Below are 288,358 nucleotides of genomic sequence, written 5' to 3'. Positions count from 1 at the left end.
AGACTGGATAAGAAAGAAGGGACATACTAGCTTATTTTATTATTTTATATGTTAGGCAACAAATATGACAGATGTACAACACACATGTATTAATATAAAGAAAATAATTAGAATGCAGCTAAAATTCTTTCTAAATGCTAAAATATAAAACATGGGTAAGTATACTTCTTGTCCAGTAATCTAACTACTAGAAATGTATTCAAAATATACAGTTGGCAAAAATACAAAATGACTTCTGTGTGAGGCTAATTTTTATGCCATTAATTGTGATAGCAGAAGACTGAATGCAACCTAAAATTCCATTGATAGAGCAAGGATGGAGTCCCATATATGGTGAAAAGGGATAGAAAATGTTGCCATACACTTATATGGAGAAATCTACAGCATATCCTTCTCGTGCAATTCTTTTTGCCAAACCAATCAGTGCAGTGCATCTTCTTGTAATATGACCAAGGAAAACATGCAAAATATTAGTTCCTATTGGAATGTCGTGCACATAGTCTTTGAGATGCTGAGTACTTAGACTGAATAATCTCTTCACTGAGCATTATGAATAGTCTCAATATATTTTATCCATTAATTAAGTAACTTTCTTATTCACTTAATAATCATATAATGTAATACTGAACAGAACTCAGACCTTAGCTCTATCTGTCCATTTTATAGATGAAAAATGTGAGGACTGAGGGTTGTATCACACTTCTATAATATTTTAATTTAAGAATCATGTCTGTAAGGAATAGGCCATATCTTTTTTTTTTAACTTTTTTGAGGTATGCACGTGAAACACTAGATCCTTGAAAAGGTGGGAAGTGAAACTTTAAAAAACCACCTTGCAACATATATATGTGTCCTACAATTAATGCCCTACAAGTAATATATGTTCTATAAATAGTGTTTTACTTCTCCATTTTTCTCCTTTAATCATCTCTTCCTTCTGCTCACCACTTTTGTTTTAAATTCTGATGGTGTTTTTGATTAAATGTGAGTTACTGCTTTAGGTTCCTTCATTTCTTAGTGGTATAACTGGTTTCCATAAACTTTGGTGCTACAATTTTTCTACCTCATATCTTATCTTCACTGTATCAGGAATTCTAAGATTGTCTCTTTATTCCACTAATCGATGATTGAAAAGTTTTAGGAGGTCCCATCTCACAAAAGGACAGAGCAGCCTGGCTGCACTTTCTTAAAAGAAGATACACATTATCAATAATATTTCCTTATGTCTTATTGCCCCTGGGCTGCCTACATCGGAGTGCTGACTTGGTCTATGACTTTTTCTCATAAAATATATTCCTTATAGAAATATAACTTTTCTTGTATTATAATATTTATGAATCCAAATCTGGCACAAATTCACCTTAGAGTTGTACTTAACTCATGATTGTGAGTGGGGAAAAAAATGTGAAAACATGAGAAAATGGATAACAATACAACATTTAGTCATAGGACACTATTTATTGGTTGCAGGAGAATCTTAGCATCCTAATTAAAGTATTGGGTTGGCCGGAAAGTTCATTTGGGTTTTTTCGTAACATCTTAACAACTTAACGGAAAAACCCGAAAATTTCGGCCAGCCCCATACTTTAAGTCTCCTGCAAGCTTACAGTAGGACCACATTCATGCCTGGAATAAGACTTTAGCCAACATGTAGCATAGATTCAAACAAATATCTGGGATCAAAATGCACTACCCTACTTACCGCCTTCTTTTACACTTAATTTGAATTGTCTACTTTCTCCCTTCTCAGGGGGGGAAGGTAGGTGATATAGTGGTAACCCTGCTAGCACTTTTTGGCAACTCAGTAAGCACAGAGTGACAGTCTTCTATATTAAGTGTGAAGGCTTTGCAATTGGGAGTGTGGTTTACTAAGGACATTTGTGACACTGTGGATTATGTGTGGAGCATCAACTTAGTCCCCAAGATACTGTAAAATTAATACTTTTTTTTACAGACACCTGGACACCAAAGCCAATTTGTGTGAGCACTGCGTTTCTTGTATTATTCTGCTATGCTATTTTTGCCTTTGCTATAAATAGCATCACATGTGAATTGCAGTTTCATAGTCTAAAAAAGTTTGAGTATTTTTTGCATCTGTTTAATGCATTCTTGTAAGTCTCAAAACATGAGGAAGTGACAACGTAATTACATCTTGCGTTACCCATAATGTAAAGATAATTTATTTGGTACCTCTATTTTATGTATCTAAATCCCTTAATAATCAATGATGGATCATCAAACAGCAGATATAAAATAATTTATAATTATCATAAGGAAAAACTTAAAATAATTTTAGAAATGAAAAAGTTTACATTAAAAAGAACTAAAATATTTTCTAAAATGAATCGCTGTGTTTTATCAAGACAAAGAGTTTCAAAAAGACAGTTGGAGATTAAGATGTATTTTGCTTTCGAAGTAGGATCTTCTCTTTCAGAGATTTCTATGATTGCTTGCCTGACTCTCTATAACTTCCTAATATATCACAAAAGACATTTCAGGGTTTTTTACCCATTAACTCTTCATCTTGACCCCATTACTGCTCAAGAAATATCTGTTTATTGCTATTAATAGTTTCTAGGCATTAATGATAAAACCTATCTCAGTAACTCAATACATAGATTTCTAAATTATAAATCGATTTCTCTGAATCTTAACTGAAAATTTGGCAGTATCCTAGAGATAGGGGTAGTATTTCCAAATCAGGGCAAAGTTTGATCCTCTTCTATACACATTTGCTAAGAAGGCAGATGCTTGCCACAAACTCATCTAGATGAAAAGTTGATCTATTTGGCTATTAGGAAGAGCAATGATAAGCGTACTTACATATATTCTGTTTTATAAATGGACAAAATAACTAGCAGACAATAGAAATACAATCTATTTAATTCATTTAAATTCTAATAATCACATTTTTAAAATAAACTAAATTTAAAACATTTAAAATTTGGTTATTTCCAACTTTGTTTAGTATCATCAAATTTAAGTGAGAACTACATAGAAGCAGATTAATCTAATAAATATTTAGCACCTATTATTTGCTAGATATTGCTTGATATATAGATTATGTACAAACAAAGACTTGTTATTCGTTTCATTTTTTTTTCTTGCAATAATGCTGGATTAAAAACAAAACTCCAAGATCTCAGAGGATTACATCAAGAAAGTTTATTTCATATTCATAGTACTTATATGGGTTGGTTGCAGTTTTGTATAGACTCAGATTCGCTTAGCTGGATGAGGTGGGACTCCAGACTTTGGGTTAGGGACTATCTCCATAGAGCTTTATTCCTGGATTCAGGTCAAAAGATTAATAGTGTTGCGCTGCCTGCAATGGGTTGTCTACAGTGTTGTGCTTGCCCAGCTTCAAAACCAAAGAAAGAGCCCAGAGTCAGCAACAGAGACATCAATGGGATCAATGGTTTAATGGATAGGGGGATCTTACATGTCTGAAGCAAGGTTGTGGAATGATGACACCACCCCACTGTGTGCGGCCAACCGTGAGGGGAAGAATGTGGCAGCAGTCTTTGCTTGTGGGGGAGGGCAGGTGTGACCAGTTATAGGAGGAATTGATGTCATGTTGGCTCATCGGTTACCTGGGAAACCAGCAGAAGGGCACACCCCTCACTGCCCCTTTGATAAGCATAGTGGAAAGTTCTGATCTAAAGCTAGAACAGTCACTAGCTAGGGCCTGGGGCAAGTACGCAGGAAGGTCAGTCATGTGAGTAGGTTGTAGGTGAAGCAGGCACTGGTTGAGTAGGGTATGTACAGAGAGCAAGAGAACAGCCATCTTGAGTGGCCTGACCAGACAAAAGGCTACCTGCTCTCCTAATGCGGGGGAAGGAATAAGGTCTCTGAGTCTTGGTGGACACTTGCCATGCTTCTTAAGGCCTTAGATGACTGACCAAGTGTCATTTCCGCATTCCATTACTTAAAGTAAGTCATATGGCCAAGTCTGAAGTCAATACTTTGGAAAAGTATATTCCAACAACAGGGAAGCAACGGCAGAGGGTGGTGAGGATGCAAGAATTGTGGTAAAATAATACAGTCCATCACTCCTTGAAACAACTCTGTCAGTTCTCAGGGAAACAGAAACTTGAATATCTTCTGTTTGTCTCAGTGAAAATACAAATATGTCAAGGTAAAAATGGATGTAGGAAACAATGCTCATGAAGTCAGTGTTTCTAAACCCCGGCTACACGTTAGAATCACCTGGAGAGATGTTTGTTTGTTTGTTTGTTTTAATACCAAGTCACAGGCTTATTCCCAAAGATTTGCATTTAATTATTCTAAGGTGGGGCTCAGGCACCAATATTTTTTTAAAAGCTCTCCAGATGATTTCAAAGTGTAGCCAGGTTTTGAAAGCCACCAAGATACATTCCTCAGAATGTGCTTATATTAATAATAACTTCTATTAATAATAATTTATTAACAATGTCTTCAAACTCAGGTTTGAAAACTCACATGTTGTTTAGAAAGACAGTTCAATCAGATAAGGATGGTTTTGATGAAATCACCTGTCACTTTCCTTACAGCCAAGTATACTCTCTAAATTATGGCTACTGTTTTGACTGAAATCTAAGTGGTTTTTGTTTTTTGGGAGTTTTTTCCAAGTTTTTTTGGCAGCACCTGCATGGCTTGCAGGATCTTGGTTCCCTGACCAGGGATTGAACCCGGGCCCTCGGCAGTGAAACATGGAGTCCTGATCACTGGACCACTAGGGAATTCCCACATCTAAGTGGTCTTGGATAGACAGTTTTCTGTGGTCACCAGGTAGACACAGAATATGCAGTATTCTTCCTCTTGGTATTTGGAAGAATCCAAGTTGTTTTGCACTCAGCAACAGGGCAAAGATGTCAGAAAGGAAAGATTGTGCTGTTCATTTTTTTCTGTAAGTTTTCCTCCTTTTAGTGCCCCAGTCTACCTAACATCCCCACTTCACCATTGATCCCCATTTCCAAGCACTTCTCGTGACATCTAGGCCCTCTTAACTATGACCTCATTTATAGGACTCAAGACTTTTTTATTGGTTTTTATTCTTAGCATAAAGTATAGAATCCTTTTTGGGTACAACTATATTATTAAAAAAGATGCAGACCTAGAATAGGAAAAGAAAAATTATGTAGAAGACGAAGACTTTTCCTTCTTCGCTTCTTGATTCTTTGTCTGGCCAAAGATTACATTGACATAAGGTAGATGAACAGGAGAAAAAGCATTTAATCTTTGTACACATGGGAGATCATAGAAATATGAGACTCAAAGAAGTGACCAAAGCAGACAGTTTTATACCTTTTAGACAAAGAAACAATAAATTTGTGAGAAATTGACAAGAAAAAGAAGTTTGGGCTTGGCATAATAAATTAGTAAAGAAGTAACAGCCCTGAATTCCCTATCTCTAGTGATAAGGATGTCTCTCTACCTCCTGGTACAGGGAGGGTACCTTTCACATGCGAGATTTATTTCCTGCTTTCAGGGGGACAAAAGAGGGTTAGTGTCCTTTTTGTGCTGGCTGCTTCTTAGTAACTTTAATTCAAAATAATCAATATGCCAAAGTGGCATATTTTGGGACATCCTGCCCTGAACCCTGTCAATTACATCATAAGTTACTTCTCTGAATTTTTCAGACTTGGTTTCTATACCTCTGGTTTGTTACCTGTTCAGTAACGGCCTTTGAAAAACTCTTCCTGCTTTCTTACTTAAATTTGACTCGTTTCTTTTTGCAACCAATCTACTGTATTGGAATTCCGCTGTCCTCTTCTCTATATAGCATTCATTTATTTAGCCAACATATGTTCGGTCGTTGATCTAGATAACACTTGCATTTCAACAAAAGTTTTCAATGACTTAACAAAAATAAAGACTCTGAGAATTCCTGATAGTATGACATGAATGCTTGAGGTCTGAGATATTCCTTGGGAGGGAACATTTGGGATAATACTCAGATTCTATCCTACATCCACTTCAGAAGCTCATAGCATATATAGGACTGTATCTATTTTAATACTCAAGTTAATTGCTTAAGCCACCGCATGCTCAGGTGAGCAGGAAGTTCAGAATCCCACCCCCGCAAATTCAGGTACACTGCAGTGGGTGAGGAGCTGGTCCTGCTTGCTCATATCCCGTCCTGCTGAAGCTGGACTTCAGGGACAAGTCCTCCGAATGAAAAAATTGTCCTTCGCGTTCAAGAATCGTTTGTGTTTGTGTCTGTGCTGTTCTTGCCATTATCTGCGGCTTAGTGACCAGCCTCCCAGCTGCTGAGATTCTCTGAAGGAGGATGACACTCCCTCCTGCGTTATACTTGGCTGAGAGTTGAATTACACTTGGCAGGTTTACCAGGATTTGTAGCTCAGGACCTTACAGATGCAGCTTAGGCTTTATTCCTGAGGACACTGCTTGCTCCAGGCCTTCCAGGTTGAGGGAGGCTGACATCGCAGGCACAGTTTTCCTTTTGGTGGCGTTGTTGTCTTTTCCTTCCAAGAGACATTAGCTAAGCCTTAAAAAAACAAATGAATATATGCTCTCTTCCTTTGCTCCAAAAGACAAATGGTCTCAACACTCATGTGTAGTTGTTTGGGTGCTTTTGTTTTTTGTTTGTTGGTTTTTTACTTTCTCCCCAGTGATTAGCTCTGCACATCAATGGGCACCGAAAGGCAGAGTTACTCCGTCCCCTAGAGCAAATGTTCACTGCTTGTCTTTTAAGTAGAAAACTAAAGATAGAATTCCACCCCTGAGATTATTCTTGAATCTCCAATGTGAGGGGAATATAAGTGAGTACTATATTATCTCGTGAGGTGAGGGCTATGCAGATTTCATAAACCTCTTCAGACATCCAAGCTTCTTTCTCCACTGAGCCACAAAGATATAAGCAGTTACCCAATTGGATTATTTTTACTAGTTGTGAAGAAAACAGGTTTAATGCCTTGTTGAAATGTTGTGTGCTGTCTACCAAGCTGCCCTTGGAGGGGATCAGAGTTGCCCTGTAAAATGCAATTATATGTTCCCATTGCCTCAGAGAACCTTTCCTAGCTCCATCTCAGGCTCATCCTCTTCCTTTAGAATCTGTTTACCTGAGTACTCACTGTATGGCCTTAACTATAGCTGGAGCCCAAGGGAGAACAGGAGAACAAGGGCTTTGAAAGTACATTTACACTCTGTAGCAATTACTCATCAGGTCCTACCCACCCCCACTCCCCCACGGGTCTTCAGGGCTTTTTCTAGAAGATATTTTAATGCGTCACTCTTCTTCAGTATGACACCAGGGAGCAAGAGACCAGCCTTCTGATGTCTGGGAGGAGCCCACACTCCGCCTAAGCTTGAGCATAGGTTTGGTGGTTCTGACCAGCCCTTGCCAAAAGATTCCAGAGCCCAGAGCGAGATACAAATAGAGGCCCTTATATTTAAAAGTTTCAAAGCAAGCTAACAAACCATTACATAAAATATGTCCTATCCTCCTACCTTGACTAATGTGTCTTTATAACAACGTGGACGACCAGATTTGAACTTAGAAGTGTTAGACCTGCGCGGTCTCCTAGGAGTTTCGACTCGCCCAGGAAACAACAAGAGTCGGAAGCCGATGCAAAACGCAAGAGGTTTATTGAAGGCCGGTGCACCGGGGTTCCTTGGTCCTCACGTAGGAGATCGAAGAAGGAACCCTTTTGGGCGCGAATATGTCAGTTTTATAGGTTCCCACTTCCCCGTATGTAAATTATAGATTTGGTTGTGTTCTCCTGCTGATTGGTCCCGGCTTAGGCTCGGACCAGAGAGGGAACTTGTCCCCAGCTGCCTGATTGGTCTTTGACAGACACCTTTTTTACATTTTGTTATCTCCCTCCTTCTCGGAAGGGGGCCGGACATCCTGGAAATTCACCCATTGTCTAAGAAGCCCCTATTGTCTGGAGAGTTCTTAATCATTAGCTGGAACAATGTCCCTCGAGTCCCACATTCCCCCCTTTTTCTTGTGACTATTGATTCCAATCATGGAATCTCAACCTTCTGTTCGTAAACTTTGGTACTGTTGTCTTAACATTAGAACTTGTACAGTACTGATACGTTCTCTAATAAATGCTATCAAGCGATTTAGAACACATGGTCCAAAAGTTAAAATCAACAGTAAAACAATAAGAGGTCCCAACAGAGTAGAGATTAAGGTGGTAAACCAGGGGGACTTATCAAACCATGATTGAAACCATCCTTTTTCGTTTTCTCTCTCCCTTTGCCTTTTATCTAAGCGTTCCCTTAGTTTATCCATGGTTTTGGTAATGGTTCCTGAATGATCAATATAAAAGCAACATTCTTCTTTTAGAGCGGCGCATAATCCCCCTTCTTTAAGAAACAGCAAATCTAGGCCTCTTCTATTCTGCAACACCATTTCTGAAAGTGAGGTGAGTGATTCCTTTAGTTGAGTTATGGAACTTTCTAATGCTCGAAGGTCGATGTCTACAGCCTGTCTTAAACTTGCATAATACTGGGGTTGTTGTATGAGGGCTGTGGTTCCTGTTCCTATCCCGGCAGATATTCCTAGTCCTAGAAGGACAGCCAATATGAGGGTTACAGGTTCTCTTCTGTTTTTTCTACATATTCATCTAAAAAGGATGAGTCTGAATGGTAGATAAGTCTAGGGACTAATTGCACTAACACACAAAAGTCAGCTGAAGTATTAAGAACCTCTAAAGAGACACAAGGGGTGAGCCCCATGTTACATGCCCACCATCCATCTTGAGGAGGTACAAGATATCCTGAGCCTGAAGGGAGGCTAAAATCATGACAAAGGTGTCTATGGGACTGGGGAGGTGTTCCTATACAAGTACCATTTCCAGAAACTGAGGACAGGGTTAATTTACTGGTCCCTTCTTGCTTCCATCGACATTGGTCTGAGGAGGTAGAATTAGTATAGTTGGAGCTATATCCTATAGCATCATAATAAGGGGGAGGGGCAGCATAGCAAAGCCAACATGATTTTGTAGCCTCTGGGTTTGTAGCATTGAGAACCGTAAAGGCTGCCTGCACCAAAGAAAGCATCCTATCCTGAGGAGTCCCAGGCTTAACTGTGGGTTCTTTGGATCCAGAGGTTTCATTAGTCTCATTCTTTGTTGACGTAGCTGAAGGGGCCGGGGGAAGCAAAGGGGGGCCAAGTACGGGATTTGGGCCTATTGATATAGGAGCAGGAGTCTCAATCTTTAGCTTAAGGGTCATTAATATTCCTAAATCATATCCCCTCATGTAAAATCTAATGCCCCAAGAATGACCATTTATCCATTTTTTATCTCTTTTTCCGGGATTACTAAAGGAAATTTTAAGGGGATGACACCATCCTGAACATTTACTCCGGTGTCCGGTATCCTCATTATGAGAATAATTAGCCGTTACAGTAATAAAATCCCAAGTTGAGGTGGGTTTCCAATTAGTATCCCCGGTAGTTTCACATCCCCAGCTTTTGCAATAAAAGTTTTCAGTTCCACCACATTTATAATTCAGAGATCGAGGGCGGTGGAACCCGGGGCATACGTAGAAAGTGAGGATACCAAGCATCATTCTTTTGCCTGCATTTTTGCAACCCGGCCCAAACCAATCAGTTTCCGAAACTTTGGAAGGGGCAGTGTTCATATCATGAGAATCTTCTGTACCCCAATAAGGTGCTCCTATTGCCAATTTACAAACATCATGAAAAAGATCTGGCCACCAGGTCCAGGGGGGTGCAGTATGACTAATGGACCAGGTTACATCTCCAGTCTGAGAAATTACCTGCCAAGTTAAACGTTGGGGGAGGTGAGGGCTAAAATCACTTACAGTCAGTAAAGGTAGTAAAACCAAAATTATAAGTCTTAGGTTCGTAGAAGCTTGAGTTTGAGCGGGTTGTCAGTCCTTTGGGCCCGCCATCCTGATGATGTCGTCGTTGGTGCAGCCTTCACATGTGAAGCATGGATCCAGGCAGCGATGCCGTCCACTTTTATGGCCGTTGGGGTGGTGAGGAGGACGGTGTATGGTCCTTTCCATCGAGGTTCCAACGTCTGGGTTCGATGCCGACGGACGTATACGGAGTCTCCGACTTGGAAAGGATGAGTTTCTCCCGGTGTTCCCGGTTGGTAGGCCTCGGCGAGTTGGGACCATATTTCTTTCTGGACCAATTGGAGTCCCAGTAGCCTAGCATATAAGTCAGTGTTATTTTGACAATCAGGTTTTATTTCTTTTCCTAAAGTGAGGAGGGGAGGCGGGGCACCATATAATATTTCAAAAGGAGTAAGATGGTATCGGGAAGGTGTATTTCTAACCCGGAATAGGGCCAAAGGAAGGAGCACCGTCCAATCGGTACCGCCAGTCTCCAAGGACAATTTAGTTAGGGTCTCTTTTAGAGTCCTATTCATTCTTTCTACCTGACCTGAACTTTGGGGTCTATAGGCACAATGTAATTTCCAATCAGTCCCCAAATATCTGGCCACATCCTGACTTACCTGGGCGACGAAGGCTGGACCATTATCAGACCCTATTACCTTTGGTGCTCCAAATCGAGGAAAAATTTCTTCTAAAATCTTCTTGGCTACTACAGCAGCTGTTTCTTTCTTTGTTGGGAAAGCCTCTATCCATCCTGAAAAAGTGTCTACAAAAACTAAAAGGTATTTATTACCGTACCTTCCAGGACGCACTTCGGTAAAGTCCACCTCCCAGTAAGTTCCTGGGCGGTCCCCCCTGAGTCTCTTTCCAGTTTCAAGTTTCCCTCTGTGAGTATTTACCTGTTGACATGGGACGCATTCCTGCACAATTTGTCCAGCTAATTTTGTCATTCCAGGGGTTTCGTACCCGGCTTTTTGTAACAAGGCTACCATCTTTTTAGTCCCCAAATGTGTCCATCTGTGCATCTGTTGTAACATGGATTCTGCTTGCTGAGGGGACAAAGTTCCTTTTGTTGTGGCCGGGATGATTTCTTCATCGCGGCCTGGTTTTTCAGGAACTTTATCTGACAGTCCTAGAATGACTTCTCCCGATGCTATTTCTCGGGCCACTTGGTCAGCCATATTATTTCCCCTAATTATTGGGGTATTTCCTTTTTGATGTCCAGGGCAGTGGATGATACTGACTTTAGTAGGAAGAATGAGTGCAGTCAACAAAGCCATGATTTCGTCTTTGTTTTTAATTTCTTTGCCACCTGAAGTTAGTAGCCCTCTCTGTTGGTAAATGGCACCGTGGATATGAGCGGTAGCAAACGCATATCTACTGTCTGTGTAGATGTTTACTTTTTTATTCTCTGCCATCTCTAATGCCCTCGTCAGGGCAATTAATTCAGCTCGTTGGGCTGAGGTCCCTTGTGGTAGCGCCGCTGCCCATATGACTTGTTTTCTGTCTACCACGGCTGCCCCAGTTCGACGCTTACCTTCCTCCAGGAAACTGCTCCCATCCGTGAACCAGGTGAAATCAGCATCAGGGAGGGGCAGGTCCATCAGATCTGGCCTACTGCCGTGTGCTGCGGCCAGTACTTCCTGACAATCATGTATGATGGTGGAGCCTTCCAAGTCAGGATCAGGTAGCAAGGTGGCTGGATTGAGTCCTGTGGCTGGAGCAAACTTGATGCGATCTGAGTTTAGCAACAGGGTTTGGTAATGGGTCATCCTGGCATTAGTTAGCCACCTATCCGGTGGTTGACGGACTACATTTTCCAGGGCATGAGGAGCTGTTATCGTTAGATTTTGTCCTAAAGTTAGTTTGTCAGCATCTTTGACTAGAACGGCTACTGCAGCGATTATCTTTAAACAGGTGGGCCATCCTGATGCCACAGGGTCCAATTTTTTGACAAATAAGCAACTGGGCGATTCCAGGGACCCAATTTCTGAGTCAATACTCCTTTTGCAATGCCCTTATTTTCGGCCACATATAAATGAAAAGGTTTGGTTACATCTGGCAGTCCTAGGGCTGGAGCTGAAAGTAAAGCTCGTTTGATTTGGTCAAAAGCCCGTTGTTCCTTATCGCCCCAAACGAAAGGAGTGCTGTTTTTGGTTAGGGGGTACAATGGGGCCGCCAGCTCAGCAAACCCTGGAATCCATAGTCTACAGAATCTGGCCGTCCCCAAAAATTCTCTAACCTGCCTGGCGCTTTTGGGAGCCGGAATTTGGGCCACCGTATCCTTTCTGCTCTCCGAGAGCCATCTTTGTCCCCCTTTTAATAGATACCCCAGGTAACTGACCTGTTGTTGGCATATTTGTGCTTTCTTGGCTGAGGCTCTATATCCCAGGGTTCCAAGTTCCGTTAACAGTTTTTCAGTACCCTTGATACAATCTTCTTGGGTCTCAGCAGCTAATAAAATATCATCAACGTATTGGAGTAATGTTACCTGGGGATTTGATTCTCTATATAATGCCAAATCCTGATGGAGGGCTTCATCAAAGATGGTCGGGGAGTTCTTAAATCCCTGAGGTAGCCGTGTCCATGTCAGCTGACCAGACATTCCCGATGTTGGATCTTTCCATTCGAAGGCAAAGTAGGGTTGGCTCAGGGGAGAGAGTCTTAAACAGAAAAAAGCATCTTTAAGGTCCAAAACAGTATACCACGTATATTGAGGTGGAAGAGTGATCAGGAGGTTGTAAGGGTTTGGAACTGTGGGGTGGAGGTCTGCCACCCGTTTGTTTACCTCTCGTAGATCCTGCACCGGCCGATAATCATTTGTTCCTGGTTTCTTTACCGGCAGGAGAGGGGTGTTCCATGCTGATTGACATCTTATTAAGATGCCCAAGTCTAGTAGCCTCTGTATATGGGGACGGATACCGTCTTTGGCTTCTCTACTCATGGGGTATTGACGGACCGTTATTGGGGTGGCAGTTGCCTTGAGTTCCACTAGCACCGGGGGCCGATTTTTTTGCCATCCCCATACCGGCAGTTTCTGCCCAGGCTTGAGGGAACCGAGTTACCCAATCTGTAACATTAACTCGTGAGGATGAAGGCTGCTCGTATAATTTATATTCATCTTCTAATTTCATAGTCAATATTTGAAGTAACCTTCCTTTATTATCAGTTATGGTGGGACCTTCTGGCTGAAAGTGGATTTGAGCCCCTACTTTGGAGAGTAAATCTCTTCCCAGCAAAGGATAGGGGCATTCCGGAATAATAACAAATGAATGGGTTACTCGTCCAATCCCAAGATCTACTGTCCTTCGTGTGGTCCATGAATATTGTTTATTCCCAGTGGCTCCTTGTACCCATGACCTTTTAGCTGAGATAGGACCTTTTGAGTGGAGAAGGACGGAGTGCTGGGCTCCGGTATCCACCAAAAATTGAACAGGTTCCCCCTCCACTTTAAGAGTTACCCGGGGCTCGGGGAGAGGGTTCGAGCCCTGACTTTTCTAGTCTTCTTCTTCCAATGTTAAGATTTTGTTTCTGGTTGGCCTTCCTCCACTCTTTTTCTTAGGGCATTCTCTCGCCCAATGTCCTTTTGCTTTACAGTAGGCACATTGGTCCTTGTCTAATGGCCGCCTTCTATCTGCCGTTAGCCCTTTCTGCCTATTCCTATCCCCTATATTTCTTCCTCCAACCACAGTGGCCAGTATCTTACTTAAATTCCTCTCCTGTCTCTTATCCCGTCTTATTTCACGGGCTTCCTGCTCTTTCTGCTTTCTTTCTTCCTTCTCTTCCTCTGTTTCTCTTTTGTTATATACTTTATCTGCCTCTTTTACTAACTCCTGAAGCGAAAATCCCTGCAAGCCATCTAGCCTCCGTAATTTCTTCTTAATATCAGGGGCCGCTTGATCTATGAAAGCCATTGCTATAGTAGCCCTATGTTCCTCCGAAGTTGGATCATAAGGGGTAAAGCGTCTAAAGGCTTCCATTAAACGTTCCAGGAACACAGTTGGAGATTCCTGGGGCCCCTGAGTGACTTCCCTTACCTTAGCCAAATTAGTGGGCCGTCTGGCCACTCCATGGAGACCCGCCACCAGAGCCTGGCAATACATTTTCAGGCGCTCCCTACCTTCCGGGGCATTGAAATCCCAGTTTGGCCTGACGAGTGGGAAACCAGCATCAATCTCGTTAGGCAGCTGGGTAGGTTGCCCATTGGCGCCTAATACATTTTTTTTCTGGCTTCTAAAAGAACCCGTTGCCTCTCCTCAGTCGTTAGGAGAGTCTGAAGCAGCTGCTGACAATCATCCCATGTGGGCTGGTGGGAGAAAACAAGAGATTCTATTAAAGCGGTAAGGGCCTGTGGATTTTCGGAAAAAGTTGGGTTATGCATTTTCCAATTATAAAGATCTGCAGAGGAAAAGGGCCAATATTGGAGAGGTCTATTCCCTTGGCCGTCGGGGGGGCCATATTCTCTAAGAGGTAGGGCAGTGGAGTCCGGGGAGATAGCCCTCCGGCTCCTAGTGCCCGCTGAGGGACCCCTTTCTTCTTCCATCATGGATGGTTCCCTTGGTGCCGAGGGCAGTGGAGCTGGGGATCCTCTAGGTGGTAGGGGATTTGGGGCCGGAAGATAAGGGGGTGGGGAATCCAAAAGAAGCAAATCTGACTGCGGGTCAGGATAAATCGCCTTCGGTGGATCCGGGGCATCGGGTAGCTTCTCCGTGTTGGGGTTTTTCTTTAAGGCTAATATCTCCGACGCTGCTGATGTGTGCGCGGACGTACCTGTTGAGGAAACAAAGGGCCGGACCCACGGAGGTGGGGAGAGAATTAAATCTTCCCAGACCAAGACATATGGTACTTGGTCTGGATGTCCGTGGGGATCTATATTAAATATCTTAGACTTAAGCAGCTTAATCTTGTCTAATAAAAAGGATCCTTCGGGGGGCCATCCTATCTGAAATGTTGGCCATTCAGAGGCACATAAAGTCTGCCACTTTCCTTTCTTTACCTCTACCGAAAAATTATGGGCTCTGGCCCAAACTTCGGTCCAATGGCTTAGGGTAAGGGAAAGAGGAGTCGTCATAGTTTGTCCCATTGTCGTCCGTCAGAGAAGAAGAATAGACCACAATACAGAAACAGTTAAAAACTCCACGAAACACATATACGCATGGGCCACCGCGAGCTCGCTTCAAAACCGAAACCTCTTCAGATGGCAGTTATCACCAAGGGAACTGCCGAAACCGAGTGAAGGGGAGACAGAGTTTGCCTCTCCTTCCAGATGAGCCACCAGGGCGTCCCCTAGGGCTCATGGACGCCGGCTTTTAGCACGTCTGCCTAGCCAGAGGTCCGATACAGATTCCATAATAAGCCGATTCTTACGGCTTTCCTCCGATAATGGCCCACAAAGAACAAGGGACAAACAGACAATCAAGCTCGAGCTTACCTGGTACCTCCAACTCCCGATGTTCTTGTGGTCCGGGGCGTGTGGAATCCCGGACGAGCCCCCAAATGTTAGACCTGCGCGGTCTCCTAGGAGTTTCGACTCGCCCAGGAAACAACAAGAGTCGGAAGCCGATGCAAAACGCAAGAGGTTTATTGAAGGCCGGTGCACCGGGGTTCCTTGGTCCTCACGTAGGAGATCGAAGAAGGAACCCTTTTGGGCGCGAATATGTCAGTTTTATAGGTTCCCACTTCCCCGTATGTAAATTATAGATTTGGTTGTGTTCTCCTGCTGATTGGTCCCGGCTTAGGCTCGGACCAGAGAGGGAACTTGTCCCCAGCTGCCTGATTGGTCTTTGACAGACACCTTTTTTACATTTTGTTATCTCCCTCCTTCTCGGAAGGGGGCCGGACATCCTGGAAATTCACCCATTGTCTAAGAAGCCCCTATTGTCTGGAGAGTTCTTAATCATTAGCTGGAACAATGTCCCTCGAGTCCCACAGAAGTTTCCAGACTGTTTGGATTTCCTTGGTTGTGTGGGAAGAGTCAGCACTGGGGCACAGACCCTTGAACTCAGCTTAGGGTAATTTAGATAGGGAATTCAAGGGTTCCCAGGACCCAGAGGTAGTCTAGAAGGGGAAGAGGCATGGACTCAAGGTAGATCCTCCCCTTCCTTAGCCCCTTAGCCCCTTGACCTCAATGGAGAGGTGTAGCCAGAAGAGAGCCAGAGCTGAATCCTCTGAATTGCAGGTCTGGGACCAGAGGCTAAAACATGTAACTGAAAGGGAATTTTTTCTGCAGAATAAAAAGAGGAGTTTTGGGCCTCTACAGAAATTTGGGTAAGACAGGGTGAAACCGAGTGGGGCTCTGTGGGGCTCCCAGGCACTGAAACCGAGTGGAGCCTGGACACAGAGACCTCCTTTTGTCCCCCATTTCTTATAGGCAAGACTCCAGCCTCCATGACCTTCCCTGAGTTCCAAAGGGCGGATTTGAACAGTTGCTAATCAAGGCCAGGAGCAGCCAAGAAACCACCTGAGGCGAGATTAAAGGGGCCAGAGAAGCTCATCAAGGTTAAGACCACCTGAGAGGTGAAGGGAGTGGAAGCCCTGCTCACACCCTAATCTTGTCAGAGACCCCACCTTTGAACCACTGCTACAAAACCCTTCATCACATCCTCTGGGGTGGAGACACATAGTTTTTTTAAGGCAGAAGCCCGGTGTGTTCCCCTTTGCCTGGCAAAGCAATAAAGCTATCCTTTCCTACTTCACCTAAAACTCTGTCTCCGGGATTTGATTTGTAGCAAAGCAGATAAGCCGAGGGGAAGTTAAAGAGAAGAACCAGAAGATGATAAGGAAGAGTCAGAAGCTAAGGGAGGATGGTCAAAGATTGTCTCCTTGATCAAACTTGAGTTAGGCTCTCCTGAGTCCCCTTTTTGACTAGGCCTCATCTTTGGCCTCTGTTCTTGGTCCACTTAGTCTAGTTTCAGCAAGAATCCTGCTCAGCCCGTTTAATGAAAAATCCCCCATCCTGATATCTGATCAAATTCCTCCTGCCCCACCCGATGTCTTATCACCCGGCCTGCCTTCAGCAAAACCGCCTATTGAGTAGGTCTAGCAAGAATCCCTCTAGACTGGACATTTCCTCTTAGCAATTTTTTATCCACTGACCCCACCCCACCCTATTCCTTGTCCATAAATCTCCACTTGTCCTTGTTGTATTAGGAGTTGAGTCCAATCTCTCTCTCCTAATGCAGAACTTCAATTACATAAAGCCCCTCTGGAATAAAATCTTCCTTACTATCTTTAACAAGAGAGGAACACACTGAGTAGTAGACAAGTATATGAATCCAAACGTGAACAAGGAGGGTGAAGCAGATTTTGAGGCAGAACTACTTACAGTGTATGAATGTGAGGTTCCCTACCTACTCTTAGTCATACAATGTATTATCAAACTGCTTAATCTCATCCATGTGAAAGTCTTTTTTTTTTAATTAATTTATTTTTGGCTGTGTTGGGTCTTCATTGCTGCACGCGGGCTTTCTCTGGTTGCGTGGGGGCTTCTCTTCATTGTGGTGCGTGGGCTTTTCATTGTGGTGGCTGCTCTTGTTGCAGAGTATGGACTCTAGGTGCACTGGCTTCAGTAGTTGTGGCACACGGGCTCAGTAGTTGTGGTGCACGGGCTTAGTTGCTCCACGGCATGTGGGATCTTCCCTGGCCAGGGCTCTAACCCGTGTCCCCTGAATTGGCAGGCAGATTCTTAACCACTGGGCCACCAGGGAAGTCCCCTGAAAGTCTTCTTATTTTAGTTTTTACATTACATTAAAATGGATGAGGTTGAGTGTTTTTTCATATTTGTTTTTTTTTAATTGGGTGAGATCATTTTTTCCAGTTTTATTAAGGTGTAACTGACAAAAATTATATATATATATAATATATATATATATTTAAGGTGTACAACGTGATGATTTGATCTATACATGCATTGTTAAATGAGTACCATAAAAGTTAATTAACACATCCATCACCTCACACATTTATCTTTTTTGAGAGTGATGAGAACACTTAAGATTTACTCTTTTAGCAAATTTCAAGTATACAACAGTACTATTTAACTATAGTCACCATGCTGTACATAGATTCCCCAGAATGTACTCATAACTGAAAGTCTGTACCCTTTGACCACCATCTCCCCATTTCCCCTACAGTCCAGCATCTGGCAACCACCATTCTTCTTCCCGGTTCTATAACTTTACTCATGCCAAACTCATTTCTATCAAAAAATGAATGACTGCTGTGCCTGCCCTGTTTTATCACTTTCTGGATTTGATAACCCAGCTCATGATGGACCTCAAGCCACTTAGTCACTTTGTGTCTCATGATCAGGTACTCAGTCTCCACCAGGGCTTAGTAGCACTCAAGGAGCTGCAGAAAGCATGATCTGTGCTGTGACTCTTGCCAAAGACCAAACAGCATCATTATCCACCAAGGATCCTAACACCACTGGATCTGCCAATTATAGTGGCAGAGCAGATGCACTGCAGCCTAGACCCACTGTCTTTCTCTATACACAAATCAAAGCTGTAAGCCTGTCATGTTACCTAACCAATGATTTGAAGTGCTTTTCTAAAATTCTCTTTGTAATGCCTCAAAAATCTAACGAGGCCCAAAGAGCTGAACCTTTTCATAGAGGAAAAAAGTGACAAAGTATGAACAACTTGTACTTTAACTTAGAGCGGCTAACTCAGCTACTAGAGTACTGGACCCTAAAACTTACTAATGTGGCAGATCCTTGACTCTTTAAGGGCTTAAATCCCATCTTCTGACATGTAAGTATTTTATTGGTGCATCTAGAGTACGTGCCTCTTCTTTCTCAACAGATTCAGTTCATAGGCTGTCATCAGTATAGTGAGCTAGTACAATATGCGTGGAGCATCTAAATAATCGACATCCCAGTAGACTGTATCACAACAGAGAGGAAGAGAGTCAGCGTATCCTTGGGGCAGGGCAGGAACTGAGGGCTGCCATCGCTTTATGCAAAGGCAAAGTGCTCCTGATTTTCCCTACTGAAGGAGATCGAGAAGAAAACATTTGCCAGATCAGTGACCACATACCAAGTGTCAGAGGCTTTAACGATCTGCTCAAATAAAAGTATAAACATTCAACATGGCAGCTGAAATTGGGGCTACCAGCTGGTTAAATTTATGGCTGTCAATACTCATTGACCATTCATTCATCTCATTTTTGGAAGGATTATAAAGGCTAATTAAGTAATGACATGAAAACCCCTGCCATTTCTTCCCAGAGGCATTATTGCTTCTCATTTACTATCTTGGCAGGGGCAGGATAGTTTCCAGTAGTTTCTGGGGCTTCCACTTGGCATTTCATACAATAATGTCTCATTTCTTTAGTCAGGTAACTAATGTGATTATTCTGCCAGTTGCTAAATACATCAGTTCCAAGTACACATTCCAGGACGGGTAATAATCACAGAGTGTCTGTGGAAATTCTTAGAAATGTTATAAGATAGATTTACCCAACACTTTATTTCCACCTGACCTCCATAATCTCTTATTTTAGTTGATGTTTTGGTTTCCCAGGTATCAATGTTAGATCACACAGATCTGCAGGATTTTTATTGTATATATTCAGAAGCATTGTAGGGTCCTTCCTCAAGGCTTCCAGGATTCTCCTTCAATCAATGGTCTCTGGGTTTGTGATTTTAATTTGAACTGGCCTGGGCAAAGGACCACAATTTTCCATTCCAGCAGCTTTTTTGAGTTTTTGTCATCTATTAACACCCTTGTCAGTGGTCCATCTTTCTTAACCCAAGGAACATCATATCTTATCAGTTAACACCCAAAAATACTTGGGAGACAGTCTCCTAGAATGTACTATGTTTTATTTTGTTTGTTACATATGGGAAAAAAGACACATACCAAATACAAGAAAGGTCTTCAATAATTTTAAAAGATACAGATCTCTTAATTATGAGGCTATGGTGTTGAATAACATCCCAACACTACAGTCATGTTGGTTTGAAAGAAGTTGAGGGTTAAACTGATGAAAAAGCACACATAGACTATATTTACAAATTTCATGTATCATTGAAGTGAGCAAACGTAGCAGAATTTGGTGGTTTTAAAAAGATTAGACTATCATTAGCATATCATGAAGATGTGTGAATATACATGGATTAGAAAAACAGAAATTAACACAATGTGTACAGAGTAAGCAAGAAATCTATTTGCATTCTTTTAAAATATTGATTAGCATGTAATTAAGAAAGGTAAACTATAAAAATTTGTTTAAAAACACATTCATCTGTTATTTTATAGTATGTACATTTTACACAATCTGCCAAATTCAAGAATAATTATCATGCTCATCTTGAACATAATTAATACCAAATATATAAGATAGAAGTTTAAGAACAATCCACATTATAAGAGCATTTTTCTCACAACCCTAAATCATGGATATTTGTAAAACTGAAACTAAGATCTAAACTTAAATAATACTGTGTTTTATAGTCTTTAAATAATTTACTTGTGTTAAATTTATTTAGTCTTCATAAAAGTCCTATGAAGTAAATACTACCATTGTTTCCATTAAAGGTGAGGAAACTGAGAACAAAGATTAAATACTTGCACAATGTCATAAGGCTAGGAGATGGCAAAGCTAGATTTTGAAACTTTCTGATTTTCTTAGTTACTGCATGGTATCACCCGAAATATCAACTCTATGCAGTGTTCAGTGCTAGCAACCACAGACAGTGAAGCATGAGAACTCGAGTTTACTGAGAACACACTAAATGTGTGTGTCAATTTGCTAATACTCTTACCAATCTCATGAGGTAAGTACAATGAAGAAAGAGAGGCTCAAGGAACTCAGGTGATTTGCCGGAGATCACAGAGCTAAAAAGTAGTAAATCCTCTACCCAAGTCCATAACCTCTGTAATTTCCACTAACCGAAGAGGAAATCAATGAAGGAACTAATATTCCTTGAGCCTTGGTTTTGTACAACTCTGTGCCACCGGTTGGGGACATTAAAGTGCAGTATTTTTTCTAAGGAGTTCACTTCTGTGGAAAGCAACTACATACATATAAAAATAATGAAGAAAGTTTTGTTTCCACATTAGAAAAAAATTCAATTAGTCATTTAGCTCCAAATTATTTTACAGACAGGAAAACTCATTAATTAGCTTAATCAGGTACCAAAAATAACAGCAACGGAACAAGGGTAACCAACAGCCCAGAACTTTTGACTTCCCGTCCAGCCTTTTCTCTGTTGCCATATGCTTTTTTTCTGCCAGTGGAATGGCACAACAGTAAAGTTGTGGTTCAGATGAGGGAGAAAGTACTGTAGGCTGGAATAGTTGACTCAATTTCTATTCAAGATCCTATTTCAGAAGATAGTATTTTGGACATCAGCCAGTTCATTAGAAGAAGAAACAAGGATTGGATTTATTTAGAAGCAAATATGAAAATACCAGCATCGCTTTCATAATTGTGCGGATGCGATTGATTTTGCTGCAGTGCTATGTCCATACCAATTGACATCCAATATCATCTGTAATATGTGTAGTGACATAAGAACTATATATTATTTACACACATTTTAAAAGTAGGGGCGTTAGACATTAGAAGTGATGGCAATTGAACATGACAACTTTGGAGATACTTGTTTATTACGATTCCAAAATAATAGTTCAGGGTTCTTGTAGCCTCCCTGTTAAATAACGGCTTGGACAGCTCAACAGCAGAACTTTGTTCCATTCGGCTAAAAATTTTCTTCCCAAACCATCTGGGCTGGCAGGTGTTCATCATCAGATCTGGGTTGCTATGAGACTGGAACTTGCTAATGCTAATGAGGTATAGAGACAGAAACCTAAATTTTGCTCATTTGAAACAACCTTATATTTGCCTCTGCTGGAAATACCAGCAACACCTTATGACATTCCAAAATGCAAAATTGGTAATGAAGTTTCCCAAGGAGAACATTCTAGTGATCAAAAATGATAGAGTAAATTGATGGCAGTGTGTGTGTGTTTTCATTTTAAACACTGTATGAATCTTAATGCTTTCCCTCTTTCTTGGTAGAGAGCAAGTCACCAGTCTGTATATAATTTTAGGGTGATTGGGAGCAGCATCTTTCTGTCGCGTGAGAGATGTATTCCTATCCTGACAGGAAGGAGGGTCAAGTCATTTGCATACGATTGCCATAATGAAATTTAAAGTGTGCCGAAGAAAACACACATTAAACAACAGTTATAGAAAGATGTGATCAATCTGGTGGTTCCCTTAGTTTTAGTGGTCAGGTAGCATTACATGAAATTCATCCTGATGGTCACAAAAAGGCAGACAGTCTATACCCAGGGCAGGGTTGTAGAAAATGTAGAACTGATATTCAAAGTGACCTTGAAAAACTAGAGAAATGGCTTTACGATAACATGATGACAATTAAACAAAGTTTAAATTGTACATTTCGAGGCCAGGATTACTCTTTAGATCTAAGAGAGCAGACAAGTTACTCATCAGAAAGATACCTGGAGTCGTGCTGGATCCCATGATGAACATGGACAGATACAAAGTGTTGGCACGTCAAATGCATTAGTAAGAGTGATATTCAGTGTTTTCATTTTCTCAACATTTTGTTACTATGTTGGGTACAGTTTGTGTCACTGTGTTAGCACTACAGAGGAGAAGGACACCCAATGGGTTGATGAAAATGGCAGTTTTAAAACTGTCTGTTGTTGTGCCTAGGTTTTTCAGAGTGACTCAGGTATTGCTGGGAGCAGGTGGGCAGGAAGGAGGGACAAGTGAATAAATAGCTCCTGATCCATTATTTCAGCTTTAATAAAAGCTCAACTTGTGTCAGTTTTGTATATCAAAGTTCTGTGTAATGTTTGGCTTCAAAGGGGAGGAGAGAGGGCTTGATTGCTAAAAAAGGAAAAAAAGGAACTCTGAAAGCCATCAAATTAAAGCATAGACACAAAGATATGCTTAAAATAAATTCTGTTAAAAACTCTGTTAGAAGCTAATGGTAAAGAACAAAATAACATAGATTCTGCTATTGAACTGTACTATGAAATAAAATATTGTGTTGTGCTTTATGAAAAATACCTAACATTAAAGAAAAAGATACTAAGTGTTTGTGTGTGTGTGTATTTGTGTTTTGCAGAACTAATCTGAACACTCAAGAAATGTCTACTGGGTTAAGAAGGACAGAGAGACTCAACAATGCAAAAGGAATGGAGGTAAATATTGCTTAATAAATTATTTGAAAAATTATTGTATATGCTTCCATTTGATAATGATAATATTATAATAAGGTTACTTTGTATAATTACTGTGCTGTAGAAGATTTGCATTCATTATCTCAATTGTTCTTTACAAAAGTCCTACAATTTAAGTGTTTAATCCCCATTTCAGACATGTGGACAGCAAGGCCTGTAGTGGTTTAGTAATTATCTTCGGTCTGCAAAGTTAGTAACTGACAGTTACTGTAAAACTTCAAAGCTTGCAGTTTCCCCATTGTACAACCTACTTTTTCATAAGTTGGAAAGTTCGTAAATGTCATGTAAGATGGTTCTAGAAATCAAATGTATAATGAAAGAAACAGTGGTGTTTGTTTTGTGTGTTTTCCCTCTAAACATACATAATCCAATCACCATCTTAACAGGTATGGTGTGACCCAAGTAAATGCTATTTACATTTTTCAATAGTTAATTTAAATCCTCATCTAAGAGTGAGAATTGTTTTCATTCATTTTAGAGTTTCATCTGGAGATCTGAATTTCTGAAGCAGCAGAAGTATTATTAGAATAATTCCAAACTGAGTATTGAAATTCTGGTACAGTCTTACTCTTCCACTGATGTTTGAAAATATATGTTAAAACAAATGGTTTCTGTGAGCTCTTTAATAATAATGAAGTAGATTGATCTCTATGGGGTCAACCTCATAAGAAACATGTAAGTAATTTATTTTTCTCTAGCAAGGAAACCTGCTCCAACAGAAGGAAAATCAGGATAGCATGTTACATTCAATTGGAAAACCGCTGGATACGTGGCTTGTGTTAAGAACGTCTTTCTCCTAGGCAACCGAGAAGAACCTGCTGATTCCTTGAGAGTTTTTTGCCTTGCTAGAGTTCCTTTATTGATCATCAGATACACGGGGACGCTGCTGGTTACAAAATACAATCAGCCACTTAAAAGTTTTTCCTCCGTAAAGTAAAATTATATAGCCTGAATCTATGAATGAACAACTAGGTAGAATGATAACACACTCCTACCAGTTCCAACCCTTGTTCAATCCTAGTGTCAATTTGCAGGTATGTAAGTGTACCTTGCTTCATCCTCCTGAATTACCAACTTAATTAAAGATGCATATGTTTCTGCATTCATTCACAAAGAACTGTCAAATATCTACATGGTGTTTAACTGTCATTTGTGCCAGCTACCATCTACCACGTATGCCTGAAATTTACAGCCACTCTATGTTGCAAAGAGGTCCTCAGACTTTTTCCAATCATATCATCTGTTCTTCTAATGTCCATATGCCTGGCTGATGTGGCTTTGTGTTTCGGAGTTATGAGCAATTCCCAAAGGTGTATCCCTCATGTGCCATATTATTGTGCTACCTATTCCAAGAAGTGCAAGTCTGGAATATTCCACCCTATTCACACTGTTGGTTCCTTTGTTCAGTCTTGTTTCCCTTTTTCTCCTAGATAGTTTCAGATTTTTAAAGCATGGCAGGATGCTTGAAAACCTCCGAAAACAGAAGAAATGACTCCCACCCTACATATTTCTGTAAGTCAGATCCTCGTGGGTATTAAGGGAACTAAATGTCTAGGTTGTAAAATTTAAAACTGGCAACATAATCATGTTGTTCATAGTTTGGGTTATCCTCTGAACTAAAACTGAATATTACAGAGACAGGAGATCTGACAAACGATCATAAAAATCTTAAAAATTACTTGGTTGAAGGAGATTCCATATTTTTTTATTTCTCAAAGCAATAAGCAAAGTAACAGTTTGGGTAAAAAATTAAAGAAACAATAAATAATAAAATAACCCCCCTTTTAAAAAAACAACAAAAAGAGTGTCTTTTTAACAATATGTTAATGTTTATTGAGAAATATGTTCAGATCATTCTTGGATTAGCTTATTGTTTTACATAAAGAAACAAATTTTTCATAAGTTAATATAGTTTAAATTTCCAAATGCCACGTGCATGGTGTCATTTGCAGAAGAAACCTATGTGCACTAGACTACCTCTATTGTTAACACAACCCCACCCCCATGCTTTAAAACAGATTTTTAACAGGAAAGCTATCTGCTGTCCCAGGTTCACAACTATGGCTCATTTTGCTTTAAAAAATTGGAAAGACTGTTGCAGAGCTAATTAGTCAACTGGCTATCATTAGTGTTGTAGAGTCTCTTGCCAGTTTGAATTTTATAAATTAAATTATTATGATGATTCCAGCTCACTTACTACCAGGTATTTGGCATGATTAAGCCATGTTTGGCCCACCTTAGCAATTAACTTATTCTCCAGATACAGTGTTTTTATCCAGTTTCTACAAAAGAAGGTAAAAAGAAGGTTGGAAAGCCAACCAAATCCAAATCATGGCATAGATAACTAACTAAAGTACATTGGAAACCATCTGGTGTTTCATGTTTTAATCAGAAACATCTCACGTCAGACTGTAATGCTTGATGAATTTGAAATGTATTCCACAGTATCACCCATTTAGTCATTGGTAGCAACTGCTGTATTTGTAAGGAAGATCCACAAAGAACAGGGGACTATGATTGAAAATAAAACAAAAAAAATACTGTATAATATGAAACTTTTCTTTTTTGTTTCTTTTTTTTAATGTGTATACAGTTGTTCAGGGTTTTTTTTTAATTTTATTTTATTTATTTTTTTATATAGCAGTTTATTATTAGTTAACCATTTTATACATATTAGTGTATACATGTCATCCCAATCTCCCAGTTCATCACACCACCAACCCACCGCCACTTTCCTGCCTTGGTGTCCATACATTTGTTCTCTACGTCTGTGTCTCAATTTCTGCCCTGCAAACTGGTTCATCTGTACCATTTTTCTAGGTTCTACATATATGTGTTAATATACGATATTTGTTTTCCTCCTTCTGACTTACTTCGCTCTGTATGACAGTCTCTAGATCCATCCACATCTCTACAAATGACCCAATTTTGTTCCTTTTTATGGCTGAGTAATATTCCATTGTATATATGTACCACAACTTCTTTATCCATTCGTCTGTCATTGGGCATTTAGGTTGCTTCCATGTCCTGGCTATTGTAAATAGTGCTGCAATGAACATTGGGGTGCATGTGTCTTTTTGAATTATGGTTTGCTCCGGGTATATGACCAGTAGTGAGATTGCTGAGTCAGATGATAATTCTACACTTAGTTTTTTAAGGAACCTCCATACTGCTCTCCATAGTGGCTGTATCAATTTACATTCCCACCAAGAGTGGAAGAGGGTTCCCTTTTCTCCACACCCTCTCCAGCATTTGTTGTTTGTAGATTTCCTGATGATGCCCGTTCTAACTGGTGTGAGGTGATACCTCACTGTAGTTTTGATTTGCATTTCTCTGATAATTAGTGATGTTGAGCAGCTTTTCATGTGCTTCTTGGCCATCTGTATGTCTTCTTCGGAGAAATGTCTATTTAAGTCTTCTGCCCATTTTTGGATTGGGTTCTTTGTTTTTTTAATATTGAGCTACATGTGTTGCTTATATATTTTGGAGATTAATCCTTTGTCTGTTGATTCGTTTGCAAATATTTTCTCCCATTCTGAGGGTTGTCTTTTTGTCTTGTTTGTAGTTTCCTTTGCTGTGCAAAAGCTTTTACATTTCGTTAGGTCCTATTTGTTTATTTTTGTTTTTAATTTCCATTACTCTAGGAGGTGAGTGTTTTTCTTATGTTTTCCTCTAAGAGTTTTATAGTGTCCGGTCTTACATTTAGGTCTCTAATCCCTTTAGAGTTTATTTTTGTCTGTGGTGTTAGGGAGTGTTCTAATTTCATTCTTTTACATGTAGCTGTCCAGTTTTCCCAGCACCACTTATTGAAGAGACAGTCTTTTCTCCATTATATGTCCTTGCCTCCTTTGTCATAGATTAGTTGACGATAGGTGTGTGGGTTTATCTCTGGGCTTTCTATCCAATTCCATTGATCTATATTTGTTTTGTTTTGTTTTGTTTTTGTGGTATGTGGGCCTCTCACTGTTGTGGCCTCTCCCGCTGTGGAGCACAGGCTCCAGACACGCAGGCCCAGCGGCCGTGGCTCACGGGCCCAGCCGCTCCGTGGCATGTGGGATCTTCCCGGACCGGGTCACGCACCCGTGTCCCCTGCATCGGCAGACGGACTCTCAACCACTGCACCACCAGGGAAGCCCTATATTTCTGTTTTTGTGCCAGTACCATATTGTCATGATTACTATAGCTTTGTAGTATAGTCTGAAGCCAGGGAGTCTGATTCCTCCAGCTCCATTTTTTTCCCTCAAGACTGCTTTTGCTATTTGGGGTCTTTTTTGTCTCCATACAAATTTTAAGATAATTTGTTCTAGTTCTGTAAAAAATGCCATTGGTAATTTCATAGGGATTGCATTGAATCTGTAGATTGCTTTGGGTAGTATAGTCATTTCCACAATATTGATTCTTCCAATCCAAGATCATGGCATATCTCTCCATCAGTTGGTATCAGCTTTAGTTTCTTTCATCAGTATCTTATAGTGTTCTGCATACAGGTCTTTTACCTCCTTAGGTAGGTTTATTCCTAGGTATTTTATTCTTTTTGTTGCAATGGTGAATAGGGGTGTTTCCTTAATTTCTCTTTCAGATTTTTCATCATTAGTGTATAGGAATGCAAGAGATTTCTGGCATTAATTTTGTATCCTACAACTTTACCAAATTCATTGATTAGCTCTAGTAGTTTTCTGTTGGCATCTTTAGGATTATCTATATATATAGTATCATGTCATCTGCAACGAGTGACAATTTTACTTCTTCTTTTCCAATTTGTATTCTTTTTATTTCTTTTTCTTCTCTGATTGCCATGGCTAGGATTTCCAAAATTATGTTGAATAATAGTGGTGAGAGTGGACATCCTTGTCTTGTTCCTGATTTTAGAGGAAATGCTTTCAGTTTTTCACCATTGAGAATGATGTCTGCTGTGGGTTTGTCATATATGGCCTTTATGATGTTGAGGTAGGTTTCCTCTGTGCCCACCTTCTGGAGAGTTGTTTTTTGTTGGTGTTGTTGCGGTACACGGGCTTCTCACTGTTGTGGCCTCTCCCAGTGCGGAGCACAGGCTCCGAACGTGCAGGCTCAGCGGCCATGGCTTACGGGCCTAGCCACCCCACAGCATGTGGGATCTTCCCAGACTGGGGCACAAACCCGCGTCCCCTGCATCGGCAGGCGGACTCTAAACCACTGCGCCACCAGAGAAGCCCTCTGGAGAGTTTTTATCATAAATGGGTGTTGAATTTTGTCAAAAGCTCTTTCTCCATCTATTGAGATGATCATATGGTTTCTATTCTTCAATTTGTTAATATGCTGTATCACATTGCTTGATTTGTGTATATTGAAGAATCCTTGCATCCCTGAGATAAATCCCACCTGATTATGGTGTATGATCCTTTTAATGTGTTGTTGGATTCTGTTTGCTAGTATTTTGTTGAGGATTTTTGCATCTATGTTCATCAGTGATATTGGTCTGTAATTTTCTTTTTTGTGGTATCTTTGTCTGGCTTTAGTGTCAGGGTGATGGTGGCCTTGTAGAACGAGTTTGGAAGTGTTCCTTCCTCTGCAATTTTTTGGAAGAGTTTGAGAAGGATAGGTGTTAACTCTTCTCTAAATGTTTTGGAATATTCAGTTTTTATTGTTATTTGTCTCTAGGTATTTTTTGATTTCTTCATGATCTCTTGGTTATTTAGTAACATATTGTTTAGCCTCCATGTGTTTGTGTTTTTTTACGTTTTTTTCCTTGTAATTGATTTCTAATCTCCTAGTGTTTTGGTCAGAAAAGATGCTTGATATGATTTCAATTTTCTTAAATTTACCAAGCCTTGATTTGTGACCCAAGATATGATCTATCCTGGAGAATATTCCGTGCGCACTTCAGAAGAAAGTGTAATCTGCTGTTTTTGGATGGAATGTGTATAAATATCAGTGAACTCTATCTGGTCTATTGTGTCATTTAAAGCTTGTGTTTCCTTATTAATTTTCTGTTTGGATGATCTGTCCATTGGTGTAAGTGAGGTGTTAACGTCCCCCACTATTATTGTGTTGCTGTTGATTTCCTATTTTATAGCTGTTAGCATTTGCCTTATGTATTGAGGTGCTCCTATGTTGGGCGCATATATATTTATAATTTTTATATCTTCTTCTTGGATTGATCCCTTGATCATTGTGTAGTGTGCTTCCTTGTCTCTTGTAACATTCTTTATTTTAAAGTCTATTTTATATGATATGAGTATTGCTACTCCAGCTTTCTTTTGATTTCCATTTGCATGGAATATCTTTTTCCATCCCTTCACTTTCATTCTGCATGTGTCCCTAGGTCTGATGTGGGTCTCTTGCAGACAGCATATATATGGGTCTTGTTTTTGTATCCACTCAGCGAGCCTGTGTCTTTTGGTTGGAGCATTTAATCCATTCACATTTAAGGTAATTGTCGATATGTATATTCCTATTACCATTTTCTTAATTGTTTTTGTAGGTCCTTTCCTTCTCTTGTGTTTCCCACTTAGAGGAGTTCCTTTAGCATTTGTTGTAGAGCTGGTTTCATGGTGCTGAATTCTCTTAGGTTTTACTTGTCTGTAAAGCTTTTGATTTCTCCATCAAATCTGAATGAGACCATTGCCTGTTAGAGTAATCTTGGTTGTAGTTTCTTCCCTTTCATCACTTTAAATATATCATGCCACTCCCTTCTGGCTTGTAGAGTTTCTGCTGAGAAATCAACTGTTAACCTTATGGGAGTTCCCTTGTATGTTATTTGTCCTTTTTCCCTTGTTGCTTTTAATAATTTTTCTTTGGCTTTAATCTTTGTCAATTTGATTACTATGTGTCAGCGTGTTTTTTCTCAGGTTTATCCTGCCTGGGACTCTCTGTACTTCCTGGACTTAGGTCGCTATTTGCTTTCCATGTTGGGGAAGTTTTCGACTCTAATGTCTTCCAATATTTTGTCAGGTCCTTTCTCTCTCTCTTCTCCTTCTGGAACCCCCTGTAATGCGTATGTTGGTGTGTTTAATGTTGTCCGAGAGGTCTCTTAGGCTGTCTTCATTTCTTTTCATTTCTTTTTTCTTTATTCTCTTCCATAGCGGTGAATTCCACCATTGTGTCTTCCAGGTCACTTATCTGTTCTTCTGCCTCAGTTATTCTGCTATTGATTCCTTCTAGTGTATTTTTCATTTCAGTTATTGTATTGTTCATCTCTTTGTCCTTTTTTTTTGTTTGTTTTGTTTGTTCTTTAATTCTTCTAGGTCTTTGTAAAACATTTCTTGCATCTTCTCGATCTTGCCTCCATTCTTTTTCCGAGGTCCTGGATCATCTTCACTATCATTATTCTGAATTCTTTTTCTGGACAGTTGCCTATCTCCACTTCATTTAATTGTTTTTCTGGGGTTTTATCTTGTTCCTTCATCTGATACATAGTCCTCTGCCTTTTCATTTTGTCTATCTTTCTGTGAATGTGGTTTTCATTCCACAGACTGCAGAATTGTAGTATTTTTTGCTTCTGCCGTCTGCCCTCTGGTAAATGAGGCTACCTGAGAGGCTTGTGCAAGCTTCCTGATGGGAGGGACTGGTGGTGGGTAGAGCTGGGTGTTGCTAGGTGGGCAGAGCTCAGTTAAACTTAATCCAATTGTCTGCTGATTGGTGGGGCTGCATTTCCTCCCTTTTGGGTTGTTTGGCCTGAGACAACCAAGCACTGGAGCCTACCCGGGCTCTTTGGTGTGGCTAATGGCGGACTCTGGGAGGGCTTACAGCAAGGAGTACTTCCCAGAACTTCTGCTGCCAGTGTCCTTTTCCCCGTGGTGAGCCACAGCCACCCCCCACCTCTGCAGCAGACCCTCCAACAGTGCAGGTAGGTCTAGTTCAGTGTCCTATGGGGTCACTCTTCTTTCCCCTGGATCCTGATGCACACACCACTTTGTGTGTGCCCTCCAAGAGTGGAGTCTGTTTCCCCGAGTCCAGTCAAAGTCCTGCAATCAAATCCTACTAGCCTTCAAAGTCTGATTCTCTAGGAATTCCTTCTCCCATTTCCAGACCCCCAGGTTGGGAAGCCTGACGTGGGGCTCACTACCTTCACTCCAGTGGATGGACTTCTGTGGTATAAGCGTTCTCCAGTTTGTGATTCACCCATCCAGCAGTTATAGGATTTGATTTTATTGTGATTGTGTCCCTCTTACTGTCTCATTGCAGCTTCTCCTTTGTCTTTGGATGTGGGGTATCTTTTTTGGTGTCTTCCTGTCAATGATTGTTCAGCAGTTAGTTGTGATTCTGGTGCTCTTGTAAGAGGGAGTGAGCACACGTCCTTCTACTCCACCGTCTTGAACCTAATGAGATATCTTGAGGAAAAGATTAACTAGGAAAACTGAGCTGAATAGAGAATGATTTTTCCACATCGTGATTCTGAACATGGCACCTTCCAGCTTAAAGCCTTCACTTATTTCCTAGGACAGGGGCAACAAACTTTTTTCTTAAAAGGTTCAGAAAATAAATGCTTTTGTGAACCATTTGTAGCCATAAATAATAATACCTAAACAAATAGGCATTGGTATGTTCCAATAAATCTTATATATATATATATATATATATATATATATATATATATATATATATATATATATATACACACACACACACACACACACTCTTTATATATAAAGAGTATGGCCTGAATTGCCTGAATTTGACTCACAAGCCATAGTTTTCTGACCCCTGACCTAGGAAAAGAGGCAGATTTGCACATCTTCACATACTTACTTCCAGCCTTTTCTCCTTTGTTCACACAACTTTCTCTGCCTGAGAGTTTCTTTCCTTGTGAGTAACTGTCAAATAACTACTGATGTCTCCAATCTAAATATATGGGTCTTTAATTTGGGGTTGCCTTTCTTCATCCTGTCCTTATCTACCCTGTAGTAGAATAAACTCCTTATATTTCATTCTTTCTTTCAGAAACATTTTGTCAGGGACCTACTATATGTTCTCCACGTTTAGGATACTCCAATGAACAAAATAGAGATACCTCCTGTTTGCAGCTTCCATTCTGGGGGAGGATTACAAACAATAAAACATTGTCATTCATTAAAATAAGTAAATAGATCATGTTGCATGTTAGATGGTGAACATTATTATGAGAAAATAAACAAATAGAGCATTATAGGGGAAATAGGGAATATGTGTAGAAAAGGGGCAGTTGCTGTATTAAACTGAGTTCTCAGCATAAGCCTCACTGAGAAGTGGGACTTGAGAAAATATTTGAAAAAGAGAGAAAGCGTAGCAGATATCCTTTTTTTTTTTCTGTAAAATGCAGTCCCCATATTTCTTTTATTTTTAATTTACTTCATTGAAGTATATTTGGTTTACAATGTTGTGTTAGTTTCTTCTGTACAGCAAAGTGATTCAGTTATACATATATATACATTCTTTTTCATATTATCTTCCATTATGATTTATCACAGGATATTGAATATAGTTCCCTGTGCTATACAGTAGGACTTTTTTGTTTATCCATTCTATATATAATAGTTTGCATCTGCTAATCCCAAGCTCCCAATCCTTCTCTCCCCGCCACCCGCCCTCCCCCTTGGCAACGACAGGTCTATACTCTAAGTCTGTGAGTCTGTTTCTGTTTCATTGATAAGTTCATTTGTGTCATATTTTAGATTCCACAGGTAAATAAAGCAGATATCTTTTTTATAGAGAGAGCTATAAGAGCAAACACCATAAGATAAGACTGGCCAGTGTGAATGGACACAGTAAGTAAGAAGGGGAGTAGGCAGAGATGAATGTAGAGAGAATAGGAGTTGGGACCAGATCGTGTGGGGCCTCATATACCATTACAAGGACCACAGCTTTTACTTTGAACAAAAGTGGGAGCCATCAATGAGCACGGGAGTGATACGACCTGACTTATGTTTTAGAGGGATTATTTTTGACTACTGTCCTGAGAAGGGATTGCAATGGGGCAAAGGCAAAAGGTGGATGTGGTGATGTTAGTGACAAGGCTCCTTCAATAATCCAGTCAAGGGATAATGTGTATCTGACCAAGGAGGCAGCAGTGGAGGTGTTGAGAAGCATCGAGATTCTGGATTTTAAAGTTCTTCCTTTGAACCCTCCTACACTGTTGAAAGAATGTGAATTGGAGCAGCCATTATGGAAAACAGTCTGGAAGTTCCTTAAAACACTAAAAATAGTGTTACCATATGATCCAGCAATCCCACTCCTGGGCATATATCCAGAAAAGAAGAAAACTCTAATTCTAAACGATACATGCACTCCAGTGTTCATAGCAGCACTATTCACAATAGCTAAGACATGGAAACAACCTAAATGTCCATCAACAGAGGAATGGATAAAGGAGATGTGGTACATATATATATAATGGAATATTACTCAGCCATAAAAAAGAGTGAAATAGTGACATTTGCAGCAACATGGATGGACCTAGAGAACATCATACTAAGTGAAGTAAGTCAGACAAAGACAAATATTACATGATATCACTTATATGTGGAATTTTAAAAATAATACAAATGAATCTATATACAAAACAGAAACAGACTCACAGACATAGAAAACAAACTTATGGTTACCAAAATGGAAAGGGAGGGGGGAGGGATAAATCAGTAGTATGGGATTAACAGATACAAACTACATAAAATAGATAAAAAACCAGGACCTACTGTATAACACAGGGAACAATATTCAGTATCTTGTAATAACCTGTAATGGGAAATAATCTGAAAAAAAAAAAATATATATATATATAAAACAGTCACTCTGCTGTACACCTGAAGCTAACACAATATTGTAAATCAACTATGTCAATAAAAAAGATAAAAGTCAAAAAATAAAATAAAATTCTCCTTTTGCATATATTTGCATCAAAATGCCTTTAAAAGTATTTCTAATTATTTATATAAATTTCTATGTCACCCATATCAGACCATTAGGAAAGTAACATCCCTATTTGTATTTCTAAAACTTAATTCATTATTTATTAAATAATCCAGTAAATATTTAATAAATATCAGATGAATGAATAAAGGAATGAATGAGTCAGCCAATCAAGCAATGAATTTGAAAAATAAGCATTTTTCAAAGAAAATTAAAAGATATATTTAAATAACAGGGATATAAAACAAAAGTACAGTGATGAATTGTCACCAGAAATAAATTAATTATAATGTGGCTAATTAGCACACAATGTAAAAATGTGATTTTTGTTTGTTACTGTTGCTTTTTCTTCATTTTTGTGACCTTCTCTATGACCCTAAGTCTCTCCCTTTTCTCTCTTAATTCATCACTTTAGTTCATTCCAACTATCTGTCTTACTCATTCCTATGTTCCAGCATTTTTTCCTCATTCTCTCATCAGTTTCAGAATTAATGGAAGTTGCCCCTTGGGAATTCCCTGGCAGTCCAGTGGTTAGGATTCTGTGCTTCCACTGCATGGGGCCTGGGTTAGATCCCTGGTTTGGGAACTAAGATCCCAAAAGCTGAGAGGGGGCCAAAAAAAAAAAAAAAAAAAGGAAATTGCCCCTAGTCATGACTCAGACTACTGTGTGTGAACTCTACTGATTAAACCGTACCATGTCCTTAAACCACAGAATGCTCTTGATGTCTGTTAGGGAAAAAAATCATCTTTTTCCTCTTCAATATACCTACTCATTAAAAAGAAAAAGATGTCTCTAAAGAAAACATAAGAAATCTCCCCTGTACGTTTCCAATATGTATTATATCATGAGCCCCATGGTTTACATTTGGTAAACTGTGATGCAAAAATCATTTCTATCAAATATTTTTGGAGATGCTAAATATCTCCTTCAACCCACCCTCCAAAAAGTGTCCATCTATAGGAAAACCAAGTAGGATCTAAAAATACTTTTTTCAGAAGATTATCTAAAACAGAGGTCCCCAACAACCCCTGTGGCCGTGGACCGGTAGTGGCCACGGCCTGGTAGGAATTGGGCCGCACAGCAGGAGGTGAGCGGCTGGTGAGGGAAGCTTCGTCTGCCGCTCCACATCACTCCCCGTCGCTCGCATTATCACTGAACCATCCCCCCAACCCGTGGAAAAATTGTCTTCCACAAAACCTGTCCCTGGTGCCAGAAAGGTTGGGGACCGCTGATCTAAAATCATAAATTTCTTAATAACTACAGAATTGCCGAGTGTGAGTCACTGTAGGGCCTGTTCATTTCAGGATCTTTGCTGCTTCAGGTTCTGCCCTCAACTTATTAATGCATTTGTGAGGTCAAGTATGGAACATTTACAGTGTGGGTTGTTTTCATAGAACTATTGCATTTATTTCAAAAGTGTTTAATACTTTTTTCTCCATTATAAAAAGACAGTCCCAAAATAAATTGGATTACCTGGATAAAAGAAAAGCAATTGAATTGTAGTTACTTTTAAAGGGCATTTGAAAAAACACTATACATCATTCTTCTGTATAGAGATGAACAGGTTTCTATAAAGGCTGATTAGCCCATCTAAGGATTTACATCATTGGATTGAGGTGCAAACTGTTCATTTTGCTGCATTTCAGCAGAGTATGTGTAAAACTGGATGTCCTTTCTCTTTGCAAACCATGGATTCCCAAAAGGGAGTGTGCCTCTGTAGCAGGATCTGAATTGAAAGAAACAGGAAATCTAGAGCTATAATGGTTCTGCTACAACATTCTCTAGCTTCTTTTATAAACTGTTCAGTTTTAGATTTCTAACCACAGTAAACACATTTACTGCAGCCAGGATCTAGGTGGTTGTTGTAGGAAGGTAGTTCTCTGGGGTATTTGCATAAATTCCCTTCTACGAAGAACATGGAGAAAACCTAGGTGAAAATATTTTCTTGAGTGTATTGCTGGTTCCTAGTTTGAAACAAAAGAGAAAATCACCCTCATTTGTCATCCAGTTTCTTTGATGCAAAGTCATTTTATTTATTGATTTTTTAACTCACAACGTGACCCAGCAGAGGATCTTAAGACAAAGAATCAAAGATCTTAGTTCAGGCTTTAGCTCTGCTATAATCAAGTTTTGTTGCTTTAGATAAAGTCCCTTTACCTCTGCATTCCAGTTTCCTCGTTTATGAGGCTGTAATCAACACTAACCTTGTCTGCTTCTGAGAAGTAATATGTTAACCAAATAAATATTTGTGTGAAATGTCTTTGAGAAAAATACAGGAAACTAAAATAACCCACTTCCCAAACTTGGAATAACTATATTCACATGTATTTTGTCTTTCAACCGATGCCTTGAGCACCCACATACTTTGTTTATCAGGGAGAAATGCTTTTGACTGTATTAATATCCAAATAGAAGCTATTTAAATCAGAGGGGCATTTATTGTTCAGTTAATATGAAGTCTGGAGGTTCAGTGGGTTCAGTAAAGGTCACCAGCTTTCTTTTCATTGTGAATTATTCTTAGGGTGTAAGCTTTTTCATCCACATGCCTGTTATCACCTCCTCTTTTCCAGTAATAAATGCCTGGCTAAGGTACAGATATCATCATGTACATGTGTAAGGCTGGGAAGCATGGGCTAGGGGAAGAGATACAGCTCTCTTGTTCCTAAACTATTCATCTAGAAATTTTCTTTTCCAGAAACTCCCCCTATCAGATATCCCCTGACACATCAACTTCCAGATCTACCTTATATTGCCACCTCTGCAGTGAAAGAGACCTATCTTTACAGCATATAAGATGGGAAGCCTGCAAAGGATAAATGGGTGAGAAATGCCTTCGGGATAACCAACCAATAACATCTGCTGCACCTTAACTGAAAGTTCAATACATCTTCTTGAGAACATAACCCCACAGCCTACGGTTGCTGCTGTACATTCACACTCTTATGTGATTCTATTTTTTGTTTAAGCAGCTATAACAAGGTGAACTTAGTGGTCCAGGTCCCTGCCCAAGTTTCATTTGGGGCATGAAGGTTATGAGTTGATTTTTAGCTGTGACCCCCAGTCTTATTGTTCCCCCCAAAGTAAACACCATTCTATGGAGATGAAAGCATCAGTCCCACCCTGTTAGGTAACGAATTCTTGTCAATAAAATCTTTGACCCTCTTTTTCAGATGAGGTCACTAGTCTGGTCTCTACTATTTCTTTGGAATGATTTTATTGTTAGAGCCTCATTGGCTTGCATTCGCTAAACCAGTCAGAAAGCAAAAGGTGGCATTATAAGATTATCTCCTGTATCCATTTGTCCATAAATATAAACTTAAAGATGTCTCCCTATTTATTCTTCTCTGAAGAAATATAATCTTAATCAAGGTGAATTTGTTTCTCTGCTCTCAAGGCAAAGCAGGTGGTAATAATTCTCTCTCTATCACACACTCCCTCAAAATGAAGTCATTCCTGTTTCATCCAGGTATCCTATTACTCATTATATTCTTATTAAACCACTGTCTTTTTGCATTATTGACACAACTTTTTGCATTATTGACACAACTTAGAGTAAAGGAACTCACTTCTGATCAGTCATTGAAAGCAAAGGGGCTCCTTCCTCTTCTCATTTTGCCCTTCAGAGTCCGATAAGAGCCAGAATGACTCTATCCATAAGCACCTGGCTGTGGAATTGTTCGCTGTCTCAGAAGGAGTTCTAAAAGTAGCGTTGAGGAAGCTGGTATGGGAACCACAAGGAATAGTAATTAGATTCTGCAACCCACATAGAAGCCTCTGGTGTACTTGATTAACCTTGAGAGGCTCTAGGAAATGTTTCTAGAATAATAAAACAAAAGCATATTGGCCAGGCTCAACCTTGCATACTGAATCCAAGGATCACATTCCTAAGCCAGTTAGGAAACATCTGAGGAAAAAAATTAGGAGAGCTGTTTTCCATTTTTTTACAAAAACAACTCATTACTTTCCTCATAGAGGAGTTGGACTAAAATTCGCAAGGGATAGTGGGAAGCAGGGTCTCTACATGTGTCAAGGGGGACCCCCCCCCACCAGTACTGTTATTTATTTATGGCTGTGTTGGGTCTTCGTTGCTGCTCGCGGGCTTTCTCTAGTTGGCAGCGAGCGGGAGCTACTCTGTTGTGGTGCGCAGGCTTCCCATTGTGGTGGCTTCTCTTGTTGCGGAGCACGGGCTCTAGGTGCGCAGGCTCAGTAGTTGTGGCTCGCAGGCTCTAGGTGCGCAGGCTCAGTAGTTGTGGCGCATGGGCTTATTTGCTCTGCGGCATGTGGGATCTTGCCAGACAAGGGCTCGAACCCTTTTCAGGTAGGCAGAGGTAAGAACCATTGGCAGGTAGGTTCTTAACCACTGCACCAGCAGGGAAGTCCCACCAGTCCCATTTTAAGAAGAGTATAACCAGACCTTGATTCTATTCTGTTGATGCAGAAAGCCCTTTGCCTTCTTCCTGACGTCATTCTCCCCAATCTAACTCAGTGGTGGCAAGGGCAAGTCTACTTCCCTGACTCTTCTACCCTTAACACTATTTCTTCCTCATAGCAGGAGTTCAATAAATAATAGCTTAATAAAATATGAATTTATAATATTTTAAAATGTAATATTTTATAATATAGAAATATTCTGTTGGGTAAATACATGAGTGAGAGTGGCAGTTTGACCATGCAATGGGATATGTGGGGTGGGGCACACTGGGGAAGCAAAGAGGCCTCAAATTCCAAATACAGCTCACGCGGAAGAAATTTAGCTTCCAATCCTATAAGGAAGCAGGATGCCAAAGAAAGGTGACCTACCTTAAAGGCACAGATAGCCTGACAGTAAAAGGTGAAGGAAGATGACAGGTGCTTCCAATGACATTAGAGTTGAAAGAGTTTCCTGAGGCATAGAGAGTCTGTGTCTAAAATAAATGAGATGCTTGATGGGTTTGGTATTCATTGGAAACCTCTGGGAAAACATTTCACGTAGTTTGCTTTCCAAACCTTTTTCTTGCTAAAGAGTGGAGATGCGTCACCTAAAACCCAAGCAACTTGCTTCCCTTGGCAGCAAAGTCAGTCTCTATTCATAGAATGGGCACGTTCCTGAGCCTTAGCAATTTATGTTTCTTTTATTCTCAGAACACGTATCAGCCCAGCAAGTCTCAGTGCATGTGCTTGACATATTTCAGTGTTATATTGCAAAATAAAACACTCTTTCTCTTCATGTGCACTGAGTTTTCAGATGGGAGTTCTTACATTGCAAACCCATTGGTCAAGTATAGCTCCTGTGCTCATAGACCCTCGTCTCCTTTTATGTGCTACACATTTAACAACAATGACACACGCATTCCCCTCGTAGTAGTAATAAGCTCCTGCTAAAGAATTCACATACTAAGAGCTAACATAGAGTTTTGAATATCTTTTGTAATTATGTATTGGGTTGGCCAAAAATTTCTTTCAGGTTTTTCCATAATACATTTCCTAGGGTAATCTGTGGGAAATTCCAGATGGATTATCGCCAGTTTCCTTAATAAAACTATTACTCCTCATGTCATCTGTACCTGGCCAAAATAAAAATATTTCAAATGAAAACATCCTTACTAAGGATATGGTGAAATATGTCACTGCAAACTCATGTCACATTTTTTTCAAATGAAATAACAGAAAAAGAAATAAACCAAAAATTTAATCTAGCTCCATATATATATATATATTTTTTTTTTTCCTTTTAAAGATGAAATTTAAAAATGATTGCCTAGGGACTGCCCTGGCGGTCCAGTGGTTAAGACTTCACCTTCCATTGCAGGGGGTGAGGGATCCATCCCTGGATGGGAAGCTAAGATCCCACATGCCTCGCGGCCAAAGAACCAAAACATAAAACAGGAGCAGTATTGTAACAAATTCAGTAAAGACTTAAAAAATGATCCACATCAAAAAAAGCTTTAAAAAAAGAAAACAACAAACCATTGCCTACTTTAGGCACATTTTGGAAGATTTCTCTCAATTGTATCAGGTTAATTCCTACATATTGTTTTAGATGAGACATATTATTTTTCCTACATTTTTTTTAAGATTTCTGTTTAGATTAATTGTTAAAATATTGTAACACCCTGATAGTCTAAAAATATTAAGATATAATCACTGTTTTTTTAAAAATTTTTGTAGACACAAAGACTTTTCCCTTACCTGAGCTTCAGTTTCTTCAAGGGTTCATGAGCTATTTTAAATAGAGGATACTTAAGATCTTTCCCTATTCTAAGAATCAATGACTAATTTACATTACAAGGAAAGAAAGATATGAGATTTTTCTGTGAAACTTCATTGTTCTTATTTCTCAGCATCACCTTTACTAACTGTGACAGTTTTCAAAGATACGCACTCTTGTGAACTACACTCTCCTGTGAACTTCTTTTAATCAGTAGAATGTGGTAGGGGTGATAATGTGTGACTGCCAATGCTAAGTCATAAGAAACAAAGGCTACGATCTGGATACACTAGAACACTTGCTCTGGGGAAGCCAGCAGCCAGGTAAATAATTCAACTACAGTGATGTCACAATGCTCTGAGGAGGCCCTAGCTTGTCATGTTGAAAAGCTACACGGAAAGCAAAAGATATCCAGTCAGTTCCCACGTTGCCTAAGGACCAGCCTTGTGAGTGAAGGAGCCATCATGGATATTCACCTCATTGGACCTTCAAGATGTTTCTTGTTGCAGTTGCAATCTTTCTGCAACTCTATGAGAGATCTGAGCCCAGTCAACCCACTGTAAGAGATAAATTATAAGCAACAAAAATCTGGTGGGCGGTTTTGTTACACAGCAATAGATAAAAAAGTACCAACTACATTTTTAATCTATGGTCTCCATTAAAGTCCTCATTTATCACATTGATACAATTTTCCTCTCATATATTGATCTTTTTCCTTCTATTTTTTTTCTATAATGATAAGCCTCACATTTTGAAAGGCACATTAAAAAGGTAGCCTGTTGGATAGTAAATATCCTGTACAATGGTATCAAAAAACCTGGTTTCTAATCCCCATTTTACAAAGTATTTGACTTTTCCTATGACTTTAAGCAAGTCATTACCTACTTTTTCTGCATCTCACTGTATACAGTTTATGTAATTAAAACAATTTATTTCATTGAAGTAGTTAATAATGCCAAGAAACAACAACAAAACTGGGAATGGAAAAACTGTAAATTCTACTATGGAAGACAGTTTTCCATAACAGAAAATTCTAAGTCCTCTGCTCCCTCCCAGAATTTTTTATGATCTAGTTGATACTCATACGGCTCATATTTATATCAGTCATCTCCTCGTTTTAAAAAAATGGTGAGAAAAAAAATGACCTTATGTTTATCTCAAATGTTAATGTCACATTTAATTACATAGATAAGAAGTTGTATCTGATTCTGTGCTTAATATTAAAAATTCTTATCTAAGTAATGGTACTAGAAAAAATAACATGTTTTTCTAGTTACTGTATTGTGCACATTTAATTAAGACCAACTTTTCAAAGTCCTGTCTTGCTCACCCCACAGCCTTTGGGAAACAGAGTAAAGATCTGAAATGTGTGAAGGATGGTCAGTTCAATGTTTAGAAAGAAGGGAGAATTGCAGTGTTTGCAAAGAAATAAGCAAAAATAGCACCCAGAAGATGGACAGAGTAGGTTGCTGGAGCTAAAGAAAATGCCTGGAGTTTCCCTCTGGGTCTGGTTGCCTAGATTTTAAGGCTTCCCTTACTGGGTCATCAGTTTCTTGAAGAAATAATAAAAGCATCTAGACCACAAAATATAAACTGTTTTGTTATGATAATGCAGGTGTGAGTTTGAATTTTGAGTAACATGATTGATTCAATTGGATGAAGTGATGGTGAAGTGGACCAGCTGATCCCATTTGTGATGGTTTATAAAATCCAGAAGCATGACCTCCTGACCTCACAGAAAGAGAAGGGATGAGCTTCATTATAGGCATAGACCATCTTAGCAACACAGGATCTCCAAAAATGCTAAAACCACTGCTAAAAACAATGGTTTCTCAACTCAGACGAGACAAGTACCTTACTACCAACTTCAGAGACAAATCCTATCCCTTTTCCTCTCCATTAGCATGCCCAGCCTGCCATAGGGAAGGTTTTAGTAGTGCCCTTCCTGCCCCCTGCTCTGGGATGAGCAGTGTATGGCTACAGCAATATGCATGCATGTGTGCTCAACCTGAAAGAGTGTGGTCCTTGTCACCATTCACCATAACAATAAAATAACCTAAAACATTTCTTACTGGGTAGCTACATAACTTCCCTACCGTCCTCAGAATATGAGAACTCAAGGAACTTCTCCCTCCGGGTGGAATCCATCCCTGTACTGAGCTTCCATATGACACTCATCAGGCTCCATATAGTGGATGAAATCCACGTCTCTCCACATTGTCCCATCCTAGTCAGGAACCACTGGGCACCACTGCACTTTAAGAACAAGTTACAGAACATAGGTTAAACAGCTAAATTGTCATTGGAAAGAGAAATGTATGTGGAAGAAAAGATTTATTACCCAATTCACATAAATATTGAATTGATTTTTGACAGGTGGAAAAAAATGAAGTGAATGGTTTTTAGTAATCGAAACTAGAATATAAAAATGCATACAGCAGTTTTTCCCATGATTTTTTTGGGAGGAAGGAGGGAAGGGTTTTACTGAACTATATGTCTGGTGATACATATATTTAAATCTATTTGCTAGTATTTCTATTTTTAACCTCTCAATGTAGGTTAAAGCTGTATATTTTCTCACTCTTTAATGGCTATTAAATGAGTCTGTTCTCAAACACCAAGGATAATAATTTTGGAGTACAAGACAAAAGTGTTCCTGTCAGTTGCTCTCTGAATATTAACGGACTAAGTTTATTGCTAGATTACATGATTAAAACAACAGATTTTAATAACCATCAAAAGCATAAAAGTTATGCTCATATGTCTGCTGGTGTAAATTTATATTTGTTCAACACAGAGAGTGTTTCTATATTTACAGCTAGGTAGAGGAAAAAAATCAAAAACTTCCTTCCAAACTAGCATTGCTTGTTTGCAAAAGTACCTGAAGTCAAAATAGAAGACACAGATTTTATATCTTACAACTAAGATACTTCATAATATTTGCGTAGAATGGTGTTCCCCAAACTGTCCTTGGGTACTCATACTTTTACTTGAAAAAAATAAAAAGTACTAATCACACAGTTGCTTGAAGGATTTGAGAAACACCAGATTTTTATAGGCTCTCACGGCCTTTAAAATACTAATGTGAATTGGGAATCTCCAAAAGAGGCATGTAATATACAGAGTTTGCTAAATATATTTGACCACAAAACCTTTGGGTACGTGTGAGTGTGTTTGTGTATTGAACATTTGTTAACAGATAAAAGAAGTAGTTTTCTGACTTCACAGCTTGGAGGAAAATGCTGGTGTATAATATGATTTATGGAACCACAATTCATTTCACATGCAGACACAAACACAGGTACATACACAAAACTCCCTTAATATCAGAGTAACTACATATATAAAAGCAGTAGTTCTTGAATTAAATAATTCATAAAAATTATTGGAATATCTATTTTTAAAATTGTAATTTTAGAGGCCCTTATAAATAGACATTCTGATTCAGTCTTTGGAGGGGTTCAGAAACCTCTATTTTCAATAAGTACTCTAGGTAATTTTAATACAGAGCCCCATGTGTCTTACTTAGAGAAACACCGATCAAACTTTATATTTCTAATAAGTTTATTTTTTTTGTATGTGTATCTGTATATCACAGCCCCATAATATAAAGTGAATAAAGATGAAGTGTACAAATGTACATTTTAACAAAATGTATTGTTAAATTTAGGCAAAGGAAGCATTCTTCTCATTTATTTTCCCATCTCTCTCTACAACTGTTGAGGAATAGTAGAGCTCTTATTGGCTGGTATGTTTTATAGGTCGTTATTCCTGAGTAAATATTGAGTGCATCTAGGCTTGGTCTTTTAATGCATCCTAGGACACCTCTGCCAAAAAGGAGCAGCCCCAGGCAGTCATCAAAAAATCTCTTCTTGGCCCATTTATCACAAATCCTCACCTCTGGAATTGGGTGGTGAGGAAGAGAAGAGAGAGAGAAAAGTAAAGGATTAGCCATTTGTGAACCATTGATCCCTCCTCAGCTTGATGTCCCTCTTTTTCCCTCCCCCACTGAGGGAAAAAGTATTGAGTATCAGGGATGCTCAATCAGCATTAGAGAAATTTCCATCATGGTTGTAGAATTCAACTAACCCCCCACCCCACCCCACCCCAGTGTGTTCACTACACTAGGGGATTAGAGTTTATCAGTGAACAGCAATAGAGGAAGGATGGTCCTCATCATTTGGGGAATGGTTCATCTTTCTGAATAGAAGGGAAAGAAAATATAAATGAATTAGCCACATATCCAAAGGCTACATATAACCAAAGACATATGCACCTTGGATGGGGGAGCCAGTTTTGTCCAGAAATTGTAGAGGGACATCAGGAGGTTGAGCTATCATTGAATATTTAAAATAAACAATGAACTATTGTTCAGAGATCATTTAGTGCACTGGGAGTTGTAGAAGGCAAACTAAAGAGAATACAGGCAATTTTTTTTTATTTGAAGTATAACCGACATACAACATTACATTAGTTTTGGGTGTACAACATAATGATTCAATATTTGAATATATTGTGAAATGGTCATCACAGTAAGTTTAATTAACATCTGTCACCATACATAGTTACAAAACTTTTTTTCTTGTGATGAAAACTTTTAAGATTTCCTCTCTTGGCAACTTCAGATATACAATACAGTATTATTAACTACAGTCGCCGTGCTGTTCATTACATCCCCAGGAGTTATTTGTTTTACAAGTGAAAGTTTGTACCTTTTGACCCCCTTCACCCGTTTCATCCTTTGCTTGTGGCAACCACAAATCTGTTCTCCATATCTATGAGCATGGTGCTTTTTGTTTGTTTGAGTAAGATCATATGGTGTTTGTCTTTCTCTGTCTGACTTATTGCACTTAGCATGATGCCCTCCCAGTTCATCCGTGCTGTCACAAATTCAAAGTTTCATTCTGTGTTATGGCTAAGTAATATTCCATTGTGTGTATATATATATATATATATATATATATATTACATTTCTTTGTCCATTCATCCATTGATGGACACTTAGGTTGTTTCCATGTCTTGGCTGTTGTAAATAATGCTGCAGTGAACATAATGGTGCATATATCTTTTCAAACTAGTGTTTTCTTTTTCTTCGAATAAATACCCAGAAGTTGGATTGCTGGATCATATGACAGTTCCATTTTTAATTTTTAAAGGAATCTCCATACTGTTTTCCATAGTGGTTGGACCACTGTGGAAGTTTTTTAATATTTGTAATTATTTGATTTTATGCTAAAAGTCAATGCAAGGTTTCTGGAACAGGGATCAAAGTTATTATAACTTACAGCAATAACTATGCCAGTTTCCCACATCCTGTGCTCCGCAGGTGAAACTCTGAGAGCCAGAGTCACACCTGCACAGATAGGGTCTGTTCTGCAGGGCAGAACTCCTAAAATGAAATCTGGGCGTTTATATAGTTCACAAGTTGCCCTCTGTCTTTGTGAGAGAGGGAGTAAATCTTCTCATTCTCTAGCCTTCCATTGGAATGTAAATAACTGGCTGCCAGGCTCCAGGTTTCATTTCCCTTTGAAACATAAACACATAGGGAGAGAACTCTAACTTCCTCCAGAGATTTCTAGCTTTTCAACCACCCTTTAACTTACAAGCCTCGTCCTTTAACCCAGGCTCTAACGACGTTTGATCAGAAAGTCCTAACTATGTATAAACATTAAAACATTCACTTCCTGATGATGACTGTGTCTGTTGGAAATGGCTAACCACTCATTTGACAATCTGAAATCCACAACTTTCGTTTTACCAGCATCGTTCTCGCTGGAATCGAGCCAGTGGTCACCTTTCTGTCTTTATTTACTCAATTTTAGAGTTGTTCTCCCAGGTACCCCAAGCTCAACAAGCCCAGTTCCTAAAGTCATAATTTACTTTCCAAAATCTGCTCCTTGTTCATCATCCTTTACTTCAGTAAATAGCATCACAATCCACCCAGGTGCTCAGGCCAAAAAACTGGATGTTACATTGACACCAGCATCTTCCTTACCACCAATAAAACACCAACTCTGTCAACTACAGCCATGCCTCTACATCTCCATTCAAACCACCTACATTTTTTGAGTGTCTAACTGCAAAAGCATCCCAACTAATCCATTGCTTTTATCCTGAATCCATTCTGCAACTCAAGTAATATTTACAGAGCAATTTTTATATGTCACTTACCTAAAACCCTTTATGGCATCCCACTGCCTTGAGGAAGTTAACTCATTGTCAGATTGCACTAGCACAGCCCCTTGAGATCTAGATAAAAATGAGATACTCAGCATTTCATCATCCTTCTTGACTTTTTATTTCGTCTCTTCCTCTGTTGACCTCGGTCTGTGCCACATTAATCATAGTATAAAACTCAGCCTCTTCTTCAGATTTTGAAACTAAACATTATTCACAGGAACCACTGAGAAGCGATATAGTACAATAATTAAGAGCAGAAGTTCTAGAAGTAAACTTTCTGAATTTAAATTTACCTCTTTACTTTCCATGTGTATGGCCTTGGACAAATTTATTACTCTTTCTGTGCCAGAGCTTCCTTATATGTAAATGAAGATAACAATACATGTAAGTTTGCTGTGATGAATAAATTAATTAGTACATGCAAAGTATTTAGAATTGATTTTGACACATAGTAAATATTCAGTAAATGTCAGCTATTTTGTTTATTGCCATAGCTTACAAACAGACATGTTTTGCTTAGTATGTGCTGTTTAAAAAAAAAGATATAGATGGATAGATATAGATAGATACATTTTGCCCTGAGGTAGCCATAGTCCCCAATGCATCTAATTATTTTATTTCTGTCTCAGCCAGCCTTATTCATATATATTACTTCCCTGGTTCCTGGTTTTCATCTTCCAATATTGGATGTTACTTGAGATTTTTTGGAAAGGCTGAGGAAGGGTTTACATCAGAGCAATGCAGACAAATTTTAATGGAAGAGCAAGCTACAGAGCTCCTAGAATTTCACCTTATCCCACACTCTTATCATCTCGTTGGTTCCTCTCTTTATCTCCCCCTCCAGCATCTCATTTTCTTCCTATACTAATCTAGAAAGTCCCAATTATTCTTCTGTTATGCAGAGAAACATCCCATCAACAATCCTGCTCATTTTAGAGGATCCTTTTCTTGTGGCCATTCCTCTCCAGGTGGTGAGGAATCTACAGGGCCACTGGACCTTGCCCACTTGGAGCCAGCAGTCTTCCTTCAGATGGCGCTCTGGGTACTCAGGGCTTAGGAATATCCTGCCCAAAGTTCCCAAGCTCATTTCAGGGCTTGGGTAGGCTTTTTTCCCCCAGGCTAAGTCACATGAATATCTAAACTTGGAATGTCTGCATGCTTTCATACAGGATTCCTCCTAGTATGGGTAGGAAAAATGGGGGAATAGTTTGAGAATTGAAAGTAAGGCCGAGATATTGGCTCTCTCTGTGCCATCAGATTCCAGTAGAGAATTCCCAGAAGTCCAAGAATTCTAACTTCAAACCTGTTTCTCCAACTTATTGTGAAGATATATTTCTCAAGGTAGCATGATAGAACATATTTTTTACCAGTTTGTTAGCTTGATTTATAATTTTTAAATATCTAGACATACGGTATGTAAGTGTCCATTTGATCTCTTGATGTGGATGGAGCCTGCAAATGTTAAGCTCTGGCCTGTACCCCACCTCTTTTAAACCTTGGCCCCAACCAACACAGAGGTCCCTGGGGTAGTGGGGAGACCTGCCTTCTACTCCAAGAACTTTTCAAAGTTTTGTTTTGTGTTTTTATTTCAAACAAGGACTTTTTTAATACATAAACTTATTTATTGGCTGCATTGGGTCTTCGTTGCTGTGCGCGGGCTTTCTTTGGTTGCGGCGAGCGGGGGCTACTCGTCGTTGTGGTGTGCAGGCTTCTCATTGCGGTGGCTTCTCCTGTTGCGGAGCACGGGCTCTAGGCATGCAGGCTTCAATAGTTGCGGCACGTGGGCTCAGCAGTTGTGGCTCTCGGGCTCTAGAGCGCAGGCTCAATAGTTGTGGCGCACAGGCTTGCTTGCTCCGCGGCGTGTGGGATCTTCCTGGACCAGGGCTCAAACCAGTGTCCCCTGCATTGGCAGGCAGGTTCTTAACCACTGCTCCACCAGTGAAGTCCAAAACAAGGACAATTTTATGCCTACTAGAATTCTTTTCTTTTTAATTGAAGTGTACTTGACTTACAATGTTGTTTTAATTTCTGCTGTACAGCAAAGTGATTCAGTTACATATATATATATATATATATATATTCTTTTCCATTGTGGTTTATTACAGGATATTGAATATAGTTCCCTGTGCTATACAGTAGGACCTTGTTGTTTATCTGCTCTATATATAATAGTTTGCATCAGCTAACCCCAAACTCCCAATCCAACCTTCCCCCCGCTGCCTGCTCCCCCTTGGCAAACACAAGTCTGTTCTCTATGTCTGTTAAAATTTCTGATGTTAACTTTTAGGTAATAAACTATTTTCAGATCATTTTTACACATTGAAGACCCAAATCTGAAACACAGGCTGTAGAGGTCTGTGTACTTTGTTATCTATCAATACATAACTTACGATCCTAGTTTCACACCACTTGCCTGCTGGTTCTCACTATCCTGGCCATGCTGAGCATTGTTCAACTTAAACACAGCATGCTCTTACCTGCCTCGGGGCCTTCGGGCTGTTATTTCTATTTAAATTACTCTTCCCCTCCTTTTACTTATCCTACTTAAACCCACTCATACTTATGGGCTTTGCTTAAATGTACTTTTCTCAGGAAAATCTTCTGAGATTAGGTTAAGGTTTGTTCTTGTTTCCTTCTCCCTTGCTCCCTTACAGTCTCATTCAACTTAATCCCACAATTAACTACTGTCTGCTTATTTCTCTACTAGAGTGAATCCATGCCTGTTTGTATATCAGGTTATTTCCAATTTCTAGAGCATTTCCTTCCACATAAGAAGCCTTCAGTAAATATGTGTTGACAGACTTGCTAGCAACTCAATGTTTTGCAAGTTTATATAATAATAAATATATCCCTATAGCCTAGTAATTGTGAAAGGCTGATGTGCAGAACCCTTTATCATGAATTATACATTCCAACTGTGAAATTTCTTCCTAAGTAATTCCATTCAGGTAACAAGAATAATTATTTGAGGATTTTAAACTCATGAAGCCCTGCAGAGAGTTTGTTTCACAATATTATCTTCACTTAAAAACAATTTTGGCTTTCTCTTCCTGAAATGTTTCAGCACCATGTGCAAGTGAATTGTAAAAAAAAAAAAATCTTCAATTCAGAAACACACTGTGGGGCTGTAGACCATATTTGCCCTCTTTATAGTATTCTTTCACTTGATTTATTGTAGTTCAACCGAATCCTTATAGCTTATCAATTTTGTGATCCAGTTCACGTAATTTTTATAAAATAAAATCATGTCATTGGTTAAACTCATTGTCATCGATAGCTCAGGAATGCTTGCCCCACCTTTGGGGAATAAATCCTGAGGATGGATGCATTTTTCAGGGCCTGACTTTCTTTGAAAAGCACTAACATCATGGTTTTTCCATTTTTGTCATTAAAGAAAGGAAAGGACATAACTATATGTTGACTGTATATGTTAACTGTGTGTTAACTATGTGTACGTGCGTATGTTAACATGCTTTACTACCTGCAGCCCAGGGAGTTACAAAGTATTCTGAGAAGCTCTCTGAGGTAGAAAGAGAAAGCAGACTATACATATAGTCCACGTATAAATATGGTCTTGGTTTAGGCTGCTGCAACAGAATACCAAAGACTGGCTAATTTAAACAACATCTGGGGCTTTAACAGCTGACTCAGCAATATGGACAGACCCCATGCTAGTGATGATAATACCACGTGGTCTATGCCCATTTGTCCTCACAAACTAGTGGCTGATACAGATGCAGAGGCGGTTTACAAGGGGGGTACGTGATTTGTTGGAGATATGAGAATGGTGTTCCTGAGATGCAATTGAATGGAGTAGCATCTAATTTGGGGAGAAGAAAGCAAGGTTTAACAAAGAAAGGGGAAATGTATCTGGAGAATGGTGAGAAGTGGAGTGGCTGCCATAATGAATACACAGGCACATGGCACTGGGGTGGATGGAGTAACTGGAACCTGAGAGGTAGGCGGTGTCCAGCTGGGAAGAGCATGCTCCTCGCCCAGGCTTTCTCCCATTCCCGAATGCATGCACGCATGAACGCATGCACACATACACACACACACACACGTGGTACCTTACCTGTTTAATCTCCTTAAATACACCCCTGTTCCTTTTTTCCAAAAAATCTCAGAATCAGAAGGATGGAATATCTTCCAGTTATAAGATAGTACATCATTTGTGCTACAGAGTTTTCTAGGTATGGCTGATTTTATCCTTGTGGTATAATTTCACATGTTCCTCTCTCCCCGCATATTTCTATTAGCTGGTAGTTACATCTAGAGACTTAATTTAATTCTGTTTTTGTTTTGTGAGGGTTCCCCCCCCCCAGATCATATCAGGAAGAAAATTTGCATAATATGCAAATTTTCCTCTTTTAGTGATGTTAACATAGTTTTGAGCATTTAGGCTAATGAGGGCTAAATTATTAGCCTAAATCTTCCATTAAAATGTTCTGTATCAACCTTTCTCCTAATGTTTTAGCATCCACTGATGATCATAAGCCAGCTCCATTATTTCATTAGGTAAAAGTCTTATTTATTAAGTGCCAAAGATCAGTCTACATTGACTTACTTCAAGGAAACTTTTAGGTGGGTTTCTAAGGACTATGTATGCAGGCAAACACTGCAGTGTTTAATTAATAGCCAACCTCCCAGCTCTTGCCTAATGGACTTTTATTCTTTTGTTAATGTAATGGAGTTTGAGTTACTTTTTAATGACCTTACACAATCGACTCTTCCCATTAGAGAGCAACATTCTTTGCTGTACATTATTTTTATGCATCTATAATACAATTTGTTTTGAGAGCACTTTATATTTTGCCTTTCATTATCTAGCTATTATTTTGTAATTCTGCTTTCATACAAGGCAAAGCATACAACCAGATAAATGAACAAATCAGAAGGCAGCCCACAGTTCAGTTGAGGAAGACACAAAAATTCGAATGAAAGCAAGCGTATTGAATAATTCCAACTAGTGATAATCTACAAAGAAAATGAAATATGTTGATATGATGAAAGTTAATTTAGGGATAGCTAGAGTAGTCACAGAAGCTCCCTCTGAAGGAGGCACAACTGAGTTGAAACCTAAATTGAAAAGGAGTTGGTCATGCAAAGAGCATCAGACGAGCATCTCAGGCAGAGAGAAGAACCATTGCAAAGAGCATAAAGAAAGAATGAGTTTAGCCGAGACATGGAAACAATCTAAGTACCCATAAAAAGACAACTGGCTTAAGAAGATGTGGTACATATATACAATGGAATGTTACTCAGCAATAAAAAAAAGAGTGAAATAGTGACATTTGCAGCAACATGGATGGGCCTACAGAATATCATACAAAGTGAAGTAAGTCAGAGAAAGACAATTATTATATGATATCACTTATATGTGGAATTTTAAAAATAATACAAATGAATCTATATACAAAGCAGAAACAGACTCATAGACATAGAAAACAAACTTATGGTTACCAAAGGGGAAAGAGAAGGGGACGGATAAATTAGTAGTATGGGATTAACAGATACAAACTACTATACATAAAATAGATAAGCCACAAGGATTTACCGTATAGCACAGGGAACTATATTCAATGTCTTGTAATAACCTATAATGCAAAGTAATCTGCATTTCTGTACACCTGAAACTAACACACTATTGTAAATCAACTATACTAAAATTAAAAAAAAAAGGAATGAGTTTGTTTTCTTTGAAAACCTGAGAAAAGATCAGTGTGTCCCTATTATTCTTAGTGAGGGGTAGAATCGTATAAAATAAGGCATCATTAGCGGGTAAGGGTCACATTATATAGGTCTTTCAGTGGGGGCCATGATAAAGAATTTGAACTTTATTTGAACCATCACGAAAGTTAATTGTGGTCACATGATCTTATTTACGGTTGCTAAATGACTAATGGTGATAGTTAGAGAAACGATCTGGGAGAGTTAAAGGGCAAGAGCGGAATTAGAATGACCAAGGAGAAGATCATTGCATTATTCTAGGGAAGAGATTGGATGGAGCCAGTGGAGAGGAAAATACTACTTTAGAAAACAGTGATATTATTCTTGTTTGAAGACAGGACTGGAGAGAAAACGGAAGTAAAAATAATATTTGTTATGACATTGGTTTCAAGGGATATATTTTAATGTCATGATAGAAGCAAGATTTGTGTTTAAATAAATTTAAAGACTCTCAGGTTAAACAATCCTAAAGATACGATTTTAATTTTAAGATATTTATTATATTTTTTCCTATAGGACCTCCTGGGGACTTTATTTTGCTTATGTGTATTATGACTTTGAGTGGGGAGTTGGTTAGTTATATTTTGTTCTAAATTTTCTAAAATTCTTTGATAATGAACACAATTTCTAAGACACTGATTTTCCAAGACACTTTTTCAACTTTGGGAAATACTTAGATAAATCATCTCTTAGGATTTCCTTTTCTCAAGACTATGTTAATATCATTTGTCTAATAAATGAATTAAGTGTGGGTGTTGAAGGCACAATATAGTCAAGACTTGTCAATACTATCATTGAGAAGGAAGAAGCTATGGCTGTTGCCCTCTAGGAACTTGAAATCTAGTTACTTTGGGCGCTTCAAAGTTATGCCCCCACCCCAGATCCTTCCAGGGGTACTTTTCATCCATCCCGTGTTCTGGCAGTATCACTGTCTGAATAACATGTAGCCAGTAATTAATTATCTTAACAAAATGGCAAGGGCCTAGGGTACAACTCAAACTTGTCAAATATTCACATTCCCAGACAGATCATATCTGCTGCAAACATCCCCATCAACAGCTTCAAAGCTAAGGAAGTGACTTTATTAGACCTTTTCAAAACTAGATGGTGAGGTTAAAAAAAAAAATTAAGAAAATCAATACTTCATTTTTACACACTGGCCTACAGTCAGACAACAGAGGTTTCAATCTCTGAGTCAAACTTATCAGAATCTCTAACGTCACTCACCTTCTCAATGAGCAGAACTGAGGTAATAGACCTGCAGCTCCCATTTAGTCAAACACTTTGATTCGTCTTGTCTACGTGCCCAGCTCAGCATTCAAAAGACACATCACCACTAACAAGTTCTTATAGCCTCTCGTCCATCTTCAAAGGGCATAATTGTTTTCCTCTGAGAGAAAATTCATACACAGTGTATTGTCTGAAGAAAATGAATCACTGTGACACATCCCAGAAATGGGAAGATGAGGACAGATTATAAACTTATAGAATTAGCTTGAAGCATGGCCTCTAGTTATAAAATGATGCTTAGGAGGGCTGATGAGCAATGGCAAGATCCTGAGTGTTAATGATGGCTGCAGTCAAACATAAAGTGGACCAGAGGATGAGATACAGCTGTGGGGGCTGAGGCATCTCTAGGATAATCCATTCATCTATTCCAGACATTCTCCAAGTGTGGTCCAGGACCAGCAGCATCAGCATCACCTAGGAACATATTAGCAGGGCACATTCTCGCTCCCAGTCACCTCCCCACCACTGTAGACACATTGAAAGAGAAACTGTATGGGTGGAGCCCAGGGATTGGTATTTTAACCCTCCAGGTGATTCTCATGCCCTCTCAAATCGGGGAACGATTGATCTGAATCATTACAACAATTTGCATGGTAATATCGTCTCTTTTCAGGAAATCCTCCCATAAACAAAATTCCTGTACCATTTCGTATGCCTTGTCTGCATATGGCAATAGCCTAATCCTATGGAGAAAATGAAAGGCAGCCAGAAAAGAGGCACCAGCCTCAGTTGTCAAGCTAACTTATGTATGCAAGCAGTGACGTGATGAGCAAGGGTCACTATTAGCAGATTTGGCCACCACTGCACACAGCTGTAGGGTCAGAAGCATCATCTTTATTGGCAAGGAGCCAAACAAATAATTTCTTAATTAAAATGCCTGTTATGTACCTAAACAAAACGATCCACTGGTATTTAACTTATCATTATGAAAAGTCCTATCAACTATGAAATGTGGAAAATACATCAAATCAAATCCTGAGCCATTTTTCAACAAAGAACAGTAATAAGACACCATGGGAAGCTTGTTGCTAATACAGGGGGTATTTCATAAGGGCCTGCTGAAGAAGACTTATGTTTTCAAAATGCAGGTACAAGAGATAGCGCCTGTTGAGCTACCATAGGAAATCCATTAGGAATATGCTGAATAGCAACCAAAGAGAGAAACCTGTGACAAAATGACCAACTCAAGCAAGACATGCTTAGGTTTAGAATCTCTGAAATGTTCATCCCACCCCCGAATATCCCCTCCTTTCAGCTCTGTCTGTGGCTCCCGGCTCCATCATCAGGTGACTCTACTTCTGCTACTCGGGTCTGTCCAGAAGAGACCACAGCTGAGCTCGTCCTGTCCAATCAGCAGCTGCCTGCTTATCTGACCAGAACAGCTCTGTGGGGCAAAGTTCCTCTCCCTGAGAAAAGCAGTCCCTTCCATTCTGGGAAACAAATTGGCTCTGGAAAAGTAGTGTGTGCAGAGCAAGATTACAAGGAAAATAGAAAGAGAAGCTGAAGTGGGGCATGGTAGAGAAAAAGGGATAAAGGTGGAAGGAGAAATGCTTAGGAGGAGTGATGAAAGAGATAAAGCAGAGGGACAAAAGGGAAAACAAAATTATTATCACTCAAACTTAGAAAGGTCAGACAGTATTTAAATATTTGCAAACCAAGTATCTTTCCTGCAAACAACAACGAATGGAAAGCTGATACTCTATATCAAGAATAGCTCCCCATGTACGAAAACAGTTTCCCTATCCAATTCAGTACAAATACAAGTTATCTCTTCAAATACAAATTATCTCTTTGTATTGATTTCTATCAGCCTTTTAAAATTTCTTATAATGAAAGTGTCACAAATGAGTCCTATGATTAAGGATACTTTAGCAGCGTAGTTCAATTTTGGCAGCCAATTTTTAAGCCATATATTACAGGAAAAATTCAGCTATAAGTCAGACCTGATCTAAAGTAGCTGGAGTTGAATGAGTTTATCCTCCAAACATTTATTTTTCATTGAAAAATAAGGTGACCAATTATAGTGGAGTCTTATAGCTCTAAGGAGGCCTTTCTCATTCAGTTTTGTGATCCATAAAATGGATCCCAGTTCATCACTTTAATTGACTGCAGAGATAGCACTGCACTCAGATGAGTTCATCAGGATTGAGTTGTGGGGAAAAATACCACATTTCTATTAAAAAATGCATTTCCAAATTTCCTTATTTTTGAAAATAGGCCACTAAGCAACACTTTAAAATGATTTTGAAAGAGTACAATAATGTTAAATATTTTAAATGCCAATTCATAGTAATTATAAGGGATCTTCTTCAGTATTAGGGAAATCTAGCAAATAGTTAATCTCAAAAAAAGAAGAATCTGCCTCGATATACCCTTTGTTTTATTTTACTACAAATGTTAGCATTTGGCAGGTATCTTATCACAACCTTATTTTTTGTCATAAATACTTAAATTACAGGAGGCTAAAACTCATAATTGTGATTAATTTTAATTAAGTTGTGAAAACTTTTGAAGCTTTCTAATCAATATATATTAATTGCATTATCTTTGTTTTTCACAAATGTTCTGTATATGAAAATGTATTATTCTCATGCCATACGCTAATAGTAACATTATAAAAGAAGCCAAACAATCTTAAATAAAAATACATATATAGTGTTTTTAAACATAATATTAAATCAGAATCACCAGGCAGGGAGACAGATATACAGAGAGCAACTTTTACCCTTTTTTCTCACCCATTTTGGCAGGCAAACATACACACAGAAATTCAACTATTTGAATGGTTATGCCATACACATAATCATTATCATCTATAAAAGCCAAAAAAACTATGCATTTTTCTACCGATTACAATTGACTTGAGTTTTTATCTCAATTACCCTCAATAAAAAATAAGTTGTCATATTTGTAAAAGATACTCTAGAGAAAGAAATCCATTATAATCCCTTGGCTTACAATTCAAAGGTTGAGTAACCAGTTTTTGATCAGTAAATTTTTCAGTACCACCATCCACCAAAAAACAAAAACAAAACAAAACAAAAATGCAGAACATAAAGTTTTATATTTCATAAGGTTCTTGCCAACTTAAAAAATGTTTCAATTCAGTAAACTTGGAATGCCTGCTATGTGTCCACAATATTAAGTTGAAAAAGGCATCTTGATTGATGCCTTTGAGTGAAGCATAAAAGATTTTAAATATTGATATAAATTTCCTGTTTCACTCTCTTTTGGGCCATAACCAATTCATCCATCCATTCATTTATTTATTTATATTCATTTATTTGTTTATATTTATTCTGTGAAAATAAATAAAGAAAACCTCATTTAAAATGGAGTCAAGAAGCCCTGAAAGGGCAACTGTCACACTAGTACCACTCCTTGCAACCTGCATAACCAGCAAGAAGAGAAAAGATAAGAATTATTTTGACAAGGGAAGACATTAATCACATGAGAATTTGATCTTCTGCTTTTAAGAAAACAAAGGAAGATCCTTCCCGAACCCAGCAACAATACTCTAACCACAGCTTGCAGTCAGTGCAACCACCACAATCTTGAACTTTTGTTCTTCTTCAGTGAACTTTTGTTCAAAACAACCTTCCCCAATTTCCTCCTAAAACCTAGTAAAAGCAATTCCCTCTCCTTTGTTCTTCAGACTTGCCTGTGATTCACCATAGCTTGCCTATATCCTGAATTACAATTCTCTGCAATTCTCTTCAAATCCTCAATAAACCCATTTTTCTAGTAAAATAACTGGCTGTTTTATTCTTAAGGTTGGGCACTGACAATGTGTTAAGCACTGTACTAGGACTTAGGAAGCCTCAGATTGATAATTTGGAAACTCTTCACAAGGAATGGAAGAGATGGGAGAGATGGTCAATAAAATACTTCAACAGAGCATAATCATGAACACTGATACAAAGTATGTGTCCAATGCATTTAAATTCAATTTTTGACCTAGACTTCTTAGATAAAGTGATATTTTGCTGAATGATGAGAAGCCTAGTGAAGAAGCAACCAAAGGGTTTGAAGGTACGTAATAGTATGTGCCAAAGTATGGAGGTTTACAACCAAGCCAGTAATTGAAGGAGGAGTTGAATGTAGTGGATTTTCCTGAAATGGAGCACTGATGCCTGCGAGTAGCAGAAGTTGAAATTAGAAGCAGACATCAGGTCACATGGAACTGGGTGATAAGGAGGATGAATGTTATCTTGAACATGATAAAGAGGTATTAAAAGAAATGATACAAATTGCTTTTAAAAGAAATACTTCTCTTAGTCCTAAAATTCATATAAACCACAAAGGACTCTAAATGGCCAAAGAAATCTTCAGAAAGAACAAAGCCGATAGCATCACATTTCCTGATTCAAACTATATTACAAAGCTATAATTATCAAAACTGTATGGTGCTAGCATAAAAAACAAACACAAAGTCCAATGGAACAGAAGAGAGAGCCCAGAAGTAGACCTATGCATATATGGTCAAGTAATCTTTAAAAAAAGAAATTTCATAAAGGAAATTTGCCCATGTATTGTTGCTGAATCAGTGTGCTTGTGGGGGGAAGGAAGACCCAGAGTTTCCTACTCTGCCATCTTGCTGATGTCTCTCAGGCAAATAGCATTTCGAATGAGAATAAATCTATTTGATTCTCCTTTGTCCTCTAATCATCTTGCTCCAAAGATTTATTTTACCTGCCCTAGTACCAGGTTTTTGCAAGATACCAAAATTAGTGCAGTACTGTATGCTCTCTTAAAGGCTCCAAAACAAGCAGGAAAATAACCATGTGCAAAATTGGGAAAGTCTAGCAGAATGTTCAAGGTGCATAGGCAAAAGTGAAGAAAAATTTATGAGAAAGATCAAAATTGTTGAGAGTACTGGTGAATAAATTCATTGTAGTCATATACAGCAGAGTAGATTAGCTAAAGTAATTTTCAAATTGAGTTTTATAAATGAAGATATTGCATTTAGAAAGAGCTGAATGTTTTTGTTGAATTTAAGCCAGTTCTCTATTGCAGTTTTTCAGGTATATATTTGTATTTGTATTTGTGTGTGTGTATGCATTTGTATTTAGAGTTAAGTTATGTGATTCTTTAATTTGGGAAGTTCCAGTCTATCAATAACAGGACATAATTCAAGCTCTATAACTGGCCATACAATGTGATGGTATCTGGCTTCTACCAATCCCTCTATAATCACATTTTACAGTTATTTCCTGCCTTTCATGTCATAATCCAACAACATCAAACTATTCATCGTTCTCTCTCTTGCTTTTGCTCACACCTAAAATCTCTATATTCCTCTAAATTACCTGGTTCACCTTAGACTCAATTTTGCCATCAGTTGTTCCAGGAAGCCTTACTTGACCTCCACAAACTGAGTTGTACATCTCATCTTTAGTATTCCAATAACAATGGACCAAATCTCCGTGACTACACTTTCCACATGATTTATGTGTATACCTGTGTTTTGCCTCTTCCCTACAAGACTCTAAATGCCTTGAAAAAGAATAAACCTTAAAAAAAAAAAGAATAAATCTTATTTGTCTTTGCTTCCCAAATCAGAGGTCTTTGCAGAAATAGATGTGAAACAATTAATAATCAGTTTACTGAAAATGAGCATTCTGACACACTTCTGCTAAGCTTAAAAAGGTAGGAATCAGGGAATTCCCTGGTGGTCCAGTGGTTAGGACTTAGTGCTTTCACTGCCAGGGCCTGGGTTCAATCCCTGGTTGGGGAACTAAATTCCACAAGCCGTGTGGCATGCCCCCCCCAAAAAAAAGAAAAGGTAGGAATCAATCAATACCATCAACAAAGTAGAAAAATGCAGAATTGGAGAAAAGATTTTCAAATCACATAACTGATAAAAGACTTGTGTCTGGAATATATGAAGAACTTTTACAACTCGATAATAAAAAAATAATAAATAACCCAATTAAAAATGGGCAAAAGATCTGGATAGACATTTCTTCAGAAAGATGTACAAATGGCCAATAATCATAAACCACAATAAGATACCACTTCACAACCACTAGGATGGTTATGATAGGAAAGACAGATACTTAGGATAAAAGAAATAACGAAACAACCCCACACATTATCAAGTGTTGGCAAGGATGTGGAGAAATTGGAACCCTCGTACATTGCTGGTAGGAATATAAAATGGTGCAGTTACTTTAGAAAACAATTTGGCACTTCCTCAAAATATTAACCATAGAGTTACCATAGGTCCTAGCAATTACACTTTTAGGTAATACCCCCAAAACTGAACACATATGCTCACATCTAAACTTGTATATGAATATTCATAAAAACAATCCTCATAATAGCCAAAAAGTAGAAATAACCCAAATACGAATCAAGTGATGAATGGGTAAAAAGCGGTGAAATGAAGAGATGTTGGTCAAAGAGTACAAACTCTCAGTGAAAAAAATGAATTCTGAGGATCTAATGTAGAGTATGGTGATTATAGTTAAAAGTACCAAGTTGTACACTTGTAAGTTGCTATGAAAATGGATCTTAAGTGTTTTCACCATAACAACAAGAAATGGTAATTATGTGAGGTGTGAAGTATGCGTTAACAACCTTATTATGATAATAATGTCATAATATATGTGTGTATCAAATCATTCAATTGTACACCTTAAACTTATACAATGTTGTATGTCAATTACAGTTCTATAAATCTGGAAAAGAAAATCCTAAAAAAAAACCAGGGAGTAAGAGCTAATGACAGTTTTGGGGGTGATAAAAGTAATAGAAAATCTAAATTTAATTTTGGTAATGATTGAAAAACTCTGTGAATATACAAAATAGCAATAAGAACATTGAACTGTACATTTTTAATGGTTGAATTGCATGGTATGTGAATTATGTCTCAATAAAGCTGCTTTAAAAAAAACACTCAAGCATTGGGACATAGCAAATAAAACAGTTATATTTCCTCAAGTGCTCACAGATCAGTTATATTCTCTGCCCTCTGGGAAAGTACATGGGAAGTTAAATTGTAATCAAAAGGCTGCTTGATAGATACAGAATTAGAACAAAGAATTCTGGTAATCTAAGTAAGCCCCTGGCACTTATCTTTGATTAAGGAAATAGACCTGTCTGCCAAAGGGTTTAGTATCTGGGCCCCTTTGCCTAGTCAGACTTTCCCAGATGCCCAGAATAAAATACAGTATAATTCTTCTTTCTCACTTTTCTGACTTTTGTACTGTTTACTGATAGTTTCACAGAAAAAGTTTTATTTAATGCAGTTTGCTACTACCATAGCGTACACCATAGTTTCAGATACAGTTGACAACGTGGGTTTGAACTGCATGAGTCCACTTACTCATGGATTTTGTTTGTTTGTTTGTTTCTATAGCAAATACTACAGTATTACAGGATCCGTGGTTGAATTCATGGACTTGGAACCTCAGATAGGGAGGAACCATGTATACAGAAGATTGATTGTAAATTATCCTTGGGTTTTCACTTCCCGGAGGTGCCCCTGAGCCCTGCGTTGTTCAAGGGTCAACTGTATCCCCCAAAAGCCAGACTTAACCTGAGGCTATGCACTGATTCATTGATTACAAGCAGTTTCTTAGTCATCCAGTTGTCAGGATGCTATGAGATCCTGAACTTTGAACAGAGAATCAACTTTACCTTGTTGACTTAAGCCTAGTGCTTATTTGATACAGAGCATTGCCTCTCAAAATATCTCTTTGAGGATTATTTAGATGCGCTGCTAAGAAATGGTACAGATTTAGTTTTTCTGAGATGGCCTTAATACTTCCCTACTTTCCCAAGCACCTTCTTTCCAACCTTGTGTTGGAGTTGGTCATCGAGAGGATGTGCCCGCTAATTGACCCAGAGCTGGAACCAGGCAATCAGAGGCCCCTCACTCCCTCCCCTGTCTCTGGAATTATGTTCTGTCCACCGTGCCCACGCTAGGAGCTGTTCCAAGGACACATCCTTGAGAGATTAAGGTGTTTGGAGACCATCTGGACAGTGTACATGACTGACAAGATTAAGACTTCTGTATAAACTTTAGAGATCCTGGTGACGGGTTCAAAGATTTACTTGTCTCGTGGCTGCCAAGACAAGCCTGGTATGTAAGCTCCGGTGCTTGTTAAACCTTCCCAATACCAATCTGAAATGGTCTGTCTCTTTATTCCCTTTCTCCTTGCTCTCCAGTGCACAGGGAGCAGTTTCCAATTTCACCTTAGAAGCTCCAGAGGTTTCCAACCAACACCTTAGCTCTACCTTCACCTCCTTTGCATCCCTGTCTCATCCAGCATTCAGATGCGTATTCTGCCATTCACAGTCATACAGAGAATGAACCAATTCCTTTGCATTGAATGGTTATGAGAAGGCACATTACACACATGTGACAGACTACAGCAGAAACAAGATGTTTGCTTCTCTTGAGCCATTTGTGAAATTTTAAACTCAACTGAGGAGTATTCTTAAACTGTTCCATTGTTTCTGAAAAACTGACCCAGTTAGTGCAGTCAGAAAACTAGTAAATTCTGGCTTCCTCACAAAGGGTGCTGGTGACATGAAAATGGAGGGACTAGGAATGACCTAGCTGGAAAAGCCTGCAGTGAGTTATAGAAACAATCTGTATTTGCTTTCTGATAGTTGGTAACTGCATTGCAGTATTTTAAATAAATTTTCTGCAGCTGCAGTCAATAATCCCGAGAAAGCCTAATTGACATAAGAGGATACATCCTTCTCTGTGGAAACCACAGATTTTGTTTTTTTCTCCTCCAGGTACTTGCCTGCAGGAGATGATGGCAACTGTTCTCCATTATCCTCTATAATAGCTTTATGATTTTGCAGACTATACTTATAAAAGTAAAACACGGTTCCTGAAAATGTGCTAGGTAGCTACTTGCCTGTTATCTCATTCTTATCCTTTAATTAAAAAATCATTGTAAAGACCAGTTACTTCGCATTTTTTTAATAGAAGTGTTCCTCTCAAAGACTGCAGGATGAGGTGATAACCGAATGGGCTAAAAATTCGAGGGAGACCAATTTGAGGAGTCTCCACAAACATACCATGTAAGGCAGAAACTAGGGGTTGCAACACCGGACAAGACCAGAGATATGAGTGTCTGAAATCTCTTCAATTTTAAAAAAATATGCCTGTCGTGAAATTCAACACTAATTGGAGGACCAGGCTACCTGCCAGAAGGGCAAATGGATCACGTGTACACTTAGTCCTAGGTCCAAACTAAGTCTAAGTTCACGGGAGACTCTAAAGCAGCAGGAGAATTTCAAATGACAAGGTTCTAATAAATGGGGAAACTTTAAGGGCTTAGAGCAACAGGTATGACCATAGTGGGAGTTCAAAAGTCTTAGAGACTAGTGCATGGAACCCTAAAATTCAGGGACAGAAATAAAGCACCAGGGTCATACTTGGAACTCCCGTTTGATTTCTTATCTTCCTTTTTTTTTGTTAACCATAGCTAATGGGTCGCCAAGTTCTATCACTTAGTACTTAAAAACTCTTCTGTCCATCACTGCCCACATCATTCCTCTCAGTCACTACAAAAGCCTCACTACAGGTTTCCTTATCTCCTGCTCTACCTTCTTCTAACCTGTTCTCCACACTGCATAAAAGTGATCTTTCTCCATTAGGAATTCCTCGTCATACATTTACCAATGGCTTCCCATTGCCTTTAGAATGAAATGCCAAACTCTCGCGTGGCTTTCAGAGTTGGCTTTGCCTTGACTCTGATGAATCTGTCACAACTTCTTGTCCTCAGCCACAGTTAAGCATGCTGCTGCTTCCAGAGGAGCCCTGGTCTCTCAGGTCTAATCAGCTTTGCACATTTTATTGCCCTTCACCCACCTCCACTTACCCTAGTCGATTCCAACCTGTTCCTTGAAATTAAACTCAGGCTTCACTTAGCATGGGAAAAGACTTTGTTATTCTCTCATCTTCCTTCCCAAGTCTGAATTTTCTTATGTGTTGCCATTTTTATGTTCAAATCTATTAAGTACTGTATTGTATGCTAATGGTTTATTGCTCTATCTTCCCCACTATTCTGTGTGGTCAGAGTGTTCTTTATTTATCACCTGCCACATCTAGTGCAGGGATGGTAAGTATGTTTCAACTTGCAATCCAACTCCCAGGCAGTAACTAGCTATCTAAGACAGTGTGTTGAGATGATTACACTAGCAAAAGTGGCATGGTTGATTAATGACGTCTGTCTTGGGCACTGGTTGTAGGAATAGCAACATGCATATCATATATTTGGTCTTTCTAGTCTACATTACCTAATGCACTCAGTTTTTGGTGAATGAGTTAATGAAAAATGCAAGCATTAAGAAAGAGAAACTAAAATTATATAGGACTAAAAGCAAAACTGGGTTAATGTTGGCCCAAGAGCATTAAGCTTCTTCATGTCTGGACGGGATTGGTATTGGAATCTAGAGGAGACTGAATCAATATATTTTGATTATGTAGCTGTAGACCTTCAGGATGGAGCACAAAGAATCTGTTCCTAATGTGCTGACTCCAGATAAAAAGAAAGAATTATCATAGCTAGCCAGTGACTTTCACTAAGACTGAAGACTTTTGAATGGAATAATAAAGCTTCTTGAGAATCTATTGAAGAGACAGATTTCTAGAATAATCACAGTGATCTTGAGTGTCTTCATAAAGGTAAACTGTTGGAATTGTGGGTGTGGCTACGTGAGGATGAAGGATAATTACTATAACCTTAACAGACGCAATGCGATATTAAGACAAGTTTCAATGATCTTTATAGATTAAATTTATAGAATTAGCAATATCAAAGATCATGGTTTAAAATTAGAATTCAAAGGAACTTTGTTATATCTTTTTCTCCAGAGAAGGTACCACCTCATTAGTGGGAGTGCTTCATAAGAAGGCAATTTGGGTGCTTCAGTGACTATAATAAATATCCCTTGGATAATATGCCAGCTTGCCTCAACTTGTTTTCACAGATAGAATTTTTTTTTTTAAAGATGTTTGGTTCCTCCCAAGAAGGTTTAATGCTAACCTTCAAGCATTAGATTGCATCTTTCAACATTCTGTGATCTATCTGGAAAGTTTATAGCTTATAGAAATGGTTATGATTAGTAAGATATTCAAAGGAGACACACACACACACATACACACACACATCTGTTCATTTAGTAAGATACTATAGATTGCAAGCTCCCTCTTATCTTAAGTTTCTCTTTTTATGGTAACAGTATTCAGTTAGTCCAAAACTGTAATACGTTATGGAAACAATAATTAAGTGTTCTTTATACATATGTACCTTCAAGAGCTTGATAATATACATGACTGGTTTAGCTGATCTTGTGCTCTCAATATAGACTTCAGTTTAATTATACCACTTCAGTTTCTGTTACTAAATGATGAGTGTAAAAAGTTGAGAAAAGAACCTAAAGGATTATACCATCCATAGTGGAAAAGTTGGAGAGGCATGAAAACTTGGATCATACCAACTTAGTTCAAGAAGCAACTACTGTGATTGGCATAAGGGTACAAAGATAAATAAGCTTTTTATTTTGTCCCTACCTAGCTATAGAATCTAGAAAAATTCACTTTACATTTCTGGGCTTTTTTCTGCTTATTTGAAAAATTATGGTGTTGGGATAGGATAACTAACTTTTAATGACTTTTTTGCTCTTAAATGCTTAGAATCTCATGAGTCACTTGACTGACTAATATATAGCCTTATGAATATTACTCATCAGTATTTTGGATTAGTTGTTATTGAGTCACAACGTTTTCCAAAATTCTCAAGTTACATTAAAAAAAAAAAGAAACAGAATAAAGCACATGAGGTCAATTAAAAATGTATGCTACAGAATGATTTTGTACATTCCTTATCAACTCAGCCTTAAAAATAAAAACTCAAGGCACAGGCAGATATATTACAGAAAGACCCGATGGGTACAAATTTAAAATAAAGTTGAATTGCCTGATCATTTTTGCTTATGCAGTGGAGTAAACATTTGTCTTTTTTGTAGGGAAGGGCTGCTTCTTAGAATCTTAACCCTTATCCTCTGAGGATAGAGGGAGGCAGAGACCACTTGAAACAACAGAATTTTAAATTGCCAGATACTTGCTTTGTCAGTCTCCCGTAAAGCTGGCCAGAGCTCATGGAAAATCAATTTGGAGGCCAGCAGTACAACTTCAGAGGAGGTGTACACGTTCCTGGGAATTCAGGGGATTCAGAGTCCTGCAGTGGTAGCCTGTGGGCAGCTCAGGAGGTGGCCAAGCGCCTACCTGTGGAGGGCAGGGCTCAGTGTTAATAGCAGGAGGGCCTCACAGAACTGGTTTCCTGATATTTGACTGTGGATGTTGCTCTGTCTGCTATATTATTGACGATTTCCCATGTCTTAGCCTTCCCGGTGAGACTGTAAATTACTCAATATTCTTTCCATAAATTTTTTTTTCACTGCCTTAATGGATTGGAACCAGTTTATGATGCCTGCAAATAATATGTTAGAGTATATATGGTTACAGACACTTGTGCAATAATTTTCCGCCTTAATGTTGTAATTCTCTAGAGTATTTACAGGTCTTAAACATGAATTGACAAAAATAGATTGATCATAGAAGGTACCTATTTTAAAGCATGTATCTTTACAATAGTGTGTTTAGGATGCTGAATTGCAAACTATTTTCTTAATGTGTGACATTGGGCAGGTTTATTAACTTCCCTAAAAGTCAGTTCTCTCATCTGTAAAAAAAGGGACAAAAATTCTATTTACCTCAAAAGATTGTTTTTAGAATTAAATTAAAAATATATACATCAAATATTAAGCAAAGTGCTTGGTTCAAGTAAACAATAAATATGATCTACTATTTTTAATAAATATATTCTAATCCATATTTTAGTAGAAAAAGTATACTTTGGGGAATTACTTTGAAATTTAAATTTTGCTTCTGCTTCATTCTAATAATATAACATTGACATTTTTGTTTAATCTCTCAGTCTCAGTTATCTTTTTTTAATTAATTTATTTATTTATTTATTTATTTTTGGCTGTGTTGAGTTGTCATTGCAGCGTGCTGGCTTTCTCTAGTTGCAGTGAGCGGGGTCTCCTCTTCATTGCGGTGTGGGGGCTTCTCATTGCGGTGGATTCTCTTGTTGCGGAGCACAGGCTCTAGGCGCACAAGCTTCAGTAGTTGTGGCTCGCGGGATCTAGAGCACAGGCTCAGTAGCTGTGGTGCATGGGTTTGGTTGCTTCGTGGCATGTGGGATCTTCCTGGACCAGGGCTCAAAACTGTGTCCCCTGCATTGGCAGGCGGATTCTTAACCACTGCGCCACCAGGGAAGTCCCAGTCTCAGTTATCTTAACATTTAAAAAAAATTTTTTAAGTACCTCATTGAATTGTTCTACAGACTTGTATGTGTGAAATAACCCAGACAAACGGTTAAAGAAGAAATTTTAGAAGCTACCTATTTTATGTAACATTTTTGGAACATTGCATTTAGTCTTTACAACACTCAATTTTATGAAAATAAGACTGCAGCTCATAGAGGTTTAAATGAATGCCTGGAGCCACACAGGAGCACCTGGAGTCAAACCCACGTCCACAGACCTTTGCAACTTCCAGTTCCTAATTCATGTGTGAGACACATGGTTAGCACCGAATATATTTTAGTTCCTATCCTGTTTTCCCCTTAACTTAAACAAATGTTAGTGTTTATTAAAAAAAAAAAAAAAAAAGGAAAAAAACTGCTTGGTCAGTTAAAATAAATGGAGACAATTGGTCTCTTTTGTCCTCTCTGCCCAGTGACGAAACCACCCAAGCTTGTTAGAGGCAGTGTCATAAGGACATTTACACTCACTCCAGAAGGACTTTTCCTTCACTTCTGACCTTATGACGTCTCTGGCTTCCATTTACTTACCTGCATAATGGGCTGCTACTGGAGTTTTTATAAGGAATGAAGGAAATAAATATCAACTGTAAGTAGATTAAAAATAAAGGCCATTAATTTCCTTTCATCAGAGGAAAAGAATGCACAGTTGGAACCTCAACCCAACTAACATAGTATCTAATTGAGCCAGACCTGGAGCATCAGCAGAAACTGAACACCAGCAATAGTAAACAAACCCTCAGGCTAGGTTTCTGCAGCTATCGTGAAATTGGATCAAAACTCTGTATGTTGTTTGGTTTTCTATGGTTTGTCAATGCAGCAAAAATGTAAAACCAAGACCAGACAGTCTGGCTTCATTGCCAGTATGGCATTAAGACAACAGTTGGCAGCATAAATCCACCTAATTCATGTCTTAGTTTCAGTTATCCAAGGATACATTTACATTCATTTGTACAAAATGCCTAATTTTTCTGCTGCAATTTGTTTTTTCTTAGGTATTCAATTTGTCTATTTTTATTTATATTAGAGCCAAAAAAAAAAAAAACGACCATTAAAAAGACCATTCTGCAATTGTGCTCTTCTTATTATGACATATATGTTTTACTGTTTTCTTTAGACAATGTTTAGAAATGTGCTCTGCATAATAAACTTAAAAGAAATTAAAATATTTGATTTCTTACTTATTATCCATTTAACCTCTTAAATGATAAATCTTGGACCATCCCCCAAATCTAAATAAGCATTGAGCTCTGCTGTTTCCGTATACTAAATACTTTTCAAATTTGTTCCCTTCTAGTTTAACTACACAGCCTGATTTCAAGCTCTTACTGTCTCTTGAAACTACAGCTTTCTCTGAGCTCCTCTACATCCAATCTTGGGTTTCTCAGATCCAGTCTACACACAATTTATGGAATGATCTATCCAAATGCAAATCTGACCGTGTCATTCCCAGGTTTAAAACGTACAACTAGCTCCACCTAGCCCTTAGCCTAAAGATAAATCTCCTTAACAGGCAAAAAACAAAAAGCAAGCCACCACAATTCAACCTCTTCCTGCCTATCCAACCTTACCTCATGACATGTCATATATTTTATACTCAAGCGACAAAGAATAACTTGCATTTCTGTAGGCATGCCAAACTAGTTCTCACTTCCGTGTCTTTGTGCATGCCATAGCCTACCCAGCTAGATCTTTGGTCTAAAACGCTTGTCATCCTATAAGACTTAGCTTCGGTATTATCTCCTCCAATTTTTCCTGACATATTTCTCACCACCAGGATGGTTAGGTGTTGCTATAGTGTCTTATGCATATCTTTGTAAATACCATTTTCTCAATAAAAACAATCAGTTAGCAAGTCTGCTTCCCCATACTATTCTGAGAGCTTATTTAGAGCAGAGGATGTAAGTTCATCATCGTTGGTCTCAGCACCTAGCACAGTGTTTGGCATGATGCCTAGGAGATGTTCAAAATATGTTTGATTGAATGAATATACTCATGTTATAACGTGTGCAATAGTGTGTTTGATTAAATGAATATACTCATGTCATAATGTTTTCTGGTCAATTATAAATACTTCCTGAAATTTCTCACATTTATTAGCTGATTCAAACTTTGCTTCAAATCCAATGTGAAACCATCACTGTCACAGAAGACTTAACAGAGTTATACATAAATGGAGAGGGACCCCTTGAGAGCTTGCCTTGTAATGAACATACCTAGAGGTGATTTGGATGAAGTTTTTATAGTGAATTCTTTTAACTTTGGGGAATTTTTACGATTAAATAATTTAAGTCAAGTTTAAATATGTCCCCACCAAATTCTCTGGCAAGTGTAATGTGATCTTGCTAACAGCAAGAGACTGAATCTGTGTTGTCTTGGACATTAGGAAGAACGTATCCTTTCTCAAACAGAATGCGTAATGAATAAGAGACTGATAAAGGGAATAAAATTCAAGAGACTATTCAGAAAGCACAGACTTCATACCAAAGACATAATGACCTATTCTCATGTAAATAGGTTCATTACAATGAAAAAAAGAATAACCTTTTTCCCTTCTGAGTTCAGAGCTCTCCAGCAATGGATGAACACTTATTCATTAGCTGATTAATGATGAAAGCTCACTTTTTACTAATAGTGTGTAAAGGCAAAACGCAGACCTTTGCATATATACTGTGTTCAGCATTATGTGCTGAAGGAAATAAAAAATCAAAGCAAATTAGCGAAGCAGAAAGAGCTTTCAAAGAATCGCATTATCTGTAGCGGTTCTGGGAGTAGTTCCGCTTTTTTTGTGTCCATCTATTCCACAATTACTGGAGGAAATCTATGTGAAAAGCACTTGGGGCGGTGGGGGGAACAAACAGGATGAACAATAATAGAGCAAAGGAGCACTGCATAGATGCTGGTGATGGCTGTAAGTGCTTTACATGAATTAACTCATTAACACTCTCCACAGCCCTAAGAGGTATGCACTATTATCCCCAAATTACTTATGTGGAAACTAAGATGCAAATAATTTAAATAACTTGCCCATTTTTCACACAGCTTGCTCTCTGCTTGCGGTGTCTGGGCTGTGGGTAAAATGCAAGGAGAGGAATAGACATCTTTCCACAAATGTCATTCATGAGAATAAAAATATTACAAGCATGATCTAATGAGTGATATTCACGTTTCCCTTTGTCATCGCGTTATCTATAGCATAAAGAAAAGTCCTTGGTATATAGGAGGCACCCAGTATTTACTGTTTGAATTAGTTGAACAAAAACGTTGTTTTTAAAGGTTCAGAAAGAGGAAAGAAAATGGGAAGAGAAATAATATTTATTGACTAGCCTTCTCTGGGATAGGCACCATTGCTACCCAACTGCTAGTTTGATGTGATGTTATAAATAAGAATTCTGGCCCTAGACTACCTGGCTTCAAATCCTAGCTCTGCCACCTTCTAGTTTGCGTGGACTTAGGGACACTTACTTTTTCTGTGCCTCACTGTTCTCCTCTGTAAAATGGGAATAATAATAGCAACTACTCAGTGGATTAGCATGAGAATTAAATGAGTGAATAAGGCAAAATGCTTATTAGAATAGTACTTCTGCAGTGTTAGCTATTATTGCTATTAGTTAAATTCCATCATTACCGCATTCAATACCCTATTTTAGTGTCTGGAAAAGGATCCAAATCAGCTCCACCTTGGACGTTTCTGCCCTTTAATAAATGCTAAAGGAATGCAGAAACAAAAGAGGAGGGTTCAGGGAAATCAGCAGGGAGAAGGAAGAAGGGGCGTGAACACAGGAATAACTCGGGCAGATGAAAGCATGGGAGAAAAAAATCACGGATGCCAAAGGGCAGAGATTATTGTGAGAAACAATAGATGGAAAGGTTTACTTGAGAGGAATTCAGCCCAGTCATTAATCAGTTTAATCTCATTCCAATCTATCGATCTTCTGAGGGAGAAGCAAACCAAAGAAAACACACAATTAAAAAAATTATATATTTATTTATTAGGTTGCGCCATGTCTTAGTTTCAGCTCGCCAGCTCCTTAGTTGCGGCACGTGAACTCTTAGTTGAGGCATGTGTGTGGTATCTAGTTCCCTGACCAGGGATTGAACCTGGGCAGCCTGCATTGGGAGTGTGGAGTCTTAACCACTGCTCCACCAGGGAAGTCCCAGAAAACACACAATTTGAAACGTGATACCTTTACTTATATAACTCTAGTTTCTCATATGTTAAAGAGCCTTTGCACTTCCATTGATCATAAGAATATCTGTTTTTATCAAGACTAATATATATTTTCCTTGACAAGTGACACAAGCTCCTACAGTCCCAGGTTCCTTGTGTTCAGCTTAATTCTGAAAGCGATCGTGGCCTAACGGCATATTAGAGCTTATCTGTTTAATGGTCTGTTGAGGGAAACACACTGGCCTTAATGCAGGGCCCAGTGAATTGGAGTATGCCTTCTTCTACATGACACTGAAACTGGAAGTCCTCAACAGAGCAGCAAAGTAATCAACGGTCTCTGAAAACGGCCGGCCCTTTAATTCTCAGCAATGATCCCTCTGATCAGAACTCAAGCAAAATGGGACAATTGTGCAGGGGAGCCTGACTTCAATGCTATGTGCCTTATTCTACAGGCAGGCAGGCCAAATGATGGTTCATTTGGCATCTCTTCCCAGCCCTTAATTTTTTATTTTAAAATGCCAGTTATAATAGAAAGTATCTTTTTGTGCTGTAATGTTTCTGTCTGGGGAGAATTGTGGACTGGAGATGCTCTGGCCATCTATAAAGGATTCTGAGGGTAAAAGCGTTCAGGCCCTAAGCTCTTAGCAAACATATTTGTTCCATATGGTAAAACAAAATATTCTTGTATCCTATCTCCAAACTAGGTTTGTATCATACCTGAATCAGAGAAAAAGAGGCACATTAAATAATAATCATGTGCTCGATTTCAGGATGTTAGACTCTTACTGTTGACCTTTATGTGGTAACCTGTTTATGAAAGCAAATCATGGAGAATGAAGTCAGCAAATTCGGCTGCTGTGAGAGGAGGAAAAAGGCTTCAGACTTAAGCAAGAGGTTATGGTAAAAGCAGCTTGCTGCATAAAAAGGTTTAGTCAGTAAGACAGTGAACTGGAAAACCAAATTAGTATCTTTACTATCAAAATCTAGGGCTTAGTGGGAAATGCTTAAAGAGAAATCTTGCTGAACTAGTAGAGCACTTTGTTATAGAGGGCAATCCAATTGAACATGGTGGAGATTTTTTCCTAGTTTGAAAATATATAGAACAGAGTTACAAGACAGAATAAAGCTTCCACAACTCTTGACTAAGGATATTTGGGAGATAAACTGTCTACAAGAGTAAAGTTAAATTGGAAGAATCTCAATTCTCTGCTTTTTATCCAAAGCAGGAGAGAGAGACATGTCAAGACAATGTACGCATTTAAGTATAAAATATTAAAATGCTATTCTTATTATTTGCAAACCCAAGCATGAGATAAAACAGTGTATGTATTTCCAGTTACTTGCCTGACAAGTTCTTAAAATGGATTTTTTGCCAAAGTGAGGTTGGAGAGTCTATTAAATTGGAAGTTGAAAATGGGTAAAGGATCATCAAATGTTGAGGGAAAAAAAAAGTTGTGTATCATGTTAATCATGAATAAAGCATAAGCAGTTCTTATTAGATAATTCCAGTACTAGAGTCTATTATGTAAGTGGAAAGTGCTTTCTCTGATTTTAGGATTTCTAGGTGAGGTATGGTATTTGTCAATCTCAGAGACTGTTCTGTGGGCTTAGCAACAGGATCCAAGAGAGGACAATAAACCGTGTGGACATTATCTCTAGGGAAAGAAAGAGAGGAGCAATATGTCAGAGCCAGAGAGAAATTCATGGCTACTGAGATTTCAAGGTCAGATGATGAAAAGAGAAGAGAATATGAGACTGCTACATGCAAAGACAGTAAGTTCCAAAAATAAGGCATGTGGCCAAAAGTGGAAGATCAAGAACTGGCAAAAAAAGAAGAAAGTGAAAAGTGGGAGTATGTGTGTATGCAGAACTTCAAAGGAGTCCATCACTGAAGCGATTCTGATGCCCTTTCTCCATGGATGGACTTCCTGACTTTACACTCGCCCTCAAATAGGCCTGGTCTTATGGTACACAAAGGTCACAAATGCAGCTAAACACCACCATGAATGAGGGACAGGAAAGTGGCAGGATGCTAGGGCAACTGCTGAATCAAGTAGACAAGTCATTCATTCAGTAAAGATAATGCATGAAACAGAATAAGCATAGCACATGGCATATGTTCTCAGTAAAAGATAGTAAACATTTTTCCATTGTTACTAGTATTACATTAGTATTAAAATTATTATTACCACTTTTATTAATTGCCAAATTCTGGTCCTAGACAATCAATTCTTGAGACCAAAGACTATGGTTTATTTGTTCATATTTATCCCTTTAGCACCTAGCATTGTAACCTGAGGCCCCAAAATATGCCACGTTGGCATAAGGATTGTTTTGAGCTAAAGGCAATTGAGAAGAAGTAGATACGAGAAAAGCTCTGTGTCCTCTCTCAGTCTGCCAAAAAGCAGGGCATAAATTAACAAAGGTGTCCCTTCTCCCCTCTGTGCCATTAGGAACAAAGGTTAATCCTCAGAGACACCTTTAGATGCTGTCAGCCTGGAGAAGGCACCAAAGGAATCTGCATAATAAACTTTACTAACTAGCCTGTATCTCTGCCCCTGGAAGCCTGAGACTGCTTTCCTTTGTCCTGTCATTTCTCCACAAATTTATTATGCTTTGTTTAAGGTGCTATATAAGCTGGAATTTTAAACCACCCCAGGGGAGTTACGAATTTTCATCTGGGTATCTCCCAAGTATACATGAGGTATAGATGTTAATAAATCTGTTTATTTTTTTCTTGTTAATCTGTCTTTTATTACAGGGGTCTTAGCCAAGAACTCAGAAGGGTAGAGGGAGAACTATTTTCCTCCCCTATGAGCCACATAGCGGACTGGCGTTCAATAGATGCTTACTAAATGAAGACATGAATAATAGCAAGATGAGATACAGAACTCTGCATAAAGCTGTAGCCCTAGTGCTTTTAGGAAGCCAGAAGTCAGTGCTTTAGTAGAAATCTGCATGGGGGAGTCTCAGATCACAGAAGAGCAGTATTTAACCCAGGGATGTTTCTCAAAGGAAGAGAACCCTGACCCAAATTTGGAATCCTGTGAAGATAGAGGTAGAGGAGGATGAGAGTGGCGTAAAAAAGGATCTTCCTTGGTAGGCAGTACCATATAGACAAAGGCATAGATTGAAATAAGACCATGACTTGCTGGTTCAAGGTAATGCAAGTGACTTGCTAGAGCTCTATCTTAGTTTATTCTAAGTTCACAATAGCTTATTCTGAACACTTCTTTTATCATGGAAAATACTTTTCTCAGTGAGTACAGAATTACAGTGGTAATTGTTGTGGGCTCTCCCGTTGCGGAGCGCAGGCTCAGCGGCCATGGCTCACGGGCCCAGCCGCTCCGTGGCATGTGGGATCTTCCTGGACTGGGGCACAAACCCGTGTCCCCTGCACCAGCAGGCGGACTCTCAACCACTGCGTCACCAGGGAAGCCTGCTAATTTTTGAAATGAGAAAAAAATGTATATAGGTGGGAACTTTATAAAACATTTGTGGAATCAAGAATTCTGAATTGGCCTAAGAATTTTATGTCAGAAATTGTTTCCTTTTCCATTTTGTAATGTAACACTGTGGAGAAGAGAAGAAGGCAAGCTGGAGAGGAGACTAAGAAGACATACTTAATACCTTTAACGTCAATACCAATAAAAATTATGAAACTGTGTTTCTTTGAAACAGGTTTGCACTGAATTTGTGTCAGAAAGTGTATAATCAGATAACTTCCCCCAAATTCAAAAGATTCTGCCTCTCTAAGATTAGGGCACTGATACGAATTAGCAGATGAGGAAGGAAAAAGCTTTCATTACTAGTAACAGTTAATGATTAGACAAAAATAGTTGTTTGTGACTTAAACAACAATCCATTAAAATTAAGTTGAAAGCTGTCCTTACTCTGGGATTGATGTCAGGGAGAAAGAAAGCAGGTACATCAGTGGCCCAGGAGGCTCTGTGAAATTGTGACAAGGTGACGCCTCCAGGTGGGCATAGCTTTGAGGAGGGCACAGAGCTTCATCAGTGGAGTGTGGGATGGGTTTCGGCACGCATGTCCTCTCTCCCATGGGTACAAGACGTGAACGTTACAGAAGCCAAAAGTAGGTGGGGAGAGAAATGCTCCTCCATCTTTGCTAATAGTAGTGATTAGGTGAAAGTCCTAATAGCCACCATAGTAGTGCCAATCCTGAGCACTGGCCATGAAAGTTTAAAACAATAACTCTCCAGGAACTCAAGAAAAGACTCATCCATAAAGAATGGAAGCTAGCTCAGATACACAGGAAAGAGAGGAAAGGGAAACCTGGCTACCATTTAACTTTTGTAATTAGTTACCGTTCGGACGGGCATCCAAGCTCCTGGGTGTCAGAGGTGGTACCAAGGGCTGCTGACAAGTGTAGCCTTGCAGGGCTATAGCCAAGTGGTACGCTCAATATACATGGTTCATAATCAAGGAGACATTACAAAGAAACAATTATTAAAGATGCATAGGTGAGAGAAATGTGATTTCTTCTTGTGTGTGCTCAGCATGAAGTTGGAAGGATACTGGTTCTTATATTTAGTTCTCCAGGACAGTGAACCCAGGGGCTGCTAGAAACCAACTGTTGGGCCATACTCTCAAGAATGTCCTTGATTAGAAAAATAACTATTAGCCTCTTTCTAAATATGTGTTTCTTTGTTTCTGCATATTCTTAGGAACTGGTCTCAATTGGAGGAAAGAATCGAAGAAAATGTAGTAAGAGTTAGGGCTTTCATTTTTAGAATATAGTATGTTGGTGGGGCCACAGAATACAAAAAGAAAAGTGAGTTGAAAAACATTAACAGGAGCAAATCCACTATGTGTCAGACATGAGATTACACAATGAAAATACAAAAGTTAGTGGGGTACTGACCCTTCTCTACAGAGCTGCGTGATCTGCAGCAGCAGATAAAATCGACTTCCATAGACTGCATACTCTCTAAGCACCAAGCAGTGTGACACTACTTTAGATACACGTGTGCTTTAATCCTTAAACCACCCAGTGAGAGAGGTATTTAATCACTGCTTTTGCAAAGAAGAAATTGAGGATGAGAGAACTATAAATAACTTGTTCGGCATGTAAGAGATGGAGCTGGGATTCAAACCCAACGTATCTGATGACAGAGTTTCTTCTTTATTACTATCCTATATAAGTTTGAGCCTTCTTCTTATATTAACCTTCTACTACTTGGGTTTATATTATGACAATTATTGGTGCTAATTCTATTATTAGACTACTGCTTTGAATGGAGTTTGCACCCACCAACTAGCAAATTAATATAAAAACACATAGGATATTGCATTTATTATTACTTGACCTCTGTATAACCATTGTTAATGAACTTGTCAGAATATCCTCCAAGTTCAACTATTAAACCTTAATTTTAAAAGTTAGATACAATCTTAGAGCTAGAGAGAAATATACAAGGTGATGTTCCAGCTTTTATTCATGTCAATGAATATAAATAATCCAGTGTTTTTAAAGGGCAAATCTGAGTGAATGGGTGCTCAAAAAATAAGTTTACTAACATGAAGTTTAACTTTGAAACTCCTGATTTTTTGGTTAATACACCTAGGAGAGATTTGAAAGTGATCAATAGTTATTTGTTTTTAGTATAGCATAACATTTAAAAAAAAAAACCTTTCAAGTGGTTTATGAGTTTATTTTTTAATTATGTTTCAAACACAACATGCTTTATAATGACATTATTTAACATCTGAGTGCCAGCAGTTTACCTTCTGTTGTGTGAAGAGAGGAAGGCATGATTTTTTTGGCTTCCAATCAACAATAAAGTGTGAGGGAGTATAACAGATGCTGAATATTTAGTCGTGCAGTTTGAGGATTGAGCCATGACATGACTGTCCTAGATAAACAGGCTGAGTACCTATGTGCAAGCACATTTCAAATGATATTTTCCCCACATCTTTTCCAGGACGTGAAAATGCAGAATCTGAAACCTAAGGCAGAACAGTAGTGGGAAGAAGTGATACCAAGACCACAGCTAGTCTGTTTAATTTCTGCGACACTTTACCTATAACCCTTTCCTTCTCTGTTACTGCATACCACAGTTTAGAAGGCTATGCCTCCTTATTTTACAAGGAACAAAACAGATGGAGTGGTATTCTTCAATGTAGCATTAAGTGGGATGTTTTACAAAATCTGAGTTTATGATAAAGGGAGAAATGGACTCTTTCATATATTTAAGCCTCCTGTTGAGACAAATAAGCAAAATTATAGGGTCTCAGGATTTGAAGTTCCCTCATCTGTTAACTACTAGGTTTATGGATGAGAGAACTGAAGTCTAGATTATTGAGAGCCAGTAGGGGAGTCTGGTTTTGCGGTTTCTTGTGTAGCTTTCCTGAATATTTCCAATAGGGCTTTCTGTACATTCCATTCCAGCTCATTAAAAGCAATGGAAACTGTAAAGCATTTGCTAGCATAATAGAGGAATTTCCCTCCAGTCCTAAAGTAGGCTCTCCTTAAACAATATATGGAATACTCAGAGTTTTCTTTACGAGATTCCTGTCTTCCTTCACTCCTCATGTTTATGTTAAATGTAGCAAGACCTTTTTGACACCAATATATTTGATTTTAACCCAGGTGCATGCAACCAAGAGATGGTTTGTGAGGTCAGAGACCTGACAGAGATTTGTATTCTCTAGAAGAAATTCTTAAGGGTCATGATTCATCTGCTTACCCTCCCCAACTTTCCTCTACCTCTTTACTCAAATTAAATGTTACAAAATGCAGATGGTGTCAGTTAGAAGTAAATTATAGTTTGAATACTTTGTATTTGGGGGGCAATTTTTTGTTTAGTTATTTATTATGCCCTATTGTTTCACATTTAATTAGCTACATATGACATACACGTATAATATTACAAACATTTGAAGTCTAATGTGACAGTTTTTGAAGATGAGGTGTCAGAAGAGGAGGATTCTAGTTGTAGGCCTCTGGGAAATTTTGATGAGGGTAATGATGAGGAATTTAAATCTTATGTGTCATTTTACTGCAGTAATGAAACAGGAGACACAAAATCACCTGTTTCTACAATGAAAGTTACTTAAAAATGCATTTTACATGGGTTGGTAATTCAAGTCTTCCTATTCCATTGTACATTGTCTGTGGAAAACAACTTTCAAATACACTAATATTTCCACCAAATTCACAGCCATTTGATAAATAAAGGTGCTGATCATTTTAAACAACTATTGGAATCCCAAAACAAATAGAATAAAAGCCTAGATTTGAAAGGCATGGGAAATAATTTACTTAGTAACAGCAAAACGTATTGCCCAGAAAAGGAAAACTAATAATGCCAGCATGTAAACTGAGAAAGAGTAAAATGCTATGACAAGATACAATATGATAACATGGAAAGGTTCCACTTTGAAATAGTAAATCAGTTGATGTATTGGTGGTGCGTCACATCATGCTGGAAAGGTTGGATATAATAAACTGAAAAACAACAGCTTCTCTCTCCAGGTTGATGAGTCAACAGACTTCACCAATAAATGTCACGCTATAGCATTTGTAAGATTTGTAAATGATGTTGAAATTCAAGAAAACCTTTTCTGTTGCAAAGAACTGCATGAAAGAAGCAAAGGCAAGATATATTTAAAGTTTCATAAACAAAAGATTCGTCTTGAAGGAATTGGGCTGGCATCTGTATTGTTAGTGTCCATCCAATGACTGACCTCATGAAACATTTCACCTCCTGTAAAATAATGTCACAACGCACTGCTTTCTTCACAGATAGGTGCTGATATTCTTGGAAATGAAGATTTTTTAACATGTGGATGATGGTACAAAAATGGTTAACTTTATTAAACAATGGCTGTTCCCTTGGGAATGCTATAAAAACCCTGCAAAAACCTGGAAAAGAGCTCAGAACTCTCCTGCTGCCGACAGCTATCTGTTGGTTTAGCAGCAGAAGAATTCTTACCAGAAGGTTTGAGTTGAAAGGTAAATTGCAGATGTTGCTGAGTGTTTTGAAGATGAAGAATGCCTACAAAAACCTGTCTGCTCAGCACACATTTTTTATCATATAAATCAGTTGAACAAGCCCCTATAAGGCTCTTAAGAAAATGTTTTGACTTCAAGTGATGAGAGTCTCAGATTTAAAAGAAAATGAAATCTTTTGAAAAATTGTGTTGCAAAAGGAAATTTTGAAATGTTTCCACTGCCTCTTGGTCCCAAGAGTGAGGAGAGATACTGGTAGCTCTCAAGTCTTTTTGAAAACTCTCTGGAGGAGCCACAGTATAAAAGAACAGCATCACCCCCAGAACCCACTATCCCTGTAAGTGCTTAACATGGTGACAACCCTTTCCTTGAATATTCTCAGCCTGGGAACTTCACTTGGAGAAAAGAGGAAGAAATTGTGAACTGCTGTCTGATCATACATTTAAGGCGAAATTTATCAATCTGTCCCAAGACAAGATCTCAACTTCTGTGAAAGGAGAATAACTTGCTAGTCATAGGAAAGTGCTGAACAATTTGCTGTAGTTTTCAACACTTATATGGGTGAGCAAGTTTATTCTTTTGTTTTGTTTTTGTTTTTGGAGCAGAGAAAGGTTTATTCCAAAGGCCACTTAAGGAGAATGGGAGGCTCGTGCTCAAAAGACCTGAACTCTGCAAGTTTATTCTTAATAAGAACCAAAAGTTAAGATAGAAATAATCTCCTGTCAGTTGAAAATGAGATCTTTGTGCACTTATCTCAAGTTTGATTCTGCAACAGTAAATAAATAAAATAAAGCAAGGGTTTCTTAGCAAAGAGGTAAATTAATTATTTTTGGTTTAAAAATAATGCTTATATATTTGTGTATGTGTGTGTTTCTACAGAAGATATTTTAAAACACATTAATTGTGTAACTGCTGGGCCTATATTTGAGCTTGGTATGTTACTCAGTGGAAAAAAATTTTTTTTCAGAGTCATAAAAAGTTTGGTCGAACATTAAATTTTTGTTTATATTGCTTTGAAAAAAAGGTTTTAGTAGACTTACTATTAATTATTTCCCATTAATTTTCCTGTTGTAAATCACGTAAATTAAAATATATCTTTACCTTTAATTTAAATTTACCTTTAGAAATATGTGACTTCATTTTGATTGAAGCCAGTTGTTTCATAGAAATGTATTATGTTTTATTTATGACAAAAAGAAGATTATTTATTTCATAAATAACAAGCAAGGTCTAAATACCTGATTTTTTCCTCAGGAAAATTAGACTATAAACATCGTTTTTAGTTTTAAATAGAGGGAAAATAAACTTCTCTTGCACATACCAGGTATTTCTTAGCATCTCATACGTAGAAATCTATGATAAGACTTTTAGGCCTACTTGGATAAGGTTAAATAAAAATTAAATAGGAAATCTTAAAACAAAGAACAAAAACTGAAATTTCCTCTACCTATACTACTGACTTGCATTAAAGTTGGTATCTTCTGTGGAGAAGGGGGAAGTAAACAAAAAGAGTAGGTTACGAAGACAAAAACATTTTTTTTCACAGGAAAATGACTATGCTCTACTCAAAACAGCCCTGGTTCATATACATATTAAATTTTTCATTGTTTTGATTCTTCTAAGGCCACCACAATGGGTTCAAAGTAGTGGAATATGCAATGTACAATAAAAACTAAAAAGTCACAGAAGAGAGAAAAAGGGATGGAAGCGAATGGTCCAGCTATATACCAATAGCAGCAAGTGTTTGTTGCAGGGATTAAAAGGAACCTAAAATGCTCCATAATCTCTGTCCTGGAGGTGAGTGCCGCAAGTGTTAGTGTTTTACCATCAATCAGATATTTTTCATAGTCATTAATTAATGAGTATAAGTTTGCCTTTGGTGACAGTATGATTAAAGGAATCAAATATATTAAACACAGGGTTTCTTCCTAATCTGTTTTATATCCCCCCAAGTTTTACAGTTTACAGAATGTTTTAGCCTTAAAAAAAAAAGTTTTGTAAATGATAACACATTAAAATATGTACTTTTCACTTTTTCAAGCTAAAGATTTCAATTAGCAAAATTAGTGTGACTCTAGTTCTAAATATATTCCAAAGCTCATGGTGTTTTTTTTTTTTAATGACATCGATAGAGTATAAAGCTATTAATTCTTTGAAAATTGGCAGCAATGAGATTTTTGTTAGAGTCAAACAGAAGTAAAATGAAAGAAATAGTATAATGAGGATATTATCCAAGACCCATTTGATCTGTGGTTAGAGAGTGTGTTTTAAAAAAAAAAGTGAGAGTTCTGAAGAATATGAAACTTAATGTGATTAATTAGGAAAAATAATCCTGGCATTATTAATAATTCTTATATCCTAAATAATGAACTGACACCATGAACACAATTTCCCCTTGACGAGCTTAGAATTTAATATTTTCTTTCAAAGGGAAAAAAAGCAAAGCAAAGCAAATAGATTTAACCATTGAAAGTTGGGGTCAATGAGGCATTAGCTCATTAAAATACAAAGTATTTCAGTTCTTCTCCTTTGGTTTTGATAATACGGATTACATTTCCTCAGTTAAGATCTTATTTTTTCCTGCAAAAAGGCCTTAGAGGTTGCTAAAATTAAAATTTTTCACCTAACTGTTAAAGGCTCTATAAAAAATGTTTGATTTTATATAGACAACTCATTTGTATTCTGAAACAATAAGTGTGGTAAGGACAATTGCAGTTGTAAGATCACTTTCTTCAGTCCCACCGTATGATTTCAATTTAAAAAATAGCCTTTGTTTATCATCTCCCCGGAAGTGCCTCCTGCTCAAGATTTTCCACAAACTGTGCAGTTTTGGGAGCATATAATCAGAGTGATACACCTATAATTTCCAAAAGAAACCTCTAACATAAATTTGAAGTCAATTTATTTATTTAGTTAAGAAAACTGATGTTGGTATGGAGTTCCAGCCCTGACTTCTTGCCAGAATCCCAGGTTCATGGGTCACTCACTACTTGACCTGGACATGGTGTCTAATGACCTAAAAAGGGGATGCAGATAAAACAGAATTTTTTTTAATTGAAAAAAATTATCATATAACATTGTGTATATTTAAGTTGTACAACATGTTACTTTGGTAACAAAAAATTGAAATATTTTGCCATTTGAAATACTGCCTGGTACATATAGACGCCCAATAAACATTTGTTGATAAATGAATATTTGATCACCTTAATTTTCTAAGTTCTTGATAAGCAAGGAGTTATTTCAAAGTTCATGAGATAAATGGTTTTCTAGGAACTTCCCTGGTGGTCCAGTGGCTAAGACTCCATGCTCCCAATGCAGAGGCCCTGGGTTAGATCCCTGGTCAGGGAGCTAGATCCCGCATGCCATAACTAAAGATCCCACATGCAGCAACGAAGATCCCGCACGTGGCAATGAAGATTCTGCGTGCTGCAACTAACACCTGATGCAGCCAAATAAATAAGTACATAAATAATTTTTTAAAAATGGTTTTCTGTATTTATACTCTAATATTTCAGCAATAATACATAGTTAATATGGAACACAATTTTTGGATAAAGATGTAAATGATGTAGAAAAAAGAGGCAGAACCTTTGTATTTAAACTTATCATAGTATATAAATTAGGCTAGAGCTCTCCTAAAATGTGTTGAAAGAGATACAGACCCTCTAAAAACTGCCTGAAAAAATTCTGAACCTCTCCCTAATAGTTAATTAACTAATGAAGGAAAACACTCTTTCAGTAAACTGAAATTATATAATTTTCTTAAGTATAGTTTTCTCTACTTGCAACTGAGTTACACAATGATGCTGTAACTAATTTTGTGGTATTTTATTCATTGAAATGTCATATTTAGGTCTGAACTATTTTAAGCATATACTTAAATTCTTACTTTAAAATTATCCACATGCCTGAATTAGATCCGTTATTAGAAAACTCTACTTTGTGCACCTGAGTTAGCAGTGCCATTGAGAAAGTACGTTATTTAATTTTTTTGGAATGTTTCGTAATAAGCAACTCACTGTTCTGTATTATTATGAATCATTTAAGAATTATCAGCATTACCTAGAAAATACATTTGGACTTGCAATAAATAAATATTCATCTGTCACCTACTTTTTGCAAGTTCTCTGCAAGTACAATAAGGAATATAAATAATCCATAAACCATATTTCCTGCACTCTTATAACTTGTAATCTGCAGTGACCACATATAAATTTAACTACAATAAAAGACACTATGTCAATTGTTACCCATAGGTGGTGCAGAAAACAAGTTCTGTAAGATATAGAAGAGGTGAGATAACTCCTAGAAGAGGAAATAAAGGAGGCTTAATAAGAGAGGTGGCCTCTGAGCTGGGCTTCAGATGGTAAGTGTCAATAAAATAGGAGTAGAAAAACAAAGACCAGAAATATAAGCAAAAGAGTTGAACTGGTCAAAATTAACATGACTGGATTGATTGTGAGTGGACTCATCTTGGCAAAAGTGACAGGTTTGTACAGAAAAATTCAAGAAAGGTAATTTAGGGATGGATGACTTGAATGACATAAGAACCTTTTTTTTTTTTTTTTTTTTTTGTGTGTGGTACGTGGGCCTCTCACTGTTGTGGACTCTCCCGTTGCGGAGCACAGGCTCTGGACGCGCAGGCTCACGGGCCCAGCCGCTCCGCGGCATGTGGGATCTTCCCGGACCAGGGCACGAACCCGTGTCCCCTGCATCGGTAGGCAGACTCTCAACCATTGCACCACCAGGGAAGCCCAATAAGAACTTTTGATAGTAGGCTGGTTGTGAGTTAATAAAGGCCTTTACTAAAAATATTGGTAATGTTCATGGAAAAGAATATTATATATTTTTTCTCTTGATTCCATATCTGTTTCTGGATGGACTTAATCAAAATATTCCTGGAACTTGAAATCCATGTTCATCCTCCCTGAATCCAATTCTGCAAGTCTGAATAAGTGAAATGAGTTTCACAAACTTGATATGAACTCATTAACTTCGTCAGTGAAGGTGTGAAAGGCTGCAGTCTTACTTTTCCCAGCCAAGTGTGTTGTCTATAATAAAACACCTATCACTTCAGGGATTTTAAATTAGCAAGCCATCTGGCAGTAAAGAAAATTAATGAGGACAGCATTACTCATGAGAGAGGCCTTGAGTTTGACTCAGAGGGCTAAACAGCATTGAGGATGATCTGGTTATTTTTTTTAAGTTAAAGTTTTAGTTCTTATTAAAATGTCACACCCCTAAGGTCATATTTTTTAATAGATTTCTCTGTTGTAAAACCAAATATATACATATAAAAATAGGTAAGTGATTATGAATTAGATGTAAACCCCATTGATTAGTTCAGGTCACAACAGTACCATGTGAAGGTCTCATCAAGTGTTCAGATTCATTCTTACCAGGAGGAACCTGGTAAGGCCCAGGGCTACCCTATTAAAACCACTTGTCTGGAATATCTTCTTAATATGACACCCCTGATGACCCAGGCCTATCACTGTTTAAGAAAAACAAAACCAAACCTAGTGTTGGTGAAGGTGGGAGGGTTCACTCACTGCTAGCTGATAGAAAGGTGATTGATTTAGTCTTTCAGAAAAGCAATTTGGCCATGTTATTAAAAACAACATGTTTCTAACTTTTCACCTATTAGTCTCACTGTAGATTTGTCCACATAATAATAATTAACTAATTAAACTAAAAAAAATCCCGATCATCTACGAGTAGGTCAATAAATCATGGCATATTTGTAGGCTGAAATACTATTTTCAGGTTTATGACAGGAGTTTTGATGTTGGACAAGGAATAAAGGTCCAGTATTTGAGCTTCACATTCACGGAGTCTGAAATGTGGACTTTTTACTTTATATCCACATGACATAAATACCATCCTAGATTTACATATACAAAATTGAAATATAGATAGCATACAATTTTAAACTTCTTTCACACTACCTGATGGAAATTCTTGGACGGTAGGCTTACAAGTAATATTTCTATATATTTTTGTAATATCCAAACTTTCTATGGTGAATATATATCACTTTATAAATAGGAAAACAAGGAATAAATGCTGTATTTTTTAAAACAACACTGAGGAGATAAGAGGCTCACGGTTCTGCTCAATCCCTTTTAGTTTTGTACACAAAGCACAGCAGTGTAGGACAACTAATAATCAACATCTTAACACAAATGACAGATGGACTTTTCCTCCACCGCTAAAATGCTTCCCGAGTGTCCAACTTAATGTAAAAGTCTTTATTCCTGTGAAATAATTGTACTTTGCTATTCTTTGTCCTATTTGGCTTCCCAGACACATAAGTCCGTTGTTATATGCAATCTACCATGTATACATATCCTTGTTTTCCAAAGTTACATCAAAATTGTCTTAGTTTGAGTTCTCCCATAAACAGGACCTGAGACACAAATTTTGGTACAGGTATTTCACTTGGGAGTACATTCCAGAAAGCTGTTACAGGGAGATGTGACATGAAGTAGGAAGAGCCAATAAAAGGCACATTCTCGAGGTCACAGTTGTAGGCAACAGGTACTCAGCCAGGTCCGCCTATAAATATACAAAATGTCTCCGAACAGTGTCCATAGAGAGGATGGCTAGGGTAATTACGCTTCAGATCCCAAATTCTCCAACATGAACTACTGTACTGCCAGGCAATGCCTGCATGTGAGCTGAGTCGGCTTCTGCATCTTCAGTGCAAATTACAGGATAGAAATGCAGTAAGACGAATGGCTCATGTTGGAGGACAGGGTGCTGTCAGCACACACAGGAATGTCTGTCACCCCTGCAACTGAAAGTGGGAACAGGGGTAAGAGGATATATTTCAGGCCAGCAAAAGCATCTGCTCCAACCCACCCTTACACCATGAAGATCTACTTGTAACCCACATTAATTATACTCTGTCAATTACTCTTTAAGGTGGCAACCAATTACATTCTCTTAATAAGACTAAGCAATTAGATTAATGACAGAAGCTCCAGTACCCATTGCCACAGCTTTCTCTGAGGCCGTAAATAATGATTATTATCTGCATCCTCTATATTGCCCTTTCTAGGTTGTTCTTACCTTTGTCCAGCACTGCAGCTGTTCTAGGTATTTGTCCAGTCAGATGATGGAGAGCTTCTTCCTTGAGGAGTCTGAGACTTTGGTTGCCGTTTTCCTATCAATGTTTGGTTGCTGACAAATGATCTATTAAGTCTCCATATTCTAGGTGGCCTGATTCAGATCTTTATTCCTGAAGGTTGTGAGCATGCGGCTGTTTTGCTTTTGTCAAGCTGTGGAAGATGTAATTTTCCTTTCACTCTTATCAGGCATGGACGCTCCAAGAGGTGCTTCAATAGCTCCCCAAGATCTTCTCACCATTCTGATTATGTAGCGTGAGTCTAGCTCCTCTTGATAATCAGAGTTGATTTTTCCCTCACCAGCATGGTAACTATTTTCTTTGTCTGCTAGTCTACTGACATATGATACCCCAAATGACCATGCAGCTATAATAGCTTCAGTTTCAGTGAAAATATTATTGTGTCCAGTGGTGGAATTGTTCCTCTCCTGGGAAATAAGGACTTCTAATTCAGTAGAGACTAAAGTTATGGGGATGGGAGAGACACATTTCCAAGTGGGTCTCTGGGAGTAATGGCAAGAGGACTAATTCTATGCATACCCCTTGATTCCAGACCCATGTAGTATAACTATTTGGGACATAACAGTCGTGTGTCTCGTGTGTCAGTGTTTCAGCATACATCACAAAGAACAGCACCACCACTCTACATCCCTAAATCTGAAGGATAAAAATAGATTCTTAATCACTAGTTTTACATTACAGAGGGACGCTTTAAAAATTGAAAGAGAGGCCTCCCTTGTGGCGCAGTGGTTGAGAGTCCGCCTGCCGTTGCAGGGTACATGGGTTCGTGCCCCGGTCTGGGAAGATCCCACGTGCCGCGGAGCGGCTGGGCCCGTGAGCCATGGCCGCTGAGCCTGCGCGTCCGGAGCCTGTGCTCCGCAACGGGAGAGGCCGCAACAGTGAGAGGCCCGCGTACAGCCAAAAAAAAAAAAAAAAAAATTGAAAGAGAAAGTCAGTTTTAAGGTTGTTTTATTAACTAATGAAATAGATGATAATTCTAAAGATTATTACCTGGAGAGCCCCACAGGAAATTAATATTTAGTATTATTAATGCTCGGCTCCACAGTTAAGAGGTTAAAAGGTAAGACTTACAAATAAATTTCTTCTGGCCTCGCTATTACAAATAGCTCTTGCTGGAGTCATACACATAGACCTAAAAAAAATAGTTAATTGATATGGAAATTGTCCTTTAATGTATTCCTTCCCATGGTTTCCCAATATTCTTGATTATCCTAGCTTCTTTCTACTATTTTCTTTCATCACTAAAGAACATAAACATTTTCATTCAGTCAGCAAAGCAAATATTGTATTTCTATCAAGTATGAGTTATTAATTAGAATTGGTAGTTATATTATCTCTCTGTTATCATTTTCCAATCTGCAACTAAATGGAAAAATTGAGGCAATTTTGTGTACTTGGAGGAAGCTGGATATTTAAATTCTTTCTCTTTCATGATTTGCAAATTTGAGCCTGCCATAACTGCTCTCTGTTATTTATTTCATCTATGAGTGAATGGTTTTTATTTATCTCATCTGAAAATAAGATGAAGGGCATAATGTGAGATTATATATTTTTAGCATCTACCAAAGGCACGGGGCTAAAGGCCATGATTCTATTAAATAGATTGTTGACCATTTCTAACTGATCCAAATAGCTTATCAGTGTGAACTTGCTGCATATCTTACATATGTGCAATTCCATAAGGTGTTGAATTGTCCCTTTCCAAATTCAGTTATACTGAGAGATAAATGAGTATTTAAAGTATCAATATTAAATAGAAAAACCATATTAGAGGGATACCTCTATGGTTCTTGTTCTTTCCAACTTAATTTTAAACCAGGAGATCTATTTTTATCTTCAAGTTAAAATAAGGCCCAAACATCTGCCTCTTCATTTCCCAGTTCCAAAACACAGTTTTTCAGTTAAGAATTAAGACAGGATATTAAGGAGAGTAAGGAGACGTTTAATAAAATGTATCCTTAACTTTATGGATTTTAAATCTCTCATTTTAATACTGACAATACTTCCCTATCTGTGCCCCCGAGGTTATGTCTCTCCAAATTCTATCTTATCTTTGCAGGGTGCATTTAAAATATATATCTGTTCCCTAATCGAGCTCAAAAGCAGGCACCTAGAAGGTTGAGACAGCACCCTGCCCCTCCCCTCCTCCCACACTTTATTCAACTCTGGCTCTTGTCCCTTGACAGCTGACAACTATTTATCAGGTAAAATGTAATTCTCAAACTCGTTCCATGGATTTTTTTTTTTTCCACTTGCGTTTCTTGTGTCTTGGGCTGGGACAGCCCCTGGGAAGGTGACAAATACATATTTAATCTCCATTCCCATCATTGCCTGCAGGAGATTTTGGTGATTCGAGTTGGGAATGACTCTAACAGTTTAATTAATTTCTCACATGGCTTTAAAATAAGCCAAAGTCTAATCAGTCCCTGTTGTCTGTGCTGCCTCAGGGGTATAGCAGGGATTGAAAGAAAATAGTCATAGGTGATGTCTTCATCTACAACCCTCTCTATTACCTCAGCCACCCCATAATCCTGTTGGAGTTTCTCCAACACTGTGTTCCCTCTTCCTCCTGCCCCTTCTTTCTTCTTCCTTTCTTCCTTCCTTCCTTTCCTTTCTTTCTCTCGTTCTTTCTTTCTCTCTTTCTTTCTTTCTTTCTTTCTTTCTTCCTTCCTTCCTTCCTTCCTTCCTTCCTTCCTTTCTTTCTTTCTTTCTTTCTTTCCTTCCTTCCTTCCTTCCTCCCTCCCTCCCTCCCTCCCTTCCTTCCTTCTTTCTTCCTTTCTTTCTTTCGTCTTCAGCAAGGAACAATGAAATCATGTTTTATGGCTAACGCTAGGTGGATAGATTTGATCATTCTCTCTCCTCTGCAAACAAATGAGAAGGTATTATCTAAATAACTACTTACAGATTTCATCATTAGTAGTAATGAGTAGTAATAAGTTTAAGAATGGCCAGTAGAAATGTGGGAAACAAAATGTTTTTTTATTGTAGTAATTAGATGTAATTAGTATTAGTAACTAGTAGTAATGAGATGAAAAAGATAATAATCACAATTTCTCCCTTTCCAAAGTTGCATCTGTCTCTATTTGACTTGGATTAGTCTATAAATCCAATCATTTTGCTCTAAAAAAAGGAACACTAATATGGATCTCATCCAGCATCTCAAAGTTCTAATTAGGTTAGAATTGAATTGAATCTAATATTTGAATATGTCATAGAAATAAATGTAAAATACTATAGTTGTATCCAAAAACTTACTGCAGGTATATAGATGAAGAAGATGTAGTTTTACAGAATCTTACATGAAAATGAATTAGGTTTCCTTGACTATAATTAACAATGTGATATGTATGACTAAGAGCTAATGTTACTTTAAGCTACATTAATAGAAGTAGAGGGCACAGAAGAAAGGATGTAATAGTTCAACTGCTCTCTGCACTTCTAGAGGTTTCTGCCTCACTCTGGAGACTCATTTTTTTTTTCTAAATGATCAAAATGATGAGATAACTTTAAATAAAATTATCATATATTGTAAAACAGAAAAAATAATATTTATAGAATGGGGATGGAGTAAGGGAATAGTATATTTACTTGAAGGACAGTTTAATGAGAGGTGAATATGTTTCATTCTTATCCTATTACACATTCCTCATGTCAAATTTTTCATTTAACTCAATACATGTTTATTGAGTGTTTACTGTATTTACTCCTGGCAAGATGACAGGGTTGAGGATCAGAAATAGATACCAGTTGTGGCTCTTTCACTCATTGTTATGTGATCTTGGCAAGTACTTCACTTTTTCGAGTTGGAGTATTCTCAACTGCTAGATGAGGTTGATCATACCTATTTCACAGTTGGTGCCGAGTATTAAGTTAGTTAATGTACAGAACGTAACAGAGGCCAGCTCATAGCAAGCACTTGACATATTCCTGTGAATATGATAGAATATGATTGAATAGAACTAATATTCAGAGTATTTAGTAGGCCCCAGTGGAATGAATTAGGACCAAAATCTTAAAATTCTTGATATATTTCTATTCAAATAAACAGTAACTCTGTTTCCCACAGTCTTACTGGTCCTTAAGTTGTTTTTGTTTCCACTAATGCCTCAGTAATTTTGATAAAAGCTGAGTCCCCTCTCCATATATGTGTGTTCACAAGCAAGCACAAATGTGTGTGCAAAATTGTGTTAAATATTTCAGGAGCTGGATTGGCTCATTAAAATCCTTCTCTCAGTATGTATCTTCAATAAGTAAAAATTAAGTTCAATTGGTATAATTTGAAATTTCACAAAGAAGTGCAAGGAATGAAATAAGTATTTGAGAATCCTGTTGGGAATGCTGCTATTACTGTGCTTTCTATTTTTCTTAGTCATGATGCAATAGGACAAAAGAAAAGAGATTGGAGATGTAATCTCACATCCAATTAGAAATTAGAGTCATTGAGCAGTAGGCAAAGGATTTACTAAATATTCCCTAGATATAGGATGGCAAATGAGTAGAAAGTTAATCCTTTGTTTATTTACTGATTTTTAGCAAATTTGTTTCCAAGCATTACACTGGGATCAATTTGAGAGTTTATGTTTTGTCATCAGAACAAGTCCTGCTACACCAATTTTCTAAATCTTTACAAACCCATGGACTCTTTTGATAAACATAAAAATATGAATCTTTCATTTAATGAAATTTGAAATTGCAAAATGACTAAATATTTGAATAAACATTAAGCTACTAACAATTTTGAAAATAGTTTTTGAAATTAAATTTGCTCTCAAAGTTTCCAACATGCCTCCCTCCATGCTCACTCCCCTCATGTCTTGCCCTCATTAACTCCAAAGCTGTTATGTACTTAAATAATTTGTTACACTTCTAGCCCAGAGGGAAGCAAAAATAAATAAGGAATTAAAGCAATTATTCAAATTATTCTAATCAATCTTTTTTCTTTGGTTATTGTAGTGCCTATTGTTTTTATCTGCCCAAGAGTCCTTTTCCCTCCTTCTGATAATAGAACCTGGTCCCCAATCCTAGGGGCAGCCATGTGACCCAAGTTGGAATATTCGTAAAATAGATTCAAGACATTGGTCCAAGGACGGGCATAATAACCCAAGAAAGGACAATTGGAATCATTCCCCTGGATTTTTAACTGGAACTGTCATGCCTGTGTGTTGGAGTTGGGGGTATTGTGTACACATGCATGTGTAGGGGATGAGGGATATCTCTTTTACCTGTGGTCAGAGTTGTGTGTATAGAACACCTAAGCACACTCCTGTCTAACACAGACAGAATGAAGATACACACAGAAAAAAGAAGAGATGAGAGACAAGTTATGCTGAGAGTGTCAGGTTTCAATATGTCAGAGATATCCTCATACCTACAGGTCTTCCTTCAGCTGTGTATGCTGTCATGTCAGTAAATTTTCTTTTTAATTAAACTGGATCAAGTTGGGCCTCAATCACTTTCAACTGAAATGGTTAATACAATTATTAGGAATTTCAGGTTATTGTTATTATTTTTGGTCTTCAAACTTTTATTTAAAGCAGTGGAATCTTTTTCAAATACAATAGTAGATGCATCCTCCTCCAACAAAAAATAGTTGCATGGATGGAAGCAGGTAAAGAGCATCCTGGTCTTGTAAGTACCTTCTTGGACTTCCTTTGCCCCAGAACTGACTCCTCTACTGTCTGCAAAGACACCTTGGTCTCTGCAAAACTCAGTCTAAAAGTGACTGGGAAAGTTTTCCTGGGGACAGAAGCATACATCATATTTCATCTGTTTCTTTTTTTAAAATTTCAGCTTTATTGGGTATAATTGTCATATAAAATGATAAAATATTTAACGTGTACATCATGGCAATTTGATACAGGTACACGTTGTGAAAGGACTGCCCCCCTCTAGTTAACACATCCATTACTGCATGTATTTATCTTTGTGTGTGTGTGTGAGAACATGTAAGTTTTACTCTTAGCAAATTTCGATTGCACAACACAGTGTTAACAACTACAGTCACCATGTTTTACATTAGATCCTCAGACCTTATTCGTCTTACAGCTGAGAGTTTGTATCCTTTTAGCAATCTCTCCTTATTTCCCCCAACAATTACTCCTGGCATCCATTTTTCTAGTCTCCGTTTCTGTAAGTCTGACTTTATTTTTATATTCCACGGGCTATTTTTTTAACAGATATAAGCCTGAAGATAGCTGCATCTTTCTACCCCTTTGCTCTAGTGATATCGCTACACAACTTCTTTCTCTGCATACTATTTATGTTAAAGTACCTGTTACCTAATGTGTTGTATGAAAAATTCTGTGACAGAGTAGCACTTTAGAGAAATATGTATGATTCCACTGTTTTCCTTATGTATATATACAATTTCGTTATATATATTTTTGAAAAGAGTATTCAAATGATTTGTATCAGATCATTATGTTTTCAATTTAATTTTTACTTGCTAGAACATCAGGTTTCAATATTGGGTTGGCCAAAAAGTTGATTTCAGTTAGTGAATACATTGTTCAATAAAATTCTTGGTGAAAATGAAAAATGTGTCTTTTATTTTTACTTAAAACCAAATGAACTTTTTGGTCAACTCAATATTATATAAAACTTGGGCTTCCCTGGTGGCGCAGTGGTTGAGAGTCCGCCTGCTGATGCAGGGGACACCGGTTTGTGCCCCGGTCCGGGAAGATCCCACATGCCGCGGAGAGGCTGGGCCCGTGAGCCATGGCCGCTGAGCCTGCGCGTCCGGAGCCTGTGCTCCGCAACGGGAGGGGCCTCAACAGTGAGAGGCCCACACACCGGAAAAAAAAAAAAAAAAAAAAAAAACTTAACAAATTCAAGCTTTGAATTGACTTCTTAATTTTAAAATGAAAGTTGTATAAACCATATTTATAAAGAAGAAAATACGGAAAATTTCTTGAAGTAGATATTCTTGTTGGTAATTAAGCTTGAAGAGTGAAATACAGTGTAAAAGTTTAACTTTGTGATAGTGAATATAGTTATGCTTTATAATCAATTATTCCTTAAAATAGGAAATAGTTACGTGAGTTTCAACTTCAGGTCGTGAGCAAACTTCATTTTAGTAGTGTGCCTTTCATACAGAAGTCAAGAAGTTTGATACAATAATAATAATGATGATAATGTTCTTAATTCGAACCTCATGAGGCATCAGTTATCTCAATGAAAGCAAATTAGAAATGAAAAAATATAATCAATACAAACATAGCAACTAGAAGTCATCAATTGTTTTTAATATACAGTAGCCATTATTGGTTTTGCCTACCCAGCATCTTCTCCTTTCCAGTACAGCATTTAAGATTCCCACTGAAAAAATGTACTACACTCACACCCAGACAAAAAGGTTGAGAAGAGGCAAGACTGCATTGAGATTTAGCCTGGACAAACACATTGCTTTAGATACAGGGAATGGTTGAAAGATGAGCATATGACCCAGATTCATGCGATAAAAGAGAATCCCAGGGCTTATGAGGGAACCACTAGAAAGAGATGCTCTATGTTTTAAACTGACTGGACTAGAGAGCTCAGAAATAAATCCATGTATTTATGGTCAACTGATCTTTGACAAAGTTGCAAAGAACATACAATGTGGAAAAAATAGTTTCTTCAATAAATGGTGTTGGGAAAACTGGATATTAACATGCAGAAGAATGACACTGGACACACATCTTATACCATATATAAAAATCAACTCAGAATAGATTAACTTGCATTTAAGATGCCAAACCGTAAAATTTCTAGAAGAAAACATAAGGAAAAATCTTCTTGCCCTTGGTGTGAGCAATGATTTTTTGGGGTATGACACCAAAAGCAAAGGCAACAAAAGCAAAAATAGATAAGAGGGATTGCATTAAATGAAGAAGCTTCTGCACAGCAAAGGAAACATTCAACAGTATAAAAATACTAACTACAGAATGGGAGAAAATATTTGCAAACCATATGTCTGATAAGGTGTTCATATCAGATTAACCCAATAGCAAACCAATAGCAACAACAAAAAAAATTAACCCAATTAAAAAATGGGCTAAGAACCTGAAGACATATTTCAAAAGAAGACAAACAAATGGTCAACAAGTATGTATAAAGGTGCTCGCCATAATTAATTATCATGGAAATGCAAATCAAAATCACAATGACATATCACCTCATATCTGTTAGGATGGCTGTTGTCAAAAAGACAAAAGTTAACAAGTGCTGATTAAGGATGTGGAAAAAAAAGCTTTGTATTTTGTAGGTGGGCATGTAAATTGGTATAGCCATTATGGAAAACAGCATGCAGATTTCTCAAAAAATTACAAATAGAACTACCACCTGATCCACCAATCCCACTTTTACGTGTATATCCAAAGGAAATGAAATCAATATCTCAAAGAGATATCTGTATAAACATGTTCATTGCAGCGTATTCACAAAAGCCAACACATGGAAGCAACCTAAGTGTCCATGGACAGATGAATGGATAAAGAATATGTGGTATACATACAATGGAACATTATTACATTATTCAGCCACAAGAAAGAAGGAAATCCTGCCATTGTGACAACATGAATGAAACTGGAGGACATTATCCTGAGTGAAGTAAGGCAGAAAGAGAAAGACAAGTACTGCATGATCTAACTGATGTGTGAAATCTAAAAAACTCAAACTCATAGAAACAGAGAATAGAATGATAGTTGCCAGAGCCTGGGGGATGGAAAAAATGGGGAGATACTGTTAAAAGGGTGCATGGGTTCAGTTTTGAGGGCTGAATAAGTTCTGGAGGTCTAACGTGCAGCATGGTGGGTGTCGGTAAAAATACCATATTGTATACTTGAAATTTGCTAAGAGTTAATCTTAAGTATTCTCACCACAAAATATAACTATGTGAGCCAATGCATATATTAATTAGCTTGATTGTAGTAATCATTTCATGATGTATATCAAAACATCACATCGTACACCTTAAGTATAGGCTTTTTTTTTTTTTTTTGGTCATGTATCTCAAGGCTGATTAGACCTATGTCAACTAGAACAGAGACCACAGGTGGAGTGCGGCAGTATAGTAGAGGAAGATGGTAGAACACTATTGATTTGGTTGTAGGTTTCTTCTACAGTTGCATTAGTTTTCTTATTTTCATCTTCTATCTTGATGAAAAATGAGTATTAAAAAATGCTACTATCCCTCGGTGTACAAGTCAAAATCCTTTGACCAGTATGTCTCTAAAATCAATCTCTAATCCCTTCTCTGATCTCATCTACTGTGTCTCCCCTTCATTTTCTCTGTTCCAGTGAGGCTGAACATCTTGCCCTTTCTTGAACTTGCCAGACATGATCCTGGCTCAGACCTTTGACACCTTACAGTTTCCTTCGCTTGGGATGTTCTTCATTCAGAAATCTGCATGTCTTATTCCTTCACTGCCTTTTGGTTTTTATGCAAATGTTACCCTATCTACATTTTCCAGGGAGGGAGGCAGAGCAAAGAGGATTTTTAGTACAGTGAAACTACTTTGTATGATATTATAAAGGTGGATACATGTCATTATAAATTTGCCCAAACCCATAGAGTGTGCAACACCGAGACTGAGCCCTGATGTAAACTATGGGCTTTGGGTGATAATGACACATCCATGTAGGCTCATCAGTTGTAACAAATGTACCACTCTGAAAGGGGACACTCATAATGAGGAAGGCTATGCATGTGTGGGACAGGGCATATATGAGAAATCTCTGTATCTCTATTCCATTTTGCTGTGAATTTAAAACTTCTGTAAAAACTAAAGTCTATTAAAAAGTTAAAGGAGGGAGAGCAGGCCGGGACGGGATTTGAGGGGAAACGTCTGTGGTGCAGGTAATGTTCTCTTCTTGAACTGAATGTGTCCCCTCTGTGTAAATCTAGTAAACTGTATACACGTGAAAACAACAATAGACATTCATTTCAGCCCTTAGGAATGGCTTGCATTTTGGCTGTGTCTGACTTCCATTGACATTAATCGGATATGTACATTCAAAAAAAACGGCAGTGCAGATTTCATTTCAAAGTTTAACATAAACATTTATTCGTCATTTTAATTTTAAGTTAATAAGAAATACAGGTTTTTTCCTTACATATTATATAAATATACATGCATATACTTTCTAAGAAACAGCCTAGGCCTGAAATAAAAATTAGTGAGCAGTAAGAAATAATAATTAAAATACAATAATAATAGAGTACAAAGGAACACATACAGTGCTAAATTGCATAATTCAGACAAAAAAGATGTAATTTTTTTTTGCACTCCTCTCCCTGCGACTCCCCCCAGAAAGGAAGAAATAAAGCTCAGCAGACAGGAGCACTTATGATCAAGGTAAATATTGGAAAACAAGTAGCACCTTTGGTTAATAAAATGATTGTCAACATTTATTTCCAGGAAGCCTAAGTTGAGCATTTCTGATTTTCTAAAGAAAATACAACTAGTTAATATGTACCATGAAGTTTAGCTGTTGCATATTTCAGCATTTGCATAGAATGTTTACTGACAAAATAAAAATAAACCTTCAAAACAGAGTATCAATTTTAAGATAAAGCAAATGTTACATGTTTGTTTTCCCCATTTTTAAAAATTAGCTGGAGAATTCCCTTGATATACACTGAGCCGTTGAAAATTAGCCACAGAAATTTTCTAATATATATTCAGTCTCCATCATAGAATACTGTAGTATTCATTTAATAATCTAGGTCCATCAGTTCATTTCAATTAAGGAATTATTTTGTGCCTAGCACTTTGCTAGGCATTAAAGTTATTATAACTAAGATAATATCCTTGTCCACAAGGAGCTCACAGTCTAGTAAGAAATAGATAAATTTGAAAATACATTCAAAACCACAGGCAAAATATGTACTCCCACAGAGTAATTCAACATTTGGTTCCAAGTTAGTTATATAGTGAAACTTAAAAACCACAGTAGAGATTTTTCTAAAACATTTTGTCCCTATAATATCATAGTATAAATGAAAGTTCGGCAGTAAATGGTTCAGTAGTCAAACAAGCTTGCTTAAAAATGAAGTCGGAACATACTGAACTAAATAAACTTTTAAAATGATCAACAATATAATATATTCCTGATTTAAATAAATGTACACTATATTTATATTAAAAACAAAATACATATTTGTATGAAAATACCAGTTCTTTCATTTTTGGTTAATTTGGTCCCACATATTTTATTTGCCCAGTTCAGAACTACTACATGTACAAAAAGTACAGACATAAATATATATTCCAAGATCAAATCACAGTCACTTTAAGTACATTCATCTGTAAGAAGGCAAAAAGAAGAGGGTTCTATATTTAAACTTTGACAGGCATTTATATTAATTATTTTATACCTTTTTGATTTTTTAAGAAAATGAAATATGTACAGTGATGATTTAGGTCATGTAAAAACAACTGATTGGATCACCTTTGGTGTCAAGCAAAGCTACCTTTCTCCTTAATTCACTAACATAGTAATTGTAGTTGATAGACCACATGACAGTGTGACCATTTGTTCAGTGGTCTTGAAGATGCCTACAGAACAAACAAATCGACTACATTTAAATTTTTTTCACTTAAAACTCATAAAAATACAACCTAAAATATAATTTATATTTAAATAATTTTATAGATTAACCCCTAAATCCAATCCCTAAAGATTTCTTGCAAAAGTTATCTAAGTTCAGCTATTGCCAAGGAATGCTTTATGTCTGTCTTATTAGAAACATGTCATTATGTATAACTTTTATCCCAATAATGTTACTTTTAATATTTGCCCAAATGTAATAATGGTATAAGAAAAAACATGTGTTGAAGAAATATAAGTAGTAAATGAAATGTTTTCCAAAATTCCTTAAAAATGGGGAATTATTCATTCTAGGAAATGTTAACCAACATGCTGGTTTAAAATATTTGGAGGAACGTGCTTTTAAATAAAAAGCTTCAAATCGAATGTAAAAGTTTAGCAAATATTTGAAAAGATCCTGCTCTTCCATCTTCAAAAGAGGGATTTCTATGCCTAATATCTAAGTAATGTGCAATGCCATTCTTACCATCATTACGAAGAAAGAATCTTATGTTATTAAGTTGATGTATTCACTGTAGCTACAGACTCCACCCCCCCCATCACAATGACAATGCACATTTAGCATCTGGATGTCAGTTTAGCTGAATCTAACCAAACACATCCAGACATGTCACTGACTGTAAGTGTGTTTAAGGCCCTTTTTATGAAAAAGTTTACTGTGACACATCAGTTTATCAAAACTTTTATTAAAGTATGTTCTTAGTGTAAATATCCTTGATGAACTAAGCAAACAAATACTGAGTACAGATTCCTGTTTTTACACTTTTACAGAGTGAATTCTTATTAGCAACCACTCTTTCCCTTCACCAGGGATTTTACTTAGGAGTGTTTTTTTTTTTTTTTTTTTTGAACGAAAGCAAAAGGGAAAAATCTAGAAATAAGATCTAGATAAGATGGGGCTGCAAGTAGATGGTATCTCTAAAATAAAAGAAACTGTAGTCTTACTGTTGCCAGACACCTGTTGTAGATTTCAGTATTGTTTAAGTAGGTGAAATGACCATTTAGAAAGCAAGAACTTTTGAGATAGATTTTATTCTATTCTATTAACTCATCCTCAGATTCTTAGATCAAAAAATATGGTGGGGGTCTTCCCTTCTCCTCAAGGTTACACAATAGCGAAAATTTCTCACAAATTAATAATTTAGCAAACTTGTATTGCACACTCTGTGCTCTGGCATTATACTTTTAGAAAAGAAGTGAGTGAATAATGCTTCTAAAACAAAATATGAACATAAGCAAAATAAAAGGAATTAATGGAATATGGACACATGGATTCTATAAACAGGTTACTGCTGAGTATTATTTTAATGACTTACATATTGCTATAACAACAGATATTGTGCAAAATCATTCATCCCAGTAGTTATTACGTCCAATTCACTTAGAATTATCTGCTGTGGGAATCAGCAAATATTTTTCAAATTACATTTATAAACGTCATTTTGCAAAGGATGATTCAATTAGGAGAAATGTATTCATTTTGGAAATAAAGGATTTATCAAGTAAGATTAGAATATGTGTTTCCAAGAAATATGTATTTAGCCTATAGAATTCACTATTACAAATAGGATGGCTAATGGAGAAAAAAAGTGGGTTAGAAGTTAAAAGACCTGGTTCTATTTCCAAGACCGCATTTACTCAGAGGACATGTATATGTTTAGGCAAAGACCTTACCTGCTCTAGTCTTATTCTGTCAAAATGCAGATATCTAACAAACCTAACTTTAATATATCAAAACAAAAATGCAATACAAATCAAAACACAATTACATATAATGCTTAGAAAATAAACATTTTAGTTTACATGTCCTTTCTCACTAAATCCAGAAATATTCATGCTTTAGTTAGAAATAGAAAGCATGTGGCAGAAAAATAAAGTCCATTAAATAATATATCAGAAACCTGTACTCAAATGAACAAGTTATATAAACTGAGTCTAACTGAAAAACGTTTTTTTTAAGATGCATATAAATGTAAAACAACTAAAAACTCAGAATAAAACACTTAGAATATGTTTGAAAATTTCACCCTGAAATTCATATGCAATAAGAATCCCATTCTTTTGTTCATCTGAACAGAACTTTTTACTGACTTACGTCTTAATGGAATGTTGAATACCAATGTTTTCATACAGAGCTCTCTAGCTTATTTTGCCATATTTGAATTTGAAACAAAAAAAAAAATTTTTTTTTACCATGTAAAGAAAAATATTTGCTGATATGGTAATGAATTTGTGGTCACAGAATCATAGTCTGCTGAAATACTCCTGAATATTACCTTATTAACAAGTACATATGAAGACTGAAAAACATGGAGATTATGCAAGTAGTGGAGATATAACTAAACCCACCAAAGAAACAAAAATGCTGCACTAAAAATATCCATAATTAGATAAAAAATGCTAAAGAAGTTGGCCTAGACATTATGAAAAATGAAAGAAAAATAATTTTTAAAAATTATTTTTAAAAATAAGCATAGGGAAAAAAAGGAGGGGAGGAAGGTACATAGCATGGGGTTGGGATGGGATAAATAATTTGGTCTAAAAGTTTTCATATGTCCCACTAAAGTAAAAATTTCTTTTTTGCAATATTCCTTTTCCTCTTAAAGTAGAGACCTAAAGTTATGATTCTCATTGCTATAATAATTCTTTCATGAACTGAACATAAGTGAACTAAAGTGAAGGCAAAGCAGAAGACTAAGATAGACCAGATCATAGGACCTTGCAGCATTAAAACCTAAAGTGTACAATTTGATAACAAAGAAGAGAAAATCAGAGCTACAAAAAAGAATGTGAACTCAGCAAATTATTCATTTTTTAAAAACTATCAATAAAGATAGTTTGTGATTTTGATTATACAGGCATTATAATTAATTACTAATAATTGGGCTTTTCAGGTTTTAAGTGCATTTCTCAAATGTGAGATCGTGCACATAAATATGTAGAAATCAAAACCTAAAAAATAAGTAGGATGAGTAAAGATTGTAATTTCAATTTTTATCTCAATGATTTTGATGCTTTTTGGTGTTGTGAATTGTCATGGCAAGAATCTAGTTGTTATAATGTATCTGTGATGTAATTGCATTGAAAGAGCCTACAGGATGACATATAATGATGCTATGCTGTGATGGTAAGATTTGTTTCTCAAAATTTCGGCACTTTAAGAGAGTTACAAACATCCAGAATAGTAAATGTCAAGGACAGGAAGATCGATTTTTCTAGATTCTTAAAAGTCATATTCAGTTATCTATCATGCATAAGGAAGATTCATAATAACAAAAACTCTTCTAGAATATAAGCACCCTCCTTATCCAGGAAACCTCAAGCCTACAGTCACATGAGTTCCCTTACTGGTGAAGATGAGTGGTCTTAGCCAAAAGTATACACTGATGACTCCAGGAACATGGTCATTGCTGCAAACCCAATATATAGGACCAGATGCAGCATGAGTGACTTTGTGAAAGATGTATGACATTAGAAGTGCACCATCTGAAATAGAGCTAAAGAGAAAAATATTCTAAGGATGCCAAAAGTCTAGAAGAAGAAGACAAAAGCAATGGCATTTGTTCTCTCTCTAGAACAAAGGGACGGAAAGGAGAATAACAATCCAAATGTTCAGGAAACTTGAAAAATTAGTTACAGTGTAGTGGCAGTTGCATTAAGTGATGCAAATAAATATATACTGTGTAGATGAACCAAATCTTTTGTATCTCATAAGATTTTTACAAATTTTTGGTAGGTTGGGATAATCCTATAAGTGAGAATCACTATAATTCTGAACATAATGTTTCATAGTAAGTACTTTTAATTTTTGAGTCATAATAAGTAGCAACTAATATGGGAATTACTTATCCATAAAGAAAATAGCATTTTTCCTCTAAACCCAACCTAAGGGAAAATATATTATGCCTGAGTCATATAAATATTTCATTATTTTTATGAAAAAAGTCACATTGAAGCAATTACAGCTATTATATAATCATTACCATTATTTGGGATAATCTGCATTGGTTAGAAAAGCAGGCAAATTGAAATTATATATTCAGGTTATAGCAAATGCAGTCTCTAATAAACACTAAATAAATCATAATACAGATTGCAGTTGAATCTAATTGGTTTACCACAGTGTTTAATTTTTTTGCATCTATATTTTATCTACCATTGTATCTACAGCTTCTAGGGGGAGGTGACATGGCAGTGAACACCCTAGGGGCTCTTTCTGCTTTTAAGTAAACCTGAGTTTTTCTTCTGGTTCTGTCACATACTACCTTTTAACTTTGGGTAATTTGTGAACTTCTTTGTATATCTGTTTTTTGTTTTGTTTCACTCATCTATTATATCAGGCCAATAGCCTCTACCTATGATTCTATTTGAATATCAAATAGGCAAAATGCAGGAAACATAAATATCCATTCCCTTCCCACTTCACATCCTTTTTTCCTATTAATTTGAGCCTAATAATCATGATTATTTTGTTTTATTAAAAGCCTGCAACATTGTACATATAAGAGGGTTTTTTTAAAAGGTATTTTTGGATGGAAAATAAGTTTCAACTAACTGATTAAGTATATCTCTACATTTTATAACATCAATATAAAAACTTACATTTTCAGCATACGTCTTATGGTCTTGTTTTTCTGCCACGTACAGCCAGAGACGGATGAGTAAAAAATACCTAGATTTTTAAAGTGTACATTCAAATATATCAAACCAAATTATTTTACTTATTTCCTAGTGTCCAGGGGAGACCCATGAGATAAGGTGGTTAGAACTTGGTACTAAAGAAGTGAAATTTATGAGCCATGTCAATTTACACTGAGAAAACATCCTGTCTTCCAATGTGAAGGACACCAGAACCTGACCCAACTGCCTCTTAAATGTGTGCTGGTTGGCTCCAAAAAGGATCAAGAAAGAGGATGGGCATGTGTCAGGACATGTCTATATCCCATATTGCATTCATAAATCAGTGAAGGAACATTTAAGATTAAATGGTGAAAAATACGAGGAGTCTTGTTATCACAAATGGAAAAATACTTAAACTAGCCAGTGATCATGAATTATTTTGGTACCCAGGTTTATGATAACCTTCCTTCTGCACAATTCCATAACAGAAAAATGGACTGAAAGGTATTTTAATGGTTTCTGACTTTGCTTCACGGTGTCTTGATCATCTAAAACCTGTCATTCCCTTGGGGAAGATATACTTTCTGACTAATCATTAATTGTTGCAGAAAGCCAACTATATTTTCTCCTTCGTTTAGGCACCTTTATAATAATAAATGTTCTAGGTTGATATTTTCTTCTCAATCTCTGAAAGATTCTGTTCAAGCAACAAATATTCTAACAAGTTCAAGAGATTTGGGAGAGTAAACAACTTGAAACATTTATTTTACCCTGAAACAATTCTGAAAACTGTATGTGAGTTTATATCACTGTTTCAAGTGTGTTGTGATTTAACTTTCAACATTTATGTATAGGAATTAAGAGGCATACATATTTGTAACTTTGTGCAGTGCTACTGTCAGGCATGACTATACATCATGTCATGTGCTTTGAATGTGCAATTTCACTTCCCTTTCTTTTTTTAACAATTTAATATAATCAGTGTTAGGAATGAAAAGTTAAAGAAGATGATCAAAGAGCAACAGAACAAATACAAATTGGTTTTGACTTGACAAGAACCTCATCAGCAAGTAAATAAACCTCCTTCCATGGAGAAAGCCACTGGAATGCACCCACCAGCAGGTGATAAAAAGGACTATGCCTTAGCCCTAAAACCCCATGATCATTACTTGTCCCAGAGGTCTGTTATCTATATTAATTTAAATGTGTATCTTCAGAGAATTCAAGGCACTTTTTGGGAAACATTTAAGATTGGAAAGCTACTGAACAATTTATGATGTCACACTTTTTATGACAAGTCACAGTTGAATACAAACGCTAATAATATGAAAATAGCTCATTCAAGACTCAAGATTGGGTGAAACTAAATTAAGAACAAATATATATTGTCACATTTTCCCTGATTTATTGACCTATGGTATTGGCACATATTGTTTTAGTTAATATTTTAAAAATACAAATATCTTTATGTAAAAAAGTGAATGTTAATTGAAATATGGAATTTTATATAGCTTGCTAAACATGAGCCACATGCTTAAACAGTGCCTAAAGTTTACAAATCAAATCCCTAGTGTTAACTATCACAAATGCTTGGAATCCAAGCGCAATCCTAAAGGAAATAAGAATAGCACCTGCCTCTATTGCAATAATAATAGTAAGAAGAACGGCAGATTCCTTTTGACATCTTAAGAATGACATTACTTCAATAATCAAGAACTAAATTCTTTTTATTAATCATGACCTTAATTTAAACTTCAGATTTATAAAGCTGAATATTTATAACTTTATATCTAACGTATAAATTCTTTCTTGTTTAAAAGTACTTACTCAAAATGGTATTTATAGTTCTGAATGCACAGATCTATCATATGCCTCTGTATTCAAGAGTGATTCAGTCCCAAATGTTTTCATATAGTTATGAAAATGAGAAACTGCTAAATTAACCTGGGTTGGCATGTTGCAGGCTTCTTTCTCTCAAGTTATAAACTAAATCTACACTTTCCAAGTATATATCAAATCATACACAACCTCCAGTTCTAGAAGCCGTTTTTAAGTCTCCTGGTTTAGTTATGCTCGCAGGCAGCAGGAAAGCTTATCGGTAGAGGGTGGAATTTTCAAGTGCTACCTTTCCTATAATATGAGATATTTTCAGTGGCTGAGTAAAAAGCCTGTTTGGATTTCTGTTTTTTGCTTTTGCTTGTCATGGAGGAGAGGGAAATGAGAGAGCTTGGAGGGCTCACTATAAGCACCTCCCACTCTTAGCTTTACTCAGATGGATTACTGATAACAGTAACCCTCTGATCACCACTATATGTTGGGAAAAATTAAAATTTTGCCTATGTGTAAGCCTGTCAACCAGGATTCCGGTTGATTCCACTTCGATGTCTCAGTATAACAGTGAGTCTGAATTCAGTTTGGTTAAAAGAAGTCCCTGATTACTTTCTGGATTACTAACTAAAATCCTTTTAAAATCAATAGACAGCTCATTGCTAGGAGTCATTTAGGCTTTTAATTTGATTTACATATTAGTAAATTCTGAAAATTATTTGAGGGTTCTATTCACTAGCACCAGGTACTGTGGTCCTCCTCAAAGAAATCACGTGCATGCATGAATCAAATCAGACAATGCTCAGAAATAATAGTTTAAAATGGAGTTTTTTCAAATTTATTTCATATATGAATATGCTTTTTTTTTGCAGCAGTTAGTTGTATTTTCAAATTAAGGCCACCCTCATTTTCACCCATGTTCTTATCTTTAAAATCCACACTGTAAAGTAGTGTGTGAGTGTCAGTGTGTGTATGTTCGGGTAAAATTCATTTCCTTCAATTCCATTTCACCCTTTAATATCAAATAAAAAATGAAATGTGGAGAGGATAGTCTTAACAGGATTAAACATACTCCTTCTAACTACTTAATCCAGTGGTTTGGGATTCAGATCTCTATAACCAAGATGGAAGTCACTGGAAGACTTTAAAATCATTTTAACCACCGCAGCCAGAGTCATGTATGGACATAAGCCCATTGCATGAATTCTTTATATGCATAATCTCAAATTTTAACTGCCCAAATAAATTTTACAAAACAAACTTTTTTAAATTTTGCCATTAAGGAAAATCTCTTTTCCATACTTACTTATGACTCCTCATTTCAACTAAAAACCTTCTAATATGTTGGAAAAAAAATACTCGTAAGAAAGTCATAAACACTGAAATGAGAGATGTGATTCTTGTTAGATATTAGTTTCTCTTTCTGAGGGATTAACCCCTGATCCTTTTGCCGTTTGACTTTTGACACTAACATCAGGACTTTTAGATGGCTTCAAGGATTCAGATTCTTGGGACTCAGGTGTATGTGTTGTCTTCGTTGTGTCTTTCAGCTTTTCCTTTGCAAGCAGTCTGTAGTTGATAGCATTGCCAATGAGCAGCCACACGCTGGCTAGGACTACAATAGCTCCACAGGCCACATACATGTATTTATATTGTCCAGTTTCATCCACCAGTTTACCTAAGAGACAAAGAATGTCTTTTAAGACAGCATAATAAATCAGCCATAAAATGTTAACATTTGCAAATAAATTCTTCTCCACACTGCATATCTATTTCTTATTTAAGTTAATACTAAATGAGAGTTTAATAAAGAAAAAAATATTCTAGATTATGACTTCCACATATGCATAGTAAAGGCATTTACAGGCACATTCTGCATTATATTACTAGTATATTAAGTTTATTGAAAATTACTACCCTCAATAAAAGTGTACAACCAAGATAAGCTAGGTATATATGTGTTTGTGTATATATCCATAGATACATAAATGTGTGAGATACATTTTTAAACCTACATGTGTAGAAATACATATACGTATTTACAAATGTAAACATATATATGAATAGATTTATAGCATACATATTGAGATTGCTTCAACCTTTCCACATTTACTATCTTTTCGATAAAGAGGAAAAATTACATTCTTTAGGACAAATTCAGAGGCTTTTATAAGGTTCCTAGTGGGGGTAATATTTACTAAATGCTTTCTCTATGCCTAGCACTAGGCTAAATGCTTTATTTGTAATTTTGCATTTAATCCTTACAAGATCACTACGCAGTAATTTGACCATGGTTACGCAGCCAGTGAGTGAGTGGCAGGATCTGGGCTCTAACCAGTGTGTCTGCATCTTGTATTCTTAACTACTCTGTAAAATGGCTTCACCAAACCTCTTGGTTAAGTGTCATGTCACTTTTTAGGCTAATCACAGTTTTCCACTTTGTCTGAATCTAAATTATTAAGGCCAAACTAATCAGGAAGAAAGTTTTTGTTCCATTTGATTTTTTTTTTTTAACATCTTTATTGGGGTATAATTGCTTTACAATGGTGTGTTAGTTTCTGCTTTATAACAAAGTGAATCAGTTATACATATACATATGTTCCCATATCTCTTCCCTCTTGCGTCTCCCTCCCTCCCACCCTCCCTATCCCACCCCTCCAGGCTGTCACAAAGCACCAAGCCAATATCCCTGTGCCATGCGGCTGCTTCCAACTAGCTATCTACCTTACTACGTTTGTTAGTGTGTATATGTCCATGACTCTCTCTCGCCCTGTCACAGCTCACCCTTCCCCCTCCCCATAACCTCAAGTCCGTTCTCTAGGAGGTCTGCGTCTTTATTCCTGCCTTACCCCTAGGTTCTTCAGGACATTTTTTTTTTCTTAAATTCCATATCCATTTGATATTGAGAACATTGAAAACCAAGCCTGCTGCCATATAATTGCAAAGCTTACTGACTTTTAAACACACTTCAGTTTATACTGTTTGTACTTAGTTTTGCCTCTTGCTTATGCAGGCATCTAATTCTTAACAATAATTCTGGCAAAATTTAGTATACACAAATCCATATTATTTATCATATGCATATTCCAGGTGATTCTGAAATACACCTATTTATTTAGTCAGAATTTCCATCATTCTGGCTTCCCAGGTGAATTCTATCAAACATTTAGAGAAGAGCTAGCACCCATCCTCCTCAAACTCTTGCAAAAAATTGCAGAGGAAGAAACACTCCCAAACTCATTCTATGAGGCCATCACCCTGATACCAAAACCAGACAGAGATACTACAAAAACAGAAAATTACAGACCAATATCACTGATGAATATAGACGCAAAAATCCTCAACAAAATACTAGCAAACAGGATCCAACAGCATATTAAAAGGATCATACACTATGATCAAGTGGGATTTATCCCAGGGATGCAAGGATTCTTCAATATATTCAAATCAATCAATGTGATACACCATATTAACAAATTGAAGAATAAAAACCATATGATCATCTCAAGAGATGCAGAAAAAGCTTTTGACAAAACTCAACAACCATTTATGATAAAAACTCTCCAGAAAGTGGGCATAGAGGGAACCTACCTCAACATAATAAAGGCCATATACGACAAACCCACAGCAGACATCATTCTCAATGGTGAAAAACTGAAAGCATTTCCACTAAGATCAGGAAAAAGACAAGGATGTCCACTCTTACCACTACTATTCAACATAGTTTTGGAAGTCCTAGCCACGGTAATCAGAGAAAAAAAAGAAATAAAAGGAATACAAATTGGAAAAGAAGAAGTAAAACTGTCACTGTTTGCAGATGACATGATACTATACATAGAGAATCCTAAAGATGCCACCAGAAAACTACTAGAGCTAATCAATGAATCTGGTAAAGTTGCAGGATACAAAATTAATGCATAGAAATCTCTTGCATTCCTATACACTAATGATGAAAAACCTGAAAGAGAAATTAAGGAAACACTCCCATTTACCACTGCAACAAAAAGAATAAAATACCTAGGAATAAACCTACCTAGGGAGACAAAAGACCTGTATGCAGAAAACTATAAAACACTGATGAAAGAAATTAAAGATGATACAAACAGATGGAGAGATATACCATGTTCTTGGATCGGAATAATCAATATTGTGAAAATGACTATACTACCCAAAGCAATCTACAGATTCAATGCAATCCTTATCAAATTACCAATGGCATTTTTTAGGGAAGTAGAACAAAAAATCTTAAAATTTGTATGGAGACACAAAATACCCTGAATAGCCAAAGCAGTCTTGAGGGAAAAAAACGGGGCTTGAGGAATCAGACTTCCTGACTTCAGACTATACTACAAAGCCACAGTAATCAAGACAACATGGTACTGGCACTAAAACAGAAACATAGATCAATGGAACAAGATAGAAAGCCCAGAGATAAACCCATGCACCTATGGTCAACTAATCTATGACAAAGGAGGCAAGGATATACAATGGAGAAAAGATAGTCTCTTCAATAAGTGGTGCTGGGAAAACTGGACAGCTACATTTAAAAGAATGAAATTATAACACTCCCTAACACCATAAACAAAAATAAACTCAAAATGGATTAGAGACCTAAATGTAAGACTGAACACTATAAAACTCTTAGAGGAAAACATAGGAAGAACACCCTTTGACATAAATCACAGCAAGATCTTTTTTGATCCACCTCCTAGACTAATGGAAATAAAAACAAAAATAAACAAATGGGACCTAATGAAACTTCAAAGCTTTTGCACAGCAAAGGAAACCATAAACAAGACGAAAAGACATCCCTCAGAATGGGAGAAAATATTCACAAACGAATCAATGGACGAAGGATTAATCTCCAAAATATACAAACAGCTCATTCAGCTCAATATTAAAAAAACAAACAACGCAGTCCAAAAATGGGCAGAAAACCTAAATAGACATTTCTCCAAAGAAGACATACAGATGGCCAAGAAGCACATGAAAAGCTGCTCAGCATCACTAATTATTAGAGAAATGCAAATCAAAACTACAGTGAGGTATCACCTCACACCAGTTAGAATGGGCATCATCAGAAAATCTACAAACAACAAATGCTGGGGCGGGTGTGGAGAAAAGGGAACCCTCTTCCACTTTTGGTGGGAATGTAAATTGATACAGCCACTATGGAGAACAGTATGGAGGTTCCTTAAAACACTAAAAATAGAATAACCATATGATCCAGCAATCCCACTACTGGGCATATAGCCAGAGAAAACCATAATTCAAAAAGATACATGCACCGCAATGTTCATTGCAGCACTATTTATAATAGCCAGGTCATGGAAGCAACCTAAATGCCCATCGACAGACGAATGGATAAAGAGGATGTGGTAATATATACAATGGAATATTACTCAGCCATAAAAAGGAACAAAATTGGGTCATTTGTTGAGACGTGGATGGATCTAGAGACTGTCATACAGAGTGAAGTAAGTCAGATAGAGAAAAACAAATATCGTATGTTAATGCATGTATGTGGATCCTAGAAAAATGGTACAGATGAACCCGTTTGCAGGGCAGAAGTTGAGACACAGATGTAGAGAACAAACGTATGGACAGGAAGTGGGGAAAGCCGTGGGGGGGTGGGGATGGTGGTGTGATGAATTGGGCGATTGGGTTTAACATGTATACACTGATGTGTATAAAATTGATAACTAATAAGAACCTGCTGTATAAAAAAATAAATAAAATAAAATTTAAAAAATAATAATTTCCATCACTCTGACAAGAATCTAGTTAGTGGCTTTTTATTAAATTTAGCTACTTGTGAAATTATTTACTTCAACAAAGTTTTCTGCTTTAATTAGGTAAATGTTAGAATGGACTTATTGGAGTTAATTTGAGTAAGTACGATATATACATAAAAAACAGAACAAAAATTGTGTAATTTAATTTTCCATTCTAACTTTAGTCAAATATTCCTATTCATACAATGATTATTACATATCTAAATACAAAAACATTAGGTCTTTTGCCCCATCAGAATTATATCATCACTTTGTATTGCCAAATCAACATAGTTTCTAAATGTTTTGGGAATTTTTAGCATCAAGAAAGCAGATATGATTTCCAGAACTAAAGTTTCAGCTCTTTTTGAATGTAGCAGTGGAAGTTCGAGTTGAAAAAAATAAAAATAAAAATCATGCTCTCCCTGCCTTTCACTGTTGTACTAACAAGACTAGTAGCAGCAGCAGCAACTGTGTAAGAAGTAACTGCAACAACAGCGATTCATTCGAAAGTATTTATTGAGTGCCTACTATAAGCCAGATGCCATGCTAGCAGTGACTGAATGCTATAGAGGAAAAGCCAGTCTAAAAGTCAAGGAATATCTGGGATAACAGAAGGCAGAAACAGGATAAAAAAAAGGCTACTCTGTTATGGCTATAGCCTGAAAGCTTCAACAATGAGCCTCAAATCAATTACTGCCACTGATCCCACTGGTGCAATAGTTTGGCAATATTAACAAAATAAGCTCTCAAGGATACTGAAATTGATGTAAATATTATTAAAATAGGTCTCAGCCCAGGTAGAAATGGCCAAATCAGATTCATTCATTTCCATAGCACCCATCCACTATGCCTATTGAGCTGACTTGATATTTTTTCATCCCACCATGGCTGGTGAAATAGATTTTTCTCTGTTGATACTAAGAATTTTATTGGTAATGAATAGACTTCTAAAACCCATTTGGTAAAACTAATTCTGTATGAAAAGATAGGCATATATTGGCCAAAATGAATAAGACCTACTGGCTTCATTCACTTTGAAAATTGTTTTGGTGCCCTGGCATATCTATAATGAGAGATATACCATCCAAAGCATCTGTACTAGATACCAGAGGACAGTCCTGGTGGACAGAAAAAGTCAACAACTATACCACTCATTCCTGACCAAATGAAAAAGCAAAAGGTACATGTCAATGGTGCCTTAAGATTAACAATTTAAGCATGAATTTTCCCACTTTCAAAATGATTCCTTGATGTCATGTAGGAAGACTTTAAACACTGATTTTAAATACACGAAAAAAATTTATGTTTAGCCCAGCAATTATTGTGACCATTAGGGGGCAGGCCAAGAGGTCTAAGTAAATACCTACATTTAGCATTAACTAAAGCAATGCTATACAGTGATTACTGAAAAAGACTGGACAACAAAAAGTATTTAATATTTATAACATTTAAGTCTAACACTAAACAAAGTCTTAACTTCAAAAATGAACTTATACATATGTCTTTACTCAGTATCCTTACTACATAATTTAGCATAGAGATTTTTTATAGGCATCACTGACGGTATTTTAGATCTTAAAATCTAAAGGTAATTGTTATAAATATGGAATATAAGTATCTGATCAAGAAAATGACTTTGAATGAACTTCCCTTCATTCTTGCATTCCTATTCATATATTCCAATTAGTGATATTATAAAAGTATTCCTTCCTTAAGCATGTAACAAATTCTATATTAATATAACCAATAAGAAAACAGGGGCTTCTCTGGTGGCGCAGTGGTTGAGAGTCCGCCTGCTGATGCAGGGGACACGGGGTCGTGCCCCGGTCTGGGAAGATCCCACATGCCGCGGAGCGGCTGGGCCCGTAAGCCATGGCCGCTGAGCCTGCGCGTCCGGAGCCTGTGCTCCGCAACGGGAGAGGCCACAACAGTGAGAGACCCGCGTACCGCAACAAACAAACAAACAAACAAACAAACAAAAAACAGATCTTGACCTTTTGAGAGCATTACTTCAAATTTTTGACTCATTTTAATAAAAAAGAGAAATCTGTTTATCAATGATAAAGTGGAATTTTATTTTTATGATACATTTTTTAAAAACACAAAACAAGTTGATATAGGTAAAAACCTGAAAATTATGCTAATTATCAGTCTAATTTAAATTCTTAAGTTCATAACTCCAGGCTCTGAATGAAATTTTTGTCTAAAATAGACTAATTAGGAAATTTAAAAACACATAGTAAAGGCTAAAATTAACACACCACAGTCTTTTAGGCAATTAGTATCTATTATTACAAACCACATTTTACACTACAAAGAACGTCTTGGTTAGTGGATATTAATTTTATGCTTTTTGCTTTACTTGATGAGAAATATTCTTACCAGCAAGAGGAGGACCAAGAAGGACGGGGCAACACTCCACAACTGTGACGAGACCCACAGCACTGGAAAATCTTTGAGCGCCAACAAGGTCCATGAGACTTTCAAAGAGGATACTGCTAACGCTCCCAAATCCAAGGCCAAAAAATACAGCATACACCACCAGGCTTGTGTAGTCCTCAGCCAACGGGCACAGGAGATGACACACTCCATTGAACAAAATCGCAAAACTGAAGAAGTACTGGATTCGGGGTCGGATTAATTTGGAGTTTGCAATGAATCCTACAGTAGGTCTGGCAAACATATCAACAAAAGCCATAACAGACAGCAAGAAAGCTGCAGAATATTCATCAATTCCTTTGTCTTTAGCATATGGAGCCAAGAATATAATGGGGGCAAAGAACCCCAGAAACATAATGACATTTCCAGATAAGTATATCAGAAATCCCCTGTGCTTAAAAAGAGAGAAATCTAAATACTTATCAATTTTTGCGCATATTGATTTCCTCCTATGTCTTTTCTTCATGCCTGGATCAGTCACTTTTTCACCAGCCTTTTGTTTAGACTTCTTAGTAGTTAGTTTGGGTCCAACAGGTCTCATAAGGGACCCAGCCACACAGGAGTTCAACAGTAAACCTCCCAAAATCAAGAAGCTTCCTTTCCAGCCATAAGTATTAAAGAGGTACTGATTGAAAGGAGCCAGTGTACTTAGGAAAACAGGACTTCCTGCCATTGCGAGGCCACTCGCCATAGGCCGTTTCTTATAGAAGTACTTGCCAAGGATTGTTAAGGCGGGTTGCAGGTTGAAGGCTAGACCTAAACCTAAAAAAAACAAAAGGAAGAAAAACACAAACACATTATGCCACTCAAAAGAAATTACTCCTCAAAGTGTACATTCAAGTGAAAATGGCAGAACTAAAAATGCAACAGCACGTAGTAATTTTTAATAATTATGTATTATCAATAGGATGGCACGTAAACAAAAAGGTTCTCATAACTGGACACCTGAGAGGCATGACAGGTTCATATTCCTTTCTTTTTAAAACACAAAAATAAAACCAAGAACTTCTACTTCTGTTGCAATAATCATAGAGTAGGTTGAAATCGGGACAGAATTCATTCGTTCTTAGTTACAATCACTTAATTCCACAAACAAATTAACCTCTCTCTATATTTATATACACAGATAGAGAATAAATATCTTCCTTGTGGGCAAGAGTGCATTTAAAATGTGAATACTTTCTTTCAGAGTGGAATAGAGTGAACAGACTAAAAAAGTTGTCATTTATAAATAATCTTAGGTCTCCCAGAGATATTTCTTTCAAAGCTATGCAAATAATAAAAAAGAGTAATCAATTCATGCCATCGATTTCATGCTCTTTATCCCTCACATTCCACATTTCATGACTACAGAGGTACATGCGTATTAACTAAAAAATAAGTAACTTCTGTTTTGCTTGAAACATATTCTCATTTCAGGGATTAAAGCTGATTGTTTATATGAGTCAAAAGTTTCTACTGTTTCTAGGGACACCTTGACAGTGTTGAGTATCGCCTTTGAGAAATGAATTACTTCTTATAGCTCTCCAAGGTACTATTTGGCAACAGAAACAAATGTTTGTTTAAAAAGTAAATACAATTGATTTATGCAAACTGTTGATACCTCTCTTTCCCCTTTAGCCTGGGCATTATTCTGCATTATTTTAGGATCTATAGAAGTAGGAATTCTTCTGCATTTACCAGTTTATGTAAATTGAGACAGTATTGCAAATTGGTTAAGTATTAAGATTCTGGAACACTGAATTCTGAGTACAAATACTTACTGCACACCTCTAATACAAATTAATACAAATAGTTCTATTAAATATTTGTAATAGGGTTTCTAAAAACTGACAAGAAGGAACCAAGAACATGCTTTGGAGAGTGACAGGGCAGTGTGCTCTCTGATTCTACCTCAGCCATACTTGCGATGTATGCAGAATGAGTGTAATTAGATCCAACATTTAAATAATAAAACTATGGGCAGCAGCTTGTAAGTGGAAGAACACAAATTAAAACCCAGGAATTGAGTTTCCAAGTTCAAATTTCTTTACCTTAAGCCATCCTCCCTGCCTGTGCCCCCATTCTGTCACCGGGAATTTTGCTTTCAGATGTTAATGCCAGTTCTCCTTAGGAGATTGTGGGCATCTATTTCCTGTCTGGCATATGGTAAAAGGAACAGGAGATTTGAAATCAAAAGATCTAAATCTGGGCATCCCTGGTGGTGCAGTGGTTGAGAGTCCGCCTGCCGATGCAGGGGACGCGGGTTCGTGCCCCGGTCTGGGAAGATCCCACATGCCGCGGAGCGGCTGGGCCCGTGAGCCATGGCCGCTGAGCCTGCGCGTCCGGAGCCTGTGCTCCGCAACGGGAGAGGCCACAACAGTGAAAGGCCCGCCTACCGCAAAAACAAAAAGATCTAAATCTGCCTCGACTACTTACCTACGTGTACTACTGGGTAAATACTTAGTCTTGAGTTCGAATTCCGTCAATAACAAAAAAGGATTTTGCTAAAATCGAGTAAGGTTTAGAACTTTAAGATGTTATATAATGATGATGTGATTATTATTATATGCTAATATTTATTTAAAAGTGACAAAATGCTGGGTACTCTCTGTAAAGTACCATATATTCATTTTTTACATTAATCATGACAACAACTCCCAAAGGAAAGAGGTATTATTTTCCCATTTTAAAGACAGACTGAGGCATACGGGGGTTTATTTATCCATGATCACACGGCTCATGTGTGCGGAGTCAGGTTTAAAAGCTAGACCTGTCTGATTTCAGACACCAATAAGTTTTGGCTGATAATGACTTAAGATAAATCCCTTATAGGTATATTTAATGGCTGACTAGAAGCACCAAAGCCGTTAAGGCCCAAAGGAAGGGAACTGAAGCTAGAATAACATAAAATGCTATTGTTATTTGTGACACAGTAACATCAAAACCATCTTTTCCCTAATACATCTACTTGTGGGCCCAGCCTGAATTCTATGGCCAAGTGACATATGGCTGACCCTTGAACAGTGTGGGGTTTAGGAGGGCCCACTCTCTGCATAGCTAAAAATCTATGTATCATTTATAGCCATCTCTCCTCAGGATTCAACCAAACATGGATCCATGGATCGTGTAGTACCGTGGACCCCTGCAGTTCAAACCCATGTTGTTCAAGGTCACCTGTATGTAGTATTTCTGCACAAAGGAAAGGGCATTCACTCCACCATGACAATTCTTAGATATAAGAAGATTCTCATTTAAAATGTCAAAGGAGGGACTTCCCTGGTGATCCAGTGGTTAAGAATCCGCCTTCCAATGCAGGGGATGCGGGTTTGATCCCTGGTCGGGGAACTAAGATCCCACATGCCACAGGGCAACTAAGCCCGCAGGCCACAACTACTGAGCCCGTGTGCTGTAGAGCCCGCATGACACAACTAGAGAGAAGCCCACGCGCCATAATGAAGAGCCCATGCACCACAATGAAAGATCCTGCATACCGCAACTAAGATCTGACACAGCCAAATAAATAAATAAATATTTTAAAAAATGTCAAAGGTGTTTTACCATATCAAAAAAGAAGAGAGTTGTCCATAGGTTGTAAAGAGAAAGATTTTAACATCACTATTACTGTAGGCTTTAATACATCTAATTTTTTAATCAAATAATACATTAATGCAAGGTTAGACTGATCTAAAGTCATAAAAAGAGAAATACATTTACCTTTTTATCTGTAGGCAAAAGGAAATGATTCAATTTCTTTATATGTTGAAGTCTAATTTTTCTTAAAATTCTGAGTGTAGATTTGTTAATGCAATTTACTGCTGAGGCTAATAAAGATAGTATTTTCCAAATGTACATATGCAGGTCAGCTAGCGTCTACCGACATGCATGAGAAGCAACTATAATCAAGTGACGGGATGTCATTTTAAAATATTTGTCTTTAGTGGCAAATGTGCCTTTCAGAGCTTTTAAACAGAATCCTTTAGTAAGAAAAAGAAGGGATATCCATGCAGAGCTCTACCACTAATCAAAATACAGGCAACAACAATTCTATTGTTAAAGCTAATCAGTGAATCCAGGAAATATCTTTTTGGCACCATTTTTAACCTAGTATGAGTGATAAGTCAGACACTAATAGTAATAAGTAATGAAAATATTTTCTTTAATGAAGCTATTTATATGCCAGGAAGTCTGTGTCCACAAGTCTGGCTGAATATTAAATGTTGAAACTGTAAAAACAAACCAAAGAGGTTTTCTTTTTGACATTTACATCATAACACATAACATGTCTGATAACTTGCTGTTTCCATTGCTTGAAATTTGATTGGCCAGCCTATAGCCAGTATTTTGATGTACCAGAGGACATTACTTTAAGATAGCGTCTGATATAAAAAAGAAATTCAAAGGAAACAATAAGAATGTTCTATTGCTCGTGCTTCTGACAGAGCTTTGTAAACAACAGGGACTGTTAAGAAGAAAATAAGATGAAAACAAAACTTGACTTACCACAAATGAATCCCATGGTGATGTAAAGCTCTATTACGCTGGTACTAAAAGAGGCTGAGACCATTCCCAAACAGCATAACAAACCTCCTACCATCACCACTGGCCGGCTACCGTATTTATTCACCAAAACACTACTTATGGGACCTGAGGTAGAGAGGACATTAAGAAATATTCAGTTGCTGGGTTATTATTTATTAATTTATTTATTATTCGTAACATTTGTTAATTTTGCAATTTGAGAAAGCACATTTTAATGATTAAAGAAAAATATTAGGTCACATGGAATATCATGAAAACTTTTTAATACTTTCCAATCAATTTGACTGGTTATCTTTACCCATATATATACAAGCACATAAAATAATAAATTAGAATTGTTTAACACAGAGTTTGTTAGGACCATAATTATTCAACTTTTGATGGAAAAGTTTTTCAACAGGACATAGCTAAACTGCCTAAATATCCTAATAAATGCAGGTAAATTTATCTAACAAAAATCTAGGGATTATATAAATGACTTGTCTGTTCGAATTTTATTTTCTAGAATAATGTATGTTTGTACACACACATATGTCCTTAATTGCAGCTGAATTTTTTTTATTATACTCCACTGTGACTTTCCTTTAATACTATATTTTTTTTATTCTAAGTCACCAACTGTTTACATACCTCATTATATTAGAAATGAGGATGTCTTACACTGATGGTCTCTTAACAACTCCTGTCCATCAGGGGGCAGTCATAGGTAGTATGTTGCTACCATGGCTTAGGTATGCTTGAATTTGGTTGTTATTTCTGTGGCTTGGTTAGATAATGGAAATTCCTCATATTTCAGTCAGACCATTTAAGGACCATTTGAAAAAGGAAATGAATATGAATCCTGATTGTTGTTTGAAAAAGCTTCTGTTGATACATTCTGGTAAGGTCAAGAAAGTACCACCATCGAAATTTACAGAATGGGTGCAGCAGTTTAGATAGAACTGCCAGAGAAAATGGCGGCTCCCTCTATTAAGACAGGCTGCCTCACCAGCAAAGGGAAAAATCTTAATGTGGGAAACATGAACATCGAGCGCTCTGACTCAAAAAGTACTTTAGAAGAACTAGATACTAAACAGGATGAAGTTTTAGGAATGCCTTATGCAATGTATTTAACATACATTTTCTGATATATTTGTATGTGTGTGTGTGCACATATAAATATTCAGGAGTGATTAAAATGATTAAAATAATCTATGTCTAAAAAAGCTCTTTTGGTAATTATAAAATAAAAATCTAAATATTAAGAAAGAGTTGGTGTGTCTTATTTTAACGTGCAGCATTTTTTTCTTTAGTGGTACTTCATAAAATAGTGGTGCAACTTAACAATTGAGGCTATCTTAGATTCTTTGAAAGTCCATATACCACTTTATAAGACCTGTCCGAGTGTGAATTGTTTGCTTTGACATTTCCTTCTTAACTTAAAATTTTATTTCATCTGAAACTAGGGGCACTGCTTTGAGGAAAAAAATTCCATTAGGTCAGAATTCTCAGTCCAATTTTTAGCCTAGAAAAAATTAACTAATTTTTAGTTAATATTAAAAACTTAAAAATTTGCATTTCATTTGAGAGCTTCTACATGGATGGTATTTAAAACACATTGAGATTCAATTGTCAATACAACCTTATTCTTTCACACAACTATACTTAATATTTTTATTCTTTACCTATAAATATAAATACTCGTGGCCAGTCTTTAATATTACTCCACAATATCTTTTGAAAGGATATCGATAGTAACACATAATTTTAGAAAAAGAACTCAAAAACAAAATACCACATTTTGCATTTAATACCAAACAAAATAAACCTAAAAAGGGCCATATATAAGACAGCTCTATAAGAACAGCAGGGTTAGAGGAAAAAAATCAATGAAAATTGTACAAGGTGATGTGAAAAGAATAGAATTCTGTCCCTAATATGGTAAAACTCATCTGAAGAAATTATATATATACATAATATATATTATTATATATAAAATATAGTTATTTATTATAACATATATATTGGTTTAGGAAATAAACATTTTAATTAAAAGCAGCTGATGCAGCTTCCAATCTATCTCAGAATCTTTAGTGTCATGTACAATGGCCACTTCCATGCTAGCTATGAAGTTGTAAAGGATGGCTTCATCAGAAAGCAATGTAAGGATCAAAATATTGTCCCTATTTTTCAGCTACTTCTTTGTCTTCTGAAAGCTATTTCTGTCAGCTACTTCTGTCTTTTATGGTTGAGGCACTATAACACTTAGCAAAAGAATACTCATTCTGTCAAGGAAGCTTTTGTGGGTTCTTATAAATTACATTCTTAGAACTCCTGTTGCACTTACAGTTAGTAACACATATATGAACAAAACGAAACACTTGCTGTCTATTTCATTTGTGTGAGACTTGTTCATATAATCTGTTCTAAGCTCCATGAAGATAACTGCCACATATACTATTATTATTCATCAACATCAACATTTATCGAGTTATTACTCCTTGTAGGAATCGTGCAGAGAATTCTACATGCATTATTGCGTATGATTTTCATGGCCTAATTAACTAATTGCCTAATTTAAGCTATTAACAGTTGATAAAACTGAGACGTGCAAAGTGGATAACTTGTTCAAGGTCAACATCAGTATACGTGCTAGGATGCAGATATGAGCCCAGAGTTATCTGATGATAAAACTTGTGTTTTTAACTACTGTGCAGAAAACAGTTAACAGCAGAGCTAGGACTGCCATCCTTAGGCCTGCTTGCAAGACTGGCTCTTGGCTGGCATCTGGGAACTGGGATTTCAGAAATGTTCCCACCGTTCCCTAACAGGTAAGAGTGGCTCACTATGCCTACACTGTCTTACAAACAATGTGGTTTATGCTGAACACCTGCTTTCCTTCTGGGAGTCTAGAATTTTGGTGCCTGCTGGACGGAGAATGTCTTTGTGATCAGCAAACCAATAGAAACCTTAAGCATTGAGTCTCTAATGAGCTTCCTGGTAGACATCACTTCACATGTGTCATCACAACTAGTTGCTGAAGGAATTAAGCCCATCCTTTGTGATTCCATCAGGAGAGGACTCCTGAAAATTTGTACCTGGTTTCTTCCACACTTCGTACAGCATGCTTTTCCCTTTGCTGATTATTTCACTTTGTATCCTTTCATTTTAATAAACAATAGCCATGATTTTTTTTCTGTCAATTTAGTTTTTTTTATTGGAGTATAATTGCTTTACAATGTTGTGTTAGTTTCTGCTGTACAACGAAGTGAATCAGCTTTATGTATACCTATATCCCCTCCCTCTTGGACCTCCCTCACCCCCCATCCCACCCATCTAGGTCACCACAGAGCACCGAGCTGAGCTCCCTGTGCTATACAGCAGGTTCCCACTAGCTATCTATTTTACACATGGTAATGTATTTAAGTCAAACCTAATCTCCCAATTCGTCCCACCATCCCCTTACCCCCCGTGTCCACATGTACATTCTCTACATCTACATCTCTATTCCTGCCCTGCAAATACCTTCATCTGTACCATTTTTCTAGATTCCACATATATGCGTTAATACACGATATTTGTTTTTCTCTTTTTGGCTTACTTCACTCTGTATGACAGACTCTAGGTCTATCCACATCTCTACAAATGACCCAGTTTTGTTCCTTTTTATGGCTGAGTAATAATAAATAAATAAATAAATAAACAAACAAACAATAGCCATGAACAAGACATTGTTGAGTCCTGTGAATCTTTCTAGCCAATCATCAAACCTGGGAGTGGTCTTGGGGACTCTGAATAAAACTACTATACTATATCTCTCCTACTGCTAATTTTGAGTTTTGTGTATATATATAATGTGTATATATATATATATATACACATTATATATATATATATATTTTAAACTATATTTATTTTTGTCTGCGTTGGGTCTTTGTTGCTGCGCTCGGGCTTTTCTCTAGTTCTGGCGAGTGGGGGCTACTCTTTGTTGCGGTGCGCAGGCTTCTCATTGCGGTGGCTTCTCTTTGTTGCAGAGCACAGGCTCTAAGCGTGTGGGTTTCAGTAGTTGTGGCTCGCAGGCTCTAGAGCGCGGGCTCAGTAGTTGTGGTGCATGGGCTTAGTGGCTCCGCGGAATGTAGGACTTCCCGGACCAGGGCTTGAACCCTTGTCCCCTGCATTGGCAGCCAGATTCTTAACCACTCCGCCACCAGGGAAGTCCTTGTATATATTGTTTTAAACAGATGATTTTTGTTACATAGTTTTAAATATACGACATATATATATATGAATATATGAACTGGTCTATTCTTTGGTATGTTATCTGTTCTGTAAAGATGAACTCATAGTGCTTATTTTTATTTCTTTTGAATATTGCATGAGTACTTGATAAATGTGAGAAAATTTGAAGAGTATGTTATGTAATGAACATTTCATAAAATATATTTGATCAATCTAAAACCATGAACTGGGATTGACTATCAATTTCCACTATATAAAATTTTTATGCATAGCATAAACACTAACAGAAGAAATGATAAACTGCTATAATTTATTTTTCGTTTGCTTTATTTCAAATTTGTATATGTGGTATCCTGTCAAGTCAAATGACAAAAAGCACTAGTGCAGGACTGGGACAAAGTTGTTTGCAATTACAGAAATTTATCTGTGTTTACTATGACAGTGTTTTTCTTACTAACGGAGGCTTTCTAAATTTGAAATATTTTTCAAAGAGAATTTTTTGAATTAAAAAACTGTTCCTATTTTAATTTGGACAGAGGGTGGGATCCTCTTCATTCACTCCTTGTTCATATGCCTGAGGTTTATCCCTGCACTGAAGTTGGAACTGAAAATCCACCTGGTTTCTCCCTCCATGTGATCTTCTTTCATTTGGGGTCAGTGAAAAACATGAGGGGAGAGTCCCTGATAATTAGGAAGCAGCTATTGCATCTGCTTCTGCAAAGGATGAAGACAAAAATGTTATACAGGTAAATCATCTTCAAGGAGCACGTTACTCAATGATAATTGTCCCAGTTTGATTGACTAGAGCTCAGCCAGTTCTACACAAGATGAATCTTTATGTCAGGTGAAGACACTAATCGTATATTCACTCAACATTCAGTGAGTATTTAAGTGTATAAGATGGCGCACAAAGGTTTTGAATGAATGGTTTGAGTTGTTGTAGAAATCAAGAAAGGGGTTGATTAACATGCTAGTTGCAATAGAGGGACAGAGGGTCCTGGAGCCTGAGGTGGTCTTCAAACTCACCTTTGTATTTGCTGTTCCCTTTGTTTGGAATGTTCTCCCCCCTTATACGTAAATGTTTTATTCTTCTATTGTCAGGTCTCTGCAGTTATATCATCTCCTCAGAGAGACTTCTCACCATTCCAGTAGATGAAACTACCAAACTTTAATGAGGGACTACATGTAATTTAAAAAACACCTTTACATCTAAAGCTCATTTCTCATACCTTTTATATTAAATATCTTTCTTTTTTTCTGTATCTGAATGCTTGTTCTGCCATTGGCCTGGTTTTGAGAAAAGTTCTTGAACTTGACCTTAACGAAAAGATAGTTATTTTTGTGTTTCCTCATCTTTTCCTCTCTCTATATGGACTCCTCCCATTTCTATATTCATTCAATCACAGATTGCTCCAACCTGACATCATCACAGCTGTTTAATAAGGATGATGCTACTTGTATGGGGATGGGTTGGGGAAAGGGGCAAATTGACATCTTACCAAAATCTTTTAGTACAAATCAAAGGATTTGGAAGTGATCATTTTAATTTTCCATGCCCAAGGACAGAAATGCTAACCACTTCCTTTGTGTTTATAGGTTACACTATTCTCAACCAGAAAGACATTCTCACTTAAGGCTGGCACAATGGCTACATAATAATAAAAATAACATTTCTTGATGACAAGGCACGTTTCTAAGGTCTTTATATATAAAATCACATTTAATCCTTACAAATCCTCTAAAAATTGCTACCATTACTTCATTCCCATTTTTTATATAAGGAAACTGAGGTGCAAAGTAGCAGTTTTTAAGGACTGCTCAAGCACTGTGCTATAATTGCCTATGCCAGCTATGTACACTCCTGTAAAGTGTCATTTTTTTTTTCCCCTCGGAGGAATGATTAAATCTTTTTTACATGTATAAAGCTCATTCTTTAAAATTAAAATTTACATTTAATACCACATTTCACAAATTTTATTCTTCACATTCCTTACTCTTTGGAATAATATTTAGGAATACAGAAAAAATAAGACTGTATTGCAGTAACTGTCGGTTACCTACCCAAGGGTCATGCCCTCTTCCTTCTTCCTAACTGAATCCTGATTTGGTTTCATACCTCTGTGAGACCCCAGGTCTAACACTTGGGAAGTGAATCACAAGTACTATAAGACAGTAATGATAGGTCCATTCCCATTACCAAATGCTGGTTTGAACATGAGCGTTTAGTATTTAACATCTACTAAATACCTTCTTTTCCTCTAAAGCTTGAAAGTTTACTTAGTCTCAAAGAATTACCTCAGTGTGATCTAACTGTAGAACATTTAAACTGATTCTGACATGTTTCCAATTTTTTATACTTAATTAAATTTTGGAATAGTTTAATCTCAATAGGATTTTGAAATATGAATATGTAATTCAGAATGTATCTTCAAAATATATGTATATGTATATATTTTCATTAGCCAGTCAGGAAGATACAATTTGTAAATTGAAGGTTCATATCTGTTTTAGGCAACTAATAAGCAATATGGCCATTTCCAAAGGATACTAAAATACATTTCTGCTCATGGATATTTTCCCCTCATAACTCTTATTGTGCATAGGATATTGTGTAAAGTCCTATGACATTTTATATTCTTTCCCTCCCTCTATTCTCCAAAATTAGTTTTAAATAACACTGCCATAATGCATTCTATGAACCCATCTGTCTAATGTAATCCCTAACCTTTTAATTGCTATACTACTTTGTTCCTATCCCTCTTAAAAGATAGTATTAATATTCTACTTTGTGGTATATTTATTTGCATATTTGTATTAATCACTAGAATTTCAGCTCTTGGAGGGCAGGGGTGTAATATTACTCAGTTTTCATTTATTTAGTCATAGGATAAATATATTTCATATAGTAGATAGTAATTTTTAAATTTAATTTAATTAAATTGTTTTCTAAGTTCATCTAGGATTTTCATATGATGCCACCATCACTACATTGGTATGATATCAGGGTTTTTCATAGCAGACAAGATTTAAAAGAGAATATTTAATCTATATCCTTTCTCTTTTTACCTAAATCATATGGGAAACAAAAATACAGCACATATGCCAGGTTAAAGGTCATTTTAGAGATGTGTGTATGATCTCCATTCATCTTTAGTCTTCTCTTCAAAAGTGCCTTGGTTTATGAGTAACGACCAGTTTTAAGCAATCAAAATTCCTAACTAAAGGTATGAGACCCATCTGCTCCAACAGCCCTGCCACTATCTACTACAGTATTTGATTGTGTATATAGTGTAGAAACAGGTGTATTTGTGTGTGGGTGTGTGTGCTGTCAATCCAAGGGACATAGTACCAAAAGAAAGTGCTCCAAGTATTCTTTGTGCACATTTTATATAAGTTCTAGCATGTTATAAAGTTCCATGGAGTAGTAACAATTAGTATTCTCTACTTATTCCAGAGTATAAATAGTCATCATCAGAGAAATCATAACATATTTAAGTGAGTCCTCCCTTGGCTAACACTCTTTGTTATTGATTGTGCTTCCATGTTCTCCTACTTCCTCTTTTGGGAGACCACTGATTCCTTCCAGGAATCTGCTTTTTACTGTGCAGCCACGTGCTTAGAGAATTAAACTCTGTATTGAGGTGGGAGTCACTCCTGATTGACTAAGACAGCCAATCATGGTAATCTCATTCCCTTCTCCACTGACTGTGTTAGGGCTGGGTTTAGGACACAGTTCTGGCCAGTGAGTGGAAATCTATTAGCAATTTCTGGGAACAGTTTTCCTTTGCTTAAAAAGAGTTACCAGGAAATCCCTAAATGTTGTCTCATTTGCATATGTTGCCTTGAACCACAACAGCCATCCTGTGAACAGAAAGAGAGCTGGCCTGAAGAAAAAGCTGAAACACAGAAGCTATCAGTTCCGAGTATCACAGTAGACTTGGAACCCGAATGATGCCATTCTATGGTTACCCTATATTTAAAATTCTTATTAAATGAGGTAATGTGTTTAGTTAGTGTGGAAGGCTATTGAGTATTCACCTTGAAAGCATCCCAGCAGATAAACCTGTAGTAAAATGGATGACTTTTCCTTAAATATTGTGGTATAATGATTTGGAAATACCAAGAATAATTAGAATAAAAAGGTTTGGTTCAATCACATGTCCAACTGAGAAGCTGTTGTTCAATTTTACTTTGAAGAATTGGGTATTTTGTTCGATAGCTTGTTTTACAGGTTTCCTGAAATAAGTGGCATGCAAATTTATTGCATTACACACATTCATAAATTAAATGAGAGTTTTAAGTTGTAAGGGTTTATTGGTGTTCTGAACTTCATGGAGATTTAAATAAAATATGACATTGTCTTTGTGCTTAGCTTATATTTAACCTCTTTATACAAACTATCTTCACACAAACACACACACACACACACTCTCAAACACACTTAATTCACAATACAATTTTTTAAAAGGTTAAGAATGGTCTTTGAAGTCTCATTATTTACAATTAATTGTGGGGCATATACTTTCTAATCTATGTAACTTTGCTGTTAATCCAGAAGACAATATTATCCAAAAAAGCTACATTAAGACATTGTATATCTTTTGGCATCATCTAGAACCTCTATGGGTGGATCCAGCTATATTAGTGTTCACAAAGCAAGCGTAAATGAATGAATGAAAAAACCCCATTTTTAACAAATAAACTGTGTATGTTCTGAATGAGGAACCAACAAGCTCCAGAAAATACCATATGCTACTTGTAGCAACAGCACCTGCAGTGAAGACACGCAGAAAGAGAATTAACTGGATATATGAGATGCAAACACTGGTTTTCAGAAGCAAACATCACAATACTCCAGGAAAAGAGAAAGGTATTTGTAGTATATTTTGATTTTAAAAAGATTTTTAAAAATCTTATACAGAATGTAGGAAATAATATACAAAACAAAGGAGTAACTGTAAACATCTAGAAATATGAGTTTAGACTGAGAAGTATATTAATCATTTGATACAGAAAAGGGAGAAGTTAGGCAAATACAAAATAAGTTTAATATCACTAAAATAGAAGCCAAGTGTGGATTTTTGGAGTAGAAATGGAAACTCAAGAGAAGAGGGATAATACAGATGAGGAAGTTAAAACTAGAGTCGTGAATAGTAACCCAAAGAAGGGACAAGACGGGCAAATGTGTAACACCTGAGATACTTGATAGGCATGAGAATCAAATCTCAGAAAATTAAGATTTTTTATGGAAAAATATGAAAAAGGAGTATCTCTAAGCATGGATAGATGCTGATAAGGTAATTAAATCAATGTGCTAAAGTATAAAGAACAGAGACTATGTTAGAGAAAAGCAGAATAATGGAAATATAAATCCACTTCTCCAAAACAAACAAAAGTGTGTTTTTCAAAAGTTAATGAATTTGACATAAATTCTGAGGGTTTCTAAGAACAGATTAGAATAGATTATTAAAGGAATTTTTATGAAAATCTAGAATAAGAAACTATGATCACCCAGCATGTTTATCAACTAAAGCTAAAATCATTTCTTTCTGTACATTCATGTCAAAGAAATACAGACAATAGCACATCAATCTTTTCAAGACATTTTACCATATCCCTAATGAAATTCTAACACACAACATGGAAAATACAGGTTGAATTTAGGACTAATAGATATATTAGGAGAACGGTAATGATTAATATTAACCTAGATTATAGGAAGTGTTCTGTGGTCCACCAATTAATATTGGCAAGTCCCACCCGGGTCAACATCCTGTGCTGACTTGAAGTAACAGAGATCTTGTGACTACCAAAAGCAAAAACAAAACAGAAAAACAAAAACTCCACCTACATTATCAGAGGTGATTTTAAAAAACTGTATGTATTTAAGGTGTACAACATGTTTTGATATGTGTATACATTGTGAAATGGCTACCATAGTCAAGCTAATTAAATACCCATCACCTCACATAGTTACTGTTTGAGTGTGTGTGCGTGTGTGGTGAGAACACCTGAGATCTACTCTCTTAGCAAATTTGAAGTGTACAATACCTTATTATTAACTAAGTCACCATGTGATGTATTAGATCTCCAGAATTATTCAACTTGTAATGGAAAGTTGGTACCCTTGACCAACATCTCATTTCCTCCATTCTCCTAAGCCCCTGGCAACCCCCGTTCCACTCTGCTTCTATGAGTCCAACTTTTTCAGATTCCACATATAAGTGAGATCATGCAGTATTTGTCTTTCTATGCCTGGCTTCACTAAGCACAATGTCCTGCAGGTTCATCCATGCTGTTGCATATGACAGGATTTCCCTCTTTTGTAGGCTGGATAATATTCCATTTTATATATATGCCACATTTTCTATATCTATTCATCCATTAATGGACACTTAGTTGGCTACTGTGAATAATACAATGAACATGAGAGTGCAGATATCTCTTTGAGATAGTGACTTTATTTCCTTCAGATATGTACCCAAAAGTGGGATTACTGGATCATATGGTAGCTCCATTTTAAACTTTTTGAGGAACTTCCATATTGTTTTCCATAATGCCTATAACAATTTACATTCCCACCAGCAGTATACAAGGGTTCCCTTTTCTCCACATTCTCACAAGCATTTATTATTTCTTGTCTTTTTGATAACAAACATTCTAAGGGTTGTGAGATAATATCATTGTGATTTTGATATACTTTTTTTTCCATCAGAGCTTCTTAACTGAGATAAAATCTATTCTTTGTAGGGGACAGTTGGCAATGTTAGAGAACACATCTGTTTTCATTAGAATTTGGAGCACTTTTAATGTTTGATGGATGGGATCAGAGATGTTAATCTTCCTGCAATGTGCAAGATCCATAACACAAAGAATTGTCCAAACCCAAATTCCATTAAGCTCCCACTGAAATACTCTGGGCTAGATAAATAGAAGTGGATTATTTGAAGAGGAGAGTTATTTCACACATGAACACTTGATATAATGTTATAGAAGGAATGGTTGAAAAAAATGTATATATTTATCTTGGATAAAGATGATTTAGAAAAAACAATAGCTTTCTTTCATTATCTGAAAAAGTTTCAATTGAGAGTTAGTAGACAGGACAAAAGTTAGAGAAGGTTGATTTTTGTATAGGAAAGATATTTTAAATTATTTGAAAGGGAGTTACTTGGCCTTAAACTGTTCAAGCAGAAGTATGTGACCACATGTTACGAATATTGTAGAGGGACTTAAGAACTGAAGGTTGGTTAGACATTTATGTTTTTTCAATCAAGATTTTCAAATAGAATTTTAAAATATGTTAGTAATAAAAGCTATAATTTAAAATATGTTAAACTATAAATTTCTTATATGACTAATTTGGATCTAGTTTTGAAATAGTTTTTAAGTTTAATTGCTATGGTGCCTACCAGAGCGGCTTACACTTCTTAAAAAAATAATGCACATTACTTACGAAAAATTGTTTCCTACAATAAATAGGCAATCTTTAGTTTCATTATTAGGTAAAGTGCTAAATCAGCTTTTCTACCTTCTGTTAATCTTGCTATTTTAGTATTAATGGTTATCATTCATGACATATTTATCATAATTTCATTTGTAGCATTAAAAAATAACATGATTATGAAAGAATGCTAGAAAAGCACAGAACTTTGAAAAGATGCACGTGAATTCCTAGATTCTGGAACATTCACAGTTCATTCCTGTTTAAGTTAATAGGAATTGACTCCATTAATTAATTGCTCATCAAAAATTAGATGTTTATCACTCTGTTGGGAAGGTAGTGAGGGGGATGCTCTCTGAGAAACTACGTAGTAGATGACTAGTTTCTCGTTTCAAATGGAGAAATGAATAAATGGCAATGTGGGTTATAAGGTAGCAAAAAATTGGTTGTGGTTTTACAACCTCGGGCATATCTCTGAATATCCCCAGTTATCATGCAATCAGCCATCTGCGCTCAAGCAATCATGGGGATATTATCTTCAAACAGAGGTGGGTTCTCATATCTACAAGAATCCCAGAAAAAGCAAGTCTTTTTATTTCTGTCAGGGTTCCATTCACTTGATTGAATGATTGTTGAAAATCACTAGGCTAAGTGATTTTTAAGCTTTCTTTATAAAGTTTGACAATCCTATGCCCTTGTAACTTGTTCTGGAATTCCTTTATTCAATCAACAAATACAGATAGCGCTGGTTACATGCTAGACATTTTAAGAGTTTCCTTAGTTGCTGGGGGTAAAATGACCCTACCTCACACTAAAAGAGTGGTGGTGGTCATATTCTAAAGGAACTGAGTTTAGTAAATGAGAGTGGTTCAGACACATAAGGAAATAATTAGAGAAAACTGCAATCTGCTCATAAGTACGTATATATAAAGTAAGGTATTTTTGAATGTTTACACCTGATTCTTAAAACACTTTCAGATACATATTTACTAAAGTAATATTGTGTCTTTTGTCATATTCTTACTTCACAAATAAATAATAATCTTATTTGCATATTACACCGAATAATTTCAAAATACGTATCAGAAACAGCCTATAGATTTGTTCTTGTTATTAAGCTCTTTGCAAAAACACATGAATATGTTAGAGCTCATGTTATCATTTTAATTTTGACTTAACTTTTACAAGATGCATACTATATTGATTTTCAGTGCTTTTACAATAATCCTCAAAAGCATATTAAAGTATGTTTTTGAATTTAAAAATCAATTCAGACATTTTCGGACAAATTAAATCTTAGTTCACTGATCAGTTTGAGAGTAGGGACTGGCTTTACTAATTAAGTTAGAGGGCATCATTTTCCCACACACTGAATGACCTAAGTCTGCATCTCCAAAATTTTCACAAATATAGACTTAAAACATGTGACAGACAAAACTTTTAATTACAAATACTGTATTGAAAAAGGTGTATATTTTAATTTCTCTACCCTTCATAAGCTTATTGGATTAAAAATTTGTCTCTAAATGATAAAAGAGCAGTGTAGATATTTATTATTTGGTAAATGTTTTTGGTAAACTTCTCAGAAGTTGAGAAACTTATTGACTGAAAAATAATCCTTTTGTAAATGAGATGCTTTCCAATTCTCTGTTTTTCATAAAATTAAGGGAAGACTTAATTGAATTGCTAGCTAATAGATCATTACAAACAATTTTCAAAGAACTGACTGATACTGCTAAAATCAAATAATTTCCATTATTGTTTACTTTATTATGTGAACAATTTACTCAGTGCTTACTTTTTTAGAAATGAAACAAAACAAAAAGGGAATATAATTGAGACGAAAACTTGTATCTGCTTAGCTAGCAACAAAGATTATTTATCTGGAGATACATAGGAGGCCCATTTATTTCATTAAAAGATACCTTTCCACTAAATGTTTACTTTTTGTTTAATAATTATCTTATTTTGATCACATTTGCTGTAATAATATTATAATGAAGCCCAATAAGAATAATTCTGTTAACAAGTAGTGCCTTATGATCCCAGAAAATTTAAAAAAAATTTATATTTATATGCAGTGTTTTTGCAAAGAAAGCAAAAAGGGATTAGAAATACTTAAAAACACAAAAATAATTTTCAGAAGTATAATAGAAATATAAGTTCAAATAAAGACAGAATGCAAAATTTACCATTTCATGGTCCTATGCTCATTCATTTAAATGAATGACAGTGGTCATCAAACCATTTGGTATTTAGATCCCATTGTTGCTTCAGAAAGAAATCACCATTTCTGTTCTTTCCTTGCACAATAATTTGTAGTAGAGAGAAAATTTTAAGAAAACCTCTAGACATGTTTGAGCTCTGGGAATTGTTGCTTGATAGTGAATGTGTCTAACGGACATTTTGCAAGGTCACTGGCTAATTTTAAGCATACATAGAAATAATACACAAGCTCAGATGCAGATTTTCAAAATTTTATAAAACCTAACATCCAATTCACAGTCAATGTCATACTATATACATACTATTATAATAAAGAAAATGTAATTATGAATTTATCTTGAGACATTCCATTTAGATATTCAAGGTAGAATGAAACAACTTAATAAGAAAGCTTTCCATGATGAATTCTAAGAGAGGGTATAAAGACAAAGGCTCCTTATTTATCCATGCCATTCTGGCTTAAGATACACAACTTATGGAATTTCCCCCAAATTAAGGCCAGAGCAACTTTGACTCCAAAGTTAGAGACAGTTCATAAAAGGCAGCAGATTGGTAAACTTTCTTCATGTGTTAGCTTGAGTCAGTTTATATTAGAAAACAGTTCAGCCAGAGCTAAAGTGTACCACCCATCCTATATGGGGGTGATATGGTGAGGGCCCAAAAAATGAAAGAAAGAAGCCCCTTAGCAGAATATAGTGAGCAAAACTGGTAAGATCAAACACAACAAGCCTAAGCCCCATCCTACTTATTCTTTCCATAGAATGACCACCTTCAGAACTTCTCTTTGAGTAAATATTGGAATTACGCCCCAACACCATGCAAATGCTCTGAATTTGGTTTAGAGGTCTGACACCAAGGGAACAAATAGAGAAATATGTGAAAATGTATAGCCCTGCCCAGAGTTTCCTTGGGCATTTTGGCATTGTTATTTCCAAGGAATTATGACTCAGCATCCAGCATTTTCTTCTGTTTCTTGCTAAGAATGTGAATTGTTCACTTGAATAGTTATTGCTTAACTAGAAATGCCAAATACCAGGTGTTCACTGATACACATAGGTACTCATGGTATGTGTTCTAGAGAGCAATCTATGCTTCAAATAAAACTGTATATTAAGATTTGTCATGCTGATTAGTTAAAAAGAAACATAAAATAATTTATGTTAGCCAAACAAAGGTAAAGGAAGTAGAAGGGTTGAATAAATAGACTCAGATGCAACAAACTTTACATCTTTATAACAGGCTACTAGTGGGAGAATCACAAATGCATTGAGATTTTATATGTTCCATTACAAACAATAAAGAATGCCTCTGTATATCCCCCAAGTTGAACTTAAATACTAAATGTATGAACCAAATATTCGAAGAGTTACAGACCTATTGTTAGACATTGAGAGGACACAAATGTTTCTAACACAGGAAAAGAAAAAACAACACAAAGCAAAAAACCCTAAATCTTATCTACTGATTATTTAACAATGAATAGTTCCATGTTCCCGGGACTCACTCTGACTAAGCTGCACTGAATGAAGGCCGTAGAGATCAAGAAAAGTTTCAAATATTCTACCTGCAAATACAAGCATCTTTGGTAGTAATCCCTGCAATTAAAGATCATATTGTGAAGAGACATCTGAATTTCTTACAAATGGAGTTAAATATTGGAAATATTGGAAACTAGCTGGTTACAAATACATTTGGTTTAATATTTAACAAGCGAATCCATGTACAACCTTATCAAATATTTAACTAATGGTAATGAAGCCATTAACCAATTTACTTCTTGATTCACATCTTTTTACTACTTCCAAATGTAGGTTTACTGTAAAGCTAAAGCAACTTAAGCTCCAGAGCCCTGTACTTGCATGGGTTCCTTGCAAGGCCTAAAGGCTTAGAGATATATCCACAAGGTCGTATACTTAGTAAAATATGAAAAGATGCTTTTATATTTTTTTCAAAGAGATTCCTCCAAAAGATACAATATTTCAGGAACAACGAAATCTAGATTTACTCCTAGAAATGCCAGTATTTTTTGTCTGCAATATAAATAAAAATCTCAAGATTAGACAGTTTCAGTTTCACAAAACCTAAGTCTGGACTGTTTTGTTCTTGGAATAGCAGTTATATTGTCTGTGTACTTCTTAGCTGCTATAATCTATGATTTTTTTAAACTAATGTGGTCCATGGAGGTGAAAAAATCCCAGGGTGCTAACAAAAACACTTAGTTTCTCTATGGCCACTGAAAACAACAGGCCATCTATTTCTGATCCACAGATAAATCTCATTAGAAACACATAATAGCTAGGTTTAATGTTATTCTAATAACGACTACAATTGAAGAAACAAAAAGTTTATAAGGACTAACCTAAAATAATTCTGCTGAAAAGACACAGCTTTCAATGTTTGCATAATTCACCCCTAAACAGACCATTGTTCTATCACTCAGAGGCAGAACATCAAAGCATACTGAACTAATATGTTTTCCTCTGAATTTATTCCAAAGTTATCCAATAAAATATTTCTTGGTGAGTCTTAAATCCATAGGTCTCTAGAGAGATGTTGATTTCTATTTATTTTAAAAAAACTGTATCCCTTTTTTGGAGTCTAGATTTTTTCCTTCGTCTAATAACTTGTGCAGGAACAATGGAACATAAGTGAAATTTATAATTTAATAATTCCCTAATTATGGCCAAAAGGTATTAAGAAAAAAGCCCATAAATAGGAAGTAAATTTTACTTGGTGAATAAGAAAATAGGGTACTATTTCAATGTTTCTAAGAATGTAATCGCCTATGAAAAGTGGAGCTCTACAGATAGACAGGTAGGTAGATAGATAGACAGATTTTAATTTAGGTACTGTACTAGATACTTCTTTACACTTTATCATAAATAGTATGATAGGATGTTTGCTTAGTTTTACCATTCTGAATAAGGATAAAAGTTCCAAGTTACATGCTTGTCATTATATTCATAGCCAGTAATTATCACACAATGGATTAAAATATATCTACTTTTAGAAAATAGAGAAGTCATTCCTTAAATAGAAAAAAATCCATCCAAAAGAGTCATGAAAAATCTGGTCATTAACCCAAGAATATTTTTATATTAAATTACATAATAAAGTTGACAGCCTTAAAAATAGCAACAAGACCCCAAAATGAAAAAAATACTACTAAAATAATGTTATTTTAAGGCAGTCTAACAAATGAAGATGCGTTTATTTTTCAGACATAGATGCCCCCAAATCAGTTAACTATAAGGTACACACTTATGGATATGCTGTATCTGATTGTAAAGTGAAGTATGTATATTAATATAGCACACAGCACAATCACTCTGATATAATGCTTTAAAAAAAATCAGGAAATCTTTATCATCAAATCTCAGATCAACTTTGTAAGTTAGTGACTCAGGGTAATTACAGCGCCTCTGAAACTCAGTGTTCATTCTACGGTCTGTGATCTATAGACTACTTCACAGGATCTTTGGAGAATCAAATGAGTTAATGAATAGGAAAGAGTTCTGCAATTGTTAAAGAAATAAGTTCTATTTCCCCTTCCTACACAAAGATCACCTCTGCTTACACCCTTTTCAGTTATACAGCTCCATCTACACTTTTCCTACGCCAAACCTAGAGAGAAGGAATTACTAACCTGATTGGTTAGAGTCTGAGAATGGATTGAACCTATTTGGCGATATCATCTGCTTTAAAAAATGTGAACTAGGCACCTTGCATCCTCTTAATCATGAGGTTTTACTTCTATGTTCCTCTTTTCTTACTGGATTTGTGTCATTCAGCCAGACAGAAGCGGGTAAGATCACAAGATCTAGATATGTGGTGGGGATCAGGGAATAGGAAGATACAGTCTAGTGTTTTAACTCATTAGAACACTGAGTTAGAAAACAATTAGAAAAAAATTATAAATATACTGTATTATTTTTCCAAAGAGATATATATACTTTGAATCCTTGTATTAAATGATAATTTCATTGTTATATGTCTCTAGCTGACAGAACTGGCTTGAACAAAATAGGTTTGAATTGTGCAGGTCCACTTATACGTGGATTTTTTTCAATAAATATATTGAAAAAATTTTTGGAGATTTGGGACGATTTGAAAAAACTTGCAGATGAACCATACAGCTTAGAAATATCAAAAAATTAAGAAAAAGATATGCCATGAATGCCTAAACTATATGTAGATATTGGTTTATTCTTATATAGACATAAGGTGAGTAATATTTAATATAAAAATAATATGTTATTTTCCTACTGTTTCATGACTTGGCTTTCAAAGAATTACATTATTGTACAGTATGCGTGTATATCAGCCTATCATCACAGGTAAGTGGTTTTTTAAAAAAATGTAACAATGTTTCCAATACTGTATTATGAATATGACTGCAACAACATCGCCATAAAAATTTTATAATATGCATTCAGTTGTGTATAGGTTAGGCTATGGTGAAACAATCATATCAATTACACTAGGCTACCATCAAGCAATCATACTGCTGCTTCTTCATGATCAATGCATGAATATACTTGTAAATAAATATGAATTTCTTTTTCACAATATCTTTTCATTTTTGAAATCTGTTAGTAATACATATAACATCTACAGTGTTTTGTATAGTGTAAGACAAATGTTGATAGAGGTACTGACAGATGATTCATCTCGTAAACAAATGATGTAAACTTACAGTATCGATAGATACAGTCAGTACTATAAAGGTATTTTCTCTTTCTTATGACTTTCTTAATGCTTTCTTTTCTCTAGCTTACTTTATTATAAAAATACAGTATATAATACATATAGCATACAAAATATGGGTTATCAACTGTTTATGTCATCAGTAAGTCGACAGCAGGCTAGTAGTAGTTAAGTTTTAGGGAAGTCTGAATTTTAGACCATGCAAGGGGTCGGTGCCCCTAAACCTGTGTTCAAAGGTCAACTGTAATTAATAATTGATTTATTCAAATATGTAGCACAACAATGACTTTATTATAAGATAGTTTAATAGTTGTAGTAATTTCTGCTTAAATGGTAACTTAATTGTTAGAGCCTTTCTTTCATATTACTATGTAACTATATGTATGTATGTATATTTCTTAGTAGTGAACTGTCATTCATTTTAAACACAAAGAACACTAAATATTGCTTGCCTGACTTTGGGGAAAAAGAGCATTGCAAGGACATCTTCATCCATGAAATCCCTAATTATTCTGGTGTCTACTTTGTCAATATTCTTCGAAGGAAAACTAAAATAATTTCCTGCTAGATTCAAATGCAGGGGTGTAGAGCCTCTGAGGAATACCGATATGGCTAGAACTAAACTGGGATACTCTTAAGGATCCTCTTTTTTTTTTTTTTTTTTTTTTTGTGGTACACAGGCCTCTCACTGTTGTGGCCTCTCCCGCTGCGGAGCACAGGCTCCGGATGCGCAGGCTCAGCGGCCATGGCTCACGGGCCCAGCCGCTCCGTGGCATGTGGGATCTTCCTGGATCGGGGCACGAACCCGCGTCCCCTGCATCGGCAGGTGGACTCTCAACCATGGCGCCACCAGGGAAGCCCTTATGGGTCCTCTTGATGAAGATAACAATAGTAACGATACACTAACTTACAGTCTGCTTTTGCTCGGCTTAACATTAAATGTGAAAACCATCTTTTTATTTTACTCTCTAAGCTTTCTTTAGACTTTACTATAGAGGTTCCAAATCCAAAATTCCAAACTAGAACTCTTTAATGATTACGGAATAGGACAGCAAGCCCTTTCTAGCATTTCTGCTGTGTATATCACTGACACCTCAAAACTAGTTGAGTCACAAATATAGCTTCATTCAAGCCTCTAAAATAAAATTTTCTTGGCTCCTGTATTTCTGATTATATTTAGTGACATCACTGTCCATTCAATCAAGCCAAAAAGCTAGACATCATCCTAAATTACTCCTTGTGTTTCGTATCTGACATCAAATTAATTACAAAGTACTGTCAATTCTAGTTCCTAAATATACTTTAAAACCATTTTCTTCTTCCATCCTTGTTCTGTTTTCTTACTTGAAGTCTGCACTGCCTATTACAAGACACAACTAGATGACCAGAGTGATCTTTCAAAAAGCTTATTATTGATCATGGTTTTTCTTCTTAAAACTGTTGTCTATCAGCTTCAGAATAAAGACTAAATACCTAAAAATGAGATATGGCCCATTCATCATGTTACCTGTCTTCAATTTCACAGTTTTCCACTTTGCTTTTTACAGTCTTTCATGATCTATTATCTTCCTCTTATCCTTTGCTCTCTACTCAAGTTTCTACTCATGTTTTGCTCTTCCTTTATGACTCAAACTCCACCATGTCTATGAGGGTCTGTCCTTGGAGCCTTGCTCTCCTGTTTCCAACCACTGACGCCATCTATTGTCAATTGTGGGAATAAATCTCACCACCTCTTGCCTTGAGTTCTTATTAAAACCATGCCTTAAAGTATACTTTCCTACCCAAATCTTGTTATCTCAAGTAGATGGTCATCTCCTTGAAGGACAAATGAATGCATTCTGCTTCTCTCTTTTCCTGTGGTACCAATCATAGAATAGTATACTTGATATGTGTTACTTGAGTTTATACTTGATAAGTGTTACTTGAGAGTTTAATTTTTGTCTAATATTGGTGTGTATTTAAATATATGGTAACCTCCATTACATAAAATTTATATTTTACTTACTCTGAAATAGTCCATGATAAATATATATTAAGAAGCAGCAGTTAAAAGAGCCAGTGGAAATTGCATGTTAAATTTATGTTTGAATATAATGCAAAACCAGAGGGCCACACAGTATTTCATTTAAAAATACCCTCATGGTTACCTACGATAAGGCATGGTGATGTGCATGATATTTGAGAATGGTTACATGGAATTGGTAGACTTCTGACTTTATCCCACTTTATTGCAGACTTGTTCCTTTTTTTTTTTTTTTTCATTTTAAAATGGCATATTTTCCTGTGTGGCATCAAGAAATAAAACCCACCATAAAGAGAACTCTTATTCCCCATGAGCTGATGTAAAGCAGCTTACTTCTAACGGCCGCAATGCATCATAAATTCAAAATGAATTAGTGGCTATTAAGCCACAGGCTCCCCATCATTTGTATTACAAATGATGCTTAGACATCAGGCATTACTGGAAACTCCTTTCATCTGAAGAATGAAATTGATATTCTTCAGTCAAAGCACATTAAAATGGTCCAATGAAATACACCGACTTCATGAAGGATATATGTTATGCTTGTGATGAGAATATTATTTAGGTTTCCTAGTAGCAAAAGCATTTCTTCCATTATAAAAACTATGTTTCTGAGGTAGAAATTAAATATGTCTCAAATCAAAATGACTTTTCAGGAACCTAGCAGTGGTATACTACTTACATGTTAGCTGTTTGCCACCTAAATCGCAAAGCACACGGAGACCATTCAAAATATATTCATGAGCTATAAAAGACAATTTTGCTTTCACTTTTATATCATGTTTTAAACACTTTTCAAGATGATTTAATTATACAGGAAATGTATTGGGTTTTATTATTGGTGTCATAGAAAAGGAAACTTCCAGCTGAATTTTAAGAAACTAGAGAGTAATGCACGAATGTATGAATTTATAGCAATATATGAGGATTTTTAAAAATATGGTTATAAATCTCATGAAACAACTCTTCTTAATCTTGTCATAATTTTTCTTTCAAATATAACTTTTGAACAGTATCTAATTACATAAATAAAATAATTACAATAATCTAAACCATCAAAGTCTCCAAGTCCACATCACCAATTATAATCTTAAGGAAATTTTAGGAAGATCTGTGATTCTAACTAACCTGAATCTCTCAGATTACTGTGTGAATTCCCTCTATAGCCAGAAAGTCAGGTTTGAATTGAGACAACTGGCAGCATTTGCACATTTAGGGTGTAAAATTACCATTTAAATATGTTTGTTCACCTCCTAGATCCCTTCTTTTGTCTCCCTAGTGTGGCCAAAACCTCAGGGATATCTTTCACATACTAGTGAGAATAAACTGCATACTTCTTCAACAAAGACATTTAAAAAGTGATCTCTGGGATTTCCCTGGTGGTGCAGTGGTTAAGAATCCTCCTGCCAATGCAGGGGACATGAGTCTGATCCCTGGTCTGGGAAGATCCCACATGCCATGTGCCACAACTACTGAAGTTTGAGCTCCTAGAGCCCGGCTCTGCAACGAAGAGTATCCCTCGCTCGCCACAACTAGAGACAGCCCACGCACAGCAATGAAGACCCAACACAGCCAAAAATAAATAAATAAATTAAATAAATTTTTTAAAAAAGTGATCTCTTGGGCTTCCCTGGTGGCGCAGTGGTTGAGAGTCCGCCTGCCGATGCAGGGGACACGGGTTCGTGCCCCGGTCCGGGAAGATCCCACATACCACGGAGCGGCTGGACCCGTGAGCCATGGCCGCTCAGCCTGCGCGTCCGGAGCCTGTGCTCTGCAGCGGGAGAGGCCACAACAGTGAGAGGCCCACATACCGCCAAAAAAAAAAAAAAAGTGATCTCTTATGTCAACTCTTACAGAAATTAGCTCTTCATCCAACACCCTCTCTTTTGCAAGATAGATGCTGGCAAGAGTGGGTAAGAAGGCCTAGAGCTAACCAGTCTAGGAGGGTAACTGGCTCTCACTTAAGCACTCAGTCACTTTAATGGAGTGAACGGTGATGAATCATAAAGGGAGGGGTCAGTATGGAATGTCAGTTCAACTTTTATGAAGTCCCTTAAAAAGCAGCAGAAAAATAAGAACCTTGGGTATTTGAGAAAATTAAGAAATAAAGGAAGGAGGAGGTTGAAACTCCCTGAGAAGGGCAGAAGTATGAAGACAAGCCAGTTAAAAGTCACACATTATACTTTAGTCATAGACGGTCCTCCTCCACCCTTTCATGTACCTGCTTTGGCTTATTTCCTTTAGAACCCATAAAGATACAAGAACCATTACGTTTCTGACATATGGACTCAAAAACGTAACATTTTAAAGTATACTACATGCTAATGAGGCTTTTCTCCAATATATGTATATTTGCATGGCAGCACCATTTCAGTGTATGAAGACCTTCACTCTTTTGTTTATTCCATTTGACTTCTCACAACAATCTGTAATGAATAAATATCATGGAAAATTGGATGAAGGCAGTCAAAAAATACAAACTTCTAGTTATAAGATAAATAAATACTAGGAATGTAATGTACAACATGATCAATATAATTAACATTGCTGTATGTTATAGATGAAAGTTGTTGAGAATAAATCCTAAGAGTTCTCATCACAAGGAAAAAAAATTTGTTTTTCTTTTTCTTTTATTTTATATCTATATGAGATGATGGATGTTCACCAAACTTACTGTGGTATCATTTCATGAGGTGTGTCAGTCAAATCATTATGCTGTACACCTTAAACTTATACAGTGCTGTATGTCAATTATATCTCAATAAAACTGGAAAAAAATAAAAATAAATAAGTATCACTTGAAAAATCATTATTTTACAGTGGAAAAAACCAGATTCTCACATTGGCTCAAGGACTTGTCTGGAATCACAGCTCCCAAAGGTGGAGTTGAGGTTTGACCCTATGACTTTTACCTTAAGGTGAAATGTACAGTACTAGGAAATAGTATTTATTTATATTTTAGAAGAGCAGCACCCAGTCATTTTCAGAGCACTGTCTGGGTTGGGTGTGCATCACATGATCTCTGTGTAGAGAGCCAGGAACTGCATGCTAACCACAGTAGAGATGAATAGGTCAGGCTCAGAGTTTAGGTGCCTTGCGTGAGGGTCACATGGCTAACCAATAGTAAAGACTAGAATGTAGTCTTTTTATTTTAAGTCTAAAGTGCTTAGATAGCCAATGAACTCAAGGATTGGAAAAAGTAGAGATAAAAGTTAATGAGACATAGCTGGGGCTCTTATCCTGCTGCCAAAGACTTCAAAGCACCGAGCTTGGGGCTACGAGGCTTGCTTTCCTACAACTAGTCCTGTGATCTTATGCCAGTCATTTAACCTTTTAAACTTCAGTTCTGTAACCTAGAAAATGATGATCATATCCTTCCCCAAACTCAAAAGTTGTTCAAAATTCAAATGAGGTAATGCATATTAAAGAATGTTAAAAATTTTAAAATGCTACACAAATATAAAATATCACTGCTTTCTGTCACTCAATTTAAGGTTTTCTGAAAAAGTCTTAATGGTAGCTTCTTCTTTGACTCAGTTTTGAACATATGTAAGAATAAAATATCTAAACATGTTTGAGCTTGAATATTTTGCATTTAACTTGTAGTATGCATTATTAACTATTTATTCTATAAAAGGAATTAGATCGGCCCCTCCATCACAACAAACAAAACAAGAAAAGACACTTGGCTTAAAGATATTTAGAACCTGTCCAGCAGAAATTTAATCAACTTATTTGTTTTAGATTATACTTTCATGATTATTTATTTTGTAGAGTGATAGATTTTCCTCCCCTTTTGTTTATGATCTATAAAGAAAGCTCTCTATGGGTCTTGGGCTCTATATAGGAAGGCTGGATGGATAACACTGCTGTAGATAGCATAGGTGGTGAAGAGACTTCAGAGTTTGAAAGTTCCTTAGCTCTTTTAAGAGTCGTATTTCAGTGGGATAGAAAAGTACTAAACCATTCCATTCTGAGAAGCATGTAGTTCAAGAGAGAGTTGCTGAGCATAAATATGCCACCTGGAATCTGAATACATCTCTTAATAAATTAGGAAAAGAAAAAGTAAAATATATGGACTTGTTCCAGATACTCAGGCAAAATGTTGTCTGAAATATGGCCATCAACCTAGTGCTCCTTAGCTAAGTCATTCTCTGTGGTTTTTTGTGACTTCCTTGGTTTACTTAATAATACTGCTTTTTGCTTCACTAATATTTTACTCAGTTGCAACTACATAACAGTGAGTCTAATATATACTCACTTAATTCTCACACTAAAAATGTATTTATATACTAGCATAGGAAATAGAGAAAAATTTTAGAAACTCCAGCAGTTTATCATTTTAGGAGCTGTGTTTCCTGGTTATTTTTAATTTTAGAGAGCCCAGGGTTTTAGAGCAGATTTAAGAATATTTATGTGGATGGGACTAAAAGATTGAGTTCTTTTTGGTAGATGGTGCTCACAGAGATGTACCTAAGTAAGTGTTGCAGGATTTTTTCCTTTTGTATTAGGATCCCAAAGAACACTGACTACAGTAAGGAAATATGGCAGCAATAAGTGATGTGGACACCTGCAGGGTAAGCCTTCGATCATTCCTGGTAGATGTGGAGCTAACGGTTGAGAACCTCTCTCCTGAAAATTAATCTAGATTCCCACAAGTAGTTGGGTCACAACTGACCTCTGTGTAGACACTGCAGTGTTTTTACAATTGTGAAAGCTTGAAGGCCACCAACTACAACAAAAGTAGATTCTCAATAATTCTCAATAATTTTAAAGAGTGAATCTCTTTCCAGATCTACTTTTAACTTTTCTCACAGAAGCAGACAACTGGATAGCGCTACCTAGGTATCAAAGTCAGCTACAGTGTCAGCAAGCCTTATCGTGCTATTTGAAAGCTGTGTTTAGCTTCTCGTGAACTATCATTCTGTTTTCAGATGCCTACTTTGATCCAGCTGAGTTTAAGTGACGAATAACAACTGGTCTAAGTGAAAAATTAATGAAACAAATCTTTTTACAAGGTGAGGATTCATCCCTTTGTTACATGACCACTTTAAAAACCATAAAGGCATCTGATTAATAAAACCTTCTAACTATAAAACTCTTCAACTTCACTAGGATGAAAAAAAAAAGCTGGGCTTCCTGTAGAGAAAGGTGAGTCATAAAAGCATTAGTTTTCACAGATAATTAAAGAATTAAGGCTATAAAATTATAACCAAATGAAAGGAATGAAAATGTTGAATTAATAATGATATGGGAATTAGAAAAGTGACATTTAATAAAAAGAAACAAAAGAGACACAGAGAGAGTGAAGACACCATTTTTCCAGACAATAATTTTTCTTTTTTTGTCACAGAAGACTTACACAAAGAAGTCAGAAAGAGACGATGGGAAAAGGGAAGGAAATACTCACTTGACCTGCCTGGTAACCAACTATTATTATTGGTTATAATACCAATAGATACCCTCACCTCCTATGGGTTTTCTAAAATTGTGTAGCTTTTAATATTAAGCTCAAAATTAAGAAAAAATGACTTTAAGGGGAAAATTGGATAATGATGAACTTAATTATCCAAACCACGCACGGGCATGATTAATGAGAATGCGTTAAGTATCCACTGATGATACGTATGGGGGCATGACTTTCACCCAACTTAATGGCGCCACTAACAATCTGAAGTGGAAAAGTACTTCACAATTTTTAATTTACAAAAATGAATTAGAAGGTAAAAGTTTAGACAAACTGGAAAAACAATCTCAGACAAATATCTAGGTAGGGCATGTACCTATTTGATATTTCCTTATTTCAGAAGTTGGTAACTTTTCAGAATTTCTAGGTTTCTACTTTCTTGTGTAATGGAAAAAGAAAAGTACACCACAATATATAGAAGTGTGGGTCCCTTCAGGGGAAAATATGGCTGAATATCACCCCATAGGTCTCACAGCATGGCTGTCATCATCTAGAACATTGTTTGAAGATAGGTTCTGAGTCTTATAAACTCAAATTTTATTTTTGTCAGTAATCTAAGAGCATATTCATCACCTCTGGGCAAACTCATTTTGACTATTTGCCATGCTAATTCAAGACATCATCATTTATTGGCAGACTGTTAAATGCTGCCAGCCATTAACACAGCCATCAGGGATATACCCTGTGTGTAGCAAAGAGGATATGCAGCGGATGCCTCCATGTCACGAAACAAATATTTAGGAACAGAGAACTAGAATTGAGTGAGTGCCTGCACTCTTCTATCTGGTCCTAGTCCAATTTGCATCAAATCCTTGTTCATTCTAATCACCTTAGAAGTGATCTTTCATAGCCCTGCCGTTCTGTCAAATCTATCACCTGATACTCTATTTTCTACCTTTCTCCTGTGCACTATGGAGCTCCCATCTTTTGTCTGTTCGTTTTTTGTTGTTTTGGCTTTTTCGAGTGTCATGGCTGTTCCATTATAAAACTACTTCCCTTGCTGCCCTTTCAATTTCAAAACGTTTTCTCTCCCACGGAAGTACTCAGGGCCAGGAGGCTGCATATATGTTCTCCCTGTTTTCTATCAACCTCTAAACTTCCTATCCAGCTTTTATAAATCTGTGCTTCTTTGAAGCTATTTCCATCCAGTTATGCCAACTTCTCCAACCTCCTTTTTGCTGTTGTCTGTTGTCACCTGGGTCTCACCCACTCACTTTCATGGCTGGCTCCTGGCAAAGAGTCTATCTCTACCTCACTGCCGATCATCTTTCTTAGGAACATCAATATACGTGTAGCTTTGTAGTTTCTTGACCTTTTTATTTCCCCTGACCTTTTGACTTTCTTTCTCTTTTTTTGTCGAATTCTACCTCAATGATGCACTGAATGGTCATAAGTTGGAATTTGTCATCAACCAATACGGCACTACCTTCCCCCCACAATTCAAGTGTAAACATCCCCCTCACCAGCTTGAACCTTTCATTTCACTTGCTCTTACTCTCACTATTAACAATTTCTCAGTCTCATCAAGGTTTCCAATCCATAGATGCTATTGCTTCCCCCTCCAACCTCCAACATTTATCAAGTTCTCCTACACTTCTTTCCCTTGTAGATTTTAAATTGGATGGTTAATGCTTATAACAACTCCCTCAAAAGCATCCTTGACTCATTTACTCCTTCCTCCATAATGTTTATCTGGAAAATACCTAACTCAGCATGAACTCAGGCAGGTTCCCGGCAGGTTCCCCTTCCCACACTTACACTAAAGACCTGAAAATTGGTGTAGAAAAATCATAAAACTGTCTTGACTGGTGCCTTTAAATTTCATGATCTCAAACTGCAAATGGAATCTCAACAGTGTCCCAGTGCTGCTATATACTTTTCTAATAATCCAGCTTTTCCACCCTCTGGGATTTCACACACCACTCCCTCTGTCCTCAAAGCATCTGTCCTCCCTCTTCGAGCACCCACCTCTCCACAGTCAGCCTATGGAGACCGGAGAAGTCATCACAGGGATTAACTCACCTTTCCATGTCTAAACACCAGACTCTACCTAAACATGCACTCATATTTCTTCTCAATACAACATTTATATCCACCTCATATTTTCAACAATCTTGCTAACAGAAGTGTAATACTCAGTATCAGTTGGCTAAAGTCCCTTCACCATTGGACAGTGTTTGGATAGATACTGACAAGTTTTGCCTCATGAGCACTCCTTTTGAGTATCATTCTTACTTAGATGAATAAAAGGATTTAGAATGATTACTACTACAGCCTAGAGGTTCTTTCTTATTATTTAAGGTGACTTTGCATATCTCTATTCTGATCCATTTATGCATTGGTCATAAAATATAAATCTCTGGACAATCTTATTTCCAAATATTGTATCATACAAAGTTCCCAATTGCTTTTTTTCCCAGAAATGTAAGTAATGATTACTGAGTGGTGAGTTTGGGGAGGAGTTGAATTGAGAGTACTAGGTCTTAAGATAAATAGAACAGAGCACAACCTGTACCATCACAGCCAGCTACGCTGAGAGCCTGAAGATGGAGGATCCAAGGCTAGAAGTCAGGTTTCCTGGTGCCCAGTTCAGTATCCTTTTAATTTTCAATATTATTTACTAACTTGCTCACTATTAACAGAGTCATTAAAATCTAGTGGATCAGAAATTGGCCAATAAGATTTTAGACCATATAATTTGATATCAAGCTACATAAAAGGCAGTGAGATTAGTGAGAAGAAACATAATTTCTGAAATCAGTATCCTCCTCTCTCTTCCTTTTTTTCTCTACCTTTTCTTTCCTATCTTTTAAACTGGAACATCTACTTAAAAGACATATACTTACATTTGGTAGTATGGTGGGAGGGAGATGCAAGACGGAGGAAATATAGGGATATGTGTATATGTATAGCTGATTCACTTTGTTATAAAGCAGAAACTAATACACCATTGTAAAGCAATTATACTCCAATAAAGGTGTTAAAAAAAAAGCCATATACTTAGTATGTCTATCAATATATACCTAAAAACTTTAAATATTCTGTTTTCAAAACAGTTAAAAATATTGATTAAAAAACACAGTTTGACCAATTGATAACAGCTATTCTTTATACTCCAAAGACCTTTCCCAAAGGAGTTTCAAGTTGCTTTTTTTTTAAACACCTTTACTGGAGTATAATTGCTTTACAATGGTGTGTTAGTTTTTGCTTTATAACAGAGGGAATCAGCTATACATATACATATATCCCCATATCTCTTCCCTCTTGCGTCTCCCTCTCTCAAGTTGCTTTTAGTTTAGACATGAATGCTGCTGGAATTCAGGGTACCATTCTGGTAATCCACAGGTACAAGGCAACCCAAATTAGCCACATGTACTCATGCCTCACTATAACTGAGATAACTTTAAGCATAGGGGAAAGATTAGATTGAGGTGAAAAATGCTTCTGAACTCTACCCTCTAACTAATGGTTTTGATCTCTTTCTCATAATCCAAACTCTACTGGGATGGTTTAGTCCACATTCCTTCTGTGGTCTGTTGAGACCATGCTAAACACAATGTGGCAATTTGAGTGACCTCTCTAAAAAGAAAGATGTTATGTTTTGAACAGTGCCAAGTAAACTGTCAACACTCAAAAAATAAAGTACAGTAATAAGAACATGTAGGAGGCAGTTCAGGGAGAAACAAGTGAAATGTCTAAAAGGATGAGGGACTGATTTATGAGGGCTGATTAAAAGAACAAAAAATTTATAGTTGATCAAACAATACTAAGGAAGGTGACGGAATAACAGCTCATATTTTTTTGAAAGAAAGGCTTAAACATATTGAAAACTAAAAGCATTTATTATTCACCAAGTAGGATAATAATAATAATCACTATATAGCTGACATTTCTTTAGCATAATTTTCAAAATACATCTGACACAGCTCAGAGCAGAAATTATTTTAAATCCATTGACATTTTTTTTTTTGGTGGTGAAAATAATTTGACCGAGGGAAGTTATTTCTTGTGGAAGAAAGTTATTACATTTTTTTTTTCATAGGAAAGGTGGAGATTGACCTCACAAGGAGAAGTAATCCTTAAAGAATGAAACATGGCATCACAGAAGCCTGGAAGTCAGAAGCAGATGTCCTCAGCCTACCGCTGCCTCTGTCTGGATGGCTTTGGAAAACTCATAAATTTCTTAGTCTGTTTTCTTATCTGTAAAGTAAAGCAGCAGTAGAGTGAAGAAAACCTTCCTTCACTTTGTAAAGGTTTACGAATTTGTGTAATTATGATTCAAAGTGTGAAATGTTTCTTGGAATAATATTGAATTATATGGAGTTAGAAGTGGATTTTAGCTATTTAATATTTAGAGTTTAATGATAAACTATACAATAACATGACATTAACATAAACTCAACAACAACATTCTATCTATTTAGTTATGAATATGATCAAAGAATTATTCCCTGTATCTCTGTGATTAAATATGGATGTGTTCCTGAGAAAAAGCATTTATTCAACAATATTTTTGGAGATATACTATTATCCTTTGGCCCTGGAATTGCAATAGCTATCATTTTTTAGGCAATTTGTTACATAGTAGGAAGTATACTACACTTTCCATAATTTAATTTACTAGTATTTTCATAAACTAAAAATGTTCTATTATCATCTTTATTTCACAGGTAAAAAACTTATATAGGACTTTCTGTCATTGTTTTACTCAAATGCAGAAATTCCACCTACATCTCAACTTTAAAGAATTTATCCCTAAAAGGCAAAAAGACCCTCCACCATCTCTTTAAATAGACTTTTAATAAAAATATTCTAATGACAATATTAACTGCTTATAATGATCCATATAATTAAATTACAGTCACATTTATGCCTTAAATTCCAACCCCATTTTATTCATTTTTATTTAGTTAGTTAGTTTTGCAACTCGACAATCATCTCAGATATAAGCACCCAACTAGTTCCAGCAAGTCTACTATAAATTCTGTCGTATAAAACACAACATATATTTACCTGGGAAGTAATACATCAGATTAGCAAGTTTCAATTATAATTCTCTTTTAATTGTTTATCATTGTTATAGAAGCCTGAAGACTAACCTCAAGAAAGAACTGAAATGTGTTTTTTAAGCACATTGTCAATATTAATGTTATTATGCTTATTTAATAATAGTATTTTCTTCTTTCCTTATAGATGTATGTGCCTGAAAACTGATATTGAACTATGACAATAAGCTTAGCCTTCAGGGGAGACACCTGATATGTTCTTTGGCTGGTGTGAAAGGGGAAACAGCACCCTGCTTTACCAGGTTAACAGTACTCTTTCTTCCACTGTCACCTAATCCTCAGCGCTAGAATGAGATGGACACAAAAGCTGTATTGAGGATGTAAGAGAAGTTGCTCTGCACTTCCACGGCCTTTCAGGTGTTTCTGCTCTAAAATTTTCTTGGAAGATGTATACAAACTCTTATGAAGCTGATGAGATATCTATAATATTAAAGTCATATAGATGGATATTCTATGACATAGACATTATTTATACATATATTCTTTATCGCCACAATTAAAATGTTCGTTGTCAGTTTTTGTAACCTGCATGCCTGTTTAGGAATTTGTAAAATATTCACTAACTATAAGCCAGAAATCCCTTTTGATGTACATAAAGAGAAAGGCAATGGACATTTTTAAGAAAGCAATGCGAGCAGGGGAACAACAGTTGAAAACAACTATTATTTCAGAACTTCGTAATAGAAAGTAGTTGAAGGATTTGCAGAATTTATGAGTATCTTCTGCTTACACTATGACCTCATAATAGCACACAAAGCCATACTATGCAATGCCTTGCACTCAAAAAACTCATGTTTCCACATTTTATGTTACAGAAGGAATTAATTTTGAATATGGTCTCTGTTACCATTATACTAAAATACCAATTCTTTCTAAACATTTCAAATCCTCTCTATCCTCCAGGAAGTCTCACTATTCCCCTTTATACCAACTATTCCTTTGACCATTAAGGTTGCCTTTTATGTTTTTTCTCTGTTCTCACAGCAGTTCATATTTCTGTCTTTAGAAGTATCCCACAGATTTAATAATTTTTACTTCTCTTTTGTCCTAACTGGATGAAACTCCTTGTCAGGGACCATGTCTTTTTCATTTTGGGACATCAATATATAGCATAATTCCTGGCACACAGAAGAGCTCAATACATGTTTATTAAATGAAAGAAAAAAACATGAATGAAGAAATTTGGGTTCCGAGAATGGAAGTGACCCTGAATATCACACCATTATTGAGTACCATAGCCAGGAAGAGAACCCAGTTTTTCATGGCTTATTTTATGATTTTTACAATAATTTTGACAGTGATCCATTTGTTCATTCCTTCAAAATATTAAGCACCTACTACGTTCTAGGGCATATCTACCCACTGGGGATATAACAGTGAACAAAAGAGGGAAAATAATCCCTGCTCTCATGAGGATATTCCAGTGGCGGGGGTGTGTGTGTGAAAGTTTATCTTTTAAACATGCACTGTCCAGCAGGATAGCCATTAGCCAACCGAGGCTTTTTAAATTTAAATTAATTAAAATAAAATACAATAAAAATTCAGTTCCTTTCTCAAACTAACTTCATATCAAGTGTTCAGAAGCCACATGTGGCTAATAGATAACATACATTGGACAATCAGATTTAAAGGACATTTGTATCATCACAGAAAGCTTTCTAATAAAAAAACTAATTGTGACAAGTGCCACAGAGGGGAAAAATAATGCAAGGACAGAGGACAGATCTGTGTGGATGTGATGTTGAAATTTTAGATAGGATAGCTCTAGATGGCCTCTCTGGGAAGGTGAATTTTGAGTAAAGACCTGAAAGAAGTGGACGCATGGGGGTAGCCATACTATAAATGATATTCATCAGGGGAATGCAATTCCAGGTAAAGGGAAGAACAGGTACAAATCCCAGAGGTGAAAGCATGTCCCCATGGGGCTGGCATATCTTAGGAACAGCAGGTGGATCAGTGTAGCTGAGCAGAGTGAGCAACAGGGAGAATGATGAGGTCAGGCAAGTAACGAAGGAGAGGTGATATTCAGAGTGAGACGGGAAGCTTTGGAAGCTTAGGGTAGGTCTACAGAGAGGAGGGACAAGATCGGACTTAGGTTCCAACAGAATTTCACTGGCAGCTATATTCAGAAACAGGGACACCAAATCATAGGCTACAATAACAATCTGGACCACAAATAACCATGCCTTGGACCAGGTAATGACAGCAGATGCAGTGAGAGGTGATCAAATGTTGGATTTGTTTAGAAGGTAGAACCAAAAGGTGGGCTAAGTGGGATTAAGAAAAATAAATAAATAAACAGAGAAATCAAGGATGGCTCCAATCTTTTTGGCCTCATCAACAGGTTTGGGGAAGAATTTCAGGAGATCAATTTTAGATAACTTAAGTGAGAAAGCCTATGAGGCTTTTGAGTGGAACTGTTGAAGAGATGCTTCATACATAGTTCTATAGGTCAGGAGAGACTGGGGCTGGAGACATAAACTTGGGAGATTTGGGGGGCATCAATTTATAAATAATAGCACAAGTCATGAGAAAGTGTGAGTCACCTACACATCAAGTACATGTGGAAAAAGAAAAGATACAGGAGCTGACCTTTCCATGTTGAGAGTTTAAGGAAATACATACAAGAAATAAATACCGAGATGCCATTTGTGGCTAATGGCATCAAAAGAAAAAACACAAGTGTGGTCTTTTACAAGTAAAATTAAGAAATTTTAATAAAAGAGAACAATCACTACTATATCAAATGCTGCTGAAAGGTCCAGTATAATGAGGACTGAGAAATGACCACTAGACTGATAACATGGAAGCCACGATTGATCTCGAAAACAGCAATTTCAGATGAGTGGTGGGGCCAAGAATCTGATTAGAATGGGGGCAAAGAGATGGGGAAGAGAGAAACTAGAGATAAAAATACAGCAACATTTTAAAGAAGTTTTGCTTAAAGAGAAGGAAAGAAATAGAGCGTGGTTGACAGAAAATATGGGTCTAGAGAATGTTTCTCATTTGTCTTGTTTCATTTCTTTCCCAAGTTGGAAGATGAAATATCATGTTTATGTGCTATGGGAGTGATCCTCTTGTAAAGACACTATTGTTAATGAAGGCGGGAGAAGAAAGAATTTCATCTGTAGTGATGAACAGGTGAGAGATAAAAGGTAAAGCACATGAGTAAAGGGGTTGGCCTTAGTTGGGATGCAGACAGTACAGGTGAGAAGGTAAAGTATACAGGCTCACATGTACACAGGTGGGAAAATGTGGTGTAAAGCTCGTGACAGTTCTTCTGATTACTTCAACTTTCCGAATGAAGTAAGAATCAAAGTTATCACTTGGGATAAAGAATGAAGGAGGAGGGCTTCCCTGGTGGCGCAGTGGTTGAGAGTCCGCCTGCCGATGCAGGGGACGCGGGTTCGTGCCCCGGTCCGGGAAGATCCCACATGCCACGGAGCGGCTGGGCCCGTGAGCCATGGCCGCTGAGCCTGCGCGTCCGGAGCCTGTGCTCCGCAATGGGAGAGGCCACAGCAGTGAGAGGCCTGTGTACCGCAAAAAAAAAAAAAAAAAAAAAAAAATGGAGGAGGGGGAAGGGATAAATTAGGAGTTCGGGATTAACATATACACATTACAATATATAAAATAGATAACCAACAAGGAGCTGCTGTATAGCACTGGGAACTATACTGAATATTTTGTACTAACCTATAAGGGAAAAGAATCTGAAAAAATAGACATATATGTATGTATAACTGAATTGCTTTGCTTTGCTGTACACCTGAAACTAACATGACATTGTAAATCAACTATACTTCAATAAGAAAGTTTAAAGGAAAAGAATAAAGGAGGAGATGATAGTGGACTTGAAGAATGAGAAGTCAGTGAGAAATAGTCATCTCATGGATTGGGAGAGAGGCTGGGTTAGAGCAACAGAAAATAGAGTATGGTTACCAGGCAGCTTAAGGGCCTTCTTGAGATTACCGATCATCAATTAAGAGACAAGTACATCCTGCAGCATGTTTTTCCTCAGTTACATTGAGCTGTGAAGATGCAGGCACGGAGCAGGTGAAGAGGCAGCTGGTTTCATCAAGGCATGCAGGAAAATGGGTAGGTAGGTAAATGAGAATGTATGCAAAGAAGTGATAATCATTGAATCTGCTATTTAGCTAAGTAAGGAGGGTGAAGATGGCATAAGGGGAGCACTGATAAGTGTGGCAGTATCAATACATAGATGGATAGTACCAGTGGGCTGAAGGATTACTAGAGTTGGGGTACTAGAGGAAATGGACTGATAGAACCTAGTGTTGGAGAGTAAAATACAAGAAAATTGAGATTATGAAGGGTTTAAAAGTTACTGGTAATGACAAGTTTAAGGATGTGAACATCGGAGTTAGGGTCTCACTGGAGAGGGACTGAATGATGATGATGATTATGATGATGATGATATAGCTACTACTTCCAGCACTATCTTTTCTATTACAACAAAGTGTCCAGGTTGGAATCCATAACGTCCTCCCATTTTGTAGAGAAAGTACTAAAGCTTTGAGGGATAGATAACACGCTTCAGGAGATATTAGACACAGGACATTCCTAGGCCTATCTGACTTCAAAGTTATACTTTTCTCTCTCTGTTTTTTTAGTGACATAGGAAGTTCATACTACCATGTCTGGTCCTTTTCAATAATAGAACGATATATTTCTATTGGCATGAGAACTAATTATGGCTTCACAAGTCTGACCATATTCTACTGCAAGAAAAAACATAGGCCAAATTCATGAACGTATGTTACAAGAAAAAAAAAGTGATGTAGTTAGAAATTTTAGTCAACTATAAATATACAAATAACAATAAAGTAAGAAAATTCCAAACTAGGACAAATCTACTCTCCTTCCAATTTTGTATTCTTTTGACAGTGATGCCATAATGGATTTGACGGAATATACGGCTGATGCACGTTACCCCAACCTGGAGAGCAGGAAGGAAAAGGATAAGGTTCTCATATCACTAAAACTGAAAAGTGAACAGAAATATGAGCATGAAAGTCAGAGAGACCAAGTTATGAGTCCCGTTTTCTTGAAAGATTACCATGCTATCTTATTCCCAGTAAATTCACAATTCAACAACCCCAATATGGGTGAATTGATAAGGAATATATGTTAAAGACCTTTGTTTTCATTTATATCTAGATCTACCATTCATGCATTCATCTAAAATTTGATTCTGTTAAAATTTTGGTCTAATTCATTTTTTTATTGGGATCATAAATTCTATTGGCTTATCATTGTCATATTATAAAACTTCCCTATTTCAGGCTGTCTTGGGCCCCACATTTCCTTCTCTCGCACCGCAATTCCAATATTGTGAAATTTAGTTACAACTATTCACATAATTCATACCCTTTAGGACTTCATATTGTTTTATTATCTCCTTTTTTAGGCTTGGTATTTCCCCCCTATAAAGACAAAATCTGATTTGTTTGTCTTGATAGAAGTGGTATTCTCTATTTCAAAAACAAATACAGGCTCACAAATATGTGTTTCTGATCCTTCTAGCTTCTCTGTTTTGAATTTTCTCTGGCCGCATTATGTTACCAAGTATGATGCTCACTTTGTGTGTCTAGTGTGTTAAAATCTGTTCAGATAATATGCAGCCATTCACAGCAAATGACGGCACACGACAACTTCTCTTCAATTGGGATGGACTTGGCACCTCACGCATCCCACATGTCCCTTGTTGTCTGTTTGTCCCAGACAACAAGGGACAAAGAAAGTTTGTTCCAGACAACAAGGGACAAAGAAATTGAGAAACTTTAAAAAGTTTCTCAATCTCTAGATCCATGTCCACTCTGGAAGATGACAGAAATCTGCAACATTGAGAAAGAACTCTGTTTCAAAAACAGTTTCTTTAGCCCAGAAGTCAGATTAGCAACAGTTATTTCTGCCACATGGATTTCACAACTGTCATTTCCACAGCACATACCATTGCATCTTTCCACTAATGTCATGACAGCTTACAACCAATGAGATAAAATCTCAAATACTTTTACCTTACTCTGATTTTTTTTTCTCCTAATTAATAGGACTAAAAGGTTGCTCTAAATGTTTTTGGTCTCTACATGATTCTTCTTCATCAACGTAAGTCATGGACCTGAACATTGTGTCACCTGGTAGACGTCTGGAAAAATTAAAAGAAACTCCAAATCACTAACACACACGTAATGTTTCTCCTTTCATTATCTGGATTTCACTCATGTTCTTATTCACAGATCCTTTTCGCTCATCATCTGAAGAGAACAGATGAATCCAAAGTAGATCCAAGTTCTATTTCTTGGGTTTTATTCCTATTCAGCTTTCCGGAAATGCACACTCATTGCTGGGGTGCTGAGAAAATATATAGGTTGCTTCCATTTAGTCCTTCAGATGAATCTTTAATCCAATCACTGATTGCATGGGAGGTGAGGCCAAAGAAGAATGGCATGAATCAAAAACACGCTATGACCGTCAAACATTCCTAGGGAGTGCAGAGCACATCCTAAGGAGAACAGTGTAAGGCTAGAGAGCACTGCTTCCAAAATCTATCAAAGCTCCCACAGAAGCTGCCCAAAGCTTTCCACTTAATGCCCCCCTAGTGACTAGAAAGATTCTAAGTGTAATTACTATTACTTTAATAGCTTGAGAAATTTATATTCCTCTAGTAAGAACTTCAGTAAAATTGAGGGTGATAATCAATATGTATCACTGTAATCATAAACATTAATGTAAATTAGCCTTGTGATTGTGCAGGCTTATTGCATTCTTAAAAACAACAGGTAAAACAATTATAATAAAAATGTTGGGTAACTCCAAATCTTTTCATCCAGTACAAGAAACAGTAACTTTGTCACAGAAAGTCCAAAGGTACGGTCAATCCTCATTATCGTTGGGTTCCATATTTTTGAACCTGCGTACTCACTAAAATGTATTTGTAACCCCCAAATCAATGCTTGCAGTGTTTTCACTGTCATCCACAGAGATGTGCAGATTGGGGACAAACTGGAACCAGCAGCTACACATGTTCCCAGCTGAGGTCAAAGAAGGTGACACTCTGCCATCTTTTTCCAGCTCTCATACTATAAACAAGTGTCTCCCTATTTAGTGCCACATTTTCCACACTTTTGTACTTTTTATTAGTGATTTTGATGTTTGAAATGGCCTTCAAGCATAGCGCTGAAGTGCTGGCTAGTGTTCTTAAGCACAAGAAGACTGTGATGTGCCTTATAGAGAAAATATATATGTTATATATTTTTCTTTCAGGCATGAGTTATAATACTGTTTGTCATGAGTTCCATGTTAATGAATCAATGATACATATTAAATAAGGTGTCTTTAAACAGAAACGCGCATAAAACAAAGTTATGTATTGATCGATTGATGAAACTATGACCAGCGGATCGTAGGAACCTAACCCTGTATTTCTCTTAGGAGCGGGAGCTCAGTAATCAATACTTCAGTGTCCATGTCAATTTCATAGAACATAACTAACTAATTGGCATAATGAGAATCAACTGTATCTTAGCACTTTCGGATTATGAATATGTTCTTAAAATAGAACAAAAGCAGGGAGAGTACTCAGAGTTGTGATCTTGGTATCCTAGATGCCCATCTTCTGATCTCTTCTGTCTGTATGGACACAAAATATGTTGCCCAGGATCATTTCAGTGGACTTTTAGGCCATCAACCACACCTCTCTCCATCTTGCCCTCATGTGTTAATCACATTCACCTCCTTTGCTACTAGAACTCTCTATAACTCTTCCCCTTTAGGGATTTCATTTATAATATTTCTTCTGCTTTGAATACTTCCCTTCCTTTGATTAGTGCTGTATCCTCACTCTCAAGTTCAGCTCAAGAAACATTTCCTGATCACAGCTTTGAGATCTGTTTCCTTTTTATATAGTTTCATGGCAACTACTATGTTTCTTTACTCATGTGTATCGTAACTGTTATTAGAGAAAGGTGAAAATATCTATTTCATATTCTGTAAGCATATCTGGTGTCTGATGGCTTGGTGTGGCTTTCCAGTGCCAAGCCACTACTTTGCACATGGTAGATGCTCAATGTACATCTGTAAGATAAATGAATGAATGAAATTATATAAGGTTTAGTCCCCAATTATGACACTGGATTACCTACATATCCCCACCTCTGTTGATCACAAACAAATACTGTGCATAATTGGTATTTCTGCCACAGTTGGGGATCTCATCTTAGGGTCAGATCCATGAATCACACATCTGCATACGTAATTCTAGCTGGCTGAGCAAATTCTTGCTCAAGGACAGCCATCTAGATTAATTGTTTAAAAATCTCTCTGGAATAGATCAATTACTCTGCCAAAGTCACTATTTTTGTAAGAAATAAAAAAGTATTCAAAGGGTATTTCCAATTTTCTAACATAATTTGTCAAACTTAATTCACTCACAGCACATGAAAATATGAAATTTAATTTTCATAATGTCCTTTTAAAATAGTTAATTGAAAAAAACTGTTGCATATTCCCAATCCTAATATATATATTGTTTGAGGGGGCAGAGAACGGCTCCTTCTTTTGAAAGAAACCTTCATAGAAATACTTTGCAAATTAACCAATATAGTTCAGGAAAGTGTTTCATGCTAGACCTCACTAGGACCTTTTAGAAATTTAACCCACATATATCTATCATAGATCTTTTCTAGTTAGTTAAAGAAGAAAGCATTCAACAAGGACATGAAAAGTAACTCACAGAATATAAGGGAGGATAAAAAAAAAAACAAAAAAAAAAAACAAGCTTGGATGCTGCCATGACAAAATACAATGACTGGGTGGCTTAAACAACAGGAATTTATTTCTCACCGTTCTGGAGACTGGAAGCGCAAAGTCAAGGTACCAGCCAACTTGATTCCTGATGAGAGCTCTCCTCCTGGCTTGCAGACCAATTGCCTTCTTGCTGTGTCCTCAAATGGCCTTTCTTTGGTGTGTGGGCATGGAGATAAAGAGATCTATCTCTTCCTCTTCTTATAAGGCCACCAATCCTTCTGGAGTAGGACCTTACACTTATGACCTCATTTAACCTTAATTACCTCCTAAAAGCCCTATCTTCAAACAGTGATATTGAGGGTTAGGATTTCAACTATGGATTTGCGGAGAAGACGCAATTCAGCACAGCCTAAATCACACTATAAAATGGATTGCTCCAGAGGAGGCATACCAACTGCTGCCACCAATGACCACAGACCCTACCACCTATACCACAAATCCCACTGACTCTCAACACTGACCCTATTTTTGTGTTGCTTTTGGATCATGGACTATCTGCAACCATCTCCTCTGAATGTGTTCTCTGGGGCATCTGTTTCTTCACATCAGTGGTTTCTGAATCAAACCTGGCCTTGCTACACTGGGTTAATGGGTCCTGGGTACTCTAGGTGAAAGGAATTCTATGAAAGTAAATTTCTGGCTTTTTACCTGGGGATGCAGGAAATCACGAAGCTGGGAATCCCCTATTTACAGGAAGGATTTTCAGAGATCTATGATGGCCCCAAAGAATGATCTATGTCCGTTTCACGACCTGAGTAGTAGGAGGCATAGGGGAGATGCCACAGCAAATATGAGTGAAGTCCATAGTATTCTTTTAGAACTGATTATTGACCTATTTATTTCTTGCTTCACCCTCTGTTTCCAAACCTTATCGGCACAGGTTGCTCGAGTCAGATTTACTATCTTGCATGAACCTAATCTGCAGTTTCATTCTATAATGGTTCATATCAAGATCTACACAGCAACAACTACCACGAATCAAATACTAAAAATTCCTAAGCATGGAACTCAGTACTTTCTATACATTATAATCGTTTATTCATGACAACGACCCTGACCAGTGGATACCATATGTACATATACAAACATTTCTTTCGTTTGCAATTTTACAGATGGAGAAACTGAGGATCCAGGGTCAAATGCGTGGCCCAAACAACAAAGTTGCCAAGTCCACATTTCATATCTGTTATCTTGGAGCTCATTATTTTAATGGCAATGTTCTTCTGCCTCTCTGTTCTGCTATTAAGCCATTAATAAACCCTCCGGAGATCCCAGGACTTTGCAGATCGAAGCTCCACTCAAGGGGCCAACTCTTGTCAGGTACAGTTGAGTCCTCCGGTTGGCTACTAAATATTATATTTCATTAGACAATCTGGTATAAGCATTTTGACATATACCTAGATAGCCACTTAGCTACAGAGAAATTATCTAATTGTAAAGTTACTCATGAGTGATTAGTAAAAGCAACACGTGGTTTTATTCTTGGGAAATCATATATTACTCTTTTTTTTTTTTTTTTTTTTGCGGTACGCGGGCCTCTCACTGTTGTGGCCTCTCCCGCTGCGGAGCACAGGCTCCGGACGCGCAGGCTCAGCGGCCACGGCTCACGGGCCCAGCCGCTCCGTGGCATGTGGGATCTTCCCGGACCGGGGCACGAACCCGTGTCCCCTGCATCGGCAGGTGGACTCTCAACCACTGCGCCACCAGAGAAGCCCTATTACTCTATTTTTAAAAGGGTAGTGAGCTGTTATTGTTTTGTCTCTTCAAAAGCCTTCCTTCCTCTGGGAAGAGTGTCATCCTTCCTTTAGGGAACTGCTCCTTTCCTACACCAAATACAGAGTTCCACTCAGCCTGCCAATGTTAGCTCCTCATTCATCCACTGCCTGCAGGGGCAGATGAAAGGAGGCCAGACCCTAGCAGTCTTCCCTAGAATTTGTCTAATTTAGGGAAGAGAGGCAATCTCTCTCATGTCAAATTTGAGACTGAAATATGAGATGGAGAAGCCAGTAATCATCTTCCTTGTGTCAGGGGGAGGATACCGAAGCAAATAGACAAGGCTACCCCACAAGAAGCAGCAGAGGGGAGAGAACAATGTGATGGACAGATGGAAATCATCTGTGCTAGTCGACCTGGAAGACTCTGGTACCCAAGTCCCTCCTCTGACCTGTATGCAGGAATGTTTTCTCTTTAGACCTTAGGGGGTTTGAATAAGGGTTCTGTCATTTGCAACCAAAACACATCTGCATAAAATATGTAATGAGAAAATAGTGTATTTTAGAGAAATTTTAAGCCAAAAATCAGGAAAGATATTCTTATTCTTGCCAGGCCATAAACTAGTAAGTAGGTTCTTTTCGTAAGTCCGTAAGTAAAATGTTCACTGTCTAAAGCACACATATCAAAAGGGATTTCAGTAAAGTTTCTTAAATTTTCTCTGTTGAAAATAACCTTTAGTAATAACCCAATAGTATGTGGACTGGATCAGCAGCCTTCTGTAGCGAAAGTATTTCCTTGAATAGTCTCAAAGGCCTAAGCATACCTGGGATCTGCCCTTGATTCCTGCCTCCTCCATCCCTGCCTTGAGAGGGACAAAGGAAGTTCTATGGGCATTATTTGATCCCTATTTCTGTGCCTTGAAGTGCCTGCCTCTCACTTGTATTCTCATGAAAAATGGCAATGGGATTTCCACTTACGACTCCTTTTCCATTTGAGATACTGAAGGCTTCCTCTTCTCTAACAGAGATCTGAAAAAGCATATGTACAAACCTTCTCATGACATAATATAAGCTCAATGACTAAGGACATCCCATAGTCTGTTCTAGCCCTTACTTAAAATTTACATAATTTATACTGTGGTTACACAACAATCGAAGCCTTCATGTTTGTACTGATCAGTATAATCTAGGTTTTATTCCACATAAGAAAACTGCAGAAGCTTAATAAAAAGTTCTTTCTTACTCATTCACAGTATAAAGTGGACCAAGGATCTTTCCCTTGTAGCCACATCATATGAAATAAGGTTGTGGGGAAAAAGGAGAAGGAAGATCCATGCCAGCTGGAACTGCCTTGTCCAGGTGTCCAGGGATGACAAACATCCTTCCACTCACATTTCATTGGTCAGAACTAGTCACTTGGGGACTTCGCTGGTGGTCCAGTGGTAAGGAATCCACCTTCCAGTGCAGGGGACGCGGGTTCTATCCCTGGTCAGGGAACTAAGATCCTACCTGTCACGGAGCAACTAAGCCCACGTGCCTCAACTAGACAGCCCGCGTGCCACAAATTACAGAGCCCATGCGCTCTGGAAACTCTGCACCACAACTACAGAGCCCACGCTCCACAACTAGAGAGAAGCCTGTGTGCCGTAATGAAGAGCCCTTCCGCCGGAACGAAAGATCCCGCATGCCACAGTGAAGATCCTGCATGCCGCAACTAAGACCCAATGCAGCCAAAAATAAAATAAAATTTAAAAATAAATAAATAAATAAAAGGGAAGCTGGGAAATATTCAAGAGCACATGGAAATTTGGTGAGCAAAATGGTTTCTGCCACACTGGACCATATTTCCTAGGAAAACCTTAGCAATATCTACATTCGTGGATGAAAAAATAACCCACCATGGTGTAGGTGTAAGAAGAACACAGCCTGCTTGCACAGGGCTGTCCAAGTGTACCTGGTACTTTGGGTACGCTGGGTTTTGTAAAGCTAAGCTGAAAGTCCTAGGTATCTTAATTGCAAGGTTAGAATGAACTTCTTTTCTATCTTAATTGCTGCTAAGATACAACACCATATGACTTATTTTCATAGTCTCCTTCATTCTGCAAACATATTTAGAGCACAGAGCAAAATAATATAGTGAGCTTATTTAGACTTTAAAAAGAATAGAAAAATACACATTATATACTATGGCCATCAACCTCCTATGACTAAAACCTTTTGCTTGTTGGCCTCCAGTCAAATAAGCTCAGTGGTCTGATGTTTGGTCCCTTGGGTATAGTAGTCCATCATAAAACCATCACCCTTCCTTTAGCACAATTGGCAGGTACTGCTCACGTAAAACAGAAGAGTAAGTTGCCATGGAGATAAAGCCAACTCTCCACTTTAGAATGGCTGATTCTTCCAAGTCATAACAGATATTACCAGAAAAATAACATGAGGTACTCACAGAGACTGGCAGCACCAAATCTGTGTTCTGTCATTGCGTAGCTAACCATGTTCACATTATCTTTTGGTATAGTAACAAAGACACACATTGCACTAAAAGATAATCCAACATAATCACTGTTTACAAAATAAATCCTTATATCTGTCTAAACAATGTGGAAACTTTAAATCTTAATATGTTTTCTACCTCTAATTAGTGCTTTATTAATGGGGTGACCACTCTCCTTGACCTATTTGCTGAAATTCGTTAGAGCTCCAGGAGACCATACGGATGGCCAGATGGGGTACTGTAATTTAATGCCGTTATTCTAAGGATGAAATAAAGGGTAAACATAATTTGCATTCTTTTCCATCCTTCCTGCATGCCTTTTATTAGTTTCATTTTTAATTCAGACATAAGAAGGGAAAATAATACCTTGCTACCAAGGCCCAAATGCCAACTAATTATTACAAGAGACTCCGGCCCTGACATCACAGGCCAAGCCTCTGAACATACTCCGTCTTACCCAGTGACCCCACCATGGTGATTAATAGGTTGAGTGCTAAGCCCTAATGAGTGTCAGATCTTAGATGTTCTCTAGGCTAATGTAATTAGCACTATGTTGAACACAATATTTCAGTTACTTGGTAGAGAGACTCATTATACTTCATAGTAAACTATATGCCTTTTTGCTTTACATCTTTGAATTTATTTCATAATCATCAGCCTAAAAGGCCTCTATAAGTAGAGATTTTTCAAATATTAGAGAAGAATTTAAATACAATATTTTTAAATCAAATATTGATTTGCTCTTACAACAGTTCAGAGATACTTGTTGAAATGTAAGTTTCTGGACTCTACCAACAGAAATTCGGATAAAAAAGGGTTTGGGATAAGACCCAGAACTATGCATTTTTAATAACAGACCGATGATTCAGAAGCAGAAAATCTGTGGACCATACTTGGGAAAGCACTGCCACTTTAGTAACAGGACCAAGGTCTGTGTCTTCGATTAATTGAGCCTGTCAGACTTTTTGTTTTAAATAGTTACTATGTTTCTGGAAAAAATTATCTGCACCCACATAAGGGGAATTGATTTCATAATGAGATTACAGTTTTAAATGTACCAATATTTCTTGTTAGAAAAATTAAAAACTAATTATCAAGGTAAGACATGGATGTTATTTCCAACAAACCATGTAAGTGTATGAGTTCTCCATGCAACAGTGGACATGGCAGGTAGTAACAGTTCTATCCAGCAGGCAATGGACCTGGAATTACTTTTCTACTTTTTTTTTTTTTTTTTGCGGTACGCAGGCCTTTAACTGTTGTGGCCCCTCCCATTGCGGAACACAGGCTCCGGACGCGCAGGCTCAGCGGCCATGGCTCACGGGCCCAGCCGCTCTGTGGTATGTGGGACCTTCCCAGACCGGGGCACGAACCCGTGTCCCCTGCATCGGCAGGCTGACTCTCAACCACTGCGCCACCAGGGAAGCCCTACTTTTCTACTTTTAAGGGAAAGACCAAAGGGTACGTGAATTTCTGATGACTCTTCTCCATAGCAGAGATGATGTACAAAATGCCTCAGGTCTAATGAGTAAGGACTCTAAGCACTTTTTCCAACTACTTACTCAGAACTCACCTAGATATTATCAACTTCAATCACTACGTACTAAGTATTGTCATGTGTCTAGCATTGCTTTCTTAAAACAACTAGATACAAAATCCCCGTGGATCTTTAATTTACACCTATTTTATTCATCTATTACCCTAAACATTTTAAGGCAGTTTTTTCTAAATTGCTATTTTACCAAACTAAAGTTTTCTTGATGAACTTCAAAAAACTTCTCTTTTGTGTTTTTTAACATTTATATTGTATGTATTAAAAATGGGAAAATCAGAGCACAAATAAAATAAAAACAGTTATTTAATGATAAATATATATTTACTTACTTACAATTTGGCATTGAGATTTATTGGTTTGAGAAAAGTAATTACGTTGTTCTTCATTCTAAGCCTCCTTTTAGAGCCAGCTTGGGACTGGAAGAACGTCATATGACCAGCGTACAGTATCTACTGTTTCTACAGTCATCAGAGATAACACAGGTACAACCTTTAAAGCAACTGTCTAGTGGAGAATCTCAGAAAGTGTTTTAAAAGCAAAGGTTTTCCCTGACATTTCCAAATAGCACTTTAAAGTTACCTTTTGGTCCTGGAACAGAAATGCATCAATTTAACCTAACCAAAAAGGTAATGGAGACATACAGTGGATTAACGTAAAATCACTGACATACAGAAAGTAGAAAATACCCACTAACACACACACACACACACACACACACACACACACACACACGCAGGATTATTTGGGGATCAAATTTTTACCTTGGCAGTACAATAAAAAGATAATACCCTAAAGAATAATTATTATGTCACTAAACAAACGACCTTGGTGGGGCAGTACCTAAATCAGGTTTGTGGAAGGCCTTGCACAGACCTGGCTCTGCCACTTACTTTATGGAGGTAAGAGAAAGGCCGAAGAGCAGAGTGATTACACGTGTGGGGTCTCAATTTCTATCTGCCACTAATGAGCTGCTTGACCTGGGAAAAGTACTTTATCTTTCTATCTCCTTGGCTATATAATGGAAAGAAGTAATTCTTATTTCACAGAATGTTAAAAGAATCAGGTCATATGACACATAGCAAGCATTTAGAGAGGCCTTAACTGAAAGTAAATATGAACCTGCGTTGGATATTGCTCCTAACGGTATATCCCCATCACTATGAACCATATTATCCTCACCTGTAAAGTAAGACATTGAAAGATGATTTGTATAATTTCTTTAAGTGCTTATATTCCGAGTGTATATCTGTATCTTAAAGTCAAATATCCAGCTGAAAATGAAAACCCTAAAAATCTAAAATGAAAACCCTAAAATCTAAATATTTTAAGTAGTGACTAAAAGAAAACTGTAGACAGTCTGGTCTGCTGTAAGGATTGATTTCAAGCAGATAGGTGACATAGCAATGAACTAATAATTCCAATAATTTTTAACAGAAGTGATACGGTACTTGTTTATTCATTATTCCTTATGCATCATACCCTCATTTGAACATGGAATGTAACAAGATAATCGTCAGGCAACCATTTAAATTAAAAAATGTCATATTTAGTAAGTACTACAGAGATAAGGAATTATTTTATTCACACGAACTTGAATGGATCCAGAATGTACATGATAACACTCTATTTTGCAACTTAAAGTGAATTACTTTCTAGGCTTATAGATTGTCAGCAACTTGAGTTTCATTCAGAAAAAAGCAACTGTAGCAATATTAGGAAATGATACTACCATTATAGTATAGACTCTATTCCAAATTAAATGGAAAGGTACCACCCTTGAAAATTCCATAATTTAATAAATCTTAGTTTGTGCAAAGACATCCTCATTCAAATAAATACTCTAGTAAGACTCAGAATAAAGTGAATAGTTTAAGATGTTGAATTACTAAAATCACTAAAACTTCAGTCCTAATTATACTTCTGGTTGGTTTTAAGTGAGGATAATATGAAAACAGGGCTTTAATGTACCAAGGCACTACATGTAAAATACTGTGGCATGGAGCAATTGCTTTCTTAAACCAGAATTGTATTTAGTCCAAAGAACCTTACCTCCTGCGTACATAACAGCTAGCATAGTGGATGATATCCATGCTATTTCACTGTAGGTAGTGTTGAATATTAGCTGAATTTCTTTGAAGAAAACTGTGACAGCTTTGGGAAATGCATATGAAAATCCAATGGAGATAAAAGCTGCTCCAACCACTACCCAGCCCCATCCTCCATCAGGAGGTGGATGCGGTGGTGGGGAGCCTGCTGGGGGTGGCATTTCCACTCCTCTATTTGGAATTCAAGTAACCTGCATTAAAAAAATGAAATAACAGTTTAAGCCATATTTCCATTTTCATAAATCACTATTGGTAGTTATCAAAATAATATTATTATTATATTTTTATTCTATTAACTACAACTATGTAATTTTTTCATAAATATTTTTAATACTCTGGTACTCAGAAAGTTATCAGAAAATTAACCAAAAAATTGGAGTGAGGTATGTAACTTTCTTATGGGTTAAAAATTGAAAGCATTTTGTTTATGGAAACAACAATTACTCAAAGAGACGTTAAGAATTCAGATTATACTAAAGTACCAACCAAAAAACAAAAGCTATCTCAGTCTGATTTCTAAGATAAATGAAGCTGTCATCACTTAGAATAATTTCTTAATCCGAAACATTTAAGATTTTCTATACAAAGGTTAAGAAGACCTTACATTACATCTGATGAATTTCACAGAATTAAATAGTAAGCATATTTTAGAATTTTTCCACTTTAAAAAAAATTATTTATGTATTTATTTTTGGCTGCGTAGGGTCTTTGTTGCTGCGCGCGGGCTTTCTCTAGTTGTGGTGGGTGGGGGCTACTCTTCGTTGCGGTGCGCAGGCTTCTCATTGCGGTGGCTTCTCCTGTTGTGGAGCGTGGGCTCTAGGGGCGCGGACTTCAGTAGTTGTGGCACGTGGGCTCAGTAGTTGTCGCTCGTGGGCTCTAGAGCTCAGGCTCAGTAGTTGTGGCACACGGGCTTAGGTGCTCCGCAGCATGTGGGATCTTCCCGGACCAGGGCTCAAACCCGTGTCCCCTGTATTGGCAGGAGGATTCTTAACCACTGAGCCACGAGGGAAGTCCTCCACTTTTAATAATTGACAATACTTAAAGACATTTTAGCATAGATCTATTTTCTAAAATTATAGGATTAGAAATTGTGTGATTCTAATGAATTAATTTTAATGCACTTCCAAAACTGGTGATACCTATCATTTTATGAATGATACATTTTACGAATTCTTCATAGCAATGATACGCTCCCAATCAAATGGACGGTATGTTATTTTTATTCAAAGAAAAGGACTTTCTTTTTGGATATGCCTAGGAACACTTAACTGCTAGCTTTATGGTACAGAGCACCCACTCTCTTGTGGAAGAAATGATCACAAATAGCTTAATACAACTGAAATTAAATTAAAAAAATCTTGGTTCCCTAACATCAATGTTCCTTTGTAGAGCGATGCTGCTTGCTTGATCTTTAGCTGTAATCGCCAATATTTCTCAGCATCTTCCTTTTACTACTCTCATTCCATTTGTGAATATTTTTCAATTGGAATGTAGAGGAAAAAGGAAACGCTTGTCTGTTTGGTAAGACAATATAGAAAATAAGCAAATAAAAGCTAAATTTGCCACTAATTCAGGAAACCTACCAAAAAACTAAACAGGTATCTATGAACAGACAGAGAGGTTTAATTTTTGTTTGATGTCAAACTGTATCTAAGATATTTTTGGTGATCTTCTATACGCACCTTCCATATTTTGAGTGAAAACATTCTTTAAAGTTTTCTAATTTGTCCATAGTTCTACCCAAGGACTTTGCCTTCAGAAACTCATATAGGCAAAATGATAAAAATGAAACTTAAAATAGGTAGAGCACCGTTTCCCTAGAATAAATACTATGATGATGAGTATTAGAATGGAAGTAACAATGCAGACAACTATTACCTTCACTCTTTTTCTGAATGTTAATTTTGGCAAATATACCTAAGCCTTTTTAACATAATATTTTACAGTATTTCATAGATGGAGGGAAATGGATATAATCTGCAATTAACAGATAACAGGGCTGAAGATTAATATGCTTATTTTACATTATGTGAGTCAGACATATCTGCAAGGAAGTTCTGACACATTCAGCTTTAATCACATTTTTTTTCTTGAGTTTTTTCAGCTCTACTGAGGTATAATTGACAAATAAAAGTGTAATATATTTAATGTGTAACATGATTTGACATACATATACATTATGAAAGGATTCCCACAATCAAATTAATCAATACATCTATCACCCCATATATTTACTTTTTTTGGTATGAACACTTTATATTCTACTTTCTTAGCAAATCTCAATTATACAGCACAATATTATCAACTATAGATACCATATTACACATTAGATCCTGAGAACTTACTCATCTTATAACTGAAAGTTTGTACACTTTTACCATCCTCTCTCCATCTCTACAGTGTTATTATGTAGAATTTGTCTTTCTCTGTCTAGCTTATTTCACTTAGCATAATGCTCTCCAGTTTCATCCATGTTGTCCCAAATGGCAGGATTTCATCATTTTTTAAAGCTGAATAATATTTCGCTGTGTGTGTGTGTGTGTGTGTGTGTGTGTGTGTATACATTTCTTTATCCATTCATCTGTCAATGGACACTTAGTTTGTTTCCATATCTTGGCTACCATGAGTAATGCTTCAGTGAACATGGGAATACAGATATCTCTTCGAGATAATGATTCCCTTTCCTTTGTATATGTACCCAGAAGTAGAACTGCTCAATCATATGGTAGTTCTATTTTTAATTTTTTGAAGAACCTCCAAACTTTTTTCCATAGAGGCTGAAACAGTTTACACTCCCACCAACAGCATAAAAGCTTCTGTTTTCTCTACATTCTTGCCAGTATTTGCTATTGCTTGTCTTTTTGATAATAGCCATTCTAACAGGTATGAGGTAATATCTCATTTTGGTTTTGACTTTCACTTCCCTAATGATTAGTGACGTTAAGCACCTTTTTATGTACCTGTTGGCCTTTTATATATCTCGTTTAGAAAAATATCTATTCAGGTCCTTTGCCCATTTTAAAATTGGGTTATTTGTGTTTTTTGCTATTGAGTTGTATGAGTTCCTTGTATATTTTAGCTATTAACCTCTTACTGGATATGTGGTTTACATGTATTTTTTCCCATTTCACAGGCTGCCTTTTCATTTTGTGGACAATTTGCCGTGCAGAAAGCTTTTAGTTTAGCTTTCATTTAGTAGTCTCACTTGTTTATTTTTGCATTTGTTGCCTTTGCTTTTTGATGTTAAATCCAAAAAAATCATCACCAAGGCCAATGTCAAGGAGCTTACCCCCTATATTTTCTTCTAGGAATTTTATGGTTTCAGGTCGTGTTCAAGTCTTTAATCCATTTTGAGTTGATTATTGGGTATAGTGTAAGATGGGGGTTCAGTTTCATTCTTTTGCATGTGGATATCCAATTTTTCCAGCACCATTTATTTAAGATGCTGTCTTTTCCCCATTGTATATTCTTGGCACCTTTGTCAAAAATTAATTGACAAAATACATGGATTTATTTCTTGGCTCTCTATCCTGTTTCACTGATCTATGTGTCTGTTTTTATTAGTTTGGTATTAGAGTTAGAAATCAAGGAGTGTGATACCTCCAGCTGTTCTTTCTCAAGATTGGTTGGCTATTCGGGGCCTTTTGTGGCTCCATATGAACTTTAGGATTGATTGTTCTATTTCTGCAAAAAATGTCATTGGAATTTTGATAAGGATTGCATTGAATCTGTAGATTGCTTTGGGTAGTATGAACATTTTAACAATATTAATTCCTCCAATTAATGAGCACGGAATATCCTTCCATTTATTTCTGTCTTCAATTTCTTTCATCAGTGTTATAATTTTCAGTGTATAGATCTTTCACCTATTTGGTTAAATGTATTCTTAAGTATTTTATTCTTTCTGATGCTATTGTAAATGAAATTGTTATCTTAATTTCTCTCTCCAATAATTCATTGTTAGTGCTTAGAAACACAACTGATTTTTATATATTGATTTTGTATCCTGCAACTTTACTGAATTTGTCGATTAGTTCTAACAGTTTTTTGGTGGAGTCTTTAGGGTTTTCTATAATATAAGGTCAAGTCATCTGCAAACAGACAATTTTACTTCTTCCATTTAAATTTGGATGTTGATTTCTTTTTCTTGCCTAATTGCTCTGACTAGGATTTCGAGTACTTAATCACCATTTGTTTGTCCCGATCTCATTAACTGATACTTATAGTTCTGGATTTTCCTTCCAGTTTAATGCTGAACCAAGGAATGGAATAATCCTCGCGTAGGTTTTTGGCATATCTGTTGGCTTTTTCTATTGCCTTCTTTTATTTCTCCTTTTGGATAATTGTGGTAAAGGTTCTATTCTATTTTTGAATTAGATCAACAATTACATTTTATTTTGTTTTATTCACTTTATAACATTGATATAGTTATAAAGCAAGAATCAGCAAACATTTCCTGTAATGGGTGAGATAATAAATATTTTAGGCTCTGCAGGCTGTATGGTCTCTCTCATAACTACTCATCTTAATAGTTTTAGTGCAAAACCAGCCACAGAAAATACTATAAAAATATGGGTGTGGATGTTCTAATAAACTTTTATTTACAAATTAGACCAAGGTTTATTGTTTGCTGATCCCTGTAATAGAATACCACTAGAAAACCAAGAAAAGAAAGAAATTGTACATAATCACACTAACCTTACACAATATTATTAGTAATTTTGCATATCTCTTTACATTATTTTTCTATATTCCTATATTTCTGATGAATTTAAATAAGATTGTAATCATATAGATCATACAGATCTAATTGTATATACTGCTTTTTCATTATTATTTTTTATTATTTGTCTTTAAGTTCTTTTTCTTGTTTTGATTAGATAAGTGGCGCATTCCAATTTTTACAAAATATGGAAAATGCAAAAGTATAAACCAGAATAAAATACTATCAAATAAAGTCTTCAATTGGCACCATGATTTACAGAGAAAGTATCTTCTCCCTCCCGTTTTTTCTTTTTATATCCATTTACATCTGTTTTTATACCCATACATTTAGAAGTGCTGTTTGGAAAGCCACCTCCAATTATTGTTTCAGAAGTTGGGGTAGAAGTGACAAAGGCATCTACCTTTTTATTAGGGACTGTGAATAGAAATGTTTTATAATTTAAAAAGTTTTAAATGGTAGAGGCAAGGCAAATCCATTTTATTTTTCCAAGAAGATACAATAAAAGCATGATAACAAGTTACTTCTCTCTGACTACATACATACAGACGATATGGCTCTAGATATAGTGACATTAATTAGATGGAATAGTTTCAAAAGTTCAAATTGCTTGTCTCTTACCTTACTGATTTAAATGTATTATAATCGAATTAACCTATAACCTAATCTATAGGTATACAAAAATGAATAAAGGGATCTCTGACTCAAATATTGAGTACTCTTGCTAAGTGCTTATTAAATATTTATTTGCTCAGTTAAATTTCTACAAAAGCCCTATAAGATGCTGTACCTATCTTTCAAATAAGACTAAAATAAAGCTCAGGAAATATTAGAAACTAGACCCAAGTAAAACAATAATGTCAGGGACTGGATTTCACTAATCACTGCTGACTCTTAAAATTACATAAATAGAATTAGAAATAATACTCTTGGTTAATGTATTTAGAAGAGGAAACAAGCAAAAAAAAAAAAACTAGGTATTTTTTATTATGTCTTCTCTGCATGTCTAAAATATTCTTATGGGTCAAAAGAGTCAAAGACGATTTTCAAGACTGTAATAAAATAACTTGAAAAATTCTCTCCATGGATACATTTGTATGTTAGAAACCTACCCAAAATGTCAGGAAAACTATAGCATTAAGGTCAAATGAGAAGCTTTCACCACAGACAAATAATGCACATAGTGTACATCCTATTCAAAAATGGACACATCACAGCAGGGACCTTCTGTAAGCTCATTCATATTCTACAGATGCCAACTGTTCAGATCGATCCAAAACACCGTACCTTGTCAAAGAATGATTTTGAAAAGATTTGAATGTCTTCAGAATGTTTATGGTCTGCTTTTGTAATCATTTTTGCCTTATTGGAAACAATAAAAATTTATCTATCTATCTATCTATCATCTATCTATGTAATTTGGTTTCTCTTTGGTCATCAGTTAATCCAACATGATGGATTTACAGCATATGAGCACTGGAAATAGCATCTTTTTTTTTTTTTTTTTTTGCGGTACGCGGGCCTCTCACTGTTGTGGCCTCTCCCGTTGCGGAGCACAGGCTCTGGACGCGCAGGCTCAGCGGCCATGGCTCACAGGCCCCGCCGCTCCACGGCATGTGGGATCTTCCCGGAACGGGGCACGAAACCGTGTCCCCTGCATCGGCAGGCGGACTCTCAACCACTGCGCCACCAGGGAAGCCCAGAAATAGCATCTTTTAAAAAGTATAATACTTAAGGAAGACAGAGGAGGAAAGAGACAGATTGTAAGTATTGGCTAAACCAGCTGAAAATAGCACTCGGTCTTTGAAAGTTGTCTAAATAATCTGAATTTATATATTATTGAATTTTGTTACTATATTTTTAAAGTAGACAAATTTCTTATTGCATGGAAATCAAATAAATCTAGAATAATACTAAAGAAATACCAAATGGCACTTGTAAGGGGTAAACTACTTTTTGTTGTATTATCAGAGTATAAAAACTATCATGAGGTTTAAAGTCCTCATTCTGTGATTTTCCTGCTTGCATAAAGGAATCTAAAACATCTTTCATTATTAATTTATGATTTTAAACTATTGTACCTTTTATCACCTCTATATTCTGGAGTAAACACTTAGAAATACAACTGGATGATTTATTTTTCAGCCATTTCACAAATCATAAACAACATTTCTAAATAATCTTAAATCCATTATTTTAAAATCATTATATCAATATAAATATTGAAGTTTACTAATATTCAAATCATGTTATTAATATTGAAATTTACTAATGATCTAGGTTAATGTTGGGATTTCCATTTTATAGACAGAAATCTATGTTCATAGAAAAGTGAAGTAGCCTTTAAAAAAGCATTATATGATGGAGTTATTTTTTCCTCAATACTTTGTTTTCTGTATTATTTTTTCATAGTTCACCAGTTTATCTCAGTATATGATCTTTTATACTCTTTCTCCAGCATATTTACTTGATTTTAATTATAATTGCATCCTCCTGGTTGCAAGTCACCACTCAGATACCTCTTCACTTCCTTATCTCCAGCTGTCTTGTTTCTTCCATTTAAATTGACATCTTACAATCTCTTAGCTGAATCATTGCAGAGTAGACCAAAATCAATTAACCCTTGAAAAATGCCACTTCCAAGATTATCACCTGTTCATTATTAACAACTCTTGAGTTAACCAATAGTTCAGACCCAATTCATATACACTCATTGGCCTCACGTTATTTTCCTGTGCACAATTCTGTAATATTTTATACAACTTATGTCTGTCGTGTCTTGTTCCTTTTATTTGTGGGCATAATCAAGAAAAACAGAGTGAAAAGTATAATTTTACCTGTTGACAGATGCTCTCTTGAACAGATTTCTTTGGATTATGTGTGATATTGTTAAACCTTGTCACTATTGCTTGAAATGTGATATTTGAAGGCAATACAAACGAAGAGAGGTAGAGCAGACTCTGGATTATCTAAAGAAATAGAAAAACAGGCGTTACATATATAATTGAGGTCCAGAAGCCTCATTAGGGTCACTACCTTTAATTCATCCAATAAATTTTGACCCTGTTTTAATAATTAACAAAATTGAATATATATATATGTGCATATATATTTGTCAATCTATTGATTGAATTATTAGGTATGAACAAAATGATGAAATGTGTGCAGGAGAAAAAAAATTAGAAGTATGAAATGAAGATTAGGGTTTTTTTAAATAAATAACGGTAAATTACATATCTACCATTGTGAGAAGGAAATTTACTGGCATTCATTAGCTGTCACTCAAATAATTCCCTATACTCATTTAAATAATTTGCTCTAAAATTCAACTCATAAAATATCTATTGACAATGAAAATAAATATAAAATTTAAAAGAGAGTTATTAGAAACACTATCAATAATACACATGCCTTACAATGAGACACACTGAGTCATGAAAATGAAACAAAAAGTATTTTAGAAATCTTATGATTTAGAAACCAAATGTCTTAATCAGATCTGGGTGATAGATGAATATGCTAATAAATCTCCCTAATACATCAAATGCCTTTATTTCAACTTAAATCTGGTACTGAGTATACAGATGCTAGTACTTAGGGTTTATTTTGCTTGGGTCAAGCATTCCTTTGCCGAGATCAAAGCTAAGGAAAAGTTAACTCTGTCAGTTAAATACCCAGTTGCCTGCCTTGCATCCAGGGCCACTTATCCTAAAGTGTTGAAGTCGATGCAACCACCAGGCCAAATGACGTTTGTATGAGAGGATGAGAAAAGCCTGTGATCTAGTTGCCTAGTCAGTGAGAAACTGAGGGTGGGGATTAGAATGAAGATTAGTAGTGGAATTAGAAAGTCATGGATAAAATCTGAGAAATAGATAAGGCTGGAATTAAAGTTTTAACTTATGCTAGGAATGGAGAGTTCACACTCAGTAGGTCTCCTACATCTGGGATAACAGCAGGGAGAAGAGGCTTACATCTGCTCTGGACCTACCAAGAGGCTTGGGAGCCTTTGTGAGTTTTTTAAGCCGAGGAATTTAAGGGTGGTAGCTCCACCCTACCACAAGCGACCGGCCCATCCAAATGCAGAAAACCCTTCTTATATTTGGAGGAAATACATTTTCTGTCAGTTCCCTCTGGCAGAGAGAGTTGCCTGGAGTTTAGGGCAAAGCCTCAGAGGAAAGCCTCAGGCATTCCTGACAACTGGGCTCCGACCCTCCATCTATGCTTAATTATCATCATGGTTCACGGAGGTCAGCATAGGGGCCAGAACAAGCGAACATGACAAGGCCACATTTTAAATGCTCACCAACATTTCTACACAATCGTCACAGAGCTTTATTAACCTGACTGGTCTAGTTTCCTCCAGAAAGACCAACCCGTATCCAGAGGTTTTTTCAACAAATTGGCCAACAATCCAGGAATCCTCTGTGATAGTTATAACTATATTAATCTATTTTACATCTCTTTCTCAATACCTATTAAACTATCATATTTTTATACACATTTAGGCAAATAAACTCGTACAGTGCATAGATTGGTCCTTAGTTTTAAAAATGAAAGTCAGTGTTTTAAAATTTGTGTGTCTGATGAAAAAACCAAGAGAAGAAACAACAATCCTTAATATAGGAAAGCTTTCCTTTAATTCAGGAAAGAAACAATTTTGGAGACTGAATCCAAGTAGGCATAAAGCTTAAAGCTTATTCTCCCCTACAGAAGCAGTGTTAATTACTATAGCTAGAAGCTGGGCTGTGGTATCAGCTATCAATAATTTGGTTTGTTAGCAATTCACATATATGCCACATGTTTTATGATAGGTTTTACTTATAACAGGGAACTTAAAAAATGCTTTAGAGCTTTCAGTTTTTTAAAAAGATTCCATTAGTTATCATAATCCCACGAACTAAGAGGAAGTGGTATTTTTAATCACATTTATAGATAAGAGCAGAAGGAATCGGAGGTACGAAGAGATTTTTCCAAAGTGTAATATTCAATAAGTGATCACACTGATACCATGACTAGTATCTTTCTGTTAGGCCCATTGTTACTGATTCCACCTTAACACACCAACTTGGAGGCTGCTCTTCCTGCTTATAAATATACTCCTTCTGTTTTATTTTTATGGTGAATTTCCAAATTTCTATTCTTGCACATATGCTTGTCTGTCTTGTCCATCAGAATTCAAATACCTGTTCTTTGGAATACTAAACGCCAACTATCCTTCAAAGTCTTTAGAAAATGCATCATTATTCCAGCTTATTTACATGTCCTTTCTATAATGTTTTTGAGTATACAGACTATATCATTGTCGTTAACAAAAAGGTGGCTTGATGACTACCGAAAACATCTGTCTGCTTCAAGTGTTTTTCAAAAACTTTATGTGGTAGGATGTGCTGAAGCCCAAGAATTGTGCCTTCCCTTCTAGAAATCAATATGGCTTGATTAATCTATGGAGAAGAAGGTGTAGGACAAAGGAGTAAAGGAACTATTGAAGTGATGGTCAATGCTTAGATCCTAGTGCTATATTCAAGGCCCTTTTCTCATTCAGTTGTACAGAATATCAGAATGTGCCTTTATATACTTGGTGAATAATAATTCTTCAACTTCCTAAATCTAACCAGGCTGTATCAATTTTATGAACCCTTATCAACAGTCTACGCAATCCAGGAGTTTATGCTTCAAAATAGCCCAGAAATAATGTACTTAGCAAACTAAGTCCCAAATTAAATCAATAGATGTTTGGAGACTACCGCCTTCACTATAAATTCTTTTAGGTAGCCTATAGATAAAGCATGAGCTGTGTTTCACATCCTACCTATAAAGTGAACTATGTTTCCACCTATAGGAATTAGTACGTTCCTTAGAGAATAATGAACTGGTCTTTTTGCTCTCCATTCCCTCTTTCTTATACAAAGGATACAGTAACATCAAATTAATGTACAATGTTAAAGTTTAGGTGACAGCTCACTCAGTTTTATAATGGGAATTAAACAGAACCAAATCTTTTCTTTTCTAACATGTAATTGAATTCAAATTGGAATCTAATCCTGGGAGGTTATTTTATTCTTCAAAGTGGGCCACCTTTTACATCCTACCGACTGATTTACTTTGACAGCTAGACAGCAGAGATATCAATAGTGCATAGCCCCCAAAATGTTAGTAACACAAAACCTATTTTTAGGTGTAAACTCGTGCTGTAGTTAAAGGACTCTGAGAATGCTAATTGATAACAAGGGTCAAACTAACTGAAGATGTTTTTGTAATGGGAGAATTAGAAAAAATAATATGAACCAGCACCTAATTATTTATGAAGAATTGGATGAATATCCCATATCAGACAATTCCTCTGATTTATAATACTATACTTTTAGAATTGTGTAAAAGCAGTTGTAGTGAGCTGAATAGTGGCCCTCAAAAAGATATGTCCATGTCCTAATTTCCAGGACATGTAATATACCTTATGTGATCCTATAGACTGAATGCTTATATTCCACCCCACCCCCCACAAAATTCATACATTGATACCTAATGATAGCTGGAGGTGGGGCCTTTGGGAGGCAATTAGGTCATCAGAGTGAAGCCCTCATGAATGGGATTAGTGCCTTTGTAAGTGAGACCCCAGAGAGCTCCCTTGCCCCTTCCACCAACTGAGGATACATTGAAAGACGGATGTCTAAGAATAAGGAAGAGGACCCAAGCAGACACTGAATCTGCTGGCACCTTGATCTTGGACTTCCCAGCCCCCATAACTGTGAGAACTACATTTCTGTTATTTATAAGTCACCTAATCTATAGTATTCTGTTATAGCGGCCCTAACAGACTAAGATAAAAGTTGGTACTGGGAATGGGGTGCTGTTACAGCAAATACCTAAGAATGTGGAAATGGCTTTGGAACTGGGTAACGGGTAGAAGCTGGAGAAGTTTTGAGGTGCATGCTAGAAAAAGGCTACGGCCATAAGTGGACCGATCATTAAGGGCAATTCTGGTGAGAGCAAAGAAAGAAAAGAGGAGCACTATAGAGAAAACCTCAGCTTTCCTAAGTAATCCTGAACAGAATGTTGGTAGAACTATAGAGGGTAAAGGTCATTCTGATGAGGCCTCAGACGTAAATGAGGAATATGTTACAGGATAATGGGAGAAAGGAGATCTTCATTATACAGTGGCAAAAATCTTGGCTGAATTGTGTTCATCTTCGAGTTCTAGTGTTGAACTGTGAGTAATGAAATTGGATATTTAGCTGAAGCTATTTCTAAGCAAAGTGTTGAAGGAGTGTCCTTGGTTCCTCCTGACGCCTTACAGTAAAATGAGAGAAGAGAGAAATGACAAAAGGACAGAATTGTTAATCAGAGCTTAAAGATTTGAACAACTCTCAGCCCATCCATATTGAACAGAATGAGCATATATGATTGGAAGAAACTCAGTGTATGGACAAAACACCATTTCATATTATTAGTCGGCCATCTCAGCAGAAGCAGGAGCTATTGCGGAAAACAATGGAAGAATAACCCCAAAGATAATTCAGAAATCATCAGGGCTGCCCCTCCCATCACAGGCCCAGAGTAAAAGGGCCCCAAGGGCACAGTGAATTCAAAGGAGGGGCTGCCTGAACCTATGGGACATTAGGGTGTGCTGCCAGGTGCTGCCTCACAACATGGGCTCTGCTCTCTGCACTCCAGCTCTGTGCTCCTTGGCTGCCTCAGGTGCAGATCCAATGGGCTGCGGTTTGGTGTCATGGTGGCCACCCCTATGGAGGACACAGGTGGCGAACGTTGGCAGTGTCCACATTCTCCTATCATCTCTGCCAGTGTACAGAGTGCAAGAGCCGTGGGGGCATAGCTGCATCTACCTAGATTCCAAAAGATGCCTGGCAGAGCTCTCACTCAGGGAGAGCTATGGGTGCAAGAGCCCATCCTACAGGGGCAGAGCCCAGGCAGAGAACTGCAGGGGTGGGGCTACTACAGAAAGCCCCAACTAGGGTGATGCCCACCGTACCCTGGGGATGGAGCTGTTCTTAAGATCATTGGAATGTGATTTTAAACCCAGGAAAGTCATAGCCAGGGAACTCAGACCCGTGAGTGCTGTGTGGGTGAGACTGCAGCCCCAGTGGGTCCATAGGTAGAGCATCCAGTCAAAGATCATTCTTGGTCCTTAAGGTTTAATGTTGGAATTTGAACTTACTTGGGACCTGTTACCCCTTTCTACCTTCCCATTTCTCCCTTTTGGAATGGGAATGTCTCTTCTAAGCCTGTCTCACCATTATATTTGGAAGATTTCACAGGTTCACAGATGGAGAGGAATTTGCCTCAGAATGAACCATACATTAAGTCTCACCCATATCTGATTTAGATGATACAAATGAGACTTTGGACTTCAGAGTTTGAGTTGAATCTGGAATGAGTTAAGATCTTTGGGACTATTGGGATGGAATGAATATATTTTGTGTGTGCAAAGGACATGAATTTTAGAAGACCAGATATGGAATGCTACAGACTGAAAATGTTTGTGTCCCCTCCCCCTGCCCCCGCCAAATTCATAAATTGATACATAATCCCCAGTGTGATAATATTTGGAGGTGGGGCCTTTGGAAGGCAAAGGTGGGGCCTTTGGAAGGCAATTAGGTCATGAGGGTGAAGCCCTCATGAATGGGATTATTGCCCTTATGAAAGAGGCCCAAGAAATCTCCCTTCTGCCATGTGAGGACATGAGAAGATGGCCACCTATGAACAAGGAAACCGGTTCTCACCAGACACTGAATTTGCTAGCACCTTAATCTTGGACTTTCAAGCCTCCAGAAAGCCAGTCTATGGTGTTTTGGTATAGAAGCCCAGAGGGCAAAAGATGTGATTAAAGTAAGGATCTTAAGAAAGAAGTTTATCCTGGATTATCCAGGTGGTCCCTAAATGCCATGTATTCTTATGAGAGAGGCAAAGGGAGTTTAGAGACAGACACAGAAGGAAAGGCATGGAAAGTAGGCAGTGATATGAAAATGAGGCAGAGCAGAAAGTGATGCAGCCACAAGCCACGGAATGTTGATTGGTGCCAGCAGCTAGAAAAGGCATGGAGCAAATTCTCCCCTAGAGCCTCTTTAAGGAGTGTGGTCCTGCTGACACCTTGTGAGGTGTGAGGAAAAAAATACCTACTGTTTTAAGCCACCAGTTTGTAGTAATTTGTTACAGCTGCCCTAGGAAACTAATACAGCAGTAGTGATGGCATCGTTTATGAAAGTCATGAACCCAGCAATTCCAAAGATGTCTCTCTTATAAGCACTTTCGCACAACTTCGCAAAGAAACATGTACAGGATGTGCAGGGGAGCATCATTTATAACTGTGGCAAACTGAAAGTCACTAGGAAACTGGGTAAATTGCTGCACATCCATAATAAAGTACTACACAACTGTAAAAAGAATGAAGTAGATCTATAGGCACTGATACATAATATCGTTAAAAGTATAACAAATGCAATAACAGCAAGCTATAAAAAAATATGATTCCATTTATTCTAAATACACACATAAAGACTTACACATGAAGACTTAGGTCTACATATTTCTATTTGCATACAAATTATCTAGAGCAATACTAAAAAGCTATTAATAGGTGACTTTGGAAAGTAGTTATATATTTTTGACATGTTTAATTACATAATAAGTATATCTCATTTTTCTTTCCAAAACTTTACAAAAATGCTGAAACACAAAACTTTATTATGAAATATAAACATATCCCCTTAGTTGTTAACCTGGTTGTGAGTTGTAGCAGGTAGTTCTATTTGTATTTTACATAGGATTTTCATAACTTTTTTCTACTGCTTTTTTTTCTGCTAGCTAAATTTTAATCAACTAAGGTAAAAAGGAATTGGCCCCTGCTTACAGATCTTATGGAGTAGCTCTCATAGTGCGGCTCCAGTTGAGCGGAATAATCGTAAGCTGGTACCTTTTTAGAAACGTAGATTCTGGGGTACCACCTCAGATTTACTGCACGAAGCTCTGGAAGTGAGACCCAGCAAACTGTAGTATAGTAAGTCCTCCAGGTGATCCTGATGCCCACTAATGTGTAAAAGCTGCTGGTCTAGCTCTTCCTCCAACACACCTACAAGTGTTGGCTGCAGTAAATGTAATAAACTGTAGTTCTTGAGCCATCGTGGTCTATTGACTCCTCTGCCTACCGAACGGCTGAAGCTACCTGGGAACCACTGCTCTTTTCAGAATCCTGAACATATTCAGTTCCATCTATGACGTAGCACTTTGTCAGCTGTAACCTCATAATTCTATGACCGCTGCCCCTGTAACCTCATGATTCTATGACCGCTGCCCCTTATGTCTCTTGAATAATCATGTTTATGGTATGGGAAAACTAAAGACAACCTAAAGACCCAAATTTGGAAAGTCAGTGAATATATTACGGTCATCTACTTGATAAACCATTATACATACATTAAGTGATAGTTATGAAAATTATAACATGGGAAATATTTATTATATAATATTTAATGAAAAGCTCATATGTCTGCAAAATTCAAAATATGTGACAAAAATGATACATAAAAAGAAAAAAATAGGACACAGTAAGAGGGTGAGGATTGTAGAAAAATTATATTTCTCTTTTCAAATTTAGGATAATACTATTATAATATATTTTTTTTGATTTATCATAGTGCATACTTTATTCATTTATTTATTTTTGGCTGTGTTGGGTCTTTGTTGCTGCGCGCGTGCTTTCTCTACTTGTGGCGAGTGGGGGCTACTCTTCGTTATGGTGCACAGGCTTCTTATTGCGGTGGCTTCTCTTGTTTGTTGCGGAGCATGGGCTCTAGGCGCACGGACTTCAGTAGTTGCGGCACATGGGCTTAGTAGTTGTGGCTTGCAGGCTCTAGAGCGCAGGCTCAGTAGTTGTGGTGTGTGGGCTTAGTTGTTCTGCAGCATGTGGGACCTTCCCAAACCAGGGATTGAACCCGTGTCCCCTGCATTGGCAGGTGGATTCTTAACCACTGCGCCACCAGGGAAGTCCCCTGTAATATCCTGATATATAAAATACTTTAAGTTAATATTATACATTTAATGATTTGCCCTAGTTTGGGGTTTTATAACTACTTTGAAAAATATTTTAATTTTAACTAGTCTACAACCATTTAAAAAATGTAAGGTTATATAGTGAAATTGGAAGCTGTATTTTATTTAAAGACTTCACCTCCATTTTTTAAGTTCCCTTTTTGTTTGTTTTATGTCATTTTGTTTTTAGTTATGCCTAAATGAGATTATGAGGCTCTTGCATAAGTTGTAAAGAATATACCCAGAGATGGTCCCCACACTTAAATTTAGATATAAATTACATTAGCTGATTACCAATTACCTATATAAATAACATTTACTGTTACCTATTTTGTTACAAGTAAGCATCACTGAGTAAGACAGTTGATACTTTAACATAAATTTCCTTGTAATTCTGTTTAGTAGCTATTACCTCCATTTTTCAGACAATGAAAATGAAATTCAACCATGTCAACTATCTTTTAAGTCCACCTGCAGCATTTGTTTTGAACTAGGCCCTTACAGAATTAAGAGCTATACACTTTCTATTGTCTTCATGTTAATTTTCAGTCATGAACTGCTTGAAGTGTTCATATCACCACCCCCTCTCCACCCTCCTGTGTTTTGCCTGTTCGAATACTTGCTTTGCTTGTGGTCACTTGCCTGAGTTTTCTGCCCTCCATCCATTCCAGCTGTGTGCTTCCCAAAGACTTCAGGAGACACTCAATTAGTTGCTAATTTGGTAATTTTGCCAAAATAGGAAGAGGAAACAAAAGCTGGAGCCCACAGAAAAGTAACCATTCAGCAGATTCAAGAAAATGGTATTAGTGGTCAGGATTTAAACTTCAAAGAGAAGGGCTGTGAAACTCTTCGGAAACTAGTCAAGTTATCAGTTGTTTCTTCTACTATACACTTACAAGTGAATTAAATTTTTAATTTTATTTTTTGATAGTAATTATTTGCCCCCTACCCATCCTTGTCATGCTTCTCTGCAGGCCAAGTATACTCCATACCCCCTGACTTTGGACTTGTTTTGTCAATGGAATATAAGCCAATGATGTATAGTCCATGTCCAAGAGTGAGCTTAAAAAGTTTGCATGTTTTGACTTTACACCTGTAGTCTTTACCTTCCAATCTGAGAACGTGTCCCTTTAGTCTGGGTCGCTAAAAATAAGAGTATGTTTGGAGGTCAGCCAAGCCCACCAGAGGCAACCAGAGTGATAGCTGATCCATAGCTTTCAAGTAGCAAAAACAAGAAATAAATATCTGTTGTTGTCAGCCCCAACAAAATTTGAGGTTGGGTGTTTAAAACGAAATCCTAAAATATGTGGCATTGGCTTTAGAGATGGACAGCTGGTGGTGAGGACCCTGTTAGAAGAGGTTAGAAAAACGTAAAATATTTGGTAAAATTTTGCCTATGATATCTTAAAAGAGGCAGAAAATACACACAATGCAGTTGGGGTTCTGGGACAAGAGATAAGGAGAAAATATGTTGGTAGCATTAGTTGGTGGTTATTAGCCCTGTTTAATAAGTACTAGGAGAGGCAATGAATTCATGATAGATTTGATCTGTTTGCAAGCAGGGATGAGAAGAGAAAAGGCACAATGCATGTATTATAGGACTTGCAGGATTGAAAGACACATCCCCCAGCCCCCCACCCATCTTTCGCTTGGTAAAACTTTCTCAAGTGAAGACACTCCCTCAGGGCAAAAACTAAATCCAAAGGTTACTAAAGCAAGGAAAAGACCAAACCAACGGTGTGGCTTTTGTACCTTTTCTTAGAATCTCTTACAGGCTAAGTCAGATCCCAGTAAATTCTTTCAGTTTGAAAAATATTTAGGAGCGGGGGTAGAAAAGAGACCAATGGTGTAGTCCCTGAAGTTCTAACAAACTCAGATTTTCTATAATTCAGTATATTTAGAGCCTCGCAAAGAAGTGAGAGTGTTACTATTTGCACTAACTGAAACCAACTAATTAAAAAATACTCTTCAAAACATTATACTATAAAATGTACTATCACCTTGGACGGAAAGGAAGAGTGACTGTTGGAAATGTCAAATGACCAAGTGATTGAAATAACTCCAATATCTTGTAACTTGCTTTATGTCACGTACAGGATATAACACCATGGAAAATGTAAATACATACAATAAATGTCACAAAAGTGTTGTAACCCTATAAGCAAGTGACATTCACGTTGGCTCTTAGTTTCCTTATTTGTGAAAAGCCAGAGCAGGATTAAGTGTTATCTGAGGTCCCTTTCAGCTCATTTTTGATTCTATGATACTAAAACACATAGTTCTATTTAATAGACTTCCTTAACATGTGAAATACAAAGTTCTTCTCTTCTCTGGGAAAAATCTGCTGTTCAAAAACAAGTAATGAACAGATAGACATTAATTGAGCAAGTTTTACAAGATTCTACAAACTATGGGCTGAATGAGAAAAGTTCTTTTGAAAGAGTCATCTGAAGGAATTCCATTACATACACAGACAGGGTCACGTGTTTAATGAAACACAGAGGCTTCTAGAGGCCAAGTATTAGTTCCTTAAGTGTGCTTGGAATTTTATTCAATTCCCAAATCACAATTTAGTTACCATAAAAGTTATTGTACAAGATCCTCAAAGGAACTGGTATATATTTGAATAGTTTTTCATTTATTTATCAAGATAAAATATTGAAGCATACTTTCATGTTCTTTAATAGAATATGTTCCCATAAAAGTGGGACAATTTGGTTCAGTGTTGCCAATAAATCACATGAAGATATTTTTCAAGGATAGAATGAAAACAGCACCTCACCTATTATATATTTTAAATGTTTTAAAGAATGATGTAATATTTCAATTCATACACTATATGTTTTTAGTTCCCATATTTGCCAGATTTTATACACTTAAATAAAAAAATTATATTGTACAACTACCAAATGGGAATCATGTCAATCATGTATTGGTCGATAAAAATATCACATTCAATAGAAATTAAATAGTCACTAAAGGTATCATTAATAATGTATGAGTTGACTATTTACAAACATGCCGAAAGGTATTCCTCTTGTCAAACATATATAAATCTTATGACAGTGACATCGTGGGAATGTTAACTGCAGTCATTTCTTATGAAGGATCGATAAAACCTAGCTGAAACAGGCAGAGCTGAAAGTGATCACTTTCGTCACGTTTTATGACATCGTAAAGACTCGCCATGACGATTCTCTCTAAGGAAACCTCCCTGTGAAGCTCCACAGAATTCGCTATTTCAAGCCCTCGTATTTAGAACTGGATGTTACCGTTATGATATTCAGTGAACACCGATAATGAAGTCGTGCTGACTGGAACAAAAATGAACCCAAAGTTAAATATAACCTAGATAAGAGCTACAGGAGCCGCTGAAAAGAAATCAGTTGGTTCAATCCTGCTTGTCACTTCTAGAAGGTCACCAGAAAGCAGCATCATCCCAAATGCAGAGAAAAGAAAAACTCTTTCTCCTTCCCTCTTCCTTACTGTCTTAGTCAAGACTGTGAATCCCACAAAAATACACAAACAAACACAGTCCTCTGAGAATTGATGACACACTTGTACTACACCAAATTAGAAGGAATGAAATTACGGGAAACGTTTCGCCTTTGCACGCCGCATCCATCTTTCTCCCCCTTAGCTTTCTCCTAAAGGCCTGCAGGCTCCCTTCTTTCAGGTTTGGCTGCCAACTGGGCAGGGAAGATATCAATAAGCCCAAGCATCATCTTGATCCTAATTTAATTTCTCTACCTTTAAATTATTTTATTAGTTTAATTTTGTTTCCACCTTGCCCTTTCCCCTTACATCCTAGCATCAACTCATTCTCCCAGACCAGATATGCTCCTGCCTGACTGCAGACCATTCTGTTCCAGGCTGTTCACTCAGGTTTGTTCTAACTTTGTTGCAGGTTGGATGAAGAGTTCTCACTTCCTTGCCCTAACACTTCCTTTACATTCCTTCACGCTCCACAAGAGAGCGCGATGCTTTCTCTGACTTCTTGTTTGCCAGTCCCACACATCCCAGTCTGACAGACAGCATGGGAAGTAGCTGATAGGAGTCACAGGCTGCCATCCTTTCTGCTCTGCTCACAGGAATGCCAACATTCCAAACCTGGGAAAAACAGGAAGGGGATTCCTATATTTTACCGCCATTGGAAACAAACCTTTCCTTCCAGTTGGGTCCTAGAGAAAAAGGCATCCCTCTTGTTTTCTCATGCTATCCATTTACTTATCATTTTTTTTTAACTTTTTACTTTATATGGAGTATAGTTGATTAGCAGTGTTGTGTTAGTTTCAGGTGTACAGCAAAGTGATTCAGTGATACGTATACATGTATCTATTCTTTTTCAAATTCTTTTCCCACTTAGGTTGTTGCATAATATTGAGCAGAGTTCCCTGTGCTATACAGTAGGTCCTTGTTGATTATCCATTTTATTTTTATTTTTTAATAGATCTTTATTGGAGTATAATTGCTTCACAATACTGGTGTACAACAAAGTGAATCAGCCATATGCATACAGATATCCCCATATTCCCTCCCTCTTGAGCCTCCATTTTAAATATAGCAGTGTGTACAGGTCAATTCCAAACTCCCAATCTAACCCTTCCTCCCCTTCCCCCCCCCCCACCCCGTAACCATAAGCTCCTTCTCTAAGTCTGTGAGTCTGTTCCTGTTTTGTAAATAAGTTCTTTTGTAACATTTCTTTTTAGATTCAGCATATAAGCAATATCATAAGATATTTCTCTTCATTGTTAATGAAGTCTCTCTTGCCTGTCATATGGGATTTGGCTCCAATAATTTTCACACTTTTAATTAATGTCTTTTCTGGTTTTTTTTCTTTAGCTTACAAAATGTTAATCTCCTCAAGCCTAAAAATAGTAGGAAAGCATAACCTTCTCTAGAGCCTCTATTTTTCTTGTGCTGTCACTATATTTCATCTTCACTTCAGAACTTCACACAAGGGCCATCCTTCTCTGTAACCTCTTTTTTCTTACCACCTACTCCTAATTCCTTGCTAATGTAAGACCTTCTCTTCTCTCTCTCAAGCTTCACTGAATAAATTTTCTCTTAAAGATGAGCAATGACTTCCTAATCTCCAAATCCACTAGGCCTCATCTCATTAAAATTTTATATGGTATTTAGCAATTACTTCATTGGACCTTGTACTTGAGACTCTGGCTTCTATCTCACTATATCCCTACACCTTCTCCCACAGCTAGTTTTTCTCTTCAGGTCCAACATGTGTAAGTTCTCATAAAAGTTATATTGTTGACTCTCTTCTCTCTTTACATGCTCTCCATGATACCTTCTACTTTTATAAATTCAGCTAATGTTTTATACTTGGTGTGTTCCAATTCTCCATCCCCTGTGTCAGTCCTTTTCCTAAGTTATAATTCTTCATTTCTTATAGCTTCCTAGACATGTTCAGAAGGATGCCCCCACTGAAATGTTGAATGCCCCTAAGTCTGTTAACTGTAATAAGAGCTGGTACCTAGGCTGAAAGACCCTGAGTCCTTTCTTCTTCCCCTTTCTTGCATATGTCTTTTTTCTTTAATAGCTCTTGAATGCGTCTTTCTTTCCATTCCTCTTCTTTACCACCATGGTTCACGCCCCTGTTCCCCTCACAGTCCCCTAAGGGACTCTCTCAACTTCAGTTTCCCATCCTTCCCTCCCACACCTCTCCATACACCAAGCTTCTCTTCAGAATTAATCTCCCAAAAGTACTTCTCTCAACCTAACCCTATCCTGGGAGGAGTTTGCACCGACTAAGCCATGTTCCTCAGGGACCTAAGAAAAAAATGACCTGAATGTCATTGGTTCCAGTTATTCCCAAAGCTGACCCCCTCAAAGGAGTAACAGAGAGATCCCCATCCAAATATAAGAGATTAAGAAATGCTGTAGGTTGAATAACTATTTGCAATATTATGTTCAGTCACACTTGACCTTAAAAGGGGCTGCAAAATGAGAACCACTCTTCATCCCTCTTCATTCCCCACCATGCTTGCACCTTGCTCTAGTTTGTATGCTCCTCCTGATGAACAGGGAAATTATTATAGTAGATAATTTGGTTAGGAAAAAACGTTAACAATTTTTCTACAATTTTTGAAGCAGTTCTATTTTTTAAAATGTTTGCAATGAGCCATGAAGGTTTCTAGATTCAGAGGAGAACAGTATATTTATTTATGCAGAGAGTTTGTTCTGAAACAGGTAAAACTGAGGTTCCAAACTATTCTTACAGAGCTAGTGAACTGAAGATGATTCTAGGAATCTATTTGCATGAATTGACAATTTTGTTTTATTTCTTGTGCTATGTGGCCATAGGTAGAGAAAGAATGTATGGATACCCAGGAGAGAGTAAAACAATAGACAAGATGGTTGGCATGGTGCCCACACTGTCCAGCCTGAAGGTTCCAGGGGACAGAGTTTCAAGACAGAAGCTAAAGCAGCTATTTTCCTGAGAGATTTTGAGGCTTTTACACAGTGATGGTTTAAGATTCAGATGATAAAATTTGGTGAAGATTTAGACAGGGGGCAATTTGGCCATTATAGCCTGTACCCCAGATTTGGGTCCTGGGGAATTACTTACTGCAGAAGCATCAGGAAATATGGTCCTTTCTATCGGCAATGTTTCCACTGAGGGCATTAGAAATGGTGAGAAACAGTAGTGGAAAACTCATTTGATCTCCCTCTGATCTCATGTGATTCCCAGAAATATTTGGTAGGAGACTTTTTGGAGAATCCAAGGTCCTTGTGAAGTCAAATGAAGGGTGAAGAGTCAGAAAAACTGAGATTATTAATAGCAATCTGACTCCATATTCAGTCAACATTCAACAAATATCAACTGAAAGCCTGCTATGTGCCAAACACAGTGGCTACAGTGCTGAACAAAACAAATTCTGACCCATGGATGTATATTTTAGTGAAGAAGAGATGCAAAAAGAAAGTTACAAATATAAACAAGACAATTACAGGTTGATGCCTTGTATAAAAAGATAAACAGGGTACTATGATAGAGAATACTTGTCCAGGGGTAGGGGTAAACAAAAAAGGGTTTGCAAACATTGCAGCCGATAAAAGTAAAATGTGAAGGAATTCTTGTTTTACTTGCTTCTAGGGAGTAGAAGCTGAAGAACGTCCTTCTCTCCTCCCTGCCTTCTTCTCAATCCAAAATACAACAGCAATCAAGATAATTCATTCTCAGTCTACGAGAAATAAGACTAGATATAATTTCTATAAAGTCCAAGGTTGTTTTTCAAATCCGGTTAACTATTATATGGAAACACTATATTGGAAAATGCCCCCCACGCTCTACGATGCTCAGCCCCAGTGTTCTTGAAAGCTCTCAGGACAAACTCACTTCTCCCTTGCTTCACTTTTCCTTGGCTGTGGGTCCCAGGGACTCAGCCTGTTTTCTAATCTTCATGTCCCATTGCCTCTCTGTCCTTTGTAAAAGTTCTACTTTTGCAGTCGTGAACTCAAAGTGGGAGAGTCTCCTTAAACCTGCCTTTCCTTGATTCCTCCTTTCTTTTTCAGGTTATTACTAATCATCACTGTGGGGAAACACATGGAAATAGTAAAAATTATTAAAATGTATAAGATTCACTGCTTATGCTATATTAACTGTGCTGGTCTGGTCTTCAATACAGATCCTGCCTCTCTCTGAGATGATAATTAAAGTGGAAATGAGCTCTTTCTATTCTGAGCTCTTATTCCTAGCGATAAACCTTACCAAGCTTCTTCCTTTATTCTAATTCTTCCCTGATGATGAAATCAAAGTAGAACATTGTTTTTCATATCTTGTTTCCAGGGTTCATTCATTCATTCACTCCCTTAACATTTACTGGGCATCTCATTTCATGCCAAAGAACGGGCCAGACATTGGAAATATAAAGATGACTAAGACATAAGATATTGTCCCAGACCTATAAAATAACTCAATCTAGTAGGTAAATTATGAAGTAGATGATTACAGTAAACATCATTAGATGGGTAAATTCAGATTTCTATGAGGCTAAGAGGAGGAAAACCTAGACTATATGGTGATAGTCAAGAAACAGTCTCAAGAGGAGTTGAAGTAAATCTGATTTGGGTGAGCTGAGTCTTGAAAGATGAACGGGAGCCTCTCCTGGGATGGACTGAGATAGGTTGAGATTGCGAGTGTTAGGTGACCAAAAAAAAATATCAGTTGGTATGTCCTAGAAATGAGAGACAGCATGACACCATGATATGACTGGAGAGAAATAAGAGTAGAAGGGTACATAGTCTATTCATCTTAAAGTTTTGGAAATTATATTCTGCTTTTGGAGCAAAGGAATGATTTAGTTAGTTTGTATTTTAGAAAATAATCCTGGAGATAGGTCAGAGAAGATGGTTGAAGGGAGATAGAGGATGTATCAACAAAGTAGTTAAATTTTATTGCAGTAATCTAGAAAAGCCATCACAAAGCAGGAACCATGGGGACAGAGAGAAGGGCAGACTTATTAAAAATAACAATAGCTACAATAATCTGTTAATGGATACATAATATAAAAAGAGGTAATTTGTGACATCAAAAACATAAAGTGGGGAATGGAGAGTAAAGGGTTTTTGTATGCAACAGAAGTTGAATTATCATCATAAAATAGACCATTATATCTATAAGAGGTTTTATGTTAGCCTCATGGTAACCACAAAGCAAAAGGCTACAGATGACACATAAAAGGTCAAGAGAATTAAATTAAGACATACTACTAACGAAAATCATCAGTTCCTAAAAGAAGACAGCAAGACAGAAAAAAGCAATAAGGGAGCTACAGATTAGTCAAAAAATAATTAACAAGATGGTGTTAGTAAGTCCTCATCCATTAATAGTTACTTTAAATGTAAATGGATTAAAATTTTAATCAAATGGTATAGAATGGCTAAATGGACAAAAGAAGACCCAACTATATGCTTCCTATAAGAGACTCACTTCAGCTTTAAGAAATGTTCTAATTAATGTAAATGTTACTTAAAATCTGTAATTATCAAAAAATACATGCGGTATAGAAGCTGTATAATAAATATTAATGTTTTTTTGTCTGGTTAGTAGATGAAAATACTGTAGGAAGTAATTGTATATTATCTTCCCTTCCTCCATTTCCATTTATTGCATTGTTTCCTTTCTTAACACAATGTACTTTAATTCTTTAAAACATAAATTTAAAACACTATAATTATTCAAAGTACTCTTAAGGAGTAAGAGAAAAATGATTTCCTAGTTTTCTATTTTCCAGGAATTACAAGCTCAGTTATTAGTAAAGGCTGACCTTATTGTCTATGATTGTTTTTCAAGTATAGTTGCTGCGCTTGAATAAATGAATGATAATAAAAATCCAACAATTACTAAATAGATTTTATATTGGTATTAGGCTTACTGTTAGGAACAAGCAAAAGAAAAGCAGGAGCTACATGGCATCAAAAAAGAAAAGAGCAGGATCACATGAACCTACTAAAAAAACACATTAAAATTATATTTTTAAAAAATTAAAGTTTAATTTAAAATGATTAGTTTGTTCAAAATGCATGTTACTCAATATAAAAGAAATTGAACTTTTTCATCCAATTAGTGAAAGAGCAGAGTAAAAATACTAAAAAATTTACCTTGAGGTAAATTGTTTTTACCTAGCAGCATAATAAATCAGAAGCAAACTCTGTCAAATATTAGTCATTGAAAACATCAATCTGTACAATGACTCTGCTGTCAACTTCAGGTTTCTTGCTTAATCATTTCAGGAGCAAGAAAACCATGAGTCATATTTTACCCAAGAGACATTTGGGAACACATATTCATGCTGCTACCCTCATAAATTTCTTAACGATTTGCCTGAAGGTCAATAGACAATGAAATAATAGAAACGTTAAGTTCTGAACAGATTATGTGAAGGCGGATTTAATGAGTAATTTAGCTTGCATTGTCAGTTGGTCTCATGTATGTATCCACCGGGAAATATGGGATAGCCTGCAAAACTGGTAAAACACATAATAGTTCTGAAGCGCACTTTATAAGTAAGTGCATAATGTGTAAGCACGGAAGAACATCAGAATATCTGACTCCAGGTCATTTTTTCTAAAGGATTCACTTTAAAAAAAAAAAAGTCTACATCCAAAGAAGCATAATTTGTTAATTTATGATACCTACATGCATCATATGTACTTAAAGACTATGATGCAATTATGATAGATTGCAAAATTGGCCTCAAATTATTCCCCTCCCTATAGTATCTACCTCTTCAAATGATTCCTCTTCACATTTACTCTGGGCCTGGCCATGTGACTTGCTATGTGTATTTGTCTGTGTGGGCTGCCATAACAAAATATCATAGATTGAGTGGCTTAAACAACAGAAATTTATTTTCTCACACTTCTGGAGGCTAGAAGTCCCAGATCAGGGTGCCAGCATGGTCAGGTTCTGCTCAAAGCCTTTTTCTTGGTGTGCAGAAAGCTGCCTCCTCACTGTGTGCTTACACTGAGTTTTCTTGGTACATGGGTACAGACCAAGAGAGATTAAGCTCTCTGGTGCCTCTGTTTATCCAACCTCATAAACTAATTACCTCCCAAAGGCCCCCATTTCTAAATACCATTACTTTGGGGGTTAAGACTTCAACATACGAATTGGGGAAGACACAAATATTCAGTCCATGATGTTGTGGCTAAAGAGACAATTGCAGATATGAAACAAGTAGTTACTTGAAAACCATTTGTGTATTTGAGCCCCTCTTCTCTTGCTGTTCTTGGAACCCTTGTCATCACTACCTGAAAGGAACCAATGCTAACCTGCTGGATAATGAGACATGTGGCCTTGTCCCATCTTCATTCTTGCTGACCCAGACTAGCTCACTTATGAGTAACATGACCTGAGAGCTCAGGACTGTAACCACTGATTACAACCACTCTCCCCACCTGACCGGACCCTTCAAATTTAACACTACTTCGTATGTGACCTAGGTTCACATATCCCTCCTTGGACACTGAGATATAAATCACCTTATACAGTTCTACCATTAAAGTTCTTCCAGAAGAACCTTCTTTCTTTCTATCATTCATTTCACAAATACTTATCAAACAACTCCTACATGGAAGGAGTTCAATGTGTTAGCATTAGGGGTACAATGACGGAACAAGATGCAGTCCATTCCTTCACAGAGTATACAGTTATTTGAAGACAACAACAAATTAGGAGGAAAATTATAGCTATCTGAACCATCAAACACAGAAAATGATTTGAGTGACCATTTTCTTAGTTCTCCTAATGATGTTACATAAATATTATGCACCTTAATGCATGGGAGATAAGTTAATTTAATCCATTCTAAGACTTATGTCATTAGGTTTAATTTTCTCATCAAAGGTTTAATTTTTTTCATCAAACTCTAGTTGAGGAAAACTGGTCTATGATAATAACTATTGTATTTGGAGGTACAATTAAACCAGCCTGAGGAGATCATAAACATATTTTGGTTGAGTCTTGAATGATAAGATGATTTAGTCAAGTGAAAAGAAATGAGAAAAAGTGATTCTGACAAGAATGTTTTGGAAAGCTTCCAAGTAAAAGAGATACTTAGAGAGCTAACAGATAAAACTGACTCTTTCTGTTAGACAACGAATGATGCTGCAGAAAATATTACAGCAGAGTCCAAAAGAGCTGCAGTCACTTGGAAGAAGTGATACACTGAATGAAACATGTAGTTTCATCTTTATAAAGTGTTACCAATATTAAGTTCAGTGTCATGGGTAAGAAATGGATATGTGATATTTTCTTCATTGTTGCCAATATCCTCCTAGGTTATATGAGACAGTTATTCACACTTCTATCATTTTAGCCTATTTCTATCATTATAGCCTACAATGAAGAGAAAAAAAGTATTAATAAACATTAATGTAAAATGTTTTACTGCTAAAAAAAATTAAATACACTAATAATGACCACTAGTGGACAACCCATATTCACTGGCACCTGCTCTAGTTTGTAAGTAACACAGTGCATCTCCTTCCTGAGTTAGGCTTAATTTTGTTCAACATCATGGGAGTCTCATCTTCAGTATTTATTCTATGTTGATGACTTGGTCCTACTAGTATATTCCACAACTAGTCTCGAGAAACAAGTGAATCTATTTACCAATTACTGTCAGAAAGATCAGCTCAATATTAATTATGCCAAAACTAACTCATCATTTTTGGTTGTTGCTCTTCTGCACTCAGATATAAAATGCTAAAAATTCTATCCAACAGGTTAGGTTCATTATACATGGGAAGATTATGTAGCAAAATCATCCTGACATGCTCACTACACTGCTCAAAATTCCTAAATTTTATAAGAGCCTTTTAAGTTATTTTATGATAGAGGTAATAGAAATGGAAACTTCCTGCTTACAAAATACCCCAAGTCAGAGTCAACTCTTTTATACTTTATAGTGTAGAATTCCACAGCTTTATCAAAGCTTTGGTTCAAATAGCTGACTAGATCCAAAACTGCATTTGAATTAAAGCTCTTGTACTATTGTAAACTACTCTTGCAAAACCATATTAGTACAGACATGGCACAGCCTTCTATCTAGGTAAGAATACAAGTAAGGCTCTTTGATTTTTATATAATCATGTCATTTTTGCAACCCACATAATTAGAACACAAAGCAGATCTATCCTATTACAATAGGCAATACAGAACTGCCCACCTCTTTAGTCTTAATTATCTGCTATTCAAATTTAGTCAAAAGTCAGCCAACAGGTCAAGATATTTCTGTAAATTTTCGTTTGGATATAATGGTGATGAAAAATAAAATCTGAAAAGGGATAATCAAATGAAATAACTAACCAAATGATAATTATAGTAACAACAACAATAAACATCTCCATGTCAGAAGCATAGTGTGGTGAAACAATGAGGCTGCTGGAATCTGGAACCATCAATGAAGCAGAAGTTCATCTTCGTGATAGAGGGGACTTAAAGGACTCCATGCAAAATGGGAGACAAGAGAGTCTGGCTCATTGATGTAAGCCAGGTGCTGGTCTGGGCTGTATTCCATACCCTCTTTAATCCCTCCTGAATGGAGGAAGAAAAAATAAAACTGTTGCCCATCACCACCTGTGACAATTGTTTTTGTTTTTTTTTTTTTACGTTGGAGTCAGTGGGACCCAGGCATAGCTTTGCAACAAAAATCAAACGAAGCTACTCCATGGCTTACATCCTAGATGTCTATAGTTTCCGAACAAGCACAGAATGTGGAGCAGTGGTTACTCTCCTGTACTTCAAAAACTGCTTGTTGAAGCTATGCATATCTTACAATCATCAATTTCTCTTCTAGGTGTGCACATTTTTGCACAAGAAGACATGTAAACAAATGTTTATAGCAGTGTGGAAATAAGAGTTTAAAAAATTAGAAAGAATTTAAATGTCTATCAATAGGAGAATGATAATTAAAGTATGTATATTCACAGAATGGAATATACAGAGTTAAATTGGATGAGCTCAAGTTATATGTTTGAGCCATCTCAAATAAACGAAGCATGTGGTAAGAGGACAAATTCAGTACACCAATATATGAGGTCTGATAACTAATAGAAACTTTATAAAATATTATATATGAAACATTCATATATAGTAATAATATAAAACCACGAATGAGAATGATGAACCCCAAATTCAGCAAGCTATTATTACAGGGCACAGGGAAGGAGGGAAGGGGAGCAATAGCAGAGGAGAAAAGCATGGGTCTCCATTGCATCTATAAGGAATTAGTACTTACGGAACTAAGATAAGATTTAATTATTCAATAAGTAACCATATTATGTACATTCTATGTGCTTGGCACTATTCTAGGCACTGAGAATAGCGATAAAAAAAAAAAAAAACAGGCTGGGCTTCCCTGGTGGCGCAGTGGTTGAGGGTCCGCCTACCGATGCATGGGACACGGGTTCGTGTTCCGGTCCGGGAGAATCCCACATGCCGCAGGGCAGCTGGGCCCGTGAGCCATGGCCGCTGAGCCTGCGCATGCAGAGCCTGTGCTCCGCAACGGGAGAGGCCATGGCAGTGAGGGGCCCGCGTACCGCTTACCTTCTAGTAGAAAAATAGGTGAAGGCAAAGAAGAAACAACTAAATGAAAAGTATTTCCCATGATGATAACCTCTATAGAGTAAAATGAAACCCAAAAGGGAGTAATGGAAAGCTGGGGGTAGAATGGTGCAATGTTAAATCTTTTGGTCAGAGAATGCCTCCCGGGGACAGCCTCACTGAGAAAGTGACTTTTAAACAAATAACCAAAAATAGGTGTCAGTATAAAATATAAGGTTGCCTGGAGGAAGAGTTCTGGTAGAGGGAAGAACATATGCAAGAGTCCTGAGGCTGCAGTGTGCATGACAAGTTCAAAATGAAAGAGATGTAGAGGCACACAGTAAACAATAAAAAGTTATATTGCTATTAAAAGTTAAAAGTTATATAACTATTCTTTAATGGTGATAATGTTCAAGTTATTTTAACAGAACTATCTGGTTGGGTAGGAGATAGAAAAATGCATTACACATGGATGTTGGTCTCCAATATACAGATTCAAGTCTCTAATACCTTCTAAGCAGCCGGTATCACACTGAGAATAAGTCATAAAAGAAGGAAGGAAGGCTGAGGTGGCAAAATATTAGTTTCCCTAGAAAATTTCCAGTCAACTCTCTTACCTAAAAAAAACAAAAAATGACAGGAAGAAAGAAGCATTTTGCAGAAAAAACTCAAATGCTTCTCCTATACTACCCCCATGTGACAGTTAATTTGATATATCAACTCAGCTATGATACCCAGCTGTTTGGTCAAATACCAGTCAAGATATTGCTGTGAAGGTATTTTGTAGATGTAATTAACATTTACAATCAATTGACTTCCAGTAAAGAAAATTACCCTCTACAATGTGGGTGGGCCTCATCTGATCAGTTGAGGGCCATACAAGCAAAAACTGAGGTTTCCCAAAGGAGAAAGGATTCTGCCTCAAGACTGTAACATTAAAAATCCTGTCTGTTTCCAGCTTGCTGGCTGGCCCTATGAACTTTGGACTCAAGACTGCAACATCAACTCTTACATGGATTGCCAGCCTGCCAGCCTGCCCTGTAAATTTCAGACTTGCCAGCCTCCATGATCATGTGAGCCAAGTCCTTAAAATTAATCTCTTGGTTTTGTGTCTCTGGAGAACCCTGACAAATTTTGGTACCATGAAATGGAAAGTTACTGTGAAGAATACTTAAACATTTGGAAGTGGCTTTGGAACTGGGTAATGGGTAGAGGCTGGAAGAGTTCTGAGGAGTTTGACTGTAAAAGCATAGAATGTCTCGACCAGAATATTGCTAGAAATATGAATGTTGAAGATGCCTTTGCTGAGGTTTCAGATAGAAATAAGAAATATGTTATTGGTTACTGAAGGAAAGATGACCTTGTGACAGAGAACGTGGCTGAATTGTGTTCTTCTTTTGGGTGGAAAGTAGAACTTGTAAGTGATAAAACCGGACATTGAGCTGAGGATGTCACTTCCAACAAAGTGTGGGAGGCATGGCCTGGTCACTCCTTGCTTTGCATAGTACAATGGGAGAAGACAAAAACTGAAGCAATTGAAGAAATTGTTAAGCAAGAAGGAACCAGAACGTGATGATTTGGAAAATCCTCAGCCTATCCAAATAGTGTACTCTGGAAACAGTCAAGAACAACCATATCCTAAAGGGATTAGGTGTGTGACTCACAGATCCAGTCAACCAACTCGTCAGAAGCCAGGGACCAAGATGCAGGAATCCAGAAAAGATCTGTGGAGAACCCTCTTGTCTCTGTCTTGTCTGAGAACCCCCGTGAATTGCACAAGAGGCAGACAATGGTTTTAAACATTTTGTACCAGCAGAAATACTGTCAGCATGGATTCAAAGGAACGGAGGTAAGATGAAATCAAGGAAGAATGACTCTGAGGGGAGAACCACAGATGGAGATGCCTCAGCTAAGGACCAATTCAGTTCCAGAGGGTGAAGCTGCCTCTCCCATTCTAGGAGGCAGGGCTTAGGGTTGGGGTCACCCCAGCAGGTCTAGAGGACAGAGCAACAAGCCACAGAGAATTGTTCTCAGGTTTTAAACCTAATGGAATTTGTCCAGCTAAGCTGAAAAGCTACTTTAGAGTTTTGGACTAGTGATCCTTTTGTTCCTTGCAATTTCTCCCTTTATAAAGGAGAATATCTATTCTATATCTGTCTAACTGTTGTATCTTGGAAACAAAATACTTGTTTTCTAGGCATCAGAGGACCACAGATGGAGAGGAATTTTGCCCTGGCTGGACCATACCCCAAGCCTCACCCACAACTGATTGAGATAAAATTTGGACTTAGAGTTGATGCTGGAATGGTTGACTTTGGAGATACTGGGATTGGGTGAACATATTGTTTACATGGGAAGGACATGAGTTTTGGGAGTATCAGAAGGCAACCTGTTTTGGAATGAACTGTGTCCCTCAAAACAGATATGTTTAAGTCCTAACCTCCAATCTCAGAATATGACCTTGTTTGGAAATAGGGCCAGTGTACGTGTTATTAGTTAAGATAAGGTCATACTGGAGTATGATGGATTTCTAATCCAATATGACAGGTGTCCTTATAAGAAGATGGCCACGTGAAGACAGAAACCCAGGGAGAATGCCCTGTGAAGATGGAGGCATAAATTGGAGTTATGCCGCCAAACCTGGGTCTATCAGAAGGTAGAAGAGGAAAGGAAGGATCCTCTCCCAGAAGCCTGCAAGAAAGCACAGCCTAGTCAATACTTTGATTTCAGACTTCTAGTCTCCAGAACTGAGAGAGGATACCTTTCTGTTGTTTCAAGCCACCTAGTCTGTGGTACTTTGTTATGGCAGCCCTAGGAAGTGCTCAGTAAGGATTTAGAGTCTACCAGCTAAGGTTTTATATAAATTTACATGATTCTCATACAAAATAAGTGAAGGAAGCCCTATTATTGTTATAACCCCCATTTATAGCTTACTTCACAGAGGCTCTTACAGGTTATGTGATTTACCCATGATTGGCAAAGCAAGTTAACTGTGATGCTGGGACTTTAAGCAAAGTTTTCCAACACCTTGGGTGTAGACCTTTTACAGAATTGAAAGCACTGATACTCTGTTTCCTTCCCTTTTAGATGGATCTTATGTGTCTGTATGCATGCATGCATGTGTGTGTGCATGTGTGTATATATATATATGTGTGTGTGTGTTAATATTTATGGGTAACTGTCAAAGGACCTTGGTGAACTTTTCAGCAATTCTTGGAGTAGATCTGATAATGAGCTAAAGGAACAGAGACAAACTTTTTGATGGTAATTAGATTTGCATACTCTCAGTAGAAAACTGAGAAGTAGGTGAATATCCAATGGACACAGTGAATTAGACTAGCACCTACATATTAATACATGCAAGCTAGGTTCTGAATATAAATATCTAGTAATCAAAGGTGAATTGAAGAGTATGCTAACACATGATAAGAAATTTATACATACCCAACTTAAAAAAAACACTGTCAGGGTCTCAAACTTAGTTTTTTTGACCATCATAGTCAAATAATTGTTTTATCTTTAGATTGAATGCAGATTGTTTCAAACTTTACATGAAGATGCTTCATATATATGTGCATATGCTGATTTTACTCATATTTAAAATTTCCTTAATTAGTGAAACTTCAGCCACCTGAATATTTAAGTTATAAATTATGAACCTGTCAGCATGGCTTTAGTGTAGAGCAGAATGAGAAGTGGCAAAACTCTCTTCTCTAACCTTGAGAACAAACACATACCTAAGCAAATCCATATACAGACAAAGGACTGGATTATATAAGTTTTAATAAATTGATAACAAAAGTTTCAGCCACACTAGAGTGCATCTGGAAAATATCACTGCACAACTACACCTTAAATGCCAGTGCTTATATAGCTATTCCTCCAAATGGAAATGTATTGAGGACTAAAGAATGATTTCCTTTGCAAAAACAGCGTGAACACTAAGAAACCATTAACTCCATTTGTCACCCAGTAAATAGAGTTTTTGATACCAGTGCCAGCACTTTCAATAGTGCTTGTTACTTTCCTTCTCTGGATCCAGATCCTCATATATAAAATGTGATGGTTCTTCAAGGTTTCTATGAGTTCCAAATTTCAACTGCAAAATCATCAATCACTGTCTGACATTTAATTTCAGTTCAAGAGAAATATAAATGGAAATCTGCAATAAGTAGCACCACAATAACATTTAGCTTTTGAGGTTTACTTGTCTTTATCATGTGAGTCTAAATACAACCGAAACAAGTTTTGCTGGCCTTGGATGCTTGCTGAATAAAGATAACAATGGCCAGACACTTTAGAAAGAACAGAAAATATATACATTTATCTAATTTATGGCTCCAGTGGCATAAGTAATGTATCTCTTTATGTTGGGAACTCAGTACGGAATATGACTACTCTGTAAATGTATAGAGTAGATACCTTTATTTTTAGAAACCAGCTTGGAAAACTGTAAAATTAATAAGCAATGTCTTTAATTACATATAAATTATACAGATAGCATCACCCAAAATAACTTCAAATCTTGCTATAATATAGTCCCAAATGTTTTGGGAGCAAATTACCTAAGCCTCATAATGAAACCCAATTCATTTTTACAGTTTCTTAGCAAAGTACCCATAGACATTTATAAATCATCATGATTTAGAATAAGAAAAATAAGATTACTTTTGATATTGTTATCTAATATCAAGTTAAAATGACATTTTAGGGATTAAAGATTCAGAGTTACTTTCAAAATTCCAGTGTTAAGTAAAATTTTAGATTTTCTTACTAAGGAAGACTTGGCCGACTATATAATGTACTATATAGTGTAAGTGTGATTAAGACATCTTTCAGCCAAGAGACTTAAGTATGACAACAGTTAGTTTTATAAAAACATTAAAAACTCTATTTCCCTAATACAAGCATCGAATACCTCATTAGCCTTAACTCAGTACCACTCAAAAGCAAAATCTTTTTCTATCAGCTAACACTTACAGACTTTCTCACTGTCTTTCATTAACCTCAGAACATGAAATCAGTTGATATTAAAGGAATAAAAAATGTCTATAATCTAAAGTATAGCTTAGGATAGACTGGTTCATTTCTTCTCCAAAGAAGACATACAGATGGCCAAGAAGCACATGAAAAGCTGCTCAGCATCACTAATTATTAGAGAAAGGCAAATCAAAACTACAATGAGGTATCACCTCACACCAGTAAGAATGGGCATCATCAGAAAATCTACAAACAACGGATGCTGGAGCGGGTGTGGAGAAAAGGGAACCCTCTTGCACTGTTGGTGGGAATGTAAATTGATACAGCCACTGTGGGGAACAGTATGGAGGTTCCTTAAAAAACTACAAATAGAACTACCATACGACCCAGCAATCCCACTACTGGGCATATACCCTGAGAAAACCATAATTCCAAAAGACATATGCACCCCAATGTTCATTGCAGCACTATTTACAATAGCCAGGTCATGCCCATTGACAGACGAATGGATAAAGAAGATGTGGTACATATATACAATGGAATATTACTCAGCCATAAAAAGGAATGAAACTGAGTCATTTGTAGAGACATGGTTGGACCTAGAGACTGTCATACAGAGTGAAGTAAGTCAGAAAGAGAAAAACAAATATCATATATTAACGCATATATGTGGAATCTAGAAAAATGGTACAGATGAACCGGTTTGCAGGGCAGAAATTGAGACACAGATGTAGAGAACAAACGTATGGACACCTAGAGGGGAAAGCGGGGCGGGGGCGGTGTTGGGATGAATTGGGAGATTGGGATTGACATATATACACTAATATGTATAAAATAGAAACTAATAAGAACCTGCTTTATAAAAAAATAAAATAAAATAAAATTCAAAAAAAAAAATAAAGTGTAGCTTAACATGGGTACAAGTTGTATAATTTAAAAATTACCTGAATAGAGAGAGAACATGAGTTTGCCACTTCTCAGGGCTCAGAGCTGAGAACAGAGGCAACTGATCATTAACTTTTAGCTGGAAGCAAACTTGCACACATATCTCAAGAGACTCTCTGCTCTGCCCTCCCCTCTTTCTTCTCTCAAATCAGGGGAAAGGTAGCTCTATCTCTTCTTGAAGGTCTTGCTTTGACATGCACCATTAATTCATACTTTTTATAGTGTAAAGTTAACTTGGCTTAAATTATATTCTGGGTCAAAGAAGGTAACTAAGTCTCGCAATTTGGTTAAATTTAATCTTCTGATTAAATTTCTGCTAAATTTAACCTTCTGATTCTCTTTCTCTGATGTTTATATAACCATATTTTCAAATGTATGTACAATGATGTGGTTTAATATCATGAATAGAACACATTGCAAAAGTAATATAATATATAAATTAAACTGTCAGTGAATCTTCACCTAGTCTGACTAGATAACTTGACCAGTTATGAACAATAATAAGGAGGCCCAGGTCATGTGTTAAATCCCTTGAGAGGCAGATAATTTCATTTTGTTGCCTAATCATAAACTACATGCCTTACTTGGCCAGCCATTCTGTAAATGTCTGCCCTCTGTCACAAAGGGTCCTCCCCTAAGACTGTGACTGGGGGGACTTCCCTGGTGGTGCAGTGGTTAAGAATCCACCTGCCAATGCAGGGGAAAACGGGTTCGAGCCCTGGTCCAGGAAGATCCCACACATGCCTCAGAGCAACTGAGGCTGTGCACCACTACTACTGAGCCTGTGCTCTAGAGCCCGTAAGCCACAACTACTGAGCCTGTGCTCCACAACAAAGAGAAGCCACCACAAAGAGAAGCCCGTACACTGCAACAAAGAGTAGCCCCCGCTCACCGCAACTAGAGAAAGCCCGCGTGCAGCAACGAAGACCCATCATAGCCAAAAATAAATTAATCAATAAATTTAAAAAAAACAACAACAGGAACTGGGGAATCTGATGGTGGGTCAGTGTTGCCATTTTTGGATTTGAAGAACTTACAATAAGTTCTGGAGAAATGAAGAGCTATCGTTTAGTGGGTGTTTCCCATATTCTACGTAGGTTATTGTACCAAACAATTTACATCCATGACCTCATTCTTTAAACCACATAAGATAGACATTACGATACATATTTAAAGTATGAGGACATGGAGGGTCAGAGTTTGGTTACTTAGGTCAGATAGTTAGTAAACATTGAGTCCTGGATTCCAATTTTGGTTATGTGGGTCCAAGGTCCATGTTCCTCTCCACTGAACAGCAGGTCAGCCTTTCTATGGTCAATGGATGAGGAGAATTTGATTTCCTACATGAAAGATGCCATTATTTAGACTTAGGCAATAAGCAATGACTTATAAAATATGATTCCCAAAGATTTTAATAGGCTGCATTTCTAAATGTACATATATAATGGTTACAATAACCAGGTAGTAACAAATAATCTCTGGACATTTCCTATAATTTATTTAGCTAAATAATGCAAATGCCTTTAAAAATAAGACGTGATATTTTTATGTCTTCTATTAAAACCTTAAGTTCAAAAAATATAATGAAACAAAATAAAACCATTAGGAAATTTTGCCTTGTACAAAATTAGGCATACACTGAAGTTTTAACACACTAAATAAACTGTAATGTGGATTTCACAATTATATAGTACATATAGCAATCAAAAGCAGATGACGTCTTTACTGAGAACTCTTCAAATACCTTTGTCCCAATACAGCAAAGTGCTTAGTAGCTAGGAAGTGTTCAATACATTTATTTGGGATAAAATTACCTGATGCAACATAGGTGACTAATCAATTAATAATAACTTCACTCTGTACTCTGTAGCTGTACCTGAAGTAGTTTTTTTTTTTCAAAACAGGTGGTAGAATAAAATTTCATTAGTCATTTGCTTCATCAACTACTTTTCTATAAAGCCAAATGACAATAAGACTTAATTCTATGCAAATAAATGATTATTAACTTTATTAAGCAAACAGGCCATTAATTATACCAAGAATGCTAAATTTAAAAAGCTCTCATATGTGTGATTAGTATTTTTACTTAGTATTATTACAAAAGGTTCTAAAGTTAAATAAAAAGAAATACAAAGATATATTCTAAGATTGATATGTAAAAATTACATTATCAAGAAAATAACCTGATAACGCAAGATCTAAAAAAATTAGAATTTTTAGATTCTAAAGGAGTGTGAACAGGAATGTGAACAATACATTTTGTACTTAGTTTGTATGATTTTGCTTATTGTTACAACAATATTAAATTCTTAAGAAATTACTATTCAAAGACAGTGATGTTTATTACATAAACCTTTGAGAAAGGAAAGCCAAATACAAAACAGACTCGTACACCATGAGCCCGGGGGAGAAAATGGCTGAAGGTGACTAACCTTTGCCAAGGTTACAAATTCTCAAAGTAATTCCATAAATGTGGTAATGTGAGTTTTTTTTTAAATTCCAGTTTCCAAAATTCTTCAATAATTCAGGGATGAGAGAGAGAGAGAGAGGAAATGCTCTCAGATGAAAACCTTGATAAACAGCATGTGTGCTCTTGGAACAGGTTATTAATTCTGCCTTTGAAATATGACAATGAGTTCCTGGCAATGAATTTGTTTATAACATTATTCCCAAGTTCTAGGCAGCATTCGCACATTTCCCTTCTGAGATTTTGATGTTTTTCGCATTATGACTAAGGAGTGAAAACTGAGTTCGTGGGGAAAACCCAAGTTTCTCATGTGAATAAAAATTGCAAGAAATTCTGCAAGGCGGAAAGCTCAGATATAGATATTTGGGTGAGGAAAAGCAGTGAACTAGTCAAAAGACTAATCAAACACCTCACAAACACAATGGGAATCTTTTAATGGATTGCTTTTCTCATTTGGATATTTTTTTTTTCCTATTCTTTTCCTGGAAAGAGTACTGTAATCTTAACATTCATTTAGCATAATTGACTGTGATCCCATTATTTTCTGAATTCTAGAATTATAATGGAGTTTGAAATCAGCATATAATAGAAGAAAACAACCCAAATCTATTCTGAGTTAATTATCCTTTGGAGTTATAATGTAAAAAGAAATCCTTTTTTTTTAACCTTGATAAGCATAAAAGGAAAATAAGTCTTTAGTTAAATTTGCTTGCATAAAATAATTCCGTTATGGTTTCAAAATACCACAGGAAAATATAATGGGATCAAAGAGGTCCTAAACATATAATATAGAGGTATTCTACCATTTCAACAGATTTCCCTCTTTTTGCTGATGACAGCGGCTCACTAATAGAACAGAATTACTGGAAGCATGATTTGAGTATAGGGAACATTTAAGACCCTTCCTTCTTTGACTGTTACCCAATTAATAGATCTTACTATAGTCAGCCAATACAGGAAACACATTCAGAGAGAGAGTACTTTGGAAATACCCTTCTAGCTCAGAACCTCTGACTCCTCTTAGCTCCCTGCCATTGCCCTCAGCGTGCACAGGGCCTCACAGCTTTCTAGTAAACGCAGCAGCACCTGCCAGTGACTCAGCTCAAAGTCAGAATCACCAATACTGTCTCCCCTTCTCTAACATCAAATCAAATTACCAAGCCTGGTAGAGTCTACTTCCACAAGGACTCAAATCCATCTCCTTCCCTTCTTTCCCACAGGTACCATTTTATTTCAATAAATTTGGTAGCTTTCCAATTGTTATACCAGCATCCAATTTCTCTACTTGAGTAAAGCCTCAATATCTTTGCCTAAATCGGACAATTAGTACAAGTTCAGACCATGGCACAGTGGTCAATAACTCCTCACTGCTGCTTTCCAACCCTTATACCCCACAGCCATCTTTGTGCACACACGCACGCACACACACACAAGTATGCCTGGGGGATATGTTATAAGATAATATGATCAAGTGTGTAGTTTCCATCTATTACTATAGTCAGTAATACTAACATTGGAGTTTTAATGTGCTTTGGCTTTTCACGGCCATTAGTAAATTAGAAGCCATTATTTCTCCTGGTTTTAAAAAAAATGCTACAAAGGCATTAGACATTAATATAAGATATGAGTAAATAGAGCTTAAGGCAACATTACATCTACTGGCCCAGTCACATCTCACCAGGTATGAGATTTTTCCACACCTCAAAATAAGTTTATATCCTTAGTAAAAGTTAACAAAAACTTTTAAACATGTTAAAGTTACTTTAAATGAAAAGTATAAAATCTTTAATTGTTGATGCCATGACATATAAATTTAAAAAGTAGAACGGCTATTATCAAAAAGACCAGAGATAACAAATGCTGGAAAAAGGGAGTCCTCGCACACTGTTAGTGGAAATGTAAATTTGTGTAGCCGCTACGGAGAACGATATGGCAGTTCCTCAAAAAATTAGAAATAGAACTACTGTATGATACAGCAGTCCCACTTCTAGGTGTACATCCCGAGAATATGAAATTACTATCTGGAAGAGATATCTGCACACCCAAGTTCACTGCAGCATTATTCAAACCAGCCAAGATATAGAAGTGAATGGATAAAGAAAATGTGGTATATATATTATATGTGTACATTAGATACTATTCAGCCGTAAAAAAGCCTGAAATTCTGCTTTTTGTGACAACATAGATGGACCTTGAAGGCAATATGCTAAGTGAAATAAGTCAGACAGAAAAAGACAAATACAGTGTGATGTCACATACATGTGGATTCAAACTCATAGAAACAGATAGTAGGATGGCGGTTGCCAGGGGCTGAGGGCTAGGGAAAACGAGGAGATGGTGGTCAAAGAGTACGAACTTTCAGTTATAAGATGAATAAGTTCTGGTGAATAAGTACAGCATGGTGACTGTAGTTAAGAATACCATATTGTATTCTTGAAAGTTTCTGGGTGAGTAGAGCTTTAATGTCCTCACCATATCAACAACAAAATGATAATTATGTGAGGTGGTGGATGTGTTAACTAACCTTATTATGACAATAATTTCGCAACATATACGTGTATCAAATCATTACATTGTACACCTTAAAGTTACACAATGTTTTAGGTCAATTAGTACATCTCAGTAGAGCTGGAAAAGAAGAAAAGTAATGTAAAGTCATATGACAAAGGTAAAGTTTATAGGAGTCACCACCACACCCTAGGGCTTGATGAAAATCCTATGGCTTCAATTATTTTATTTGTCTCTGGTTTCCCTGTGTGGGCTCAACTCTCTTGGTGTCCTCCTCAGCAACAGACAGAGCACATGGACCTTCTCTGCCTTTGTTTGGCCCTGTTATGAGCCCCAGCCTACTCATTAGGCTTCCTCCCCCTGGGGAACCGGCTACTTCCTACTGTGGTGCAGTATAACTCCTTGCTGTCCTTCTTCACCCTATTCTAAAGGATTCTTTTTTTAAAAAGTATTTGATTTAGTGTTAGAAAGCTTAGGTTCAGACCTACACTTGACTTCTGACCTTGAACAAAGTACCTAACCCCTCTGAGTCTCAGGCTTCTCACCTACCTACTGGCTTCATGTTTCCTTACGGAGACACTTCTGGTAAAATAACACTTCAGTCTGTTCCACATCTGATGGCTGAATTTGGAAAAAGAGAAAAAACAAACAAACTACGCAAGCTTAGGACAGACATTTCTGGGCACTCTCTTTTCCCTATGTGCCTTCCTACAGAGGAGCTGCATTCTGGTCTTGTTTACACCATGTATATACTAGGGCAGGCTGCGCTCCTACAAAGGGAAAGCCTAAATTTTGGAGAAAAGTTCAATTAGAAACTCCATTTGACCACATAGCCAAGCCACATTCTCCAGGTTAGCATCAATTTTAATAATTAAATGCATGAGTCAAAGGGATAGCCCAATCTATTTTTCCCTTGTGTTAATTAATCAATTTAACCAACGTTTAGTAAGCAGTTAGCATACAAAAGGTATTATGTTATGAATAGTAGGAATGCCAAGATAAATAAAACAGGTTCTCTTTTCTCAAACAGTCACTCTTCCATGATGGAAAATAGATTCATATACAGTTAACAAGGCCTAATTATTAAACCTAAAATAGAGATATAAAGTATTATGAGAGTTGTCATATACTGTAGAATCTTGTGTGATTTAACTCATCTCTACATACATTTGCATGTTATAGATAAGAACCATAATCATAAAATTATCTGCTCAGGGCATCTGCCATAACATCATAAAGCTGTTAAGCAATGTTAGGATTTGATTATCAGAATTTAATATCTTAGAAATAGTCCCTGTATCTGAAACCAATGTACTCATTATTAACCACATTTTTCGTGGATACATTAGCAAGGGTGAGTGATTTACTCTTAACAGGAATTCTCAATTCATTATTTCTGGAGTATAACATGAATGGTGAAGACTAAATATTTAATTTAAAAATTGGGTTAAAGAGACGGCCAAAAATATATGTCAATTCAGCCTGAATATTTGCTCTCAGCATTAACATCAACCCCCAGAATCCACAGTCTATGTAAAAGAAATGAGGACACAGTGAGTGAGTAAGTGGCATTGGTTTTAATGCAAGAATACTGTGGAGTGTGCTCAGCTTACCTCCCTACTGATTTCTTGATGTGATTTCAAGGTAGAAAGGCATATAGAGGTAAAGAAGACATGACAAGGTATTTGGTATGTAATTTTCTTGAAACCTTCCACTAACTCATTCCAGTGACTTTTTTTATTCAAATAATTTCTCTCTTTTTCTGCTACCCTTCTGTCAAATCTCAGATTAAAATTAAAGCAGAGTTAAGAAAGAGTGATATCCTTTGTATGTTCAGTGTTCAAAAGTTTCTGAGGTCACACAAAGATCTATATATTTCCACATAGTTAAGTGCCTTGGGGAAAGCCCCTCCCAATTTTCTGTGATTTTTAACTATATGCAGGCAAATGAGATGCCAATTAGTGAAGCGTAGGAGCAGTGAGGCTGTAAATTAGAAGTTGAAGAAACAGACTAAAGGACACCACAAAGATGCCAAATAAATTTCAGGGAAAATAGAAATAACATTTAATTAAAAGCACACAATGTGATTATTGGTGTGTTTTTAAACCACATATTCAATAGGTCTGTGATATAGTTTTTAAGTATCCAATTACCAGAGAAAACCTAGGGAGTCAGAAAACAGGCAGAGACAAGCTATTCCATAAGAACAATGCATGATTAAAAACTATGTAAGAAATCATGGCATGCTGCTACTGGCCTCCGTGTGTAGGGCGGTAGATGGAATAAACAGATCCTGCATCCCTGCCTAACTCTACTACTAGAATCGATGCTATTTCAGGGATCATCGGTTCTTCCCCACTGTCCTGGGAAAGCCTTGAACAGACATCATTTATCTGTTGACATTGGGAAGTGTGTAACATATGTTGGCTGAATTAATTAATATATTGTGCCTTGCAATATAGCTACTGTGCCCACAGTCTAAAAAGTTAATCAAAGATATGCTCCCACCAGGCCTTTAGAAGATCCACCACACCACTGCCAGACACAGTGAATGAAGTAGCAATTTCTATTCACCCAGTTCAGAGGCTCCTCTCTTCATAGAATGTCTGAAAATTCAGACTAGGTTTTTCTCACTTGCAAAGTATTTTTTTTTTTAATCTAAGACCTTTTTTTACAGGGTGCTGCATACTTTTCCTAGCACCAAGAAATCTGCATGCTTAAACAGTGACATCAAAACAAACCTAAAGACTCACAATAGAGTCTAAAATAGAAAGACAAATGAATTTGTCTTTATTATTATAGAATATGCAATTCTATAGAATTCTATAGAATTATTATAGAATATGCAAAACTTGCCCCATCTACATGTTTGTGATAATGAGAGCAGACAAGGAAGGGACTTATTTAAAAGTAAAAGATTTTAATCTATTTTATAAGAATGATAAATGGAGTATATAACTTTTAAAAATTGTGAATCACTATTTTGTACATTTAAACGTATATAATATTATACATCAACTATACCTCAATTAAAAAAAGAAAAAAGAAAAGTAAAATATGTTATTTTAAAATATATTAAATATTAGCTATCAAATATATATAATTTTTAAAAATTATGTTAGATAAATTATGAAATTGACAGAATTTAGTTTCATTAAAATCCTTCTACCCCAAAAGCATTCCCCCCAAGATTTTGGACACTCTCCTGTCTATCCATGAAAACAAAGACTGTGACCCTAGAGAATACAGTATTTAAGGAATAAAAGTAATAATAATAACAATAGCTAATATTTACATAGCTCCTACTATGTGCCAAGTACTGTTCTAAGTACGTAACATAAATTAACACAGTTCATTCTCACAGCAACCCTATGAAAAAGATGCTTTTTACTGTCTTTGCTTCACAGACGAAAAGTCGAACGCTCTGGCAGGTCATAATTACAGGCATACCTCAGCAATATTGCAGATTCAGTTCCAGACCACCATAATAAAGCGAATATCAAAATAAAGCAAGTTACATAAATTTTTTGGTGTCCTAGCACACATAAAATTTATGTTTACACTATACTGTAGTCCATTAAGTGTGCAATAATAGTATTATGTCTAAAAAATGTATATACCTTAATTAAAAACTACTTCATTGCTAAAAAATTCTGATCATCATCTGAGCCTTTAGTGAGCTGTAATCATTTTGCTGGTGAAGAGTTTGAAATATTACAAAAACTACCAATATGTGACACAGAGTTACAAAGTGAGCAAATGCTGTTGGGAAAATGGTGCCTAGGCTTGCTTGATGCAGGGTTGCCACAAATCTTCAATTTGAAAAAAAAATGCAATATCTGGGAATCTCAATAAAGTACAATGCAGTAAAACAAAGTATGCCTGTAGTAAGAATCAGAGCCAGAATGTCAGCTCATATACTCAGGATCCGTAGTCTGTGCTCTTAACTAATAAGGAATAGGCAAGGACAAGTCCGTTCCCTTAGTAAACCATGTATCCAAAAGGAACCATATGACATATTACAATCTACTTCAACAGTTATATGCTTAGCATGGGACAAAAAAATGAACACACCAAAGAGGCAAATCTCCCCATGACTGACTTCAGTCACCCTGGCATAAACCACTCTACTCTCAAGCTTCGTCACCTAATCTCACAGTGTCAGGCTGTATTAGCTTCTTATCGCAGCTGTAATAAACTACCACAAATGTACTGGCTTAAAGCAATGCAAATTTATTATCTCATAGCTCTGGAGGTCGGAAATCTCACTGGGCTAAAATCAGGGTGTTAGTGGGAGGCCAAGGGAACAATCTGTTTCCTTGCCTTTTCTAGTTCCTAAAAGCCACCCACATTCCTTGACTGTGGCTGCATTCCTCCACCTTCAAACCACCAACACTGGGCTGAATCCTTTTCATGCCATTTCTCTCATTTCTCAGGCCTCTGGTGATTACATTGGGCCCATACATACAATCAAGGATAATCACAAGGTCATCTGAATAGCAGCCTTACTTCTCCCTTGCCATGCAACATAACATTCACAAGGTGAAGGCATTAGGATGTGGGGAGCCACTATTCTGCCTACCACCTGGACATACGAAGACGTGTTCATGAACATGAGAATGAAGGCAGAATATAACCATACAGTTGGTCTAGGAACTGTTCTTGACAAACAGGTGATACAACTTCGTAAATTTATCACAATACTCATAATATAAAGTATGTAGCAATCCAAATGCAAAAAGGAAATTCGGCCAATTAAATATAGTTTTTGAAAAGAGCATAGACTGGTTATTAAGAACATGTGACTTCAAATTCTCTCTGTTACTAGTTATACAGTCTTGAACAAGACACTGACAGTGCTGATGGTCAGTTTTCTCATCTGCACAGTGGGGATAATAATCCCTGACCTCCTTTACACCAGGATTGTTTTGAGGGTCAAGTTAGATTAAATCTTTGTGAGTAATAAAGAGTATGTATCAATACAAATAAAATATGAATATGAGAACTCCCAACATAAACATTTTTGTTCAAAATATAGTTATTTTTTAAAGCGTGCAAATGACAAAGATAATAATAAAAGTATATACCTAAAGCCTCCACCTTTATTTTAAAACCTGCATTCATATTAGTAATAATAACAATATAATTATTATTATTGAAATTCACTACTTTTATAATATCCTTTCAGTGAAGGAAGTCTGTATATTTAGCTCTATTTTATATACAGAGAAACTGAAGCTTAATCTCTTGACCAAGATCACACAGAATATAGACTCATAGAAGGACTAAAAGCTAAAAAGTGCCAACTTTGAAATCCATTCTAGTTTTGAAAATGGATTTAAACACCAGCCAAGCTAACATTCCCATTCACATTAAGATCCACCAGTTCCACAGCGGCATGACTTAGAATGACTCAGACAGAAGAAAACGTTATTATACACTGAGGGTACTCACAAAGCAGCTCTATTGGCACAGAGTCCTAGAGTCCTTTGGTTTCCAAGATTCCTGTGTCTAAGGTTTCACAGGAAAGCATCACATCTTAAGAGTGACTCCTAAAAGAATGAAAGAATAATCACCCAAATATCAAGATGCATGATAAAAAGAAAAATGAAAAAGGTATCCAACTCCATCTCTGAAAGAGTTGATAGCATGTAGCTTTCTCTTGCACTGGCTGAAATTGCTGTTTGCCTTTTCTAAATCTCCAAGGTTTTATTTCAAGGCCCTCTTTAGATATGGACAGACTGTTTAGTTAAATTACTTCATATCACCACTAACCCGTCATAACTATGGTGACTGCCTTTATTTGTGCCTGCCTTTATATTTTCTGTCCTAAGTCATATTTCCCAAAGTGTAGAGGAATTCCTGTGGAAACATCAAAGAGATTCACTTCAGCCCAAAGTATCTGGGACTTCAAAACAAACAATAACTTGTCTTTAACTTTTGCGAGGCTTTTCTTTCCACTTTTGGTAGGATGATAAATAAATGTGTGTGTATGTGTATGTTTATAAATCAATAACTTGAAATTTTTACATAAATTCATTAAGGCTATTTACATTAAATGTATTAATTCGAAAACTGAAGAGAATTTCAGTAAGATTATTAAGCTCTAACAATAAATCAGAAAAATTTGAAAACGATCGTCAAAATTTGACCATCAATTCTTTGTATGTTCTTTGATTATATAGACCTTAAGACAAGTTTTTGACTTCTCTGTCCAATCCCCTTACCTGGAAAAAAAGGGGATGTAGTAGTATTTAACTCAGAATCATGACTACTAAATTAAGTCAGTTAATATTTTGTAAAATACTAGCACAGTGTTTGGCAACAAAATAAGAAGAAGAAAAAGAAGAATATAATAAGAACTATTATTATTATCAATAGTTGGTACTTGAAACAATGAAAAATATTAGTTTATATAGATGAATAAATATTAGATCCTTGCTTATTCCTGACTTGAAAAATATGAGATTTATTTACGAACATAAGTCCTATTTGTCTTATTATTAACCAATATAATTAATCAACTTTTAGATATGATCCAGAGAAATCAGATTGTTTTACAGAGTATGGTGTAGCGCAAAGATTATTGAAATATATTTCACAGGAGCAAAGACTAAGAGGAGAGAACAGAGATAATACAATGTCACTGAGATAGCACTTGCAATGTTACCTGGTTTGACCGGAGAACTTTGTCATTGTAGTCTAAAACGGAAGGAATTTCAGACTGGCAGTCAATCTGCTTACTGTGGAAGTTCCAAGACTATAAAAAGCAGACTATGTACCTATAACTGTCTCATTTAGTAAATATCTCATAAAAATTTGTCAGTTCTACAATATATGTGAAGAACTTCCTTGTAGTGACAATTAAATTTATTTGAATTTAGAATCAATATTAAAATATATTTTACAAAATTACTGGTATTATTACACCACAGTAAGTAATATTTATATAATATAGTTAACATGTTTAAGGACATAACATCTTACTACACTTAATTTTTTGCTTCAGTGACTACCACTGAAATACATAATTTTGAATTCATTTCATGTGTAGATACAATGATATATTGGTATTATTTGAGTAATTCACTATTTACCCCATGCCCCAAAAGCAATGTCTCTCATATTTTGATTCTCATGTGAGATAAAATAATGTTACTAACATTTGAGAATAATGAAATAAGGAAGTTTTCTTTCTTTCTTTTGTATCTTAACTGTAAACTTATTTTAACAGTTTGAGTTTAGAAATTCCCTGATTTGACTCTAGAACATCAGAGTACCAGAATTATCTTAATTTACAGTATTTTGTTGTGAAAAATAGGGCAGAAAAAGTTTCCTCATTTGCTTTATTGTGTACTTTTACTATTATTATTTTTTAAAACAGAAACAGGCCACAGACCTTAAAAGATATGTGCTTGTGAGCTGATATGTGTAAAAAAAAAAAAAGAAAGGACTAATTTGACAGTCATGTGATCATATCCATTAAATAAACACTTTTTTTTTTTAAAGAGATGTAGTTAAAATGAAATAAAATGCTTTCTATTTGTTTTGGCATGCCTTTTGACCTGAGTAAACTTCACCTTGTACAAAAGTTAGTATATGTGACCTTCTGAAACATGAATGGCTAAATCACAGAGAAGTTTGACAAAGGCTTTTACTTATTGAAAAAAACAATTTGTGTTATAGGTCCCTTACTATAAAACCAATACCCAAAACTTAGCTCACTTCTAGAAAAGTCCAGAAGCTAAAAGAAATTCCTTGATCCATTATAGTGAAAATCAATACAAACAAGAAAAGGAAGTAAAAAAAAACCCAGGAATCTCTCAGCCCCTGGAAGGTTATATTAATTTCCAATCTCTTATCCAATTATCAGGTAGAAAAAATATAATTTTTTAATTCTGTAATTTCAGAGGCCATTATTTAGGTGATTTAAATGGCCATACTTTTTAGAAAGAACCAGCAACTAATTCAGTATTTTAATACTTCATGGTGTCATGAAGTTCTATGTCTGGTGTACAGTCATCTCATAATTAATTAACTTAGGAATGTTTGTTGCAACTAAAATACATTACCCAGGGTTCATGATCTTATTTTTATAAAGGTTCTTATTAAAGGGGCTAAGAAGTGTGATGTAGAGGAGGAAAATATATCATTCATGTTTACACATGGTTGGTTACTACCGAGTGATAAAAATTAAAAATTACATTAGTTAAAATAGGTAAATTTATTGATATATTTGACAAAATGGACAAAAAGCCCTCCAAAAATAAGAAGCTATTTTAGAAAACACAGTAGAGCTAAAAAGAATATTTAGTACTATGCAAATCCACATTCAAATTTTCAGAAGAAACAGCAGATAAACCTACTCTTCTAGGAGAGAGTTTTCCCCTTTAACTTAATAGCATCCTCCAATCATATTTGGAAATATTCAGTGTTCATCAGGGCTTAAGAAAAAGTTCCTTGAATGAATTATTCACGAATACTTCAATCATAATTCCAAACTTTATGATAGTAGTCAGCATTAGCAATAAAGCAAAAAACAACTGAGAACCCACCTACTATTTTGTTTTAATTCTCTTTCTCCTTTCCTTTCCTCACAAGCACAGAAAGCATGTTTGTTTTGGAAGCAAATAGCAAACAGTACAAAAGGAGAACTTAAAGTGAGTGATTAATGATCAAAGCAAAAATGTAGAATCACATCAGCTGACAAGGGGCTGACTGACCCAAGGTTGTAGAATGTGAAGGCATTAGGAGAAAGCCAAAGAGTAAGTCCTTCTTATTCAAAGGGTGAGCTTTGAAAGTCACAGGAGGCAGAGTCTCCAAAGCCTTGTAATATACAACTACAGAAACACTATCTACAGCTACTGTAAGTAGCCATTTTCATGGCCGACTTCAAGAAATTCTATTGCACTCCTTAATAAGTAGTATAACCTAAAATCTGTAAACAAGTACAACAAAATTACATAATTCAAGGAAATGACTGAAACCATCTTAGAGTAAACATAAAGTGAGAAGACAGAAGAACAGAAATTTGTGATTGCAGAACTTTAGCAAAAATATCGATGCACAATTCTTGCTCACGTATCTTTGTTATGGAGACGTAAATCACCAGCCTGATAACGGAGAAGTCAAAAATGAAAGAAAGTTGATCAGTATTGAAAACAAATATAATTTCTTTAAGTATTGTATTGAAAATTAACCATGAAGCAGGTTGAGGCCAAACCACATTGCAAAAGCATGTCTTAATCAGTTTGTCTTGTTGGTGTCACCACACTTTTACGATGCCTGTGGAGGTGGCTATGAGGGGGCTGGCATGGGGAAATGTGAAGAAAGCAAAATGTATAGGAGCTCCTATTAGCTGCTGTCTTCCCTACAGCCAAATTTACATTTATCTTTTCTTCTGTGAAACAAAGTGTACACCAGACCCTTTAGCAATATTATTTTTACATATGATTAGGGTGGACACATATGATGTGGTGTCCTGAACAAGGTGCTTCCAAGACCTCCAGCTAGATGCAGTGTAAGTGACCAAGGGCACAATCTGCTGAGCTCTGAAACCCTTTGCTGGATTTGCACAGAATCCACACTTCCCACAGGCTGCTCCCAGCCTGCACCTGAGCACAGCAGGGCCATGAAAGCAAATGGTTCCTGGGATATACATGACTCCTCTGATGACTGATTTTGCCTGGGGGGGCTTCCACATAGCATTGTCTAATATATGTTGGGTGTTCAATACTTATCTTTGGGGAAAATAAACCATTGTTATTATTGAGTTGTCAAAGCCCTGATTGCTGCATAAACATCAAAAATTAAACTCTGTGTGAAACTTAGTGTTAAGATGATTTTTCAGCTTCCTAATGCAATTCCAGGAAGTTGAAGTACAGCAAATATGTTAGAAAACTAGAGAGAGACAGAGTTTTGTTCCATGTAAATATAACCTCTGATAGCTAGAGGTGTCTAAAAGTTAAATGGGCTGCTGCAATCCTCTCAATTACTCTTTGATAATACTAGCATTCCCATTTTATAGAACAGGGAACACTAGGCTTGGAGAAGCCAAGTTTTCAGGGTTACACAATTTTAGGGGCAGAAGCCAACATTCCAACCTCAATTTTGCTCACTCTTTCCACAACTACCATACAGTTAGAAGATATATCTTTCATAAAAAGACCCTGAGACGAAGTGAGAGAGTGGCATGGACATGTATACACTACCAAATGTAAAATAGATAGCTAGTGGGAAGCAGCTGTACAGCACAGGGAGATCAGCACGGTGCTTTGTGACCACCTAGAGGGGTGGGATAGGGAGGGTGGGAGGGAGATGCAAGAGAGAGGAGATATGGGGAATATATGTATATGTATAGCTGATTCACTTTGTTATACAGGAGAAATTAGCACTCCATTGTAAAACAATTATACTCCAATAAAGATGTTAAAAAAAAAAAAAGACCTTGAATGCTTGCATTGATGAGTGGATGCACTATGTGATGTGTAAAAACACTTCCAGTGCTAAAATCTGATGAATTTTTGGAGAAAATCCACTTGATGATGTTGTATCTACTTTATTTTCTATAAGCCACCTTTCTTTTCCATACATTTTGGAAAAAGTAAATCTACAGACCCCATTTATATTTCTTAATTTGTGTTACAGTTATTCAAGTGCTTAGGTAAGACTATGTTGTTTTTAAATATAGCAATAGAAATTAATATCATTAAGTAGGAACCTGTCCTAATAATCAAAAGATGATGATATACAATCCTAAACACTAAATATTAATGCAGTGTGATGCTTTGAATAAGTGAAATATTAGAAAAAGATGCCTAAGTAATATGTACTAATATCAATATTAGATTTTTTAAGTAAAATATTATTAAGCAGGTGACAGAACCAGAAGCATAAATCCAGTTATTTTTAATCCAGATCTTATATTGAACGACCGACCAGCAAGGTACCTCCATCAGCTCAACACCTACAGAACTTTGGACAGCGCCACACTCAGCTCAAAATTAATGTGGCTGAAGTCAAATCATGGCACTATTTGGAATCAAAATAGATAAACACCTTTAAACCAAAGCTCCATTTACAAATTTGAAGCCATCAAATTCCACTGATGCCTCTGTCTCTCATACTCTCAGGTCCTAAATTAACTGTTTCCTCTAATCACTAATCCTCTTTCTCAGTCTCATACTCACATAACTACACTATTTTTTCCTATTGGTTCATACTCTCCACCCTACCCCACCCCTCTTGATGTCCTTCCCAATATTTTTCACTGTATCCTCTAGAGCTCCCATTTTTTTCAAATAAATTTCCTTATTCCTAACCTAGACATTGTATTCTCTCCATGATCTTTTCTCCTTGAAGACCTGACTTATATTGAGTCCTCCTGAATACATGCTAATTCCATATCATTAGGTCCAGAACAGAGGCTCACCATAATCCTAGTTCCACTCTCCATCTTATTGTCATTACTTTTTCAACTCATACAAAGAAATCTTTCTTCATTTAAGTTCATTTCATCAAGTTATATCATCCTGAAAACTAGGACTTATCATCCTTCAGATCATTTCTTCAAAATCCATTTCTCTTCACTCCAAAGTCTCACCATAATCAATACTGATGATCAATAATCATGCACTATGATCAATAACCTAGCCAGAGAATCCACAACCTCCACTTCTACTCTCCTTTCAGTAACTCACTTCCAACTTGAAGCTAATGGGCACTCTGAATGCTTCTATTACTGGAGTCTTAAGCATTGACATTCCGATTCCCAATTAGCTTCCCATCTTTTATACAACACTAAAAACCTTATTTCCATCAATTCTGTCCTGGAATTTCCCTGAAATTTTCCACTGTTTTGACACTTACATCTTCTCCCAAACTATTAGCGCTTTTTAACCTCAATTTTTTTTCTACTCAGCTGCAATGTTGATCTTCATTCAAATCCTAGTTCTGCTTCTCATTGGTAAAATACCTTGGGAAAATTACTTAACAGGATTCTCAGTTTGTTTTTTAAAATGGGAATAATACTTATACTTCATAGGAAAGAGGGGAATAAATGTGGCAATGTCCATAATGTACTAAGCACGATTCCTAGCACAATAAGCACCCAATAAATATTAATATCATCTATAATTATCAATGTTCTCAAGTCAACTTTGTCTTCTGGTAACAAGGAACCTGAAAATTCCGAAGTCAAAAATGGGCCCTACAATTAGAGTACTAAGTAGAGCTCTAAAACTATAAATTAAGTGCACAGACGGATGCCAATACACATTCATAGATTTCAGTTTTAGCAGGACTCTCAGTGCCTCTCCCAGTAAGCTTTTTTCACACCTCTTGGTACCTTCCTCTCCTTTCCAATACAGTTCTAAACAGCTTCCTCTCTCCTCAAGTTTCCTGACCACTCTGTCATCACCTGTGGTTAACCAGGCTTCTTATTTGCAAAGAAAATGAAAACCATCAGACCAGGCATGAAATCTCACAAATGTGTTCTTATCTGTGCACATTTCTGTATCTCTATTAATCCTTCATTCATTCCCTCCTGCCCTGGTAGTAGAGGTAAGCCCCTTCCTGGTCACCAAATAGGCCCTCACCTAATATACGATAAGTTCTTCTTGATCTTGGATGGTTTTGCCATCTGTTTTGACCCCTTCCCCCATCGTTCTCCTCTACTGTCACTTCTTGCCTTGCACTATATGTTCTAACAACACTGAATTAATTCAGTTTTCAGCTTAACCCATGCTGTTTCATACCTTCATGTTTTTACCGCCTTGGTAGAAGTCAGTGCCTATCAAGGAATCCTTTTCTCACTTTTCTGTTAGCAAAGCTCCTATTTATTCCTCAAGACCCAACTTAACAATTCCTCTTTTGTGAGAGGAGGAAAGAAAGACAAGGGAGAGGATACTGAGAAGTACTGACAGGATAAGGAACTCTCAGGAAAGGTGATAATAGGGGAGACTTACAATACCTAGAGTTGATAGACAACAATGAGTTTCAATTATGATATCGGATTTCTTGCTTAACTTCTATCTTTAACATACATTTCCACTTAATTCATGAAAAGCATTTCAATGGCTCCCTGACAGCTAATAAATAGTCTCAAGCCTTTCAGATTTACAGATAATTACAAAAGTACCTCCAACTGTCAGGAAATTACCAGATTTCCATCGGTTCATGAACAGATTTTGAACAGAAAGAAAAGTCAAACTACAACACATATTTGTTGGTGAGAAAAAAAACAACAGAGATCACTGACTTTGCTTTTTCTGCAATTTTCACAAATTCCTTAAGTGCCAGTTACTTATAACATCATTATAACACAGGCCAAAGGTAACTTCTGAAATTGAAATTTAGGCTGTCATAACCTTTGAACTACAATAAAGGCAGGACCTAAGTTGCTATTAACATCTGGTTAAGTTTCACATTGTTTTGCCTTGCTTTGTTTGCCTTTTAAAAATGTTTTTGGTTGTTTGTTTTAGTTTGGCCATTCAGCTTTATTAGGTCTTAAATGATATAAATTCTCCTGTTCTACTGCTGTTTAGATTTTATGCCAAATGTTAGCAATACATGAAGCCAAATATTCAAACTTATCGAATACTCTCTCAATATGTCTAGTTCAAAATCTCCCACATGCTCAGAGTTGCAGCAGGATAGATACTGCTCTCTAAAGGGCAGCGCAATAATCATCTTCATGGATATTTATTATCTTTTGTGAACAGATGTAGGTCATTGTAGAGAGAGTTCCAAAGTCACCTTCCAAAGCTGAAATACAGACATGACATTTGGTAAAGTTTCAAAACCTGTCAGGACCATTTTCTTCAATTCACCAAAATTCCCTTTGTCCTGTCGAAAGGCTGCTGGAAGAGCAATGTTTTCAAACTGTTCGGCTTGATTACACTGGTGTGGTACCACTTATCTAGAGCTATTTTAAGCATCTTCTTGAGTTACAGTAAGCTATATTGTAAATCTAATTACCTTTGCCCACAGGAAAGTAAGTACATGTGAACCCTGCTCTGTAATCTACTTAACAAAAGGCACTGTATTTTTCTTCACAGAATTTATCAAGATTGTTATTACATAGTTATTTATATTTCTAAATGCCTTTCTCTTCCACTATAAATTCCAAAAAAGCATGCAAATGTGTTTTATATGCAGTACCTTGCTCAGTGCCTAGAGAGACGATGAATGTTTGATGAATGAATAAATGAATGAATGAGTGACCACGTAAAAGATAACTAAATTATATACACTTATGCTTGACACTTTAAGCTCATGCTGAAAATGTATACGTACTTCAGGGACTCACTGGCGTATATGACAGTGTAGTGTAATGAGGCACAAACTTTCAATTCAAATGGAATGGATTTAATGCCGGATCTGGTATTTAATGAATTGTGTGATCAAAGACAAGTGGAATGAACTCTCTAACCCTCTGTTTTCTCATCTGTAAAATGTGAACAATTGCACTGGATTAAGTATTAAAGATAATGCATACAAAAGTATGCAGCACAGTCCATGACATGGAGCAAGGTCTTAATGTGGTGGGTAATGTCACTTATTAATATTTTATATAGATTTTAAGTGAATTATATTAATCTAAATTATCCAAGGGCTTTTAAAAATTGACAACATAAGTCTATTTTGAGTATATGCTGGCAGTGATAATTCATCAATAATTTACAGCATTAAAATGAATTTTCCTACACTTTCGTGTCTATTTTCCCACACCTTCGTGTCTATTTTCCCAATTATTATAAAGTTTCAACAAGTTATTTTCAATTAAATTTCATCATTCTTTACTTGGTACACTCCTTGCAAATTCTTCATAATCATTCAAGAATCCTTCTCAATTGGTCCCCATAACCATAATCTGAGTTCATCGTCAGTTCAATTTTCTGGCCTAAATTGCATGCTCTTCCCTAATCAACTTTCATTTCATTATTGCCCCTATATTTCATAACTTCAGCGATTATCATAATGGAAAAAGTAATCATTGTTGAACTGTATTCTCCCTTCTGGACTATACCTTCTTTGAGGTTCTATCCTCTGCACAAAGAATTGGATCTAATCTTAATCCTTAATTTTTATTCATCCATTTATGGACATATACTGAGCATGATCTATGCTCTGTTCTGAATGTCTGTGTCTCCCAAAATTCTATGTTGAAGATCTAACACCTAAGATGATGGTATTAGGAGGTAGGGCCTTTGGAAGGTTATTAGAAATGGGATTAGGACCCTTAAGAAAGAGCCTCCAGAAAGCTAGCTCACTTCCCCCACCATATGAGGATACAAGAAATCAGCGACCTGAAAGAGGGCCCTCACCTGACCATGTTGCACCCTGATCTCAGACTTCCAGCCTCCAGAACTATAAAAGATAAATTTCTGTTGTTTGTAAGCTGCCCAGTCTGTGGTATTTTGTTATAGCCACCTGAAAAGTCTCCGACAACCTATGTGCCAGACACCATGTTGGGTTAGATTGTTACAAACCAGAGCACGATAAAGTCTCTAGGATCAAAGAGCTCACAGACTAATTAGGGGATGCAAAGCTAGAAATAAATAATTATGAAAAATGTGATAAAGGAAATAACTATGCTCATGGCTTTATGAAAACACTGAGAAATAACGATGTGCTTGGCTTTATGATAATTAACCAGCCTCAGGTAAGTAAGGACAGGGACAGAATCCTAGAAAAAGCAATGTTTCTTAAAAGATAGAAAGGAACAAGTGAACTAAAAGGAAAAGGGGAAGGACATTCCAGGCCCAAGGGTCAGTATGAAGCAAAGAAACGAACGACAGTGTATTCATACGGGAAACGCTAAGACAGCAACTTTTGCAACTCTTGTCACATCAGTTCGTAAAGTATTACTCCAGCACAAAAATGGGTAGGAAAGGTTTTATATTAGACTGTGTTTAAGTTAAAATAAATTAAGGTTACAATCTTAAAAATCTGTAAATTCAGGGCTTCCCTGGTGGCTCAGTGGTTAAGAATCTGCCTGCCAATGCAGGGGACACGGGTTCGATCCCTGGTCTGGGAAGATCCCACATGCTGTGGAGCAACTAAGCCCGTGAGCCACAACTACTCAGCCTGTGCTCTAGAGCCCACAAGCCACAACTATTAAACCTGCGCTCTACAGCCCGCGAGCCACAACTACTGAGCCCCCGCGCCACAACTGCTGAAGCCCACGCACCTACAGCCCATGCTCTGCAACAAGAGAAGCCACTGCAATGAGAAGCCTGTGCACTGCAACAAAGAGTAGCCCCCGCTTGCTGCAACTAGAGAAAGCCCGCATGCAGCAACAAAGACCCAACTCAGCCAAAAATAAAATAAATAAATTTAATTTAAAAAAGAAACTGTAAATTCAAACATTTTTTTCTTAAAACACCATTTAAAGCAACATTAGGAAACGTCTGTTTTGTTAGACTTTTATTCAGTGTTTCAGGTTACTCGGATAGAATACTGATATTCCAAAATGGTGGACTATTAACATTACTGCACATCTTCCCACCAAACAAACTCTAAACTGCCTTATTAGTAACATGTAGGAAAAGGCCAGAAAGGCTCTCTATAAAGAGAAACTGACACACATTGGAAAGCACAATTGATAATGGTTTATTAAGCCCTAGGCTGTAGAAAAGCCTTGGAATTGGCTCCCTCTTTTCACAAATGGAGAAAGTAAGAAACAATGATAACCGATAATGTTTACCCATGCTAAAGTGACTCCCTGGAAGAAAGGCAGAAAAGTTATAAAGGGAACATTAAAAAAAAAAGAGACTAGCTTTATTTCTATTCTGACACATATATAATAAGAGCCCTAGAAACTATTGCACGGTTATAGAATAAATCTGGAACTATCAAAAAAATTTACTTTTTAATACAAAGAATTTTGTGTCCCATAAGGGCAGGGTCTTCATTTTTGTTCGTCACATTTTCCCCATCTCAAGACAAGTACTAAGAATTATTTTTGAATGAATGAATAGTGCATGAGTGCATGTTATGTATAAGACTAGACTCAGGAGAATCTGGCAGAAAATCAACACACAATGTACTCTGCCCTAGTAGGGGATACAAATGGACAAATTAAAAGGATTGCTTTGTATGAGGTAAATTTTTTTAAAGTATCATAGGAATAAGGGGTTGGGGGAAATGGTCCTTTTAGCTAATGTGATTAGGGAAGGCCTCTGAGATGGAAGAGGTGGGTGCAGGATACAGATTTACCTAAGCAAATACTTTGTGTGTGCTATTTTACTACAACGTATCCTGGCAGCTACCACAGCTCCAATATAAAGGCAGAGAAAAAGCTTAAAGAGTTTATACACGATTGTTTCAAGTAATACGTGTATGTATATACAATCCACCTTTAAACAATGCAGAGGGGTTAGGTGCGCTGAGCTTCCATGCAGTTGAAAATCCCAGTATACCTTATAGTCGGCCCTCCGTACCCGCAGTTCCTCTGTATCTGAGGTTCCGTATCCACAGATTCAACCAACCACAGATTGTGTAGTGCTCTAGTATGTATTTATTGAAAAAAATCCCTGTAGAAGTGGACCAGCGCAGTTCAAATCCCTGTTGTTCAAGGGTCAACTGTAAAAATAAACAAACAAACAAACATATACTAAAAAATTTTTCTATACAAATGTTGCCCTCAGTGTTTTGTTCAACTAGAAACCTTTGTAGACTTCTCAATTTGCCCATGTAAGTCATTTTTCATACATGCAGCTCCTCTCAAAAAACCCGTACAACAGAAGTTTAAAGGTTTCTGAGGAGACTTTGCCTAAGCACCAAAATATTCTTTTTAAAATTTTCTTTTCTTTTCTTTTTTTCTTTTTGAGAAGACATTTAGAATACCAGGCTCTCTATTAGGTTGCCAAGATGAAAGGGGTATTTTCAGTTGCTAGTACACAGCAGCACTTGTTTTTGATAGGGGCTGCCAATGACTTTCATTACATCTGTCAGTCAAATAGTAAAAAAGAAAAAGAAAATCATTGAAATAAATCCTACACAATTGCAAACATTTGCCATGATAAATGGCTTTAGTAGCCAACGGTGGCATCGATCCTTGTGCTATTTGGGTAGATGGAATGCAAGAGTATTTTAGAGAAAGCACTACATTATTTTCAGAATCTCAGTCATTTAATTTCTTGTAGAAAATGAAAAGAACAATCTCAATGTTTGGAAAAATGAAATTCTAAGGTGTTTTTTTCTGTCAGAGTGCAGAGTTCAAGTTAACATATTATTTCCAATGACAAAAAAGGGACAGTCACCAAAATTTAAATAGAATGTGTAAGTTGCAATCATGAGATCTACCCTCCCCCAAAAGTCAAATATTAAAAACAAAGAGTAAATCACAAATTTCCCTTCGGTCTGCTTACAAATTGCATAAGTCTAATGCCTCCTTCGTTTCTAGCAGTATTTCTGAGTTTCCTTACAAGCATTTAAATTTGGCACAAGGCTGAAACATGGGTTAGCATCTGCTGATGTTGCTTTTAGTAGAAATGTGAATTTTAAGCCCATGATGAGAATGAGCCAGTGACAATGGCTGCCATTCTTTGTTGGCAACACTGTCTTTTCCTACATCACTTTGGTCGTACAGCATGGTTTCAACTCCCTCACTATCACAAAGAGTTTGGGTTGTAGTTCTGGGTTGTTTTTGTGTTTGTTTTATTGCATATAAACAGTAATATCTGTAAGAACATTATGAGAGGAGGGATAAGACAGGAGCACAATACACTGTAGCAAACAAAAACTAACAGAGCAAACTAAAGACTAATTTCCAGGATAGGGTATGATAAAATCAAAGAAAGTTGGTAAGAACTGCAAGAGCATTATGAAAAATTAGCTTTCAAATCCTGGACCAAGTCTTGGAGTTGCTAAGAATCTTTGGAAAACAAAACCAACTTTTTTTTTTTTTTTGCGGTACGCGGGCCTCTCACTGTTGTGGCCTCTCCTGCTGCGGAGCACAAGCTCCGGACGCACAGGCTCAGCGGCCATGGCTCATGGGCCCAGCCGCTCCGTGGCATGTGGGATCTTCCCGGACTGGGGCACGAACCTGTGTCCCCTGCATCAGCAGGTGGACTCTCAACCACTGCGCCACCAGGGAAGCCCCAACATATTTTTTAAAGGCTTCAAGGTCAGAGCCCATGAGCCTAAAGGATTATAAAATTTGGTCAGGTGTGTATTACTGAGTTGATACTTCGCAATGATAGATAAAAACTGGACTGGATTGCAAACTACCAAATCAGTATTTGAAGCTGAAAACAGAACTATGCTAATTCAGATCATGTCAACAACCAAGGTATAATGCAACTCATGTATTAATAGATAAGGTACAGAAATATGAACACATGAAAATACTTTTGCTGTTCTTATAATTTGATATTCATACAAGTACTTAATACTATGTTTCCTATGTTAATTATAAGCAAACACAGTTATCAGAGATTCTAGTCCACCTTTTTAGAAACATATAAACTTTTTTTTCTAAAAGATTATCATGGAAGAGGTTTTAATATTTATACTTGATGTACTGAGAAACTATTTAAGTAATGCTTAATTCTAAGACATCCAAGAATTACTTGCAGAATATTTAAAAATTAAGAGTCAGGATCTGTCTTTTCTTGGGCCAACCACTAACAAGCTATGTGAATTTGGAAAATTTAGTTAACCTTCTGAAAGTCAAAGTTTCTTCCTTTCCAAAATAGAAATACTTCATAGGTCATTGAAATAATAAAATGATATACTACTTGCAGACAGCTTAGCACTTGATAACACACAGCACTATCAATTATATTTTTTTCAGAAAAAGTTATTAACCCACTGAAATGCAACAGAAAAGGAAGTACTATTAAAAACTTTATTTTTAAAATTCTTCCTCCATCCAGAATTGTAGTTCCTATAAAACAAGAATCACAAGATTGGAAAATAATGGCAACTTAAAAAATAAAAGGCAATGACCACGATAATAGAATACATTCCTATTTTTAGGGGAATGCCAAGAAAGAAAGAAGAAGGAGGAAACGGAGAAATAGAATGATCAAAGAGCAGGGAGGCAAAGAGGTGGAAATGACTAGTCACTATAAAATATCAGATTATTGTTGTATTAAAAGTATTTGGGGAAAAAATTCTCTTGTCGCCAAATGCATTCTGTTAGTGTCCTTTGAGCCCGAGACATTTATGTGGGTATTACAGATTACAGATTCACATTTAGTGGTATCCTAAGTTTATGCACTTTTAACAGTTTTTAATATTTGTGACACATTTCTTCCTTTGTCTTCCAGTGTGCACCCAAAAAGATCAGAATGGGAGCTGCTTCTTTTACTAAGGGCAATCTGAGGTTGAAACAAAGATAACCTTTCTACTAAACCAGAAAAGACCACGTTTACAATTGAGCAGTGTGACTTGGTGATAGCTTCTTAATACTTAAAAGGTAGAAGCTGACTCTTCTTAACCATGGTCTCCATTTTCTATATAAAGAAATGAGCAAAGAGGTCAGTGGTACTTGACTAGCACAGATCCATTTTGGAAATAGGAACAAAATTTTCTAAGTTTTCAAAATCAGGAATTATTTTCTCACAATCTACATATTATCTGAAAAATAATGTCAGGTCTCTGCGCTCAGAGAGTAACATGTGGATTAACACAGTGTGTTTGATGCTACGTGAAAGCTGAAATCTCTCTTAAATCCATGCAATCAAATTCATAATATAATACATATCCAAAGTGTGTACCTCTTGTTAAATTAATTAAACAGGGAGGCCGTTAGACTGTGGTGGCCGTAATGCTGCGGAGGCCTATGTAAGCAAACAAAATCTATGCTTGTGAGTGCCTCACGGTTATGAAATCAAAACACGAAAGACAACCAATCACAAGCAGCCAGCTAGGCCGTAAGCCGTAGCCAGCCAACAACTTCCTTACTTTGCTTCTGCTTTTTCTCTATAGAAGTGTCTCCTAGGCTCCTGTTGGCGGAGCACTCCTCTCTTCTGGTTTGGTGCTAATTCCAATAGCTTTTTGCTCAAATGCTTAAGAATTTTAATATGCCTCAGTTTATCTTTTTTTTTAACATCTTTATTGGAGTATAATTGCTTTACAATGGTGTGTTAGTTTCTGCTTTATAACAAAGTGAATCAGTTATACATATACATATATCCCCATATCTCTTCCCTCTTGTGTCTCCCTCCCTCCCACCCTCCCTATCCCACCCCTCTAGGTGGTCACAAAGCACCGAGCTGATCTCCCTGTGCTATGCAGCTGCTTCCCACTAGCTATCTATTTTACGTTTTGTAGTGTATATATGTCCATGCCACTCTCTCGCTTTGTCACAGCTTACCCTTCCCCCTCCCCATATCCTCAAGTCCATTCTCTAGTAGGTCTGTGTCTTTATTCCCATCTTACCTCTAGGTTCTTCATGACCTTTTTTTTTTTTTCTTAGATTCCATATATCTGTGTTAGCATACGGTATTTGCTTTTCTCTTTCTGACTTACTTCACTCAAATGCAAATCAAAACTACAATGAGATATCATCTCACACTGGTCAGAATGGCCATCATCAAAAAATCTAGAAACAACAAATGCTCGAGAGGGTGTGGAGAAAAGGGAACACTCTTGCACTGTTGGTGGGAATGTAAATTGATACAGCCACTATGGAGAACAGTATGGAGGTTCCTTAAAAAACTACAAATAGAACTACCATACGACCCAGCAATCCCACTACTGGGCATATACCCTGAGCAAACCATAATTCAAAAAGAGTCATGTACCACAATGTTCATTGCAGCACTATTTACAATAGCTAGGACATGGAAGCAACCTAAGTGTCCATCAACAGATGAATGGATAAGGAAGATGTGGCACATATATACAATGGAATATTACTCAGCCATAGAAAGAAACGAAATTGAGTTATTTGTAGTGAGGTGGATGGACCTAGAGTCTGTCGTACAGAGTGAAGTTTATCTTTTAATATACCTATTGTCTCTTCAGCTGAATTTGCCCAGCACCCCTATAATTCTGAAAGTAGCAACATCCAATAATAAATTCCTATTTTGTACACATATTCTGTCACCAAATATAAGAGAAGCACATAGTCTAAATGTTCTGTAGAATAACTTAATCAGAAAAGGCCTGGAAAAATTGTGTTCCATCCTCTTCCAAAAAGAGGATGATTATTTAACCTCAAACTTCAATAATGAAGATTTTTCTAAGTTAAAATTTGTCCTATTTTCTTGATAGTAATGCTAGGGAAAATACGTTCATTTGAGGAAAAAGGAAGTGTTCGTGTTTAATTTCTTGGAAATATCATAATTCTACATAGATCTTAATTTAGAAATTGTACAGTTTTGATCATTTTACCTCATGGCCTCATGAAGCTTGAGCTTCATTTATTTGAAAACTGTTTGATCAATTTTTAATAGAAAAAATAAATTAAAACCTAAGGAGAACAAAACTCACATTCAGCCTACCCTACACAATTATTTCAAAGTAAGTGCTTTTTGATTGAAATTTGAGAAGTAACTGTTTAAATATTTAAATATCTACTGAAGACAAAAATACTTCTAAGTATGCACTTAAGATGAATCTTTCTGAGTAACACTGATGTCTAGTATGTCATTATTAACATATGTAAAGAACCTAGAACAGAAATGTTTGAGTGTTTAAGAGTTTTTAAGTATGGTATATAGGCTTCCTACTTCAAAAAAAGGATATAATGATACACCATCGGAAAATTCACCAGCTTAAATATATGGGAAATCTAAAGGATTCTCTCAGGGAAATATTTTTCCTGATGGACAGATGAATCAAGTCACAAACGTTCCCTTTGCCACCTCTGGATTACACAAGAGTCTTTAGTTTCCATATCCATAAAATTAGAAACCATTTGAAGTGTAGGTTTCAGGAAATTAGGTTTCAGGAAATTATAACACAACTCCTCACAAACTCTTCATGAAATTTCCTATTGCATACTTGACAGTTGGATTTTTAACTGTAAAATGAGTTTCAAACTGATGAAAAATGCATGAATTTATTTCTAAATTATTAAGTGAAAAAATGGTGTGCAAGTAATTAATTAGTAAAGGACATTTTAATATTCTCTAATGGTAAAAGTATTAGACTGTGCTCTCTTTTATTGCATTGCATGATTTGTAATGTGTTCTACCACAAGCTCACTTTGTATATAAAACTGAGGAATTTGTTTCAGCCGGATCGCCAATGGAAAGAGAATTGAGGAAATAAGTCACAAAGGCAATGTTAATAAGGGGCAGAAATTCAAGCTCTGATAGTACATTCTGTACCTGGATATAGCAGAGAACTTTCCAATTAGAGCCAACAAGTAGAAAGCTGATATCTCCAAGCTGAGATTTATAGGGAGAGGTCGGCAGCATGTAATGAGAATTTGGAGCACATACATCCAGCTGTTAACACCTTTAGTATAAGTATAGCTTCTAATGGCAAAAGCTAATGGCTCCATGACAATAATAAATAATAGTGAAAGAATATTCTGGCCTCAGGCCTCAGAAAAAGAATGGGTGGCATTATACGATTTTCACTAACACTACCTGAAGGAGGACTTCTAAAGGGGTAGTTTCATTCTCCTAAGAGCATTAGCTGCACTAGAATATGGGAAATAACAATAGGCAAGAAACAACCTTTTGGTTGAATTCCATCCTTTCCTCAATGGAATTTACATCCAGGCATGTCCTTGCTGGAAAGAAAGGAGGGAGGAAGGAAGGAAGAAAGGAAGGAAGGAAGGAAGGAAGGAAGGAAGGAAGGAAGGAAGGAAGGAAGGGAGGGAGGGAGGGAGGGAGGGAGGGAGGGAGGGAGGGAGGGGGAAAGGGGGGGAGGGGGGAAGGGAGAAAGGAAGGAGGGAGGGAGGGATAGAAATCCCTGCCCAGGTTCCCATCACTCACTGTATACCATGCAATAAAAATGTAAAAATAAATAACACTTAAAAGCATTAGAATTCACTTCTTTGTGTGTGCACCTACCAGGACAGTCTTGGAGCACTCACAATGTGTACAATGTGTAGGCAGACACCTGGAGTTGTGCCCTGCACAACCTACAAGGTCATTTACAGGCAGCCCTGAAGCAATATTTAAGAACATGTACTCAGGAGTTGGCAGATCTGGAATCAAGTGATCCTAACCGTATGACTGTGGGCAAGTTAATTAAACTGGTTAAGTTTAGTTTCCATATCCATAAAATGGAGATAATAATATTAGCCACCACCAAAGGTTACTGGAATAATAAATGCAAATAAAACACATAGGACACTGCCTGGTAGATGTTAGCGAGCTATAAAACTCAACTGTTGTTATTATTATCACATACCAACTTTTGTGGTTAAATGCCACAAAAAAATATAGAGCTATGTGCTGTTGACACATTATTGAATGTGAGACACCTGGAATTTCAGGCTTTAAACTCTATTGCTAAACATTAATTAACCATATCACTTGTATTTAACCCCTACCATGAAAATACACACAATATTACGTGTCTTTGTGATGTCATAGTAACTGATACGGTTAGTAGTCCACTAGGGTCTGATGTGTCTGTAATCTTGGCAACCACACTGCACAAACTGCACAATACCAAGGCCACAGCTCCCCCAGAGCCCAAGAAAACAGAATAGAGTAGAATTGATAACAGCAAATATAAGCACAGTGACGTGTTAACCAAGAAGACAGCCTAATTCTGTAAAAAGAAAATAAAGCACAAGCATGCTGTAGACTTTTTTGAGCATTTGTATGAGCACCAGGAAAACATACTTGGAAGTCTTGTTATATCGACCCCAAGATTGACAGCAGAATTATTATTCTTCAGTGCAGCCAAGGCCTAGAAGTCAGGTATATTATTAACAGCAGAATGGATCCTTCACCTTCAGGTAACTTTCATACAAACCCTTGTCTCTTCCTAATGCTAATGCCTATCAGCCCATTAATCACGGCAGCTTCTTTCCACAGCCCTCTCTTCAAATCTTACTCCCCAAGTGTGTCTCAGCCCAAACTGTACCTGTATTTAGTTGCTACCTTTCAGTTGAATTCCATCACACTGCTGGCTGCTCCTCTTGGCATTTTACAAATGAAAAAGAAATCTGCTGAGTTATTCCAGTTAGACTGCAGTGTTTCTTAACCTGGAAGGTTTTTGGAGACTTATTTGGCTGTCACAACTGGGAGGGTGCTACTGGCTTCTGGTGGATGGAGGCAGTGCCAGGACTGTGGCAGGCATGGGAGGTGCCTGGGGCTCAAAATTTAAGGAGGCACTCACTCACCCTTAGGGTCACCCAGACACAAGATTAAAGCTCATAGGGCCCTGGGAGCGAGTGCCTCCTTAAAACCACGGCTTACCTTCCTCCCTTGCCTCCCTCTAGTCCCAGTCCTGGGTTGAGGGCAGGGTTGCCTCTAAACATCCTTATAAAAGGAATTATCCAATCCAAGATATCAATAATACTGAGGCTGAGAAACCCAGACTGGTTTAAAGAATCTAAAGAAGATCAGGGTTGGAAAAATGATTCCCTCCCTTTTCCACTTTAAGTTACAAATTTTAAATCACACTCTGTTAAATCTAACGTCTCTAATAGTGAAATAATACCAAATTCTACCAGGTAGCTTTAATTCATTTTACTCCCATCCACATAGCCTACAATGAAGTTCAATTAACTCGACCCATTTCCTTCCTGGCCTTTGTACTTAGGCCCCAGCCTTCCCTCTGCGGGTGCATCTCTCACTCACCCTATTTACCTCTAAGGGGCAGATGCAAGGGTACCTTCCCATCAAAATGTGACTCCTCCCTTCTCAGATCTGTTTCTCTCTCTTGCGTATCTTTCTCTGTATCTTATATTACACTATAGTCATTTATTTGCCTTTTTAATTCTCCCTATCCCTGACCTACCCTGCCCCACCCACACATATGAACATGCACACAAATACACACACACTGACTTAACCTCCCTACAGTCATGAATCAGGTTTGCTTTATATTTACTTTCCCGAGAACCTCTATGTAGAACAGTGATTTGAACATGTAGAGAACTCAATATATGTTTTAACTGGATCAACGAGGCAGTTATATACAGTAATACATGATAGCATGAACGATAATATTTCCTTTTGGCTATCTGAATCTAAATATAACACTGTGTTACTAGGCCTTGTCGAATCCAGTACCAATTTTCTTCTCCTGGCAGATGTGTCCATCTATTTCAAGTTTGAGATCCCAGAATTCTTGAGGTTTGTGTTCAGTAGGTAACTGACTTGACATTTTGCTATAAACAAAAGCACAGAATGGAATGTATTTTCTTCCCAGAGACCTGTTCTAGCAGCAGAAGAGCTTATGTCTTTGCCTGAGCTATGAGCCTAAACTCAGGAAGAAAATAAATCCAATTCCTAATAAAAGCTGAAGAAATAGCCTTGTAGTATGTCAAACTCTTCAGGAAGCCAAACTGATGCAGCATGAAAACACATTTCCATCACCCTCTACCTCACCCTCAACCTTAAAACTAGTCTGAATTCGAAATTTCTAATTTTGAATTTTAACCAAAAATAAACTGACTACCTAAGTAATTAATACATAGCTATAAATATCTTCTATTGAGAAAGAATACAATACATATACAATCAAATTTCCCAGCTATTTGTCCTCGAAACAAATATCTTATATATTTAGTTTCTAAATATGTGATTTGACAAAAAGGAAATTGAAGGCTTTCCCTAATGGATACCAAAAAACCACTGATTTTAATCATTTAATCCTCTTATTAGAGAATTAGCTTAATGTTTAACTAGCACCTGGAAAGATACAATTCTAATATTACAAGTTTATTACGAAACAGTTATCGTGAAAAAATCTTTGAAGATTAAGTGCATGTATATTCCATGAACATAACTTTCAAAACTCGAGGTAACAAAACTACTATGTTAAGTTTTCTCATAGTGCTAGCTGATTCTATGCTAAGTAAGAATCATTTTCACTGTTTAGTCCATAGCCATTAGTTGGGAGAAAGGAGCTGACTTATTTGGAGCACCCAGTAAAAGCCAAGTAACCTCCATGTGTGTTTCATTCAATAGCTGCAACAACCTTGCTAAGAGAGGTTTCACCACCTGCCTTTTACAGATAAGGAAACAGCTCCAAAGATGTTTAGCAAGGTGCCAATTTTCATGACACTGGTAAACAGTGCTTCTTAAGTATTATCTTCCAACTATGTCAAAATACTGCTATCTGAAGAATGTTCTGTATTACATTTTAACCTATGAAAGGCAGAAAATCTCCTCATATTTTGAGTGTTCCACTAGTGAACCAATATATGCCACTTGATGTTAAGCATAATAACGTTCAAGGTAAAGCAAGGACTAGGAGCTTCCCAAAGAGGAAGTGCACCCCATCAAGGAAACAGACCGCAACAGGGAGCCATCATTCTGCTGGAGTATCAGTGGTGTATACAAAGAGAAGGATGGGGCTTCCCTGGTGGCGCAGTGGTTGAGAGTCCGCCTGCCGATGCAGGGGACACGGGTTCGCGCCCCGGTCCAGGAAGATCCCACATGCCGCGGAGCCTGTGCTCCGCAACGGGAGAGGCCACAACAGAGAGAGGCCCGCGTACCACTAAAAAAAAAAAAAAAAAAAAAGAGAAGGATGGGAGAGCCATGAGGTATCACAATTCCCACAAAGTTAATCCAGTTCTCACTCCTTTGTTCCTTGTTTCAACAACTGATGATCTGGGCCTACGGTGTATGATACTTCAGTGACTACTGCATAGCATAGAAAGGTGTAAACATGTTTTTCTTCAGAAAGTTTACATGCAATGCATAAAAAGTTGAAAAGTAAGATAATATATGAGTTTCAAAAACATTATTCAATCAGGGAATGCTATGAAAATTCAAAAGGGAAAACAGATTATTCTAGCTGGGGTCATCAGGATAGGCAGTATTGAAAAGGGTGGAATTTGAACTGCCCTTGAAGGACAGGCTAAATATTAATAGATACAGACTGCAAAAGAAAATATACTAAATTCAGAGATCAAAAGTTTGAATGCAGAAAGGCATGTAAGCATATTTGGGAAATGACAATAAAATTTGAAGTTGAAGAAATTCTACACAGGCACACATTCTTAAATGCTTTGTAGCAGAAAGTTTTTATAGCAACAACTTATAAATACCATCTACTACTTTCATTTTAAAGTTGCATATAAAAATGAATTTATTTCCTTTCATTTTATTACTTATGAGTAGATAATTTTTGTAGTTTAATATGTAATAGGTACACTGGTCATAATATAATATTTTAAACAAGTATGAGAAGAGCATATCATTTTATTTTTTTTACACATCTTTATAGATTTTATATGATATTTATATAATCACATATGCATATATTATATATGTACTTGTATTTTGTTTTTTTTTGTTTTTATTTTTACTTCTTTATTGGAATATAATTGCTTTACAATGGTGTGTTAGTTTCTGCTTCATAACAAAGTGAATGAGTTATACATATACATATGTTCCCATATCTCTTCCCTCTTGCGTCTCCCTCCCTCCCACCCTCCCTATCCCACCCCTCCAGGTGGTCACAAAGCACCGAGCTGATCTCCCCGTGCTAGAGCATATCATTTTAATAGTTAGGCATATAGCTTCTGGATAGAAAATTTGATTATCATTTGAGAAATCTGAGTTCTCCAAGTATTGTTCTATCACTGTATAATGCTGAAATGGAGACAGATAGATACAGTTAGATGAAAAATGTTATGGAGTGAATGTCTCTGTTCCCCCCAAATTCCCAATGTGAGGATATTGGGAGGTAGAACCACTGGGAAGCAATTAGGGTTAGATGAGGTCCTGGGTGGGGTGGTCCTCAGGATGGGATTAGTGCCCCTGTAAGAAGAGACCAGAAAACCGTATCTATCTGTTCCCTCTCCCTTTCCTGTTCCCGGTCCCAATCTCAGTCACACGTGTACATGCATCATAGGAGGCCACAGCGAGACAATGGCCATCTGCAAGCCAGGAACAGGGCTCTTGCCAGAAATCAAATTAGCCAGCACCTTGATCTTGGACTTCCCAGCTTCCAGATTTGTGAGAAATAATTGTGTGTTGTTTAAGCCACCAGTTTATGGTATTTTATTATAACAGCCTGAGCTAAGACAGATAAATAGGTAAGTAGACCAACTAACAAACAAATTGTTATATAAATGAAGATAGAGAAGAGTCTTTTGAGAATCAATGTAGTCTTAAAAAGTTATTTATATCTCTAACCTAAGTATGGGAAAATTTAATCTGAATGCTGGGTGGGACATTAATTAATTGATTCATTTATTTATTCAGTTATTATTTACTGAGGACATCCCATATGGTAGGCCCTAAGCTAGGTGCTGGGTTAAAATACACACACACACACAAAGAAATGATGTGTTTTTTTCCTCACTACATAGTGGAGGAGATAGACATATAAGCATATAATTATAGTCAAATGTGATAAAAGCTACAGCAGGGGTAGATTAAGTTCCTATGAAAGCAATAAATGCTTCCTATACGACTCTGGCATGATTTCATAGAGGAAATGAGAATTGAACAGAGTCATGAAAGACATTCAGTTAGAGAAGAAGAAGAAGTCATTTCAGATATAAAGAGCAGAATGTTCAAAGGTATGACTCCTGATGTAGCAAACGATGGCCCTGAATCATTGGAGGCCTGATCAGAAAGGGCAGGAATCGAGACTGAAAACGTACGATGGTGCTTGACAGCAAAAGCAAGGCTACGGATCACAACAGTAAAGGGAGGTCTATATAGGCTTTTAAGCCTGAGAAAGATATGATTAGATTTACTTTTCAGTAAAATTGCTTTGAGGGCAATGGGGAGAATTACAAAGTGCAGGGAAGAACTGCAGAGTAGTTCAGGTAGAAGATGGTAAAGATACCGACAAAAGCAGTGGCAACAAGAATGGGAAGAAATGTTGGATTCAAGGTTATAGCTTGAGTCTTAAGGGTTTGATGAAAGTGTGGTTGTACCAGATGGTAAGAAATGTCAAGAACGACCTTGTGTTCCCAATGTGGAAGACTGGGTGGATATTAATGGATTTGCAATACTGGCACAGGATGAATGGAAGAACATCATACAGGCAATGGCCATGCAGGACTGCAGCAAGAGATCAGTCAGGGTAAGGGCTGTAGACTCAGAAACCACCAGCTTAGAGGGTGGAGCTGAAACTCTGAAGACAGACATGTCACTGAAATTATGAGCAAGGAAAGAGCAGAGGTTTTGGAAATAAACAGTGTTTGGTGATAGAAAAAGCAAAGTCTGGGGAAAAGACCAAGGCGGGGAGGAAGATTGCCTAAATGCACAAAAATGTAAAAAAAGATCAGGGACTGAGTAAAGATGACAAATTTATCCAGAGAAAGTCCCCGTATTTAACCTTACTTTCTCTGAAGCTTTGTGAGCAAAAATATTTCATTACTTCAAGGTAAGAAGTTTTTCCTCAGGAAGCTACAGTTTCTCTCTAGATGACAAACGTCAGACACTAAGATAAATAAATAAAAATCAAAAGATTGGCACATACACTCACATATATAGATAACTGCATGATAACACGGTTTATATAAGAAATGAATTTGCACTTTACACAGTGCAAGAACTCTAAACAGTGGCCTATCAAATTTTATGAACTTCTGAAGGAATTTATTTAAAATTTTCCAATGAAACAAAAAAAGAATGGATTTTGTTTCCATGGTTGATGTTGTGACATAATGCCACAGGAAATTACTTCTGGTTTAAATCACGAACTGTGCATAAATTCTCTTGGGTTCCAGGTCAATGTATGAAGCACAGCATGGTGTAAGTGATATGAGACCTATGGGGAATTGCAAGATTGGCTTCCTTTCTAATGAGGGAAAAGTTTTATTTACAAGATAACTCAGCTGAAGTAATAACACGAATTAATTTACACCCTCTGCATTTAAAGGTCAAGTACTTCTCTCCATGTTCTTGAGACTAGAAGAAACCAATATTAAATAACATTTATAAATGTTATAAGAACAAAGTCTCTTGTTGGTACACATTGAGCTCCCATATAACATATATTCAGATGGAAAGTTTAAACATGTTTTACTCAGTGTCAAAGGAGTTAAAACTGTCCTTGTTCCAATTTATATCCCTTTTGCTTTTACCAGACTTGCTTTCCCTGTTTTTCAATCTGAACAAGTTGTCATCAGCTGTGAGCCTGAATCCAGAGGCAACGTTCTGAGCTCAGGCGCATCCTCTAATACACTGACAGCAGTATATTCATTTCTGTGACAGGACTGGTTGCTGGCAAGCAGCGGGAACTCCTATGTTTGAGTCAGGCTCTTTCTCCTGAGTATCTGTTATGTGACTGTGAGTCACTTAAAGTCCCTCAGTTGTATTCATCCGTAAAATGGAGAGAATTATCACGTTGATCCACCTCACTGAATTAACGAGATGAATCAATGAAAACACTGGGTTGATGGGAAAACACTGTACAAATGAAATCATGGTTAGTTTTTTTAATTCATTTTTATGCAGAACATAACTGCATGTACTAATTTGTAGGGAATTAGGTTGAGTCCAGACCTTCACTTTTATGTTACATGCTCTTCTCTTAAGAAACTAACAAAGCAATAAAAAAAAACCCAAAAAACAAAAAAACCTGAGGAACTTAAAAGGACAGAGAAAATGAGTCCTTGAAATGTTTAAGGCTTTCCTAGAAATATTTAGGCAAAGAATGACACTTTCTTCTGTGAAATGCTCATGATTCTACTCCTGTAATCTGCAATTATACCTACTAACATGTTCTGCTTTTACCTCCTGTTTGCTCCTCCCATATGATACAGTGTTTCACACACAACAGACTGTCATAAGTATATGATTAATTGCAACAGGAAAATTTTCAGGTGTAAAATGTTACATAATATAGCTCAGTCAATGTAATTTTTTAAAAACATCTGTCCCTCTACAAATGCCCCAATTTCTTTCCTTTTAATGGCTGAGTAATATTCCATTGTATACATGACTAGAGACTGTCACACAGAGTGAGGTAAGTCAGAAAGAGAAAAACAAATATCGTATATTAATGCATATATGTGGAATCTAGAAAGATTGTACAGATGAACCTATTCGCAATGCAGAAATAAAGACACAGACGTAGAAAACAAACGTACAGACACCAAGGGGAGAAGGGGGGGTGGGATGAATTGGGAGATTGGGATTGACATATATACAACTACTATGTATAAAATAGATAACTAATGACAACCTACTGTATAGCACAGGGAACTCTACTCAGTGCTCTGTGGTGATCTAAATGGGAAGGAAATCCAGAAAAGAGGGGATATATGTATACATAGAGCTGATTCACTTTGCTGTACAGCAGAAACTAACACAACACTGTAAAACAACTATATACCAATTAAAAAACAAACTGTCTCTTTAGGTAACAATTCTACCATTGAAGTATATTTTTTATATAAAGCAAATTATATTAAAAAATGTTTTTTCTAAACTGACAAATTGTTTTGTTTCTATTTCACCCATCTATATTAGGCACATTTGCTACTGCCTTCCTTTCTTTCAGTCTGCTTCTCAGTGATGATAAAGGAACATACCTAGGTAGACCTGCTAGGTAGAACATGCCTAGGTACCACATGATCCTAACCCCAGGCCATAGCCAATTAGATCAGGGCTTACATCGAGTGAGAAGGAGAAAGAAATAACTAACACTTATTGAGTAGCCACTATATCCAAGGCTCTTGCTTTTTACTCTTCACATGCAGTCATTCATTTAACCCTCATTACAACTGTGAGGCAGTGAATATTATTATCATCCCCATTTACAGATGAAGAAATTGAGTCACAGAAAGTTTCCCAAGATTACAAGGCTAGCAAGATTTGGAGCTGAGCTTCAAATCCAGCCAGTCTAGCTGCAGAACCCAAGCTCTAACCATTGTGGCATGCTGTCCTTAGATAGTATACCACCATACTACCATCTATAGGTGAGGCAAAGACAGTTTTATCTTCTATCTCAAGAATTTGAGGTGATACATGGAGAGACTGAGTCAGTTGGATGGTGTTGGACACTAGAAGTGTGAGGTCATTTAGCACTGCAACAGAAAGGAAAATCGGTAGGCCATGGGGGAAGGTCAGGGCTGCATTACTCTTCCAGCCAGATCTAACTATACTTCCTGAAATTAGGCTCCAAGAAAATCCCCTGTGTTTCCAACTTGAGTTAATTTGCGCAAGTCTCTGTCCTTTATAGTATAAAAATCCCTCCATTGAAAGCAACTAAAAAATTGTACATAAAACAGGAAAACTAGAAGAAAGTAAGAAACATCCAGAAAACGAAACGAACTGAAAGTGGAAACCAAGTGGTTAAGAAGAGTACTTTATTCAGGTTTCCTCTTGGGACATTTGATCAACGAAGTAGACTTGGACTTGGGGTTTCACAGCCCAAGGAGCTGCAACAGATCACAAGGCCCAAGGTCAGCCAGAGATGGAAAGTCTAAAAGGTGATACTCCCTCCTGTGACCCAATAAAACTGTACCGTCATTGTACCAGAAATAAGTTTGCAAGTTTGCAATGCTACACACACACAGACACACACACTACACACCGCTGGCAACTGCAAAGAAACCAGTCTGCCTCTAAATTTGGCACTGGTGACAGGGAACAAAAAATATCACCTGAGGATTCATAAGCAACAGTAATCCCTCACGTGACTTTGCCCTCCAATTTCGTACTGTCAAGGTGGTTCAAACATCTAAAAACAGTTTAGAGTATCGGGTAATATCCCAGGCCCTGGAAAAAGGAAATACAAATTCTCTCAACTAGAAATCCAGCTTAGTCCAAGCTTCAAATAATTCTTGCATGATGGAGATCCAAGTAATACTCATTTGAAAGGCATTATTAAGCAAGAACCAGGAGAAACTACAGATAGTAGAATCTGGTCCACAAATACATTAGATAGCAAAATTATCAACCAGAAAATATAAATTGAGCATGCTTTAAACAGAAAAGGATTAAAATATAATTAAACAGTATGAGACCATGAATAATTGTACAAGAACTAAACATTAAAAAAAAAAAGACTTTTGCCCAAATATAACTTACTAAAACCGAACAAAAGAAAAGGAAAGCAAATGAATAATAAATACAAAATTTCCAATAGTGGTTAGCTCTGGGAAGGGGTGGGGGGATGGGTAGATAAGGATCAAAGAATGAGACCAGGGAGATGCACACAGGTAAGTTTACATTTTTGTTAATATTCTAATTCTTGAATTGGTTGGTGGGTTCATTAATTTTCATTATGTTAACAAATAATTAAACACAGCTATGAATGATGAGAGCATGTCACAACCTAAAGATTAAGATTAGTCTTTAATTCAATTCTGAATACCAGAGGGCCAAAATACAAATAATAAGTAAGTAAATATTTTAAAACCAATTACTATAATTCATCACAATAAAGGAAAAATTTTTAAATCATCTCAAAATTCTACCAAACTAAATATCGAAGAAAAGTTCCTCAATCTGCTATCTATAAAAACAACAAAAAACTAAACAAAAATCTGTAACATCATACTTAATGTTACCCGTTTGAGAGATTAGAATATGTGGTTTTAAAAAGGCAACAGACATAGTATCTTCAACATATAGTTCTTCCTTTAAAATATAACAAAATATACCAAATCCTTTATAGATTAAAAACAAATGGAGCCCGTGAAAGAAGACCTGAATGAATAGAGATAAATCACGCTCATGAATTGAAAGTTTCAATATCATAAAAATGCCAAGTAGATGTATTGATTCAAATGCAATGAAAAATGCCATTTTTTTTTTTTACTTGAAAACCTGAGTCTAAAATGTATTGAGGGCTTCCCTGGTGGCGCAGTGGTTGAGAGTCCGCCTGCCAATGCGGGGGACACGGGTTCATGCCCCGGTCCGGCAATGTGGGAAGATCCCACATTGCCGCGGAGCGGCTGGGCCCGTGAGCCATGGCCGCTGAGCCTGCGCGTCCGGAGCCTGTGCTCCACAATGGGAGAGGCCACAACAGTGAGAGGCCCGCGTGCAGCAAAAAATAAAATAAAATAAAATAAAATGTATTGAAAGATCAAAGGCCTAGAATGGCAAAGTCGTTTCTGAAATAGAACCAAAGGACTGGGATGAGCATGACTAAATATCAAGGCTTATTATAAAGCTTTGGCACCGGTACCAGGGTAGATGAATTCATCAAGGAACACAACAGAAAGCCAGGAAACACACACACACACACACACACACACACACACACACACACACACAATTTATTTTTATTTCAAAACTGGTATTATCAGTTAGTAGGAAAAAACTCTTGTTCTAGGCCAACTGGTCATCCATATGGGAAAATATGACCCTAGGTTTTCCCCTCACACCCTGCAGAAAAATGAACATAAGGTGACTCACCCTTCATGATAAAACAAAGCCACAGCTCATCTAGCCAATACAATAGTCGATAGCCACATGGGGCTATTTAAATTTATACGTAAATTAATTGAAATTAAATTTTAAAATTTAGCTCCTCGGTCACATTGTTCACATTTCAAGTACTCAAAAGTAACATGTGGTTAGTGGCTACCATACTGGGCAGTGCCAGGTATAAAATATTTCCATCAGTGCAGAAAGGTCTATTGGACAGTACTATTTACAATAGTATCATTATGACCTTGGGGTCAGGAAGGGATGTATTAAGCAAGGAGTAATAAATTAAACAAACAAGCAAAAAAGGATGAAAATAACTGATAAATTCAGCTATTAAAATTCAGAACCATTTGTCAAAAGACACTACAGAAAATGAAAGCCTTAATTTGAAGGAAGGTATCTGTAATATTTATATATATATATATATATATATATAGAATACATGGGATATATAAAGACTCTAAGCAACAAAAAGATAATCACATAGAAAAATGGATAAAAGACTTAGGTACTTCATTCTCTTTGATGACCAAAAAAATAATTATAGCCTGATTTATCTTATCAATATATGGCGTAGGTTAGATTGAAATGTTTGACAAATTTCTGTGTTCTATTTTAAATCACCAAGAGTAAGAGGGCAACAACAACATACTTTTCAGCCTGGAAGGAAGATTATACTGGTTTGGACAGCATCCCAGCAACATATAAGTAGGTTGATCATTATGTTTGAACATGTAATTAAATAGATACTTCTAATGTTAGCTTATCCTTAATTAAAAGATAGTTCTCTAGCTTACTTAACAATTTATCTTTACCTTATTTGAGCACACATACGTGGGAGGCACATAGTACATTTATACCACCTTCTCGCTCTGCGTGTAGAATGTGGTGACTAAGGCATTAATTTCACATTTACTTCAATCAGAAGAGTCAGAGAACACAAAGACGTGTGTGATTGGAGGATGGAATGGTAAAGGAAATAAAGTTACAAACATATGAGGAAATACTGAAAATATAACTCAAATGCAATTTCCTCAAAGCAAAGATAAATTTTCATCCCTGAATTAACATGAATAGGTATTTCTCTGTGTACCATCCACTTCCTTACCCTCCCCCAAATGGACAGGATAAAAAAAAAAAATCATACTTTCTTAGCTTCTATATAGAAAAAAAGTTTTCATGCTTTAATAAAACAAATTTGTAAAACTGATGTTTATGTACCTTAAACACTGAAACAAAACTGCACTCACACCACATACCCAAACGGTCTAATTTGCACTGTCTTAGTTTTAACCAAATTGTAAGAGAAGCATTTAAAGGAATGTTGACCTTTTATTCTGGCATATGGTAAAACAATAACAATACTAAACAACTTCAAAAAAAGTTTAAACTAGCTATCAGTTTGTACCACAAAATACCAAACAGTAACATGTGATAGTTTGCTCACACTCAGACAAGTGTAAGGGCCAATGATTCTAGAAGTTGACTCAGTCTGTCAGAAAGAAATAAACAATGGGAAACACTCTGTATGTGGATCTCAAGAAACTATGATGTGATTTCACCTCTCAAGGTCTTTGTAATCTAAGACTGAGAGGAAAACAATTAGTAGGTTGGCAATTCTGGTACACGGTGAATCGTGTTAGACATCTGCAAGAGAATGGGACATTCAAGTCATATTAAATGTTAGAGGATACAATTGTCAGTAATGGAGCACCCCATTCCAGCTTAGCCTCACCACTTCCTAGAATCCTGGGCAGAGACTAATTACATATTCTGCCTCTATTCAGATTGGCCTGCAAAACCAGAATATGTTTGGGCTGGGTTTGTAAATACAATCAGTGGGCCACCTGCATAGCTAAGGAAAGCCAACGAAAGGCCATAAACTCAGACATTGGCGTGAAGGGTAATTTTTTTAAAGTAATATTATGACTAACAACAAAATATTATAACTATTTCTCCCAGTTTGGAAGGGGTGGACTTTTGTACATAATTTTATGTTCTGATCAATAATCCAATGTGAGTCCCTTCTGAGATGTATTCTTATTGTACACTTGATTTCTCTTCCTCACAAATGTTTGCCTCCTACTTTCTCCTCTGCTACACGTGCTCTGATTCATTTTCTCTTGCCAATTTCCTGTTTTCTGTGCCTTCCAAAGAGGACACACATGTCTAATTCAATATTGTTTTTATAGTGGTAAAATTACAGATATTTTTGCAAAACAGAGAACAGGAAGTGATTAGAAGGGCCTTGGACATCAACGTTCCTGACTAATGAAAAAGCCAAGAGAAATGTTATAACTTCTTAGCACCACATAGCGAAAACTGTTCTCAATCCATAGGTAAGACCCCTTGGTTGATGTCTGCGTCCTTAATATTAATTCCAATGCAGACCACATTGTGCTGCTTTCATGTGCAAATTTTTCATAAACACCCCTCATTATAAATTCAGTAGTTACCTGGACCTTTTCAGAAAAAAGGGTTTTTATATGAAGCAGTAAATAATTTCCAAGTTGATGTGTTCTGCTTTGCATCTAGAATCCCAGCAATGAATCTACAACACTCAAGAGTTCTTTATGCGGGCAAAACCTAGAATAACATGAATAATCCAATCCATTTCATGGGCAGGGATCTATGGTGGCAAGGAATCAAAATTCACTCAGTGTAGCTTAAGGAAAAGGGGAGAAAGAAAAAAAAAACAATATCAACACAGAACTCAACTGTAGAGTTGTTAGGCTGCTGCCTCCTCTGTCTCTTTAGGGCCCTGAACGGGTTCAGGTGCTGAGTATAATCTAAGTGATAAAATGTGGAATCTGAGGTTAGAGTGTCTAGTCTCAAACATTATCTCTATTATGTACTAACTTTGTGAACTGTGGTGAGTCACTGAATGTCTCAGTGCCTTGGTTCCTTTTTTTGTAAAAAAGTAGTAACAGTACTTTTCTTATAGGATTAAACAAGATAACGCATGTAAAAGGCTTAGGACAGTGCCTGAGACAGTACGCACTCAATAAACGAAAGTCATTATGATAACGTAATTGTAACTGCTTCTTTTTTTTTTTTTTTTTTTGCGGTACACGGGCCTCTCACTGCTGTGGTCCCCCCCGTTGCGGAGCACGGGCTCCGGACGCGCAGGCTCAGCGGCCATGGCTCACGGGCCCAGCCGCTCCGCGGCACGCGGGATCCTCCCGGACCGGGGCACGAACCCGTGTCCCCTGCATCGGCAGGCGGACTCTCAACCACTGCGCCACCAGGGAAGCCCGTAACTGCTTCTTTTGAGCATATGCTCTGTCTTCTCTCTGCCTGGCAGCTTCCTCTATTTGCATACGTGCCAACATAGCCACTAGATCAGATTTACTGATTTCTCACAACTCCAGTGCCCATCATTTCTGATTTACTCAGCCCACGTCCACGTGGACGTCCACGTGGAAAGGGACAGATTCCCTCAGGATCTGTCAGCAGGGAGCCAAAGATCTGCCTTTCTGGTGTGAACGTTTCCAATTCATAGATTAATAAAATTCACAGGCACTTTCCCTCTCAGGTTAATTTTAAAATAAACTTACCAACAAACAAAGCTGGCTAAGAAACATATGAGCTGCTTGTAAGATGGTGAGTAACTATATGCCTGCAAAGCAATCAACTGAAGCTAGATAATCACTTTCAATGGATTCAGTAGGATTAATACATGGGTGAAATAATGTGCTTAAATAACTCTAAGTTTCTTTGAGTAAATGATTCAGTTTACACAGACTGTGTAAAATTGGAAGTCTTCGATACAAGTCTGCAATTTAAATTTGCCTTTGTTTGAATCCTAGAAATCTGAAAAGGAAAAGGGTTTACCTCACAAATCAGATTAGGTAAAGGTTAAATGCCCACTTCAATAGAAAGTATCTGGTAAAATCTTCATGTTTAAGTAAGAAGTCACTCAATGACTTGAAATGCTCAGTTTAGATACATCTAACATGTAGAGTTTTTAGGGTAGTTGAAAAATAAAAGAAAAAATTATAAAATAAAATTTCCATGAAAATTTTCTTTATAACCAGGTGTTGTAAATGGGAATATATAGGAAGAGGTAAAAATATCTATAAATCACAAAATTATATCAGCATAAAATTCTACATAGAAAACACAGCCAACTTCCAAGTAAAACAGCATTTCTACTATCAAAGATATCACTTATTATACCAAAATTTCATTGTAGATAGGTGACTCCCACAAAACCAAGAAAAAAGTGAGTTATGGGTAGGAAGATGGGGATGATGGTGTCAGTGGTCAAGAGTCAACCATTTCTCTTTGGAAGTTCCCAACCTTAATATCTATGTGTACGTTATTACCAGAGGCACTATTAAGAAAGGAAGATCACACACAATAAGGGTGTGATTACTGAACAATTAGTACTGTTAACTGTCATGCATTTTAGACTTGGAGGGGAATGTTCTACTTTCAAAGAATTAGTTTTTGCATAATCTTTTTTTTCACCCTTCCTTGAAGGGTACAGGAAACGTGGAAGGAAAGTCCAGTGTGCTGTTTTCATAGACTGGCAAACATTAGTCAAAATTTAGGAAGCCTTGTTCTTGGGCTTGAATGCAGGTGACTTTTATTCCTCTTTTAACCCCATTATTGAGTACAACAATATTTTTAATTTCATTGGTCTCAGTCATGCTAGAAAAGATGGAATAAGCTTACATGGAAACACAATTAGCAAAAACATACTAAGCACCTGTATTTTAAAATCTATTGTATATAATAACATAGCAATCTATGTTGGTTAGCCATGTGGTTTAACAAATGTTTGAGTATGTAATATATGGAATAAAGCTTTAGAATATGGTGAGAAAAATGATCTAGGGATGCTGAGTCGTGTGTTTAAGGAAATCTATGAAGTCTATTTAGCAGATGAGCATATAAATGGTATTGATAATTAAGCAACTCAGTGACATGGCCACAAGCTATAATGCTATAGCTATAAAATGAAAGATAAAATGGGTTACAGATGTCAGGGAATGGTTCCAATATTTTTTTTCATAATATTTCTGCAATACACAGTAAATGTCTTTGCTTCCTGTGAAGCAAAAAAAGAAAAAAAAACCCCACAAAACCCTCAAGGATTGCACAAAATTTGGTCAGTTACTTAACAATAGTAAAATAAAGCTATATTTCATTTAAAAGCTTTTAGCAAAGGCGTTCAAAATTTTAGAATGCCTCTACGTATGATGTGGCAATCCATAGAAATAAGGGAGCCAGATGTTAGTAAAATAAATGTTTTTCTAATGATTAAAACCTCAAGGTTTGGTAAGGCAGAGTGATTCTATGAATAATAAACAAAGTAACCATAGTGACCTCACATGAGAAGTGTTCATTTAGCTCCCTAATAATGAAGTTATATTTAAATTATTTTGAGTAGATTAGGCCAGACCCCGGGTTTCAACAATTAATTCCCCACCTCAATAATTCCACACATTATTTTGCTTTTATTATTGTTATATTAATATAAAAATTTTAGTAACCCATATGATTTTTTTAAAATAAATTTATTTATTTTATTTATTTATTTTTGGCTGCATTGGGTCTTCATTGCCGTGCAGGCTTTCTCTAGTTGCGGAGAGCGGGGGCTTCTCTTCGTTGCGGTGCGCCAGCTTCTCATTGCGGTGGCTTCTCTTGTTGCGGAGCACGGACCCTAGGCATGCGGGCTTCAGTAGTTGTGGCTCACAGGCGCTAGAGCACAGGCTCAGTAGTTGTGGCGCATGGGCATAGCTGCTCCGCGACATGTGGGATCTTCCTGGACCAGGGCTTGAACCCGTGTCCCCTGCATTGGCAGGTGGATTCTTAACCACTGCACCACCAGGGAAGCCCAACCCATGTGATTTTGATGTTGGTAGTGTTATTATGAAAACAGGGACAGTGGGCTACCTACTTTGATATGCACTGTAAAACACCTGAGAATATATCACATGTTTGAACTATGAAAATGAAATCCAAATTCAGTTACTCTTCAGGCACAGGCATGACTTTATGAATAATACTTTCAAAATTCTATTTTCGGGCTTCCCTGGTGGCGCAGTGGTTGAGAGTCCGCCTGCCGATGCGGGGGACACGGGTTCGTGCCCCGGTCCGGGAAGATCCCGCGTGCCGCGGAGCGGCTGGGCCCGTGAGCCATGGCCGCTGAGCCTGCGTGTCTGGAGCCTGTGCTCCGCAACGGGAGAGGCCACAACAGTGAGAGGCCCACGTACCGCAAAAAAAAAAAAAAAAAAAAAATTCTATTTTGTTTAAACACATAGGTCTTTTCCTCAAGGCAATATTTTCTCAGTGGTGTTCCATTAAATTCCAACGCTTTGAAATTCTGTTCAAAAATGGCATCTGTAATTAAATAAGTTTGGAAAATTCTGAATTTAGGCATTCCCTGAACTGACTATAGTTTGGAGGCTAGTGCCTATCCAAAGCCAAGTAGCATTCTATGAGTACATTAATAATGATGGATGAGAAGTGTATATATATTGAATAAGAATAAGCCATTTTATAAATCTTATGACTGTGCACTAATTTAGGTGATACATTCACATGACTAGACTTGTAGAATAGAGCAAGAACATATGCAGATTAAATTTTTTATTTCATTCTTTACGGAGAAGAGGGCCTACTAATAATCCTAAAAAAAAAAAAAACTGATTTCATTCACCCTACTTATTAACTCAAAATACTATGCAGTAGAAAAAAAATCAAATTAATTATTTAATAAAGTTAGCCAGCCACCTCTCCAAAGAATACATTTATGCCAAAACATATAACAATTAAAATCTACAATATCTCACTGATTTTAGGTAAATTCCCAGGCAGAATATAACTTTTAACTGGGTAATGATGCTAGAAAATATGCTATTAAGTGTAATAATAGAAGTGAGTTCTAGTTACCTTTTAAAAAATGAACGTTACAGGAATATGGAAATACATTACATGTAGCTTAGCTCTCCTCATGTAATGGGCTTATTCTGTAAATGCTGAAATTCCTTTAATTTCTATGGACTATACTTTTCTCCAGAATAAAAGTGACCCAGTTCCCCTTCCTCAGTCTACTGAACATTATTTTTTACCCTTACTAACAGTTGACTTGAGACAACTTAAGTAACTAAAGAACAGAATCAAGCAGAGTCTTAAGAAGATAACGGTAATTTTTACACAATAAAAGGCAAATAAGATAACTTTAAAATCAACTCACAATATTTCTTTTTTGTATTTATGAAAAAATATCTTTGGAATTTTTTTCATTAAAAAACTAAAATATCTATCAACATTTAAAATAAACTCAGGAAAAACTAAGAGCTTACTTATAGAGGATAAGTACAAATTCGACACTTTTAGTGGTCTACCCAGAATATCTGAATTGCATGACAAATGATTATTGTTGCCATCTAATTTTTTTAGTTTTGTTCAAAGTAAATGATCAAATGGTTTGGTCAGAAGCAAACAAGAGATTTCCCATAAAAAGATGTTATTTAGGAACTATCAGAGTGCTTCCCACCTTCAGTAAATACTTTAATAAGTGCTTCCGACTGTTCTCTGACAAGTAAAATGCTGTACAATGAAATCCCTACTCTATGTATTTATAGCTAAAGGTTACAGGCCCAGGGTGGTAAAGCTAAAAGCCAGTTACTTTAGGCATCATGCTGTTGCATGGTCCTTATGGTTTTCTTTGTGAGTCTGGCTTCTGGCAACTGTTAGGTTCCCACGACTATTATTTGTAGTTTCCCCTTCCAGTAAAACCAAAGGGCGTTTCAGGGCACAGTCACTAGGTGCTGGCCAGGGTCAATGCCAAGATCCAACAAAGTCAAGTCACGAGGCAGGAGCGAGGCCTGGGTCCAGGATGAGGCAACAACCAGGCTCCAAGAGGCGCATCTTTTTAGACTCTCCAGCGCTTTAAAGTTCACAGAAAAATCCACGTTATGTGTTCAGAAAACACAAATGTCAGCGGCACAAGTGTCTTTATGTTGCTTAGGACACTGTTTCAGCAACATGCCAAAGGCAGATTTCTGGGGCAATGGCAACAGCATCCATGACACTCTGAGAACAGGAACAGTCACTAAAGATAAGAATGCCTGGTCACTTTACTGGTATTATTATCGGCGCAATTACGTGACTATACGGTGCACCCGTTTCACAGAGGCAACAAATGCATCATCTGAATTCTTGCCAGTCTTGGCACACACTTCTCTCCACATACCTCTTTTCAATCCTATCAGGAAACTACTGCTAGAGGAGATTGGGGGGGGGGGGAATAAAAAAAGATAAAACTCAATGTCAAGTGAAGGAAAAGAAAGTTTTTATTAGTGATCACTGACATATTGGAAACAAAAATCACATTGTCAAATTGAGAAATTATGAGGTTGTATATGTTTTTATTTTCAGACTTCTAGGAATTTGAGAGAATTCCCAGAAATGTAGAAAGGAGATGTCTGAATAGGCAAATAATATACAATTTTATTTTGAATTTTATTTTATTTATTTTTTTATATAGCAGGTTGTTATTAGTCATCCATTTTATACACATCAGTGTATACATGTCAATCACAATCTCCCAATTCATCACACCACCATCACCCCACCTGCCGCTGCTTTCCCCGCTTGGTGTCCATACGTTTGTTCTCTGCATCTGTGTCTCAATTTCTGGCCTACAAACGGGTTCATCTGTACCATTTTTCTAGGTTCCACATATATGCATTAATATGCGATATTTGTTTTTCTCTTTCTGACTTACTTCACTCTGTATGACAGTCTCTAGATTCATCCACATCTCTACAAATGACCCAATTTTGTTCCTTTTTATGGCTGAGTAATATTCCATTGTATGTATGTACCACAACTTCTTTATCCATTCACCTGTCGATGGGCATTTAGGTTGCTTCCATGACCTGCCTATTGTAAATAGTGCTGCAATGAACAATGGGGTGCATGTGCCTTTTTGAATTACTGTTTTCTCTGGGTATATGCCCAGTAGTGGCATTGCTGGGTCATATGGTAATTCTATTTTTAGTTTTTTAAGGAACCTCCATACTGTTCTCCATAGTGGCTGTATCAATTTACATTCCCACCAACAGTGCAAGAGGGTTCCCTTTTCTCCACACTATCTCCAGCATTTATTGTTTGTAGATTTTTTGATGATGGCCATTCTGACCGGTGTGAGGTGATGTCTCATTATAGTTTTGATTTGCATTTCTCTAATGATTAATGATGTTGAGCAGCTTTTCATGTGCTTCTTGGCCATCTGTATGTCTTCTTTGGAGAAATATCTATTTAGGTCTTCTGCCCATTTTTGGATTGGGTTGTTTTTTTAATATTGAGCTGCGTGAGCTGTTTATATATTTTGGAGATTAATCCTTTGTCCATTGATTTGTTTGCAAATATTTTCTCCCATTCTGAGGGTTGTCTTTTCGTCTTGTGTCTAGTTTCCTTTGCTGTGCAAAAGCTTTTAAGTTTCATTAGGTCCCATTTGTTTATTTTTGGTTTTATTTCCATTACTCTAGGAGGTGATCAAAAAAGATCTTGCTGTGATTTATGTCAAAGAGTGTTCTTCCTATGTTTTCCTCTAAGAGTTTTATAGTGCCTGGTCTTACATTTAGGTCTCTATTCCATTTTGAGTTTATTTTTGTGTATGGTGTTAGGGAGTGTTCTAATTTCCTTCTTTTACATGTAGCTATCCAGTTTCCCCAGCACCACTTATTGAAGAGACTGTCTTTTCTCCATTATATATCCTTGCCTCCTCTGTCATAGTTTAGTTGACCATACGTGCATAAGTTTATCTCTGGGCTTTCTATCCTGTTCCACTGATCTATATTTCTGTTTTTGTGCCAGTACCATGTTGTCTTGATTACTGTAGCTTTGTAGTAGAGTCTGAAGTCAGGAAGTCTGATTCCTCAAGCTCCGTTTTTTTTCCCTCAAGACTGCTTTGGCTATTTGGGGTCTTTTGTGTCTCTATGCAAATTTTAAGATTTTTTGTCCTAGTTCTGTAAAAAATGCCACTGCTAATTTGATAGGGATTGCACTGAATCTGTAGATTGCTTTGGGTGGTATTGTCATTTTCACAATATTGATTCTTCCAATCCAAGAATGTGGTATATCTCTCCATCTGTTGGTATCATCTTTAATTTCTTTCAACAGTGTCTTACAGTTTTCTGCATACAGGTCTTTTGTCTCCCTAGGTAGGTTTATTCCTAGGTATTTTATTCTTTTTGTTGCAGTGGTAAATGGGAGTGTTTCCTTAATTTCTCTTTCAGGTTTTTCATCATTAGTGTATAGGAATGCAAGAGATTTCTGTGCATTAATTTTGTATCCTGCAACTTTACCAAATTCACTGATTAGCTCTAGCAGTGTTCTGGTGGCATCTTTAGGATTATCTATGTACAGTATCATGTCATTTGCAAATAGTGACACTTTTACTTTTTTTCCAATTTGGAATACTTTTATTTCTATTTCTTCTCTGATTACCATGGGTAGGACTCCAAAACTATGTTGAATAATAGTGGCGAGAGTGGACATCCTTGTCCTGTTCCTAATCTCAGAGGAAATGCTTTCAGTTTTTCACCATTGAGAATGATGTTTGCTGTGGGTTTGTCATATATGGCCTTTATTATGTTGAGGTAGATTCCCTCTATGCCCACTTTCTGGAGAGTTTTTATCATAAATGGTTGTGGAATTTTGTCAAAAGCTTTTTCTGCATCTATTGAGATGATCATATGGTTTTTATTCAATTTGTTAATATGGTGTATCACATTGATTGATTTGAATATATTGAAGAATCCTTGCATCCCTGGGATAAATCCCACTTGATCATAGTGTATGATCCTTTTAATGTCTTGTTGGATCCTGTTTGCTAGTATTTTGTTGAGGATTTTTGCATCGATATTCATCAGTGATATTGGTCTGTAATTTTCTGTTTTTGTAGTATCTCTGTCTGGTTTTGGTATCAGGGTGATGGTGGCCTCATAGAATGAGTTTGGGAGAGTTCCTTCCTCTGCAATTTATGGGAAGAGTTTGAGAAGGATGGGTGTTAGTTCTTCTCTAAATGTTTGATAGAATTTACCTGTGAAGCCATCTGGTCCTGGACTTTTGTTTGTTGGAATATTTTTAATCACAGATTCAATTCCATTACTTGTGATCGGTCTGTTCATATTTTCTGTTTCTTCCTGGTTTAATCTTGGAAGGTTATACCTTTCTAAGAATTTGTCCATTTCTTCCAGGTTGTCCATTTTATTGGCACAGAGTTGCTTGTAGTAGTCTCTTAGGATGCTTTGTATTTCTGCAGTGTCTGTTGTAACTTCTCCTTTTTCGTTTCTAATTTTATTGATTTGCGTCCTCTCCCTCTTTTTCTTGATGATTCTGGCTAATGGTTTATCAATTTTGTTTATCTTCTCAAAGAACCAGCTTTTACTTTTATTGATCTTCGCTATTGTTTTCTTTGTTTCTATTTCATTTATTTCTGCTCTGATCTTTATGATTTCTTTCCTTGTGCTAACTTTGGGTTTCGTTTGTTCTTCCTTCTCTAGTTCCTTTAGGTGTAGGGTTAGATTGTTCATTTGAGATTTTTCTTGTTTCTTGAGGTAGGCTTGTATAGCTATAAACTTCCCTCTTAGAATTGCTTTAGCTGCTTCCTATAGGCTTTGGATCGTCGTGTTTTCATTATCATTTGTCTCTAGGTATTTTTTGATTTCCTCTTGGATTTCTTCAGTGATCTCTTGGTTATTTAGTAAGGTACTGTTTACACTCCATGTTTTTGTGTTTTTTATGTTTTTTTCCCTGTAATTGAATTCTAATCTCATAGTGTTGTGGTCAGAAAAGATGCTTGATAAGATTTCAATTTTCTTAAATTTACTGAGGCTTGACTTGTGACCCAAGATATGATCTATCCTGGAGAATGTTCCATGCGCACTTGAGAAGAAAGTGTAATCTGCTGTTTTTGAATGGAATGTCCTATAAATATCAATTAAATCTACTTGGTCTATTGTGTCATTTTGGCTTGTGTTTCCTTATTAATTTTCTGTTTGGATGATCTGTCCATTGGTGTAAGTGAGGTGTTAAAGTCCCCCACTATTATTGTGTTACTGTCGATTTCCTATTTTATAGCTGTTAGCAGTTGCTGTATGTATTGGGGTGCTCCTATGTTGGGTGCATATATATTTATAATTGTTATATCTTCTTCTTGGATTGATCCCTTAATCATTATGTAGTGTCCTTCCTTGTCTCTTGCAACATTCTTTATTCTAAAGTCTATTTTATCTGATATGAGTGTTGGTATTCCAGCTTTCTTTTGATTTCCATTTGCATGGAATATCTTTTTCCATCCCTTCACTTTCAGTCTGAATGTGTCCCTAGGTCTGAAGTGGGTCTCTTGTAGACAGCATATATATGGGTCTTGTTGTTGTATCCATTCAGCAAGCCTGTGTCTTTTGGTTGGAGCATTTAATCCATTCACGTTTAAGGTAATCATCGATATGTGTGTTCCTATTACCATTTTCTTAATTGTTTTGCGTTTGTTTTTGTAGGTTCTTTTCTTTTCTTGTGTTTCCCTCTTAGAGAAGTTCCTTTTACATCTGTTGTAGAGCTGGTTTGGTGGTGCTGAATTCTCTTAGCTTTTGCTTGTCTGTAAAGCTTTTGATTTCTACATCGAATCTGAATGAGATCCTTGCCAGGTAGAGTAATCTTGGTTTTCGGTTCTTCCTTTTCATCACTTTAAGTATATCATGCCACTTCCTTCTGGCTTGTAGAGTTTCTGCTGAGAAATCAGCTGTTAACCTTACGGGAGTTCCCTTGTATGTTATTTGTCATTTTTCCCTTGCTGCTTTCAATAATTTTTCTTTGTCTTTAATTTTTGCCAATTTGATTACTGTGTGTCTCGGTATATTTTTCCTTGGATTTATCCTGTATGGGACTCTCTGCGCTTCCTGGACTTGGGTGGCAATTTCCTTTCCTATGTTAGGGAAGTTTTCGACTATAATGTCTTCAAATATTTTCTTGGGTCCTTTCTCTCTCTCTTCTCCTTCTGGAACCCCTATACGTGAACGTTGTTGCATTTAATGTTGTCCCAGAGGTCTCTTAGGCTGTCTTCATTTCTTTTCATTCTCTTTTTCTTTATTTTGTTCTGCAGCAGTGAATTCCACCATTCTGTCTTCCAGATCACTTATCTGTTCTTCTGCCTCAGTTATTCTGCTATTGATTCCTTCTAGTGTATTTTTCATTTCAGTTATTGTGTTGTTCACCTCTGTTTGTTCTTTCATTCTTCTAGGTCTTTGTTAAACATTTCTTGCATCTTCTCAATCTTTGCCTCCATTGTTTTTCTGAGGTCCTAGATCATCTAAACTATCATTATTCTGAATTCTTTTTCTGGAAGGTTTCCTATCTCCACTTCATTTAGTTGTTTTTCTGGGGTTTTATCTTGTTCCTTCATCTGGTACATAGCCCTCTCCCTTTTCATGTTGTCTATCTTTCTGTGAATGTGGTTTTTGTTCCACAGGCTGCAGAACTGTAGTTCTTCTTGCTTCTTCTGTCTGCCCTCTGGTGGATGAGGCTATCTAAGAGGCTTGTGCAAGTTTCCTCAATATACAATTTTTTAAAACAAAGTTTGATTCTCTAATGAAATAAAGTTAAAAAATGAGCCTAGAATTATCATACTAAGTGAAGTAAGTCAGAGAAAGACAAATGTATGGGGGCTTCCTTGTTGGTGCAGTGGTTAAGAATCCGCCTGCCAATGCAGGGGACATGGGTTCAAGCCTTGGTCCAAGAAGATCCCACATGCCATGGAGCAACTAAGCCTGTGCGCCATAACTACAGAGCCTGTGCTCTAGAGACCGTGAGCCACAACTACTGAAGCCCACATGCCTAGAGCCCATGCTCTGCAACAAGGGACGCCACCACAATGAGAAGCCTGAGTACCACAAAGAAGAGTAGTCCCCACTTGCCACAACTAGAGAAAGCCCACACACAGCAACGAAGACCCAATGCATCAAAAATAAATAAATAAATAAATTTATTTTTAAAAAAGACAAATATATATCACTTATATGTGGAATCTAAAAAAATGATACAAATGAACTTATTTACAAAACAGAAACAGACTCACAGACATAGAAAACAAACTTATAGTTATCAAAGGGGGAGGGGTGATAAATTAGGAGTTTGGGATTAATAGATACACACTGCTATACATAAAATATTTAAACAACAAGGACCTACTGTATAGCACAGGGAACTATACTCAATATCTTATAATAAGCTATGATGGAAAAGAATCTGCAAAAGAATATATATATATATATATATATATATATATATATATATATGTATATAACTGAATCACTTTGCTGTACACCTGAAAGCTAACACAACATTGTAAATCAACTATACTGTATTTCAATTAAAAAAAATCATGGCACTTCAACTACCTTATATTATTCTGATGCCTTTTAATAACATAAAGAGCATATCAGAACCATTTCCTTTGAAATCATTAATGATTTGATTACAAAAGATGGCCCTTCTCAGGAGCTAAAACAGTCCATGTAGAAACTTTTCTAAGCCCAATGGACTATTTGGGGATATTATATTTGTGTTCAGGATTAATTAATAATTATTCATAGGATTATTGATCATAATCCTGTATGTTTTCAACTTGAATCTCTAGTTCCACCTTTGTGGAAGAGGCCCTCTGCATACAGGAATACCTTAGTTGCATAATTTCTCTTTATTTGAATTATTGGCCTTAGACTCTTGATTTTGGTAAACTACAACTTAAATGCTATAGATTGTCTAAGACATAGGTTGTCTGTACTCTTAAACTGTCCATACAAGTGTTCAATTAACATCAGAGCATTTCCTGTTTTCCCCATCAACTCTGTCCTATAAAATACTATTCAGTAGATGGTAATAATACCTGATAAATTTTCCCACACCTCCTTTTTGGAGTCAAGGAAGGGACATTTTAATTGCAATGAACCAGTTACATTCTCTTTTCAACTGTAAAGAAAAGTCCCATTCACATTGTAAGTGTATCAGACACTGGATAAATAAGACATAGCGTTCAATTCAACTGCCTCACATTTTAAAACATGTAGTACCTCAATCATATATTTTGAAGTTGTTCTACTACAAAAGGAATACATTTTAGAACAATGATGCTAGGATTTCATTACAGCACCATCTTCACGGTGCTACAGCTGAATGCTCCCGTTCCTATAACAAGGCTAAGGTAAAGAGCTAAATTGCTTATAGTGGGGGACTTCCTTCTGAAACATCCTTTTGAAATAGACTTTTGAAATGGACTCTGTGTAAGACGAACTCTTACACTGAATTTCAAGTTATAATGAAGTTACAGTACTTTAATGAACCAATTATTACTAAGATTTTTTTTAATGTGTCATGAATTGTTTTTCTTATTAAGGTACAATTGGAGCTGAATGTACCTATTTAAAAAAGCATAATCAAGTACTAGAAAAAAAGTAAACAATATTCAGATCCCAATTTATTTAAACATAGCCTTAATTCAATAGTGTTATCCGTGCCTACTCGATTTCTTGGTACTAACATCAGTCCCAGTATACACAGTTCATGGAGCTGACATTTTTGAAAGAAGGATTATGTATGTGTGCTATGGTCTGAATGCTTGCGGCCCCATAAACTCATGATCAAATCTTAATGCCCAGTGTGATGGTTTCAGGAGGTGAGGCCTTTGTAAGGTGCTTAGGTCATGAGGATGGAGCTCTCATGAATGGGATTAGTACTCTTATACAGACCCCACAGAGCTCCAGAGTTCCTCCCACCACGCCAGGACACAACTAAAAGTCTGCAACCCAGAAGCAGGCCCTCAACCGACCAGGCTGGCACCCTGACCTCTGACTTCCAGCTTCCAGAACGCTGAGAAACAAATTTCTGTTGTTTATAAGCTACCCAGTCTGTGGTATTTTGTCATACCAGCCCAAACAGACTGAGACAATGTGGAAGAGGGACAAAATACAATTTTGCCAACATTTTTCTTGTCCTTTTAATTTTGTCATTTGTTTTTTTGTGAAAGACTTCCAGGTGCGATTTTGATATTTAAAAGCATGACTCTTAAAAAGCACATTTCAGAAGGACAGAATCCTAAGTATTTCTCTTTTATCTTCCCTACAATTTCCCTTTTCTATAAAATGTTTGTGCAAAGATGGAGGAATCTACTCCCACCTGGGACAACTACATGGAACATAGGGGAAAATGTGGATTTTGAAAGTAGAGCTTTGTGACCTAACCTACTTGAGATATCAGATACTTCATTAGTGATAACAATGCCAGATGCCCATATTATAGGGCTGCTGGTCAGACAATGACTTTCTGGATTATGTGAGGTGATACATGTAAAGCGCCCGCAGCTTTATCTCTGGCACACAGCCAGCACCAAGTATGATATGTGTCTTCTCTTTTCCCTTTCCCAATCCCAAAAATCTGAGTGTGTAAATCCTTTGGACACCAAGAGAATAGCAAAAAATTACATTTTTAAATTTAGATTTTATAGACCACAACTCAATATCTGAATGTATAGCTGAGGAGACATTAGTAGTACTGCTTCAAGACAAAAGCTAGTAAAATAAGAGTTCTAATAAAATGTGAAATAATTTAAAACAGATTATAGACTAAAAAAGTTGGATGGAACGTTCACTCTGAAGTGAAAGTTATAGGTCAAATATGCATAATAATTTTGATCATCAGTACTGAAGTAACCCAATGAACAATAATAATTAGGTTTCTAAGCATTTAAAATAAGATTTTTAATTTGGTGATATATATATATATATATATATATATATACACACATACATATATATATAAGTATATATATATGTATATATATATATATACACACATATATATATATAAGTGCACAGGCCCTTTTTTTGGAATATTTGAAAATAAATGTATATAATGGGCCCAGATAGCTTAATAGAGTAATATATCTGTTACTGATAAAAATAAACTTAAAGCAATAAAAATTTGCATGCTTCCTCATTGAAGTGCTTTCTTTCCCTTAAATTACAGCACATATTACTAAGAAAATTAACGATAAAAAGGAAAATAATTTTTAGATGAGCTTGAGATCTGACATCTGTAAATCCTCCAGTAGCAGGCCATTACTGAGTGTAATTAATGTTCTCCCCGGGACACAGCGGCCAGGTGACTCCCCACAGAGATGCTAATGTGGTCCACAGGGGATGGACTTACATTTTCTTATATTCCCTGAGGTTTCTTCTGAATCATTCACCTTTTCCTATCTACTTATTATGTTGTCATACCAATTAGTGATATGCAAATATTCCTGCAGTACCTGCCACTTTTTAAGTTCAGAAAAAGAAACGGGTATTTAGTTGCATCGATTCTTTGTTTTTCTTCTGAAAGAGGCCATGGCTTTAGGAAAATGCATTCGAGCATTTTATTGCTACATTGAAGACACCAGGCAGTAAGTAACTGGAATCTATATGGTATTAGGAAGGGATACTACAGAAAAAGAAGGAAGAAAGGAAGGACATTACAAATAACTGAATCTTAAAAGACAAGGTTAAGATCTATGGACAGAAAGTGACAGAAACAAGAGAAACAAAGGGTACAGAAAGTTCCAGTCCAAAAAAAAATCAGTATGTTCAATAAAAATTTGTAGAATAATTTGTAGTGAAAGCAGACTCAACTTTTATAAAAATATGGCACAATGCTTTTAAAAGAAAAGAAGTCACGTAATAGAACAAATTGGCAAATTCACTTTTTTTAAATTTCTGAAAGCCCATTCCTATCTATGCCCTACCTCCAAAAGTCTCTCTTTTTAGGGACTTCCCTGGTGGCGCAGTGGTTAAGAATCTGCCTGCCAATGCAGGGTTCGAGCCCGGGTCCAGGAACATCCCACATGCTGCAAAGCAACTAAGCCTGTGAGCCACAACTACTGAGCCTGCGCTCCAGAGCCCGCGAGCCACAGCTACTGAACCTGCGTGCCACAACTACTAAAGCCCGCGCGCCTAGAGCCCGTGCTCTGCAACAAGAGAAGCCACCACAATGAGAAGTCTGCGCACCGCAACGAAGAGTAGACCCTGCTCACCGCAACCAGAGAAAGCCCGCGCGCAGCAACGAATACCCAACACAGACAAATATAAATAAAATAAATTAATTTAAAAAAAATACACTTAAAAAAAAAGTTTCTCTTTTTAAAAAAGTCAGTTTCTTGGTGATATTAGATAAAGAGGGTCTATTTACTACTACTGAAGTATAAAGGCAATTAATCACTTGTTCCATCTATTCTTAGTATTCTCTTCTGCAAAATGGGAATAATAACATCTACCTCATTGGGCTACTGTAAATTTTTAATGTGAGAAGGTATAAAAAGCTCTTGGCATAGTGCTGGCACCTAGCTGTGTGCTCAATAGCTAGTATTATTTTTATTATAACTAGTGATTAGTAAAATTATTAATGTATGTCCAGCATGCATGTACTTTAAGGAGGCAGAGATACCATTTGAGAAAAAAATATTCTCTGTCCTCAACAGAAAATAGCAAATGAATAAGTATTCTAGATTAGTGATTTTCCACAGTTCAGTATCACAGATCAATGAGTAAAAAAATATATCTTATTTTTTACCAATTGATTTAAATGTCCCATCAAGTTTAAGAATCACAGTTCTAGATGAATACTTACAAAAAGTATACTCAAAGATAAATGACTATTATATGAATTATATACAGAAATATAATCCTTATACTTCAGCAGACTTTTGTATTTATCCATGTGTTTTTTGCTTTTACTCCCGAGTTTTGGGGCACTTATAATGACCATCTCCTCGTTTCACTTAAAGACTATTCATCTCTCAGCTCTAAAAACATTTCCACTTCTTTCATTAAAGCCTTCTTTGATTGCTCCGTTACATAGTAAAGTCTCCTTCTTCTGGACTCCTAGAGCAGGGGTCAACAAGTATTTTTCTCTAAACTGAAAGATAGTCAATATTTTAGGATTTGCAGACTTAGTCACAACTACTCAACTCTGTCTGCAGCAGGCAATCAGCTACAGAAAATACAGAAACAAATGGGTGTGGCTATATTCCAGAAACACTTTACTTATGAAAACAGGTAGCAGGCTAGATGTGGCCCAAGAGTTATTTATACTTTGTCAAGCTCTGCCGTAGACAATCACTGCTTTATCATTTTATTTTGACACTCAGTCCTACTCTGGATTGTACCTTTAACTGTACACACATAGAGAATGTCTCTGAAATTAGAGTCTCCTCAGGGAGGTCAGGAAAGATGTCTTATACCTGATCTTTTCAGGTCTCTGTGCATATTACTTCATGGAGCAATACTTAATTATTTACTGATTTAAACTGATTTTAAGATTTGGGAGCAAGATCTAGTTGCCATTAGCGTCCTACCTACATTGAAACATCTACTGAGACATTGACTCTTAGGGTTCTCTAATGGGCAGCCTCATCTTGCTGAGTCTTTATTCTACCTGTAAATGAATATAATATATCTTACTTGGTAATAATGAGGAATAGAAATTCTATTTTTAAGAGATCAGACACATAAGAAGCACTTACATGGTACCAATAATTACGTTGCCATAAGTTTGCATCTTAATAGGAATAAATGTCTCTAAGTCGTGATAATAGAATGACTATTGTTTTTCTCTTTGTCATAGCTTTTAAATGTGCTTATGTGCACTGCTACTTCTAAGTGGAAAGTAAGAAAGTTCCATCTTAAAATTCCCTTGGGATACAGTCCCAATTGATGTTACTAACATTGTGTTTAAGTGAAAAATTTAGCACTGAAATATTTTTGCAGCATCAATATCAGTGTTGAGTTGTCTTCCTATATGTACCAAAACCCAGAGCTTTGTCTATATGGGAAAGACCCACATAACTGTAAAGTCAATGAGTTGTTGTTGTTTTATGAATCTCCTACTTGGCTCAGGCTGTGAACAGTAATATTATAATTCATAAATACCTGTGCACAGAAGAGAATTCCTCAAAAATAAAGAGGCCCTGCCTCAAGATGCACCAGAAATACTGGTAGAGATAAAAGCAGAATGATTATGATTACCATTTATAAGTTACCTGCATTATTTATTTACTCTCCAGCAACAATCCTGTGATATAGGTTTTATTGTTTCCATTTTTTAAAATGAGGAAACTGGGGCTCTGAAGGTTCACATATCTTGATTTTATTAAACAGCTGAGATGTGGCTAAGTCAAAAGTTCCATCAGGTCTATCTAACTAACCACAAAGCCTCTGATCCACCACGTGACACTGTGATGGAGAAAAAAGGAAAGAGAGAAAAGAGAGAACCACAGACTGAGACAAACTACAGCGTGAAGATGACATCGGAGGTCTACAAAAAGCTGACTGAAGGACATAAATTGCTTAGCCTTGTTTTGAGAATACGTTCCTTTATTTGTGGTACTCAAGACTAAAAGGAGCTTACCTGTTTGCCATCTCTAACATCTAAAACGGTGTCTGGGAGCGCAGTGGATGAATAAATAGTTGTTATTAAAGGATTACATTGTCTGGCTTGAAATACGTCATAGGCTTTATTCAAAAGCCCACTTCACTGCAGATCTGACATCTATACATCCATGGGAATTCTCTAAACACTACTCTGTTCATGTACCCACTGGTGCCCACAGCCTGGGGTGTCCACAGGAGACTTGCCACCCCATGCCCACTCCACCCCTATCATCTTGCTACCTGTGCTAAAGGGATAACATCCGGGACTTACTGTTTCTTCAGTCCCTAATGGTTCCCCAGCTTCCCTGAGTCCACAGGCGATAAGAGGTCATCATTTTTTCTAAGCACGATAAGAAGTCATTATTTTTTCTAAGCATCGTAGTTTGGTTCCAGATACTTCCTTTAAACAGTAAGGAAGTCTTATCATTCTGCTGACTCTGGTTTTAACAGATCAAGACTCGTTATCCTTGACTAGTCTTTTTTTTTTAACATTTCTCAAACTTCCTTCCTCTAGAATCTCTTAAAATCTACTGCAGAACTGCATATTTTAAAATACTAATATTGAGAAGGTGTATTGTGGTTAATATATTCAAATCCAGATCCCTCCACTGACAAGATGTACACACCTTGGGCAAGATACTTAACCTCTTGCCCTAATTCCCTCACCTGTAAAATGAGGGTCAAAACAATGCTTCCTCATAAGGTTTGGAGGATTAAATGAGTTAAAATGTGTAAAATGAATATGTAAAATGATGCCTGACACATAGAAGTGTTTGATAAAGGCAAGCTATTTTTACTCAAAGTGATCTCTATAGCTTTACCTAATAGCCACATCTTTGGTCTCTAAACTCACTTATTACACACACACTCACACACACACATACACACAGCATCTTAGGTGCTTTACCTCTTACAGCATTAATCTACAAAGGTAAATAATTTAACTGAGGGGCTAATATCTAATTGTAACCAAAATTTAAAGTGAATTTTCCTTCTTTCCTTCCTTTCGGTGGTTTATTCATTCATTCACTACACTGAGGGCCACGGAAAGAAAATGTTCAGCCCTGAGGTAACAGTGGGTTCTTCCAAAAGTGGATCCCTCTATATGCCTTTACTTCCCACCTTCTGACTTCATCTGAAAAGAGATAATATTGATGACCAATGGGCTCATGAACAAGGGTTCAAACATTTATAAGCAACCATTTTCATCCTTGAACTCTTTTGTACATATATGGACTTTCCTAAACTTGAATGCTTCCAGAAACACAATGGCCTTAAAAAATAGCTTCACCAGGTCCCGTAAAGAACAGGTAGAAAGACGGAATATGTTAAATTCAGAGCGAAAACGTAAGAACGTGAGCTGTCACCACATAGGTACAGGCTCTCAATCAACCCAGAGCAAGATTTATTTTGTGTGGCCCTGGAAAGCTGTGTAAGGGTCCTAGGTAGAAGCAAGAAGAATGCAGTCACAACTGGAACTGTCTCTAAAAGAACAGGCTGCCTCAGTGAACATATTTAAAATAAAAATAGATGGTGGTATATTGAAAATGCTGAAGAAACAATAAAGAAAAGCAGAAACCAATGTCCTCTAAGTCCCATGTAACTCCGTAATCCACCAAAGTGCTAAAGGATATGTAAATATGGATATGTTATTATTCCCAATACCCAGAAATTTGTAGTATATACGGAAACCAAAGATATACAAATCTATATGCAACTATAATACAATGTTTAAAACACACAAGACAGATTACAATGCAATGTTACCGAAATTTTAGAAAAGCTTCTTCTACCTATCCAGAGGCTTCGGAGGAAATCTGAATGTGGTGTTTAAGCTCAGCTTTGAAGGTTGAAGCTAGACATGAAAATAGCAGGAGGTTAGAGCATTTTAAGGTGAAAGAACAGCAAGACCAAAGGTGTGGTGTCAGGAAATAGAATGAAGATAAATGAGGCACAGGGGACAGGTCAATTTGACTCGAGGATGGTGGCAGTGGGAGACGAGCCTGGAAAAACTTTTTGGAATTACAGAGGTTGAAACGTTGGTCCTTAGACCTAGGTAATGGGAGTCACAAAGTGCTATTAACAAATAGGAAAAGGAGGTGTATTTCAGTAAGAGTATCTCGTGGTACGTACAGAATTAACTGGTACAGTGAGAGACTAGAAATGAGGAGACCCGCTAAGAGACTAGGACATGACTCTAGGTAGTATGTCAAATGTGCCTGAACTCTGTGGCAGCATCAGAAAAGAGGAAACTGGTGAAAGAAGCATTTTGGATATCAGGTCTTAGCACCTGACTGTAAGACGTAAGGCTGGGGGTGTTGAGGGTCTCAAAAACTTCTAGAAGAGAATGTTAATACCAGTGAAAGCAACAGGGGCTTTCATTGGAAAGGAAAGACAGTGTTCAGAAGAGTCCACAGGGTGTTAGCCGTGTCAGAAGCACAGAAGCCGTCGGTAAGCCGTCCAGCAGGTACTTGGAAAGGGCTGCCCGGAGCTATGGGAAAGTCAGGGCTGAAGATAATGACTTGGGCGTTACTCCTACTGAGGTCAAAACACAGGCCAAGAGAGGATGAGCTTTGCCAATGGATCAAATACAGATAAGAGAAGAACTCAAACGGAAATTGAGGAACACATACTTGAGTGAGCAGGAGATGAAAGGAAAGCCGAAGAAGAAGCCACCAATGGACAGTCAGAGAAGTAAGAGGGGCACAAAGAGCACACAGAAGAGAAGAGTTTAAGAAGCAGCAGGTGCCAACGTTACCAGAGGCTGTTGACAGTGTGAAGCGAATGAAGATTTGGACCCTCAGAGGCCAATTATAACCTGATTCTGAAATATTAATACTTAATATACTTCAGGGGGAAGGACTCACTCCTTTAAATCAAAGTAGTTTCACAGGAGATTACTCTTTTTATCCTTTGAAGAAAAAACAAAAGAATTTCTTATTGGAAGGTACACGCATTTCAAGGATAATCTCCTTAAACATTCTCAATTTGATCTTATTGGCCAATAGTTTTCAATCCCATCTAGTACTATTCTTCCAAAAGGTATTTCAGGGGACATTTTCAGTAATTATGACTGAGGGGACTCTAGCAGCATATGGAGGTCAGAGGCCATACACACTAAATGTCCTGCAATAGAAGAGGCATTGCTAATCCATGTAGAGGAGCCCTGCCCAAAATGCCAATAGTGTCACCTGTTTAGAAACACTGTCACATGATGCTGTTTATCACTGAATGCACCTTTTGTATATTTGAGAAAAACTGATAGAACTTCAGATTCTGAAATGTTGGAGAATCAGTTTCAAAAACAGGCAAATATCATTAATACAGTTCATCCCTTAGAAACTTTTCAAGCAAATACATGCCTTTTAGTTTTACTGTTTATTCATATCTAATCTAGTTCCGAAAGAAATAGGTCTTCAAGTAAATTATTTAGTAGGGCAGCTTCTTATAATCTATAACTCTTCTACGTATTAGCTCTAATCAGAATCTGTTTAGGGGTGTACATGATTAATAAGAATACATTTCATTGTGTTATTAGGTGAGGAAACAGCCAATGTTTAATTTAACTGCTTTTTAAAAATACCAACATTTTGTACAGATCTTTATTTATTTAAACAAATATTTCTCTGTGTTACCACCCATACTAGATATTTTCCATTGAAAGTTTCTGTTTTAATGCCAAATATTACCAAACAGTAATCACCAGTTCAGATATCTGAACCCCACAGTATGTCATTTTTTTGTGGGGCTATCCTAAGTGTACAAAATTTTTAACAACAATATCTTTACACCAGCATTTTGTAGTTGTCACCCAAATGCCCTGTAAAATTTTCAAGGACTTATTTGGGATTTCAATAAAGATTAATAAAAACTACTGGATCTTCCAAGTAGGTAGATTAGGACCCTGGATTCACCATTTAAGGGACCAACTGAGAAAACGAAGCTTGCTCCGTCAGTTAAAAAAAAAATTCTATTACACACTGAAACTTAGTGTGCAGTCATTTCCCAACACATTTCCTGCACACTTTGATCCAAATAGTTGAGAAAGCCTCGAACAAACAAGGATGACCTCTCAGACAATGAGAGTCCATTCAGTGGCTTATTATGCAATCCAGCACTATCATGCCATCTATTGAGAAACTTGGCTCTCCAAAAGGTTCCCAAAAATCTGTTAAGAAAAACAAGCCAGTGAACCTTATAACAACCTAGTAGCCTTAATGCCAAACATGTAATACCTGACACTAGCTACCATGAATTATTTCTATGCATGTGCTTACACAGAATAAATAATGCGGGACCAGGCAAACAACTCTTCAAAAGATCCTCAACTATCCTGTCCCCCAGGCAAAGTCCGTGAGGGATTCCCCTGCCAGATTTAGAGCTGTAGGCAGGAAAGGAGGCTCACTCTTCCCTTGTTTGTTTCTCCTCCTGTCCCTCCGCGCTTCATTTTTTCTATAAGCAGCTGTTCGGGACTATCACCTGCCAGGCACTGCACTGAGAAGAGAGGACACGACAAACAAAGTCCCTGCCCTCGTTCAGCTTCGTGCAGCATAAGCCGTAGCTGTGCAAACTGAGCAACTTTCTTAACTCTCTGTACCTCAATTGCTCTTCTATAAATGTGGATATTGACAGACCTACCTCAGGATTGTTAAGGAGATAAAAGGAGTTAATAGACAGTGGTAGCACAGTGCCCAGAACATGGTAGCATTACAGACATGTTGTTATAGTTACTATACTCTGGGGCTTCTCAGAGTGAGTGGATTAGTCTGTCCAAAGTGCAGAAAAAACTTGCTGCTCAGTCTCTCAAAAAAACGGAAATCAATTCATTAGCAAAGACCTTCTTCGGGGAAGGGATGTCCTGCCCTCATAACAAGAGAAAATCCTCCATTACCTGTTTATACTGGGTCACTCTCAATGGGCAAATGGATGGGGCTGAACACACAGGTTTCTGAGGCAAGGTACCCTTCTCAAATTTGCCTTTTAGCACATCTTAATTTCTTGAAATTGCTACATCCCTTTCAAATTATTTGAGATATATGCTTCTTCCACTGAGAGGAAACTGACTGATAACAAAGAGGACAGGAGGAAGATTATCCTAGATGACTAGACGTTGAGTTTTTGGAGAGCAGAATTCCAACCTCCTTCATCTTGGGAACCACAGTACAGTGTCTGGGGTGATTTCAGGGGTTCAGAAATAGCTAGTTTATTTATTAGGTGTTTTCCGTATACTTTATTCCTCACCATAGCACTTCAGGGTGGATACCACGAATCCCATTTTATGAATAAGAAAAACTGACGATGAGATTGTTAAATAATTACCCAATTTTACAAAAGTGCGGAACTGAGCTTGAAATCTAGGTCTAATTCTAAAGTTAATTACCTTTTCCCATGTGAATGTCTCAAAAACATGTTTGATAAATGAATACAGAATGAAAAGCAATTGCAGGAGACTTCTTTTACTTTAGATACATGAACCAGGAATATAACTCTGGATAAAGTATATTTCTTTAAGCCTCTTTGCCCTCTTTCCCTTCAGGAGGGCTCAAGGCCAAAGATATCAGCCAGATATTATAGAAGAGTAAATGCATGTCTAGAAATAAACTGAGCATTTAAAGGAAGGTGAACTAACTAGGACACTGGGGAGAAGGTGTTAAAATTTCAGATCGCTTACCATTATTAAAACAGTCCGAGCGGGGGTGGGGGGAGCAGTACTTAATTGCAAACTGTTGCTATGAATTTTGCAAAAACTAATTTCTGACTTTATGAATTGTTATGCAACACACTGAGTTGCTTACCGTAATCCTTCCCTTTTACTGAGATCATTCAGGCCAGCTGACTTAGACTGCTTCAAATGGACTGTGGTCAGAGGCAGAAAGTGGAGCTAGGATTGCCTCACCAGGGCCAAATAAGGGTCACCTTGTTCAATCCTCATCATTCTCTGCAGCCACCACCCAGCTCTAATTTTTCAGCCACTCTCCCCCAAATGCACACGTAGTTCTTGAGGTTTCAATGACACAGCACATTCAAGCCGACGTGTCTGTTGAAAGTTTGCAGCCCTCCCGAGTTCCCAGTTTGGATTTAGTCATAAAGCATGAGGTGCCAGTAAACGGCACCTAGTGCCCACTGTTCCCAGGCTTTTTCACATCACCCTCACCACTGCCCGTGGTTTTATTCCTCTGCTGCGTCCCTTAACAGACCCAAGAAAGGAGGACACGAAATATTAGCTTTCGTACTACTACCCCACTCAGTACTATTTCAGGAAGGAGAGGCAGAGGGAAACCGCACATTTCCTCTCCCGTGTGTGTGTGTGTGTGTGTGTGTGTAATTTTAACATCCCTGACGTAGACCACAAAATTCCCTCCCCAGCCCTGCCAAGGCAGTCTGCGATCCCGTTTCGCGGAAGTAAGGGAGAAAATGGGGGTGGAGGGAGCAGCTGCGAAGCAGCATCCGCCCGAAGGAGGAACCTCGCCAGCCTCCCGCGCTACCTGGCCGGACCTGGCACCCCCAGCGCGGCGCAGCAGCTCACGCAGGAAACCCAGCGTGAGCCCGGGAGGCGCAGGCCCTCCTCCGCCCTCGTCAAGTCACACTCCTTTTCTGCCCCCGACTGGCCTCGCCCCCGCCACGCTATCTGTGGACCGAAAAGGAACAAAACTCGAACCCCCTGGTATTGCGTCCTCTCCTTCCAGCCTCTCCGAGGCCCCACCATCTGCTAAAAGAGAAGATGCTCCGTACACACACTCTCACCAACCCCCCATCCCCAGCTCCTGCGGCCGAGGCCACCCCGGGGTGCTGGCGGGCCAGGGGAGGGATGCTGCTGAGAAGCGCAAGCGGCACACGCCAGGCGGGAACCTGCCGGAGGGACTCGTGGGGTAAGGATGGGGGGAGCACCGCGCCGGCAGAGCCTCTGCGCAGAAGCTCGGAGCTTTGGCGTCGCCTGGCCGGAAGCACGCGGGCGCACGGAGCGCTCTCCGCCCCGGACCCCTCTGGCCCCCCTCTCCGACGCTCGCGCGCGCGCGCGCCCCGGGGCTGCACCCGGCTGAGGTCCGCGCTCGTGTGACGCGAACTCTCCTCCGGCAGCCGCCTGGGGGAATTTTGTCTATATAAGGGCTCGCCGGCTAATGGCTTTGGCGTGCGTGTCACACGTTGGCCATTATTTACACACACGCGTGCGGTTCCCCGGGCAGCTCGGGTGACGGATGAGCGCTCGCCTTCCTCTCCGCTGGCGCCCAGTCCTCTGCTCTTTTCCTCCCGGGGTGTAACTTACTTTACCTGGTCTCCGGCACAGGGTGGGCGCTGCAGCGATCCGTCCCCCGCCGGCCGCCGCCGGTTCGCCTCGCTGTCACCGGGTGAATAGAATTATTTATTTATTTATGTCCCCGGACGAGTCCTCGCCCGCCTCAGCCGGAGGAGGTGGAAGAGGAGGAGGTGGAGGCGGCGGGGAGGGCAGGCGAGGCGGCAGAGCTCCCTTGTGGATGCCCGGGAGCGCGCGCCGCGCCGCGGGGGGAGGCGGGGGGCGGGGGGATGGGGGAGGGGGGTGCGGGGAGGAGGAGGGTGGCCGCGAGCTCCCGCGGCTCCGCCTGAGTCCGGGGGCCGCGAGTGGGGGCCGGCCGCCGCCCAGTCACTCCAGGCGGACTGAGCATGCTCCAGGCCACTGTCAACGCTGTAGACGCTCTCTCTGTGGCTCGGGGCGCTCCACTTCGGATTTTAGTTTTGACCCTGAGAGAAAGACACAAGTCTGGTAGAACTGTTGCTCCAGATCAGTTGGAACACGCTTTACCCGAAGTACTTTGGCACCTAACCTAGCAGCCAGGTATGTGGTAGCTCTGTTTAGATACCGCAGGGAGTGGTGCAACCTAGGGGTGAGGAAAGCCATGCAAAAGGCGAGGAACCTGGCCGAAGGCAGGGAGAAGAGAAGAGTCTCATTTGAGCTTGCAGGCAAAGTGCTGCGCCTTTTTTCACTGGAGGTCTTTGGAGGGGGGCGCCCGGGGCAGGGAGGCGGGAGGGACGACTTCAGTGTTGGAGATTAGGCTTGCCAACCAAATCCCTCACACTAAGGGAAAAATAAAATTCACACCCCGGGGGGTGGAGGCGTAGCGCAAGAACTCGAAAATAGGAAAGAAGTGAAAGAAGGTCACTTATAAATGAATCAGTTTTAGTTTCTCAAATTATTTAATTCTTCAAAATAGGATTTAGTTATTTGACAATACATAATGCTAGGGATAATGGTAATACCAGTCTTGGTTTTGTTTCTTCTACCTTTACATTTCCCCGCTGTCTAGAACATGTTTTGGGGGAAGTTGGAAATAAGGGCTGGAAATGAACATTTACATTGGTTCCTCTAATGTTTTTAAAGTTGAAGTACTACTTAGAGGAAAAGAAACAATCCAGGAGAAAAAAGGGGAGGCTTAGATTTGAGAATTCATATTCCAGCTTTTCTGTCCATTTAACTGACCCACCCCCCCTTTCCTGCTCCAAAAAAGTGAAAAAGTTAAAATGTTGCATTAACCTTAGATAAAAATATAACTTCTTAGAAGCTTTTCTTGTTTGTTCTAGAAATTAAATCATTTCTAAAAAGCCAAGGTAATTTAGTTGAAGTAAGTGGAATTTTGAAGTCCAAGGGACAAAGAATCAAAATGGCAATATGGTAGTAATAATCATTATAATTACTTATTTATCAAGTGCTTATCATTATCAGGCACTGTTCTAAGTACTTATATGGATTTTCTCAATACAGTAGCCATATGAGATTTGTTGACTGGAAAAAATGCACAACATGAGAGCTGTGAGTTGTTTTATTTGGAGCAAAATGAAGTCTATAGCCCAGGAAACAGCATTTCAGAAAGCTCGGAGAAAGCGCTCTGAAGAGGCAGGGGGGAAGGTCAGTATATATGTGATTTTGGTGAAGGCGGGGTACATGCAGTCAAGCACACATTTTTGCAGAAGGTTTCTGCTAGTCGTGAGGAGCAGACGTCACCATAAAAGACTTTAGTGCTTTTCTAGATACGAGGAGATGCAAAAATCAGGCTCATAAAATCTTCTCCTGAAAATATCTATCTGAAGGCCTGTTCTGCCAGTTTTTCCCAGAGCACAGAGTGCCTCATTCCTGATCTCCACCCTGAACTCCTTTCAGGGGGTGTTGAAGGTCAGCAGCTGCAGCAGCTCACTATTCAATCTTGTAGAGGTAGGTGGCAAGTGACCATTTGTAGCTGGTAGATTATTCACATTTTACAAATTTGGAAACAAATTAAGTATTTGGCTGAATTCACATTGCCTTACTTCTGCCACAGCTAGTCTGTAGGCTTGAATTTTAGTTTCTGCAGTTACAAAATAGTAATAATATCAACTTTTTATGGCTGTCAGAAGATTTAGGTGAAATGATATATGTGACGTTGATGGTAGATAATATGAGATGAATAAATAGTGGCCATTATTAGTAACATCAGAAAGTTTGGAAGACGGTATTACAGAGAAAGGGGTAGTTTGGAAACTAAGGAACGAAGACAGAAACTCCAGGAAGAACTTTAGACTTCTTTTAAGGAAGAAATCTGTAAATTGACACTTGTATAAGATATAATAGACTTTTGATAATGATGGAATGTCTAGCAGTGACTATAAATGCTTCATTTCCATTACAAAAAAGAATGTTAAATTTTAAAAAGAAACAACATTAAGATACACATTTCAAAGTCATGTTCTTGAGTGTTTGCTACTGACATTTTTCTCATTCATGCATCATTTTTATTTTACTTCAAAGAAGAGAAAGGAGAAAGACCATATATTTCCTGAATTTTGACCCTACTCTCCCTTTTCCTTCTCTTTGATTTTTCTGTTTTGTCCTATATTTCTTTTTCGTCCTGTATTTTTCACAGCCTCATATTCTTGGCCTTTTTAACCTATTTACAAACTCCTAAACATCACTACCCATAGTATTATATCAGAACTGTAGCAAGTTGTCTTTTTAAGTCTTGTTTTTCCAGCGATTAAAACTCTGGATCTAATTTATCTACTGCCCCAGTATTAGTATTTGGGTGTTCATTTCTCAATTGCCTTGTTGCTATGGCTAGACATGCTATGTAAATATTTGCTTGGCTTAGAAAGGAATCTGAAAAGAGAATTAGGTGGGAATAAATCCAGTCAGTTTCTCCTATGACTTGCAGTCTTAATATTCTTCAGAAATTGAGGGAAAAAATACAATTTAGGGGAAAAGCAAATCATATGATCAGAACTTGAAATTTTTATGGTAAAATTTCTGCCTTGATTTCTACTCATAGATGAAATAACAATGGGAGAAACAAAAGATAACAATATACTAAATATTCCAGCAACTCTTGTTCCATAAATAAGTGAACTAGTGAATATATACATAACATACAAATTAATAAAGCCCAAACTCATATTACACATCCACAGCCTCATTTCCAGTTTCTCTGCCCTTTCATTCCTCAGCCATGCCATGTCTTTTCTCATTCCCCACCCTCTTCTCTGTATTAAACGTGTCCTTCAAGGCCCAGCATAAATGTCATCACCTCTGTAGCATTTCAAGGATTCCTTCAATAAGAATTAATTCCCATGTTCCTATAGTACATGGTGTATGTCTGTATTTGGGGGATTTTCTTCTGCTTCACAGTATGGCAATATTGTAATTTTTTTGTCTCCCCTATCTTTTAGGCTGTTGGAGGGTAGCAATGACGTTTTACTCCTCCCTGTAATCTTCCAGCATCCAGCACAAATTCCTGTAGGTAGAAAGTAATCAATAATGTTTGCCCGAGGGAGGAAAGAGATGACAGTGTGAGTTTTTTGCAACAGATATGTAGTAGAGGCTGCTGGCACTAATAGTATCCATGATCTGCATGTCACTACATTTCCTGGCTTCTCTTACAGTTATATTGGGGCCATGTGACAAGTTCTAACTAATAGAGTATGAATGAAAGCAACTTACGTTATTTCTGGCTGAAGGGCGTTAAGAACCAGTAATTCTCCTTTATCCCTGCCTTTCCTGCTCTAATAGCCTCATGTTTCATATGGAGTCACTATAACATGGAGTCACTAAAAGATAAAGAAAGGCTGCTTGTCTTGCACTGGACTCTGTGTGAGCAAGAAACCGTTATTGTGTTTAGCCACTGCGATTTCAGAATTTATTTGTCATGAGAACATAGCCTAGCCTATTCTGACCAATACAAGATGTTATTGAATAAGATTATAAATCATAATGGCATAACAACCCAATGAAACATTGAGCTTACGAGAATGCTCTAATGTGTTCTTAAGTCAAGGCTAAAAATACATATCCTCACAACCCGAACTTAACATATAACAGCCTTTTCTTGGCAAGACTCTGTGAGACCAAAGCATGGGTATGTGTGTGTGTGTTAACTACACACAATAGATTGGTTTTAACTAAGGACAAAAGACCAAATGTCCCAGTATTCCCCTCAGCCTGAGTGAAAATGAACGTGCACCTGCCATCCAGCATCTAGTGGCAGCATACTGTGACTGAGATTGTAGCTGGCTAGCAGCTGTGAATATGATTGCTCTGACCTGGTTTCATACAATATACAAAATATGAAAGACATCACTCCACTGCTTCTAGATTTATATCTTGAGTGCATCCGTATCAGCTACTTTGGAAATCTCTTCTATGGAAGCCTCCCATAGAATTGAGGAGAATGCAAACCTAGTCTCAGTTTTCAAAGAATAAAAAAAGGAAAAACAATCATGTTGGACATGGTTGTATGGGGTGCCTTTCAATAACTGTACAAGAGCCCAGAGAGGTCTTTTGTCAAAAGAAATGACTCTTGAGGCTCCAGAAATCTCTCCGTGGATTCTGCATTTAAAGTCCTGTCCACTGGGATTTTTCTAATTTTACAATTTATTTAATGTTATCCATAAAGTAAACTTAATGAATTCTAATTATAAACCTAATTATAGATGCCTTCATCTGAATATGTTAATTATTCTGAAAGCATATAAAATTAAAAACTTGGATTAAAAATTTTTACAATAAACTATAAACTCTCCTAGCAGGGTCTTGTAAATAATGGCTTATAAGCATTTAATATTTAATGACTTTTATCAAATGAATGAATGATGAATGAATATGGTACCAAGGAACCTAGGTTTCAGTGCCTTTTCCTGTACATGTGGTCTTAGGTGGGTCTATTAACTTTAGCTTCCCTTTTTAGAACTCCCTGGTACTTTCAAGCACTTCAAGGGCACAAAGATTTACAGATATTATGCACACTGTTAACAAATGAAGAAAATATTTATGTATGTTGAGGGTTTTTTTTCTAATTAACCAAAAATAACTGTTTACTGTAAATATTTTGGAGGGTAGTTTTGATCAAGATGCATAAGAATGCGACCACAAAGTTACCTGCTTAACTTGTAACCAGGTGTAACTTGCCCTGTGCATGAACTGTCCTTGAAGGGTTAGTCATTGTTTGCATTTACATAATGCCTCGTAGGTCACAAGATAGTTTCAGGCTAAAATACCCTCAGCTGCCTGCTTTGCAGTAAGCTAGATTTTCAACTGCCCTTACTTTGTTTTATTTGCCTAAAGTTAGAGCCATTTTGTCTTCCATTCAGAGGCTCTTTTGCTGATTTGCATCTGCCAGGCATTGACTCAAACTGCTTATTTATTTTCTGCTGTTTCGCTGTATAATTCTAATTGATTTTTTAATGTTGGTTCATTTTTCTGGGAGTTTGTTGATTGTGATCTTGAATTATCACTTGTTATAAATTTTTTTCCCAAGAAATAATCTGTATAACATTTGTTATATGAAATGTGATGTAGGTTTCAAATCCAGCCCTGTGGTTTGTGCTGGAGCCTAGCAATGTAGGTGGTCACCTGAAGTTTATTGATTCTGTATTTTTTTTTCCTTGATTCACCAGAATTTCATTTCTCAATGCATGTCCTGAGTCACGGAATTCAATCTTCATGAGTTTTATTCATTAGACGTATTTATTAAGCAACTATTACATGATAGGCACTGTGATAAGCTTTTGGGATGTAAGTAGTGGTTCTCTCAAGCAGACTATACACTATTTCTATAATTTTCGTACTTATTATGATACTAATAATTTTTTTCAATCTGAACTGGAATTTCAGTCTGAACTGGAATTGACTATACTAGTTACAGTATTGAGTTGAAGGGTTATCCAGAGATTCAGAAACATGTTTCAAAAAGACATGTAGAGTTTTTTCCTCGGAAGCCTTTATGAAAGAGAATGAGCTTTCTTCCATGATGCCAAAGACTTCAAACAACAACTGTGGATTTCTCTGTCAATATACCAGCTTTATTTTATTTTAAATAAACTTTATTGACATATAAGTTACATTAAAATGCATGCATTTTAATTAGTGTACAGTTTGGTGAATTCTGACAAATTATTATATCCATTTAATCACCACTCTAATCAAGATATAGAGCATTTCCATCATCCCAGAAAGTTCCCTCATGCCATTTTTATTCAGTCCTCCCTGAAGCCCGGGCAATGGCTAATCTGGTTTTTATCATCATAGACCAGTTGGTTTTCCGTACTCTAAAATGGTATGTGAATAGAATGACATCATATGTATTCTTTTTTATTTGGCTTCTTTTATTCTGCATATTTATCTTTAATTCATCCATGTAGTTGTGTGTATGCATCAGTAGTTCTTCCTTTCCTTGTTGGTTAGTATTCTGTTGTGTGGAAATGCCACAATTTTTTTTATCAATTCACATGTTGAGGATATTTGGATTTTTATTATTTAAATACCTCTATGAATATTTAAATAAAAATATTTCTGTGGACATGTGTTATCATATCAAGTTTGATTTTTAATGCATAAAATAAAAAATGTGTTAAAAAAGCAATACAATGTCTGAAATTAGTATTTCAGATACTAGGCATCTGAATAACTGGATATAGGCCTAGTTGGGCACTTTACTAATGCACTACTTTGGTAAAGACACAAATATGTTTAAAATTTACTTTCTTTGTAAGTAAAAAACTTGATTATTAAGAAGAGTCAACCAGATGATATAATAAGTGGAATTGATTTCTAAATTGTAAAGCTTAACAAAAATGAAAGGTGGTATTATCATATACAAAATATGTACATATAAGGGCTTCCCTGGTGGCGCAGTGGTTGAGAGTCCGGCTGCCGATGCAGGGGACACGGGTTCGTGCCCCGGTCCAGGAAGATCCCACGTGCCGCGGAGCGGCTGGGCCCATGAGCCATGGCCGCTGAGCCTGCGCGTCCGGAGCCTGCGCGTCCAGAGCCTGTGTTCCACAGCGGGAGAGGCCACAACAGGGGGAGGCCCACGTACCGCAAAAAACAAACAAACAAAAACTGCTAAACAACAAATGGACCTGCTTATAGTTTTCCTTAGAAAAGTCAGGTCTGATATATAGAGAAAGAGGTAGGTGGTTTGTTGTTTGTTTCTTGGGTTTTTTTTTGTTTTGTCTTCTGCCTTTGAAAATTTAATTCCATGTGGTAGACACAGTTGTGTTTCTTAGACCCCAGATGCAGCCCAGATGCAGAGAACGGGGTTAGCAGGAAGCCTCCACATGTCATCAACTTCAAGTTCTGCCTTAGCTGCAGGAAGTCACATTGTCTGATGCCACCTCCTGTTTTGGGTAGCCTGCATCTGGTGACCAAGGGTGGCAGATGTATTAAAACCCAGTCATTTTGATTTCCTCTGCTGCCCAGTCATGCTAATTCCCCTTTCCCTTCTTACATGTTGACTGCTAATAAATATGTTGCACCTTAAACTTCTCAGAGTCTGCTTTTAGGTAATCCAACCTTTGAAACTTGGTACCAGGAAGGATCTGAGAAAGCAGGTGTAACTACAGACTTTTAGACCTGCATTATTCATCACCTGGCTGGAGGACCCCAACACAGACAGCTTATGGAACAATGTGGTCGTTCATTTATTAAAACTTTTCAGCAATGTTGGAAGGCATACCAGTGGAAGCTCTGCACTAGTGAAAGTGAAGTATCAGATTATTTAGATGTATGGAGTAACTGGTATCTTAAGGATGACAGGACTATACCCCCAAAGCAGCCACAAGACTTAGCTAGTGGAGCTGGTATAGTACTTGTGTCACTGGATACTAAGAATGCTTAATCAAGGGGGTCAAAACTTAAAATTAGATAGGAAAGAGTTGATTAACTTGGCAGTGTTTCTCCTGATACGGGATTTAACACACTGGCAACTACCCCCAGGAGATGATGTGAACTCTCTACTAGAAAGGCTCCTAGAAAAACACAGAAAAAGCAGTAGCCCACAGATGAGTGTGTTAGTCAGGTTCTCCAGAGAAGCAGTATGTGTCTCTCTCTATATATAGATGTAGATATGGATATAGATACAGATAGCTATAATTTTAAGAAATCTACTGATTTAAGTGTTTGGCATTTAAAAAATACTTTCACAGCAACATCTAGACTGGCATTTGATCAAACAACTGGCTCCCGTAGCCCAGTCAAGTTGACACACAGAATTAACCATCACGATGAGCAAAGCTGAAATGCCAGAATTTCCATGGCAGATGGTGAAGGAAATCATTAAAAGCTCAGGGAAGTGACTATGCAGGAATGTAGATGTTATATACTACCAAAAGACTCACCAATTATTGTATTCTATAGGGAGACCCATAAAGCACAGTATTCAACAAGGCCATAAGGAATGTGCTGGTGCAAGGGGCACCAGCATCACTAGAATGTTCAGTGGTGGCTCTCCTCTGTAGTTTAGACAAGGCAGTTACAGAACTTGGCTCACTGATAACAATGGGGCTGATAAGGCCTCAAAACAATGTAATTCAGATAGCAGTGCTTAACTACCAAAAATCAGCATACAAAGACTATTGCAATGACTAATTAACTTGGTCTGGCATCCTAGGGGCGCTCATCCGCAGAAAGCTATTCAGATGATTCATAGAACATGACATACAAAAGGGCATAATAGATGGACAGCTGACAAAGGCACTACTCATCTTGAGCCAGCAGAAGAAATCAAAGTTGGATTACTGGGTGGGGAGGCAGAGGGAAGTCACCCCACTAAAAAAATATCATAAGTCTTTGCCCTGTTTCCAGACCTCAGCCAGTTTTTAAAACTGGAACACTTTGACTACAGAGATGGCTGGTTCTTAGGAGAAACAACCCTGCAACAACATGACAATTGTATTTGAATGATTCCCCAGGTCTTTCCCCAAAGGAACGCGGGAAAGGGGAAACCTAGATATTATGCAGACTGAAGGACAGAGTGAATGAGTGGACGTTGACAACTAAAAACCCAAAGTATCATCATGCCCCTTCCTAGAATTTGGACACGTGAGCTCCAGATAATAAATGGAGTATTGCCAAGATCCAGCTTATAGTGAGTTCACTAAGTTAATGGATTCATTCAGTGGTCATTTCTGATCCAAGATTTTAACACTGGACAGTTGGAGCAACTCCCACATTGGATCCTTGGTCTTTGAGGTAAAGAGAAGACTCTAATTGAATATCAGTTGTGGCTCCAGGCCCAAGTGCCATGAGAGGGGCTGTCATTTGTCTCATTTGTCTCACTGACCTCCCACTTCTAAGAGATGCCTCAGGGGAGAGACCCAGCAGAATCCTGCTCGACTAGGAGCTGCTACTTGAACAAATATGGAGAAGTGGATGCCAGTGGTACAAAGGGTGAACTGTGACAGATGTGAAGATTATACCACCCAGATGCTCTTCAGAGACCGTCTTGCTGTGGGGATGCCATTACCAGGCAGCCTCCCAGTGTCAGTTTCTTCAGAGTTGCCTCAGCTGCAGCAAACTGCTTCACCTGCACCTAAAGACTGATCAAGGCAGGGACGGGTGGAAAGGCCTGGCCATTTGGACCACTGGACATGTTAGGCAGCCTGGCGTTGGTGGACCTACCTGTTTACTGTCACATTTGGTTAAGGAAGGATCAATAGATGTCCATGGTGATCACCTGAGTTCCCTCTGGAGCTCCATGCTGAATTGGCCAAGTTTTTTTGGTCCATCACAACTGAATTTCTTGCTACCCAATCTTGCTTATCCCTTTTCCCCTTCTCTAATAAACACGTTACTCACTAAATGCAGTGGTGGCATTTACTTCTGGAGCACCTAACCTATGACATACCAGTTTATAAAGGCAAACTGGGCACAATCTTTTATTTCTGCCTCAGGAGCCACATTCAAGACACAGAATTGTGTGAAATTCCTGCACATAAAGAATAAACAGTCTCACCAAGCCAGCAATTGAAAAGTCAAGTTAATATGCAATTTCCCATCCCTTTCCTCTTTTGAAACTCTGGTCATCTCTTAATCCACATGCTATAATTTAAAATTGTTGTGAATTAAATCACTCACATAATTTTTTTTTTACTTCTACTAGCATGCTCATCTTTCTAAGTGAATAATATTTGTTTTTAACTTTTTAAATTCAAGTTTAATGAAGTATAATTTACCTTCAGGAAAATTTACCCTTTTTAGGTAAATAGTCTTATGAATTTTGACAGACGTGTACAGTCCTGTAACTCACACCAGAATCAAGTCATCAATCCACTTCTTACATTCCCAGTCCCTGGCAACTACCGATTTGGGTTTTGGTTTTGTACCTTTTAACTGTTTTCTTTTTTTTTTTTTTACTCACTCTGAAACTTTTCAACTATCTTTGGTTATTCTTTATGTTTTCTAACTCTGTTAAAAGACTTCTTGTAACTTCTCACTTTGTGCATCCATTCTTCTCCCAAGAGAAGGATCATCTTTTTTTTTTTTTTTTTTTTTTTTTTTTTTTTTTTTTTTTTGCTGCGTGCGGGCCTCTCACTGTTGTGGTCTCTCCCGTTGCGGAGCACAGGCTCCGGACGTGCAGGCTCAGCTGCAATGGCTGACGGGCCCAGCTGCTCCGCGGCATGTGTGATCTTCCCGGACCGGGGCACGAACCTGTGTCCCCAGCATCGGCAGGCGGACTCTCAACCACTGCACCACCGGGGAAGCCCTGGGGTTTTATCTTTTTCCTTCGTCTGAAACATATTCCTTTTCTGTCTCATTTTGTCTAGATTTCTATTTTTATTTTTATGTATGTGGAGGGTTAGTTATGTTTCTTAACCTTGGAGAAGTGGCCCTCTGTAGGTGATGTCCTATGTGTCCCAGCACCGCACTCCCCTCTCGTCTCCCAAGGGCCAGGGACCAGCTGGCCCCACGGGAGGCTCTGATCTGCGTTTGCGGACTTGTTCCACAGGCTACCGCTTGGTAGTATTCTTGCTTCTGGTGTCTGCGCCCTGGTGGGTGAGGCTGGTCTAACATGCTGGGCCGGCTTCGTGGAGGGAGGGGCCAGTGGGTGGAACTGAGTCTTAGCCCTCTGATAGGCAGGGCCGTGCCTAGGGGCGTGCCCAGAGGCAGCCGTGGGCTTTTTAGTCTTTTAGGCAGGCAGTCAGCTGATGGTTTGGGCTGTGTTCCTGTTGGTTGGTTGTTTAGCATGAGGCAGCCCAGCACAGGAGCCTACAGGCTGTTGGGTGAGGATAGGTCTTGTTGCCAAAATAGTGACTTCCAGAAGACCTCAAGCTGATGAATATTCCCCCAGTACCTCCACCACCAGTGTCATTGTTCCCACAGTGAGGCACAGCCGCCGCCCTCCTGCCTCCCCGGAGACCCTCCAAGACCAGCAGGTAGGTCCAGCCCAGGCTTCTGTAAAGTCACTGCTTTTGCCCTGAGACCTTGTGTGTGCCCTCCAAGAGTAGAGTATCTGTTTCTCCCAGCTCTGGGGGGCTCCTGCACTCAAACCCCACTGGCCTTCAAAGCCAAATGCTCTGGGGGCTCCTCCTCCCAATGCCAGAACCCCAGGCTGGGGAACGTGACATGGGGCTCAGAACGCTCACTCCTGCAGGAGAGCTTCTGCGATATAATTGTTCTCCAGTTTGTGGGTCGACCAGCTGGGTGGTATGGGATTTGATTATATCGTAAATACACCCCCTCCTACCGTCTCGCTGGGTTTCTTCTTTATGCCTTTGGATGTAGAATATCTTTCTTGGTAGGTTCCAGTCTTTTTTACTGATGGTTGTTTAGCAGTTAGTTGTGATTTGGGTGTGCTCATGAGAGCAGGTGAGCTCAAGTTCCTTTTACTCATTTTATCTTGATAAAATTTGCAACATTTTTCCTTTCTTTTGACACTTTATCCTCTTTCACCATCATGCCCGGAATTTTAGGCTGATTCCAATTCAGTGTCAACAGGGCAAACCCTCAGGAAACGGCTCCCTTGCATTTTCTGGAACATCTTATACTCACCTGAAGGGCATTTCTGCTGCTGCATGACATGATGTGCTAATCCCACTTCCATATTACCTAGCTCTGGGGCTTTATCTTCTGCCTTTTCCAATCAGTCAAGCTAGCTCCTCCTTTCTCAGAGTTCATTGCTTTAAGGTTCTCAAAGATTCCCCACTTGAACTGAGTAATCACATAGAGGCTCCAGGACTCATGAAATCAAATGAGTTTATGTTTATATATCACCTACTTTCTTCCTATAAGTTTTAGATTTAAATGGCTTTCTGCTTCATTAAACAGTAAGTCCATTTAATAGGAAACATCTTTACTACTAGAACTTGAACTGAAAAATTATAAAGGATAAAAAGTTTATTTTTATATAATAGGAACTAATCCTAATTCAGGACTTCATCAAGCTACACCTGGATGATTAAAATACTCTTCAAAATGATTGCCCTATCTCTAATGTTATTCCACCTTCAGCATTTTATCCTTTGCAAAGGCATCAGTATTATCTTTCTTCCTGTTAAAATCTTCCAATGAAAGTGAAGGATTAGAAAGAGAAGGTTAGAGAGAAACCACCTGTGCGACATTTTAAATGGTATGCAGATTGACTTAAAGCAATACCTCTGTTCCCCACCAAATGTAATACCAGAGCTTTTCTTTTGGGAAGCCCTTTCAAGGAAAAAATATAGACATACAATGTTTGCAATTCCATTATAGCAACAATTTGTAGTTCATATAATATTTTCCCGGCCAGCCAGAAATAAATATAATAGGAGAGTGTTACTTGGAGATTAGGGAAATCATATGTTCTTGTACCTTTCCATAGTCTGAGAAAAGAAGTCCAAGTATGCAGTACTATTTGCCTTATTGAGTCATAACATCCTTCATTAAGTGTTTCCACATAAGAATCCAAGGAGGGCAATCTACAAAGTCTATAATTCAGGGCTTGATGAAAATAATTATCCGCTACTATTTCATAGAAAATATTTGGTTTTCTTGTTGCTATTAAGAACAACAAACAGCTCATAAACCCATTCATTCTCAGTCCCGACTGATTTAATTTGAACAATTATGCTTAATATTTCTTATTTTCGTTTTCTAAATTACAAATATAATTAGCCTTAATCTTGAGTTTTGATGTATTATTCCTTTTACAGATGGAAATGTTGCAATATTCTGGGTAAATTTTGAAACAAAACTGCCCCTTTGTCTTTCCTATCTGATATGATCTCATGAACATAATTTTTATATTTACAAGGATAAACTACTGGGTAATAGTTGACAGCTGTTCCTTACAATTTAAAACGTGAATGGATGACTAATCAACACACCTGAACGTAGAAATACTTGATTGCAATTATATTTTAAAACACTTCACCTGTGACTTAAAATAGGCGAGGCCTCTTCTGTGCTTTTTACCAGCCAGATCTGTATGTAATCTCAAAAACAGAATCAATAATTCGACAAACATCTGCTGAGGGTTTATGTGCAATAAAAACGGAAACAATAGGTATTTCATGAGTGCTCACTATGTATCAGGAACTAGGTTGCAATGTTTATATTATCTATTTAATCTTCATAACAAACACAAGAGAAAGACTTTTTCTTCATTTTGCAAGCAAGGAGACGGAAACGTGAATTTTAGGACTGTGCTCAAGTCATACAGCAACTCAGTAACATCCACTCTACTCAAGTCTGTCTGATTCTAAGGTTTGTGCTATACTATAGCCCAGCACGCTATAGTCCTATGCTCTTTTAGGCCGTAGGTACAAAGATGAATGAGAAGTGGTCCTTACCTCAGAGAATTTAGTATATAATCTGGTTAGAACATGTATATAAATAATTATAACTCAAGGTGGAAAGAAACGACCAACAGAAGAGTCTAGGTTAAGCAGTATAGCAATTCAGGCTGGGAGTGGGAGGACGGTGGAGCAATTTCTGGTGGTTGAAAGAATCTAGGGCTTCTTGTGGGAGAGAAAAGTAGCAAAGTACAGTACAGTAATTACAAGCATGAACTACTTGAATTCAAATCCAAGCTCTGCTACTTATTAGCTGCATGATCTTGGGTGTCTTGTAGGGGTTCGATTTCTTCATCTGCAAAATGTAGGTGATAACAATTGCTTTATAGGGTCAATTGTGAAAACTGGAAGAGCCAATATTTATAAAGCAAGTAGAATCATGCCTGGCACAGAATATTTGTCTATTTGTTTTAAAAAATTTTTGAACAGGAACTTAAAAACCAGGAAGAAAATTTCCTTTTAACATGGAGAAAAATGAAATGAGGTAGGAATTAGCAATTTTTGTGAATTTAGAGACTTCAAGTCACTATGGAAGTGATTTAAATTTTAAAGTAAAATTCTATGACTCAGAGAGGTAATATTTGCATCTAAATTCATAGCACACATGTGACAAAACTAGTTCAAATTCATAACATTTGAGTGATAAACAAAATCAACTCTGAAGTTCCCTTTTCCTACCACTGCCTTTAAGCCTATTTCTTTCTTCATATTCCTCTGGTCATTAGGTCCTGCCATTTGTAACTCCATAATCTCTCTGAATCTACCTTCTCTTCTCATTTCCAACTGTCTCTGTCTTATTAAGGATTACCACTCCCTTTAAATTATTCCCATAACACTCTCTCTTCCCCCCCTACACACACTACCCTCCCCCCTGTTTCATTTTCATTTTAAAGAATATATTTGAATCTTTCAGTTCACAGGCCATATATTCAACAGTCTCATGATACCAGTAGAACGAAATCCATGTTTCAAAAACAGAAGAACCTCCGTGTCTAATCCCTCACAGAATGATCCTGGCTTTCTGAGGGGGAATCATTCCACTCACTCTGCACTTTCTTGGCAGTCCAATATATCTGTTGTGCCCGCTCTCTGCTATCTTGACTGTTTTTATAACATGACATAATCCACTTTTCTAGTAGTCTCAGAATTCTGGAAAACAGGACGGGATACACCTATGAAGGACTTACTGCAAAATGAGAAAATGGACACAGTGATCACAGCCTCCACAGCTTAGATGAAAGACTAGAAACTTAAAAGGAGGTTTGTTAAAGGAAGACTTTGTAAAAGTAGAGAATACTTTTGTTTTCCCTTTTCTGGCCTTTTAATTGTACACTATGAGAGTTTGGGGGAGTACTTTTGGGAGGGCTGGACGTAGGTTCTCAAATACTTGGAAATGTATGTGGACTTAGAAACAGTGAAACCCATACCTACTTCCTGCTTGCAGGAGTCTGAAGCTGGAGCTGGTGAAGGAAACTTAGACAGCAGGGAAGAGAATGAAAGAGTGCTAATTTCTGAAGCCGTACATCCACCATTTGGTAAACCAAAGATACGTAAGATCCCCCACAAGTCAATCAGATGCCAGGGAATGTACCTGGGCTTGAGTTGTCTCAAAGGGACCCCACTTAAGAAACTCTATGATGTAAATACCTCCAGGAGACAGAAGCTGAAGAAAGGTAGCAAGAAGTCAGCTGTGCATTTGCCCACATCAGGAAACAGTTCACACAGGGCTGGATTAAATAGCATTAACCAAGTAGAACTTTTGCCTACTTTCCTTCAATCCCTGCTCTGCTCCAGGCAGTGCAAATAGCAGAAAAGTAAGTGAAGGAAAACCAGATCAATTACTTCTTTGCCAGAACAGGTCCCCAGGCAAAAAAGATAGGCCTACATTGAAGGACGAGAAGAAACTTTAACTTGAATGAGATGGATGTTTAATATAAAACAGAATCAGACTTCTTAATTCTTGAAAGTGGTGGCTAAATGTGGGATCTTCCAGAGATGTCCTTAACAGGGAGAGTAAATCTGACATGGTGTATTTGAAGAGAGAAATAAGAAATATGAAACAATGTGTTGTTTGTCCCATCACGTTTTGCTCATTTAATAAACCATTTGTTTATAGAATCCTTCCCAGCAGCATCTAAACTTGCTTTAAACCCTACCATTTAGAAAAAGAACCAAAGGAAAATACTCATTAGATCCTACTTTTCTCTACACAATGCTTAAACATTTTTGCAATGCAAACCTTTGCAGAAGTTATTCGTCCTACCCGGGTCTACTCCCTCTATCACCTCACCTCCAATTATTCCTCGATAATGTGTACTCGCTTCTCACTTCCCCTTTCCGGAAGCAAGTTTTGATAACCTTCATTTTCTAACTCCATTGGATATTGTTCAGCTGTTTTATTTGATATCTCACTAGAATGTGACACTTGTAAACTCTCTCCTGTAAACTCTCTCTTCCATGGCTTCCATTACAATGCCCTCTCCTGTTTTTCCTCGAACTTTGTTGCCAGATATTTTCAGTCTTCTTGTAAGATCATCTTCTACAATTAGATGTTGTGGTTTCTTATGGTTCTCCCTAGGCCATCTTTTCATGTTATATATGCCTTTCTTCAGTAAACTTAGTAATATCTGCAAGTTTAGTTATCATCTATATGCCAATAATTTCCCAATTTATTTTAAGCCTATATGTTAACAACTGACTTGATATTTCCGTTTCAATATCTCAAATGCACTTCCAACTTCACATGTCCAGAGCTAAACCTGTGCTCTTTAGCCTCTAATCTGTGTCTCTCCCAAGGTTCCGTATTTCTTCAAATGGTAACACTATTCATTCAGTCCTATAAGCCACAAATAATTGTCTTCTCTAACATCTGCCTCTTGGTCAACCTCCATAATCACTCTTTAATCTACACACTTTCTCTGTCTCCAGTAGAATTTGCTCTATTTCATATTTTTCCTACGTCATGTCAATTCAAGTCCCCTGGCTGATCTCCACACTTCTACACTTGCCCTCCTCAGGCCTACTTTCCATATGAAAGCCAAAAGATTTTTTAAAACTATGATCAGGTTATGCACTACCCTGCATAAATCTCTTCATGGTTTCCATTTCACTTAGAATATATATATATATATATATATATATATATATTTATTTATTTATTTAAAACTATTAGTATGTCTTTTGCACAGATGGCTAATTCCCTACCCAATGTCTATTCTCCCCATTTTCCTTAATAACAGAACCCTATTTTATTTGGTGTGGTAGCAATATGCTCAGCTAAAAACTACAATTTCTAACCTTTCTTGCAACTAAGTGATACTGTGTGATTAAATTCCTGCCAATAAAATGTAAATGGAAGTTTTTTAGTCTGGGTCTTCTGTGAAGGCTCCTTAATAGGGTGTAGACATTTTTTTTCTTTCCTCGTTCTCCCTTTATCTTACCTGGAATGTGGACCAGATGGCTGAGGCTTAAGAAGTCTTGTTGAATCATGAGATGACATGATAAGCTGTTACCTAGGAATGTTGAGACACAAATATAGAAGATAACTGTCAGATCAGGGCAGGGCTTCCTACCTTTGTACTTTTTTTTTTTAATGAGAGAAAATTAAACCTGTATCTTTTTTTGAGCTCTTATTGTTTCTGACAAGGGATACTATCAGCTAAGTGCAATTGCTAATTGATACCATGATCCTACCCTACTCATTTAAAGTGGAATAATAATATGTCACCAAACTGGGACACTTAAGAGAGTGGAAAAGGACATTAATTACTAAGTATCATTATTAATTATTACTTATCTTAAACCTGGACTATTCTAGGCAACTGGGATATACGGTTATCCTACCTATAAAGTCCTATGTGGTATACCCTGCCTTCCCTCTTGCCACCTCCATCATGCTCAGTACACATCATTGATTATCTGTCACTTCTTGGACCATGTCAAGTTCTTTCCTATCTTGAGTCTGTACTGCCTCATTGTGCAGTTTGCTTCCTTCATCCTCCAGCCAACTCATCATTCAGATCTCAGCTCCAATATTGTCTCCTTACAGATCTAGACTAGTTTATTTTCCCTGTCCTACATGAATGTATCTTTCCTTCATAGTGCTGGTAGCACTGATCATATTAAACTATATGCTATGTGTTAATCTGATTAAATTCTTCCTTCTCCCTAGATGGTAGGTTCATGAAGATACTGATGGTGTCATCATTTTTTTTTAAATCATTGGTATCTAACACAGAGCCTGACAGACACAGAATAATACATAATATATCTTGTGATTTTAACGAATGGTAGGTGGCATATTTCTATTCCCTAAAAAATAATTTAGTATAGTCGCTCATATTTTCCCGGTGTTTTTGAAATAGCCCCTGTTTCATTGTGTAAATCCATGTTGTCATCTCTTCTCCATTCTCTGTTCACCTTGGTAATAAGAGATGTTACCAAGAGATAAAAAGATTCAAGAACACTTCATCACTGGATACTGGTAAACAGAGTAAATACCAGATGCTTAGAGTGGTTGACCTATATTTGAATGTGAATAAATTAAAGCAGGAAATTTGAAAATAATTCTGTAGCATCGACAATAAAATTGCAGTTTAATTTACTAAGTCTAGTCAAATGCATAAAACTAGTAGCCACTTTATTTAAGGAAACTACAGGCATACCTCAGAGATACTGCAAATTTGATTCCAGACCACCGCAATAAAGCAAGTCACACGATTTTTTTGGTTTCCCGGTGCCTATAAAAGTTATGTTAACATATACTTATATGTCTATGAAGTGTGCATTGTGTCTAAAAAACAGTGTATGTACCTTAATTAAAAAATACTTTATTGCTGGGCTTCCCTGGTGGCGCAGTGGTTGAGGGTCCGCCTGCTGGTGCAGGGGACATGGGTTCGTGCCCCGGTCTGGAAAGATCCCATATGCCGTGGAGCGGCTGGGCCCGTGAGCCGTGGCCGCTGAACCTGCCCGTCTGGAGCCTGTGCTCCGCAACGGGAGAGGCCACGACGGTGGGAGGCCCGCATACCGCAAAAAAAAAAAAAAAAAAAAAAAAAAAAAAAAATACTTTATTGCTAAAAAACGCTAACGATCATCTGAGCGTTCAGCGAGTTGTAATTTTTCCTGGTGCGGTCTTACGTCAAAGTTGATGGCTGCTGACTGATCAGGGTGGTGGTTGCTGAAGGGTGGGGTGGCCGTGGCAATTTCTTAAAATAAGACAGCAGTGGAGCTTGCCACATTGATTGACTGACTCTTCCTTTCATGAACGATGTCTCTGTACCATGCAATGCTGTTTTTTTTTAATATAAATTTATTTTATTTATTTTTTTATTTTTGGCCGTGTTGGGTCTTTGTTGCTGCGTGCAGGCTTTCTCTCGTTGTGGCGAGCAGGGCCTACTCTTTGATGTGGTGCACGTGCTTCTAATTGTGGTGGCTTCTCTTGTGGAGCACGGGCTCTAGGCACACGGGCTTCAGTAGTTGTGACACGCGGGCTCAGTAGTTGTGGCTCGTGGGCTCAGTAGTTGTGGAGCACGGGCTTAGTTGCTCCACGGCATATGGGATCTTCCTGGACCAGGGATTGGACCCATGTCCCCTGCATTGGCAGGTGGATTCTTAACCACTGCACCACCAGGGAAGTCCTGCAATGCTATTTGATAGCATTTTACTCAGAGTAGAATTTCTTTCAGAATTGGAGTCAATCCTCTCAAACCCTGCCACTGCTTTATCAACTAGGTTTATGTAATATTCTAAATCCTTTGTTGTCATTTCAATAATCTTCACAGCATCTTCACCAGGAGTATATTCCATCTCAAGAAACCACTTTCTTTGCTCCTCTGTAATAAGCAACTCCTCATCTGTTCAAGTTTTATCATGAAATTATAACAATTCAGTTACAACTCAGACCTCACTTCTAATTCTAGTTCTCTTACTATTTCCACCACATCTGCAGTTATTTCCTCTGCTGAAGTCTTGAACCCCTCAACATCATGTGAGGGTTGGAATTAACTTCTTCCAAACTCCTGTTGCTAATGTTGCTATTTTGACCTCTTCCCATGAATCATAAATGTTCTTAATGGCAT

General features: G+C 37.2%; 1 protein-coding gene across 7 annotated transcripts; it reads right to left on the bottom strand.

Annotated features, from left to right (window-relative positions):
- Nucleotides 1-98,370: 98,370 nt before the first annotated feature.
- SLC16A7 (solute carrier family 16 member 7) lies at nucleotides 98,371-268,687 on the bottom strand. 7 transcript variants are annotated; one of them, XM_082849377.1, is made up of 8 exons: nucleotides 268,506-268,687; nucleotides 222,727-222,889; nucleotides 210,758-210,855; nucleotides 172,130-172,261; nucleotides 164,514-164,760; nucleotides 116,691-116,834; nucleotides 112,152-112,970; nucleotides 98,371-105,670 (listed from the first exon to the last, which is right to left on the bottom strand). In XM_082849377.1, exons 5-8 carry the CDS (start codon nucleotides 164,728-164,730, stop codon nucleotides 105,396-105,398), a joined length of 1,455 nt encoding a protein of 484 aa, XP_082705503.1. In that variant the 5' UTR covers nucleotides 164,731-164,760; nucleotides 172,130-172,261; nucleotides 210,758-210,855; nucleotides 222,727-222,889; nucleotides 268,506-268,687; the 3' UTR covers nucleotides 98,371-105,395. The 7 variants fall into 7 exon arrangements, with proteins under 7 accessions (XP_082705503.1, XP_082705502.1, XP_082705506.1 ...); XM_082849376.1 differs by lacking the exon at nucleotides 268,506-268,687 and adding an exon at nucleotides 230,315-230,540; XM_082849380.1 differs by lacking the exon at nucleotides 222,727-222,889 and having other exon boundaries at nucleotides 268,501-268,687.
- Nucleotides 268,688-288,358: the final 19,671 nt, after the last annotated feature.

This window comes from Leucopleurus acutus (genome assembly GCF_964270905.1).
Source record: "Leucopleurus acutus genome assembly, chromosome: 11".
NCBI classification, from domain to species: Eukaryota; Metazoa; Chordata; class Mammalia; order Artiodactyla; family Delphinidae; genus Leucopleurus; species Leucopleurus acutus.
Note: the sequence above shows the minus strand (reverse complement) of the source record. Positions and strands in the feature narration are given on the sequence as shown.

Excerpts from the sequence above, each read along its gene's own strand:
- SLC16A7 (XM_082849380.1), bottom strand. The coding sequence starts at position 164,730 with ATGCCACCCCCAGCAGGCTCCCCACCACCGCATCCACCTCCTGATGGA. Across the intron at positions 112,971-116,690 it reads CACCATGGGATTCATTTGTG|GTTTAGGTCTAGCCTTCAAC; the intron begins GTAAGTCAAGTT and ends TGTTTTTTTTAG. Across the intron at positions 105,671-112,151 it reads TCTTGGTCCTCCTCTTGCTG|GTAAACTGGTGGATGAAACT; the intron begins GTAAGAATATTT and ends TTTGTCTCTTAG.